This window comes from Gymnoscopelus braueri (assembly GCF_963280865.1).
Source record: "Gymnoscopelus braueri genome assembly, chromosome: 15".
Lineage (NCBI taxonomy): Eukaryota > Metazoa > Chordata > Actinopteri > Myctophiformes > Myctophidae > Gymnoscopelus > Gymnoscopelus braueri.
This window is the reverse complement of record NC_137620.1, coordinates 41,331,909-41,620,266: the sequence shown is the minus strand read 5'-3', so window position 1 is coordinate 41,620,266 and position 288,358 is coordinate 41,331,909. Positions and strand designations below refer to the sequence as shown.

Below are 288,358 nucleotides of genomic sequence, written 5' to 3'. Positions count from 1 at the left end.
ACGGTCCTGCAGGTGATCCTCTCTAGTCTCTGCTGCTTCACGTGGTACTAGCCTAAACCTTGCGTCACCAAGAATTATGTTCGCCCTCCTGGGCGCTGTGGCAGAAACGAAAAGATGACACACGTATTAATACAAGTCAAAATAATATGTCAACACAAGCCATGCACAAAAATAATCAAAATGCAGGAGATAAATCACGCTGGCAAAGAAATAATCAAAATCAAAATAACACATCCAAATAACATAATCACATCAAAAGAAAAAACATGTTTTCTGACATATACTTTATATGGAGCCATCGCAAAAAACTCCCCAGTGGCCTTGGCGGCCATTTTACTTTCCGCCATAACCAAATTATGTATTTTGCATCATATCTCCTAAACCAAACATGATAATACAGAATAGGTGATGTCTACACCTATGTTTTGATGGTTAAGGATTAAAGTGATACCATTTAAAACATAGGTTCTCAAACTGTGGGTTAGGACCCCAAATTGAGTCACGGGAAGGTGGCAGTGGCTACATTAACTGAAAAAGGTTTAAATTAATTAAGTCTGTTTTGTTTTTGAAAAGTATACAATTATTATAATGGTTCTGGCAACAGATATAAGCTATAATCATATGAGATAAAACAACATAAATCAGTATATAAAATAATTTATCAACATCAAAATTACAATGGAATAACACAGAAATTAATACATTGTGATTGTACAATTATCTAGCCAGTCACACAAGCAATGCAACTAGTAAACGGTATTTGAGCAACCGAATTAGCAGACACAACTCAGACCTGTGTCTTTGATGGTTTTATTATACTAACACACAATACAAACACACTCTTTTACACTTTTAGGCCAGTAGTCAAGTAAAGAGTCAGGTTATAAACCTAAATAAGTAAACACAAACAACAACGAAACAACACATTACTGACATGGAATATACACACAAAAGTATAAACCATATCAGAAATATATTTCCGTCGTGTAAACGTGCTCTCAATTCTTACCGTCAGTCTCTCGGAGCTCGCAATGGAAAATGATGAATGCAGCAATAACACCCTGGTAACTAGTAACACTGGTGCATGCGTAGAACACTTCGTCCTGATAGTGAGCATCCACTCCATTTATATCGGTTTGGTCTACCCATGTGGGTGTAACCTTCTGTTGATTAATCATGTGACTGAAATGTGGAAACAGCACTGTTCTAAACAGTAGCCACTGTAGCCCAGCTCCTAATCTGACCTAATCAATCAACATGCTCTCATATGACACTCAGGTAACATGTGTAAAGTCCACTGCTGTGCTGTGGCTTTTAGAATTTGTATATATTTGTACCTTATTATAAATTCAGTTTATAACTCCAAATAAGCAGTATTAACTTTCATATAAGCATACCAACTCCTAGAATAATAACTCGACCTATCACTCCGGTATAAGATCCTAAATAAGCAGGAAATACACACATAATAATCACAATAATAACCGCAAACTTCAGGCGCTGGAAGGCCCTGTATAATTCTACAGTGATCTATAAGTTCATAATGCATCTTGATGTGGCCTGTGCGCTTGCAGATCGGCTGTTTTCACTGCAGTCAATGACAATTTCTTTGACTTTTTGTATACCTGGTGTTTCATCAGGATGGGGGACAATTATTTTAGCACTTAGTGACTGCACCTTTCAACAGAATAGATTAGAACAAGATAAGCATCTATGTAAGCACACAGAACAAGTATTATTTTAACGGGACAATTTGGTAATGAATGTTGAAAACCGGGACATTTAGTGTTTTAGAGATATTTGTCATGGACGAAACACAGCTTAAACCTGGGGCCAGTAAGCAAATTGGTGATGACAATGATGGCTGCCTTGAAACATTAGGGACCAGTTGTGTCATGCATGTTCTGGGCCCTATCTTGCCTTACCCCTTATGCCTAAACGTATTAGCCATATTTTACCATTTTGAAAAACATTTCAAATAGTTCAACTAGCCGATCTACATCTACACATTGTGAGCTTGTAGATCGGCTATTTGAACTACTGGTTGAAAAATGTTTTTCAAAATAATAAAAAATGCAAAAAAAAGTTTAGGGATAAGAGGTAAGGCAGCTGGGCCCAAGATGGGCCCAAGATAGGGCCGATCTGTTCCCTATGTTTCCAAAGTTCTATGTTTCCTAGCTGCTATGCTCAGCTCTATATACAGTAGCACATGAGAAATATGTTACCGAGCTCTCATACATGGGCTATTGTGGTAACTTGTTAAAGGGGTTTTCTCAATGTCTCCAAATTCCACATCAATGGAGAGAAAGATTCTCAGAAATTGTCCTCCATTCATTTTAAAAAGGGGAACCTCTAGACTTCTACTGTACATTACAGTCATTTAGCAGACGCTTTTATCCAAAGCGACTTACAATAAGTGCATTCAACATAGGTAGGAACGAAACTACTAATCACCAGAAGTCTTAACTGCACCTGTACCTTACTAAGCTCCATACAGTACTCACCCCTCACTCACACATCCCTGCTCCTGGGGTACCAATGCACCTCTTATCACACCACACCTCACTCACCTACCCCACCAATCCCCCCCCCCTTGCCTGGCTCTGTCCGGGGTCAGGGCCACCCCTTATGGTATAGCATACCAGATAATATATGTTAGCAAGCACATGTAATTTGAACCAAATTATATCCAAACATAATTTTACATAATATTAACTTCAGAAAATAAGAAAGGATGTTTGTATGTTTGGGAGTGTTCCAGGAACATAGCATGCAGTTGAACACAAGGCCTTTGGAAAAAGAGTACCCAACAACCTTTTTAAAAAGTTAACTTTATGTGTGTTAACAGAATAGAAAGCCGTGGAACATACAGTAGGACTCTGGGAACATAGGAATTTTGTGATTTCCTTTTCTCAACGTCACTGTCTAAGTAAGAGTGGATTATCATTGGTATTGGCTGAGAATGAGGGTGTCTATTCCCAATTCAATGTGCTAGACGCCTGGATTGCGGATATGGAGTGCAACACCTACCTTCATCTCTCAGAACTTAATGCACGTTTTAGTTACCCAAGCCATGCTACTCATACACAGAGGTTCCTTGGGATCGAACCCAGAACCTTGTGGTGCTAATGTGAGTGCTCTACTAACTGAGCTACCTGGACATAAACGACGTCATTGAATTGACCATTACCTATTCACCTGAAGTTTCATACTTTCATGAAAAAGGTAACGATTTTCGGACAAAACCACCGGACTACCTCACAATGTCACTGAATTGACCCTTTACTATTCACCTTAAAGTTTATGATGTTGTACATGATATCATTGTAATCATTGACCATCAAAATATAGGTGTAGACATCACCTATTCTGTATTATCATGTTTGGTTCAGGAGTTATGATACAAAATACATTATTTGGTAATGGTGGAAAGTAAAATGGCCACCATGGCCACCAGGGGGTGTTTTTGCAATGGCTCCATATATGAAAATGTTCAGGGCCCCAAACTGTACAAGTCTACCAAGTTTCACGCTTTTATGAAAAAGTGAACGATTTTCATCTCAATCCACTGGACTAGTTTTCTTTTATGCTTTTAATTTAGTTAGTTGCGCCCTTTTTTTTAAGGATTGTTAGGTAGGCATTTTTATTTTTTTGGTGGCTAGATGCCCATGTGTTCGTGCTTTTAATAAATATAAGTGTTCCTCTCTTAAACTTTGCCTCTGTTTTAGTTTATTTGCCATTTTTACTCCAAAGTTGTCATTAAAACCGTGTGTTGCCTTGATTTTAAAAGTGAGGACCAGACCTCCCAAAAGGTGGCGTAGTCTGTCTTTTAAATGTATTGGTTTTAGTCTCAAAACATATATTTTATTGTTTACATTATAAGTGTACAAAGTAAATGGGGTGTTTTAAACAGTGCCACATTTTTGGCTGTAGTCGGCAAGGACCATGTTCAAGAGAAAAAGGCAAAACTGAAACGGCAGTGTTTTTTAAAAAGAAAAATAATGCCAGATTGCCAGTGTACCAAAGTTTAAAGGACCAGGAGGTGATGTAAGTATTCTGAATCATGGAAGGAGCAAATTAAAGTGTTGCTGGGGTCCCAATAATTAAAAGATGGGGGAAAAAAGTAGCCATTGTGCTGGTGGCGCTAGCAGGTGAGTCAGGTCAATGTTGTTGCTGCTACAGAGCGAGACAAGTTGAACAAAATATTGAAATGCCTATATTCTCTGTATGGGAATAAAACCCTGATCCCAGTGTTATGGTCAGTTTTGCTGCACACAGCAGGTAGGAGAGAGTGTCCCGGTCCCCTCATTTATTTTAAGGCTGACGGAGCTATGCTGTGGGCTGCAGCGACACGATCCAAACACCTCCCCCCTCCGATGCCATTCTGCGAGAGCATCTTCTCCTGGGGCTCAGTGAGGCCCACCTACCCAGGCCCTGAGAGTCTACGCCAGATGACACCCTGACCAGGATTTCACCACAGTGCACACTTCTGCTGGATGCAGAGCATGAAGGTATGAGGTCAACTGAGGTCACCTGTCATGCAGTTTCTCTAAACCATTTCAGGAGGCCGATTGGAAAGCGACTCTGAAAAGGGAAATTATGGAGGATGTCAAAGCGCAGATGCTGCAGGGGCTCATGAAGGACATCAGGCCGCTCCTCCAGCCCGCCTCAACCCATACGCCATCACCACCACAACAGTAGGCCTGACGAGAGCGACGACACACGGCCACCTACAGTATGACCAGTGGTGGAAAGTAACTAAGTACATTTACTTAAGTACTGTACTTAAGTACAATTTTGAGGTATTTGTACTTTACTTGAGTATTTCCAATTTCCAATACTTTTACTTCTACTCCACTACATCTCAGAGGCAAATATTGTACTTTTACTCCACTACAATTATTTGAAAACTTTAGTTACTAGTTACTTTTCAGATATAAACTATGATATAATGAAACATACATTAACCACTTTAGCCCTATTTTATACATAGGCCATTTGAAAATAGCAGATCTACAAGCTCACAACGCGTCGCATTGCGACGCGTTGTGAGCTTGTAGATCGGCTATTTTCAAATATTTAGTACTTTTACTTTTGGTACTTTAAGTACATTTTGATGCCAATACTTTTGTACTTTTACTCAAGTACATTTTTTATTTGGGACTTTTACTTGTAACAGAGTATTTTTATATTGCAGTATTGGTACTTTTACTTAAGTAAAGAATTTTAGTACTTTTTCCACCACTGAGTATGACGATGATTGGGATGAGCAAGGTAGGCCTATCTGTCGCCAGTGCAGACGCTCGGGACACATTGCCAGGTTTTGCTGAGCATCTACAACCAGCCAGCCACCTTTTTACTAGAACTCTCTGGCGCTGAGGTCCGGGGGTTAGGGGTTGATAAAACATCACACTTAAAGGACAACTTTGTTTTTTTACAACCAAGGTTTATGTTTTAGATTGTAATTAAACTAAATAAAAGATGAGTGTTAAAATGTTTACATTTACTGCTTTCTATAGTTTTAGCAATTTTCGCAATCTTTTTTACAGTGGGCGGGGGCATTCTGTCCGGTGGCTAAATGTCTTTTTTTACACAATAACCCGGCGTTTTCTTTATTATTATTTACAGTAGCTCTTCTAGCCCCCAATTACTCACATCTGGCCATCAAAGACCACAGGACCTTTTTTATTGTGTAAAAAAGGCATATTTAGCCACTGGACAGAATGCCCCCGCCCACTGTAAAAAAAGATCGCGAAAATTGCTAAAACTATAGAAAGCAGTAAATGAAAAAAAAAATAACACATCTTTTATTTACTTTAATTACAAGCTAAAATATAAACCTTGGTTGTAAAAAAACAAAGTTGTCCTTTAAGGGCCACTGAGGCATTTATTGGGCAGTGTCCAACTATCAATTTGAATATGGAGGGTGTCAAACTACAAGGTCTAATAGACACAGCCCCCCCCTCCCTCCCCCCCAGGACTGAGTTGGTGGTGTGGTGACGTGCTTGGAGGTGTCCATACGGCGTGGATTACGCAGCCCTGGTTGAAGCCTTGCCAGACAATAAGGATTTCGGACTGGCCCCCTCACTGGTTGTGGTAAGGGGTGGCAGAGTCCCGGTATGAATATGTAACCCCCATCCTTGCACCTTGTTCATAGGTCGCTACCAGAAGTTGGGGAAGCTGTACCATGACGCAGAAGTGTGTGGAGACCGTGATCTCCGTGGTCGTTGGATGATGATGGGACGGTGGAGGTAGCCATGGTCGTTGTGGAGGACATCTGTTGGCCCGCTATCGGAAGCTGAACCCTGTGACTCGCAAGGACGCCTTCCCCCTGCCCCGTTTAGAAGAGAGTAGACCCTCACCAGCCTTACTAAAGCCCAGTGGTTTTCCACCCTAGACCTTCCCAGTGGCTATTGGCATGATATATATATATATATATATATATATATATATATATATATAGTTATAGAAATATTAATAATGATAATATTCCATTCAGGTGAAGTTTTAGATCATTTATTAGGAAGATTTCAGCAGAGCAAACATACACAGATCCGTAGAGCCAGGCCTCCTGGCCTGACCAACCGCCCCTCGGGGCACAAGCCTCTCAAACACCCATCTCACACAGTTCTTATAGTAGACCATTTACCAAAGATGCTATTCTAAATGGTCATATAAGGTACACAAATACAACTAGCAATGACCATGTATAGCATCACAGGACAAATATATGCTGACACAGAATAGCATGGAGGATGCAGATCAGCTGTTAGATTGACAGCTGTAGCTGAGTTAGATTTAGCACATTCATGTGTAGAGTGGTTGACTAAAGACCCCTGCTGTGAGTTTAAACCTCCTTGGTTCAGATACAGTTAGATAGTACATAAATGATAGAAGAACAGGTTGGCATTCTCAAATATCCATCACAATATATATATTATATAGGTATATTCTTTACCTATACTTGACATGTTTGTTTGATTTCAGTTTCTCCTTGCTCCCCCTTTTCTTTTTATCTTCCTGAAAACAATGGGGCTTGCACAAAAAAGTTTCACCCACTTCTGCTTACCAGAAGGCCTCTCTAACCACTTAGAAGATAACAGGGCTTCAAAACATTCCCTATAGTCAAACGTGTTCAAGGCCAGGCTACTTCACTGTCTTAATGAAGTTTACCCAAGTTCACATACATATGTGAATGTATTGCTAGTATTAAATGATTATTGTTGCATTATGCACTAATAGAAATTATACCTCATAAATTACATCACTATTGAGGAATTTAGAAAATGTATGTGTGAGATATACTCAAACCTCGTGTTCACTTATTGGCAGAACACAACCCATAACTGTGTGTGTGTGTGTAACAGTTCTCGGTTCAAGGTCGTTATGTTCATCTAAGGGAGGTTAGCTTAAGACTTATGACCATCTCCTGTCTGGAATGCACTCCCACCAATCTTGGAAAGACGGTCTATCATCGTCTCTAAGAGACGTGAGGAGGAAATTATATGGCTGCTTTTATCTAACATTTATATTTTACCATCACTTAAACTTCTACAAAACATTATGATATTTGACAGTTTGTAAGAGCCTAGATGTCTCCATTAAGCCTAATAGCTATTGTTTTGTAAGAGCCTAGATGTCTCCACTAAGCCTAATAGCTATTGTTTGTTTTGATACAGCCTATCTTGTTATGGTTCAGTTTATCCTTGAAGCAGCAACTATGATCTCTGCCCTGTGCTGTTGGCAGAACTATGCCGTACCACTGACATGAGTGTTCTTCTCCCCATGATATCATGTACATAAAGCATAAATCCCCTAGAATATGTCTCGACTTCTATGTGCCTCATCGATTACTGATTGATCCAGAATTCCACGACAGACGCCTTCAGAAGGCAAATAGGATCTAATGTTGTTTGTAACGGGAATCAGGGACATTGGATCAAAGTCGACGGTAACTTATTTGGGGGTAACATTAGACCAGTCTCTGTCAGGGCCCAGGGGAAGACATGGTGACTAAGGTGATCTCAAAATGTGCACAAACTGTGAAAACAAAGAAGCTTTTGGTATCGGCTTTGATCCAGTGTCACCTCGACTATGCCTGTTCTACTTGGTTCGGTGGTGTATCAGCGAGATTAAAGGGATAGGTTGCAAATTTGTTGAATGCTCCTCCTTGGACACATGTTGTTTAGGGAGGTAGGGATGTTCCCTCTGAAGTACAAGGTGGTTCAACTTAACTCATTTAGTGCCACTGGACGTAAAATACGTCCAATGTAATAAGCCCTGTGCCACAGGACGTCAAATACGTCAAATACGTTTTTTTCTCTTTTTTTTTTGGAAAAAAATGTTCAGAACCCAAGATATGATGATTTGAAAATGTTCTGCTCCATTCACTTCTTGTTTAACTTCTTACTGAAAAAGGCTGTATCTCGGCTCCTAAGCACTTTTTTTTTTACAATGAATTTTGGCTGTGGCACTGAATGTTTTTTTTTTACAATGAATTTTGGCCAGTGGCACTGCTTGGTCATTATACATTTTTAATGGTAATGTCCCTGACTACCTTAGGAGTAATGCTGAGTTGATTGTACAATAGTATGAAACTATAGGGCGAACCAAACGGCATATGAGATACCAAGAGTCAAAGGTTGTGGCAAGTTCTTTTATACACAGGTATTTCTCTTTGGAATGAGCTGCCTGCTTCAATTGTATTTGTTTTTTCTCTTCATAAAGATGGTTCCTTTTTCTTTTTATGTAAAGTGACTTTGAGTACTTAGAAAAACTTTATATAAATCTGTTCATACCCTGATATATGTGTGACCAGAACATGAAGAGGCCTGCATAAAATGTGAATTTCAGAATTAGCCAGTTACTTCTGTTATTCTATTATTCTCTGTCTGGCCTCTTAAGTGTTTTCAGGTATCAGTGTCTATCTATCTTTGTGGTGCAAGGCCTGACCTCATGTCGGAAACTAAAAACCTGCATTTAAGTTGAGCACCTGTGTCTTCCCCCGCCCACCTTGCAGAGCCATAAGAAGCAGCTGCTGATTCAGAGCAGATGACCACCTGTTGTGGCCTAACTTCTACCCATTGTACCGCCCACCCCCCATATCAACGCCACTATACCTACCTCTGAGGTGAAGTCTGTCTGTGACAGCCCATCTGACTTTTGTTTTTTACTTTTTCTTTTTTAATATTAATGTTATATTATCATTCATATCTTAGTGTTTTGCCAATTATTTTGGGGAGCCACTTGCCCCGGCCCACAGGTCGGTGGGTAGGTGGATATCAGTGCCCAGAGCTAGTCTAGAGCCATGGTTCTCAAAGTGGGGTCCGGGGACCCCCAGGGGTCCTTGAGGGAGTTCCAGGTGGTCCCCAGCTAAATGATGGGATAGATAACCAAATTGACCCTTATGGGTATGTAACTCTGACAGTATACAAATGGTTGTACACTCTCAGAGTTAAATTAACAATGATTTTACAATATAAATTGGGGTCCCAGAGATAGAAATGCCATTAAATGGGGGTCCGTGGCCTAATGCATGTCAAACTGGGGGGTCCTTGAAATTAAAATGGTTGAGAATCACTGCTAGAGCCGTAAAAAAATCTTCTCTTATGGGGGTCCCTGGCATATCTTTTCAAATGGGGGTCCGCGGGCTAATAAGTGTCAATTTGGGGGGTCCTTGACATGAAAAAGTTTGAGAACCACTGGTCTAGAGTCCGCCTACCTACCATATCCGGCAACTTTCAGACACCGTTTCCGTATCCGGCTGTCCGCATTATAGACCGGATCTACAAAACTGCTAAAGCGTACGCAGTACACACCAACCAATCATAAGCACCGCCGCCCCTTCGGGCTATGGGACACACCGACACAGTCGTGGAAACCTCGGCAGATGTTCAGTCCTGTCGGTCCTGTCACTGCAGCGACAGGAAACTAAGGCAAGAGAAGAAACGAAACAGCTCAAAACTACGCAGTAACAACAAGGTAGGCTGTGTCATAATTAACAACCATTGCCATTAAAACGAGGACGATTCTACAAGCTATGAATGAAAGGGTTAGGAGCACGTGCCGTGCACAATAATAATAATGCACTTATTGTATTAAGACTTGTTGTTGGCACAGTGATATACATTTAACACAACAGGATTCCACTTACAGACTAATTACTACACACTTAAGTGTGAGTCAAGTGTTACAGTAATGTCTCAGAGTGACTCCAGTATAAGTACCACTACTTTGCATGGGGTGGGGTGGATGCATGGTGTCTTTTCATGGTGGTGTGTGTGTGTGTGTGTGTGTGTGTGTGTGTGTTTGTGTTGGGGGATGGGCCCAAAATCCAGACCCTTCTTATCTTTCTCCTACAAAATTTGGCCAGTGGTGGAAAAGTACTTTTTTTTTAAAGTAAAAGTATCAATACTGCAATGTAGAAAATACTCTGTTACAAGTACAAGTTTGATTGATTTGAGTGATTTTGAGTAAAAGTACAAAAGTTTATTGGCATCAAAATGTGCTTAAAGTACCAAAAGTAGAAAGTACTCATTATGCAGACTGTCCCATTTCACAAGTTCAAAATGTATACAAAATCTTTTGAAAATAGCAGATCTACAAGTTTAAATAGGGCTGAAGTGGTTACTGTATGTTTTGTAATAATAATCAACATCTTCAAAGTAACTAGTAACTAAAGTTTTCAAATAATTGTAGTGGAGTAAAAGTACAATATTTGCCTTTGATATGTAGTGGAGTAGAAGTAAAAGTACTGAATATTGGAAATACTCCAGTAAAGTAAAAAATACCTCAAAATTGTACTTAATTACAGTACTTGAGTAAATGTACTAAGTTACTTTACGCCACTGAATATGACAAGCGTATGACTAGTTGTAGTCTTGTCTAGTCAACTGTGTTATCAATCTTTTTACACTGAGTACCACATCAGAAAACATTTGGCTCTCCAAATACCATCATTATGACTGAAGTTAAAAAACTATACAGTCAGTGGATACTGAGTTCACACAGGACAGTTCACACAGGACAAAGTTGATTCCGAATTATTTACTGTTGACAGTTGTCAGCCAAAGTCACCATGACATGTACATAAGGGTATCACTTTAACAGTTCCACACACCTCTCATACAACGCCCCCCCCCCCCCCCCTGCAAAAGGTAAAAACTAACATAGCCCCCTTCACAGTCATACATGACTCGCCTTGACAGAGTGTGTGGGTCTTTATGAGCTGATCCTCTTCTGTAGTTGAGATTGAAGAACTTTTGGAATTGAAGCACAAGCCTCCTCAAATGAAGACTGATAACGATGATAGTCTTTAATTCCACATTCATCATATCTCACAAATATACCAAGTATTAATACCTATGTTTCTCCAAAATAAAATAGAATAATGACAGAAAGAAAATATGTCTGAAGGGCCTTAAGGTTGCCAAAAGATCCCAAGGACTGACTCCAATATCCTTTCCTTTTGTTCCTGTCAACCTTTTCAGGTTTGCATCGCTATTGGATTGCATCATCCCCCTTCTCCCACCCCGGGGTCTCTTAACAAGTCCAGGTTTCTCTCCTGACTGGCCATGGAGTCGCACGGGAACTACTCTCTGGGCTGGCTGAAAGACATCCCTCTGCCTCACTCCTCTCTGCCGTCCCAATCCCCACAGTCATCTCGAACACCCGGTCATGCTGCTGGCAGTAGTGATGGCAGCAGTAACAATTCCAGTGCCGGTGCACCGGAAGCCACCGAGTCTGCCTTTCAGAGGTTAGGGGATTACTCGGCCCCCGAAAACCCATCTGTGACTGCCAGTCCCACTCCCAACCCCAGCCAAACCCAACAACACACCGCTGAATCTGCCAAAGACATCCTGCGCCAGTTTGGCCTCTCGGACGAGGACTTGGAGCTACTCATGTCCTACCCGGAGGACGCGTTGACGCCTGCCAACATGCCGTCCACCCTGCGAAACATCCGCGCTGCAAAGATGGATAGGATTGCCGCTCTGTCCAGCAGGCTGGACGCGGAGCGCTTACCTCAAACCGAAAGCGTCGCGAGTGAATCAGACCTCTTGACAAGTTCAGATGGAGCGGGGGCGGTCAATAGACACGAGGAAATGGCCTCCTCTGCCTTTCAGCAGCCAAGCAAAGTGATTGAATATGGACATACCAGTAAATACTTTAGCGCCGAGTTTGATGCGACGGTTAGTAGTGGTGCCACTGCAAATATCGGTGGTGTGAGTGGGAGCAGGTTGCCGATGACGGACAGTTTCGCCAGTGGCGCTCAAGGCTGCCAGCCACTGGCAAAAGATGCCGGGTTGACGCAATTCAGCAGCACGGCATCCCCCTGTGTCGGCTCCTTCCAGATAAATTCTGGCACTGGTTCCATCTCGCCCGTGGGATTGATGTTGCCTTCTTCCGCACAGACTCCCAGTGACTCAAATATGCAAACATCGAATTGGGACCAGGTCAACCGATCTGCAATCGCTCAGAATCCAACCTCACTTCTGACGAAAGACATGGATAACAGAATCGGCAAATCGGCGAAACCCATTCCGGTCAGAGAGACCCAACATCCAACATCTCTGGCTCCCGTGACCGCCATGACGACCCAGAATGGCTTTGTGGTCCAAGACACCAGTGAGATGCAGCAGGACCAAGGTGGTGTTCAGGGTCAAGGGTCACATCAGTGTCAAGTGTCAGTGGTCGGACATGAGGCTCAGAAGCAGCAGCAGCAAGCAAAGCCAAGGCCTCCTCCTGGGCCTCATACTTCGGTGGTTCCTCCTCCTGGTCCTCATACGTCAGTGGTTCCTCCTCCTGGGCCTCATATGTCAGTGGTTCCTCCTCCTGGTCCTCATACGTCAGTGGTTCCTCCTTTTGGTCCTCATACATCAGTGGTTCCTCCTCCTGGGCCTCATACATCAGTGGTTCCTCCTCCTGGGCCTCATACATCAGTGGTTCCTCCTCCTGGGCCTCATACGTCAGTGGTTCCTCCTCTTGGTCCTCATACATCAATGGTTCCTCCTCCTGGGCCTTATATGTCAGTGATTCCTCCTCCTGGTCTTCATACGTCTGTGGTTCCTCCTCCTGGTCCTCATTCGTCAGTGGTTCCTCCTGGGCGTTATATGTCAGTGGTTCCTCCTCCTGGTCTTCATACGTCAGTGGTTCCTCCTGGGCGTTATATGTCAGTGGTTCCTCCTCCTGTTCTTCATACGTCAGTGGTTCCTCCTCCTGGTCCTCATCAAGGTTATTAAAGATTTGCATTTGTCATTAGTTTTCATTTTGAGTGAGTTTGCTAGTTTTAGTTTTTTATTAATAGTTTTAGTTTTTTTGTAATATGAATTAGTAGGAGGCAAGAAAAAGAAAGAATGGCAAGAAAATTGGCAAAAATAGCTGATCTAAAAGCTCACAACACACCGCGATGCGACGTGCTTTGACGCGTTGTGAGCTTGTAGATCTGCTATTTTTTCTCTTTGCTTTAGTTCGTTTTTGCTAGTTTCGAAAACACACAATTATATTAGTGTTTCAGTTAGTTATCGTTTTTTGAAAAGCCTTGCTTTTATTTTCATTTCAGTTGACCTTTTTTCCATTCTAGTTTTCGTTATAATAACCCTGGTCTTCATACCTCAGAGGTGCCTCCTCCTGGGTCTGCTGCCATCAGCCCACTGACGTCGATCCAGCACCAGTTACCATCACCGCCCAAGCTGCCATCGCTCGACATGAGGAGAGACTACAGCGGGCTCTCGCCCAAAGTCTTTCCCCACACTTGTTCGATCGATGAAAAAACATGTCGATCAATGAAGGTGAGTTGAAGACCCCATGTCCCGTTAGCGTTCCCTCTGATTTTGTTTTCCAATTATTAACCCATTAAGACCGGGAACGCATCTATGTCATTTTTAGATTTCTTTGGCTATTCAAAAATAGCAGATATACAAGCTCATAGCGCGGCACTGAGTGCCGTGCTACAAGTTTGTAGATCTGCAATTTATTTTAAAAAATCGTGAAAATTTGTGCAAATCTTTGAATATATATATATATTTTTTTAAGCGAACATTTGTAACTCAAATCTTTGCTTCTGGGGGTTCTATAAATGTCTTCTAAATCCTTTTTTTTTTTTAACTTATGTTGCTATAAGTATATCAGTATGGAATATCAGTGGTTCTCAAACTTTTTTCATGTCAAGGACCCCCAAAATTATATGTATTTGTCTGAGTTTTAAGCATATTTTGATTATCGTGATAATATCGTAAATCGCAATTATTTTGGTCACAATAATCGTGACATGAAATTTTCATATCTTCCCATCCCTACTCTATAATCTGCTTATAAAGGTCCATACATACACACCAGGAGTGTTTTATTTTGTGCGATTGATTTGCATTAATTAAGTACATCTACACACACACATTACGAAGCGGAATTTTTTTTTTGGACAGACTTCATACTGGGGGCTGCCCTCCCTCGTGTCCTCGCCTCGGCGATACACGCGGCACGTTTGAGGTCAATCACTCAGACGGTTCTCTAGATACGTGAAGGACAGACACACGCAGATACGCATGCTTGCAGAGATTCCACGCATTCTTCAAGGTCCTTCGTGTATCGGCATAAAAGGGACACAGACAGACAGACAGACATTTGGTGGAAATTCACTTTTACAAAACTGCTATCGACTGACCAGAAATATACTGAGACCCTCAAGTACAAAGAGCAGTTCATTAACGGGAGCAAAAAGCACAAAGGCAGGCAATGGCATGTGTCTTAACAGTACATGATGCAATCACCTTATTGGCTGCTAGAGGCCGTTGCTGAGGAATAGAGGAAGTAACCAATGGTAGGCTCAAGCTGTCAACAATGCCAGGATGCAGCTGTGACAGCTGTTACCCACCATGATTTAAAAGTTGGCAATCTGGGAACCCATCGGCAAAAAAAGGGGGGGGAATAATTTTTTTCCCCGTTTGAATCTGTCTTGAGAGATTAAAAGGTTGTAGGCAGGGGAACCAAAACTTTTCCTACTGATATACAGAACTAACATTCTCAAGGCTAAGTGAAGTGATATTCCTCAGGGTACAGTACAAGATACAAACATAAGGTCAGTAACGCGGCAGAAAGTTCTTATCAGGACAGTTAAAAAATAATAACAACCAATGTTCTACTTTAGGAGGCTCATACAATAGGCTTATATTCATTATGTCGTTATGAATTATTACATAATTACATACAGAACGCGTTACCCTCCCTTATGCCATACCCATTGTACTTAGAGTATCCCTTTTATGCCCATATATGGGAATTTCAGTCAGGTCGGCGGCTCTGGACGACCACTGATCCGACTGACTTCATGCCGGGCATGAAGGTAAAAAAGTTTGAGAACCCATGCTAGTTGGAGCTGCAGTAGACGGTGCACCGGAGAACAGACTGACACCAGACACAAGAGTACAAGTCTCAGTCCATTCTGCTTAATCCATCCCAAGACCGGGAACGCATCTGTGTGTCATTTTTAGATTTCTTTGGCTATTCAAAAATAGCAGATCTACAAGCTCATAGCGCGGCACAGAGTGCACTTACACGCACACACACAGATTTCAGTAATTTATAGAAGGATAGATGATGAGGCTAGATTAAGTTGTTGTATTATAGTACAAGAATACACCCCATGCTGTGATTTGATGAAGAGAAAAGCATAAGTCCCATGCCATCTAAAGAAATACATAAACAAGGAAAGGGAGTAGTAAATGAGACCTCAAACCCCCCTTGCTATGGGAGCCAGGTGGGCAGCACAGAACACAGCTGTCTTATGATAAAACGTATTCTAACAAAACATTACCTCACATATTTAGGAAACCACAGGTCAGTTTACTCTAAGCATTTTCACAACATCATTTTAAAATAGTTTGTCTTTTCCATGTCAGCTGTCGGACACAGAACTGTAGTAGTAGTAGTAGTATAGTGATAATGATTATGGTTACCATGATGACCATGACACCTTTATTTAACTTCTGTGTTTTGACTGCTAGGTGTGGATCTCCCACCTGAAAACCAGCCTTCACATGAACCGCTGCAGCCACCTCCGCAAGATGTCAGTACCTTTTATTTCTTCTGTTTTCATCATTATACTTCACTTCATTTTGTCTTTCAAGTTCATCAATCTCATCTTTCCTGGAGGCATGCATAACTCTTATCAACTCTTCCATAGTTAAAGGGGGTGTAAGTGATATGTTTGTAAAAAAAAATTACAGCTTAATATTACAATATTCAGTGTTCAGGGGTCTCCCTATCTTCCGCTCTTTAGTAAACAGAAAATACATTTTCAGGTCAGGATACCAACAAAGATAGTTTATCAGTTTCAATTTTATATCCTGTGTGAGTTCTCTTCTCTGATTGGATAACATTGAAAATGTATTTATTTATTTTTTACTAATGAGATGTTACTGAAAACAATGATTAGTATGGGAATATAGAGCTATTTTATGGTGAAAAGATAAATGCATAAAAATTATAATAATAATCACTTACACCCCCTTTACGTCATCACAGAGGTCAAAGTTCATCTTAAATGTCATTTTGTTGTGGATTTCATTTGACCTACTGTGTAGCCTAACGTTTCTTAGCTGTGGAGTCATACAGTAGAAATGGACATTAGACTTCATAGCCATGTGATATTGTTATAATACCACACCTATCAACCAATCACATTGTGTGAATAGTCCAATCTGTTTTATATTGACAGATTTGCCATATGAAAAGACAAAGATAGAAGTACGGGTTTGCACTGAGACGTACCTTTTTAGATGTGGAATAGATCAAGTTAATTGTCTGTGATTTCTCCCTAGATTTCCACTTTGGGACGGCAAGTTGACACCTGAGGCCAGGTGAGCTAACTTCTGGTTTTTTTTCTATGTACGTTCAGAGTGCTGAACTTTAGAAATATGGCATCGTTGAAATTAGGTTTGAATATGCAAGCTATAGTGATGTTGTAACTTTGTTACAACCTGGGAATGGGTTTGCTGTGGGTGTTGGTGGGAATGGGTGTTGGTAGAAGACCGGCCACTAGTATGAAAACACGAAAAGAAGAAGTATGAAGATGTAGTACCCGATGGGTATTTCATTAGATTAGAGAACGCATACAATAACTATTAACACATTCCATGCCAGAGTTTAATCTCATAATGTACTCACCAGTGCCAGCGTTTTATTGTTGTTTTTTTGTTTTTTTCATGTCGCCACAGACCTCGCTAAATAAGTTAAAAGTGCGCGTTCATTTGGTTCTAAACACACGGCGGATCCGTGAGAAACGGCCAGCGAAAATAGTTTCCAAATCCGTGCCGCCATCTTGAAGATACAGCCGATCAACCATAAACAGTGATCAGCGAGGAGAAAAACAACAACCGAGAAAATCGAGTTTTAAACAGGATCCCAGACAGGAAGCGGATACGATCGAAAAAAACGGAACCCGAATAATTCTGTTTCCGACCGGAAACCGGAAACGGAAATGGATCAAAAAAATTCGGAAAGTGCACCTGGGGCAAAATCAATGGGAATCGGCGGTTCGCGTAGATCTACGCGACTGGCACGCTGCGGCTTTAAATAGGTTCGCGTAGATCTACGCGATTGGCATTCAATGTGTTAAAACAGGTTAATCTTCCACCGTAGAGTTAGGAAGAGCGGTCCCAGCTTAAATCGTCAAAAAACATCCAGACACTTGATAGGTATTCATATTAAGTTATGTCAAAAGCTTAGCTTATTCTGTGTTACCCCGTGAGGTCAGGCAGCACGTTTTCTCTTCTGTCCATTCCTTCACCAACACCAGAACTCCCTCCCTTTATCCCTCTCTCCATCCAAACCCCTCCCTCCAGAGCTGGACCCTCCCTCCGGCTCGGCACCTCAGCCAAGCGCTCCTCTTCCTCTTCCTCCCAGAGTTCACACTCCGACTCCTCGTCTCGCTCGCCCAGCCCCCACCGGCGCCGCCGTGGCAGCTCCTCCAGGTCGTCGAGGAGAGGTACAACAAGGGAGACGCGAAGGTCTCGATCTCGTTCACGTTCACGTTCCAGATCACGTTCACCGCGCGGCTCCAGACACTCACGAAGGTTAGTGGGATCGAGATTGAGGGTTAGAATGATTAATAGAATCATTATGGTGGCATAGCTTCTACTTCCGCAAATAAAGTCTCACAAAGTCTCTCTCATGAGCAAGTGTTCACAGTCAACCTCCGACACAGTCTCAAGTAGAATATGCTAATTTGTTAGTAAGGGATTTCCTTTATCAGGGGCTTGGTCTCAGTATAGTGAACAATACATTGTTGAATAGCATAATGTTATTTGTTTTTGTTTGACTATTTGCCTCGATTGGAAAGCACTTTGGGTCAACTCCTGTTATTTAACCCATTAAGACCTGGAACTGTGTCATTTTTAGATTTGAGCTGAAAAGCATTATTTTACACTTTTGGCTAATCAAAAATAGCAGATCTACAAGCTCATAGCGCGGCACCGAGTGCCGCACTACGAGCTTGTAGATCTGCTATTTATGAAAAATCGTGAAAATGTGTGCAAATCTTTGAATATATATATTTTTAAAGCGAACATTTTTAACTCAAATCTTTGCTTCTGGGGGGTCCCTGGAACAAGATATTTTGATGGGGGTCCGCGGCCAAATACATATCATTCTGGGGGTCCTGGACATGAAAAATATTGAGCACCACTGATATAGAAACATAGGTTTTTCAGAATACTGTTGGGATTTAGGAGACATGTAGAATCGGCTTCAGGTCTCAATGGGTTAAAAAATTTGTCATATTAACTTTCACTGCCAGAGTATATACATTAATAAACTCACCCACTGCCAGCGATTTTCGTGTTTTAATTTGATCCATAATGATCCATCGATCCACCGTGTGTAGACACAAACAGGATCTGTGGCCGATCCCCAGAGGAAAACATTTTCACCCTTGAGGTAACTCTCCCTGCCGACGGCACCCTGAAAACAGCATCTTTTGTCAAAAATGCACGTCTTTCCCACCTCCCCAGCTGGCCACAGAACATTTATATACATTATGATCGCTTGTAAGACGGTTGGTAAACACAAAGGGGACCACTGTTTGTCGTGCAGAGATACAAAAATCAAACCGGAACTATCGCTTCCTTTGCTACAGCCCATTGAATACACGGTGTCTCGTCGAATCCAGTGCAAAACGTTATTTCCGTATCCGTGCGAGTTACAGTGAAAGTGGTCACTCCGGATCAGAGTCCTGCACGGGTCCAATTTTGAGAACCCGCGCCCGCCCCGCCCGTCAATACTCAGATCCGTAGACCGACCCGTCACCCGTGATTATTTCAAAATACAAACCAGACCCGCCCCGCCCGTCAAATAATCGACCCGTTGTCCGCCCGTTTACCCGTGTAAAATGTAAATCCTATTGAAAAGTGTGTTGAAAAAGATAGCAGCCTTCAACAACAGCGCTACATTCAGAGGTCAGGTTTGTACAGAAATCAAGTGAAGACGGAGGAGCGAGCTTAAGGCACGCGCGCGAACGCGCATCTACGCAGCACACATGTGTCGTTGTTTACGTCATCATATGGTTTTAATTTGAAGGTTTAACAGGATGTTCAATGTGTTTTTGTGAGTTAAGATAACTGACCAGCATGCTCCATGCAGTTGTGCTGTGTTAAGTTCTATGGTTAAGTTACACAAGTGACGTTGTTTGGGCGGAAACAGTGCTCTGACTGCTCTCTGATTTTCACAATAAAATGATACCCGCCCGCGATTAGTTCAGTACCGCCCGTGCCCGTACCCGTGATCTTATCAAAGTAAAACTTTCACCCGTTTCCACCCGTCAAACGCGGGTACCCGTCGGGTATCCGCGGGTACCCGGCCCGTTGCAGGACTCTGCTCCGGATTATAGAGAACAGTGCAATCTTTTTTTCAAAGACAATTAAATAATGAAAACTTGTCCAAACTCGTTCAAAATCGTTGACGGCAGGCTGCACCTTAGCAGAATTCGACGAGTTAACGCGTCCATGGCAGTAAAAGAGTTAATAAAGGTGACTTGACACTCGCCTATCCAAATAAAGCGAATTGTTTTCTATAAGTAATATTAATTCACCATACTCTCATGTAATCCATCACTGTTCAATCCCACCAGGTTCAGATCCAGGACCAGGTCCAGGTCTCGCTCTCCTTGCGACCGAGGTGGCCGTGAGAGGAGGCCGTCTCCTGGGAGGTCCTCTGAGAGGAGGTCCTCTGAGAGGAGGTCCTCTGAGAGGAGGTCGTCTCCAGGGAGGTCCTCTGAGAGGAGGTCCTCTGAGAGGAGGTCCTCTGAGAGGAGGTCCTCTGAGAGGAGGTCGTCTCCAGGGAGGTCCTCTGGAAGCAGACAGAGAGAGACGTTCACAGAGATGCTGGCCAAGAAACTCATGGAGACCAAAAGTAAGAGAGAGACACACATAGACAGATGGATGGATGGATGGATAGACAGAGCAACAGATGGCTGGCAGGGTAGTGGAGTATCAAAGCAGTCTATGTGAACCAGCATCTCCACGCTTTTCCTTAGTTTCACGACAGTCGATATCAAAAAGTTTGCCGTCAAAGATGAGAAAACTTTGACTGTGAACAACCCCAGTGGAGTGGTTGTATTTGGTCTCCTGTGAATAACCCCAGTGGAGTGGTTGTATTTGGTCTCCTGTGAATAACCCCAGCGGAGTGGTTGTATTTGGTCTCCTGTGAATAACCCCAGCGGAGTGGTTGTATTTGGTCTCCTGTGAATAACCCCAGTGGAGTGGTTGTATTTGGTCTCCTGTGAATAACCCCAGTGGAGTGGTTGTATTTGGTCTCCTGTGAATAACCCCAGCGGAGTGGTTGTATTTGGTCTCCTGTGAATAACCCCAGTGGAGTGGTTGTATTTGGTCTCCTGTGAATAACCCCAGTGGAGTGGTTGTATTTGGTCTCCTGTGAATAACCCCAGTGGAGTGGTTGTATTTGGTCTCCTGTGAATAACCCCAGTGGAGTGGTTGTATTTGGTCTCCTGTGAATAACCCCAGTGGAGTGGTTGTATTTGGTCTCCTGTGAATAACCCCAGTGGAGTGGTTGTATTTGGTCTCCTGTGAATAACCCCAGTGGAGTGGTTGTATTTGGTCTCCTGTGAATAACCCCAGTGGAGTGGTTGTATTTGGTCTCCCTGCTCTTCTGTTGAGGCATTTAGATCCTGTGTCTGGGTTGGACACGACCTTTGGACACAATCCTGTCTCTGGTTTGACACGAATGTTGTGAACGTGAAAATGTGATTTCTCCCCCTAGAAAGCAGGCAGGCTCTATTAGCTCGGTGGTAAATTTCAGCACTTGCGCAGGGAGGGACGCGGGTTCAAATCCGGGGTAGAGCAGGAAAGTTGCATGGTGCATCTTTTAAGTGTTTAATAATTAGAATAATAATAATAATGGCTCAGATTTATATAGCGCTTTTCTAAGTACCCAAAGTCGTACCAGCTTTATTAATATATTATAAGCTTATTGCTCTCTGCCCCTTCTTGAACAAAAATGGTCGTGTTGGGTTGATGATGTATGGAGTAGGAAGTTTTCTGTACTACTGTAATACTGTTTGTATTTGTTCAATATAAATAAAGATGAAATCAAATGATGAAAAAACTAAAACAATAAAAAGTGCTAGATAAAAATTTAGAGACAATAATAATACAGGCAACTTTAGTTACTTTGTAGATTTTGATTACAAAACATACGTTAACCACTTCAGCCCTATGTAAACCGTGGCTAATTGAAAACAGCAGATCTACAAGCTCACAACGCGTTGCACGGCGACGCGTTGTTAGCTTGTAGATCTTCTATTTTCAAAAGCCTTTTAAACATTTCAGACGGGACATTCGGCATAACTACTACTTTTACTTTTGGTACTTTTAAGTACATTTTGAAGCCAACACTTTTGTACTTTTACTCAAGTACATTTTTAATTTCGGACTTTTACTTGTAACAGCAATTTGAGCACTTTTTCCACCACTGTTTATTTCTCAAACTGTCTTTTTTTTCCTCTCCTCCTCGCTCTCTCTCACCCACAGGTCTCTCAGACAATCCTGATCTGGATGTGAGTGCCGTGATGGGGGCTCTGCCGGCCCTGCTGGACGGACTCAAAACAAAGCCCCCCGCCTCCACCTCCTCCTCCTCCCGCAAGCGCTCCTCTTCTCCTCCTTCGGAGAGACGGAGTAGAAGGAGGTCGGCGTCCCCTCCGTCCAGACGGCAGAGGAAGGGCTCCTCCCCTTCTCCTCCGTCCAAACAGAGGAGGCGCTCCGTCTCTCCGGCGTCCAGGAGAAGAGGGACCATGTTCTACTCCTCGTTCTCGTCCTACTCCTCCGCGTCCCCTTCTCCCTCTCGCTCGTCCCCGGCTCCCTCTCGCTCGTCCCCGGAAAGGAAGAGGAAGAGGAAATCTACTGCAGTCGCAGCAGGGAAGAGGTAACATCATTACTTTGATGAGTTCCTATCTGGATTTTACTCTCATCATCATAGCACTGAGTCTGCCCTTTATTAAAGGAGAAATCCGGACATTTTAAGTGTTATCTTTGATGTGTAGTTACTCACTCACCGAGTTATGAAGTGGCGTTGAGTTTTTCCAGCGATTCCCCTGTCTGTGAGTCTGGTCGACCCCCACCATTGGCATAGTGGGAGGCGCGTGTCTTAGTGAAAATCGCCTAATTCCACAGCTCCAAACTTCTTTTTTTTCCCACAAATCCTCCTCATGGTGTCTCCTGATACTTTCACATGCACTGTTTATCACTCACGAGCTGGCGTTCATGGTCAGCGACGTGAATGTTTTCCTCTCGTGTGAAATCTCGCGTCTCGCGAGATTTCCCGAGGAGCGCAGTGAGTCGAGGACGGGAAATCTCGCGAGAAAGTATCAGGAGACACCATGAGGAGGATTTGTGAAAAAAAAAAGAAGTTTGGAGCTGTGGAATTAGGCGATTTTCACTAAGACACACGCCTCCCACTATGCCAATGGTGGGGGTCGACCAGACTCACAGACAGGGGGATCGCTGGAAAAACTCAACGCCACTTCATAACTCGGTGAGTGAGTAACTACACATCAAAGATAACACTTAAAATGTCCGGATTTCTCCTTTAACCCATTAAGACCGGGAACGCATCTGTGTTATTTTAGATTTCTTTGGCTATTCAAAAATAGCAGATATACAAGCTCGTAGCGCGGCACCCGCAATATTTTGTTCCAGGGACCCCCAGAAGCAAAGATTTTTTATTTTTTATTTATTTATTTATTTATTTATATATATATATATATATATATATATATATATATATATATATATATATATATATATATGCACACATACACACACACATACATACACACACACACTCGCGCATACATGCATACAATACATATATTTACAAGCTCATAGTGCAGCACTCGGTCCCGCGCTATGAGCTTGTATATCAGCTATTTTTGAATAGCCAAAGAAATCTAAAATGACAGAGATGTGTCCCCGGGTTGAATGGGTTAAGTTTCTAAGTGACCTTTTGTCTTAACACTGATTCACCAAACGTCCATCCAAATGTGGTAACAATATACAAAACAGTCAGTGGTACACAATTTGTTTTCCTATTTTTCTATTCTAAACAGAGAAAAGAAGAAAAAAGAACAAAAACTAAGGTACAAAACCAATCCCTTATACCTCCCTCCTCCCTTTAACCTGGGACTTCACAACTTATCACTTGTAAAGGGTAATTGGAGTAGACATTTATTCCAGGGGTGAAGTGATTGTATTGCTCTAGTTCACACGTTATATGATCTAAAGTGGATCTCTTTGTCAAATAATGCATGCATGCAATGTCATCAGATTAATAATCAGTCACGAAAATAATTGTCAGTTGCAGCATTATTGTCTTTCCTTCGCTCCTTCACAGTAGGCCTCCTCTACAACCCACGCCCACATCTACAGCTGCATCGACAAGCCTGCCTACATCTACAGCTGCATCTACAACCGCATCCACCAGAAAACCTACATCTGCATCTGCATCCACCAGACATCCTACATCTACTTCCACAGCTGCATCCACCAGACAAACTACACCTACATCTTCAGCTAGTGCGTCCAAAGTTTCATCAACCAGACAAACTACGCCTACATCTTCCTCTTCCTCTGCTACATCTAAAGTGTCATCAACCAAACAAACTACACATACATCTAAAGCTAAATCTACAGCTGCATCCACTGGAAAACCCACGCCTACATCTAAAGATGCATCGACCAGACAAACTACACCTACATCTACAACTGCTGCATCCGCCGGAAAACCCACGCCCACGTCTAAAGTTACATCGACCAGACAAACTACGCCGTCGTCTAAAGCCGCGTCGACCAGACCTACTTCTACGGCTCCTTCCACCAGAAAAACGACACCCACGTCTGTAACTGCGTCCACCAGGCCTACGCCGCCTACTTCTACGGTTGCGTCCGCCACCAGACAAACTCCATCTACAACTGCATCGATCAGACTACCCATGCCTACGTCTAAAGTTGCATTGGCCAGTCAGAGCCTGAGGTGTGTTTTTTAAATTCAACCCAACTGTATGTGTTTGAATTGTTCTCTTCAATCCATTAATACCGGGATCGCATCTGTGTCATTTTAAGATTTATTTGGCTATTCAGCTATGAGCTTGTAGATCTGCTATTTTTGATAAATCGTGAAAATCGTGTGCAAATATTTGAATATATATATATATATATATATAATTTTTTTAAAGCGAACATTTGTAACTCAAATCTTTGCTTCTGGGGATTCTACAAATGTTATTATTTTTTTTTAAACGTATGTTGCTATAATCACTGGTTCTCAAACCTTTCCATGTCTAGGACCCCCAAAATTATATACTTTTGGCCACGGATCCCCACTTCAAAATATTTTGTTCCAGGGACCCCCCAGAAGCAAAGATTTGAGTTACAAATGTTCGCTTAAAAAATATATGTATATATTCAAAGATTTTGCACACATTTTCACGATTTTTCAAAAAATAGCCAAATAAATCAAAAAATGACACAGATGCGCTCCCGGTCTTGCGTTCCCAGTTTAATTAGTGTAAGTTGAATGGTTGTAGTGAAAAACAAACTATTTGCATTCAATCTTTGTAAAAATGTGATATCAAGGAACATCTTCCCTAGCCACTCAATCCAAGATAATAAGTATTACTCATCATCTCCACCAGGCCAACGGCCGGGGATGAAGATTATGTTTTTGGCCCCTGTCTGTCTGTCTGTCTGTCCATCTCGCAAACCTCTGGACCTATCAGCATCAAACGTTTGGTGCACGCTGTCAGTTTTTAAACTTGCTGGTCTGTATTATTGTACAGTTGTGATTGGACAGCTGATAAAAAAAACGGTCAACGCCATAAGCGCATTTCTGAAACGCAACCAATTTTAAACTTTTACAAATGCTCAGTTCAGCTAGAAAATGCGCTCTGATCAGCGCCTTATAAAAAGCGACCGCTATGCGGTAGCATTTTGGTCATTTCTCTTTAATGGGCTTTAATGTAAAAAGGCGGAGCCTATTTTCACTCATTTTGGATTAGAGTGTCAGATGGGTGAATACAGTTTAATTGGAGAAGATAATTCATTCTAGAGGTGAAGTGATGTTACAAGTTGTAATTTCCAACTTTAGTGACTTATTTTACATTTACATCAATATATGGTCTAAGAAAAACTTTTATCAGATTAATCAATTATGAAAATAATTTTTGGTTGAAGCCTTAATGGTTAATTTTTCTCTCCTTCACAGCAATCCTCTAATTCCTCCAGCTATAATTGCCAAAGCTCCAGTCCGACCCCCATCTAAGCCCAAGCCCTCTAGCAGTGTTAAACCGTTAAAGGGAGCCAAAACCAAAACGTCTAAGAACTCCGATCCGTCAAAGCCAAAGGCCACCCAAGCTCAAGGAATACAGAAGGCCAAAGAGATATTGGAAACCCCACAACATTCTGCATCGAAAGATGAAGGATCAGAAATCTCTAAACATTCTGCGTTAAAGGACGGTGGTTCCAAAAGTCCAAAAGATTCCGAATTGGAAGATAGAGGTTCTGAATTTCTGAAAGGTGTCCAGTTGAAAGAATCCGTGGCCAAGATGGTGACAACATCAGGAGTCTCTGAAGAAATGGCCGAGTCCGGTGGAACGAGGAGCGAGGCTGCCATGGAAAATACAACTCGGAGGGAGCCGGAAGTCGAGATGCCAAGAGAAAACGTCAATTCTTCAGGAAAAATGGATGAAGCTAGCAAGAAAACACAAGTGAAGGACACCGAACCTGTTCAAAAGGACCATCAGGATTCAAGCATCAGTGAAAAACCTAATGCAATGGGTGTCATTCCTAAAGTGCAGGAGTCCAAACAAAAAGCTGCAGAAATCACACCCCACATTTCAGTGGACAAATCCAGTGACAAATCAAATGATAATCAACTCGAAACCAAATCAAATGATACTCCCAGCAACGCTACACCCTTGGATAAAGATGGCACCGCAGTTCCTCCACCTAATCTCACAGAAACTACACCAACACCTTCGGATAACAAGAGCCCCGACACAACTCTTCCCGGCAATGCTACACCCAAAGATTGTAATGTCACTTCTCCACCCAAGACCACGTCAAGTCCACCCAAATCACTGGATGCCATGTCTAAGCTTCCCAACACCGCCCCTCCACCTAAACCCACTCCCAAGCCTTTGGATCAGAAAGATGCCGGAACCACTCGCACCAAGACCAGGGACACCAGTATTGATACAAACGTACCTATCGACTCTAACGACACCTCTCCACCGAAGACCTCAGAAACTTCCAACAAATCATCGGTTGCCAAGCCTCAGGTCCTCGCTGAGCCCGACTCCAGCAGTCTCAGCGCTGCTGCACTCTCGGTTAAAGATTCAACCACGACCACTGTGCCTAACGGCAAAGGAGACAAGTCGTCGGATACAAAGGGTTCTGAAACCAGTCATACCAAGTTAAGCAGTCTCAGCCGTGTTGCACCCTCGCTTAAAGATTCCACACACTCTGTTCTGTGTTCAGATGCCAAGTCACAGGTTCCCCAAACCACTCCTAAGTCCCGCACAGTCGGCAGTGCTGCACCTTTACCTTTACCGAATTCTACACCCGAGGCCACAGAGACCCCACCCAAGCGCTCGGACGAAAAGAGTCTACAAGTCCCTGGGAACAGTCTGGGGTCTTCTGCCAGAGTCTCTCCTCCGCCTGAGGCGACGCAGCCTGAAGACAGGCTGGGGTTCGAGTCTGCTGAAGTGTTGCAGGTTCCAATGGAGGAGGACACCCCTAAAGATTCAACCACCTCACTGCAAAATGGTATGTTTCTAGGTGTATATGTTAAGCGTGTTGCATTGATACAGGTAAACACAAAATAAGTATAAAAGTATAAAAGCATGATACAAATATTAACCACATGAACACTTGTGTCCCTATTTTGGGCATGTCATAATAATAACCGAACATTTGGTGGAAATAGCAGATCTACAAGCTCTGAGCTTGTAGATAGGCTATTTTCGATTAAGAGATTTGGTGTTGAGGGGGGAAAAGGAGGAGACCAAGTACTATGGGGGACCCCTGTCAACCGAAGTACATTGGTGACTTTAAGTTGTTCAAGGTTCTTCTTTTAGTGGTTAAGTAATAATGTATATACATTTTTTAGATGATACAACTAGTTAAATTATATATATATTTTATTATGTAATTTATAGTCAATTCTCAGAGGCCCTTGTCTTGTCTCTCAAGCCAGACCATCTCCTCCTCAATGTTCGAATGCTCCAAAGACGGTCTGTAATTCAGCCCGGTAAAACTTGAGAAGAGGAAGCTGTCATCTTCCAGAAAGAGTTCAGAAAGAGTTCAGAAAGAGTTGAATCAGCAAATTTGAAATTTCCTTTTGAATTTCCATTTTGCCAAGCAGCAAACTACCTAGGCTTAGACAAAAGAGGTATTTACGTGACTGCACAGGTGAAGCCGAAGTGTGGAAATGACAGGATGTGCTGCCTCATTTAACTAACTCAATTTAGGAGCTTCTGAATTACAGAAAGGTAGGAGGCTGAAGCGTTTGAATATTGTGGGAGCCAAAACATCTGTCTTGAGAGCCTACAGTGCCCCCCTGTGGATGCCTGCCTTATATGATCATTAATATTACATTTTATTTTATTTCATTCAAGGTGCAGTGTCTACAATGAAATGCAAAACTCAATCAGATTCCAACAAGAATCCCTTCGAAGTGGAAGGCAAAGAATGTGCGCACTCTAACGCAGACAAACAGATCGTCACACCAGTACCGGTGGTGACCGGTCTGACCACCGAGATGCGATCAGCACAACGGATGGAGCCTTCTACCTCTGGCGTCCAGACGAGTTGCAGACGACCAGGTGAGGGGCTTGTGTTATTTATGGAAAATCAATCATATTATAAATGTTGCACCTGTGTTTGTGTGTGTTCCTGGTTTTGACTGTGTTTGTGTGTGTGCTGAGAGAGTGTGTGTGTGTATATGAAACGGAATCGGCAAATCTAATGCATAGGAAAACATGTGAACACTCTTCAAAGACATTAACCCATTAAGACCTGAGGCCGATTATTCTACAGATCATCTCTGTCGGGTGGAAAACTCATATGTCCAAAACTGTTACCTTTCAGGATTCAAATTCAAAAATGGCAAAAGTAGCAGATCGACAAGCTCGAAATGCATCACTTCGCGTGGCGTTTCGAGCTTTAGGATCTGCTACCTGTGATGCTTGTCTGTGACGCTGTAGTATGATTGTAGTAGGGTGTTAATTTACGAACACAAAAAAATATATATGGAGATGAAAGGTTTCTGCCCGACAGCAACGAAATGCCCTCTAAATCCAAAGAGTTTTCTGAAAAACCTATGTTGCTATAAATATAGCTGTTACAGTATGATTGGAGAACCAGTACGATTGAAGAAGGCTCGCTCGTTTTTACCACCCACCCAGCAATTCTGTAGAAGCAACACTAGAGGGAGCCACAAGCCAGGCTTGTGCACAAGCATATATTGCCGCGACCACACACACACGTGCGCGCGTGTGTGACCGGCTTCGAGTGCTATCAATGCATTGAATGGGGAAATAGGCGAGTTTATTAGACCTTTCAATGGGCGAAATAGGCTACTACCTACCCGCGATTTATCAGACCATTCATTCAGGAGCTACTGACCTACTTGGAGGCGGAGCAGTCCGCACAACAATATTTACGATTCTGTGCCTATCGGTACATAACTCAAACGGCGCTGAGTAGGCACAGGCGAACGTCACACCGTTCAGGACGGCAACTCGGTCGCCTTAGCTCCCTCTGTGGTCCTTCACGGGGTGACAGTTCGCCTGTGACTGCGCGCCTCCGTCAGGGTCCAAAACCAAAAGCGAAACCTAAACTGAACTATTAAGTCATGTCAGTTGGTAGGTTAGTATGTCTTGATAACACCCAATGAATGGTCTGATAAAACGTGGGTAGGTAAGTAGGTCGCCTATTTCGCCCATTCAAAGGTCTAATAAACTCGCCTATTTCCCCATTCAATGCAGATAGCATTCGAATCAGGTGGACTGTTAAGATACTTTTATTGTGTTCTGCTGGCTTTTGTTTTAGTTTCTCCCTGACACACACACACACACACACACACACACACACACACACACACACACACACACACACACACACACACACACACACACACACACGGAGGAGGAGAAGGAGAAGGAGGAGGAGCTCCTCCTCCTCGCGAGCCTCGCTAATAAACCCTGTCTCGAAAAGCCCCGCATCGCCCCGAAGCCCCGTGCCTAAAAACGAGCGCTCTGTCTTCAATCGTACTGGTTCTCCAAACGTACTGTGACATAGCTAAAATGACACATGCTTTCCCGGTTTTAATGTGTTAAATAAACCAAGGTTTTCTCTCGTAGATGCTGTAACACTGGAGGGTGTGGACAAAAATCTGGTGAGTTTCTGCTGTTTGTTGCTCAAAATAATATTCAAGCATAAATATTCAGGAAGTGACCTACAAAACAAACACGCACACATGTGCGCTCACACACACACACAGATTTTTCTGGTTCTCATTTTGGATGCAATTAAAGCACACTATCTACCTGGCAATAATAATCTCAACTGTTAATATCTGTAACCTTGCTTATGTCAAGTCTGTTGTTTCACTGTTGCTATCTATCACTCATCATACTCACCAGTGGTGTAAAGTAACTAAGTACATGTACTTACAATGTTGAGCTATTTTTACTTTACTTGAGAGTGTCCACTTTTCAGTACTTTTACTTCTACTCCACTACATTTCAGAGGCAAATATTATACTTTTACTCCTCTACAATTATTAGACAACTTTAGCTACTAGTTACTTTGTAGATTTTGATTATTATTACAAAGCATACATTAACCACTTCATCCCTATATACATTTCGGCCATTTGAAAATAACCGATGTACAAGCTCGCAATGTGCTGTGATGCGACACATTGTGAGCTTATAGATCTGCTATTTTCATAAGATTTTTATACATTTGAAAACTTGTGAAATGGGACATTCTGCATAATGAGTACTTTCTACTTTTGTTACTTTAAATAAATTTTGATACCAATACTTTTGTACTTTTACTCAAGTAAATTTAGAATTCCGGACGGAGTATTTCTACGTATTGATATTTTTACTCAAGTAAAAGATATGAGTACTTTTTCCACCACTGCTAGTATTCTATTCTGTTAATATTATACGCGGTTTTGTAAATGAGTCACAGAACAGGTTCATGAGCAGTGCAACTGATTGGTTCAGAAGTGTAACACAGCAGCAGAATAGAAACAGTACAGCAGGCGTAAACATATAAAAAATATTCTTTTGAAAAATAATTTGCTTTTTGAGGTTTGTGTCAGGCTGTTGAGCCTGACACAAGACAGCAGCACATTCCCTTTTATGCCCCACATACAGTATGTAACCATGGCGATTATCCACAACATTGCAGGAAAGTCATGCGATTGACCAAGAGCGCTTGTCGACGGAGGAGACCGACGTCCAGACACGGGAGGTGCAGGCCAGACTTCACACTATGTGCAGTGACGCCCAAGCAGCCCGGGGAAAGGCCCCTCAGAGGACCCTCGCTACCCAGAGCAGGAAGAGGTTCAAGGATGTGAAGCGCATAGGCAAGAGAAAGGTGCCCGTGAACAGGAGACAGGACGGATCGACCAGAGGGGGTCCCACCGCCGTCTCCCAGAATCCCACAGATTCCGAGGACGTCGCAGACCCTGCCCTCCTCCCACCCGAGGCTGTCGAGGGGGTTGGAAGGCGAGAGATCGGATTTCCAGGTAAAGCACCATTGGGATGTATGAATATAAATATGCAGCTGAAGTTAATACATCCTGGGCTTGTTTCATTTATGTCAGGGGTAGGCAACCTTAGGCACGGGTGCCAACACTGGCACAGGGGAGGGTGATCACACTGGCATAAGTGTGAGAGGGACGCTTTTTGGTTTTAAAATAAGATATTAAAAACAATTTAGTCAATTAATTGAAGTCCCCTCACATCTGTATGCAAATTACAATCTGCACATAATTCTACATTCATTCGAACTCTGAACTCTTGACTGGGGAGGGGAGATAGGTGAGTCTACTGATCATTACAATGTCCTGATGTGAAAGAAAATAGTTCAGAAGAAGAAGAAAAAAGTTTGTTATATTTATGGACAATCGATATCTGTTGGAAATATTACATTTTGATATGGTGTCATAATTTAACATAATGTTGATCTAGCACACTGACTATCAAGAAAATAAAAACATGGCACTTCATGTCAAAAAGGTTGCCGACCCCTGATTTACAGGTTACTGTGTGTACTAGCATGAACAACTCCTGTACAGATACATGCTGCCACACAAAAACAAAAAAACAACTAATGTGATTAGTTTCAGCTGTGTTTACTCCTTATTGCTGCGATAGCTCAAAACAAATGAACTTTAAATGTCTTCTTCAATTAAATTCACCAAATTCTCTTTGCACCCGCAGAACAACCTGGGGAGACAGAAGACGACAGCGAACAGGAAGGAGACGACGAGAGACAATCGTGTTCCACCACAGCCACGCCGCCGCGCGGCAGCAGGGGTGCCCGCCGCGTCCGAGCCCGGAGGCGAGGATTCTTCAACGTTCAGCGTGCCCGGTTCGACATGCTGCAGGTGGAACTGGTGGATACCCGGCGGAGCATCGTCAGTCAGCTCCGTCGGATGGAGAGCCGCATGTTTCCTGTGTTGCAGTCCATCGGCCGGAGCTTGGAACGAATGGCGGACGTGATGGAGCACAGCTCAGCCCCAGTTGCTGATATGACGCACAACAGCTCAGCTCCAGTGACTGGTATGATGCACAACAGCTCAGCTCCAGTGACTGATATGACGCACAACAGCTCAGCCCCAGTTGCTGATATGATGCACAACAGCTCAGCTCCAGTGACTGGTATGATGCAGTACCTCTCAGCCCTAGTGACTGGTGTGACGCACAACAGCTCAGCTCCAGTTGCTGATATGATGCACAACAGCTCAGCCCCAGTGACTGGTATGATGCAGCATCTCTCAGCCCCAGTTGCTGATATGCTGCAGCACAGCTCAGCCACAGTGGTTGATATGATGCCCAACAGCTCAGCCCCAGTGGTTGATATGATGCACAACAGCTCAGCCCCAGTGGTTGATATGATGCACAACAGCTCAGCCACAGTGGTTGATATGATGCACAACAGCTCAGCTCCAGTGGTTGATATGATGCCCAACAGCTCAGCCACAGTGGCCGATATGATGGACACTAACTCAGCCCCTGACCCCACCCTTAAGACAACCGAGTCACCCCTCAGGTCTCTCAGGTCGAGGGCTAACCTGACCACATATACAGATACATCCAGCAGTGTGTCGGACACGTCCACGTCCAACAGCTCAGCTCCGGTGGCTGGCGTGATGCAGCAGAAGTCAGCCCCAGTGGCTGATATAAAGGACGAAAACTCCGCTCCAGTGGCTGATATGATGGACCAAAACTCAGCCTCAGGGGCTGATGTAATGGACCGGAACTCAGCCCCTGAACCCACCCTCAAGACAACCGAGTCACCCCTCAGGTCTCTCAGGTCAAGGGCTAACCTGAGCACGACGGATACATCCAGTAGTCCGTCGGACACGTCCACATCCACGTCCACGTCAGACTCGTCTCCAAGGAGCCGCACCACAGGCCTTCATACCCGCGGAGGTCGGAGAGGCAGCCGCAGGCGCCGCTAAATATTATGTTTTTTTGTTTGTTCTATGTTCCATGTTCTAAATTGGCATGTTGCCTAATTTGGTCACCTGCTAGGGTCACCTGCTAGTGAGGTCCACCTGTTCACCTGCTAGTGAGGTCCACCTGTTCACCTGCTAGTGAGGTCCACCTGACCTGTTCACCTGCTAGTGAGGTCCACCTGTTCACCTGCTAGTGAGGTCCAACTGTTCACCTGCTAGTGAGGTCCACCTACTCCTCCCCGTTCAAAACCCCCTGCTGACAGGCGCCGTCCCAGACTGTTGGTTGGACGCTAGGACAAAGATTGCCCGCCGAGCTTCTTTTTGTTTTTTTTGTGGTTAATAAATACGATTTTCATAATGACTTTTGTTTGTTTAAAGAGGAACGTCACCCCAAGTCACAATGCGTTGTAACTTTCAACTTGCATAACGTTCAAGTGCATTTACTGAAGAGCTATCGCATATGAACAATAAGGCCTTTCTGCCGATCTCTCGGCAAGTCAGACATCCGATAGGCGACCAAAGACTTATCATCTGAATATAGGCCTGTGCACTTGCTGAACTTGGCTTATACTCTTGTCCTTCTTTCATTCACGTCGTTCATTGTGTTGTTCAGCTATGCTGTGGGTAGATCTTCCATAAAGGGACATCTCGCTCTAGAGAGTTTACTCCTTCAGCCTGAGACTCTGAGGTTGACTGTGACCTCTCATAAGTGTACTCAAGTGTATTTGAATAAATAACGAGAAACACACTTCTCTTGTTTGTGAGCCTTTATTACAGAAATATAAAATGTGTCACTTCATACCACTACATGGCCAGCAGCATAGCAGTTGTAGTATATTCTTGACTACTCTGTTGGAAAAAACATTTGCATGGAGAGAGGAATTTCCAAGCCAGTTCTTTTTATTTAACATCACAAAAGTCGGAGTCGTCTTGTATTAATTTATATGGTTCTTTTAAGCTGTGGTCAAAAGATCTAATTTAAAAAAGAGCATAATTTAGCATAATTTAGTACAACTGAATCCGTATCTGTGCCCTATTTACATTATTACTAAAGGTGACTAATACATACAGTATAATACAAGGAACATAAATACACAAATACACTCAAATACTAACTCTTAATACATAAAGACCCTGTTAATTCAAGATTTCAGCTGCTGAGACTCCTCCCAGGCAAGTAGTTGGTAAAACCGATATGTGATGCTTTAGTTGGTGGAAACCAACTACTGATGAGTTGTGTTGATGCTTATCTCTCTGGAAGGAGTTTATGTCGCTCGAGGTCGCTGATGTAAGCAGGGAGTTCCGTCGCCTTTATACCGGTGGCTGGCTGCTGTCCTGGTGTCACCAACGTGATGTCAGTTAGTGTCAGTCATATATCCATATTAGTCCATGAGCCAGAGAAGATTTCATTATCGAAAGAGTGGGCAAAACCATACCTATATTAAATTGTTTATAGGGTCAATATAAGTAAATAAATATATAATAACCTTTCCACAGGAGCAGCTTTTTCATATTTATCACATATTTTGTTATTTTCCCCATACTTACATGACAGCATTTTTGTTTGCACCAAAACCACTCCTTGGGCTAAAAACGGCCCAATCTCAATGGGCTTTTTACACAAAAAGTATACCTGGAAAAGGATGGCTATGGCCGTTTTTAGCCCAAGGAGTGGTTTTGGTGCCAAACAAATGCTTGCAATGGATTCAGAATCATAAAAACACCCTAGTTTGACCCCTCACATGCTACTTAAAACAGAATTAAATTTTATTTTAATTTTTTTAATTTCTTTTTTAACCAAGGTTATGGTGGGTTCCCCAACTTTCAGCAGCTGTCAAAAATTCTCCTAGGGAAACTGCATTTCAGTCTTTATGAGATGTGTTACTAGACACCTTTACAAACACATTGGTGAAGATTTGTTTTGGTAAGGAATTTATTCCAAGATTGGAAAATACTAATATCCCCTGACTATAATGATTATGTACAATATTTAGTTTGAGGGCAATATCAACCCAAAAGTATAGTGTTTGATTAATCTCTTGCTAATAACAATAGAGGTCCACTGCTCTTGAAAAGGACTATGACATGAAAAGTATTGGAGCACATCTTATAAATATAATTTATTGGGTAAAATGTGTTTACTATCAGTGTGATTCAGTACATTCCTCTCTTACACGTATCATGAGGCTTGTTCCAGCTCACATTCAAACTGCCAAAAAATACTGTATATTGATGCTGTTATGCAGAAAACCTTTATAGGATTTTGTTCATGAAATAATGCCCTACTTTGTGGTGTGACTGACACGGTTACACTGTTTTATATTTGTTTTTGTAAAACAGCAAAAGAAAAAAAATCACTTAAACATTATTTATTTATTGTTATCAATCATATTGAAGTGATTTCAGGGAGGGACAGAAACTAACTCCAGTCACTTTCAGTTCAGGGGTTCTCATTGTATTGTTGAATCACAATGTTATTGTATGACTTGGTAATCTGGGTTCAGTTACTATAGTGTTGAATGTTTCATATTCAATGTGTTCTGGGCTTTGAAGAGACAATGCTGCACATTTTCAAAAATAGTGGAAATAGCAGATCTACAAGCTCTCTCTCTCTCTCACACACACACACACACACACAGAATTAATCAGATATTGGTCTTGTCCTCTCAGTCCTCAGACTCTTTTAACCCATTGAGACCTGAAGCCGATTCTACATGTCTCCTAAATCCCAACAGTATTCTGAAAAAACAAATGTTTCTATATTAGTGGTGCTCAATCTTTTTCATATCAAGGACCCCCAAAATGGTATGTATTTGGCCGCGGACCCCCATCAAAATATGTTGTTCCAGGGACCCCCAGAAGCAAAGATTTGAGTTAAAAATGTTCGCTTAAAAATATATATATATTCAAAGATTTGCACACATTTTCAGGAATTTTCAAAAATAGCAGATCTACAAGCTCGTAGCGCGGCACTCGGTGCCGCGCTATGAGCTTGTAGATCTGCTATTTTTGAATAGCCTAAAGTGTAAAATAATGCTTTTTAGCTCAAATAAAAAAATGACACAGTTCCAGGTATTAATGGGTTAACATCTATCTTCACATCCTGTATAAAACGTCATCTAAACATGGAGACAACTTTCACAGAGAGACAGAAACATTCTTCAAATCAGACTAAAACACTGTTAGAGGTTGCAGACTGACATTTATTTTGAAAAAAAACCAAGTCAGTGTAAATTAAGTAAAGAATGAAAACATAATGATTACCTTTATATGAATTGAAACAATTTTGTCATTTTGCCAGATAAGTCGTGAGCTTGTAGATATTAAAGAAAGTACAGAAGCTTTCCCCCCCTCTTTTGTTTTTAACATGGCTTCATAAGTGTGTAACTGTTTGAAGGACTCCGAGGTTTCTACTGTATTTACAAAATGGGGTAAAAACATTGTTCATCACATTAAAATGTTTTTATAAGCGATTAACTCTTGACACACAATACCCTATTGACACATTGAGGAGGAAGACATTACAGCAGTGGTTCTCAAACTTAATCGTATTTGAACTGGGGACCAGCCACCCTGACAAGCACTTGGAATTGCAGGAGTTGAGGCATTACATTTAGTTTGACTTCATCAATATTGTGAAAACAGCAGATCTACAAGCTCACAGTGAGCTTGTAGATCGGCTATTTTCACAAATTCTCTCTTTGTCAGGTAATATTTTTCTATAGTATAGTTTGTTAATTACTTTTGACACAGTAATGTCTCATTTTAGAGGTATTCAATAGGTCTTAAAAAGTCCTTAAATTGTCACTTTAGAAATGTACTCTGTATACATTATACATACACTATACATGTATGTACGGTATGTTTGTAGGTTTGTTTACTGTTGAGTGAGAAAACAATGTTGCACATTAAGCAAAATATCATTTGGGGACCTCCTGGGGGTCCCTACCCACAGTTTGAGAACCACTACATTTAGTATAACCAATGTACACAGACTGACAGAGGGCTCTGTAGTAATATCAACAAGATAACAGGGCATACTGTATAATGATTGTCTGCAGCAGGCTTATTAAAGAAATGCAATGAGCGGAACACAATGGATTGATTGATCATGATGGTGTAGTATACTGTACACATCATTCTTACACATGCTTTATCTAGAAGAGAAAATCTATCATCAAATGAAGAAAACTACGTTTTTAACTGAGTATCATCATCAGTATTCTTAACATGTCTACCATGTCTTACACAGCTCTGCTCTATCTCCATTGTTCCCATAAAGCAATATCCCTGGATAGAGAGGTTGTGTGAACGTGGTTTGAACTGTGTGTAGGAGGGTCATTGTGTCAGAAACACTGTAGAAGGACAGAGTACCTGCCTTGTGGTCCAGGTACACCCCCACTCTGGAGGAGAGAGGCCCTGACACGTTAGTGTCAACATTGTTGTGTTTGAACAGGTAGTTTTTATCAGAGCACTGTAAACCCCAGGATTTATCATTGTCTCCAAAGTAGGTTTGTCTGCTGACGTCTTTATAACAGACTGCTATAAAAACCTCTTCACCACTCCACTCTACTTCCCAGTAACAACGTTCAGACAGACCCTCTGTACACATCACCTGACAGATAGTAAATCTCTCTGCATGATCAGGGTAAGGTTGTTGTTGAAATGTTAAAGTCACCTTCCTCTTCTCCTCTGACAGGGAGAGCTTTTTGCTTATTGTGTTCATGTCCAGAGACAGAGGAGAGGAATCTGTGAGAACACACGACAAAAGAAAAATCAAACCTCATGAACCTTATTGTGTTTAGAGTTAGTCTCTCAGATCAAACTCATTAGAGCTTTAAATAACAACATATCAGAATGAAACTTCAACGTTCAGAACCTGCATCAACATGGACTCACATTGTAAAAAGTCCTTTCTGGTCTGAGGCTCCGCTGGATGTAAAACATCAACTGGAGACACAAGAAAACAGTAAAGGTCATCATGACATTGTAAAGGATTTTAATGTCCACACAAAGGGTCAAATCCAATAGACTTTACTGCTGACTTCACGGGCATGTAAAAACATACGACTGACGTAAAAGACAACAACAGACCTGCTTTACGGCAGTGTCGTAACGTAGCTCTCTTAAAGGCACAGTCACATATATAGCATATTATGACAGACATCATACTGAAGAATGGATTAAACTGAAGTTCCAAGGGTTTTGTCAAAAAGTCCAAGCTATTATAGCTTGATAGTAATCATTGCTATTATATAGTGTTTGTTCAGTAACAGCTGTCTCCCCAGCTCTTCAGAAAATACATTTTCAGGTGGGTTACACATTTCATTCAATCAGGAGAGAGAACTCCTCAATATCATTTATTAAGAACGAAAATATAATAAAAATGATAATAAATAATAATAAATATTAAATGGTGCATTTATATACTGTAGCGGGTGACATGAAACACAGGTCACACTAATCTACTGCCCGCCATACTACAGGCTTTAGTAGCCTTCAGACATACTTCCACCTGTACAAACTGTTTCAACACTTAGAAATGTACTGTACAGTATAGGGGCCGGTTAAAACACAATAAAGACATTTAAATCTAACCCTAACCTCTCCTTTGAGAAATATTCTTGCTTAAATTCTTCAATGTTTCTGTCCAATCTGACAGACAGCCAACCTGTGTACCATCAGTCTGCTCCAGTTCAAATATCTCCAGTTGCCTTCTGACTTCATCAATCCATGTTTACTATGATGGCTGGTTAGAAAAACAAGAAACACATTTAAAATCTCACCTCTCTTTGATATCTCTGGCCAAGTTGTCTTCAGGATGTTGTCTAGTTGGTCTCTCAGACCAGACACCACATCAATCACATCTGTGAAGGAATTCACAGGACAGATGACCACACTGGGTGAGACTGGAGATCCACTGGAACTGGAGAGAGACTGGAAACTCTGGAGAGAGACAAGTAAACCAGTATAGACAGGGATGGAAGATCGTTAAACCAAGAGATCAATAAATTGGTACATTGACCACACACACACACACACACACACACGCGCGCACGCACACGCACACGGCCACACGCACACAAATGATATTTAATTTGTCTCTAATTCTCATGCAAATAATTGCGATTAACAATGTGATTGTGTTTTTGGTATTGAATATATCAATAAAAAATATACATTTCCGTTCCAATCTATGAACACAAATTGTACAGGGCAGATATTGAATAATTTTATACTTTCAAAATATTTGACAAAATAGTGGAAATAGACAATCTACAATCTACAAGCTCAGAAGCTGATCTTGTAGATCTGCTATTTTTGGAAAATGCTTACAATTATGACAATTGTGGGAAATAATTGTGATTATCTCAAATAATTGTGATTAGGCAATTATGTAATAATTGTGACAGGCCTAATTCTGACAATATTATTGTGGTCTGTACTCTACAACTACTGTATCTAGCAACTATATTAGTATTAGTAACTACCAGCATTAATAATGTCATGTTATGTAATATACTATGATGTAATAATAATATGACGGAATGAGATGAAATATGAAGCTGATTTCTCCTAAATGAGTCAAAACCAAACAGTAAAATGCCATGTGTGGAACCTGAATGAAAGTGATGATGTCATCAGTGTTGGACAACTCCTCCAGGTCAGCATGTCTCCTCTCCAGCTGCTCCATGTGGTCCTCCAGCTGCCTCAGGAGAGCCTCAGTCTGAGCCACTGCAGTCTGCTGCTGATCTCTGATCAGTTCTTTAAGCTCACTGCGTCTTCTCTCAATGGAGACCATCATCTCACTGAAGATCCTGTCACTGGCCTCCACTGCTGCTTCTGCAGAGCTCTGCTTAACACACACACACGCACGCACACGCACGCACACGCCGAAAGGAAGAAAGAAACTCTTGGTTATAAGTTCTCATGTAAGTGTAGAACTTTGTGGGGAATACATTCAGTCACAACATAAGTATTGTTGGCCATTCCAGAAGTTCCATGATATGATGGATTCTTTACTGTCACTGTTCTTTACTGTCATTCTGGGTACTTTAGTGCAGGGACCCCCAGGGGTCCTTCAGGGGGTTCCAGGGGGTCCCCCCAAAAATATGTTAATATACCATCAACATCTGTTTAACCAACCAAAACAAAAAATAATCTGTTTAACCACTTAAAATAGCCTAAAATTCTACAAGTTCACAACACATGGCGAACTCGTCGTGACGCGTTGTGAGCTTGTAGATCTGCTATTTTCAAGAACATCTTGATAGAATGTGAAAACATTTGAATAACTTTGTAACATTTTAACAACACAAATATGTGGATTGCTGCCACATAAATATTTTCAAATGTGGGTCTGCAGCCAAATACATATTAATTGGGGGTCCTTGACATGAAAAGGCTTGAGAACCACTTCTTTAGTGCTTCTGATGACACAAGGCACTGTCTCATCCATATACAGTAGCATCACAGTAAACACAAGAACAAGAACTATTATCATAATATCAGCTCACGTTCAGGGCCTCCATGACCCGTCTCAGGTCTTTCAGCTCCTTCTTTTTCTCCTGGATCTTCTGCTGGACTTCCTCCTGCATTGTCACCAGCTGTTTCTGCAAGAAACAGGAAGAGACAGTTTGGCTTGTAAACAAAGCACATTTTCAAGTCGGGATACCAATTCTATCCAATCAGGAGAAAGAGAACTCATACAGGATACGAGGTAAAAACAAGTGAGATTTGGATCCACACATCATCTTACATCAACTTTGTAACTTCCTCAAAATACACTTTTGCAGGGGCAAGATGAATGAACTCATTCAATCTGGGATTTTAGCTATAACAATTATTTTTATAACTTGGCTATTAAGAAATAGCAGATCTACAAGCTTGTAGATCTGCTATTTTAGAAAAATGTTTAACATTTGTACAAATCTTTGAATACATTTTTGGAAACAACATTTTAACTCAAATCTTTGCTTCTGGGGGTCCCTGGAACAACATATTTTGATGGGGATCGGCGACCTAAAACAACATTTTGGGGAGTCCTTGACAAGAAAAGGTTTGAGTGCCACTGATATAGCAACGATAGTTTTTCAGATAATTAAGACATTTGTTGAGACATTTGACAGTTACAAATGTTCGCTTTAAGAAATATGTATTCAAAGATTTGCACAAATCTTCACGATTTTTCAAAATGAGCAGATCTACAAGCTCATAGCGCTGCACTCGGTGCCACGCTATGAGCATGTGTATCTGCTATTTTTGAATAGCCAAAGAAATCTAAAATGACACAGATGCATTCCCAGATTTAATGGGTTACCATTATGAAAAGTGATCAATTGCGTCTGTTTTTCATTGGGTCCAAAAGGAGTGTACTTCATCCTTTAATACTTGTTATTGTACAACACCCTGGTTTGCGCTTTTAATGTCTCTGACATGGTTATTTAGTTCTGCTTCTATATTTAAAACATGATCTCTCTTGAATCTCTTGATTTATCTTCAAGTGATCGTGGTCCTACCTGTTTCTCTGCCTTCTCTGCAGCAGCTGACACCGTGTCATGGCCCTTATGTTCATCCATGAGGCACTGATAGCAGATACACTGGCGGTCTGTGCGACAGAACACCTCCATCAGCTTGTCATGACTGGAGCACATCTTCTCCTGCAGTTTGTTGGTGGCTGGGACCAGCTTGTGCTTCTTCAACGCAGGAACATTGTAGTGAGGCTGGAGGTGAGTCTCACAGTAAGAGACCAGACACACCAGACAAGACATGAGAGCTTTGTGAGGTCTGGCTCCGGTGCAGAAATCACAGGCCACGTCTGCTGGACCGGCGTACAGCAGAGCAGCAGAGGCAGAAGGCTGCTGACCTCCTGTACTGCTCAGCTTCATCACACCCTGGAAGTAAAGAGAGGTAACACAAAGAACAACACAACGACTTACTGACATGAGATATTCACACACACAACTATAAAACATATCAGAAATATAAACATTTATCGCTGTGTAAACACGCTCTCAATTCTTACCAGTCCCTCGGCGCTCATAATGGAAAATGACAAACACAGCAATAACACCCTGGTCACAAGTAACACTGATGCATGCAGAACACACTCCTGTTCAGCAAGCATCCACTCTATTTATATGGGTTGGTCTACCCATGTGGGTGAAACCTTCGGATGATTAATCATGTGACTTGTGTATTGTCTTAAATGTGGAAACACAGGCTTTAGCACTATTCTATAACAATGGCCACTGTACCCCAGCTCCTTATCTGACCTAATCAATCAACCCTCTCAACACTCTCATGTGACTCTCATGTGACATGTGCAAAGTCCCCTGATTTCAACACTGTAGGTCAGAGCTGTAGTTTTTAGAATTGTATATATTTGTACTTATTATTATGACTAAATATCCTTCTTAAAATAAGATACAGGGAGGCGCTAGAAGGCCACATGTGCAGGTAATGTCAATACAAACGCCACCGTTACATCATAATAATAGATTATTCTACAGACACGCTGTGAACTTGTAGATCGACTATTTACGACATGCCCAGAAAGGGGACGCTAGGGTTCATGTGGTTAATATAATGTTTCTGAGGGCAAATGTTAGACTTTTCCTTCTCCTTCCTTTTTGTCTTTCTCTTCACTTATAGATTATAAGTGAAGAGAAACTTCACTCAGTTCCCAATTTAGAAAAAATGAAAAAAATAGCAGATCTACAAGCTTATAGCGCGGCACTCGGTGCCGCGCTATGAGCTTGTATGTCTGCTATTTTTGAATAGCCAAAGAAATCTAAAATGACACAGATACTTTCCTGGCTATGGGTTAAATGGCTTTTTAAAAAAGCCATTTAAGCTATAACTAGGCTAAGTTTGAACTTAGTACGAGGTGGTGCAACTGGCCCCTGGAGCATTAAGAGTTTAACACTCAGGATTACAAAGACATGACTGGGCCAATCAGTGACTGCGTTCCATCTGCTCTCCGTAAAACAGTGAAAAGCAGCCCCCTGATTGGCCCGCTCATTTTCTGATTTCTCATACTCTCTGCCTATGGGCCGAAGTCCAGACTGATACCGTGGAGGAACGTGTGAGTGAGGCCACATCATCAGTCTGTCAATGCCAGGCTAGGTGAACCCGATCATAATGATATAATAAAAAAACATCTGGTGGCCAATTCAGTAATGCCTTATTGCTGTTGTGTCATTGCTTGTCATCTGCATTCTCTTTTGTTTTGTCCTCTCACTTCAGGTTCAGCTGGAGTTGAACCTGAAGTGTTCATGGATTTATTCATTTCATTGTGTGTTATTTCAGGAAACAAGATTAAGTACCTACAGATTAAGTGAGAGAAAAGCCAGTCAAATTGAAGGATGATGAATGAATTCCATTCAGTATTGTGACCTCAGTGGACAGGACAGTGGTACAGTCGACTGGACCTTTGGTTTAACAGCTTTAACTGTCAGGGGACACGTGATCTCATGGTCACATATGAACATGTAACCTAGTGTTCAGTACACTTGTCAATGGAAGCAAACTGGATTTTGCTCAAATTCATCTTCTGAGTTGTATTTCATCTCATCAAGTGTAGCCTATAGTTGATACTGTTAATGTAATTGTTGTACTTTGCAAAACATTTTTTTAACAAGCATGATGCGTCTGCCATAATTTTGAAATATGTATTTCCCAGGGAATCCGTTTTTTCTAAATCGCATACATAATGTCACATTCTGAGACATTATGGTTGAATGATGGACAAAATATGTTTTCCCCCAGATTTCTTTGGTTATTTAGGTCTTGACTTCACTGTAAAAAAAACCCATCTATGACATTGTGTGCTATAAAACCTCTCCTACTGTAATTCATAGCTGTGTTATGTACATGGTCCAGATGAAAAAGCTCAGAACACACAAGTTTCAAATTATACACACTTTTAGCATTGGCTGTTGGTTTACATGGAATAGAAAAGCAAATAGGTGTAGAGACAAAATTATAGGCCTATAATCTTGTATTGTAATTAAAATACGCTAGAAGGTAGACTGACAGACAGACAACTTATGATGAAGAAAAGGTCAGCATTAAAAGGGGAAATGGAATATAGTAAATCTCTGTTCAACAACGGAACGGTCAACACCTCATGTTCTTTCACAACAAAGCAACAGACACTATGCAAGCATAGGCTGTATTCTGGAAGGAAAACAAGGAACCATTCATTAAAAACACTCTCAGACCTCTGAATAGGACCTCATAATAATCACTAGCTTTCCCTTTCCAAGCCTCACTGTGTCAATCTTTTCCAGTGAGAATTTAATGTACGTATTTGTTAAACTTGTGGAATTCTAAAAACAAAACAAAAACAAACAATACTGTGAATGCAAAGTTACATTAAATGAGATTCTGTTTCAGGTTATGTTTCACTTTGGACACGAGGGGGCAGCGTTCACCATTCGTTTGCTTATAGCCATGCAGGATTTTGCTGTCAATACAAATGAAACTAATTTTTTCTTGAGCAAATATCAGAGTAAAGGCATAATGATTTTGTACAATATTTAGTTTGAGGACACTATCAACCCAACAGAGTAGTGTTTCATTCATCTCTTGGTTAAGGTCCACTGCTCTTGAAAAGGACTATGACATGAAAAGTACAGCTTAATATATTAATGATTTATTGGATAAACTTAGGCTTGTTCAAGCTCACATTCAAACTATCAGAAATACTGTATTGTCGCTGTTATGCAGAAAACCTTTATCTCCATATTTCAACTTTATATGATTTTTTTCTTAAAATAAATAATACTTTGTGGTGTGACACTGTTGCACAAAAGTAGTGAAAATAACACATTTTGTTAAACATAGCAAAAAATAAATCATATTTTTGTTTAATGGCCAAAATAGGGACAGCAGAACTATTTGGAGCGTACACACATGAGAAGATATAGTCACACAGGACTCCAGCTGATATTAGTATAGTTCTGACTGGAACTACAGTTTACAGGAAACACTGTAGTCCAAGTAGTCTATAGGAGGAACTGGTATTCACCCTGTGATGTCACAGAGTAAACATTCAAAATTCAAAATAAAAACATAGAAGCACTGCCAAATCATCTTTATTTTGTCCTCCACTTCATGAAAACAGGATTTGGGTTTAAAATCAGGGAAGTGGCCTTTTAAGTCTGTCTGTGATTTTCATCAATGTTTAACTGATGAAAAGCATTAAAGAGAGCTTGTGACTAAATAAACTAAACAAAATGAGACAGCAAATGTACTTAGGACTTATATATTCAATATTATTTTTAACCACTTAAAAACCCCAGCATCCGTATTGTGGTCACAGAAAATAGCAGATCGACAAGCTCACAACGCGTCGCAGCTTGATCGGCTATTTTCAGCGAAAGCTTTCCCCAATAACCCAAAACAGAAAAGACACTAGTATTGAGCCCTGAGGGACTCTGGTTACCCATATGGGGTTTAAGTGGTTAATAAACATGATATGTGTCTGCCATAATTTTGAAATATGTATTTCCCAGGGAATCAGCATCTGAAATATAATCATTAGTCTACTGTGCATGCATAAATATGTCGCATTCTGAGATATTATGATTGAATGATGTTTTTAGAAAAACAATATTTTTTTCCCCAGATGTTTTGGTTTTGTAGGTCTTGACTTCACTGGACATAAAAAACAGGGTTTTTTTCTATAGGGGCCAAACTGACTTTGATAAAGTGAGTGAAGGGCCACACATTGGAATCTTTAATTGAAACTTGAAACACATAGTGGTGAATTACAGTATGTTAAAACTGCATGAATTTGATAGACACGATAGACTCATTTATAATAGGGTCAAGTATAATTTTTTTTTTTTTAGCTGTGCTGTCTGTATCACTCACTTTATCAAACATATTCCCTATTTTGCACAGCGTCTTATGGCTTATTTTATTTTTTATTCTGAAAACCATTTTAAAATAGCGAAAATAGCATCACCGCAGATCAGCTACCGTATTTTGTAATGTGCAGTTTTAACACTTTGCTAAATTAACCAATTTAAAGGCCTATAATCTTTCATTGTACAGTCTGTTACCAGTTCAATTATGATTATTTTTGGGGGTCACGGCCTGAACAGGTTGAGAACCACTGAGTTATAGATAAACAACAGCCTATTGACTGACTTAGTGACTATTAATTCTCCACTACATCTCAGAGGCAATTAAGGGGTATTTCAGTGATGGGATGAAGTTTTAAGATAGTCAAAGGGTCAATGACCCCAGTACCTAAGATCCCAATGGAAACAAGACCGCAAGGACTTTTGTGTGTTTGACTGTACTCGTGCTGTTTTTACATTTCTGTCCAATAAAAATTAAAAAAGGGTAAGTACTAAAGTAAAGTAAAACTAACTCCAAATTGTACTTAAGTACAGTACTTGTACATGTACTTAGTTAGTTACACCACTGGTCTATTGTACTATTGAGGAAGTGATGTGAACTTGAACACGTCTTCTATTTTGCTGAAGAAGTTCTAATAAACTGACTGAAGAAAAGAGACAGTTCATTCACCATTGTGCAACGGGAAAATAAGTAATAAATGATACAAAGTCCAGTTGTAATCCAAAGTTAATAAGTCATTAACCCATGATATGTCATGTAAATGATGTCATTCATTATGAATCTATGTGTGGAAGCCTCTGATGGAAAGTAATTACATGTATATAAAACATGTATTGAAGATTACTGGCAACATTGTTTAAGTGTACAATTAGTAAAACATAAAAAGTGGATAAAAGCAAACTCAGCATTATATATTTACACTATGTATAATATTTAATTATTATCATTGTGCAGGGAACAATGTAGCATAGACAAAAGTTTGACTTTTACACACATATTTTTATAAATGATTAAATCGAATAACCGTTGACACACAATACCCTATTGACACATTGAGGAGTAAGACATTACACCAGTGGTTCTCAAACTTTTCAGGCCGCGACCTCCCAGAATAATCATATTTGAACTGGGGACCCCCCAAGATAATATTTGAACTGGGGACCCCCCAAAATAATATTTGAACTGGGGACCCCTGAAAAGAATCATATTTGAACAGAGGACCACCCACCCTGACAAGCACTTGGAATTGCAGGAGTGGAAGCATTACATTTAGTGTAACTCCATTAATATTGTGAAAATAGCAGATCTACAAGCTCACAAAGCCTCGCGTTGCAAGGGGTTGTGAGCATGTAGATATTTGCATGCAGCTATTTTCAAATTTTCTGTCTCTAAGTCAGGTAATATTTGGCCAATGTTTGACCAGTTTTTATAGTATAGTTTGTTGATTACTTTTGACGCAGTAATGCCATGTTTTATTTGATTTTTTAAGAGGTATTCAATAGGTCTTAAAAGTCCTTAAATTGTCACTTTAGAAATGTGCAGATACCCTGTATACACTATACATACTGTATGTTGTTTACTGTTGAGTGAGAAAACAATGTTGCACATTAAGCATATCATCATCATTTGGGGACCCCCTGGGGGTCCAGACCCACAGTTTGAGAACCACTACATTTAGTATAACCAATGTACACAGACTGACAGAGGGCTCTGTAGTAATATCAACAAGATAACAGGGCATACTGTATAATGATTGTCTGCAGCAGGCTTATTAAAGAAATGTAATGAGAGGAACACAATGGATTGATTGATCATGATGGTGTAGTATACTGTACACATCATTCTTACACAAGCTTTATCTAGAAGAGAAAATCTATCATCAAATGAAGAAAACAAAGTTTTTAACTGAGTATCATCATCAGTATTCTTAACATGTCTACCATGTCTTACACAGCTCTGCTGTACCTCCAAAGCTATACCAAAGCCATATCCCTGGATAGAGAGGTTGTGTGAACGTGGTTTGAACTGTGTGTAGGAGGGTCATTGTGTCAGAAACACTGTAGAAGGACAGAGTACCTGCCTTGTGGTCCAGGTACACCCCCACTCTGGAGGAGAAAGGCCCTGACACTTTAGTCTGAACTCTGTTGTGTTTGAACAGGTAGTTTTTACCAGAGCACTGTAAACCCCAGGATTTATCATTGTCTCCAAACCATGTTTGTCTGCTGACGTCTTTATAACAGACTGCTATAAAAACCTCTTTACCACTCCACTCTACTTCCCAGTAACAACGTTCAGACAGACCCTCTGTACACATCACCTGACAGCAGTTAGTAAATCTCTCTGCATGACGAGGGTAAGGTTGTGGTAGTGTATTAGTCACCTTCCTCTTCTCCTCTGACAGGGAGAGACGTGTGTTTATTGTGTTCATGTCCAGAGACAGAGGAGAGGAATCTGTGAGAACACACGACAAAAGAAAAATCAAACCTCATGAACCTTATTGTGTTTAGAGTTAGTCTCTCAGATCAAACTCATTAGAGCTTTAAATAACAACATATCAGAATGAAACTTCAACGTTCAGAACCTGCATCAACATGGACTCACATTGTAAAAAGTCCTTTCTGGTCTGAGGCTCCGCTGGATGTAAAACATCAACTGGAGACACAAGAAAACAGTAAAGGTCATCATGACATTGTAAAGGATTTCTATGTCCACACAAAGGGTCAAATCCAATAGACTTTACTGCTGACTTCAGGCATGTAAAACATACAGCGTGAGCCTACAGGAGGTCACAACATACGACTGACGTAAAAGACAACAGGCCTGCTTTACGGCAGTGTCGTAACGTAGCTCTCTTAAAGGCACAGTCACATATATAGCATATTATGACAGACATCATACTGAAGAATGGATTAAACTGAAGTTCCAAGGGCTTTGTCAAAAATGTCAACCTATTATAGCTTGATAGTAATCATTGCTATTATATAGTGTTTGTTCAGTAACAGCTGTCTCCCCAGCTCTTCAGAAAATACATTTTCAGGTGGGTTTCACATTTCATTCAATCAGGAGAGAGAACTCCTCAAGATCATTTATTAAGAACGAAAATATAATACAAATAATAATAAATAATAATAAATATTAAATGGTGCATTTATATACTGTAGCGGGTGACATGAAACACAGGTCATGAAACACAGGTCACACTAATCTACTGCCCCCCATACTACAGGCTTTAGTAGCCTTCCCAGACATACTTCCACCTGTACAAACTGTTTCAACACTTACAAATGTACTGTACAGTATAGGGGCCGGTTAAAACACAATAAAGACATTTAAATCTAACCCTTCTTCTTTCGTGTACCGTCAGAGGTCGAACTCTGTGTCGTGTAGCCATGCCCGCATCTCTGGTCCAAGGTCGAAGAGGCTGGCTTCCGAGGGTGGTCTATATAAGGGACAGATGGTGATTAAATCTAACCCTAACCTCTCCTTTGAGAAATATTCTTGCTTAAATTCTTCAATGTTTCTGTCCAATCTGACAGACAGCCAACCTGTGTACCATCAGTCTGCTCCAGTTCAAATATCTCCAGTTGCCTTCTGACTTCATCAATCCATGTTTACTATGATGGCTGGTTAGAAAAACAAGAAACACATTTAAATCTCACCTCTCTTTGATATCTCTGGCCAAGTTGTCTTCAGGATGTTGTCTAGTTGGTCTCTCAGACCAGACACCACATCAATCACATCTGTGAAGGACCTCACAGGACAGATGACCACACTGGGTGAGACTGGAGATCCACTGGAACTGGAGAGAGACTGGAAACTCTGGAGAGAGACAAGTAAAGCAGTATAGACAGGGATGGAAGATCATTAAACCAAGAGCTCAATAAATTGGTACATTGACCACACACACACACACACACACACACACACACACACACACACACACACACACACACACACACACACACACACACACACACACACACACACACACACACACACACACACACACACACACACACACACACACACACACACACACACAAATGATGATTTAATTTGTCTCTAATTCTCAATATTTGACAAAATAGTGGAAATAGACAATCTACAAGCTCAGAAGCTGATCTTGTAGATCTGCTATTTTTGGAAAATGTTTACAATTATGACAATTGTGGAAAATAATTGTGATTATCTCAAATAATTGTGATTAGGCAATTATGTAATAATTGTGACAGGCCTAATTCTGACAATATTATTGTGGTCTGTACAACTACTGTATACTAGAACTATATTAGTATTAGTAACTACCAGCATTAATAATGTCATGTTATGTAATATACTATGATGTAATAATAATATGACATGATGGAATGAGATGAAATATGAAGCTGATTTCTCCTAAATGAGTCAAAACCAAACAGTAAAATGCCATGTGTGGAACCTGAATGAAAGTGATGATGTCATCAGTGTTGGACAGCTCCTCCAGGTCAGCATGTCTCCTCTCCAGCTGCTCCATGTGGTCCTCCAGCTGCCTCAGGAGAGCCTCAGTCTGAGCCACTGCAGTCTGCTGCTGATCTCTGATCAGTTCTTTAAGCTCACTGCGTCTTCTCTCAATGGAGACCATCATCTCACTGAAGATCCTGTCACTGGCCTCCACTGCTGCTTCTGCAGAGCTCTGCTTCACACACACACACCGTCACGCACGCACACGCCGAAAGGAAGAAAGAAACTCTTGGTTATAAGTTCTCATGTAAGTGTAGAACTTTGTGGGGAATACATTCAGTCACAACATAAGTATTGTTGGCCATTCCAGAAGTTCCATGATATGATGGATTCTTTACTGTCACTGTTCTTTACTGTCATTCTGGGTACTTTAGTGCAGGGACCCCCAGGGGTCCTTCAGGGGGTTCCAGGGGGTCCCCCCAAAAATATGTTAATATACCATCAACATCTGTTTAACCAACCAAAACAAAAGAAAATCTGTTTAACCACTTAAAATAGCCTAAAATTCTACAAGTTCACAACACATGGCGAACTCGTCGTGACGCGTTGTGAGCTTGTAGATCTGCTATTTTCAAGAACATCTTGATAGAATGTGAAAACATTTGAATAACTTTGTAACATTTTAACAACACAAATCTTATATGTGGGTTGCTGGCACATAAATATTTTCAAATGTGGGTCTGCAGCCAAATACATATTAATTGGGGGTCCTTGACATGAAAAGGCTTGAGAACCACTTCTTTAGTGCTTCTGATGACACAAGGCACTGTCTCATCCATATACAGTAGCATCACAGTAAACACAAGAACAAGAACTATTATCATAACATCAGCTCACGTTCAGGGCCTCCATGACCCGTCTCAGGTCTTTCAGCTCCTTCTTTTTCTCCTGGATCTTCTGCTGGACTTCCTCCTGCATTGTCACCAGCTGTTTCTTTAAGAAACAGGAAGAGACAGTTTGGCTTGTAAACAAAGCACATTTTCAAGTCGGGATACCAATTCTATCCAATCAGGAGAAAGAGAACTCATACAGGATACGAGGTAAAAACAAGTGAGATTTGGATCCACACATCATCTTAAATCAACTTTGTAACTTCCTCAAAATACACTTTTGCAGGGGCAAGATTAATTAACTAATTCAATCTGGGAACGCACGTGTCATTTTAGATATTAGCTATAACAATTATTTTTATAACTTGGCTATTAAAAAATAGCAGATCTACAAGCTTGTAGATCTGCTATTTTAGAAAAATCTTTAACATTTGTACAAATCTTTTTTTTTTTTTGAAACAACATTTCTAACTCAAATCTTTGCTTCTGGGGGTCCCTGGAACAACATATTTTGATGGGGATCGGCGGCCTAAAACAACATTTTGGGGAGTCCTTGACAAGAAAAGGTTTGAGTGCCACTGATATAGCAACGATAGTTTTTCAGATCATTAAGACATTTGTTGAGACATTTGACAGTTACAAATGTTCGATTTAAGAAATATGTATTCAAAGATTTGCACAAATCTTCACGATTTTTCAAAATGAGCAGATCTACAAGCTCATAGCGCTGCACTCGGTGCCACGCTATGAGCATGTGTATCTGCTATTTTTGAATAGCCAAAGAAATCTAAAATGACAGAGATGCATTCCCAGATTGAATGGGTTATATATACCATATGAAAAGTGATCAATCGCGTCTGTTTTTCATTGGGTCCAAAAGGAGTGTACTTCATCCTTTAATACTTGTTATTGTACAACACCCTGGTTTGTGCTTTTAATGTCTCTGACATGGTCATTTAGTTCTGCTTCTATATTTAAAACATGATCTCTCTTATGATTTATCTTCAAGTGATGGTGGTCCTACCTGTTTCTCTGCCTTCTCTGCAGCAGCTGACACCGTGTCATGGCCCTTATGTTCATCCATGGTGCACAGATAGCAGATACACTGGCGGTCTGTGCGACAGAACACCTCCATCAGCTTGTCATGACTGGAGCACATCTTCTCCTGCAGTTTGTTGGTGGCTGGGACCAGCTTGTGCTTCTTCAACACAGGGACATTGTAGTGAGGCTGGAGGTGAGTCTCACAGTAAGAGGCCAGACACGCCAGACAAGACATGAGAGCTTTGCGACGTCTGGCTCCGGTGCAGAAATCACAGGCCACGTCTGCTGGACCGGCGTACAGCAGAGCAGCAGAGACAGAAGACTGCTGACCTCCTGTACTGCTCAGCTTCATCACAAGCTGGAAGTAAAGAGAAGAGGAGGGGAGGTCACTCACTGATGACAAATACAACACAGTCATTGTGAGGTTCATGGTGATAAACACAGTGAGACATTACAGGTATTAGTTCATCTAGTAAGATCATTGTAACATTATCTGAACACTGTGGTTCTGAACTTTGCATTCCATAAAGTTGATTTATTTACAGTATGTTGTAAAAATGTAAGCATTTAGTAGACTCTGTTAGAACTAGAAGATGAATGACATGGCAAGAATAGGGACGCTAGAGTTTAATGATTAACCAGTGACTAACACAGTCAAAGATCAGAGTAAATTACCCTAGTCAACAAAATGACAGCATAAGGTAAGTACTGTAGACTGCAAAGAAACTAAGATAATATAACACCTAGCATCTGTTTCAATGTGCTAATAAACTAAACTAAACTAAACTAAACTAGACTAAAGTGTGACAAGACCAGGAGTCAGATTCGAATTTGGGTCTTTGCGTGGTTTGAGTGGTTCTCAAACCTTTTCATGTCAAGGACCCCCAAATTAATATGTATTTGTCCACGAATCTGAAAATATTTTGTGCCAGGGACCTCCACACAAGATTTATGTTGTTAAAATGTTTAAAAAGATTGCATATCGTGTTGTGATGCATTGTGAGCTTGTAGATCAGCAATGTTCAAATAGCTGATGTATGGGGTTACAGTGGTTAAACAGACTGTGATGCTCTATTAACACATTTTATTGGGGTCCCCAGGTGGAACCCCCTCATGGACCCCTGGGGGTCCCCAAACTCCACTTTGAGAACCACTGGTCTAACATGCTATCTAAATAATATTCTTAGTATTTGTGGACAATATCAACATACATAACATAACATGTAGTAAATAACCAACATATAGTATACCATCTATCACAATAGTCAACAAGGAGTTTTGTGTAGCAGAACATGTAGTTTAATGTGTGGTTGTAACTTGTAAGGTCATCTCACCTCAGCCAGCAAGGTGTTCTTCCTCAGAACAGGTCTGGGACTGAAGCTCTCTCTGCACTGGGGACAGCTGTAGACTCCAGTCTCCTCATACTGGTCCCAGTAACCCTCAATACAGCTTCTACAGTAACTGTGTCCACACTGTAGAGTCACTGGTTCCTTTAGAATGTCCAGACAGACAGAACAACAGCAGTCCTGGTCCTGGTCCAGCTCACATGTCTGTTGCTTCTCCTGCTGTTCTGCCATTTGACTGACAACCAAACTCACACTGAGAGAAAACACACAACACTCTGGTTTACTCTGAAGAGAGACTGAGAGAGAAACACACAACAGCTCTGAGTTTCGTTTCTTCTGAAGAGAGACTGAGAGAGAAAACAACAGCTCTGAGTTTCGTTTCTTCTGAAGAGAAGTGGGAGAGGCAAAGGGAGGGACTTCCTGGATGTTTGCAGGAGGCAGTGGTTTTAAAAAGACAGTGAATGTGTAGCACAAACAGTTTCAGCTTGTGGTTGAACGTTGTACAGCTGGACTCTCACACTACACCATCATTTCCTGTGGAAAAGCCTGGTGGTGGTGACACAAGGTTACAAGATAATCAGGGGTATTTATTTGGGGTAGAGTATGGCAGAAAATGTGTATTTTAGTAAAATATCTCGACTTTCTCACTAGTTCCACACTCTCTCCACTTCCTCCAGACTCCAGTGAACTCATATATTATAGTGAAACACTCTAATATCCTCTAGGATTACAAATAAGTCATGGCAAGACAGGTGAGCTTGATCATAATAAAGGGAAAACCTGAAAATTACACAAGGTTGACATCTGCTGGCCAATTGAGTGATGCCTTATACAGTAGCTGTTGTGTCATTGCTTGACATCTGCATTATAATTTTTTTGTCCCCTCACTTCAGTTGCACCTGAAGTGTTCATGGAATTATTCATTGTGTGTTATTTCAGGAAACAAGATTAAGGTCCTACATATTTTACCAGCAGCATTGTCAAATTGAATGATGAATGAATTCCATTCAGTATTGTGACCTCAGTGGACAGGACAGTGGTACAGTCGACTGGACCTTTGGTTTAACAGCTTTAACTGTCAGGGGACACAAATGCATCTTCTGAGTTGCCTTTCATCCTATCAAGTGTAGCCTATAGTTGATACTTTAGACAGTAAATGTTCTACATTGCACATAGGGGTGGGACGATATATCGATATATCGATATATCGCGATACTTTCTCCCGCGATAAATAATCGATATCCTCCCGAAAAATATCGATATTAAAAAAAAAAAAAAAAATGTTTTTTTTTTTTTTTTTTTTTTTTTTTTTTAGTTTGTGAGACGTTGTTTTTCCTACTCTGTATTTGTGTAATGATGATTTTGAACTGTTTGGTGCTATTTTATGTGTTTATGAATTGAATACAAGGACTATCGTGATATATCGTTGGTGAATTTTCATGCAATATATCGTGATATCGCAATATATCGATATTTTCAGATATCGTGATATATCGTTGGTGAAATTTCATGCAATATATCGTGATATCGCAATATATCGGCATTTTCAGATATCGTGATATATATTGTTATCGTGGGCCTAATATCGTGATACATATCGTATCGTGAGGTACCCATATCGTCCCACCCCTAATTGCACAATAGTTTTTTTAATAGGCATGAGGCATCTGCCATAATTTTTGAAATATGTATATCCCAGGGAATCAGTTTCTGATATATAATCATCATTAGTCTAATTTACATGCATATATGTCACCATATGAGATTGTTTGATTGAACTATTTGGTCTTTGGAAACAACCCCCCCCCCCACTACAGTAATTAATAGCTGTGTTATGTACATGGTCCAGATGAAAAAGCTCAGAACACACAAGTTTCAAATTATACCCACTTTTAGGCACTTGCTGTTGGTTTACATGGAATTGAAAAGCATTTATAGGTATACAGACCAAATTGTAGGCTTATAATAATTCATTGTACAGTCTCTTACCTCCTAGTGTATAATTACAACTGAATAAAAGGTCAGCATTAAAGGAGGAAATGGACTACAGTAACTCTCTGTTCTACAGCAGAACGGTCAACACCCATGTGCTTTGACAGCAAAGCAACAGACAATATGCAAGCATAATGATACTGTATTCTGGAAGGAAAATAAGGAACCATTCATTAAAAACACTCAGACCTCTGAATAAGACCTCATAATAATCACTAGCTTTCCCTTTCCAAGCCTCACTGTGTCAATCTTTTCCAGTGAGAAGTGCATGTATTTGTTAAACTAGTAGAATGCGAAAAATAAATAAATAATAAATAAATACATAAAAATCAAATAAACAATAGTGTGAATGCAAAGTTGCATGGGATTTAAAACGTTAGGGATTAAAAACGCCCCAATCTCAATGGGCTTTTTACACAAAAAATTACCTGGAAAAGGTTGGCTATGGCCGTTTTTAGCCCAAGGAGTGGTTTTGGTGCAAAACAAATGCTTGCAATGGATTCAGAATCATAAAAACACCCTAGTTTGACCCCTCACATGCTACTTAAAACAGATTTTCTTTTTTATGTTTCCCCCGCATAAGGTTATAGTGGGTTCCCCAACTTTCAGCAGCTGTCAAAAATTCCCCTAGGGAAACTGCATTTCAGTCTTTGTGAGATGTGTTACTAGACACTTTTACAAACACATTGGTGAAGACATTTCTTGGTAAGGAATTTATTCCAAGATATTTTTAATATCCCCTGACTATTGCAACAAGCAACTACTTGCAACCATTATCCCCAATGGTAGTTGCAAGGAGTTGCATTGGTGCGGTCTGGCCTTTACACAAGAAAATAAGAGACGAGTTAGGGGTATATAGATGGGGGGGGGGGAAGGTTCTTGTGTTGTTCCAGGGAACAAACATTGAATTAATTGCTGTGTTCTCAGATACTATGTTTTACCAAATCAAAGAATTGCAGTAGTACAGTAGGTCATGAATCATGACAGGGCAATGTGAAAGATATTAACCTTTTGAATTTGAAACATTTCTTTGGCTCATATCAGGAATTACCTTTTGATAGGTGGGTATGTCTCAGGGCCGGACACAGAAATTATTAACTGGGGGGGCATTAATAAATGCTGGGGGGGCGGCTTCCTCGGCGCCGCGCGCAGCGCGGCGCAGAAATTTTTTTTGGGGGGGCCCAAAACCATTTGGGGGGTTTTCGGGGGCCCCAAACGGTTCTGCTTCATTTTTCTGTGTGTGGGTTTTGCGAGCAGTCGGCCCGTCACAGTCCCCCCACCCCCCCGCTTCGGAGAGACACTAAGCGGTGCGTGTTCAGGTGGGTCTAAAATGCTGCCCACGGTGCCCACTTACAGTCTATGGTGCCCACCCAATCAAAATAAATAAATGTTACATAAATATTTTATGATAAAAAAAAAAATTGGCAAAAAAATAAAACAATCTTTTTTTTTTTTTTTTTACCCAAATTTTGATTGGGTGGGCAGGATGCACGTTTGGGTGGGCACTGCCCACCCCTGCCCCCCCCTAGAACCGGCCCTGGTATGTCTCTTTAATTTGTCCCTGTAGCTACAACTAAAGAGGGATCCTTTACAAACACATTGGTGAAGAAATTTCTTGGTAAGGAATTTATTCCAAGATTTTACATTATTCTGATAATATTCCCTGACTACAAGGAGTTGCAAGGAGTTGTATTGGTGTGGACTGGCCTTAACTTATAGCTACTATTTTCAGATTGACATGGAAGCATAAACCATACGCCCAAATGCATACAGTGTATGCTATTCAAAATTAAACACTTTATTTTTTCCAACGCCAATTGTGGCAATTCTTCATTCTTCTTCTTCATTCTTCATAAGTAGAAAACAATATACAAAATAAAGCAGCATTTTGAGATTTACATGGACCGTACAAACACCACTGTTAACTCTTGGTTCAAATGTAAATCTACTAGTGTTTGAGGGGATAATTTGTTAGGTGATGGAGTTTAAAGAAATTAAGACTGGTCTGCAAAAAAAGACCCAGATCAAAACATGCTTTTCAAGTATGGTCCTTGTAGCCCAACACCAGGTGTAGCTCATGTACAAACGTCATAGAACTGCAGTCCATTCCGTTATCACAGGAACTGGTCCTTAGTTCAGCATAAATCATCACTGCTATAAACGGTCACTGTAATGTTCAACGTTCATTAACCATATCAACCCTATCGTCCCTTTCCTGGCCATGTCATAATAGGCACAAATAGACGAACATTTGGCAAAAACAATTGATTAACATTAGGCAAAAAAAATTTGTGTCAAAAATAGGCAAACGTTTGTTGAAAATAGGTGAACATTTGGCAAAAACAGCAGATCTACAAGCTCACAATGCATTGCAAGGTAGCGCTTTGTGGGCTTGTAGATCTGCTATTTTAACTATTGACATACAACTATGTACCGTATAAGGCATTGGTTCTCAAAGTGGGGTCCTTGAGGGAGTTCCAGGGGGCCCCCAGCTAAATGATGGATAGTTAGGAACCAAATGGACTCTTATGGGTCTGTAACTCTGAGAGTGTAGAAATGGAACCAAATGGACCCGATTTGTACACTCTGAGTTGAATTAACATTGATTTTACAATATAAATTGGGGTCCCAGAGATAGAAATGCCATTAAATGGGGGTCTGTACCCTAATGCATGTCAAATTGGGGGTCCTTGACATTAAAATGGCTGAGAATCACTGCTAGAGCCGTAAAACTCTTCTCTTATGGGGGTCCCTGGCATATCTTTTCAAATGGGGGTCCGTGGGCTAATAAGTGTCAATGTGGGGGTCCTTGACATGAAAAAGTTTGAGAACCACTGGTATAAGGTTTAAGTGGTTTAAGACGTGAGAGTAAATATTCAAATGTACATGCTCTGGGCAGCAGAGTTCTATGACTGCCACTGGCCATACTTTTTAGAAAAACTAAATTTGGTACTTTTGTTTCATGGCATTAGAGATGATGTCCGATCTCTACATCACCATTGGCTGAGATTGTGGCAACTTGTGCAATCTCCTCTGGGGTTGTGACAGGCTTGGACAGCTTCTTCAGCAGGTTGATCACAGCATCCACAGCCATCATCATGACGCCATGACGGATCTCCACCAGGATGGCTGTGTCAAAGCCCTCCTTGGCGATGATGGCACGTGCCAGGACCGTGCCATGTCCGTGGCCGTGCCATCACCAACCTCCTCGTTGGTGTTGTTGGCCACGTCCTGCACCAGCTTGGCGCCAATGTTCTTATATCTGCTCTGCTCCATCATCACATAATGTGTGTGGCCAGTGGCCACAGTCACACCATACTTGGGTCACCTATGGGCTACCCCAGCCTTGCTGAGACCCCATGGTGACAGCAACAGCATCGGCAAGCAGATCTTTGTCCTTTTCGTAGGCAAAAGTGTGTTGACAAAAAAATTGCAAACTAAATAAATGACGGCAGCCTTTTCCTTTATGTGTGGGTGTTTGTGTGTAAGTCAATATACAAGTAGTATGTGTGTGGTTGATTTTCTATGTGTGTCTTTATCTTTGTGTGTGTGTGTGTGTGTGTGTGTGTGTGTGTGTGTGTGTGTGTGTGTGTGTGTGTGTGTGTGTGTGTGTGTGTGTGTGTGTGTGTGTGTGTGTGTGTGTGTGTGTGTGTGTGTGTGTGTGTGTGTGTGTGTTTATGACAGTGGTCCTTGGGTACTGTACAGTTGGTAGACCGTCCTGCTCAGAGCTGGCCCGACGTTCCTGAAAAACCAAAACACAAAAGTAACAAGGGTAATGTTGAGGTGTGCAGGGTCAAGCCACATGGCTGCCAAACTTGACAACATCTTACATCATCTACAGTAGGACACTGTTTCCTTACCTGCTTCTCGATTATTTGTTTATAAGTCGGTTATTGGTTCTAACTATCGGTTCCGACATATTTTCGGTTAATTTTCCCAGCCCTACTCTGAGCCTGAAGACCATACATTATGGGCGTGCCAGCTTGTTCACAAAATGCTTCATGGGAATTGTAGGAACGCACAGAAGGACTGTATTGTCAAACAAATAAATTATAATACAATGCAGCACAAAGCATAACAATGGAATTGAATCAAAAATGTATCCTGCAAACCTTTTGAGTTTCCCGTATCGGATAGAAGAGAGGAGTTTCTCTTTCTCTGCTTCACTCCTGCATTGTTCATAGGCTGTGAGAAGACTGGAGAGAGAGAGAGAGAGAGAGAGAGAGAGAGAGAGAGAGAGAGAGAGAGAGAGAGAGAGAGAGAGAGAGAAAGACAGAGAGAGAGAGAGAGAGAGACAGAGAGACAGACAGACAGACAGACAGACAGACAGACAGACAGACAGAGAGAGAAAGAAAAACAGAGAATAAGTGATTACCTGTTCATTACCTCTTTTGTCTCTTTTACATGAGCAATGAATTGTTATATACTGTAGGTCAGGGAAACTGTCATAAATGGGACTTATTTTGTTTTCCAGTAGTCATAGTTCAACTGTGAGCACTCCCCACTGGAATAAGAAATCCATGACAGATTTTCCACACATGTTCATGTGCTCACCCCAGCGACCACAAGACAGTAGAGAAGGGCACGCATTTTAATTACTGTACATAGATGAGATTCAGAGGGTGAAAACACATTTATTTATTGCGTGCATGGAATAGGAAAAACGTCAAAAACAGAGATAGTGAGGCCAAAAGACAGAACAAGGTCCAGTGTGTAGCCCTTTTCATGAGTGGGGCCGGTAATAGATCTGGTGAGATTAAATGACTCAAGGAGATTAAAAAAGTCTTTAACTAGGGGTCGAGATTCACAGCAGACGTGAATATTCATGTCCCCACAAATTATGATGTGATCGTATTTTATCATTATCCCGGATAGAAAGTCTCCAAATTCGTTAATAAAATCCTTGGATTTTGGGGGGCGATAGACCAGGGCAAAGAGCACAGGGGAGGATAGATTTAGCTCAAACAGTTGGAGTTCAAAGCTGGAATAGCCTGTGGCTGGAGTCAATCGACATGATAGGTGGGATTTATAGACTGTAGCTAGACCACCACCTATGCCTAGGGGCTTTAACCCTGTGCCACCCGAACGACCCTATTTATTTATTTATTTGCTAAAACATATTGTATTATATTTTGTTAATTTCCGTGCAGCACATAGAATAATGAGGATTCATGGTGAATCTCTAGATTCAGTACCATATCACATGCGCTGCAGATGTGGCCCTTTGTGTTCCATGCATGATTGCTTGAAAGAAACGATAGCCAGCAGCACTCACGTTCTGTCCATATTAAAGCACCCTGCAAGTTTTTTTTATATGTTTTTTATGTTTGTGCACGCATTCCTTCTATTTGATGCTTGAGAGAAACAAACATGAAAAGAAAGTTTACAATAATGCGCACAGCACTCACACACACCTTGTTCTTGACCGATTCGAGGTTGAACTCGGCAAAGGAGATGAGAGAGGAGGAAGGGTTTTCTCTGGACTCTTCTACCTCACTCCCTCCATCCACCTCCAGCTCTCTGGAACGACAGAACAGGGTCTTGTTCTGGAGGAGAGGAGCAGAGAAGGAGGAGATTAAGAGAGAGGATAAAAAGACAGTTGTTGAATTGTATATTATATTGCATACATACACAAGATGTTATGTATGTATTTAGAGGAGTCAACTTTAACTTTTACGTGTGTGTGTGTGTGTGTGTGTGTGTTGGTGTGTGTGTGTGTGTGTGTGTGTGTGTGTGTGTGTGTGTGTGTGTGTGCACGTGCGCGCACACACATGTGTACTTTACACACATGTGTACTTTACACACACACACACACACACATTGCCCAGGTACTACTGCATAGGTTTTATCCCGTCCATTCATCCTCTCTTCATTCCATTCCTCTCGTACCGTTCTCTCTGTAGTACTTCTGTAGTTTCTCATCCAGTATTTTACAGATCCCGTCCCCAAAGTTCTGGAGGATCTTGGCCTCTCTGGCGTTCTGCAGCGGTAGAGGGTACCGTGTCAAGGAGCCGATTGCCTGGCGAAGAGACACAATTAAACGTCTGTTCATTTCAACGATACCTTAGTTTGCACTGAGCCGTTTGGTACAAGGGCCACAGTGCTTTGTTTACACATTACAGACTGAATTATTCATCCTACTATATAATTGGAGTAACCTCTGTCTGTCTGTCTTGGGTCGACCGGGTATGGGCTAGTTGGAATAATTCTATAAAGGGGGGAAATTAACTCTCGCTTAGATTATGTAAAATAATATTTTTCATATTCTTATTGCACCTCAACGTGGTACCCCAGGCTGAGACAAGACACACAACGTGCCCCTCCCTCCTCCAAAGAAGAGGGAACACTCTACCGCAGGGGTCTTCAACAGGGGGTCCGGGACCCCTAGGGGGTCCTCAGAGTTACTACAGGGGGTCCGCCAAATCTTTGTGTGATACGATTTCTTTTTTTTACCTTAACCACTTGAACGCTAGCATCCTCTTTTGTGAGGAGATCTTTGGCCAAAAATAGCAGATCTACAAGCTCACAACGCAGAGTCGCGCTGCGAGGCGTTGTGAGCTTGTAGATCTGCTATTTTTGGCAAAGAGGCTATAGGTGTAGAGGGAAAAAAGAGCAGACTAAGTAAAAAAAAACTTTAATCTGAAACTTTTATATTTTTATACAATATACAATAAATTTTATACAATATAGAGTAGGGGGTCCCTGCTTCATCTCTCTCAGCTAGGGGGTCCTTGGCCTGAAAACGTTGAAGACCCCTCTACCCACATTTGCCAGCCTGTACTCCGCCGAGACACACCTGGCTCATTAGCATGCCAACACCAACACACTTTTAGCTCGTTGGATATAGCAGTATCTGGCAGTCTAGAACAGTTGTTCTCAACCTGTGGGTCGGGACCCCCCCCCCCCACGTGATGTTTTTGTCATCAGGGTCCCCACTCCCCTGATGACAATGAAGTGACAATTTAAGGACTTTTAAGACCTTTTTATTAATACCTCAAAAAAAGAAAAGAAAAAGAAAGAAAGAAAAGAATATTGACCATTGCTGCATCAAAAGTAATCAACAAACTCAACTCAAATGTCTTTCTCTCTCTCCCTGTTGTGTTTCGTGTCCATTCTCTACTATAAACTAAACTAAAAATATCTTCTTTATTTTTTTTAAATGACCAAGGTTAACCAAAGTGCTACACAGATCAAAACAAGGCAACAGAATAACATGCAAGTAGTAAAATACAAACGAAAAGACAGTGGTGGAAAGTAACTAAGTACATTTACTCAAGTACTGTACTTAAGTACAATTTTGAGGTATTTGTACTTTACTTGAGTATTTCCAATTTCCAATACTTTTACTTCTACTCCACTACATCTCAGAGGCAAATATTGTACTTTTACTCCACTACAATTATTTAAAAACTTTAGTTACTAGTTACTTTTCAGATATAAACTATGATATAATGAAACATACATTAACCACTTTAGCCCTATTTTATACATAGGCCATTTGAAAATAGCAGATCTACAAGCTCACGACGCGTTGTGAGCTTGTAGATCGGCTATTTTCAAATATTTAGTACTTTTACTTTTGGTACTTTAAGTACATTTTGATGCCAATACTTTTGTACTTTTACTCAAGTACATTTTTTATTTGGGACTTTTACTTGTAACAGAGTATTTTTATATTGCAGTATTGGTACTTTTACTTAAGTAAAGAATTTTAGTACTTTTTCCACCACTGCGAAAAGAAGCTAAACGGGTGCCTTGACTTCACCTGACATAACCTCAGACCCCAAGCTGTTCCCTAGCAACGCAACTCCGCTGCCGTCCCTCCAGACTATGGGATGATGACTAGACCGTGCAGGTGGGCGTGGCCCAACGGAACGGAGCCAACGTGCAAAGGAAGCGAGTCGATCTGACGTCTCTGAGCGAAGAATGGAGGTAAAACTGGGATTAAAAACAACATACTGTATGAAACGTCCCACAAATACTATGATAGCATTATTGCTGGCAAATGTGCCTTTGAATAGACAGTTAATGTAACTCTGATTTGTTGATAGATTCATTTTCCGCTTGGTGTGCACTGTGCACTTGATAGCAGCAGATCATAGTCCGTTAAAAATGAATGATAAGATTAGGCAATAATAGGCACAGTATGATCCAAGTTTTTACTCGTGTTCAAAATATTATGCAGATTTTGTTGAGGTGTCCCTCGACGAAATCTGCATATTATTTTGAACAAATAATCAAATAAATAATAATTTCTCAGTTATCATGTATCAGAGTGCAATACACCTTTCCGACCGATAGGGTCGGGTAGTTGAATGCATATGACGAAAATAGGGAGAAAATTGGCCACCGATCGGATTAAAATGATTTTTTATTGAACATTACGGAAGATACGGGTACTTCTGAGGGCCCGTGCATAATTGTAACATCCGTGGCCATGGGGTAAGCACTTTATATTTGAAAGGTGAATGTTTATAGATGTATACGGACCAAAAAGGGAGAAAGTGCAAACACCAGGTTGAAGTTCATCCATGACTGTAATCACTGTATACATGTATTCCACAGCCATATGCCCTCCTGTGTCGGTGACTCATCATTGTAGCGCTGCTGACTGACTGTTATACCTGATAATTAATTGCTGCGACTTGATGTCAGCTATTGTCATCTACTGTCATATCCATTTGAAGGTTCTGGCAGAAAACGTGTGTTTATTTATATCTTCACTTTCCCACGAGTTTCACATGGACCTCAACCACATCATGACATTTCTCCAGTGAGCTGAGCACGTATTACGAGCAGTGGTGTAAAGTAACTAAGTACATTTACTCAAGTACTGTACTTAAGTACAATTTTGAGGTGCTTTCACTTTACTGGAGTATTTCCAATTTGCAGTACTTTTACTCCACTACATCTCAGAGGCAAATATTGTACTTTTACTCCACTACAATTATTTGAAAACGTTAGTTACTAGTTACTTTGCAGATATACATGATTATATTATAAAACATCCATTAACCACTTTAGCCCTATTTTACACCTAAGCTATTTGAAAATAGCCGATCTACAAGCTCACAACGCGTCGCATCGCGACGCGTTGTGAGCTTGTAGATCTGCTATTTTCAAAATTTTAGTACGTTTACTTTTGGTACTTTAAGTACATTTTCATACCAATACTTTTGTACTTTTACACAAGTACATTTTTAATTATGGACTTTTACTTGTAACAGAGTATTTCTACATTGCAGTATTGATGCTTTTACTTAAGTAAAACATTTGAGTACTTTTTCCACCACTGATTACGAGGCACACGACAGGTGTCATTAATTGCCCTGGCGACTCCACACAAACCTCAACGCAACTGCCGCGTTTCCCAAAGAGATTCGTAGAGATGCTGCGTTGAGCATCTGCGCAGGTTCTACGACGGGTCTTACGTGTGTCCACACAATCTGCGCAGTACCATAGCAGCCACGTAGATTTCAGCTCATGCGAAGCCTACGCAGCTTGCGTAAGAGCCTGGGACCCGGTGAAACCTACGCTCTACCCTCATTAGTAGCAGCTGGTTGTGCCCAACGTGCAATCGCTTCCCACGTCCACGGCGTTACGTGTCTGCTAAAACTACATTTGGGAGACAGAATGGCGTATCCTACTCTCCTCCTACTTCTGCGAGAGGCGTAGCCCTGCAGTGCTCTCCTACGAAGCAGTTTGTTACTAGCGCCCTGGGCCGGTAGTAACACCCATCGTAGCGAAATAGATCTATGAAAAGACCGACCGACCGACCGACCACACACACACACACACACACACACACACACACACACACACACACACACACACACACACACACACACACTTAATTTATATATATATATATATATATATGTATATGTATATGTATATGTATATATATATATATATATATATATATATACACACACACACACACACACACACACACACACACACACACACACACACACACACACACACACACACACACACACACACACACACACACACACACACACACACAACGCGGGCAGCTGCGCTGCTTCTAGCCCTGATTCAGAGCGTTAGTGGGTACAGCCACACATGTCCTTAAAGCGTCCGTCAAGTTTCCGTACGGACGCCGGAAGTCCCATCCACTCCCATGTTAAGTTTAAAACCGGAAGTACCGTTCCGTTTTTTATTTAACATGGGAGTGGATGGGACCTCCGGCGTCCGTACGGCAACTTGACGGATGCTTTACGGACATGTGTGGCTGTAGTTCACTAATGCTCTGAACCAGGGCTTCGTCCTCTATATGCATGAACCCGAAGTTTGCAAATTGTACTCTCACGGATGATCCGATCGTCTGATAAAAATATTAAGCATATGCCAAGTTAACTAAAGGTATATAAATGATGCTGAGCTAAACATGTTTACTTAATTTCGAAGTTTTATAGTTAAACGTTATGATGAAAGTCCCCAGTTCCTCTCACAAAGTGACAGCTGTTGCGCTCGCCATGTTTATGAATGGTTAAAACATCTTTTGAAACTAGCAGATCTACAAGCTCACAACACTTCACAAGCTTGTAGATCTGCTATTTTCAAAAGATTTTAATACATATTAATTTTGGGAAATGGGACATTCTGCATTCCTTTTGGTATTTTAAGTATATTTAATTTACTTGCATAATGGGGACACTTTAGTGTTTTATTTACCTTGCAGATGTCAACTCACCACTGTAATTTCATTCATAAATATATTATTCAAAAGTTGTATTTGGAGTGGACTGCTTCAGGACATCTGACAGTTGCCTCTGGTATTTTTATGATCCATTTCACTTTCGCAAAGGGTGTTTAAACTGCAGTGTAGCGTAGGACAGCCCTACGTAGTTTACGTAGGCTTTACGTAGACTTCGTCCAGGAGGTCTTTACGTCTATGCTGTCTCACGAATGTAGTTTTAGCACACACGTAACGAGAACCTACGACGATGGTATCTCCTGAAGCCAGTTTAGCTGGCACGTTGGGCACACACAGCTGCTACTAACGAAGATAGGGCGTGGCGGGGTTGCTACTGCGCAGGTGCGTGGAGGCTCTCACGCAGCTTCTAGGCTACGCAGGAGCTCAAATTCGTTTGGGAAACCTGGCCAAATGGTGTGCCCCAAAAGTGGAGATATTTTTAGTAAACACGTTTTCTGTTGCTGACACCAAGTCGTAGCAAGTAATTATTGGCTGAGTACACACTTTGCAATTAGTCACAGACACAGGAGGGCATCTATGTCTGTGTATATGGAATACAATACATGAAATGTATGTATATAATATCACAGTTCTAGGGCTAAAAACAGCTGCAACCCGGAGCTTATTTTCCATGAATAATTAAAAAAATATATATTCTAACCAACCTGTATGATAGAATAGGCTATGTATTTGACTAGCACATCTGCAGTGATTCATCCAAAAAAATACTTTTTTTGTTTTTGTCGAATTCCTAAGCCAATAATTTGATGACCGGCGATGACCACCGAAGTCTATCCAGTAGGAGACTCAAAGAGTAGGAGAAAAGGAGTACTGAGCAGCCACCCTGTCATTGAATTATTGGCTTAGGAATGCCACAAAAACTAAAAAATCTCCAATAATTCAAGGCTTCATGGCGTGTGTAATTGATAGAAAATAAAAAAAATTTTGGGTGAACTACTCCTTTTGAAGCTCATAAGCATAGTATCTAACTTGGACAAGCAGGGTTCCTCTCTTGAAAGATGGGTAGAAGTTTGGTGTCCCATGCCAGGATTGAACACTGGGTAGGACTTGATGGTTTACAGCTTGTGGCTTAGTTTAACTCTTCTTCTCATATCTCCTCTTCCTCCTCCTCAGCCACAGAAGAAGCTTCTGAACTGTGTGGACAGCTGTGTGGATGAGGCTCTGGATGGCGTGGTGAGGTCCAGTGGAGGGCTGTCCTTGCTGAAGGGACACAGGGTGGTGGTGCGCTCGGACCCGGACGCCCTGAGAGGCAAAGTGGCCCTGCTGTCTGGGGGAGGCTCTGGACATGAGCCAGCACATGCAGGTATACACACTGCACTACACTGCTATTAACCCATTAAGACCTGGAACTGTGTCATTTTTAGATTTGAGCTAAAAAGCATTCTTTTACACTTTGGGCTATTCAAAAATAGCAGATATACAAGCTCATAGCGCGGCACCGAGTGCCGCGCTACGAGCTTGTAGATCTGCTATTTTTGAAAAATCGTGAAAATGTGTGCAAATCTTTGAATATATATTCTTTTAAAGCGAACCGTTTTTAACTAAAATCTTTGCTTCTGGGGGTCCCTGGAAAATATTTTGATGGGGGTCGGCGGCCAAATACATATCATTTTGGGGGTCCTTGACATGAAAAAGATTGAGCACCACTGATATAGAAACATAGGTTTTTCAGAATACTGTTGAGATTTAGGAGACGTGTAGAATCGGCTTCAGGTCTCAATGGGTTAAACGGGTATTATAGGCAATAAGACCGGGAACGCATCTGTGTCATTTTACGATTTCAACCACTTTAATCATTATTTTAATACTTTGGCTATTCAAAAATAGATATACAAGCTCATAGTGTGCAAATCTTTGAATATATATATATATTTTAAAGCAAACATTTGTAACTCACATCTGGACCACTGATATTATAGCAAGATCATTTAAAAAAGGATTTAGAAGACATTTGTAGAATCCCCCAGAAGCAAAGATTTGAGTTAAAATGTTTGCTTAAAAATATATATATATTAAAAAATGTGCACACATTTTCAAGATTTTTCAAAAATAGCGATTATTATATAGTCTAATATAAATATAATAGCTATTTTTGAATAGGCAAAGAAATCTTAAAATTAAACAGATGCGTTCCCGGTCTTAATGGGTTAAACGGGTATTATGTCATTATTATGAAAAACATAACACAGTGCTGTCTCTGACACAGTCAGTGTCTCAAATACATTTTAGCGGAACATTTGAAACTTTAGACCTCGTATGACCTGCCTCACAAGCTTATTAACACATTGAATGGTTCACGAAACCAACAGACAGAGGAACTGGTTATGTTTTTGTTACATAATCTTTTTGTTTTATCCAATTCTACTGTCTGTCTGTCCGTCCGTCTTTATCTATCTATCTATCTATCTATCTATCTATCTATCTATCTATCTATCTATCTATCTATCTATCTATCTATCGATCTATCTATAGGTTATATAGGTAGAGGTATGCTGTCAGCAGCAGTAGCAGGGGGGGTCTTTGCCTCTCCTCCTCCTGCCAGTATCCTAGCTGCTGTACTGTGTCTGCACAATGCAGGTATAGTCGTGTGTGTGTGTGTGTGTGTGTGTGTGTGTGTGTGTGACCTATGTTTGATACTCTGTATGTCCTTGAAATTAAAAAGTTATAGAATCACTGGATTAAATCAACCCTCTTCTCCTAGGCGCCTCGGGGGTCCTTCTCATCGTTAAAAACTACACCGGTGACCGTCTCAACTTTGGATTGGCTGCTGAACAGGCCCGTAACCACGGCGTCTCCGTTGACATGGTGATAGTCGCCGAGGACTGTGCGTTTGACCGTCCCAGCAAGGCAGGGAGGGAGGCGTGGCTTGTGTGGGACCGTGTTCATACACAAGGTAAGCTTTGGTTTACAAGGCAAATAAAGAAAATAAATGTTTTTAAATAAACGTCACTGTATATATTGTTTGTGTGTTAGCTGGCAGGTGCATTGGCAGAGGAAGGCTGTCCATTGGACCAGATTGTCTCCAAGGTGACGGAGGCCTTGAAGGGGATTGGTGAGTCAATGGTTCCTACATCCTGTTATGGTAGATGATGGGATATGGTTTATAAGGTTTTGCGTGTATTTTTGTACATCCAGAAAACATGCATGCATGCATCTATCTAGGCCTGGGCAATATCTAAATGACCTTACGTTGTGCTTAAAGAAATATAACAATATGTTATGTTATCGTAAAAAAACAAAAATGCAGAAAAGACATGTTATCATACCTATTCTGTACGTGGCCACAGCATGGTGCCACTTACATTATAGTAATAACAGTGTGTTTTAATCATCATAAACGTAACATGTTATGTCAGAAATAGAACCAAGCAAGATGAATAATTACTATCTGTCCAAGAAATGACAAATTAAGATGCTTTTGGTGTCTTATATGAAACAGCCATGTCATATTAGAATAAAGTAACAAGGCAAGTTCTTTATCCCTCATATTCTACACTTATTAAACAGGATATTTGTGTGTGTGCGTGCGTGTGTGCTTGCTTGTGTATTTCTCCATCCTCAGGTACTCTGGGAGTGAGTCTGTCTCCCTGCAGTGTCCCTGGATGTCTGCCTTCATTTGACCTTCCACCTGGAGACATGGAACTGGGACTGGGTGAGAGGGAGGAGGGGAGGGGTGGATGGACGGATGCATTCATTTGGATTGATAAGACAGTTAGTGGAAAGGATGAAGACAAGGAAACTTCTTTCCCACAGATTGAAGCAAACATACATGCATGCATAAATGAATGTGTCCCAGCTGTGGAGTCATAAAACAGTGGCTCACCACCAGAGAGAGCCTGCTTCAATTCCCTGCAGCGGTGCCTCTGGTCAGTGTTCATGGGTGGGAAGCCGGTGTGTGATCCTTGTCGCTGTGGGGACCCCTGCTGGTTACATGCAGTACATGTTTAATGTTCTGTCAGTGTGAAAAGGGAAATTTAAAAAGCTTCTCTAGTTTCTTTGGTTAAAATTGACAGCTCTGTTCCCTGCCACTATTCAGGTATCCACGGTGAACCTGGCATCAAGCGATCAAAGGTAGGTTTTCATCCCAAAACTGCCCACTCATAGACTAAAATAGGCACAGCACACATACAAGTATTTTCTCTAGTTTTGTTTAGGTAGTGGAGGCTCCTGAACCGGTGGAATCATACCCATGATGCATTTTGAGAACAGCCTAGTTGAGCCAAAGGTATAAATTGTTTGTGTTAGGCATTACAATGAGTAAAAGTACAATGATTAAGATTAGGTATAAGTTTAGCCAGCGGTTAGCCAATGAGATTGTGTGACCTTAAACTCCAAAATCAGCTTGTAGAAATCGTTACCAGTTCAGGAGCCCCAAGCTTTTTTTTTATTGCGAGCTCATTGCATATTGTCTATTTGTATTATACATTTAATGAAACCCAATGGCTATTCATTTTTGTATATTCTATTCTATTGTCTTTCTCCATTCCACTTCTGTTTCTGTCACTCACTCAGGTGTCATCTGCTGATGAGGTGGTGAAAACCATGCTGGGTCACATGACCAACACTGACAGCCAGTCACATCTGTCACTGAAGTCGGGTATGTATGACACTGCATGTTTGTGTATTCAGTTTATTGGCTTTACTTCAATCCTATATACTTAGTTGAGTTGGAGTTCCCCAGGGGTCTATACTTGGTCTCCTCCTTTCTTCCCTCGACACCAAATGTCTTTGCTGAAAATAGCCGATCTACAAGCTTACAACGAATGTTCGGCAATTTTCACCAAATGGTCCCCTATTATATAACATGCCCAGTATATAATAGGGACGCTAGGGTTCATGTGGTTAATGGAATATGCTGGATTGTCATAATCGATTGTAGTTTATGTGCCTGCTGACACTTTTATGTTCTTTTATTACATTTTCAGTTTTACCTTTATTCTTTTTATGCAATTGTACGTCTCTATTTTATTTGAGGTTTGGAAATTTGTACAATTATCCTGCACCGTGATTGGCCAATCACAATCTATTCAGGACTGTGATTGGCCAGTGTCACATGACACATGTGCATAGCCCTATATAAGAAACCATAACTTAAAAAAAAAACATAAATTTGTAGATAGTTACTTTGTAGATTTTGATTATTATTACAAAGCATACATTAACCACTTCATCCCTATATACATTTCGGTCATTTGAAAATAACCGATGTACAAGCTCGCAATGTGCTGTGATGCGACACATTGTGAGCTTATAGATCTGCTATTTTCATAAGATTTTTATACATTTGAAAACTTGTGAAATGGGACATTCTGCATAATGAGTACTTTCTACTTTTGGTACTTTAAATACATTTTGATACCAATACTTTTGTACTTTTCCTCAAGTAAATTTAGAATTCCGGACAGAGTATTTCTACGTATTGATATTTTTACTCAAGTAAAAGATATGAGTACTTTTTCCACCACTGCTAGTATTCTATTCTGTTAATATTATACGCGGTTTTGTAAATGAGTCACAGAACAGGTTCATGAGCAGTGCAACTGATTGGTTCAGAAGTGTAACACAGCAGCAGAATAGAAACAGTACAGCAGGCGTAAACATATAAAAATATTCTTTTGAAAAATAATTTGCTTTTTGAGGTTTGTGTCAGGCTGTTGAGCCTGACACAAGACGGCAGCACATTCCCTTTTATGCCCCACATACAGTATGTAACCATGGCGATTATCCACAACATTGCAGGAAAGTCATGCGATTGACCAAGAGCGCTTGTCGACGGAGGAGACCGACGTCCAGACACGGGAGGTGCAGGCCAGACTTCACACTATGTGCAGTGACGCCCAAGCAGCCCGGGGAAAGGCCCCTCAGAGGACCCTCGCTACCCAGAGCAGGAAGAGGTTCAAGGATGTGAAGCGCATAGGCAAGAGAAAGGTGCCCGTGAACAGGAGACCGGACGGATCGACCAGAGGGGGTCCCACCGCCGTCTCCCAGAATCCCACAGATTCTGAGGACGTCGCAGAATCTGCCCTCCTCCCACCCGAGGCTGTCGAGGGGGTTGGAAGGCGAGAGATCGGATTTCCAGGTAAAGCACCATTGGCGATATATGAATATAAATATACAGCTGAAGTTAATACATCCTGGGTTTGTTTCATTTATGTCAGGGGTAGGCAACCTTAGGCACGGGTGCCAACACTGGCACAGGGGAGGGTGATCACACTGGCATAAGTGTGAGAGGGACGATTTTTGGTTTAAAATAAGATATATTAAAAACAATTAAGTCAATTCATTGAAGTCCCCTCGCATCTGTATGCAAATTACAACCTGCACATAATTCTACATTCATTCAAACTCTGAACTCTTGACTGGGGAGGGGAGATAGGTGAGTCTACTGATCATTACAATGTCCTGATGTGAAAGAAAACAGTTCAGAAGAAGAAGAAAAAAGGTTGTTATATTTATGGACAATCAAAATCTGTTGGAAATATTACATTTTGATATGGTGTCATAATTTCTCTTGTCACGCTAGCACCCGCAGAACAACCTGGGGAAACAGAAGACGACAGCGAACAGGAAGGAGACGACGAGAGACAATCGTGTTCCACCACAGCCACGCCGCCGCGCGGCAGCAGGGGTGCCCGCCGCGTCCGAGCCCGGAGGCGAGGATTCTTCAACGTTCAGCGTGCCCGGTTCGACATGCTGCAGGTGGAACTGGTGGATACCCGGCGGAGCATCGTCAGTCAGCTCCGTCGGATGGAGAGCCGCATGTTCCCTGTGTTGCAGTCCATCGGCCGGAGCTTGGAACGAATGGCAGACGTGATGGAGCACAGCTCAGCCCCAGTTGCTGATATGACACACAACAGCTCAGCCCCAGTGACTGGTATGATGCAGCATCTCTCAGCCCCAGTTGCTGATATGCTGCAGCACAGCTCAGCCACAGTGGTTGATATGATGCCCAACAGCTCAGCCCCAGTGGTTGATATGATGCCCAACAGCTCAGCCCCAGTGGTTGATATGATGCCCAACAGCTCAGCCCCAGTTGCTGATATGCTGCAGCACAGCTCAGCCACAGTGGTTGATATGATGCACAACAGCTCAGCCCCAGTGGTTGATATGATGCACAACAGCTCAGCCACAGTGGTTGATATGATGGACAACAGCTCAGCTCCAGTGGCCGATATGATGGACACTAACTCAGCCCCTGACCCCACCCTTAAGACAACCGAGTCACCCCTCAGGTCTCTCAGGTCGAGGGCTAACCTGACCACATATACAGATACTTCCAGTAGTGTGTCGGACACGTCCACGTCCAACAGCTCAGCTCCGGTGGCTGACGCGATGCAGCAGAAGTCAGTCCCAGTGGCTGATATAAAGGACGAAAACTCCGCTCCAGTGGCTGATATGATGGACCAAAACTCAGCCTCAGGGCCTGATGTAATGGACCACAACTCGGCTCCAGTGGCTGATGTAATGGACCGGAACTCAGCCCCTGAACCCACCCTCAAGACAACCGAGTCACCCCTCAGGTCTCTCAGGTCAAGGGCTAACCTGAGCACGACGGATACATCCAGTAGTCCGTCGGACACGTCCACATCCACGTCCACGTCAGACTCGTCTCCAAGGAGCCGCACCACAGGCCTTCATACCCGCGGAGGTCGGAGAGGCAGCCGCAGGCGCCGCTAAATATTATGTTGTTTTTTTGTTCTATGTTCCATGTTCTAAATTGGCATGTTGCCTAATTTGGTCACCTGCTAGGGTCACCTGCTAGTGAGGTCCACCTGTTCACCTGCTAGTGAGGTCCACCTGTTCACCTGCTAGTGAGGTCCACCTGACCTGTTCACCTGCTAGTGAGGTCCACCTGACCTGTTCACCTGCTAGTGAGGTTCACCTGCTAGTGAGGTCCACCTGTTCACCTGCTAGTGAGGTCCACCTGTTCACCTGCTAGTGAGGTCCACCTACTCCTCCCCGTTCAAAACCCCCTGCTGACAGGCGCCGTCCCAGACTGTTGGTTGGACGGTAGGACAAAGATTGCCCGCCCAGCTTTTTGTTTTGTTTTTTTGTGGTTAATAAATAAGATTTTCATAATGACTTTTGTTTGTTTAAAGAGGAACGTCACCCCAAGTCACAATGCGTTGTAACTTTCAACTTGCTTAACATTCAAGTGCATTACTGAAGAGCTATCGCATATGAACAATAAGGCCTTTCTGCCGATCTCTCGGCAAGTCAAACATCCGATAGGCGACCAAAGGCTTATCATCTGAATATAGGCCTGTGCACTTGCTGAACTTGGCTTATGCTCTTGTCCTTCTTTCATTCACGTCGTTCATTGTGTTGTTCAGCTATGCTGTGGGTAGATCTTCCATAAAGGGACACCTCGCTCTAAGAGAGTTTACTCCTTCAGCCTGAGACTCTGAGGTTGACTGTGACCTCTCATAAGTGTACTCAAGTGTATTTGAATAAATAACGAGAAACACACTTCTCTTGTTTGTGAGCCTTTTTATTACAGAAATATAAAATGTGTCACTTCATACCACTACATGGCCAGCAGCATAGCAGTTGTAGTATATTCTTGACTACTCTGTTGGAAAAAACATTTGCATGGAGAGAGGAATTTCCAAGCCAGTTCTTTTTATTTCACAATCACAAAAGTCGGAGTCGTCTAATTTAAAAAAGAGCATCATTTAGCATCATTTAGTACAACTGAATCCGTATCTGTGCCCTATTTACATTATTACTAAAGGTGACTAATACATACAGTATAATACAAGGAACATAAATACACAAATACACTCAAATACTAACTCTTAATACATAAAGACCCTGTTAATTCAAGATTTCAGCTGCTGAGACTCTTCCCAGGCAAGTAGTTGGTAAAACCGATATGTAATGCTTTAGTTGGTGGAAACCAACTACTGATGAGTTGTGTTGATGCTTATCTCTCTGGAAGGAGTTTATGTCGCTCGAGGTCGCTGATGTAAGCAGGGAGTTCCGTCGCCTTTATACCGGTGGCTGCTGTCCTGGTGTCACCAACGTGATGTCAGTTAGTGTCAGTCATATTTCCATATTAGTCCATGAGCCAGAGAAGATTTCATTATCGAAAGAGTGGGCAAAACCATACCTATATTAAATTGTTTATAGGGTCAATATAAGTAAATAAATATATAATAACCTTTCCACAGGAGCAGCTTTTTCATATTTATCACATAATTTGTTATTTTCCCCATACTTACATGACAGCATTTTTCTTTGCACCAAAACCACTCCTTGGGCTAAAAACGGCCCAATCTCAATGGGCTTTTTACACAAAAAGTATACCTGGAAAAGGATGGCTATGGCCGTTTTTAGCCCAAGGAGTGGTTTTGGTGCCAAACAAATGCTTGCAATGGATTCAGAATCATAAAAACACCCTAGTTTGACCCCTCACATGCTACTTAAACAGATTTTTTTTTTTTTTAACCAAGGTTATGGTGGGTTCCCCAACTTTCAGCAGCTGTCAAAAATTCTCCTAGGGAAACTGCATTTCAGTCTTTGTGAGATGTGTTACTAGACACCTTTACAAACACATTGGTGAAGATTTTTTTTGGTAAGGAATTTATTCCAAGATTGGAAAATACTAATATCCCCTGACTATAATGATTATGTACAATATTTAGTTTGAGGACAATATCAACCCAAAAGTATAGTGTTTGATTAATCTCTTGCTAATAACAATAGAGGTCCACTGCTCTTGAAAAGGACTATGACATGAAAAGTATTGGAGCACATCTTATAAATATAATTTATTGGGTAAAATGTGTTTACTATCAGTGTGATTCAGTACATTCCTCTCTTACACGTATCATGAGGCTTGTTCCAGCTCACATTCAAACTGCCAAAAAATACTGTATATTGATGCTGTTATGCAGAAAACCTTTATAGGATTTTGTTCATGAAATAATGCCCTACTTTGTGGTGTGACTGACACGGTTACACTGTTATATTTGTTTTTGTAAAACAGCAAAAGAAAATAAATCACTTAAACATTATTTATTTATTGTTATCAATCATATTGAAGTGATTTCAGGGAGGGACAGAAACTAACTCCAGTCACTTTCAGTTCAGGGGTTCTCATTGTATTGTTGAATCACAATGTTATTGTATGACTTGGTAATCTGGGTTCAGTTACTATAGTGTTGAATGTTTCATATTCAATGTGTTCTGGGCTTTGAAGAGACAATGCTGCACATTTTCAAAAATAGTGGAAATAGCAGATCTACAAGCTCTCTCTCACACACACACACACACACAGAATTAATCAGATATTGGTCTTGTCCTCTCAGTCCTCAGACGGTTTTAACATCTATCTTCACATCCTGTATAAAACGTCATCTAAACATGGAGACAACTTTCACAGAGAGACAGAAACATTCTTCAAATCAGACTAAAACACTGTTAGAGGTTGCAGACTGACATTTATTTTGAAAAAAAACCAAGTCAGTGTAAATGAAGTAAAGTTAATGAAAACATAATGATTACCTGATGGTCTCAAACTCCTTTATATGAATTGAAACAATTTTGTCATTTTGCCAGATAAGTCGTGAGCTTGTAGATATTAAAGAAAGTACAGAAGCTTTTCCCCCCCTCTTTTGTTTTTAACATGGCTTCATAAGTGTGTAACTGTTTGAAGGACTCTGAGGTTTCTACTGTATTTACAAAATGGGGTAAAAACATTGTTCATCACATTAAAATGTTTTTATAAGCGATTAACTGTTGACACACAATACCCTATTGACACATTGAGGAGGAAGACATTACAGCAGTGGTTCTCAAACTTTTCAGGCAGAGACTCTCCAAAATAATCATATTTGAACTGGGGACCAGCCACCCTGACAAGCACTTGGAATTGCAGGAGTTGAGGCATTACATTTAGTTTGACTTCATCAATATTGTGAAAACAGCAGATCTACAAGCTCACAGTGAGCTTGTAGATCGGCTATTTTCACAAATTCTCTCTTTGTCAGGTAATATTTGGCCAATTTTTGACAATTTTCTATAGTATAGTTTGTTAATTACTTTTGACACAGTAATGTCTCATTTTAGAGGTATTCAATAGGTCTTAAAAAGTCCTTAAATTGTCACTTTAGAAATGTACTCTGTATACATTATACATACACTATACATGTATGTACGGTATGTTTGTGTTTGTAGGTTTGTTTACTGTTGAGTGAGAAAACAATGTTGCACATTAAGCAAAATATCATTTGGGGACCTCCTGGAGGTCCAGACCCACAGTTTGAGAACCACTACATTTAGTATAACCAATCTACACAGACTGACAGAGGGCTCTGTAGTAATATCAACAAGATAACAGGGCATACTGTATAATGATTGTCTGCAGCAGGCTTATTAAAGAAATGCAATGAGCGGAACACAATGGATTGATTGATCATGATGTTGTAGTATACTGTACACATCATTCTTACACATGCTTTATCTAGAAGAGAAAATCTATCATCAAATGAAGAAAACAAAGTTTTTAACTGAATATCATCATCAGTATTCTTAACATGTCTACCATGTCTTACACAGCTCTGCTGTATCTCCATAGTACCAAGGCCTTATTCCTGGATAGAGAGGTTGTGTGAACGTGGTTTGAACTGTGTGTAGGAGGGTCATTGTGTCAGAAACACTGTAGAAGGACAGAGTACCTGCCTTGTGGTCCAGGTACACCCCCACTCTGGAGGAGAAAGGCCCTGACACTTTAGTGTCAACACTGTTGTGTCTGAACAGGTAGTTTTTACCAGAGCACTGTAAACACCAGGATTTATCATTGTCTACAAAGCAGCTTTGTCTGCTGATGTCTTTATAACAGACTGCTATATCAACCCCTTCACCACTCTCTACTTCCCAGTAACAACGTTCAGACAGACCCTCTGTACACATCACCTGATGACCGTACTTAGTAAATCTCTCTGCATGATGAGGGTAAGGTTGTTGTTGTTGTGTTGCAGTCACCTTCCTCTTCTCCTCTGACAGGGAGAGACGTGTGCTTATTGTGTTCATGTCCAGAGACAGAGGAGAGGAATCTGTGAGAACACACGACAAAAGAAAAATCAAACCTCATGAACCTTATTGTGTTTAGAGTTAGTCTCTCAGATCAAACTCATTAGAGCTTTAAATAACAACATATCAGAATGAAACTTCAACGTTCAGAACCTGCATCAACATGGACTCACATTGTAAAAAGTCCTTTCTGGTCTGAGGCTCCGCTGGATGTAAAACATCAACTGGAGACACAAGAAAACAGTAAAGGTTATCATGACATTGTAAAGGATTTCTATGTCCACACAAAGGGTCAAATCCAACAGACTTTACTGCTGACTTCAGGCATGTAAAACATACAGCGTGAGCCTACGGGAGGTCACAACATACGACTGACGTAAAAGACAACAGGCCTGCTTTACGGCAGTGTCGTAACGTAGCTCTCTTAAAGGCACAGTCACATATATAGCATATTATGACAGACATCAAACTGAAGAATGGATTAAACTGAAGTTCCAAGGGTTTTGTAAAAAAGTTCAAGCTATTATAGCTTGATAGTAATCATTGCTATTATATAGTGTTTGTTCAGTAACAGCTGTCTCCCCAGCTCTTCAGAAAATACATTTTCAGGTGGGTTTCACATTTCATTCAATCAGGAGAGAGAACTCCTCAAGATCATTTATTAAGAACGAAAATATAATAAAAATGATAATAAATAATAATAAATATTAAATGGTGCATTTATATACTGTAGCGGGTGACATGAAACACAGGTCACACTAATCTACTGCCCGCCATACTACAGTCTTTAGTAGCCTTCCCAGACATACTTCCACCTGTACAAACTGTTTCAACACTTAGAAATGTACTGTACAGTATAGGGGCCGGTTAAAACACAATAAAGACATTTAAATCTGACCCTAACCTCTCCTTTGAGAAATATTCTTGCTTAAATTCTTCAATGTTTCTGTCCAATCTGACAGACAGCCAACCTGTGTACCATCAGTCTGCTCCAGTTCAAATATCTCCAGTTGCCTTCTGACTTCATCAATCCATGTTCACTATGATGGCTGGTTAGAAAAACAAGAAACACATTTAAATCTCACCTCTCTTTGATATCTCTGGCCAAGTTGTCTTCAGGATGTTGTCTAGTTGGTCTCTCAGACCAGACACCACATCAATCACATCTGTGAAGGACCTCACAGGACAGATGACCACACTGGGTGAGACTGGAGATCCACTGGAACTGGAGAGAGACTGGAAACTCTGGAGAGAGACAAGTAAACCAGTATAGACAGGGATGGAAAATCATTAAACCAAGAGATCAATAAATTGGTACATTGACCACACACACACACACACACACACACGCGCGCGCGCGCGCGCACGCGCCACACGCACACAAATGATGATTTAATTATCATGCAAATAATTGCGATTAACAATGTGATTGTGTTTTTGGCATTGAATATATCAATAAAAATATACATTTCCGTTCCAATCTATGAACACAAATTGTACAGGGCAGATATTGAATAAATGTATACTTTCAAAATATTTGACAAAATAGTGGAAATAGACAATCTACAATCTACAAGCTCAGAAGCTGAACTTGTAGATCTGCTACTTTTGGGAAATGTTTACAATTATGACAATTGTGGAAAATAATTGTGATTATCTCAAATAATTGTGATTAGGCAATTATGTAATAATTGTGACAGGCCTAATTCTGACAATATTATTGTGGTCTGTACTCTACAACTACTGTATCTAGCAACTATATTAGTATTAGTAACTACCAGCATTAATAATGTCATGTTATGTAATATACTATGATGTCATAATAATATAACATGATGGAATGAGATGAAATATGAAGCTGATTTCTCCTAAATGAGTCAAAACCAAACAGTAAAATGCCATGTGTGGAACCTGAATGAAAGTGATGATGTCATCAGTGTTGGACAGCTCCTCCAGGTCAGCATGTCTCCTCTCCAGCTGCTCCATGTGGTCCTCCAGCTGCCTCAGGAGAGCCTCAGTCTGAGCCACTGCAGTCTGCTGCTGATCTCTGATCAGTTCTTTAAGCTCACTGCGTCTTCTCTCAATGGAGACCATCATCTCACTGAAGATCCTGTCACTGGCCTCCACTGCTGCTTCTGCAGAGCTCTGCTTCACACACACACACACACACACACACACACACACGCACACGCACACGCACACGCACACGCACACGCACACACACACACACACACACACACACACACACACACACACACACACAGACAGAGAGTGTGTTGTTATTTTTTTTTTAAAACAATCCAAAGTTTCTTTTGAAAATAGCAGATCTATAGACAGATCTGCTATTTTCAAATCATCAAAGATCAAACCATCCCAACCACAGACTGTTTGAGATGTCGCCGCATGGAAAACACCTACGCAGTCTCACAAATATTATATGTGGGTTGCTGGCACACAAGTATTTTCAAATGGGGGTCCACAGCCAAATACTTAATTGGGGGTCCTTGACATGAAAAGGTTTGAGAACCACTGCTTTAGTGCTTCTGATGACACAAGGCACTGTCTCATCCATATAGCATCACAGTAAACACAAGAACAAGAACTATTATCATAATATCAGCTCACGTTCAGGGCCTCCATGACCTGTCTCAGGTCTTTCAGCTCCTTCTTTTTCTCCTGGATCTTCTGCTGGACTTCCTCCTGAATTGTCACCAGCTGTTTCTGCAAGAAACAGGAAGAGACAGTTTGGCTTGTAAACAAAGCACATTTTCAAGTCGGGATACCAATTCTATCCAGTGGTGTAAAGTAACTAAGTACATTTACTCAAGTACTGTACTTAAGTACAATTTTGAGATGTTTTTACTTTATTTGAGTATTTCCCAGTTTTCAGTACTTTTACTTCTAATCCACTACATCTCAGAGGCAAATATTGTACTTTTACTCCACTTCAATTATGTGAAAACTTTAGTTACTAGTCACTTTGTAGATTTAAGTAAAACATATGATTACTTTTTCCACCACTGATTCTATCCAATCAGGAGAAAGAGAACTCATATAGGATACAGGGTAAAAACTAGTGAGATTTGAGACAGTTTAGTTTGGATCCAATCATCTTAAATCAACTTTGTAACTTCCTCAAAATACACTGTTGCAGGGGCAAGATTAATGGACATTAAATACCATTCATGAAAAGTTATCAATCGCCTCTGTTTTTCGTCCAAAATGAGTGTACTTCATCCTTTTAATACTTTTTATTACACCCTGATTTGTGCTTTTTATGTCTCTGACATGGTCATTTAGTTCTGCTTCTATCTTGAAAACATGCTCTATCTTATGATTTGTCTTCAAGTGATGGTGGTCCTACCTGTTTCTCTGCCTTCTCTGCATCAGCTGACACCATGTCATGGCCCTTATGTTCATCCAAGAGGCACTGATAGCAGATATACTGCCGGTCTGTGCGACAGAACACCTCCTTCAGCTTGCCATGACTGGAGCACATCTTCTCCTGCAGTTTGTTGGTGGCTGGGACCAGCTTGTGGCTCTTCAACGCAGGAACATTGTAGTGACTCTGGAGGTGATTCTCACAGCAAGATACCAGACACACCAGACAAGACATGAGAGCTTTTTGAGGTCTGGCCCCGGTGCAGAAATCACAGGCCACGTCTGCCGAGCACATCTTCTCCTGCAGTTTGTTGGTGGCTGGGACCAGCTTGTGCCTCTTCAACACAGGAACATTGTAGTGAGGCTGGAGGTGAGTCTCACAGTAGTGACTCTGGAGGTGATTCTCACAGCAAGATACCAGACACACCAGACAAGACATGAGAGCTTTGTGAGGTCTGGCTCCGGTGCAGAAATCACAGGCCACGTCTGCTGGACCGGCGTACAGCAGAGCAGCAGGGGCAGAAGGATGACCTCCTGTACTGCTCAGCTTCATCACACCCTGGAAGTAAAGAGAAGAGTTAACACAAACAACAACACAACGACAAATTACTGACATGAGATATACACACACAACTATAAAACATATCAGAAATATAAACATTTATCGCTGTGTAAACACGCTCTCAATTCTTACCAGTCCCTCGGCGCTCATAATGGAAAATGACAAACACAGCAATAACACCCTGGTCACAAGTAACACTGATGCATGCAGAACACACTCCTGTTCAGCAAGCATCCACTCTATTTATATGGGTTGGTCTACCCATGTGGGTGAAACCTTCGGGTGATTAATCATGTGACTTGTGTATTGTCTTAAATGTGGAAACACAGGCTTTAGCACTATTCTATAACAATGGCCACTGTACCCCAGCTCCTTATCTGACCTAATCAATCAACCCTCTCAACACTCTCATGTGACTCTCATGTGACATGTGCAAAGTCCCCTGATTTCAACACTGTAGGTCAGAGCTGTAGTTTTTAGAATTGTATATATTTGTACTTATTATTATGACTAAATATCCTTCTGAAAATAAGATACAGGAAGGCGCTAGAAGGCCACATGTGCAGGTAATGTCAATACAAACGCCACCGTTACATCATAATAATAGATTATTCTACAGACACGCTGTGAACTTGTAGATCGGCTATTTACGACATGCCCAGAAAGGGGACGCTAGGGTTCATGTGGTTAATATAATGTTTCTGAGGGCAAATGTTAGACTTTTCCTTCTCCTTCCTTTTTGTCTTTCTCTTCACTTATAGATTATAAGTGAAGAGAAACTTCACTCAGTTCCCAATTTAGAAAAAATGAAAAAAATAGCAGATCTACAAGCTTATAGCGCGGCACTCGGTGCCGCGCTATGAGCTTGTATGTCTGCTATTTTTGAATAGCCAAAGAAATCTAAAATGACACAGATACTTTCCTGGCTATGGGTTAAATGGCTTTTTAAAAAAGCCATTTAAGCTATAACTAGGCTAAGTTTGAACTTAGTACGAGGTGGTGCAACTGGCCCCTGGAGCATTAAGAGTTTAACACTCAGGATTACAAAGACATGACTGGGCCAATCAGTGACTGCGTTCCATCTGCTCTCCGTAAAACAGTGAAAAGCAGCCCCCTGATTGGCCCGCTCATTTTCTGATTTCTCATACTCTCTGCCTATGGGCCGAAGTCCAGACTGATACCGTGGAGGAACGTGTGAGTGAGGCCACATCATCAGTCTGTCAATGCCAGGCTAGGTGAACCCGATCATAATGATATAATAAAAAAACATCTGGTGGCCAATTCAGTGATGCCTTATTGCTGTTGTGTCATTGCTTGTCATCTGCATTCTCTTTTGTTTTGTCCTCTCACTTCAGGTTCAGCTGGAGTTGAACCTGAAGTGTTCATGGATTTATTCATTTCATTGTGTGTTATTTCAGGAAACAAGATTAAGTACCTACAGATTAAGTGAGAGAAAAGCCAGTCAAATTGAAGGATGATGAATGAATTCCATTCAGTATTGTGACCTCAGTGGACAGGACAGTGGTACAGTCGACTGGACCTTTGGTTTAACAGCTTTAACTGTCAGGGGACACGTGATCTCATGGTCACATATGAACATGTAACCTAGTGTTCAGTACACTTGTCAATGGAAGCAAACTGGATTTTGCTCAAATTCATCTTCTGAGTTGTATTTCATCTCATCAAGTGTAGCCTATAGTTGATACTGTTAATGTAATTGTTGTACTTTGCAAAACATTTTTTTAACAAGCATGATGCGTCTGCCATAATTTTGAAATATGTATTTCCCAGGGAATCCGTTTTTTCTAAATCGCATACATAATGTCACATTCTGAGACATTATGGTTGAATGATGGACAAAATATGTTTTCCCCCAGATTTCTTTGGTTATTTAGGTCTTGACTTCACTGTAAAAAAAACCCATCTATGACATTGTGTGCTATAAAACCTCTCCTACTGTAATTCATAGCTGTGTTATGTACATGGTCCAGATGAAAAAGCTCAGAACACACAAGTTTCAAATTATACACACTTTTAGCATTGGCTGTTGGTTTACATGGAATAGAAAAGCAAATAGGTGTAGAGACAAAATTATAGGCCTATAATCTTGTATTGTAATTAAAATACGCTAGAAGGTAGACTGACAGACAGACAACTTATGATGAAGAAAAGGTCAGCATTAAAAGGGGAAATGGAATATAGTAAATCTCTGTTCAACAACGGAACGGTCAACACCTCATGTTCTTTCACAACAAAGCAACAGACACTATGCAAGCATAGGCTGTATTCTGGAAGGAAAACAAGGAACCATTCATTAAAAACACTCTCAGACCTCTGAATAGGACCTCATAATAATCACTAGCTTTCCCTTTCCAAGCCTCACTGTGTCAATCTTTTCCAGTGAGAATTTAATGTACGTATTTGTTAAACTTGTGGAATTCTAAAAACAAAACAAAAACAAACAATACTGTGAATGCAAAGTTACATTAAATGAGATTCTGTTTCAGGTTATGTTTCACTTTGGACACGAGGGGGCAGCGTTCACCATTCGTTTGCTTATAGCCATGCAGGATTTTGCTGTCAATACAAATGAAACTAATTTTTTCTTGAGCAAATATCAGAGTAAAGGCATAATGATTTTGTACAATATTTAGTTTGAGGACACTATCAACCCAACAGAGTAGTGTTTCATTCATCTCTTGGTTAAGGTCCACTGCTCTTGAAAAGGACTATGACATGAAAAGTACAGCTTAATATATTAATGATTTATTGGATAAACTTAGGCTTGTTCAAGCTCACATTCAAACTATCAGAAATACTGTATTGTCGCTGTTATGCAGAAAACCTTTATCTCCATATTTCAACTTTATATGATTTTTTTCTTAAAATAAATAATACTTTGTGGTGTGACACTGTTGCACAAAAGTAGTGAAAATAACACATTTTGTTAAACATAGCAAAAAATAAATCATATTTTTGTTTAATGGCCAAAATAGGGACAGCAGAACTATTTGGAGCGTACACACATGAGAAGATATAGTCACACAGGACTCCAGCTGATATTAGTATAGTTCTGACTGGAACTACAGTTTACAGGAAACACTGTAGTCCAAGTAGTCTATAGGAGGAACTGGTATTCACCCTGTGATGTCACAGAGTAAACATTCAAAATTCAAAATAAAAACATAGAAGCACTGCCAAATCATCTTTATTTTGTCCTCCACTTCATGAAAACAGGATTTGGGTTTAAAATCAGGGAAGTGGCCTTTTAAGTCTGTCTGTGATTTTCATCAATGTTTAACTGATGAAAAGCATTAAAGAGAGCTTGTGACTAAATAAACTAAACAAAATGAGACAGCAAATGTACTTAGGACTTATATATTCAATATTATTTTTAACCACTTAAAAACCCCAGCATCCGTATTGTGGTCACAGAAAATAGCAGATCGACAAGCTCACAACGCGTCGCAGCTTGATCGGCTATTTTCAGCGAAAGCTTTCCCCAATAACCCAAAACAGAAAAGACACTAGTATTGAGCCCTGAGGGACTCTGGTTACCCATATGGGGTTTAAGTGGTTAATAAACATGATATGTGTCTGCCATAATTTTGAAATATGTATTTCCCAGGGAATCAGCATCTGAAATATAATCATTAGTCTACTGTGCATGCATAAATATGTCGCATTCTGAGATATTATGATTGAATGATGTTTTTAGAAAAACAATATTTTTTTCCCCAGATGTTTTGGTTTTGTAGGTCTTGACTTCACTGGACATAAAAAACAGGGTTTTTTTCTATAGGGGCCAAACTGACTTTGATAAAGTGAGTGAAGGGCCACACATTGGAATCTTTAATTGAAACTTGAAACACATAGTGGTGAATTACAGTATGTTAAAACTGCATGAATTTGATAGACACGATAGACTCATTTATAATAGGGTCAAGTATAATTTTTTTTTTTTTAGCTGTGCTGTCTGTATCACTCACTTTATCAAACATATTCCCTATTTTGCACAGCGTCTTATGGCTTATTTTATTTTTTATTCTGAAAACCATTTTAAAATAGCGAAAATAGCATCACCGCAGATCAGCTACCGTATTTTGTAATGTGCAGTTTTAACACTTTGCTAAATTAACCAATTTAAAGGCCTATAATCTTTCATTGTACAGTCTGTTACCAGTTCAATTATGATTATTTTTGGGGGTCACGGCCTGAACAGGTTGAGAACCACTGAGTTATAGATAAACAACAGCCTATTGACTGACTTAGTGACTATTAATTCTCCACTACATCTCAGAGGCAATTAAGGGGTATTTCAGTGATGGGATGAAGTTTTAAGATAGTCAAAGGGTCAATGACCCCAGTACCTAAGATCCCAATGGAAACAAGACCGCAAGGACTTTTGTGTGTTTGACTGTACTCGTGCTGTTTTTACATTTCTGTCCAATAAAAATTTAAAAAGGGTAAGTACTAAAGTAAAGTAAAACTAACTCCAAATTGTACTTAAGTACAGTACTTGTACATGTACTTAGTTAGTTACACCACTGGTCTATTGTACTATTGAGGAAGTGATGTGAACTTGAACACGTCTTCTATTTTGCTGAAGAAGTTCTAATAAACTGACTGAAGAAAAGAGACAGTTCATTCACCATTGTGCAACGGGAAAATAAGTAATAAATGATACAAAGTCCAGTTGTAATCCAAAGTTAATAAGTCATTAACCCATGATATGTCATGTAAATGATGTCATTCATTATGAATCTATGTGTGGAAGCCTCTGATGGAAAGTAATTACATGTATATAAAACATGTATTGAAGATTACTGGCAACATTGTTTAAGTGTACAATTAGTAAAACATAAAAAGTGGATAAAAGCAAACTCAGCATTATATATTTACACTATGTATAATATTTAATTATTATCATTGTGCAGGGAACAATGTAGCATAGACAAAAGTTTGACTTTTACACACATATTTTTATAAATGATTAAATCGAATAACCGTTGACACACAATACCCTATTGACACATTGAGGAGTAAGACATTACACCAGTGGTTCTCAAACCTTTCAGGCCGCGACCTCCCAGAATAATCATATTTGAACTGGGGACCCCCCAAGATAATATTTGAACTGGGGACCCCCCAAAATAATATTTGAACTGGGGACCCCTGAAAAGAATCATATTTGAACAGAGGACCACCCACCCTGACAAGCACTTGGAATTGCAGGAGTGGAAGCATTACATTTAGTGTAACTCCATTAATATTGTGAAAATAGCAGATCTACAAGCTCACAAAGCCTCGCGTTGCAAGGGGTTGTGAGCATGTAGATATTTGCATGCAGCTATTTTCAAATTTTCTGTCTCTAAGTCAGGTAATATTTGGCCAATGTTTGACCAGTTTTTATAGTATAGTTTGTTGATTACTTTTGACGCAGTAATGCCATGTTTTATTTGATTTTTTAAGAGGTATTCAATAGGTCTTAAAAGTCCTTAAATTGTCACTTTAGAAATGTGCAGATACCCTGTATACACTATACATACTGTATGTTGTTTACTGTTGAGTGAGAAAACAATGTTGCACATTAAGCATATCATCATCATTTGGGGACCCCCTGGGGGTCCAGACCCACAGTTTGAGAACCACTACATTTAGTATAACCAATGTACACAGACTGACAGAGGGCTCTGTAGTAATATCAACAAGATAACAGGGCATACTGTATAATGATTGTCTGCAGCAGGCTTATTAAAGAAATGCAATGAGCGGAACACAATGGATTGATTGATCATGATGTTGTAGTATACTGTACACATCATTCTTACACATGCTTTATCTAGAAGAGAAAATCTATCATCAAATGAAGAAAACAAAGTTTTTAACTGAGTATCATCATCAGTATTCTTAACATGTCTACCATGTCTTACACAGCTCTGCTGTATCTCCATAGTAACAAGGCCCTATCCCTGGATAGAGAGGTTGTGTGAACGTGGTTTGAACTGTGTGTAGGAGGGTCATTGTGTCAGAAACACTGTAGAAGGACAGAGTACCTGCCTTGTGGTCCAGGTACACCCCCACTCTGGAGGAGAGAGGCCCTGACACTTTAGTGTTAACACTGTTGTGTCTGAACAGGTAGTCTTTACCAGAGCACCATAAACACCAGGATTTATCATTGTCTCCAAAGTAGGTTTGTCTGCTGATGTCTTTATAACAGACTGCTATATAAACCCCTTTACCACTCCACTCTACTTCCCAGTAACAACGTTCAGACAGACCCTCTGTACACATCACCTGAAAGCTAGCAAATCTCTCTGCATGATGAGGGTAAGGTTGTTGTTGTTGTGTAAAAGTCACCTTCCTCTTCTCCTCTGACAGGGAGAGACGTGTGTTTATTGTGTTCATGTCCAGAGACAGAGGAGAGGAATCTGTGAGAACACACGACAAAAGAGAATTCAAACCTCATGAACCTTATTGTGTTTAGAGTTAGTCTCTCAGATCAAACTCATTAGAGCTTTAAATAACAACATATCAGAATGAAACTTCAACGTTCAGAACCTGCATCAACATGGACTCACATTGTAAAAAGTCCTTTCTGGTCTGAGGCTCCGCTGGATGTAAAACATCAACTGGAGACACAAGAAAACAGTAAAGGTCATCATGACATTGTAAAGGATTTCTATGTCCACACAAAGGGTCAAATCCAATAGACTTTACTGCTGACTTCAGGCATGTAAAACATACAGCATGAGCCTACGGGAGGTCACAACATACGACTGACGTAAAAGACAACAGGCCTGCTTTACGGCAGTGTCGTAACGTAGCTCTCTTAAAGGCACAGTCACATATATAGCATATGACAAGACATCATACTGAAGAATGGATTAAACTGAAGTTCCAAGGGTTTTGTCAAAAAGTTTCAAGCTATTATAGCTTGATAGTAATCATTGCTATTATATAGTGTTTGTTCAGTAACAGCTGTCTCCCCAGCTCTTCAGAAAATACATTTTCAGGTGGGTTTCACATTTCATTCAATCAGGAGAGAGCACTCCTCAAGATAATTTATTAAGAACGAAAATATAATAAAAATGATAATAAATAATAATAAATATTATATGGTGCATTTATATACTGTAGCGGGTGACATGAAACACAGGTCACACTAATCTACTGCCCGCCATACTACAGGCTTTAGTAGCCTTCCCAGACATACTTCCACCTGTACAAACTGTTTCAACAATTACAAATGTACTGTACAGTATAGGGGCCGGTTAAAACACAATAAAGACATTTAAATCTAACCCTTCTTCTTCTTTCGTGTAACGTCAGAGGTCCAACTCTGTGTCGTGTAGCCATGCCCGCATCTCTGGTCCAAGGTCGAAGAGGCTGGCTTCCGAGGGTGGTCTATATAAGGGACAGATGGTGATTCAATCTAACCCTAACCTCTCCTTTGAGAAATATTCTTGCTTAAATTCTTCAATGTTTCTGTCCAATCTGACAGACAGCCAACCTGTGTACCATCAGTCTGCTCCAGTTCAAATATCTCCAGTTGCCTTCTGACTTCATCAATCCATGTTTACTATGATGGCTGGTTAGAAAAACAAGAAACACATTTAAATCTCACCTCTCTTTGATATCTCTGGCCAAGTTGTCTTCAGGATGTTGTCTAGTTGGTCTCTCAGACCAGACACCACATCAATCACATCTGTGAAGGACCTCACAGGACAGATGACCACACTGGGTGAGACTGGAGATCCACTGGAACTGGAGAGAGACTGGAAACTCTAGAGAGAGACAAGTAAACCAGTATAGACAGGGATGGAAGATCATAAAACCAAGAGATCAATAAATTGGTACATTGACCACACACACACACACACACACACACACACACACACACACACGGCCACACGCACACAAATGATGATTTAATTTGTCTCTAATTCTCATGCAAATAATTGCGATTAACAATGTGATTGTGTTTTTGGTATTGAATATATAAATAAAAAATATACATTTCCGTTCCAATCTATGAACACAAATTGTACAGGGCAGATATTGAATAATTTTATACTTTCAAAATATTTGACAAAATAGTGGAAATAGACAATCTACAATCTACAAGCTCAGAAGCTGATCTTGTAGATCTGCTATTTTTGGAAAATGTTTACAATTATGACAATTGTGGAAAATAATTGTGATTATCTCAAATAATTGTGATTAGGCAATTATGTAATAATTGTGACAGGCCTAATTCTGACAATATTATTGTGGTCTGTACTCCACAACTACTGTATCTAGCAACTATATTAGTATTAGTAACTACCAGCATTAATAATGTCATGTTATGTAATATACTATGATGTAATAATAATATGACATGATGGAATGAGATGAAAGAGATGAAATATGAAGCTGATTTCTCCTAAATGAGTCAAAATCAAACAGTAAAATGCCATGTGTGGAACCTGAATGAAAGTGATGATGTCATCAGTGTTGGACAGCTCCTCCAGGTCAGCATGTCTCCTCTCCAGCTGCTCCATGTGGTCCTCCAGCTGCCTCAGGAGAGCCTCAGTCTGAGCCACTGCAGTCTGCTGCTGATCTCTGATCAGTTCTTTAAGCTCACTGCGTCTTCTCTCAATGGAGACCATCATCTCACTGAAGATCCTGTCACTGGCCTCCACTGCTGCTTCTGCAGAGCTCTGCTTCACACACACACACACACACACACACACACACACACACACACACACACACACACACACACACACACACACACACACACACACACACGCACACACGCACACGCACAAAGGAAGAAAGAAACTCTTAGTTATAAGTTCTCATGTAAGTGTAGAACTTTGTGGGGAATACATTCAGTCACAACATAAGTATTGTTGGCCATTCCAGAAGTTCCATGATATGATGGATTCTTTACTGTCACTGTTCTTTACTGTCATTCTGGGTACTTTAGTGCAGGGACCCCCAGGGGTCCTTCAGGGGGTTCCAGGGGGTCCCCCCAAAAATCTGTTAATATACCATCAACATCTGTTTAACCAAAAAATCTGTTTAACCACTTAAAATAGCCTAAAATTCTACAAGTTCACAACACACGGCGAACGTTGTGATGCGTTGTGAGCTTGTAGATCTGCTATTTTCAAGAACATCTTGATAGAATGTGAAAACATTTGAATAACTTTGTAACATTTTAACAACACAAATCTTATATGTGGATTGCTGGCACATACATATTTTCAAATGTGGGTCTGCAGCCAAATACATATTAATTGGGGGTCCTTGACATGAAAAGGCTTGAGAACCACTTCTTTAGTGCTTCTGATGACACAAGGCACTGTGTCATCCATATACAGTAGCATCACAGTAAACACAAGAACAAGAACTATTATCATAACATCAGCTCACGTTCAGGGCCTCCATGACCCGTCTCAGGTCTTTCAGCTCCTTCTTTTTCTCCTGGATCTTCTGCTGGACTTCCTCCTGCATTGTCACCAGCTGTTTCTTTAAGAAACAGGAAGAGACAGTTTGGCTTGTAAACAAAGCACATTTTCAAGTCGGGATACCAATTCTATCCAATCAGGAGAAAGAGAACTCATACAGGATACGAGGTAAAAACAAGTGAGATTTGGATCCACACATCATCTTAAATCAACTTGGTAACTTCCTCAAAATACACTTTTGCAGGGAAGATGAATTAACTCATTCAATCTGGGAACGCATCTGTGTCATTTTAGATTTTATCCAAATAGCAGATCTACAAGCTTGTAGATCTGCTATTTTAGAAAAATCTTTAACATTTGTACAAATCTTTGAATACATTTTTGGAAACAACATTTTTAACTCAAATCTTTGCTTCTGGGGGTCCCTGGAACAACATATTTTGATGGGGATCGGCGGCCTAAAACAACATTTTGGGGAGTCCTTGACAAGAAAAGGTTTGAGTGCCACTGATATAGCAACAATAGTTTTTCAGATAATGAAGACATTTGTTGAGACATATGACAGTTACAAATGTTCGCTTTAAGAAATATGTATTAAAAGATTTGCACAAATCTTCACGATTTTTCAAAATGAGCAGATCTACAAGCTCATAGCGCTGCACTCGGTGCCACGCTATGAGCATGTGTATCTGCTATTTTTGAATAGCCAAAGATATCTAAAATGACAGAGAAGCATTCCCAGATTGAATGGGTTACCATATGAAAAGTGATCAATCTCGTCTGTTTTTCATTGGGTCCAAAGGAGTGTACTTCATCCTTTAATACTTGTTATTGTACAACACCCTGGTTTGTGCTTTTAATGTCTCTGACATGGTCATTTAGTTCTGCTTCTTTAAAACATGATCTCTCTTATGATTTGTCTTCAAGTGATGGTGGTCCTACCTGTTTCTCTGCCTTCTCTGCAGCAGCTGACACCGTGTCATGGCCCTTATGTTCATCCATGGTGCACAGATAGCAGATACACTGGCGGTCTGTGCGACAGAACACCTCCATCAGCTTGTCATGACTGGAGCACATCTTCTCCTGCAGTTTGTTGGTGGCTGGGACCAGCTTGTGCTTCTTCAACGCAGGAACATTGTAGTGAGGCTGGAGGTGAGTCTCACAGTAAGAGACCAGACACACCACACAAGACATGAGAGCTTTGTGACGTCTGGCTCCGGTGCAGAAATCACAGGCCACGTCTGCTGGACCGGCGTACAGCAGAGCAGCAGAGACAGAAGACTGCTGACCTCCTGTACTGCTCAGCTTCATCACAACCTGGAAGTAAAGAGAAGAGGAGGGGTGGTCACTCACTGATGACAAATACAACACAGTCATTGTGAGGTTCATGGTGATAAACACAGTGAGACATTACAGGTATTAGTTCATCTAGTAAGATCATTGTAACATTATCTGAACACTGTGGTTCTGAACTTTGCATTCCATAAAGTTGATTTATTTACAGTATGTTGTAAAAATGTAAGCATTTAGTAGAAGCTGTTAGAACTAGAAGATGAATGACATGGCAAGAATAGGGACGCTAGAGTTTAATGATTAACCAGTGACTAATACAGTCAAAGATCAGAGTAAATTACCCTAGTCAACAAAATGACAGCATAAGGTAAGTACTGTAGACTGCAAAGAAACAAAGATAATATCACACCTAGCATCTGTTTCAATGTGCTAATAAACTAAACTAAACTAAACTAAACTAGACTAAAGAGTGACAAGACCAGGAGTCAGATTCGAATTTGGGTCTTTGCGTGGTTTGAGTGGTTCTCAAACCTTCTCATGTCAAGGACCCCCAAATCAATATGTATTTGTCCACGAACCCCCATCTGAAAATATTTTGTGCCAGGGACCCCCACACAAGATTTATGTTGTTAAAATGTTTAAAAAGATTGCATATCGTGTTGTGATGCATTGTGAGCTTGTAGATCAGCAATTTTCAAATAGCTGATGTATAGGGTTACAGTGGTTAAACAGACTGTGATGCTCTATTAACACATTTTATTGGGGTCCCCAGGTGGAACCCCCTCATGGACCCCTGGGGGTCCCCAGACTCCACTTTGAGAACCACTGGTCTAACATGCTATCTAAATAATATTCTTAGTATTTGTGGACAATATCAACATACATAACATAACGTGTAGTAAATAACCAACATATAGTATACCATCTATCACAATAGTCAACAAGGAACATGTAGTTTAATGTGTGGTTGTAACTTGTAAGGTCATCTCACCTCAGCCAGCAAGGTGTTCTTCCTCAGAACAGGTCTGGGACTGAAGCTCTCTCTGCACTGGGGACAGCTGTAGACTCCAGTCTCATCATACTGGTCCCAGTAACCCTCAATACAGCTTCTACAGTAACTGTGTCCACACTGTAGAGTCACTGGTTCCTTTAGAAGGTCCAGACAGACAGAACAACAGCAGAACTGGTCCTGGTCCAGCTCACATGTCTGTTGCTTCTCCTGCTGTTCTGCCATTTGACTGACAACCACGCTCACACTGAGAGAAAACACACAACACTCTGGTTTACTCTGAAGAGAGACTGAGAGAGAAACACACAACAGCTCTGAGTTTCGTTTCTTCTGAAGAGAGACTGAGAGAGAAAACAACAGCTCTGAGTTTCGTTTCTTCTGAAGAGAAGTGGGAGAGGCAAAGGGAGGGACTTCCTGGATGTTTGCAAGAGGCAGTGGTTTTAAAGAGACAGTTTGTGTAGCACAAACAGGTTCAGCTTGTGGTTGAACGTTGTACAGCTGGACTCTCACACTACACCATCATTCCCTGTGGAAAAGCCTGGTGGTGGTGACACAAGGTTACAAGATAATCAGGGGTATTTATTTGGGGTAGAGTATGGCAGAAAATTTGTATTTTAGTAAAATATCTCGACTTTCTCACTAGTTCCACACTCTCTCCACTTCCTCCAGACTCCAGTGAGCTCATATATTATAGTGAAACACTCTAATATCCTCTAGGATTACAAATAAGTCATGGCAAGACAGGAGAGCTTGATCATAATAAAGGGGAAACCTGAAAATTACACAAGGTTGACATCTGGTGGCTAAGTGATGCCTTATACAGTAGCTGTTGTGTCATTGCTTGACATCTGCATTCTATATTTTTTTGTCCCCTCACTTCAGTTGCACCTGAAGTGTTCATGGAATTATTCATTGTGTGTTATTTCAGGAAACAAGATACATATTTCACCAGCTGCATTGTCAAATTGAATGATGAATGAATTCCATTCAGTATTGTGACCTCAGTGGACAGGACAGTGGTACAGTCGACTGGACCTTTGGTTTAACAGCTTTAACTGTCAGGGGACACAAATGCATCTTCTGAGTTGCCTTTCATCCTATCAAGTGTAGCCTATAGTTGATACTTTAGACAGTAAATGTTCTACATTGCACAATAGTTTTTTTAATAGGCATGATGCATCTGCCATCATTTTTGAAATATGTATATCCAGGGAATCAGTTTCTGATATATAATCATTGTCTAATTTACATGCATATGTCACCATATGAGATTGTTTGATTGAACTATTTTGTCTTTGGAAACAACCCCCCCCCCACTACAGTAATTCATAGCTGTGTTATGTACATGGTCCAGATGAAAAAGCTCAGAACACACAAGTTTCAAATTATACCCACTTTTAGGCACTTGCTGTTGGTTTACATGGAATAGAAAAGCATTTATAGGTATACAGACCAAATTGTAGGCTTATAATATTTCATTGTACAGTCTCTTACCTCCTAGTGTATAATTACAACTTAATAAAAGGTCAGCATTCAAGGAGGAAATGGACTACAGTAACTCTCTGTTCTACAGCAGAACGGTCAACACCTCATGTGCTTTGACAGCAAAGCAACAGACAATATGCAAGCATAATGCTACTGTATTCTGGAAGGAAAACAAGGAACCATTCATTAAAAACACTCTCAGACCTCTGAATAAGACCTCATAATAATCACTAGCTTTCCCTTTCCAAGCCTCACTGTGTCAATCTTTTCCAGTGAGAAGTGCATGTATTTGTTAAACTAAAAATTAATAAATACATAAAATAAGATAAAATCAAATAAACAATAGTGTGAATGCAAAGTTGCATGGGATTTAAAACGTTAGGGATTAAAAACGCCCCAATCTCAATGGGCTTTTTACACAAAAAATTACCTGGAAAAGGTTGGCTATGGCCGTTTTTAGCCCAGTGGTTTTGGTGCAAAACAAATGCTTGCAATGGATTCAGAATCATAAAAACACCCTAGTTTGACCCCTCACATGCTACTTAAAACAGAATATTTTTTTAACGTTTTCCACGCATAAGGTTATGGTGGGTTCCCCAACTTTCAGCAGCTGTCAAAAATTCCCCTAGGGAAACTGCATTTCAGTCTTTATGAGATGTGTTACTAGACACTTTTACAAACACATTGGTGAAGACATTTCTTGGTAAGGAATTTATTCCAAGATATTTTTAATATCCCCTGACTATTGCAACAAGCAACTACTTGGGAACCATTATCCCCAATGGCAGTTGCAAGGAGTTGCATTGGTGCGGTCTGGCCTTTACACAAGAAAATAAGAGACGAGTTAGGGGTATATAGATGGGGGGGGGGGAGGTTCTTGTGTTGTTCCAGTGAACAAACATTGAATTAATTGCCGTGTTCTCAGATACTATGTTTTACCAAATCAAAGAATTGCAGTAGTACAGTAGGTCATGAATCATGACAGGGCAATGTGAAAGATATTAACCTTTTGAATTTGAAACATTTCTTTGGCTCATATCAGGAATTACCTTTGGGTATGTCTCTTTAATGTGTCCCTGTAGCTACAACTAAAGAGGGATCCTTTATAAACACATTGGTGAAGAAATTTCTTGGTAAGGAATTTATTCCAAGATTTGACATTATTCTGATAATATTCCCTGACTACAAGGAGTTGCAAGGAGTTGCATTGGTGTGGACTGGCCTTAACTTATAGCTACTATTTTCAGATTGACATGGAAGCATAAACCATACGCCCAAATGCATACAGTGTATGCTATTCAAAATTAAACACTTTATTTTTTCCAACGCCAATTGTGGCAATTCTTCATTCTTCTTCATTCTTCATAAGTAGAAAACAATATACAAAATAAAGCAGCATTTTGAGATTTACATGGACCGTACAAACACCACTGTTAACTCTTGGTGCAAAATGTAAATCTACTAGTGTTTGAGGGGATAATTTGTTAGGTGATGGAGTTTAAAGAAACTAAGACTGGTCTGCAAAAAAAGACCCAGATCAAAACATGCTTTTCAAGTATGGTCCTTGTAGCCCAACACCAGGTGTAGCTCATGTACAAAAAGTCATAGAACTGCAGTCCATTCTGTTATCACAGGAACTGGTCCTTAGTTCAGCATAAATCATCACTGCTATAAACGGAAAATAATGTGTCAAAAATAGGCAAACGTTTGTCGAAAATAGGTGAACATTTGGCAAAAATAGCAAATCTACAAGCTCAAAATGCGGTGCAAGATGATTTGTATTTATATTAGGATAAATTTGCGCGACTGTAAAGACCAAACGGAAGTGGGGAGGAGGCTTCACATCCGCTTTATATTCTGCTCATGATCAGAACTTCCGAGTCCCAGACTGTGTGACCGGAAACATTAGAAAATTGTGGGAGGCAACAGTCTGGCCACGCGAGACTATACAACCATGTACCGTATAAGGCATTGGTTCTCAAAGTGTGGTCCGGGGACCCCCAGGGGTCCTTGAGAGAGTTCCAGGGGGTCCCCAGCTAAATGATGGATAGTTAGGAACCAAATGGACCCTCAGGGTCTGCAACTCTGAGTGTGAACAAATGGAACCTAATGGACCTTAACAGGTCCATTTGGTTCCATTTATACACTCAGAGTTAAATTAACATTGATTTTACAATATAAATTGGGGTCCCAGAGATAGAAATGCCATTAAATGGGGGTCTGTACCCTAATGCATGTCAAATTGGGGGTCCTTGACATTAAAATGGCTGAGAATCACTGCTAGAGCCGTAAAACTCTTCTCTTATGGGGGTCCCTGGCATATCTTTTCAAATGGGGGTCCGTGGGCTAATAAGTGTCAATGTGGGGGTCCTTGACATGAAAAAGTTTGAGAACCACTGGTATAAGGTTTAAGTGGTTTAAGACGTGAGAGTAAATATTCAAATGTACATGCTCTGGGCAGCAGAGTTCTATGACTGCCACTGGCCATACTTTTTAGAAAAACTAAATTTGGTACTTTTGTTTCATGGCATTAGAGATGATGTCCGATCTCTACATCACCATTGGCTGAGACTGTGGCAACTTGTGCAATCTCCTCTGGGGTTGTGACAGGCTTGGACAGCTTCTTCAGCAGGTTGATCACAGCATCCACAGCCATCATCATGACGCCATGACGGATCTCCACCAGGATGGCTGTGTCAAAGCCCTCCTTGGCGATGATGGCACGTGCCAGGGACCGTGCCATGTCCGTGGCCGTGCCATCACCAACCTCCTCGTTGGTGTTGTTGGCCACGTCCTGCACCAGCTTGGCGCCAATGTTCTTATATCTGCTCTGCTCCATCATCACATAATGTGTGTGGCCAGTGGCCACAGTCACACCATACTTGGGTCACCTATGGGCTACCCCAGCCTTGCTGAGACCCCATGGTGACAGCAACAGCATCGGCAAGCAGATCTTTGTCCTTTTCGTAGGCAAAAGTGTGTTGACAAAAAAATTGCAAACTAAATAAATGACGGCAGCCTTTTCCTTTATGTGTGGGTGTTTGTGTGTAAGTCAATATACAAGTAGTATGTGTGTGGTTGATTTTCTATGTGTGTCTTTATCTTTGTGTGTGTGTGTGTGTGTGTGTGTGTGTGTGTGTGTGTGTGTGTGTGTGTGTGTGTGTGTGTGTGTGTGTGTGTGTGTGTGTGTGTGTGTGTGTTTATGACAGTGGTCCTTGGTATACTGTACAGTTGGTAGACCGTCCTGCTCAGAGCTGGCCCGACGTTCCTGAAAAACCAAAACACAAAAGTAACAAGGGTAATGTTGAGGTGTGCAGGGTCAAGCCACATGGCTGCCAAACTTGACAACATCTTACATCATCTACAGTAGGACACTGTTTCCTTACCTGCTTCTCGATTATTCGTTTATAAGTCGGTTATTGGTTCTAACTATCGGTTCCGACATATTTTCGGTTAATCTTCCCAGCCCTACTCTGAGCCTAAAGACCATACATTATGGGCGTGCCAGCTTGTTCACAAAATGCTTCATGGGAATTGTAGGAACGCACAGAAGGACTGTATTGTCAAACAAATAAATATATATATAATACAATGCAGCACAAAGCATAACAATGGAATTGAATCAAAAATTAATCCTGCAAACCTTTTGAGTTTCCCGTATCGGATAGAAGAGAGGAGTTTCTCTTTCTCTGCTTCACTCCTGCATTGTTCATAGGCTGTGAGAAGACTGGAGAGAGAGAGAGAGAGAGAGAGAGAGAGAGAGAGAGAGAGAGAGAGAGAGAGAAAGACAGAGAGAGAGAGACAGAGAGACAGACAGACAGACAGACAGACAGAGAGAGAAAGAAAAACAGAGAATAAGTGATTACCTGTTCATTACCTCTTTTGTCTCTTTTACATGAGCAATGAATTGTTATATACTGTAGGTCAGGGAAACTGTCATAAATGGGACTTCTTTTGTTTTCCAGTAGTCATAGTTCAAATGTGAGCACTCCCCACTGGAATAAGAAATCCATGACAGATTTTCCACACATGTTCATGTGCTCACCCCAGCGACCACAAGACAGTGGAGAAGGGCACGCATTTTAATTACTGTACATAGATGAGATTCAGAGGGTGAAAACACATTTATTTATTGCGTGCAATAGGAAAAACGTCAAAAACAGAGATAGTGAGGCCAAAAGACAGAACAAGGTCCAGTGTGTAGCCCTTTTCATGAGTGGGGCCGGTAATAGATCTGGTGAGATTAAATGACTCGAGGAGATTAAAAAAGTCTTTAACTAGGGGTCGAGATTCACAGCAGACGTGAATATTCATGTCCCCACAAATTATGATGTGATCGTATTTTATCATTATCCCGGATAGAAAGTCTCCAAATTCGTTAATAAAATCCTTGGATTTTGGGGGGCGATAGACCAGGGCAAAGAGCACAGGGGAGGATAGATTTAGCTCAAACAGTTGGAGTTCAAAGCTGGAATAGCCTGTGGCTGGAGTCAATCGACATGATAGGTGGGATTTATAGACTGTAGCTAGACCACCACCTATGCCTAGGGGCTTTAACCCTGTGCCACCCGAACGACCCTATTTATTTATTTATTTGCTAAAACATATTGTATTATATTTTGTTAATTTCCGTGCAGCACATAGAATAATGAGGATTCATGGTGAATCTCTAGATTCAGTACCATATCACATGCGCTGCAGATGTGGCCCTTTGTGTTCCATGCATGATTGCTTGAAAGAAACGATAGCCAGCAGCACTCACGTTCTGTCCATATCAAAGCACCCTGCAAGTTTTTTTTATATGTTTTTTATGTTTGTGCACGCATTCCTTCTATTTGATGCTTGAGAGAAACAAACATGAAAAGAAAGTTTACAATAATGCGCACAGCACACACACACACCTTGTTCTTGACCGATTCGAGGTTGAACTCGGCAAAGGAGATGAGAGAGGAGGAAGGGTTTTCTCTGGACTCTTCTACCTCACTCCCTCCATCCACCTCCAGCTCTCTGGAACGACAGAACAGGGTCTTGTTCTGGAGGAGAGGAGCAGAGAAGGAGGAGATTAAGAGAGAGGATAAAAAGACAGTTGTTGAATTGTATATTATATTGCATACATACACAAGATGTTATGTATGTATTTAGAGGAGTCAACTTTAACTTTTACGTGTGTGTGTGTGTGTGTGTGTGTGTGTTGGTGTGTGTGTGTGTGTGTGTGTGTGTGTGTGTGTGTGTGTGTGTGTGTGTGTGTATGTGTGTGTGTGTGTGTGTGCACGTGCGCGCACACACATGTGTACTTTACACACATGTGTACTTTACACACACACACACACATTGCCCAGGTACTACTGCATAGGTTTTATCCCGTCCATTCATCCTCTCTTCATTCCATTCCTCTCGTACCGTTCTCTCTGTAGTACTTCTGTAGTTTTTCATCCAGTATTTTACAGATTCCGTCCCCAAAGTTCTGGAGGATCTTGGCCTCTCTGGCGTTCTGCAGCGGTAGAGGGTACCGTGTCAAGGAGCCGATGGCCTGGCGAAGAGACACAATTAAACGTCTGTTCATTTCAACGATACCGTAGTTTGCACTGAGCCGTTTGGTACAAGGGCCACAGTGCTTTGTTTACACATTACTGACTGAATTATTCATTGGAATAATTCTATAAAGGGGGGGGGGGGATTAACTCTCGCTTAGATTATGTAAAATAATATTTTTCATATTCTTATTGCACCTCAACGTGGTACCCCAGGCTGAGACAGGACACACAACGTGCGCAGCCCCTCCCTCCTCCAAAGAAGAGGGAACACTCTACCGCAGGGGTCTTCAACAGGGGGTCCGGGACCCCTAGGGGGTCCTCAGAGTTACTACAGGGGGTCCGCCAAATCTTTGTGTGATAGGATTTCTTTTTTTTTACCTTAACCACTTGAACGCTAGCATCCTCTTTTGTGAGGAGATCTTTGGCCAAAAATAGCAGATCTACAAGCTCACAACGCCGAGTCGCGCTGCGAGGCGTTGTGAGCTTGTAGATCTGCTATTTTTGGCAAAGAGGCTATAGGTGTAGAGGGAAAAAAGAGCAGACTAAGTAAAAAAAAACTTTAATCTGAAACACAATTTTATACAATATGGAGTAGGGGGTCCCTGCTTCATCTCTCTCAGCTAGGGGGTACTTGGCCTGAAAACGTTGAAGACCCCTCTACCCACATTTGCCAGCCTGTACTCCGCCGAGACACACCTGGCTCATTAGCATGCCAACACCAACACACTTTTAGCTCGTTGGATATAGCAGTATCTGGCAGTCTAGAACAGTTGTTCTCAACCTATGGGTCGGGACCCCCCACACGTGATTTTTTTTCATCAGGGTCCCCACTCCCCTGATGACAATGAAGTGACAATTTAAGGACTTTTAAGACCTTTTTAATACCTCAAAAAAAAGAAAAGAAAAAGAAAGAAAGAAAAGAATAAGACCATTGCTGCATCAAAAGTAATCAACAAACTCAACTCAAATGTCTTTCTCTCTCTCCCTGTTGTGTTTCCTGTCCATTCTCTACTATAAACTAAACTAAAAAATATCTTCTTTATTTTTTTAAATGACCAAGGTTAACCAAAGTGCTATACAGATCAAAACAAGGCAACAGAATAACATGCAAGTAGTAAAATACAAACGAAAATAAGCTAAATAGGTGCCTTGACTTCACCTGACCTAACCTCAGACCCCAAGCTGTTCCCTAGCAACGCAACTCCGCTGCCGTCCCTCCAGACTATGGGATGATGACTAGACCGTGCAGGTGGGCGTGGCCCAACGGAACGGAGCCAACGTGCAAAGGAAGCGAGTCGATCTGACGTCTCTGAGCGAAGAATGGAGGTAAAACTGGGATTAAAAACAACATATGAAACGTCCCACGGTCCCACAAATACAATGATAGCATTATTGCTGGCAAATGTGCCTTTGAATAGACAGTGAATGTAGCTCTGATTTGTTGATAGATTCATTTTCCGCTTGGTGTGCACTGTGCACTTGATAGCAGCAGATCATAGTCCGTTAAAATGAATGATAAGATTAGGCAATAATAGGCACAGTATGATCCAAGTTTTTACTCATGTTCAAAATACTATGCAGATTTTGTTGAGGTGTCCCTCGACGAAATCTGCATATTATTTTGAACAAATAATCAAATAAATAATAATTTCTCAGTTATAATGTATCAGAGTGCAATACACCTTTCCAACCGATAGGGTCGGGTAGTTGATAGCCCCTACGGAACCTCTCCCTCCGCTAAGTAGCTCCGAGATGCGGTCCCTCTTTAATTCCTGCCGGCTGCGGTTGACATTTTCGCACATTTTCCAGTTTTACATGTTTCTTACCCCTTTCTGCACATCGTATCCAAAAAGCAAAGCAATTGCGCCACTCTCTCAGATGTTTTAAGTTCTAGCGGAACATAACAGCTTCCAACGTGTTGAAGAAAGTATTTAATTTGCCTCGGTTTTCATCCGGTTACATGTTTTTAAGACATTGCGCAAGAGTTGCGCCCGTTGAGATAACATTACTGATGACCCTACTGGTCAAATGTTGAATTGCAACTTCTAATGCAAAATATTATGGAACCGGATGAAAACCGAGGCAAATTAAATACTTTCTTCAACTCGTTGGAAGCTGTTATGTTCCGCTAGAACTTAAAACATCTGAGAGAGTAGCGCAATTGCTTTGCTTTTTGGATACGATGTGCAGAAAGGGGTAAGAAACATGTAAAACTGGAAAATGTGCGAAAATGTCAACCGCAGCCGGCAGGAATTAAAGAGGGACCTCATCTCGGAGCTACTTAGCGGAGGGAGAGGTTCCGTAGGGGCTCGGTAGTTGAATGCATATGACGAAAATAGGGAGAAAATGGCCACCGATCGGATTAAAATGTTTTTTATTGAACATTACGGAAGATACGGGTACTTCTGAGGGCCCGTACATAATTGTAACATCCGTGGCCATGGGTTAAGCACTTTATATTTGAAATGTGAATGTTTATAGATGTACGGACCAAAAAGGGAGAAAGTGCAAACACCAGGTTGAAGTTCATCCATGACTGTAATCACTGTATACATGTATTCCACAGCCATATGCCCTCCTGTGTCGGTGACTCATCATTGTAGCGCTGCTGACTGTTATACCTGATAATTAATTGCTGCGACTTGATGTCAGCTATTGTCATCTACTGTCATATCCATTTGAAGGTTCTGGCAGAAAACGTGTGTTTATTTATATCTTCACTTTCCCACGAGTTTCACATGGACCTCAACCACATCATGACATTTCTCCAGTGAGCTGAGCACGTATTACGAGCAGTGGTGTAAAGTAACTAAGTACATTTACTCAAGTACTGTACTTAAGTACAATTTTGAGGTACTTTCACTTTACTGGAGTATTTCCAATTTGCAGTACTTTTACTTGTACTCCACTACATCTCAGAGGCAAATATTGTACTTTTACTCCACTACAATTATTTGAAAACGTTAGTTACTAGTTACTTTGCAGATATACATGATTATATTATAAAACATCCATTAACCACTTTAGCCCTATTTTACACCTAAGCTATTTGAAAATAGCCGATCTACAAGCTCACAACGCGTCAGCATCGCGACGCGTTGTGAGCTTGTAGATCTGCTATTTTCAAAATTTTAGTACGTTTACTTTTGGTACTTTAAGTACATTTTCATACCAATACTTTTGTACTTTTACACAAGTACATTTTTAATTATGGACTTTTACTTGTAACAGAGTATTTCTACATTGCAGTATTGATGCTTTTACTTAAGTAAAACATTTGAGTACTTTTTCCACCACTGATTACGAGGCACACGACAGGTGTCATTAATTGCCCTGGCGACTCCACACAAACCTCAACGCAACTGTCAATAGTGTGCCCCAAAAGTGGAGATATTTTTAGTAAACACGTTTTCTGTTGCTGACACCAAGTCGTAGCAAGTAATTATTGGCTGAGTACACACTTTGCAATTAGTCACAGACACAGGAGGGCATCTATGTCTGTGTATATGGAATACAATACATGAAATGTATGTATATAATATCACAGTTCTAGGGCTAAAAACAGCTGCAACCCGGAGCTTATTTTCCATGAATAATTAAAACAAAACAAAATTCTAACCAACCTGTATGATAGAATAGGCTATGTATTTGACTAGCACATCTGCACTGATTCATCCAAAAAAATAGTTTTTTTTGTTTTTGTCGAATTCCTAAGCCAATAATTTGATGACCGGCGATGACCACCGAAGTCTATCCAGTAGGAGACTCAAAGAGTAGGAGAAAAAGAGTACTGAGCAGCCACCCTGTCATTGAATTATTGGCTTAGGAATGCCACAAAAACTAAAAGATCTCCAATAATTCAAGGCTTCATGGCGTGTGTAATTGATAGAAAATAATTGTTTTTTTGGGTGAACTACTCCTTGAAGCTCATAAGCATAGTATCTAACTTGGACAAGCAGGGTTCCTCTCTTGAAAGATGGGTCGAAGTTTGGTGTCCCATGCCAGGATTGAACACTGGGTAGGACATGATGGTTTACAGCTTGTGGCTTAGTTTAACTCTTCTTCTCATATCTCCTCCTCTTCCTCCTCCTCAGCCACAGAAGAAGCTTCTGAACTGTGTGGACAGCTGTGTGGATGAGGCTCTGGATGGCGTGGTGAGGTCCAGTGGAGGGCTGTCCTTGCTGAAGGGACACAGGGTGGTGGTGCGCTCGGACCCGGACGCCCTGAGAGGCAAAGTGGCCCTGCTGTCTGGGGGAGGCTCTGGACATGAGCCAGCGCATGCAGGTATACACACTGCACTACACTGCTATTAAACGGGTATTATAGGCATTAACCCTTTAAGACCTGAAGCCGATTCTACATGTCTCCTAAATCCCAACAATTTTCTGAAAAACGTATGTTTCTATATCAGTGGTGCTCAATCTTTTTCATGTCAAGGACCCTCAAAATTATATGTATTTGGCCGCGGACCCCCATCAAAAATATTTTATTCCAGAGACCCCCAGAAGCAAAGATTTGAGTTAAAAATGTTCGCTTTAAAAATATATATATTCAAAGATTTGCACACATTTTCACGATTTTTCAAAAATAGCAGATCTACAAGCTCATAGCGCGGCACCGAGTGCCGCGCTATGAGCTTGTAGATCTGCTATTTTTGAATAGCCCAAAGTGTAAAATAATGCTTTTTAGCTCAAATCTAAAAATGGCACAGTTCCAGGTCTTAATGGGTTAAGACCGGGAACGCATCTGTGTCATTTTACGATTTCAACCACTTTAATCATTATTTTAATACTTTGGCTATTCAAAAATAGCAGATATACAAGCTCATAGTGTGCAAATCTTTGAATATATATATATATTTTTTAAAGCTAACATTTGTAACTCACATCTGGACCACTGATATTATAGCAAGATCATTTAAAAAAGGATTTAGAAGACATTTGTAGAATCCCCCAGAAGCAAAGATTTGAGTTAAAATGTTTGCTTAAAAAATATATATATTCAAAAATGTGCACACATTTCCAAGATTTTTCAAAAATAGCGATTATTATATAGTCTAATATAAATATAATAGCTATTTTTGAATAGGCAAAGAAATCTTAAAATTAAACAGATGCGTTCCCGGTCTTAATGGGTTAAACGGGTATTATGTAATTATTATGAAAAACATAACACAGCGGAACATTTGAAACTTTAGACCTCGTATGACCTGCCTCACGAGCTTATTAACAAATTGAATGGTTCACGAAACCAACAGACAGAGGAACTGGTTATGTTTTTGTTACATAATCTGCTTTTTGTTTTATCCAATTCTACTGTCTGTCTGTCCGTCCGTCTTTATCTATCTATCTATCTATCTATCTATCTATCTATCTATCTATCTATAGGTTATATAGGTAGAGGTATGCTGTCAGCAGCAGTAGCAGGGGGGGTCTTTGCCTCTCCTCCTCCTGCCAGTATCCTAGCTGCTGTACTGTGTCTGCACAATGCAGGTATAGTCGTGTGTGTGTGTGTGTGTGTGTGTGTGTGTGTGTGTGTGACCTATGTTTGATACTCTGTATGTCCTTGAAATTAAAAAGTTAGAGAATCACTGGATTAAATCAACCCTCTTCTCCTAGGCGCCTCGGGGGTCCTTCTCATCGTTAAAAACTACACCGGTGACCGTCTCAACTTTGGATTGGCTGCTGAACAGGCCCGTAACCACGGCGTCTCCGTTGACATGGTGATAGTCGCCGAGGACTGTGCGTTTGACCGTCCCAGCAAGGCAGGGAGGCGTGGCTTGTGTGGGACCGTGTTCGTACACAAGGTAAGCTTTGGTTTACAAGGCAAGGAAAGTAAACTTAAATTACCATTCTTAAGAGTTCCATTAATTACATTTCTGTAGAAATTCAACCTTGAATTTAACAGTTAAAGGGGATTTTAACTGTAAAGCAACATTAAACAAGTTTGAGGCATACAGGAACTTTGCGTGAACATGCAGTTGGAGAGGTGTGTCTAATAAAATGGCCGGTGTGTATCTCGATTATTCCGTTAATCGAAAAAGTAATCGATAGAATAATCGCTAAGAAAATATTCAATAGTTGCAGCCCTATGTCTGTTTGAGGAGCTACAAAACACTGTCCATAATTCACTCTATTGTTTTTAAATAAACGTCATTGTATATATTGTTTGTGTGTTAGCTGGCAGGTGCATTGGCAGAGGAAGGCTGTCCATTGGACCAGATCGTCTCCAAGGTGACGGAGGCCTTGAAGGGGATTGGTGAGTCAGTGGTTCCTACATCCTGTTATGGTAGATGATGGGATATGGTTTATAAGGTTTTGCGTGTATTTTTGTGCATCCATAAAACATGCATGCAGGCATCTATCTAGGCCTGGGCAATATCGAAATGACCTTACGTACAATAGTGCTTAAAGAAATATAACAATATGGTATGTATTTTTTTTTTATCATACCTATTCTATAAGTGGCCACAGCATGGTGCCACTTACACTATAGTAATAACCGTGTGTTTTAATCATCATAAACGTAACATGTTATGTCAGAAATAGAACCAAGCAAGATGAATAATTAGGCCTACTATCTGTCCAAGAAATGACAAATTAAGATGCTTTTGGTGTCTTATATGAAACAGCCATGTCATATTAGAATAGGCAAGTTCTTTATCCCTCATATTCTACACTTATTAAACAGGATATTTGTGTATGTGTGCGTGCGTGCGTGCGTGCGTGCTTGTTTATTTCTCCATCCTCAGGTACTCTGGGAGTGAGTCTGTCTCCCTGCAGTGTTCCTGGATGTCTGCCTTCATTTGACCTTCCACCTGGAGACATGGAACTGGGACTGGGTGAGAGGGAGGAGGGGAGGGGGATGGAGGGAGGGATGATGGATGGATGGAAGGGTGGATGGACGGATCCATTAATTTGGATTGATAAGACAGTTCGTGGAAAGGATGAAGAGAAGGAAACTTCTTTTCCACAGATTGAAGCAAACATACATGCATGCATAAATGAATGTGTCCCGGTTGTGGAGTCATAAAACAGTGGCTCACCACCAGAGAGAGCCTGCTTCAATTCCCTGCAGCGGTGCCTCTGGACGCACAGGTGATTGTTTCACGCAATCAATTCCCAACCTGTTGTTTCGGGGTGCGCTGGTTTCAGCCCACAAGAAGTGAAAAAAGCTTCTCTAGTTTCTTTGGTTAAAATTGACAGCTCTGTTCCCTTCCACTATTCAGGTATCCATGGTGAACCTGGCATCAAGCGATCAAAGGTAGGTTTTCACCCCAAAACTGCCCACTCGTAGACTAAAATAGGCACAGCACATACAAGTATTTTATCTAGTTTTTTTTAGGTAGTGGAATCATACCCATGATGCATTTTGAGAACAGCCAGAGCCAAGCATAGTTGAGCTAAATTCAAGGTATACTTGTTTGTGTTAGGCATTACAATGAGTAAAAGTACAATGATTAAGATTAGGTATACGTTTAAAAATGGCCTGGGATGGCGATTAGCCAGCGGTTAGCCAATGAGATTGTGTGACCTTAAACTCCAAAATCAGCTTGTAGAAATCGTTACCAGTTCAGCCGCCCCAAGCTTTTTTTTATTGCGAGCTCATTGCATATTGTCTATTTGTAATACATTTAATGAAACCCAATGGCTATTCATTTTTGTATATTCTATTCTATTGTCTTTCTCCATTACACTTCTGTTTCTGTCACTCACTCAGGTGTCATCTGCTGATGAGGTGGTGAAAACCATGCTGGGTCACATGACCAACACTGACAGCCAGTCACATCTGTCACTGAAGTCGGGTATGTATGACACTGCATGTTTGTGTATTCAGTTTATTGGCTTTACTTCAATCCTATATACTTAGTTGAGTTGGAGTTCCCCAGGGGTCTATACTTGGTCTCCTCCTTTCTTCCCTCGACACCAAATGTCTTTGCTGAAAATAGCCGATCTACAAGCTTACAACGAATGTTCGGCAATTTTCACCAAATGGTCCCCTATTATATAACATGCCCAGTATATAATTGGGACGCTGGGGTTCATGTGGTTAATGGAATATGCTGGATTGTCATAATCGATTGTAGTTTATGTGCCTGCTGACACTTTTATGTTCTTTTATTACATTTTCAGTTTTACCTTTATTCTTTTTATGCAATTGTACGTCTCTATTTTATTTGAGGTTTGGAAATTTGTACAATTATCCTGCACCGTGATTGGCCAATCACAATCTATTCAGGACTGTGATTGGCCAGTGTCACATGACACATGTGCATAGCCCTATATAAGAAACCATAACTTGAAAAAAAAACATAAATTTGTAGATAGTTACTTTGTAGATTTTGATTATTATTACAAAGCATACATTAACCACTTCATCCCTATATACATTTCGGCAAATTTGAAAATAACCGATGTACAAGCTCGCAATGTGCTGTGATGCGACACATTGTGAGCTTATAGATCTGCTATTTTCATAAGATTTTTATACATTTGAAAACTTGTGAAATGGGACATTCTGCATAATGAGTACTTTCTACTTTTGGTACTTTAAATACATTTTGATACCAATACTTTTGTACTTTTCCTCAAGTAAATTTAGAATTCCGGACAGAGTATTTCTACGTATTGATATTTTTACTCAAGTAAAAGATATGAGTACTTTTTCCACCACTGCTAGTATTCTATTCTGTTAATATTATACGCGGTTTTGTAAATGAGTCACAGAACAGGTTCATGAGCAGTGCAACTGATTGGTTCAGAAGTGTAACACAGCAGCAGAATAGAAACAGTACAGCAGGCGTAAACATATAAAAATATTCTTTTGAAAAATAATTAGCTTTTTGAGGTTTGTGTCAGGCTGTTGAGCCTGACACAAGACGGCAGCACATTCCCTTTTATGCCCCACATACAGTATGTAACCATGGCGATTATCCACAACATTGCAGGAAAGTCATGCGATTGACCAAGAGCGCTTGTCGACGGAGGAGACCGACGTCCAGACACGGGAGGTGCAGGCCAGACTTCACACTATGTGCAGTGACGCCCAAGCAGCCCGGGGAAAGGCCCCTCAGAGGACCCTCGCTACCCAGAGCAGGAAGAGGTTCAAGGATGTGAAGCGCATAGGCAAGAGAAAGGTGCCCGTGAACAGGAGACCGGACGGATCGACCAGAGGGGGTCCCACCGCCGTCTCCCAGAATCCCACAGATTCCGAGGACGTCGCAGACCCTGCCCTCCTCCCACCCGAGGCTGTCGAGGGGGTTGGAAGGCGAGAGATCGGATTTCCAGGTAAAGCACCATTGGGATGTATGAATATAAATATGCAGCTGAAGTTAATACATCCTGGGCTTGTTTCATTTATGTCAGGGGTAGGCAACCTTAGGCACGGGTGCCAACACTGGCACAGGGGAGGGTGATCACACTGGCATAAGTGTGAGAGGGACGATTTTTGGTTTAAAATAAGATATAAAAAACAACTTAGTCAATTAATTGAAGTCCCCTCACATCTGTATGCAAATTACAACCTGCACATAATTCTACATTCATTCAAACTCTGAACTCTTGACTGGGGAGGGGAGATAGGTGAGTCTACTGATCATTACAATGTCCTGATGTGAAAGAAAACAGTTCAGAGGAAGAAGAAAAAAGGTTGTTATATTTATGGACAATCAAAATCTGTTGGAAATATTACATTTTGATATGGTGTCATAATTTAACATAATGTTGAAAATAAAAACATGGCACTTCATGTCAAAAAGGTTGCCGACCCCTGATTTAGTTGTTACTGTGTACTAGCATGAACAACTCCTGTACAGATACATGCCACACAAAAACAAAAAAGCAACTAATGTGATTAGTTTCAGCTGTGTTTACTCCTTATTGCTGCAATAGCTCAAAACAAATTAACTTTAAATGTCTTCTTCAAGGAAATTCACCAAATTCTCTTGTCACACTAGCACCCGCAGAACAACCTGGGGAGACAGAAGACGACAGCGAACAGGAAGGAGACGACGAGAGACAATCGTGTTCCACCACAGCCACGCCGCCGCGCGGCAGCAGGGGTGCCCGCCGCGTCCGAGCCCGGAGGCGAGGATTCTTCAACGTTCAGCGTGCCAGGTTCGACATGCTGCAGATGGAACTGGTGGATACCCGGCGGAGCATCGTCAGTCAGCTCCGTCGGATGGAGAGCCGCATGTTCCCTGTGTTGCAGTCCATCGGCCGGAGCTTGGAACGAATGGCAGACGTGATGGAGCACAGCTCAGCCCCAGTTGCTGATATGATGCACAACAGCTCAGCTCCAGTGACTGGTATGATGCAGCACCTCTCAGCCCTAGTGACTGGTGTGACGCACAACAGCTCAGCCCCAGTGACTGGTATGATGCAGCATCTCTCAGCCCCAGTTGCTGATATGATGCCCAACAGCTCAGCCACAGTGGTTGATATGATGCCCAACAGCTCAGCCACAGTGGTTGATATGATGCCCAACAGCTCAGCCCCAGTGGTTGATATGATGCACAACAGCTCAGCCCCAGTGGTTGATATGATGCACAACAGCTCAGCCCCAGTGGTTGATATGATGCCCAACAGCTCAGCCACAGTGGTTGATATGATGCCCAACAGCTCAGCCACAGTGGTTGATATGATGCCCAACAGCTCAGCCACAGTGGTTGATATGATGCCCAACAGCTCAGCCCCAGTGGTTGATATGATGCCCAACAGCTCAGCCACAGTGGCCGATATGATGGACACTAACTCAGCCCCTGACCCCACCCTTAAGACAACCGAGTCACCCCTCAGGTCTCTCAGGTCGAGGGCTAACCTGACCACATATACAGATACATCCAGCAGTGTGTCGGACACGTCCACGTCCAACAGCTCAGCTCCGGTGGCTGGCGTGATGCAGCAGAAGTCAGCCCCAGTGGCTGATATAAAGGACGAAAACTCCGCTCCAGTAGCTGATATGATGGACCAAAACTCAGCCTCAGGGCCTGATGTAATGGACCACAACTCGGCTCCAGTGGCTGATATAATGGACCGGAACTCAGCCCCTGAACCCACCCTCAAGACAACCGAGTCACCCCTCAGGTCTCTCAGGTCAAGGGCTAACCTGAGCACGACGGATACATCCAGTAGTCCGTCGGACACGTCCACATCCACGTCCGACTCATCTCCAAGGGGCCGCACCACAGGCCTTCATACCCGCGGAGGTCGGAGAGGCAGCCGCAGGCGCCGCTGAAGATCACGTTTTGTTATGTTATTATGTTCTAAATTGGCATGTTGCCTAATTTGGTCACCTGTTCACCTGCTAGTGAGGTCCACCTGTTCACCTGCTAGTGAGGTCCACCTGTTCACCTGCTAGTGAGGTCCACCTGTTCACCTGCTAGTGAGGTCCACCTGTTCACCTGCTAGTGAGGTCCACCTGTTCACCTGCTAGTGAGGTCCACCTACTCCTCCCCGTTCAAAACCCCCTGCTGACAGGCGCCGTCCCAGACTGTTGGTTGGACGTTAGGACAAAGATTGCCCGCCGAGCTTCTTTTAGTTTTTTTGTGGTTAATAAATAAGATTTTCATAATGACTTTTGTTTGTTTAAAGAGGAACGTCACCCCAAGTCACAATGCGTTGTAACTTTCAACTTGCATAACATTCAAGTGCATTTACTGAAGAGCTATCGCATATGAACAGTAAGGCCTTTCTGCCGATCTCTCGGCAAGTCAGACATCCGATAGGCGACCAAAGACTTATCATCTGAATATAGGCCTGTGCACTTGCTGAACTTGGCTTATACTCTTGTCCTTCTTTCATTCACGTCGTTCATTGTGTTGTTCAGCTATGCTGTGGGTAGATCTTCCATAAAGGGACATCTCGCTCTAGAGAGTTTACTCCTTCAGCCTGAGACTGTTGACTGTGACCTCTCATAGGTGTACTCAAGTGTATTTGAATAAATAACGAGAAACACACTTCTCTTGTTTGTGAGCCTTTATTACAGAAATATAAAATGTGTCACTTCATTACCACTACATGGCCAGCAGCATAGCAGTTGTAGTATATTCTTGACTACTCTGTTGGAAAAAACATTTGCATGGAGAGAGGAATTTCCAAGCCAGTTTATAGGGTCAATATAAGTAAATAAATATATAATAACCTTTCCACAGGAGCAGCTTTTTCATATTTATCACATATTTTGTTATTTTCCCCATACTTACATGACAGCATTTTTTTTTGCACCAAAACCACTCCTTGGGCTAAAAACGGCCCAATCTCAATGGGCTTTTTACACAAAAAGTATACCTGGAAAGGGATGGCTATGGCCGTTTTTAGCCCAAGGAGTGGTTTTGGTGCCAAACAAATGCTTGCAATGGATTCAGAATCATAAAAACACCCTAGTTTGACCCCTCACATGCTACTTAAAACAGAATTAAAATTTATTTTTATTTATTTTTTAACCAAGGTTATGGTGGGTTCCCCAACTTTCAGCAGCTGTCAAAAATTCTCCTAGGGAAACTGCATTTCAGTCTTTATGAGATGTGTTACTAGACACCTTTACAAACACATTGGTGAAGATTTTTTTTGTAAGGAATTTATTCCAAGATTGGAAAATACTAATATCCCCTGACTATAATGATTATGTACAATATTTAGTTTGAGGACAATATCAACCCAAAAGTATAGTGTTTGATTAATCTCTTGCTAATAACAATAGAGGTCCACTGCTCTTGAAAAGGACTATGACATGAAAAGTATTGGAGCACATCTTATAAATATAATTTATTGGGTAAAATGTGTTTACTATCAGTGTGATTCAGTACATTCCTCTCTTACACGTATCATGAGGCTTGTTCCAGCTCACATTCAAACTGCCAAAAAATACTGTATATTGATGCTGTTATGCAGAAAACCTTTATAGGATTTTGTTCATGAATGCCCTACTTTGTGGTGTGACTGACACGGTTACACTGTTTTATATTTGTTTTTGTAAAACAGCAAAAGAAAAAAAATCACTTAAACATTATTTATTGTTATCAATCATATTGAAGTGATTTCAGGGAGGGACAGAAACTAACTCCAGTCACAAGAGACAATGCTGCACATTTTCAAAAATAGTGGAAATAGCAGATCTACAAGCTCTCTCACACACACACACACACACACACACAGAATTAATCAGATATTGGTCTTGTCCTCTCAGTCCTCAGACTCTTTTATATCTTCACATCCTGTATAAAACGTCATCTAAACATGGAGACAACTTTCACAGAGAGACAGAAACATTCTTCAAATCAGACTAAAACACTGTTAGAGGTTGCAGACTGACATTTATTTTGAAAAAAAACCAAGTCAGTGTAAATTAAGTAAAGTTAATGAAAACATAATGATTACCTGATGGTCTCAAACTCCTTTATATGAATTGAAACAATTTTGTCATTTTGCCAGATAAGTCGTGAGCTTGTAGATATTAAAGAAAGTACAGAAGCTTTCCCCCCCTCTTTTGTTTTTAACATGGCTTCATAAGTGTGTAACTGTTTGAAGGACTCAGAGGTTTCTACTGTATTTACAAAATGGGGTAAAAACATTGTTCATCACATTAAAATGTTTTTATAAGCGATTAACTGTTGACACACAATACCCTATTGACACATTGAGGAGGAAGACTTTACAGCAGTGGTTCTCAAACTTTTCAGGCAGAGACTCTCCAAAATAATCATATTTGAACTGGGGACCAGCCACCCTGACAAGCACTTGGAATTGCAGGAGTTGAGGCATTACATTTAGTTTGACTTCATCAATATTGTGAAAACAGCAGATCTACAAGCTCACAGTGAGCTTGTAGATCGGCTATTTTCACAAATTCTCTCTGTCAGGTAATATTTGGCCAATTTTTGACCATTTTCTATAGTATAGTTTGTTAATTACTTTTGACAAAGTAATGTCTCATTTTAGAGGTATTCAATAGGTCTTAAAAAGTCCTTAAATTGTCACTTTAGAAATGTACTCGGTATACATTATACATACACTATACATGTATGTACGGTATGTTTGTAGGTTTGTTTACTGTTGAGTGAGAAAACAATGTTGCACATTAAGCAAAATATCATTTGGGGACCTCCTGGGGGTCCCTACCCACAGTTTGAGAACCACTACATTTAGTATAACCAATGTACACAGACTGACAGATAAGAGGGCTCTGTAGTAATATCAACAAGATAACAGGGCATACTGTATAATGATTGTCTGCAGCAGGCTTATTAAAGAAATGCAATGAGCGGAACACAATGGATTGATTGATCATGATGGTGTAGTATACTGTACACATCATTCTTACACATGCTTTATCTAGAAGAGAAAATCTATCATCAAATGAAGAAAACAAAGTTTTCAACTGAGTATCATCATCAGTATTCTTAACATGTCTACCATGTCTTACACAGCTCTGCTGTACCTCCAATGCTATAATAAGGCCCTAACCCTGGATAGAGAGGTTGTGTGAACGTGGTTTGAACTGTGTGTAGGAGGGTCATTGTGTCAGAAACACTGTAGAAGGACAGAGTACCTGCCTTGTGGTCCAGGTACACCCCCACTCTGTAGGAGAAAGGCCCTGACACTTTAGTGTTAACACTGTTGTGTTTGAACCAGTAGTCTTTACCAGAGCACTGTAAACACCAGGATTTAACATTGTCTCCAAAGCGTGTTTGTCTGCTGATGTCTTTATAACAGACTGCTATACGAACCCATACACCACTCCACTCTACTTCCCAGTAACAACGTTCAGACAGACCCTCTGTACACAACACCTGAATGTAATTAGTAAATCTCTCTGCATGATCAGGGTAAGGTTGTTGTTGTTGTGTTCCAGTCACCTTCCTCTTCTCCTCTGACAGGGAGAGACCTGTGTGTATTGTGTTCATGTCCAGAGACAGAGGAGAGGAATCTGTGAGAACACACGACAAAAGAAAAATCAAACCTCATGAACCTTATTGTGTTTAGAGTTAGTCTCTCAGATCAAACTCATTAGAGCTTTAAATAACAACATATCAGAATGAAACTTCAACGTTCAGAACCTGCATCAACATGGACTCACATTGTAAAAAGTCCTTTCTGGTCTGAGGCTCCGCTGGATGTAAAACATCAACTGGAGACACAAGAAAACAGTAAAGGTCATCATGACATTGTAAAGGATTTCTATGTCCACACAAAGGGTCAAATCCAATAGACTTTACTGCTGACTTCGGGCATGTAAAACATACAGCGTGAGCCTACAGGAGGTCACAACATACGACTGACGTAAAAGACAACAGGCCTGCTTTACGGCAGTGTCGTAACGTAGCTCTCTTAAAGGCACAGTCACATATATAGCATATTATGACAGACATCATACTGAAGAATGGATTAAACTGAAGTTCCAAGGGTTTTGTCAAAAAGTCCAAGCTATTATAGCTTGATAGTAATCATTGCTATTATATAGTGTTTGTTCAGTAACAGCTGTCTCCCCAGCTCTTCAGAAAATACATTTTCAGGTGGGTTTCACATTTCATTCAATCAGGAGAGAGAACTCCTCAAGATCATTTATTAAGAACGAAAATATAATACAAATAATAACAAATAATAATAAATATTAAATGGTGCATTTATATACTGTAGCGGGTGACATGAAACACAGGTCACACTAATCTACTGCCCGCCATACTACAGGCTTTAGTAGCCTTCCCAGACATACTTCCACCTGTACGAACTGTTTCAACACTTACAAATGTACTGTACAGTATAGGGGCCGGTTAAAACACAATAAAGACATTTAAATCTAACCCTTCTTCTTTCGTGTAACGTCAGAGGTCCAACTCTGTGTCGTGTAGCCATGCCCGCATCTCTGGTCCAAGGTCGAAGAGGCTGGCTTCCGAGGGTGGTCTATATAAGGGACAGATGGTGATTAAATCTAACCCTAACCTCTCCTTTGAGAAATATTCTTGCTTAAATTCTTCAATGTTTCTGTCCAATCTGACAGACAGCCAACCTGTGTACCATCAGTCTGCTTCAGTTCAAATATCTCCAGTTGTCTTCTGACTTCATCAATCCATGTTTACTATGATGGCTGGTTAGAAAAACAAGAAACACATTTAAATCTCACCTCTCTTTGATATCTCTGGCCAAGTTGTCTTCAGGATGTTGTCTAGTTGGTCTCTCAGACCAGACACCACATCAATCACATCTGTGAAGGACCTCACAGGACAGATGACCACACTGGGTGAGACTGGAGATCCACTGGAACTGGAGAGAGACTGGAAACTCTGGAGAGAGACAAGTAAACCAGTATAGACAGGGATGGAAGATCATTAAACCAAGAGATCAATAAATTGGTACATTGACCACACACACACACACACACACACACACACGCGTGCACGCGCACACGCACACGCACACGGCCACACGCACACAAATGATGATTTAATTTGTCTCTAATTCTCATGCAAATAATTGCGATTAACAATGTGATTGTGTTTTTGGTATTGAATATATAAATAAAAAATATACATTTCCGTTCCAATCTATGAACACAAATTGTACAGGGCAGATATTGAATAATTTTATACTTTCAAAATATTTGACAAAATAGTGGAAATAGACAATCTACAATCTACAAGCTCAGAAGCTGATCTTGTAGATCTGCTATTTTTGGAAAATGTTTACAATTATGACAATTGTGGAAAATAATTGTGATTATCTCAAATAATTGTGATTAGGCAATTATGTAATAATTGTGACAGGCCTAATTCTGACAATATTATTGTGGTCTGTACAACTACTGTATCTAGCAACTATATTAGTATTAGTAACTACCAGCATTAATAATGTCATGTTATGTAATATACTATGATGTAATAATAATATGACATGATGGAATGAGATGAAAGAGATGAAATATGAAGCTGATTTCTCCTAAATGAGTCAAAACCAAACAGTAAAATGCCATGTGTGGAACCTGAATGAAAGTGATGATGTCATCAGTGTTGGACAGCTCCTCCAGGTCAGCATGTCTCCTCTCCAGCTGCTCCATGTGGTCCTCCAGCTGCCTCAGGAGAGCCTCAGTCTGAGCCACTGCAGTCTGCTGCTGATCTCTGATCAGTTCTTTAAGCTCACTGCGTCTTCTCTCAATGGAGACCATCATCTCACTGAAGATCCTGTCACTGGCCTCCACTGCTGCTTCTGCAGAGCTCTGCTTCTCACACACACACACACACACACACACACACACACACACACACACACACACACACACACACACACACACACACACACACACACACACACACACAGTGTTGTTAAAATGTTTCAAAAACAATCTACAATAATGTTGTTTCTTTTTTTTTCTTTTTTTATAGCAGATCTATAGACAGATCTGCTATTTTCAAATCATCAAAGATCAAAACCATCCCAACCACAGACTTTTTGAGATGTTGCCGCATGGAAAACGCCTACGCAGTCTCACAAATATTATATGTGGGTTGCTGGCACACAAGTATTTTCAAATGGGGGTCCACAGCCAAATACATATTAATTGGGGGTCCTTGACATGAAAAGGTTTTAGAACCACTGCTTTAGTGCTTCTGATGACACAAGGCACTGTCTCATCCATATAGCATCACAGTAAACACAAGAACAAGAACTATTATCATAATATCAGCTCACGTCCAGGGCCTCCATGACCTGTCTCAGGTCTTTCAGCTCCTTCTTTTTCTCCTGGATCTTCTGCTGGACTTCCTCCTGAATTGTCACCAGCTGTTTCTGCAAGAAACAGGAAGAGACAGCTTGGATTGTAAACAAAGCACATTTTCAAATCGGGATACCAATTCTATCCAGTGGTGTAAAGTAACTAAGTACATTTACTCAAGTACTGTACTTAAGTACAATTTTGAGATGTTTTTACTTTATTTGAGTATTTCCAGTTTTCAGTACTTTTACTTCTAATCCACTACATCTCAGAGGCAAATATTGTACTTTTACTCCACTACAATTATGTGAAAACTTTAGTTACTAGTCACTTTGTAGATTTACGTAAAACAATTGATTACTTTTTCCACCACTGATTCTATCCAATCAGGAGAAAGAGAACTCATATAGGATACAGGGTAAAAACATTACATTACATTACATTACAGTCATTTAGCAGACGCTTTTATCCAAAGCGACTTACAATAAGTGTATTCAACATAGGTAGGGAACGAAAACTACTAATCACCAGAAGTCTTTAGTGCATTATCTGCAAAAACAAGCAACCAAGAGTATACCTAGCGCTAAGGTAAAAGTGCAATATATCAGCTACCTATTTCCTTAAACAGATGAGACAAAATAGCTAAATCAAATGAGCATGAGCTAAAACAAATAAGTGAATCGACTAAACAAGATCCAATAAACAATCCAATAATCCAATAAACAATACAGCAATAGAAAACAAGCGTTCGTACAACTAGTTAACAACAAGTAGGTCAGGCAGAGAGGAAGGGTAGTAAACTAGTGAGATTTGAAACAGTTTAGTTTGCATCCAATCATCTTAAATCAACTCTGTAACTTCCTCAAAATACACTTTTACAGGGGCAAGATTAATGGACATTAAATACCATTCATGAACAGTTATAAATCGCCTCTGTTTTTCATTGGGTCCAAAATGAGTGTTCTTCATCCTTTAATACTTTTTATTACACCCTGATTTGTGCTTTTTATGTCTCTGACATGGTCATTTATTTCTGCTTCTATCTTGAAAACATGCTCTATCTTATGATTTGTCTTCAAGTGATGGTGGTCCTACCTGTTTCTCTGCCTTCTCTGCATCAGCTGACACCGTGTCATGGCCCTTATGTTCATCCATGAGGCACTGATAGCAGATACACTGGCGGTCTGTGCGACAGAACACCTCCATCAGCTTGTCATGACTGGAGCACATCTTCTCCTGCAGTTTGTTGGTGGCTGGGACCAACTTGTGCTTCTTCAACACAGGAACATTGTAGTGAGGCTGGAGGTGAGTCTCACAGCAAGATACCAGACACACCAGACAAGACATGAGAGCTTTGTGAGGTCTGGCTCCGGTGCAGAAATCACAGGCCACGTCTGCTGGACCTCCTGTACTGCTCAGCTTCATCACACCCTGGAAGTAAAGAGAAAGAGGTAACACAAACAACAACACAACGACAAATTACTGACATGAGATATACACACACAACTATAAAACATATCAGAAATATAAACATTTATCGCTGTGTAAACACGCTCTCAATTCTTACCGTCAGTCCCTCGGCGCTCATAATGGAAAATGACAAACACAGCAATAACACCCTGGTCACAAGTAACACTGATGCATGCAGAACACACTCCTGTTCAGCAAGCATCCACTCTATTTATATGGGTTGGTCTACCCATGTGGGTGAAACCTTCCGTTGAATAATCATGTGACTTGTGTATTGGAAACACAGGCTTTAGCACTATTCTATAACAATGGCCACTGTACCCCAGCTCCTTATCTGACCTAATCAATCAACCCTCTCAACACTCTCAAGTGACTCTCATGTGACATGTGCAAAGTCCCCTGATTTCAACACAGTAGGTCAGAGCTGTAGTTTTTAGAATTGTATATATTTGTACTTATTATTATGACTAAATATCCTTCTGAAAATAAGATAAAGGAAGGTGCTAGAAGGCCACATGTGCAGGTAATGTCAATACAAACGCCACCGTTACATCATAATAATAGATTATTCTACAGACACGCTGTGAACTTGTAGATCGGCTATTTACGACATGCCCAGAAAGGGGACGCTAGGGTTCATGTGGTTAATGTCTCTGAGGGCAAATGTTAGCCTTTTCCTTCTCCTTCCTTTTTGTCTTTCTCTTCACTATGCACGCATGCACGCTCGTGCACACACACACACACACACACACACACACACACACACACACACACACACACACACACACACGCACACACGCACACACACACACACACACACACACACACACACACACACGCACGCACGCACGCCGAACACGCACGCACACTCTCTCTCTCCCCCTCTCCCTCTTTCTCTCTCTTCCTTCATCCTCTCCCTCTCCATAATACGATGGTCTCGGACTCGGACAAGCCCTTCCCGGTGAAAAAGTCCCAGAAGTTGGTGACGGCGGCGGGGGAGGGCGTACTCTCCTCCTCCTCCTGGGGCGTCGCCTGCTTGATCCAGATGCTGTTCTCGTCGGCGGAGCAGCCCCCGCCGCCCACCAGGGAGAAGCTCAGCGTGGAGCCCATGGGGGACCTCCCGTCCTGGGGCTGGCGCTCCGAGTCGGGGGCCTGGAAACTGGAGGAGCTGCCGCTGCTGTCCGAGGGGGGGGGGGGGGGGGGCTGGTTATGGTGGGAGTGGAACTGACGCATGTATGCACACGCACACACAGACACAAACACACTCACACACACACACACACACACACACACACACACACACACACACACACACACACACACACACACACACACACACACACACACACACACACACACACACACACACACAGTCAGTCCTTTCGTGTCAGATTTTAACATCTATCTTCACATCCTGTTTCAAACATCATCTAAACATGGAGACAACGTTTACAGAGACAGAAACAGAAGGATAAACATTCTTCAAAATAAGACTAAAACACTCTGCAATAGAGATTGCAGCCACAGTGCTCACATTTATTTTGAAGAAAAAACGAGTCGGTGTAAATGAAGTAAAGTTAATGAAAAGAATTATGATTCAACTCCCGCCTGGGGGACAAGCAGATCTACAAGCTCACAACGCCTCTCTGAGCTTGTAGATCGACTATTTTCACATTTTCTGTCTCTTTGTCAGGTAATATTTGGCCAATGTTTGACCATTTTATACGGTATAGTTTGTTGATTACTTTTGACGCAGTAATGCTATGTTTTAATTTTCATTTTAGAGGTATTTAAAAGGTCTTTAATGTCCTTAAATTGTCACTTTAAAAATGGACAGATACCCTGTATAAACTATACATACTGTATGTTGGTTTGTTTACTGTTGAGTGAGAAAACAATGTTGCACATTAAGCATAATATCATCATTTGGGGACCTCCTGGGAATCCAGATCCAAAGTTTGAGAACCACTACATTCACTATAACCAATCTACACTGACTGACAGAGGGCTCTGTAGTAATATCAACAAGATAACAGGGCATACTGTATAATGATTGTCTGCAGCAGGCTTATTAAAGAAATGTAATGAGCAGAACACAATGGATTGATTGATCATGATGGTGTAGTATACTGTACACATCATTCTTACACATGCTTTATCTAAAAGGGAAAATCTATTATCTATTATTAATCTAGTATCTATTATTATAATTATGTTGGACATTATCAACATACATAACATAATGTGTAGTAACCAACATATAGTATAACTACCATCTATCAAAATAGTCAACAAGGAGTTTTGTGTATCAGAACATGTAGTTTAATGTGTGGTTGTAACTTGTAAGGTCATCTCACCTCAGCCAGCAAGGTGTTCTTCCTCAGAACAGGTCTGGGACTGAAGCTCTCGCTGCACTTGATTGATTGATTGAATATCTTATTAGGCAACATTTTTTAAAACAGCACAGTTACATTTAAAACACTTTAGCTCGTTCATAAAAGTCCTTTCGGACTTGTTTCCAATGAGGGCCTTGGGAATTCAATTCATAGGCATATATAGTGGCACCACAGTTCAAATATCATTACAAAATAAACAGCAAAAAAAAAAAAAAAAAACACTATGTACAACAAAACAAAAAAAAAAGAGGGGGAAAAAAAACAATATGTACAAGAACAGGGGGGGGGAGGGTCTGCTGTCTAACGGGAAAATGGTACTACCTCCTCCTTTGGCGTCCTGAAAGGTGATTTTTTTAAGGCTCTTTTAAATGAGCCCAGCGAACTGCATTTTTTGAGGGATGGAGTTAGACTATTCCAATCCTGGGTGGCAGTGCTGTAGAAGGAGAATTTGCCCATGTTTGTTTTATGGGTGGGTGGTACCAAATTGTTGTTAACGCTCCCTCTGGTATTGTGACTGTGGGTGTCGCTAACCTTTTGGAGGTATTTACTCAGATATGCGGGAATAGGGGGCATATCGGGCAAATTTGCATTTACAATTTTGAAGGCCAGTCCCATTTTTAGTTGTTTAACCCTGTCTTCCACCCTGAGCCAGCCTAGGCTGGCAAAATGGGTGGGAGAAAGGTGGGTCAAGGGCCCCAATCCGAGGAGTAGCCGAATCAGTTTGTTTTGGGAGGTTTGAAGCTTAGTCTTCAGTGACACTGAGGTAATGGAGTACCAGGAGGTGCAAGCATAGTCACTGGGGACAGCTGTAGACTCCAGTCTCCTCATACTGGTCCCAGTAACCCTCAATACAGCTTCTACAGTGTGTCCACATGGTAGAGTCACTGGTTCCTTTAGAAGGTCCAGACAGACAGAACAACCGCAGAACTGGTCCTTGTCCAGATCACATGTCTGTTGCTGCTGCTGCTGTTGTGCCATTAGCTCCATAAAGAACCTCTCACTCCGCTATACAGCTCCGAGATGAGGTTCTATGTCGTTCTCATCCAGAATCGGGTGAACGTCCGCCAAGGCTCCGCTGTTTACCCTTTTGTATACATCGTATCCCAAAACTAATGGTATATTCCAAACCACACGGATGTTTAAGGTTTGGTTCGGAGCATAATATTTTAGGTCCGGAGCGAAACTACCCGTTTAAATCGCTTATTTAGTCAGCCTGTGGCCATGTTTCCCATTCAACCCGGAAAACCCCCCTACGTCAGCTGCCAGTACTGCTCCCGGTTTGGCTACAATGGGGGTATTTATTTGGGGTAGAGTATGGCAGAAAATGTGTATTTTAGTCAAATATCTCGAGACTTTCTCACTAGATCCATATTCTCTCCAGTGAGTACATATAGTATTATAGTGAAACACTCTAATAAACTCTAGGATTACAAATATGTCATGGCAAGACAGGTGAACTCATAATAAAGGGGAAACATGAAAATGATGTCACGGGTGACATCTGGTGGCCAATTCAGTGATGCCTTATTGCTGCTTTGTCATTGCTTGTCATCAATTTTTTTCAGCTTTTTTTTGTCCCCTTACTTCAGGTTCAGCTGGAGTTGCACCTGAAGTGTTGATGGAATTATTCATTGTGTGCTATTTCAGGAAACAAGATTAAGTTCTTACTGATTAAGTGAGAGAAATGCTAGCAGCATTGTCAAATTGAATGATGAATGAATTCCATTCAGTATTGTGACCTCAGTGGACAGGACAGTGGTACAGTCGACTGGACCTTTGGTTTAACAGCTTTAACTGTCAGGGGACACACATGAACATGTAACCTATAGTTTAGTACACTTGTCATTGGAAGCAAACTGTATTTTGCTCAAATTTGCTTCTGAGTTGCATTTCATCCTATAGTATCAAGTGTAGCCCATAGCATAGTTGATACTGTTAATGTAATTGTTGTACAATATGTTTTTAACAAGCATGATGCGTCTGCCATAATTTTGAAATCATTATTAGTCTAATTCGCATGCATAATGTCACATTCTGAGATATTATGGTTGAATGATGGACAAAATATTTTTTTCCCCCAGATTTCTTTGTTATTTCTTTGTCTTGACTTCACTGTAAAAAAAATGGTGTGCTATAAAACCTCTCCTACAGTAATTCATAGCTGTGTTATGTACAAAGCTCAGAACACACAAGTTTCAAATTATACACACTTTTAGGCATTGGCTGTTGGTTTACATTAACATGGAATAGAAAAGCATATGTGTAGAGACCAAAATATAGGCCTATAATCTTGTATTGTAATTATGGAATATAGTAAATCTCTGTTCAACAACGGAACGGTCAACAACTCATGTTCTTTCACAGCAAAGCAACAGGCACTATGCAAGCAGGCTACTGTATTCTGGAAGGAAAACAAGGAACCATTCATTAAAAACACTCTCAGACCTCTGAATAGGACCTCATAATAATCACTAGCTTTTCCCTTTCCAAGCCTCACTGTGTCAATCTTTTCCAGTGAGAATTTAATGTACGTATTTGTTAAACTTGTGGAATTCTAAAAACAAAACAAAAACAAACAATACTGTGAATGCAAAGTTACATTATAGATTCTGTTTCAGGTTATGTTTCACTTTGGACACAAGGGGCAGCGTTCACCACTCGTTTGCTTATAGTCATGCAGGATTTTGCTGTCAATACAAATGAAACTATTTTTTTCTTGAGCAAATATCAGAGTAAAGGCATAATGATTTTGTACAATATTTAGTTTGAGGACACTATCAACCCAACAGAGTAGTGTTTCATTCATCTCTTGGTTAAGGTCCACTGCTCTTGAAAAGGACTATGACGTGAAAAGTACAGCTTATTAAATTAATGTTTTATTAGATAAGCTTGTTCAAGCTCACATTCAATCTATCACAAATACTGTATTGTAGCTGTTATGCAGAAAACCTTTATCTCCATATCTACACTTTATATGATTTTTTTTCTTAAAATAAATGATGCCTACTTTGTGGTGTGACACTGGTACACAAAGGTAGTGAAAATAACACATTTTGTTAAACATAGCAAAAATGTTTAATGGCCAAAATAGGGACAGCAGAACTATTTGGAGTGTACACACATGAGAAGATATAGTCACACAGGACTCCAGCTGATATTAGTATAGTTCCGACTGGAACTACAGTATACAGGAAACACTGTAGTCCAAGTAGTCTATAGGAGGAACTGAGGTTCACCCTGTGATGTCACAGAGTAATCATTCCTAATTCAAAATAACAAGACCAGGAGACCTGGTTCTGCCAGACCCAGAATGAAGTCCTAGTATGTAACACACCTACCACCACTTTATAACTGAAAAGCATAAATAATTTTATCATTTTTGTGACATAATAATGATGTCATGAATAGTTCGTGACGAAACGGGACGAAAGGGGGACAGACTTTTTTGGCTGGGGCCGGGGGACAAAGTGACCATGCCCATGTATGGAGAAAACAGATACAAAGCCTCATGTAAGCCCGACCCCTTGGGTCTGGCAACAAAAACATAGAAGCACTGCCAAATCATCTTTATTTTGTCCTCGACTTCATGAAAACAGGATTTGGGTTCAAAAGCAGGGAAGTGGCCCTTTAAGTCTGTCTGTGATTTTCATAAATGTTTAACTGATGAAAAGCATTAAAGAGAGCTTGTGACTAAATAAACAAAACAAAATGATACAGCAAATGTACTTAGGACTTCTATATTCAATATTATTTTTAACCACTTAAAAACCCCAGCATCCGTATAGTGGTCACAGAAAATAGCCGATCGACAAGCGCGACGCGTTGTGAGCTTGTCGATCTGCTATTTTCAGCGAAAGCTTTCCCCACAATAACCCAAAACAAAGAAATACACTAGTATTGAGCCCTGAGGGACTCTGGTTACCCTTATGGGGTTTAAGTGGTTAATAAACATGATAAGCATCTGCCATCATTTTGAAATATGTATTTCCCAGGGAATCAGTTTCTGAAATATAATCATTAGTCTACTGTGCATGCATAATATGTCACATTCTGAGATATTATGATTGAATGATGTTTTTAGAAAAACAATCATTTTTCCCCAGATGTTTTGGTTTTGTAGGTCTCGACTTCACTGGACATAAAAAACAGGGGTGCAAAAAAAAATCTATAGGGGCCAAACTGACTTTGATAAAGTGAGTGAAGGGCCACACATTGGATTTTTGAATTGAAACTTGAAACACATAGTGGTGAATTATGTTAAAACTGCATGAATTTGATAGACACGATAGACTCATTTATAATAGGGTCAAGTATTTTTATTTAAAGATATTTTTGGGAACTTTTTCTGCCTTTATTGATAGGATAGTAGGCTGACAGGAAATGGGGAGAGATGGGGGGATGACATACAGCAAAGGTCGTCGGGACCGGGAGTCGAACCCGCCACACGCTGTCAAGCTGGACTACCAGCATATGTGGTATGCGCCTGGACCGCCAGGCCAGCGGACACTCCTATCTCATTATTATAATTTTTTACACCTGTGCTGTCTGTATCACTCACTTTATCAAACATATTCCCTATTTTGCAAGCCGTCTTATGACATATCTTATTTTTTATTTTGAAAACCATTTTAAAATAGCGAAAATAGCTTCACTGCAGATCAGCTACCGTATTTTGTAATGTGCAGTTTTAACGCTTTGCTAAATTAACCGATTTAAAGGCCTATAATCTTTCATTGTACAGTCTGTTACCAGTTCAATTATGTTAATTTTTGGGGGTCACAGCCTGAACAGGTTGAGAACGACTGGGGGGCTATAGATAAACAACTGCCTATTGACTGACTTAGTGACTATTAATTCTCCACTACATCTCAGAGGCAGTTAAGGGGTATTTGAGTGATGGGAAGTAGTTTTAAGATAGTCAAAGGGTCAATGCCCCCAGTACCTAGGACCCCAGTGGAAAGAAGACCGCAAGGACTTTTGTGGTGTTATCCTTCTAGACAAAGTGTTTGACTGTACTCGTGCTGATTTACATTTCTGTCCAATAAAATGTTAAAAAGGGGAAGTACTACAGTAAAGTAAAAATAACTCTGAATTGTACTTAAGTACAGTACTTGAGTAGATGTACTTAGTTACTTTACACCACTGGTCTATTGTACTATTGAGAAAGTTATGTGAACTTGAAAAAATCTTCTATTTTGCTGAAGAAGTTCTAATAAACTGACTGAAGAAAAGAGACAGTTCATTCATCATTGTGCAACGGGAAAATAAGTAATAAATGATACAAAGTCCAGTTGTAATCCAACGTTAATGAGTTATGATGATATGTCATGTCAATGATGTCATTCGTTATGAATCTATGTGTGGAAGCCTCTGATGGAAAGTAATTACATGTATATAGAACATGTATTGAAGATTACTGGCTAAATTGTTTAAGTGTTCAATTAGTAAAAAATAGAAAGTGGATAAAAGCAAACTCAGCATTATATTTACACTATGTATAATATTTAATTATTATCATTGTGCAGGGAACAATGTAGCATAGACACAAGTTTGACTTTTACACACATATTTTTATAAATGATTAAATTGATTAACAGTTGACACACAATACCCTATTGACACATTGAGGAGTAAGACCTTACACCAGTGGTTCTCAAACTGTTCATTTGAACTGGGGACCCCCCAAAATAATATTTGAACTGGGAACCCCCCAAAATAATATTTGAACTGGGGACCCCCCAAACTAATATTTGAACTGGGGACCCCCCAAAATAATATTTGAACTGGGGACCCCCAAAAATAATATTTGAACTGGGGACCCCCCAAACTAATATTTGAACTGGGGACCCCCCAAAATAATATTTGAACTGGGGACCCACCAAAAATCATAATTGAACCCCTGAAAAGCATCATATTTGAACAGAGGACCACCCACCCTGACAAGCACTTGGAATTGCAGGAGTGGAAGCATTACATTTAGTGTAACTCCATTGATATTGTGAAAATAGCAGATCTACAAGCTCACAAAGCCTCGCGTTGCAAGGCGTTGTGAGCTTGTAGATCAGCTATTTTCACTTTTTATGTCTCTAAGTCAGGTAATATTTGGCCAATGTTTCACCAGTTTTTATAGCATAGTTTGTTGATTACTTTTGACGCAGTAATGCCATGTTTTATTTAAATATTTTAGAGGTATTCAATAGGTCTTAAAAGTCCTTAAATTGTCACTTTAGAAATGTGCAGACCCACAGTTTGAGAACCACTACATTTAGTATAACATTACATTACATTACATTACATTACAGTCATTTAGCAGACGCTTTTATCCAAAGCGACTTACAATAAGTTCATTCAACATAGGTAGGGAACCAATCTACACAGACTGACAGAGGGCTCTGTAGTAATATCAACAAGATAACAGGGCATACTGTATAATGATTGTCTGCAGCAGGCTTATTAAAGAAATGCAATGAGCGGAACACAATGGATTGATTGATCATGATGGTGTAGTATACTGTACACATCATTCTTACACAAGCTTTAGTTTTCAACTGAATATCATCATCAGTATTCTTAACATGTCTACCATGTCTTACACAGCTCTGCTGTACCTCCAAATCCCCATGCAACCATTATCCCTGGATAGAGAGGTTGTGTGAACGTGGTTTGAACTGTGTGTAGGAGGGTCATTGTGTCAGAAACACTGTAGAAGGACAGAGTACCTGTCTTGTGGTCCAGGTACACCCCCACTCTGGAGGAGAGAGGCCCTGACACTTTAGTCTCAACACTGTTGTGTATGAACAGGTAGTTTTTATCATAGCACTGTAAACACCAGGATTTATCATTGTATCCAAAGTTTGTTTGTCTGCTGACGTCTTTATAACTGACTGCTATACGAACCCCTTCACCACTCCACTCTACTTCCCAGTAACAACATTCAGACAGACCCTCTGTACACATCACCTGAGGGAGGTACTCAGCAAATCTCTCTGCATGATGAGGGTAAGGTTGTTGTTGATGTGTAAAAGTCACCTTCCTCTTCTCCTCTGACGGGGAGAGATTTGTGTTTATTGTGTTCATGTCCAGAGACAGAGGAGAGGAATCTGTGAGAACACACGACAAAAGAAAAATCAAACCTCATGAACCTTATTGTGTTTAGAGTTAGTCTCTCAGATCAAACTCATTAGAGCTTTAAATAACAACATATCAGAATGAAACTTCAACGTTCAGAACCTGCATCAACATGGACTCACATTGTAAAAAGTCCTTTCTGGTCTGAGGCTCCGCTGGATGTAAAACATCAACTGGAGACACAAGAAAACAGTAAAGGTCATCATGACATTGTAAAGGATTTCTATGTCCACACAAAGGGTCAAATCCAATAGACTTTACTGCTGACTTCAGGCATGTAAAACATACAGCGTGAGCCTACAGGAGGTCACAACATACGACTGACGTAAAAGACAACAACAGACCTGCTTTACGGCAGTGTCGTAACGTAGCTCTCTTAAAGGCACAGTCACATATATAGCATATATGACAGATATCATACTGAAGAATGGATTAAACTGAAGTTCCAAGGGTTTTGTCAAAAAGTTCAAGCTATTATAGCTTGATAGTAATCATTGCTATTATATAGTGTTTGTTCAGTAACAGCTGTCTCCCCAGCTCTTCAGTAAAACAGAAAATACATTTTCGGGTGGGTTACACATTTCATCCAATCAGGAGAGATGACTCCTCAAGATAATTTATTAAGAACAAAAATATAATAATAATGATGATAATAAATGGTAAATGGTGCATTTATATACTGTAGCGGGTGACATGAAACACAGGTCACACTAATTTACTGCCCTCATACTACAGGCTTTAGTAGCCTTCCCAGACATACTTCCACCTGTACAAACTGGAAATGTACTGTACAGTATAGGGTCCGGTTAAAACACAATAAAGACACTTAAATATAACCCTAATCTTTCCTTTGAGGAATAATCTTGCTTAAATTCTTCAATTTTACCGTCCATTCTGACAGACAGCCAACCAGTTCAAATATCTCCAGTTGCCTTCTGACTTCATCAATCCATGTCTACTATGATGGCTGGTTAGAAAAACAAGAAACACATTTAAATCTCACCTCTCTTTGATATCTCTGGCCAAGTTGTCTTAAGGATGTTGTCTAGTTGGTCTCTCAGACCAGACACCACATCAATCACATATGTGAAGGACCTCACAGGACAGATGACCACACTGGGTGAGACTGGAGATCCACTGGAACTGGAGAGAGACTGGAAACTCTGGAGAGAGACAAGTAAACCAGTATAGACAGAGATAGAAGATAAATAGATTAGTACATTGATCACAATTGGTGGAGTTGAGCTGATGTCCTTGTTGTTCAACCAGTTAAAACACGCACGCACGCACGCACGCACGCACGCACGCACGCACGCACGCACGCACGCACGCACGCACGCACGCACGCACGCACGCACACACACACACACACACACACACACACACACACACACACACACACACACACACACACACACACACACACACACACACACACACACACACACACACACACACACACACACACACACACACACACACACACACACACACACACACACACACACACACACACACACACACACACACACACACACACACACACACACACACACACACGCGATGAGTCTTGTGACCTGTGTTTCATGTCACCCAGTCAGTCGAACTGTAAACAAACTATCAGTCAAATTTCTCTTTAATAAATGACGATTTAATTTGTCTCAAATGCTCATACAAATAATTGCGATAAACAAATGTGATTGTTTTGACATTAAACATATCATTACAAATATATTTTTGTTCCAATCTACAAACACAAATTGCACAGGGCAGATATTGAATAATTTTATACTTTCTAAATATTTTACAAGATAGTGGAAATAGCCAATCTACAAGCTCAGAAGCTGATCTTGTAGATCTTCTATTTTTTGGAAAATGTTTACAATTATGACAATTGTGGAAAATAATTGTGATTATCTCAAATAATTGTGATTATCTCAAATAATTGTGATTATCTCAAATAATTGTGATTAGGAGATTATGTAATAATTGTGACAGGCCTAATTCTGACATTGTTATTCTGGCATATTACAAATGTACCCATTTGTAATATACTATGATGTAATGGAATGTAATATAATATGACATGATGGAATGAGATGAAATATGAAGCTGATTTCTCCTAAATGAGTCAAAACCAAACAGTAAAATGCCATGTGTGGAACCTGAATGAAAGTGATGATGTCATCAGTGTTGGACAGCTCCTCCAGGTCAGCATGTCTCCTCTCCAGCTGCTCCATGTGGTCCTCCAGCTGCCTCAGGAGAGCCTCAGTCTGAGCCACTGCAGTCTGCTGCTGATCTCTGATCAGTTCTTTAAGCTCACTGCGTCTTCTCTCAATGGAGACCATCATCTCACTGAAGATCCTGTCACTGGCCTCCACTGCTGCTTCTGCAGAGCTCTGCTTCACACACACACACACACACGGCACTGTCTCATCCATATAGCATCACAGTAAACACAATAACAAGAACACACACACACACACACACACACACACACACACACACACACACACACACACACACACACACACACACACACACACACACACACACACACACACACACACACACACACACATATAGCATCACAGTAAACACAAGAACAAGAACTATTATCATAATATCAGCTCACGTTCAGGGCCTCCATGACCTGTCTCAGGTCTTTCAGCTCCTTCTTTTTCTCCTGGATCTTCTGCTGGACTTCCTCCTGAATTGTCACCAGCTGTTTCTGCAAGACACAGGAAGAGACAGTTTGGCTTGTAAAAAAAGCACATTTTCAAGTCAGGATACCAATTCTATCCAATCAGGAGAGAGAGAACTCATACACGATACAGGGTAAAAACAGGGTAAAAACAAGTGAAATTGGAAACAGTTTAGTATGGATCCACATATCATCTTAAATTAACTTTGTAACTTACAAATACACTTTTGGAAGTGCAAGATTAATGTACATGAAATCATTTTTGAAAAGTTATCAATCGCCTCTGTTTTTCATTGGGTCCAAAAGGAGTGTACTTAATACTTTCCATTGTAAAACACCCTGATTTTAATGTCTCTGACATGGTCATTTAGTTCTGCTTCTATCTTTAAAACATGATCTATCTCATGATTTGTCTTCAAGTGATCGTGGTCCTACCTGTTTCTCGGCCTTCTCTGCAGCAGCTGACACCGTGTCATGGCCCTTATGTTCATCCATGGTGCACAGATAGCAGATACACTGGCGGTCTGTGCGACAGAACACCTCCATCAGCTTGTCATGACTGGAGCACATCTTCTCCTGCAGTTTGTTGGTGGCTGGGATTAGTTTGTGCTTCTTCCAAGTCGGAACATTGTAGTGAGGCTGGAGGTGAGTCTCACAGTAAGAGGCCATACACGCCAGACAAGACATGAGAGCTTTGTGACGTCTGGCTCCGGTGCAGAAATCACAGGCCACGTCTGCTGGACCGGCGTACAGCAGAGCAGCAGAGACAGAAGACTGCTGACCTCCTGTACTGCTCAGCTTCATCACAACCTGGAAGTAAAGAGAAGAGGAGGGGAGGTCACTCACTGATGACAAATACAACACAGTCATTGTGAGGTTCATGGTGATAAACACAGTGAGACATTACAGGTAAGTTCATCTAGTAAGATCATTGTAACATTATCTGAACACTGTGGTTCTGAACTTTGCATTCCATAACGTTGATTGCTTTACAGTATGTTGTAAAACATTTACAATGTCTTGAATGTACGTATTTGTTAAACTTGTGGAATTCTAAAAAACAAAACAAAAACAAACAATGCTGTGAATGCAAAGTTGCATTAAATGAGATCCTGTTTCAGGTTATGTTTCACTTTGGACACAAGGGGGCAGCGTTCACCATTCGTTTGCTTATAGCCATGCAGGATTTTGCTGTCAATACAAATGAAACTATTTTTTTCTTGAGCAAATATCAGAGTAAAGGCATAATGATTTAGTACAATATTTAGTTTGAGGACACTATCAACCCAACAGAGTAGTGTTTCATTAATCTCTTGGTTAAGGTCTATAAAGTATGTGAGAACCAAATAACCAGGCAGTGGTAAGGTAAGTTTGTCTTTGCTGTTCATCTGGAAACGTTACAAGTTGGAGCTCCATTTTACTGCATACAGGCAGCACACTCAAGTGAGACACTCCCCCCAGCCCAGCACTTAAAGGAACAGAGACTACTTACACAAAATGTCCAACAACAATAACTGTGTGTAGTTAATACACAACACCCCTTTACCCCAGTTAGACCCCAATAGACAAATGTAAAAAAAACAAAACAGTAACTGTGATAGTAAATGCACAATACCCCTTTCCCACAGTTAGGTGGGTACAGGTCAGTTCATCATCACTGTGACATTATCTGAACACTGTGGTTCTGAACTTTGCATTCCATAAAGTTGATTGCTTTACAGTATGTTGTAAAACATTTACAATGTCAGCGTTTAGCAGACACTCTTCACCGCCAGAACCCTGTATCTGCTATTATGTTTGCCTACAATGAATGACATGGCAACAATAGAGAAGCTAGAGTTTAATGGTTAACCAGTGACTAACAAAGTCAAAGATCAGAGTAATTACATTAACCCTACTCAACAAAATGGCAGCATAAGGTAAGTAGAATGCAAATAAACGCAAATAAAGATAACAGGTAAACATCAGAACTAGCATCTGTTTAAACCAGTGGTTCTCAAACTTTTTCCATGTCAAGGACCCCCAAATTAATATGTATTTGGCCACGGACCCCCATATGAAAATATTTTGTGCCAGGAACCCCCATACAAGATGTACGTTGTTAAAATGTTTCAAAAAAATATTGCATATCGCATTGTGATTTATTGTGAGCTTGTAGATCTGCAATTTTCAAGTAGCGTTACAGTGGTTACACGAACTGTGATGCTCTTTTAACACATGTTATTGGGGACCCCCTGGAACCCCCTCATGGACCCCTGGGGGTCCCCAGACCCCACTTTGAGAACCACTGGTCTAACATGCAATGTAATATACATTCTTATAGTATTTGTGGACAAACAATATATTAACATACATAACATAACATGTAGTAAGTAACCAACATATAGTATAACTAACATCTATCTATCACAATAGTCAACAAGGAGTTTTGTGTATCAGAACATGTAGTTTAATGTGTGGTTGTAACTTGTAAGGTCATCTCACCTCAGCCAGCAAGGTGTTCTTCCTCAGAACAGGTCTGGGACTGAAGCTCTCTCTGCACTGGGGACAGCTGTAGACTCCAGTCTCCTCATACTGGTCCCAGTAACCCTCAATACAGCTTCTACAGTAACTGTGTCCACACTGTAGAGTCACTGGTTCCTTTAGAAGGTCCAGACAGACAGGACAGCAGAACTGGTCCTGGTCCAGATCACATCCCTGTTGTTGCTGTTGTGCCATTTGACAACCACACTCACACTGAGAGAAAACACACAACACTCTGGTTTACTCTGAAGAGAGACTGAGAGAGAAAACACACAACAGCTCTGGGTTTCGTTTCTTCTGAAGAAAAGTGGGAGAGACAAAGGGAGGGACTTCCTGGATGTTTGCAGGAGGCAGTGGTTTTAAAGAGACAGTGAATGTGTAGCACAAACAGGTTCAGCTTGTGGTTGAACGTTGTACAGCTGGACTCTCACACTACACCATCATTTCCCCTCTGTGTGGAAAAGCCTGGTGGTGGTGACACGAGGTTACAAGATAATCTGGGTTATTTATATGGGGTAAAGTAGGCTATGGCAGAAAATGTGTATTTTTATTTAGTAAAATATCTCGACTTTCTCACTAGTTCCACATTCTCTCCACTTCCTCCATACTCCAGTGAGCTCATATATTATAGTGAAACACTCTAACGGTACGTTTTAACAGCGGGCGACTCTCGGGCGATCACCGGCGACATCGTCCAAAAGATAAAGAAAGTCTATGAGAGCCGGCGACTACTGGCGATAGGGCGATGGGCGATGAAAAGATGGATTTTCTTTATCTTTTGGACGATGTCGCCGGTGATCGCCCGAGAGTCGCCCGCTGTTAAAACGTACTGTAATACTCTCTAGATTACAACTCGATCATACTAAAGGGTAACCCTGAAAATGATACAAGGGTGACATCTGTTGGCCAATTCAGTGATGACTTATTGCTGCTTTGTCATTGCTTGTCATCTACTTTTTTCTTCTTTTTTGTTGTCCCCTCACTTCAGGTTCAGCTGGAGTTGCACCTGAAGTGTTCATGGAATTATTCATTGTGTGTGTTATTTCAGGAAACAAGATTAAGTTCCTACATATTAAGTGAGAGAAAATACCAGTCAAATTGAATGATGAATGAATTCCATTCAGTATTGTGACCTCAGTGGACAGGACAGTGGTACAGTCGACTGGACCTTTGGTTTAACAGCTTTAACTGTCAGGGGACACGTGATCTCATGGACACACATGAACATGTAACCTATAGTTTAGTACACTTGTCATTGGAAGCAAACTGGATTTTGCTCAAATTCATCTTCTGCATTGCATTTCATCCGATGTAATTGTTGTACTTTGTTTGCACAATATTTCTTCAATAAGCATGATGTGTCTGCCATAATTTTGAAATATGTATTTCCCAGGGAATCAGTTTTTGAAATATAATCATTAGTCTAATTCGCATACATAATGTCACATTCTGAGACATTATGGTTGAATGATGGACAAAATGTTTTCCCCCAGATTCTTTGGTTATTTAGGTCTTGACTTCACTGTAAAAAAAAAACCATCCCCATGACATTGTGTGCTATGAAACCTCTCCTAGAGTAATTCATAGCTGTGTTATGTACATGGTCCAGATGAAAAAGCTCAGAACACACAAGTTTCAAATTATACACACTTTTAGGCATTGGCTGTTGGTTTACATGGAATAGAAAAGCATATAGGTGTAGAGACCAAATTATAGGCCTATAATCTTGTATTGTAATTAAAATACACTAGAAGGTAGACTGACAGACAGACAACTTATGATTAAGAAAAGGTCAGCATTAAAAGGGGAAATGGAATATGGTAAATCTCTGTTCAACAATGGAACGGTCAACACCTCATGTTCTTTCACAGCAAAGCAACAGGCACTATGCAAGCATAGGCTACTGTATTCTGGAAGGAAAACAAGGAACCATTCATTAAAAACACTCTCAGACCTCTGAATAGGACCTCATAATAATCACTAGCTTTCCCTTTCCAAGCCTCACTGTGTCAATCTTTTCCAGTGAGAATTGAATGTACGTATTTGTTAAACTTGTGGAATTCTAAAAACAAAACAAAAACAAACAATACTGTGAATGCAAAGTTGCATTAAATGAGATTCTGTTTCAGGTTATGTTTCACTTTGGACACAAGGCGGCAGAGTTCACCATTCGTTTGCTTATAGCCATGCAGGATTTTGCTGTCAATACAAATGAAACTATTTTTTTCTTGAGCAAATATCAGAGTAAAGGCATAATGATTTGTACAATATTTAGTTTGAGGACACTATCAACCCAACAGAGTAGTGTTTCATTCATCTCTTGGTTAAGGTCCACTGCTCTTGAAAAGGACTATGACATGAAAAGTACAGCTTATTATATTAATGTTCTATTGGATAAACTTAGGCTTGTTCAAGCTCACATTCAAACTATCAAAAATACTGTATTGTCGCTGTTATGCAAAAAACCTTTATCTCCATATTTACACTTTATATGATTTTGTTCTTAAAATAATGCCCTACTTTGTGGTGTGACAGTGTTACACAAAAGAAGTGAAAATAACACATTTTGTCAAACATAGCAAAAAATAAATCATATTTTTGTTTAATGGCCAAAATAGGGACAGCAGAACTATTTGGAGCGTACACACATGAGAAGATGTAGTCACACAGGACTCCAGCTGATATTAGTATAGTTCAGTCAGACAACTCTTAGATTGGATTAGAATATATATTTATTAGCAATATATATTTAGCAAGCTTGAGCATGGTATAGAAACAAGAGGAAGCATAGTTTGGCGTCAGGCCTCTGAATCCATTCATTCCATGTAAGGATAACATTTTAATGAATGTTACATGCCAATTAGCATTTACAGGGAATGAATTAAACCCCCAAGGGGATCTAGAAACAGAGCCTACAGGTGGATGCCGGGGAGGCGGGTGGGATGACTTTCATGGGCAGCAGCAGAGGGAGCAAGCAAGGCAGCAGATCCGGCAGGATCTCGGCAGCAGAGCAGCAGCAGCAGCAGCGTCGCACGTCAGAGCAGCAGAAGAGCGCAACCAGACTGAATAGGTAGGCAGAGCATTACTTATAACTCACCGACCAGGAGAAGAGTGCATGTGACTTAGTCACCTGATCGGTTAGCCCAATCCCTTGAGTTGCCTGGCCTGAACTAGCTCCGTAAACTGCGCCTCATTTCCGACTGGAACTACAGTATACAGGAAACACTGTAGTCCAGTCTATAGGAGGAACTGAGGTTCACCCTGTGATGTCACAGAGTAAACATTCCAAATTCAAAATAAAAACATAGAAGCACTGCCAAATCATCTTTATTTTGTCCTCGACTTCATGAAAACAGGATTTGGGTTCAAAAGCAGGGAAGTGGCCCTTTAAGTCTGTCTGTGATTTTCATAAATGTATAACTGATGAAAAGCATTAAAGAGAGCTTGTGACTAAATAAACAAAACAAAATGATACAGCAAATATAATTAGGACTTTTTTTTATTTTTAACCACTTAAAAACCCCAGCATCCGTATAGTGGTCACAGAAAATAGCCGATCGTCAAGCGCGACGCGTTGTGAGCTTGTCGATCTGCTATTTTCAGCGAAAGCTTTCCCCACAATAACCCAAAACAAAAAAATACACTAGTATTGAGCCCTGAGGGACTCTGGTTACCCTTATGGGGTTTAAGTGGTTAATAAACATGATAAGCGTCTGCCATCATTTTGAAATATGTATTTCCCAGGGAATCAGTTTCTGAAATATAATCATTAGTCTACTGTGCATGCATAACATGTCACATTCTGAGATATTATGATTGAATGATGTTTTTAGAAAAACAATCATTTTTCCCCAGATGTTTTGGTTTTGTAGGTCTCGACTTCACTGGACATAAAAAACAGGGGTGCAAAAAAGAATCTATAGGGGCCAAACTGACTTTGATAAAGTGAGTGAAGGGCCACACATTGGATTTTTGAATTGAAACTTGAAACACATAGTGGTGAATTATGTTAAAACTGCATGAATTTGACAGACACGATAGACTAATTTATAATAGGGTCAAGTATTTTTATTTATTTTTTAAAGATATTTTTGGGGTCTTTTTCTGCCTTTATTGATAGGATAGTAGGCTGACAGGAAATGGGGAGAGATGGGGGGATGACATACAGCAAAGGTCGTCGGGACCAGGAGTCGAACCCGCCACACGCTGTCAAGCTGGACTACCAGCATATGTGGTATGCGCCTGGACCGCCAGGCCAGCGAACGCCCCTATCTTTTTTCTTTTTTTTTTTTACAGCTGTGTTGCCTGTATCACTCACTTTGTCAAACATATTCCCTATTTTGCACGACGTCTTATGACTTTCCTTAATTTTTATTTTGAAAACCATTTTAAAATAGCGAAAATAGCTTCACTGCAGATCAGCTACTGTATTTCGTAATGTGCAGTTTTACAGCTTTGCTAAATTAACCAATTTAAAGGCCTATAATCTTTCATTGTACAGTCTGTTACCAGTTCAATTATGATTATTTTTGGGGGTCACAGCCTGAACAGGTTGAGAACCACTGGGTTATAGATAAACAACAGCCTATTGACTGACTTAGTGACTATTAATTCTCCACTACATCTCAGAGGCAATTAAGGGGTATTTGAGTGATGGGATGTAGTTTTAAGATAGTCAAAGGGTCAATGCCCCCAGTACCTAGGACCACAGTGGAAACAAGACCGCAAGGACTTTTGTGGTGTTATCCTTCTAGACAAAGTGTTTGACTGTACTCGTGCTGTTTTTACATTTCTGTCCAATAAAATGTTAAAAAGTGGAAGTACTACAGTAAAGTAAAAATAACTCTGAATTGTACTTAAGTACAGTACTTGAGTAGATGTACTTAGTTACTTTACACCACTGGTCTATTGTACTATTGAGAAAGTTATGTGAACTTGAAAACATCTTCTATTTTGCTGAAGAAGTTCTAAAACTGACTGAAGAAAAGAGACAGTTCATTCATCATTGTGCAACGGGAAAATAAGTAATAAATGATACAAAGTCCAGTTGTAATCCAACGTTAATGAGTTATGATGATATGGCATGTCAATGATGTCATTCATTATGAATCTATGTGTGGAAGCCTCTGATGGAAAGTAATTACATGTATATAGAACACGTATTGAAGATTACTGGCAACATTGTTTAAGTGTTCAAATAGTAAAACATAGAAAGTGGATAAAAGCAAACTCAGCATTATATTTACACTATGTATAATATGTAATTATTATCATTGTGCAGGGAACAATGTAGCATAGACACAAGTTTGACTTTTACACAAATATTTTTATAAATGATTAAATCGAATAACCGTTGACACACAATACCCTATTGACACATTGAGGAGTAAGACCTTACACCAGTGGTTCTCACACTTTTCAAGCCCTGACCTCCCAGAATAATCCTATTTGAACAGGGGACCCCCCAAAATAATATTTGAACTGGGGACCCCTGAAAAGCATCATATTTGAACTGGGGACCACCCACCCTGACAAGCACTTGGAATTGCAGGAGTTGAAGCATTACATTTAGTGTAACTCCATTGATATTGTGAAAATAGCAGATCTACAAGCTCACAAAGCCTCGCGTTGCAAGGCGTTGTGAGCATGTAGATCAGCTATTATCACATTTTCTGTCTCTAAGTCAGGTAATATTTGGCCAATGTTTCACCAGTTTTTATAGTATAGTTTGTTTATTACTTTTGACGCAGTAATGCCATGTTTTATTTAAATATTTTAGAGGTATTCAATAGGTCTTAAAAGTCCTTAAATTGTCACTTTAGAAATGTGCAGACCCACAGTTTGAGAACCACTACATTTAGTATAACATTACATTACATTACAGTCATTTAGCAGACGCTTTTATCCAAAGCGACTTACAATAAGTTCATTCAACATAGGTAGGGAACCAATCTACACAGACTGACAGAGGGCTCTGTAGTAATATCAACAAGATAACAGGGCATACTGTATAATGATTGTCTGCAGCAGGCTTATTAAAGAAATGCAATGAGAGGAACACAATGGATTGATTGATCATGATGGTGTAGTATACTGTACACATCATTCTTACACAAGCTTTAGTTTTCAACTGAATATCATCATCAGTATTCTTAACATGTCTACCATGTCTTACACAGCTCTGCTGTACCTCCTAGTCCTAATCCCCATCCAAACATTATCCCTGGATAGAGAGGTTGTGTGAACGTGGTTTGAACTGTGTGTAGGAGGGTCATTGTGTCAGAAACACTGTAGAAGGACAGAGTACCTGCCTTGTGGTCCAGGTACACCCCCACTCTGGAGGAGAGAGGCCCTGACACTTTAGTGTGAACATTGTTGTGTATGAAACTGTAGTTTTTACCAGAGCACTCTAAACACCAGGATTTATCATTGTTTCCAAACCATGTTTGTCTGCTGATGTCTTTATAACAGACTGCTATACGAACCCCTCCACCACTCCACTCTACTTCCCAGTAACAACGTTCAGACAGACCCTCTGTACACATCACCTGAGGGTAAGTAAATCTCTCTGCATGATCAGGGTAAGGTTGTTGTTGTGTTAAAGTCACCTTCCTCTTCTCCTCTGACAGGGAGAGCCATGTGTTTATTGTGTTCATGTCCAGAGACAGAGGAGAGGAATCTGTGAGAACACACGACAAAAGAAAATTCAAACCTCATTGTGTTTAGAGTTAGTCTCTCAGATCAAACTCATTAGAGCTTTAAATAACAACATATCAGAATGAAACTTCAACGTTCAGAACCTGCATCAACATGGACTCACATTGTAAAAAGTCCTTTCTGGTCTGAGGCTCCGCTGGATGTAAAACATCAACTGGAGACACAAGAAAACAGTAAAGGTCATCATGACATTGTAAAGGATTTCTATGTCCACACAAAGGGTCAAATCCAATAGACTTTACTGCTGACTTCAGGCATGTAAAACATACAGCGTGAGCCTACAGGAGGTCACAACATACGACTGTATGAGACAACAACAGGCCTGCTTTACGGCAGTGTCGTAACGTAGCTCTCTTAAAGGCACAGTCACATATATAGCATATATGACAGACATCTGATTGAAGAATGGATTAAACTGAAGTTCCAAGGGTTTTGTCAAAAAGTTCAAGCTATTATAGCTTGATAGTAATCATTGCTATTATATAGTGTTTGTTCAGTAACAGTCTCCCCAGCTCTTCAGTAAAACAGAAAATACATTTTCGGGTGGGTTACACATTTCATCCAATCAGGAGAGAGAACTCCTCAAGATCATTTATTAACAACGAAAATATAATAATAATGATGATGATGATAATAATAAAAAATGGTAAATGGTGCATTTATATACTGTAGCGGGTGACATGAAACACAGGTCAGACTAATTTACTGCCCCCCATACTACAGGCTTTAGTAGCCTTCCCAGACATACTCCCACCTGTACAAACTGTTTCAACACTTACAAATGTACTGTACAGTATAGGGGCCGGTTAAAACAATAAAGACATTTAAATCTAACCCTAACCTCTCCTTTGAGGAATATTCTTGCTTAAATTCTTCAATGTTTCTGTCCAATCTGACAGACAGCCAACCTGTGTACCATCAGTCTGCTCCAGTTCAAATATCTCCAGTTGCCTTCTGACTTCATCAATCCATGTTTACTATGATGGCTGGTTAGAAAAACAAGAAACACATTTAAATCTCACCTCTCTGTGATATCTCTGGCCAAGTTGTCTTCAGGATGTTGTCTAGTTGGTCTCTCAGACCAGACACCACATCAATCACATCTGTGAAGGACCTCACAGGACAGATGACCACACTGGGTGAGACTGGAGATCCACTGGAACTGGAGAGAGACTGGAAACTCTGGAGAGAGACAAGTAAACCAGTATAGACAGGGATGGAAGAACATTAAACCAAGAGATCAATAAATTGGTTCATTGACCACACACACACACACACACACACACACACACAAACACACCCACACACACACACACACACACACGCGCGCGCACACGAATGATGATTTAATTTGTCTCTAATTCTCATGCAAATAATTGCGATTAACAATGTGATTGTGTTCTTGGCATTGAATATATCAATAAAAATATACATTTCCGTTCCAATCTATGAACGAACACAAATTGTACAGGGCAGATATTGAATAATTTTATACTTTCAAAATATTTGACAAAATAGTGGAAATAGACAATCTACAAGCTCAGAAGCTGATCTTGTAGATCTGCTATTTTTGGAAAATGTTTACAATTATGACAATTGTGGAAAATAATTGTGATTATCTCAAATAATTGTGATTAGGCAATTATGTAATAATTGTGACAGGCCTAATTCTGACAATATTATTATGGTCTGTACAACTACTGTATACTAGAACTATATTAGTATTAGTAACTACCATCATTAATAATGTCATGTTATGTAATATACTATGATGTAATAATAATATGACATGATGGAATGAGATGAAATATGAAGACGATTTCTCCTAAATGAGTCAAAACCAAACAGTAAAATGCCATGTGTGGAACCTGAACGAAAGTGATGATGTCATCAGTGTTGGACAGCTCCTCCAGGTCAGCATTTCTCCTCTCCAGCTGCTCCATGTGGTCCTCCAGCTGCCTCAGGAGAGCCTCAGTCTGAGCCACTGCAGTCTGCTGCTGATCTCTGATCAGTTCTTTAAGCTCACTGCGTCTTCTCTCAATGGAGACCATCATCTCACTGAAGATCCTGTCACTGGCCTCCACTGCTGCTTCTGCAGAGCTCTGCTTCACACACACACACACACACACACACACACACACACACACACACACACACACACACACACACACACACACACACACACACACACACACACACACACACACACACACACACACACACACACACACACACACACACACACACACACACACACACACACACACACACACACACACACACACACACACACACACACACACACGCGCCGAAAGGAAGAAAGAAACTCTTGGTTATAAGTTCTCATGTAAGTGTAGAACTTTGTGGGGAATACATTCAGTCACAACATAAGTATTGTTGGCCATTCCAGAAGTTCCATGATATGATGGATTCTTTACTGTCACTGTTCTTTACTGTCATTCTGGGTACTTTAGTGCAGGGACCCCCAGAGGTCCTTCAGGGGGTTCCAGGGGGTCCCCCCAAAAATATGTTAATATACCATCAACATCTGTTTAACCAACCAAAAAAAAAAAAGAATCTGTTTAATCACTTAAAATAGCCTAAAATTCTACAAGTTCACAACACATGGCGAACTCGTCGTGACGCGTTGTGAGCTTGTAGATCTGCTATTTTCAAGAACATCTTGATAGAATGTGAAAACATTTGAATAACACAAATCTTATATATTAAAATCTTAAATATTTTCAAATGTGGGTCTGCAGCCAAATACATATTAATTGGGGGTCCTTGACACGAAAAGGTGTGAGAACCACTTCTTTAGTGCTTCTGATGACACAAGGCACTGTCTCATCCATATACAGTAGCATCACAGTAAACACAAGAACAAGAACTATTATCATAACATCAGCTCACGTTCAGGGCCTCCATGACCCGTCTCAGGTCTTTCAGCTCCTTCTTTTTCTCCTGGATCTTCTGCTGGACTTCCTCCTGCATTGTCACCAGCTGTTTCTGCAAGAAACAGGAAGAGACAGTTTGGCTTGTAAACAAAGCACATTTTCAAGTCGGGATACCAATTCTATCCAATCAGGAGAAAGAGAACTCATATACGAGGTAAAAACTAGTGAGATTTGGATCCACACATCATCTTAAATCAACTTTGTAACTTCCTCAAAATACACTTTTGCAGGGGCAAGATGAATTAACTCATTCAATCTGGGAACGCATCTGTGTCATTTTAGATTGTAGCTATAACCATTATTTTTTATAACTTGGCTATTAAAAAATAGCAGATCTACAAGCTTGTAGATCTGCTATTTTTTAAAATCTTTAACATTTGTGCAAATCTTTGAATACATTTTTGGAAACAACATTTTTAACTCAAATCTTTGCTTCTGGGGGTCCCTGGAACATATTTTGATGGGGATCGGCGGCCTAAAACAACATTTTGGGGAGTCCTTGACAAGAAAAGGTTTGAGTGCCACTGATATAGCAACGATAGTTTTTCAGGAAATTAAGACATTTGTTGAGACATTTGACAGTTACAAATGTTCGCTTTAAGAGATATGTATTCAAAGATTTGCACAAATCTCGGTGCCACGCTATGAGCATGTGTATCTGCTATTTTTGAATAGACAAAGAAATCTAAAATGACAGAGATGCATTCCCAGAATGAATGGGTTACCATATGAAAAGTGATCAATTGCGTCTGTTTTTCATTGGGTCCAAAAGGAGTGTACTTCATCCTTTAATACTTTTTATTGTACAACACCCTAGTTTGTGCTTTTAATGTCTCTGACATGGTTATTTAGTTCTGCTTCTATCTTTAAAACATGATCTCTCTCATGATTTGTCTTCAAGTGATCGTGGTCATACCTGTTTCTCTGCCTTCTCTGCAGCAGCTGACACCGTGTCATGGCCCTTATGTTCATCCATGAGGCACAGATAGCAGATACACTGGCGGTCTGTGCGACAGAACACCTCCATCAGCTTGTCATGACTGGAGCACATCTTCTCCTGCAGTTTGTTGGTGGCTGGGACCAGCTTGTGCTTCTTCAACACAGGAACATTGTAGTGAGGCTGGAGGTGAGTCTCACAGTAAGAGACCAGACACACCAGACAAGACATGAGAGCTTTGTGACGTCTGGCTCCGGTACAGAAATCACAGGCCACGTCTGCTGGACCGGCGTACAGCAGAGCAGCAGAGACAGAAGACTGCTGACCTCCTGTACTGCTCAGCTTCATCACAACCTGGAAGTAAAGAGAAGAGGAGGGGAGGTCACTCACTGATGACAAATACAACACAGTCATTGTGAGGTTCATGGTGATAAACACAGTGAGACATTACAGGTATTAGTTCATCTAGTAAGATCATTGTAACATTATCTGAACACTGTGGTTCTGAACTTTGCATTCCATAAAGTTGATTGCTTTACAGTATGTTGTAAAAATGTAAGCATTTAGTAGACGCTGTTAGAACTAGAAGATGAATGACATGGCAAGAATACGGACGCTAGAGTTTAATGATTAACCAGTGACTAACCCAGTCAGAGTAAATTACCCTAATCAACAAAATGACACGATAAGGTAAGTACTGTAGACCAGTGGTTCTCAAACTTTTTCATGTCAAGGACCCCCTAACTGACACTTATTAGCCCACAGAGCCCCATTTGAAGAGATATGCCAGGGACCACCCATAAGAGAAGATCTTTACAGCTCTAGCAGTGTTTCTCAACTATTTTAATTTCATGGACCCCCAGTTTGACATGCATTAGACTACGGACCCCCGTTTAATGGCATTTCTATATCTGGGACCCCAATTTATATTGTAAAATCAATGCTAATTTAACTCTTAGTGTAAATGGAACCAAATGGACCCGTTAGGGTTCATTTGGTTCCATTTGTACACTCTCAGAGTTACAGACCCATATAAGGGTTCATTTGGTTCCTATTAACTATCCATCATTTAGCTGGGGACCCCCTGGACCCCACTTTGAGAACCAATGCTGTAGACTGTAAAGAAACTAAGATACCATCAAACCTAGTATCTGTTTAAACCAGTGGTTCTCAAACCTTTTCATGTCAAGGACCCCCAAATTAATATTGTATTTGTCCACGGACCCCCATCTGAAAATAATTAATATCAGGGAGGGATCTCCATACAAGATTTATGTTATTAAAATGTAAAAAAAAAAATACATGCATTATGTGAGCTTGTACATCGGCAATTTTCAAATAGTGGATGTATAGGGTTACAGTGGTTAAACAGACTGTGATGCTCTATTAACACATTTTGTTGGGGACCCCCTGGAACCCCCTTATTGACCCCTGGGGGTCCCTAGACCCCACTTTGAGGACCACTGGTCTAACATGCTATCTAAATAACATTGTTAGTATTATATCATTATCAACATCAACGTACATAACATAATGTGTAGTAAATAAGCAACATATAGTATAACTACCATCTATCACAATAGTCAACAAGGAGTTTGCTGTAGCAGAACATGTAGTTTAATGTGGTTGTAGCTGTAGAATACAACTCTCGTAGACGTATTTATGATTCTGACGTTTTCAATCTATGAGAGTTGTAGGGTTCACCCCCCATGGAAACAGGGACTTTCAGCACTATACCCCGTAGACACTCCAAACATGTACAAATTGAAAATAAAGGTGCTTACCCCCACGCCTCAAATGTTAGCTCTCGCTACGCGGTAGTAGTTTAATGTAATAATCCATATCTTTCAACAAAGAAGTGTTTTAATGCCGTCTGTGGCTGAACGCCATTTCCATTTTCACCCTCGTTTACTTCCCGTTTACATTGAGTGTAATTCCGGGTTTCACCAGATGGGCGCGTCACTACCGCCCATTGGGAACTTCCGACAGAATCGGCCACAGACGGCATTAAAACAATTCTTTATTGAAAGATATAGATTATTACATTAAACTACTACCCCGTAGCGAGAGCTAACATTTTGACCGTGGGGGTAAGCACCTTTATTTTCAATTTGTATATGTTTGGAGTGTCTACGGGGTATAGTGCAGAAAGTCCCTGTGTCCATGGGGGTGAACTCTACAACTCTCGTAGATTGAAAACATCAGAATCATAAATACGTCTACGAGAGTTGTATTCTACAGTTATGTGGTTGTAACGTGTAAGGTCATCTCACCTCAGCCAGCATGTTGTTCTTCCCCAGAACAGGTCTGGGACTGAAGCTCTCTCTGCACTGGGGACAGCTGTAGACTCCAGTCTCCTCATACTGGTCCCAGTAACCCTCAATACAGCTTCTACAGTAACTGTGTCCACACTGTAGAGTCACTGGTTCCTTTAGAAGGTCCAGACAGACAGAACAGCAGAACTGGTCCTGGTCCAGATCACATCCCTGTTGCTTCTCCTGCTGTTGTGCCATTTGACCGACAACCACACTCACACTGAGAGAAAAGACACAACACTTTGGTTTACTCTGAAGAGAGACAGAGAGAGAGTTTCGTTTCTTCTGAAGAAAAGAACAGTGTTCCGTGAGCAACTATAAGACTTCTGGTGGACGATCTCTTCAGAATAAGAGTATCCTCTAGAGCAAAAAGGAGCCATTGAAAAACGGTTAATTTGCACATTAAAACTATAAATTAAGCATTTAAATGACATTTTATGTTTCTATACAACACATATTATGTTTCTGTGTAACAATAAGGGATTTAAAACATTAATAATTTATCTAAATGGATAAATGCTGTTCAAAGGAGTTCATAGCCTATCCACCTGTTTCCGCGGGAATTTACTGGAGCAAAAATCCTGTGTGGGAAATATCCTGCGGGGGGACCGGAAGTAGGAAATAGCGGCTCAGTGTGTTCACATTTGCCAGCAGAACGTAGCTCGTTCGCAGTACAGCTACGTTCTGCTGGCAAATGTAAACACACTGAGCCGCTATTTCCTACTTCCGGTCCCCCCGCAGGATGTTTCCCACACAGGATTTTTACTCCAGTAAATTCCCGCGGAAACAGGTGGATACAAATTGGACACTGGACAGGAGACGGCTCCGCGAGGCAACACTTTGGACATATGCACGCGTTCAGGGAGACCTCCTCTACAACACCACACTGTCCGCTAAACCGGAGAGGTGTAAAATAAAAAGTGGCGGGCCGTCCAGTGAGGTCAGAGGTCAGAAAAGTGCCACTCTCAGACAATAGTGGGCGCTGCACAGGAGACGGCTCCACGAGGCAACACTTTGGACATACGCACGCGTTCAGGGAGACCTCCTCTACAACACCACACTCTCCGCTAAACCGGAGAGGTGTAAAATAAAAAGTGGCGGGCCGTCCAGTGAGGTCAGAGGTCAGAAAAGTGCCAAAAAGTGCCGCTTTCAGACAATAGTGGGCGCTGCACAGGAGACGGCTCCGCGAGGCAACACTTTGAACGTACGCACGCGTTCAGGGAGACCTCCTCTACAACACCACACTCTCCGCTAAGCCAGACGTGTGTAAAATAAAAAGTGGCGGGTACTAAAATGTTTTACTTAAGTAAAAGTATCAATACTGCAATGTAGAAATACTCTGCACAAGTAAAAGTCCTGAATTCTAAATGTAATTGAGTAAAAGTACTGGTATCAAAATGTAATTAAATATACAAATATTTTGCTTGTAGATCGGCTATTTTCAAATGGTCAAAGTTTAAATAGGGCTGAAGTGGTCTTGTATAAATATAAAAATCTTTTGCATGTAGATCGGCTATTTTCAAATTTCCAAAGTTTAAATAGGGCTGAAGTGGTCTTGTAATAATAATCAAAAATATACAAAGTAACAAGTAACTAGTTTTCAAATAATTGTAGTGGAGTAAAAGTATAATATCTGCCTCTGAAATGTAGTGGAGTAGTACTTAGTTACTTTCCACCACTGTATAAATGTATTTTTCAAAATGCATAGTACAGTAATTGATTACATGTACTTAGTTACTTTCCACCACTGTATAAATGTCTTTTTCGAAATGCATTTATGTCTTTCATAAAACATTAAATGCTTACTTTGAAGGCAACCGGAAACCTTATTGTTGCTAGCTCAAAAACCGGATGTCTTATCGTTGCTCCCGGAACGGGGGTGAAGAAAAGTAGGAGAGGCAAAGGGAGGGACTTCCTGCATGTTTGCAGATATGCAAATATGTCATGGCAAGACAGGTGAACTTGATCATAATAAAGGAGAAACCTGAAAATTACACGGGGGGGGCAATTCAATGATGCCTTATTGCTGTTGTGTCATTGCTTGTCATCTGCATTCTTTTGTTGTCCTCTCAGAACCATATAGAGTAAAAAGTAGCTAACTGGAGTTGCACCTGAAGTGTTCATAGAATTATTCATTGTGTTTTATTTCAGGAAACAAGATCAAGTTCCTACAGATTAAGTGAGAGAAATGCCAGGAGCATTGTCAAATTCAACTGTTTTATTTTTCATGTTTTTTTTGTTTTTCTGTCTGTATCTCTCACTTTATCAAACATATTCCCTATTGTGCACGCCACGGCGTCTTATGTAGTATGACTTATGTTATTAGGCATTTTTTATTATATAGTAGCGTCACTGTAGATCAGCTATAGTATTTTGTAACTTGCCGATTTAATACTTTCCTAGGTGTAAAGACCAATTTAAAGGCCCATAATCTTTCATTGTACAGTCTGTTACCTTCTAGTGTATTTTAATTACAACTTCATTAATGACTAAGAAAAGGTCAGCATTAAAAGGGGAAATGGAATATAGTAACTCTCTGTTCTACAACAGAACGGTCAACACCTCTTGTGCTTTGACAGCAAAGCAACTGACAATATGCAAAAATAGGCTACTGTATTCTGGAAGGAAAGCAAGGAACCATTCATTAAAAACACTCAGACCTCTGAATAGGACCTCATAATAATCACTAGCTTTCCCTTTCCAAGCCTCACTGTGTCAATCTTTTCCAGTGAGAATTGAATGTAGTATTTGTTAAACTTGTGGAATTCTAAAAACAAAACAAAAACAAACAATACTGTGAATGCAAAGTTACATTAAATGAGATTCTGTTTCAGGTTATGTTTCACTTTGGACACAAGGGGGCAGCGTTCACCACTCGTTTGCTTATAGCCATGCAGGATTTTGCCGTCAATACAAATTAAACTATTTTTTTCTTGAGCAAATATCAGAGTAAAGGCATAATGTATTGTACAATATTTAGTTTGAGGACACTATCAACCCAACAGAGTAGTGTTTCATTAATCTCTTGGTTAAGGTCCACTGCTCTTGAAAATGACTAGGACATGAAAAGTACAGCTTATTATATTAATGTTTTATTGGATAAACTTAGGCTTGTTCAAGCTCACATTCAAACTATCAAAAATACTGTATTGTCGCTGTTATGCAGAAAACCTTTATATCCATATTTCCACTTTATATGATTTTTTTCTTAAAATAAATAATGCCCTACTTTGTGGTGTGACACTGTTGCACAAAAGTAGTGAAAATAACACATTTTGTTAAACATAGCAACAAATTAATCATATTTTAGTTTAATTACATGGCCAAAATAGGGACAGCAGAACTATTTGTGGATGGGAAAGAGATTAATATTTGAAATTGTCATCCTATGACCTGAAAGAATAATGGACAGAAGTATGTGTTCCTCTGGATTGATTCCCACTGTATATTAATTCATATTTAAACTAGAGCAGCAACTAGCAGCAGCAACTAGCAGCAGCAACTAGCGCACCTCCCTTCCAAAACTCCACTCCTAGCCAGGGCTCCCTCACTAAAGTGAAAACACACACATGCATGTTGACTGTTGTTGGACAAAAACAGGCTAATACAGGAAGTTCATTTGGGTTAATTTGAAAACACATACACACACACACACACACACACACACACACACACACACACACACACACACACACACACACACACACACACACACACACACACACACACACACACACACACACCGTCACGCACACACATGCCGAAAGGAAGAAAGAAACTCTTGGTTATAAGTTCTCATGTAAGTGTAGAACTTTGTGGGGAATACATTCAGTCACAACATAAGTATTGTTGGCCATTCCAGAAGTTCCATGATATGATGTATTCTTTACTGTCACTGTTCTTTACTGTCATTCTGGGTACTTTAGTGCAGGGACCCCCAGGGGTCCTTCAGGGGGTTCCAGGGGGTCCCCCCAAAAATATGTTAATATACCATCAACATCTGTTTAACCAACCAAAACAAAAAAAAATCTGTTTAACCACTTAAAATAGCCTAAAATTCTACAAGTTCACAACACATGGCGAACTCGTCGTGACGCGTTGTGAGCTTGTAGATCTGCTATTTTCAAGAACATCTTGATAGAATGTGAAAACATTTGAATAACTTTGTAACATTTTAACAACACAAATCTTATATGTGGATTGCTGGCACATAAATATTTTCAAATGTGGGTCTGCAGCCAAATACATATTAATTGGGGGTCCTTGACATGAAAAGGCTTGAGAACCACTTCTTTAGTGCTTCTGATGACACAAGGCACTGTCTCTCATCCATATACAGTAGCATCACAGTAAACACACAAACAAGAACTATTATCATAACATCAGCTCACGTTCAGGGCCTCCATGACCTGTCTCAGGTCTTTCAGCTCCTTCTTTTTCTCCTGGATCTTCTGCTGGACTTCCTCCTGACTTGTCACCAGTTTCTGCAAGAAACAGGAAGAGACAGTTTGGCTTGTAAACAAAGCACATTTTCAAGTCGGGATACCAATTCTATCCAATCAGGACAAGTGAGATTTGGATCCACACATCATCTTAAATCAACTTTGTAACTTCCTCAAAATACACTTTTGCAGGGGCAAGATGAATTAACTCATTCAATCTGGGATTTTAGCTATAACAATTATTTTTATAACTTGGCTATTAAGAAATAGCAGATCTACAAGCTTGTAGATCTGCTATTTTAGAAAAATCTTTAACATTTGTACAAATCTTTGAATACATTTTTTGAAACAACATTTTTAACTCAAATCTTTGCTTCTGGGGGTCCCTGGAACAACATATTTTGATGGGGATCGGCGGCCTAAAACAACATTTTGGGGAGTCCTTGACAAGAAAAGGTTTGAGTGCCACTGATATAGCAACGATAGTTTTTCAGATAATTAAGACATTTGTTGAGACATTTGACAGTTACAAATGTTCGCTTTAAGAAATATGTATTCAAAGATTTGCACAAATCTTCACGATTTTTCAAAATGAGCAGATCTACAAGCTCATAGCGCTGCACTCGGTGCCACGCTATGAGCATGTGTATCTGCTATTTTTGAATAGCCAAAGAAATCTAAAATGACAGAGATGCATTCCCAGATTGAATGGGTTATATATACCATATGAAAAGTGATCAATCGCGTCTGTTTTTCATTGGGTCCAAAAGGAGTGTACTTCATCCTTCAATACTTGTTATTGTACAACACCCTGGTTTGTGCTTTTAATGTCTCTGACATGGTCATTTAGTTCTGCTTCTATATTTAAAACATGATCTCTCTTATGATTTATCTTCAAGTGATGGTGGTCCTACCTGTTTCTCTGCCTTCTCTGCAGCAGCTGACACCGTGTCATGGCCCTTATGTTCATCCATGGTGCACAGATAGCAGATACACTGGCGGTCTGTGCGACAGAACACCTCCATCAGCTTGTCATGACTGGAGCACATCTTCTCCTGCAGTTTGTTGGTGGCTGGGACCAGCTTGTGCTTCTTCAACACAGGGACATTGTAGTGAGGCTGGAGGTGAGTCTCACAGTAAGAGGCCAGACACGCCAGACAAGACATGAGAGCTTTGCGACGTCTGGCTCCGGTGCAGAAATCACAGGCCACGTCTGCTGGACCGGCGTACAGCAGAGCAGCAGAGACAGAAGACTGCTGACCTCCTGTACTGCTCAGCTTCATCACAAGCTGGAAGTAAAGAGAAGAGGAGGGGAGGTCACTCACTGATGACAAATACAACACAGTCATTGTGAGGTTCATGGTGATAAACACAGTGAGACATTACAGGTATTAGTTCATCTAGTAAGATCATTGTAACATTATCTGAACACTGTGGTTCTGAACTTTGCATTCCATAAAGTTGATTTATTTACAGTATGTTGTAAAAATGTAAGCATTTAGTAGACTCTGTTAGAACTAGAAGATGAATGACATGGCAAGAATAGGGACGCTAGAGTTTAATGATTAACCAGTGACTAACACAGTCAAAGATCAGAGTAAATTACCCTAGTCAACAAAATGACAGCATAAGGTAAGTACTGTAGACTGCAAAGAAGATAATATAACACCTAGCATCTGTTTCAATGTGCTAATAAACTAAACTAAACTAAACTAAACTAGACTAAAGTGTGACAAGACCAGGAGTCACATTCGAATTTGGGTCTTTGCGTGGTTTGAGTGGTTCTCAAACCTTTTCATGTCAAGGACCCCCAAATTAATATGTATTTGTCCACGAATCTGAAAATATTTTGTGCCAGGGACCTCCACACAAGATTTATGTTGTTAAAATGTTTAAAAAGATTGCATATCGTGTTGTGATGCATTGTGAGCTTGTAGATCAGCAATGTTCAAATAGCTGATGTATAGGGTTACAGTGGTTAAACAGACTGTGATGCTCTATTAACACATTTTATTGGGGTCCCCAGGTGGAACCCCCTCATGGACCCCTGGGGGTCCCCAAACTCCACTTTGAGAACCACTGGTCTAACATGCTATCTAAATAATATTCTTAGTTTTTGTGGACAATATCAACATACATAACATAACGTGTAGTAAATAACCAACATATAGTATACCATCTATCACAATAGTCAACAAGGAGTTTTGTGTAGCAGAACATGTAGTTTAATGTGTGGTTGTAACTTGTAAGGTCATCTCACCTCAGCCAGCAAGGTGTTCTTCCTCAGAACAGGTCTGGGACTGAAGCTCTCTCTGCACTGGGGACAGCTGTAGACTCCAGTCTCCTCATACTGGTCCCAGTAACCCTCAATACAGCTTCTACAGTAACTGTGTCCACACTGTAGAGTCACTGGTTCCTTTAGAATGTCCAGACAGACAGAACAACAGCAGTCCTGGTCCTGGTCCAGCTCACATGTCTGTTGCTTCTCCTGCTGTTCTGCCATTTGACTGACAACCACACTCACACTGAGAGAAAACACACAACACTCTGGTTTACTCTGAAGAGAGACTGAGAGAGAAACACACAACAGCTCTGAGTTTCGTTTCTTCTGAAGAGAGACTGAGAGAGAAAACAACAGCTCTGAGTTTCGTTTCTTCTGAAGAGAAGTGGGAGAGGCAAAGGGAGGGACTTCCTGGATGTTTGCAGGAGGCAGTGGTTTTAAAAAGACAGTGAATGTGTAGCACAAACAGTTTCAGCTTGTGGTTGAACGTTGTACAGCTGGACTCTCACACTACACCATCATTTCCTGTGGAAAAGCCTGGTGGTGGTGACACAAGGTTACAAGATAATCAGGGGTATTTATTTGGGGTAGAGTATGGCAGAAAATGTGTATTTTAGTAAAATATCTCGACTTTCTCACTAGTTCCACACTCTCTCCACTTCCTCCAGACTCCAGTGAACTCATATATTATAGTGAAACACTCTAATATCCTCTAGGATTACAAATAAGTCATGGCAAGACAGGTGAGCTTGATCATAATAAAGGGGAAACCTGAAAATTACACAAGGTTGACATCTGCTGGCCAATTGAGTGATGCCTTATACAGTAGCTGTTGTGTCATTGCTTTACATCTGCATTATAATTTTTTTGTCCCCTCACTTCAGTTGCACCTGAAGTGTTCATGGAATTATTCATTGTGTGTTATTTCAGGAAACAAGATTAAGGTCCTACATATTTTACCAGCAGCATTGTCAAATTGAATGATGAATGAATTCCATTCAGTATTGTGACCTCAGTGGACAGGACAGTGGTACAGTCGACTGGACCTTTGGTTTAACAGCTTTAACTGTCAGGGGACACAAATGCATCTTCTGAGTTGCCTTTCATCCTATCAAGTGTAGCCTATAGTTGATACTTTAGACAGTAAATGTTCTACATTGCACAATAGTTTTTTTAATAGGCATGATGCATCTGCCATAATTTTTGAAATATGTATATCCCAGGGAATCAGTTTCTGATATATAATCATTAGTCTAATTTACATGCATATATGTCACCATATGAGATTGTTTGATTGAACTATTTGGTCTTTGGAAACAACCCCCCCCCCCCACTACAGTAATTCATAGCTGTGTTATGTACATGGTCCAGATGAAAAAGCTCAGAACACACAAGTTTCAAATTATACCCACTTTTAGGCACTTGCTGTTGGTTTACATGGAATTGAAAAGCATTTATAGGTATACAGACCAAATTGTAGGCTTATAATAATTCATTGTACAGTCTCTTACCTCCTAGTGTATAATTACAACAGAATAAAAGGTCAGCATTAAAGGAGGAAATGGACTACAGTAACTCTCTGTTCTACAGCAGAACGGTCAACACCCATGTGCTTTGACAGCAAAGCAACAGACAATATGCAAGCATAATGCTACTGTATTCTGGAAGGAAAACAAGGAACCATTCATTAAAAACACTCAGACCTCTGAATAAGACCTCATAATAATCACTAGCTTTCCCTTTCCAAGCCTCACTGTGTCAATCTTTTCCAGTGAGAAGTGCATGTATTTGTTAAACTAGTAGAATGCGAAAAATAAATAATAAATAAATACATAAAAATCAAATAAACAATAGTGTGAATGCAAAGTTGCATGGGATTTAAAACGTTAGGGATTAAAAACGCCCCAATCTCAATGGGCTTTTTACACAAAAAATTACCTGGAAAAGGTTGGCTATGGCCGTTTTTAGCCCAAGGAGTGGTTTTGGTGCAAAACAAATGCTTGCAATGGATTCAGAATCATAAAAACACCCTAGTTTGACTCCTCACATGCTACTTAAAACAGAATAATTTTTTTATGTTTCCCCTGCATAAGGTTATGGTGGGTTCCCCAACTTTCAGCAGCTGTCAAAAATTCCCCTAGGGAAACTGCATTTCAGTCTTTGTGAGATGTGTTACTAGACACTTTTACAAACACATTGGTGAAGACATTTCTTGGTAAGGAATTTATTCCAAGATATTTTTAATATCCCCTGACTATTGCAAGCAACTACTTGCAACCATTATCCCCAATGGTAGTTGCAAGGAGTTGCATTGGTGCGGTCTGGCCTTTACACAAGAAAATAAGAGACGAGTTAGGGGTATATAGATGGGGGGGGGAAGGTTCTTGTGTTGTTCCAGGGAACAAACATTGAATTAATTGCTGTGTTCTCAGATACTATGTTTTACCAAATCAAAGAATTGCAGTAGTACAGTAGGTCATGAATCATGATAGGGCAATGTGAAAGATATTAACCTTTTGAATTTGAAACATTTCTTTGGCTCATATCAGGAATTACCTTTTGATAGGTGGGTATGTCTCTTTAATTTGTCCCTGTAGCTACAACTAAAGAGGGATCCTTTACAAACACATTGGTGAAGAAATTTCTTGGTAAGGAATTTATTCCAAGATTTGACATTATTCTGATAATATTCCCTGACTACAAGGAGTTGCAAGGAGTTGTATTGGTGTGGACTGGCCTTAACTTATAGCTACTATTTTCAGATTGACATGGAAGCATAAACCATACGCCCAAATGCATACAGTGTATGCTATTCCAAATTAAACACTTTATTTTTTCCAACGCCAATTGTGGCAATTCTTCATTCTTCTTCTTCATTCTTCATAAGTAGAAAACAATATACAAAATAAAGCAGCATTTTGAGATTTACATGGACCGTACAAACGCCACTGTTAACTCTTGGTTCAAATGTAAATCTACTAGTGTTTGAGGGGATAATTTGTTAGGTGATGGAGTTTAAAGAAATTAAGACTGGTCTGCAAAAAAAGACCCAGATCAAAACATGCTTTTCAAGTATGGTCCTTGTAGCCCAACACCAGGTGTAGCTCATGTACAAAACGTCATAGAACTGCAGTCCATTCCGTTATCACAGGAACTGGTCCTTAGTTCAGCATAAATCATCACTGCTATAAACGGTCACTGTAATGTTCAACGTTCATTAACCATATCAACCCTATCGTCCCTTTCCTGGCCATGTCATAATAGGCACAAATAGACGAACATTTGGCAAAAACAATTGATTAACATTAGGCAAAAAAAAATTGTGTCAAAAATAGGCAAACGTTTGTTGAAAATAGGTGAACATTTGGCAAAAACAGCAGATCTACAAGCTCACAATGCATTGCAAGGTAGCGCTTTGTGGGCTTGTAGATCTGCTATTTTAACTATTGACATACAACTATGTACCGTATAAGGCATTGGTTCTCAAAGTGGGGTCCTTGAGGGAGTTCCAGGGGGCCCCCAGCTAAATGATGGATAGTTAGGAACCAAATGGACTCTTATGGTTATGGGTCTGTAACTCTGAGAGTGTAGAAATGGAACCAAATGGACCCGATTTGTACACTCTGAGTTGAATTAACATTGATTTTACAATATAAATTGGGGTCCCAGAGATAGAAATGCCATTAAATGGGGGTCTGTAGCCTAATGCATGTCAAATTGGGGGTCCTTGACATTAAAATGGCTGAGAATCACTGCTAGAGCCGTAAAACTCTTCTCTTATGGGGGTCCCTGGCATATCTTTTCAAATGGGGGTCCGTGGGCTAATAAGTGTCAATGTGGGGGTCCTTGACATGAAAAAGTTTGAGAACCACTGGTATAAGGTTTAAGTGGTTTAAGACTTGAGAGTAAATATTCAAATGTACATGCTCTGGGCAGCAGAGTTCTATGACTGCCACTGGCCATACTTTTTAGAAAAACTAAATTTGGTACTTTTGTTTCATGGCATTAGAGATGATGTCCGATCTCTACATCACCATTGGCTGAGATTGTGGCAACTTGTGCAATCTCCTCTGGGGTTGTGACAGGCTTGGACAGCTTCTTCAGCAGGTTGATCACAGCATCCACAGCCATCATCATGACGCCATGACGGATCTCCACCAGGATGGTGTCAAAGCCCTCCTTGGCGATGATGGCACGTGCCAGGGACCGTGCCATGTCCGTGGCCGTGCCATCACCAGCCTCCTCGTTGGTGTTGTTGGCCACGTCCTGCACCAGCTTGGCGCCAATGTTCTTATATCGCTCCATCATCACATAATGTGTGTGGCCAGTGGCCACAGTCACACCATACTTGGTCACCTATGGGCTACCCCAGCCTTGCTGAGACCCCATGGTGACAGCAACAGCATCGGCAAGCAGATCTTTGTCCTTTTCGTAGGCAAAAGTGTGTTGACAATAAGAAAAAAATGTGCAAACTAAATAAATGACGGCAGCCTTTTCCTTTATGTGTGGGTGTTTGTGTGTAAGTCAATATACAAGTAGTATGTGTGTGGCTGATTTTCTATGTGTGTCTTTATCTTTGTGTGTGTGTGTGTGTGTGTGTGTGTGTGTGTGTGTGTGTGTGTGTGTGTGTGTGTGTGTGTGTGTGTGTGTGTGTGTGTGTGTGTGTGTGTGTGTGTGTGTGTGTGTGTGTTTATGACAGTGGTCCTTGGGTACTGTACAGTTGGTAGACCGTCCTGCTCAGAGCTGGCCCGACGTTCCTGAAAAACCAAAACACAAAAGTAACAAGGGTAATGTTGAGGTGTGCATGGTCAAGCCACATGGCTGCCAAACTTGACAACATCTTACATCATCTACAGTAGGACACTGTTTCCTTACCTGCTTGTTGCTTGTTTCTCTCCCAGAACCTTGCAACTTGGTGTTGCCATGTTGAGAAACAAGCAACTAGCGTTAGCTCGTTCGTCATTAGCGGTAGCCTCTCAGGAACTTTCACTGCATGTTTGACTATCATGAGACTCCACAATGAGTAGTAGTAGAGAAAAAAATAACTTTGCATCGGTTATAATAGACGAATTTCCCTATGACACGCGCTCCCATTATGACAACGGAGGGGGTTGAAAATATGACGACAGGGGAATCTCTGGAAATAAACAAAACCAGGAACAGACAACACTATATTCAAAAATCTAAATCCTACAAAACTCATAAACCGTATAACAAAATCAATATAATAATCAATACATTGCCCAGGTACTACTGCACAAGTTTTATCCCGTCCATTCATCCTCTCTTCATTCCATTCCTCTCGTACCGTTCTCTCTGTAGTACTTCTGTAGTTTCTCATCCAGTATTTTACAGATCCCGTCCCCAAAGTTCTGGAGGATCTTGGCCTCTCTGGCGTTCTGCAGTGGTAGAGGGTACCGTGTCAAGGAGCCGATTGCCTGGAGAAGAGACACAATTAAACGTCTGTTCATTTCAACGATACCGTAGTTTGCACTGAGCCGTTCGGTACAAGGGCCACAGTGCTTTGTTTACACATTACTGACTGAATTATTCATTGGAATAATTCTATAAAGGGGGGAAAATTAACTCTCGCTTAGATTATGTAAAATAATATTTTTCATATTCTTATTGCACCTCAACGTGGTAGCCCAGGCTGAGACAGGACACACAACGTGCGCAGCCCCTCCCTCCTCCAAAGAAGAGGGAACACTCTACCGCAGGGGTCTTCAACAGGGGGTCCGGGACCCCTAGGGGGTCCTCAGAGTTACTACAGGGGGTCCGCCAAATCTTTGTGTGATATGATTTCTTTTTTTTACCTTAACCACTTGAACCCTAGCATCCTCTTTTGTGAGGAGATCTTTGGCCAAAAATAGCAGATCTACAAGCTGTGAGCTTGTAGATCTGCTATTTTTGGCAAAGAGGCTATAGGTGTAGAGGGGAAAAAAAGCAGACTAAGTAAAAAAAAACTTTAATCTGAAACACAATTTTATACAATATAGAGTAGGGGGTCCCTGCTTCATCTCTCTCAGCTAGGGGGTCCTTGGCCTGAAAACGTTGAAGACCCCTCTACCCACATTTGCCAGCCTGTACTCCGCCGAGACACACCTGGCTCATTATCATGCCAACACCAACACACTTTTAGCTCGTTGGATATAGCAGCACCTGGCAGTCTAGAACAGTTGTTCTCAACCTGTGGGTCGGGACCCGCCACGTGATTTTTTGTCATCAGGGTCCCCACTCCCCTGATGACAATGAAGTGACAATTTAAGGACTTTTAAGACCTTTTTAATACCTCAAAAAAAGAAAAGAAAAAGAAAGAAAGAAAAGAATATTGACCATTGCTGCATCAAAAGTAATCAACAAACTCAACTCAAATGTCTTTCTCTCTCTCCCTGTTGTGTTTCGTGTCCATTCTCTACTATAAACTAAACTAAAAATATCTTCTTTATTTTTTTAAATGACCAAGGTTAACCAAAGTGCTATACAGATCAAAACAAGGCAACAGAATAACATGCAAGTAGTAAAATACAAACGAAAAGAAGCTAAACGGGTGCCTTGACTTCACCTGACTAGCCATGGTTCACATGACGCTTGTATACAAGCGTCATGGTGCCGAGTCCCCCTGGTCTAAAGTTGTGTTCGATTTTTTCACATTGCCATCTCTCACATAAACATAAACGTTCAGATTTCAAATATAAAGTGCTTACCACCGAGCCACGGATGTTACAAGGCGATGCGGACCGCGATGAGTACCCGTATCTCCCGTATTGTTCAATAAAAAGCATTTTAATCCCATCGCCGGCCATTTTCTCCAAATTGTCTCCGATACTTTCAACCATGCGACACTAATGGTTGGGAGGTGTATTGCACTCTGATACATTACAAAACAAAAAAAAACAAAAAAAGAAAATGGCCGGCGATGGGATTAAAATGCTTTTTATTGAACAATACGGGAGATACGGGTACTCATCGCGGTCCGCATCGCCTTGTAACATCCGTGGCTCGGTGGTAAGCACTTTATATTTGAAATCTGAACGTTTATGTTTATGTGAGAGATGGCAATGTGAAAAAATCGAACACAACTTTAGACCAGGGGGACTCGGCACCATGACTGTCATGGTATGACAGTCATGTTTCAGAAGGGCTATCACCTGACATAACCTGGGCCCCAAGCTGTTCCCTAGCAACGCAACTCCGCTGCCGTCCCTCCAGACCATGGGATGATGACTAGACTAGTGCAGGTGGGCGTGGCCCAACGGAACGGAGCCAACGTGCAAAGGAAGCGAGTCGATCTGACGTCTCTGAGCGAAGAATGGAGGTAAAACTGGGATTAAAAACAACATATGAAACGTCCCGGTGCCACAAATACAATGATAGCATTATTGCTGGCAAATGTGCCTTTGAATAGACAGTTAATGTAGCTCTGATTTGTTGATAGATTCATTTTCCGCTTGGTGTGCAGCACTGTGCACTTGATAGCAGCAGATCATAGTCCGTTAAAAATGAATGATAAGATTAGGCAATAATAGGCACAGTATGATCCAAGTTTTTACTCGTGTTCAAAATACTATGCAGATTTTGTTGAGGTGTCCCTCGACGAAATCTGCATATTATTTTGAATAAATAATCAAATAAATAATAATTTCTCAGTTATAATGTATCAGAGTGCAATACACCTTTCCGACCGATAGGGTCGGGTAGTTGAATGCATATGACGAAAATAGGGAGAAAATGCAAAATGGCCACCGATCGGATTAAAATGTTTTTTATTGAACATTACGGAAGATACGGGTACTTCTGAGGGCCCGTGCATAATTGTAACATCCGTGGCCATGGGGTAAAGCACTTTATATTTGAAATGTGAATGTTTATAGATGTACGGACCAAAAAGGGAGAAAGTGCAAACACCAGGTTGAAGTTCATCCATGACTGTAATCACTGTATACATGTATTCCACAGCCAGATATGCCCTCCTGTGTCGGTGACTCATCATTGTAGCGCTGCTGACTGTTATACCTGATAATTAATTGCTGCGACTTGATGTCAGCTATTGTCATCTACTGTCATATCCATTTGAAGGTTCTGGCAGAAAACGTGTGTTTATTTATATCTTCACTTTCCCACGAGTTTCACATGGACCTCGTCACCACATCATGACATTTCTCCAGTGAGCTGAGCACGTATTACGAGCAGTGGTGTAAAGTAACTAAGTACATTTACTCAAGTACTGTACTTAAGTACAATTTTGAGGTACTTTCACTTTACTGGAGTATTTCCAATTTGCAGTACTTTTACTTGTACTCCACTACATCTCAGAGGCAAATATTGTACTTTTACTCCACTACAATTATTTGAAAACGTTAGTTACTAGTTACTTTGCAGATATACATGATTATATTATAAAACATCCATTAACCACTTTAGCCCTATTTTACACCTAAGCTATTTGAAAATAGCCGATCTACAAGCTCACAACGCGTCGCATCGCGACGCGTTGTGAGCTTGTAGATCTGCTATTTTCAAAATTTTAGTACGTTTACTTTTGGTACTTTAAGTACATTTTCATACCAATACTTTTGTACTTTTACACAAGTACATTTTTAATTATGGACTTTTACTTGTAACAGAGTATTTCTACATTGCAGTATTGATGCTTTTACTTAAAGTAAAACATTTGAGTACTTTTTCCACCACTGATTACGAGGCACACGACAGGTGTCATTAATTGCCCTGGCGACTCCACACAAACCTCAACGCAACTGTCAGTGTGCCCCAAAAGTGGAGATATTTTTAGTAAACACGTTTTCTGTTGCTGACACCAAGTCGCAGCAAGTAATTATTGGCTGAGTACACACTTTGCAATGAGTCACAGACACAGGAGGGCATCTATGTCTGTGTATATGGAATACAATACAATACATGAAATGTATGTAATATCACAGTTCTAGGGCTAAAAACAGCTGCAACCCGGAGCTTATTTTCCATGAATAATAAAAAAAAAAAAAAATTCTAACCAACCTGTATGATAGAATAGGCTATGTATTTAACTAGCACATCTGCAGTGATTCATCCAAAAAATTACTTTTTTTGTTTTTGTCGAATTCCTAAGCCAATAATTTGATGACCGGCGATGACCACCGAAGTCTATCCAGTAGGAGACTCAAAGAGTAGGAGAAAAAGAGTACTGAGCAGCCACCCTGTCATTGAATTATTGGCTTAGGAATGCCACAAAAACTAAAACATCTCCAATAATTCAAGGCTTCATGGCGTGTGTAATTGATAGAAAATAATATTTTTTTTGGGGTGAACTACTCCTTTTGAAGCTCATAAGCATAGTATCTAACTTGGACAAGCAGGGTTCCTCTCTTGAAAGATGGGTCGAAGTTTGGTGTCCCATGCCAGGATTGAACACTGGGTAGGACATGATGGTTTACAGCTTGTGGCTTAGTTTAAAGAGGTGGTGCCATGTTTTTGCACTTTTTCTGTTTTTCATGTGTCTATGAGGTTGATAGAACTTCATTAAGCCCCCCCGTGGTGTTTTTATGGTGTTTTATGTCTTCTCTGACTATTTGGAGTTTTTTCCTGGAGGCTGAAACCTTGAGGGTCAAATGTGCCAATAGAGAAACAGCGCTTTAGTGACATCACAAAGCCCACACCCTCCCCCTCATTATCATAACACAACAGGTGTGGGCATGAGGAGGAGGAGGGACTAGGACAGGTGGGTGGTGCTAAGGTGGTGGAGGAGGTGCTAAGGTGAGAACCAGGTATACTTAATGCACTGGTGGGTGTGTCTACATAAAAACAACATTTTAACACTTACTGTACACTTTTTTTTTGTTGAAAAAAATCCTTACATAATAATAATACCTTATGATCAGGTTTTAGGGTTGAAAAATATCATGGCACTCCATCTTTAACTCTTCTTCTCATATCTCCTCTTCCTCCTCCTCAGCCACAGAAGAAGCTTCTGAACTGTGTGGACAGCTGTGTGGATGAGGCTCTGGATGGCGTGGTGAGGTCCAGTGGAGGGCTGTCCTTGCTGAAGGGACACAGGGTGGTGGTGCGCTCGGACCTGGACGACGCCCTGAGAGGCAAAGTGGCCCTGCTGTCTGGGGGAGGCTCTGGACATGAGCCAGCACATGCAGGTATACACACTGCACTACACTGCTATTAAACGGGTATTATAGGCATTAAGACGGGAACGCATCTGTGTCATTTTACGATTTCAACCACTTTAATCATTATTTTGATACTTTGGCTATTCAAAAATAGCAGATATACAAGCTCATAGTGTGCAAATCTTTGAATATATATATATATATTTTAAAGCAAACATTTGTAACTCACATCTGGACCACTGATATTATAGCAAGATCATTTAAAAAAAGGATTTAGAAGACATTTGTAGAACCCCCCAGAAGCAAAGATTTGAGTTACAATGTTTGCTTAAAAAATAATATATATATTCAAAAATGTGCACACATTTTCAAGATTTTTCAAAAATAGCGATTATTATATAGTCTAATATAAATATAATAGCTATTTTTGAATAGGCAAAGAAATCTTAAAATTAAACAGATGCGTTCCCGGTCTTAATGGGTTAAACGGGTATTATGTCATTATTATGAAAAACATAACACAGTGCTGTCTCTGACACAGTCAGTGTCTCAAATACATTTTAGCGGAACATTTGAAACTTTAGACCTCGTATGACCTGCCTCACGAGCTTATTAACAAATTGAATGGTTCACGAAACCAACAGACAGAGGAACTGGTTATGTTTTTGTTACATAATCTGCTTTTTGTTTTATCCAATTCTACTGTCTGTCTGTCCGTCCGTCTTTATCTATCTATCTATCTATCTATCTATCTATCCATCCATCTATCTATCTATAGGTTATATAGGTAGAGGTATGCTGTCAGCAGCAGTAGCAGGGGGGGTCTTTGCCTCTCCTCCTCCTGCCAGTATCCTAGCTGCTGTACTGTGTCTGCACAATGCAGGTATAGTCGTGTGTGTGTGTGTGTGTGTGTGTGTGTGTGTGTGAGACCTATGTTTGATACTCTGTATGTCCTTGAAATTAAAAAGTTAGAGAATCACTGGATTAAATCAACCCTCTTCTCCTAGGCGCCTCGGGGGTCCTTCTCATCGTTAAAAACTACACCGGTGACCGTCTCAACTTTGGATTGGCTGCTGAACAGGCCCGTAACCACGGCGTCTCCGTTGACATGGTGATAGTCGCCGAGGACTGTGCGTTTGACCGTCCCAGCAAGGCAGGGAGGCGTGGCTTGTGTGGGACCGTGTTCATACACAAGGTAAGCTTTGGTTTACAAGGCAAATAAAGAAAATAAATGTTTTTAAATAAACGTCACTGTATATATTGTTTGTGTGTTAGCTGGCAGGTGCATTGGCAGAGGAAGGCTGTCCATTGGACCAGATCGTCTCCAAGGTGACGGAGGCCTTGAAGGGGATTGGTGAGTCAGTGGTTCCTACATCCTGTTATGGTAGATGATGGGATATGGTTTATAAGGTTTTGCGTGTATTTTTGTGCATCCATAAAACATGCATGCAGGCATCTATCTAGGCCTGGGCAATATCGAAATGACCTTATATTACGTACAATAGTGCTTAAAGAAATATAACAATATGTATGTTATCGTAAAGAAAAAAAAAAGCAGAAAAGACATGTTATCATACCTATTCTGTAAGTGGCCACAGCATGGTGCCACTTACACTATAGTAATACCCGTGTGTTTTAATCATCATAAACGTAACATGTTATGTCAGAAATAGAACCAAGCCAGATGAATAATTACTATCTGTCCAAGAAATTACAAATTAAGATGCTTTTGGTGTCTTATATGAAACAGCCATGTCATATTAGAATAAAGTAACAAGGCAAGTTCTTTATCCCTCATATTCTACACTTATTAAACAGGATATTTGTGTATGTGTGTGTGTGCGTGCGTGCGTGCGTGCTTGCTTGTTTATTTCTCCATCCTCAGGTACTCTGGGAGTGAGTCTGTCTCCCTGCAGTGTTCCTGGATGTCTGCCTTCATTTGACCTTCCACCTGGAGACATGGAACTGGGACTGGGTGAGAGGGAGGAGGGGAGGGGGATGGAGGGAAGGGTGGATGGACGGATGCATTAATTTGGATTGATAAGACAGTTAGTGGAAAGGATGAAGACAAGGAAACTTCTTTTCCACAGATTGAAGCAAACATACATGCATGCATAAATGAATGTGTCTCGGTTGTGGAGTCATAAAACAGTGGCTCACCACCAGAGAGAGCCTGCTTCAATTCCCTGCAGCGGTGCCTCTGGACGCACAGGTGATTGTTTCACGCAATCAATTCCCAAGCTGTTGTTTCGGGGTGCGCTGGTTTCAGCCCACAAGAAGTGAAAAAAGCTTCTCTAGTTTCTTTGGTTAAAATTGACAGCTCTGTTCCCTTCCACTATTCAGGTATCCACGGTGAACCTGGCATCAAGCGATCAAAGGTAGGTTTTCACCCCAAAACTGCCCACTCATAGACTAAAATAGGCACAGCACATACAAGTATTTTCTCTAGTTTTATTTAGGTAGTGGAATCATACCCATGATGCATTTTGAGAACAGCCAGAGCCAAGCATAGTTGAGCTAAATTCAAGGTATACTTGTTTGTGTTAGGCATTACAATGAGTAAAAGTAAAAATGATTAAGATTAGGTATAAGTTAAAAAATGGCCTGGGATGGCGATTAGCCAGCGGTTAGCCAATGAGATTGTGTGACCTTAAACTCCAAAATCAGCTTGTAGAAATCGTTACCAGTTCAGCCGCCCCAAGCTTTTTTTTATTGCGAGCTCATTGCATATTGTCTATTTGTAATACATTTAATGAAACCCAATGGCTATTCATTTTTGTATATTCTATTCTATTGTCTTTCTCCATTACACTTCTGTTTCTGTCACTCACTCAGGTGTCGTCTGCTGATGAGGTGGTGAAAACCATGCTGGGTCACATGACCAACACTGACAGCCAGTCACATCTGTCACTGAAGTCGGGTATGTATGACACTGCATGTTTGTGTATTCAGTTTATTGGCTTTACTTCAATCCTATATACTTAGTTGAGTTGGAGTTCCCCAGGGGTCTATACTTGGTCTCCTCCTTTCTTCCCTCGACACCAAATGTCTTTGCTGAAAATAGCCGATCTACAAGCTTACAACGAATGTTCGGCAATTTTCACCAAATGGTCCCCTATTATATAACATGCCCAGTATATAATAGGGACGCTAGGGTTCATGTGGTTAATGGAATATGCTGGATTGTCATAATCGATTGTAGTTTATGTGCCTGCTGACACTTTTATGTTCTTTTATTACATTTTCAGTTTTACCTTTATTCTTTTTATGCAATTGTACGTCTCTATTTTATTTGAGGTTTGGAAATTTGTACAATTATCCTGCACCGTGATTGGCCAATCACAATCTATTCAGGACTGTGATTGGCCAGTGTCACATGACACATGTGCATAGCCCTATATAAGAAACCATAACTTGAAAAAAAAACATAAATTTGTAGATAGTTACTTTGTAGATTTTGATTATTATTACAAAGCATACATTAACCACTTCATCCCTATATACATTTCGGTCATTTGAAAATAACCGATGTACAAGCTCGCAATGTGCTGTGATGCGACACATTGTGAGCTTATAGATCTGCTATTTTCATAAGATTTTTATACATTTGAAAACTTGTGAAATGGGACATTCTGCATAATGAGTACTTTCTACTTTTGGTACTTTAAATACATTTTGATACCAATACTTTTGTACTTTTCCTCAAGTAAATTTAGAATTCCGGACAGAGTATTTCTACGTATTGATCAAGTAAAAGATATGAGTACTTTTTCCACCACTGCTAGTATTCTATTCTGTTAATATTATACGCGGTTTTGTAAATGAGTCACAGAACAGGTTCATGAGCAGTGCAACTGATTGGTTCAGAAGTGTAACACAGCAGAAGAATAGAAACAGTACAGCAGGCGTAAACATATAAAAATATTCTTTTGAAAAATAATTTGCTTTTTGAGGTTTGTGTCAGGCTGTTGAGCCTGACACAAGACGGCAGCACATTCCCTTTTATGCCCCACATACAGTATGTAACCATGGCGATTATCCACAACATTGCAGGAAAGTCATGCGATTGACCAAGAGCGCTTGTCGACGGAGGAGACCGACGTCCAGACACGGGAGGTGCAGGCCAGACTTCACACTATGTGCAGTGACGCCCAAGCAGCCCGGGGAAAGGCCCCTCAGAGGACCCTCGCTACCCAGAGCAGGAAGAGGTTCAAGGATGTGAAGCGCATAGGCAAGAGAAAGGTGCCCGTGAACAGGAGACAGGACAGATCAACCAGAGGGGGTCCCACCTCCGTCTCCCAGAATCCCACAGATTCCAAGGACGTCGCAGACCCTGCCCTCCTCCCACCCGAGGCTGTCGAGGGGGTTGGAAGGCGAGAGATCGGATTTCCAGGTAAAGCACCATTGGGATGTATGAATATAAATATGCAGCTGAAGTTAATAAATCCTGGGCTTGTTTCATTTATGTCAGGGGTAGGCAACCTTAGGCACGGGTGCCAACACTGGCACAGGGGAGGGTGATCACACTGGCATAAGTGTGAGAGGGACGATTTTTGGTTTAAAATAAGATATTAAAAACAATTTAGTCAATTCATTGAAGTCCCCTCGCATCTGTATGCAAATTACAACCTGCACATAATTCTACATTCATTCGAACTCTGAACTCTTGACTGGGGAGGGGAGATAGGTGAGTCTACTGATCATTACAATGTCCTGAAAGAAAACAGTTCAGAAGAAGAAGAAAAAAGGTTGTTATATTTATGGACAATCAAAATCTGTTGGAAATATTACATTTTGATATGGTGTCATAATTTAACATAATGTTGAAAATAAAAACATGGCACTTCATGTCAAAAAGGTTGCCGACCCCTGATTTAGGTGTTACTGTTAGAGATGCACCGATACAGGTTTTTTCAATTCCGATCCGATATATCAATTAGAATATTTTTCGATATCCGATATATATGCCGATATCCGAGCAAAACTTTAAATACAAAAAAAATGCATTACCTTTCAATTAAAGACATTTATTACTGAATATTTTAAAGTACAATAACAGTAGAAAAAAAACAAATACACTATGATCTATCACCAAAAGAAAATACCTACAATTAATAAATTAAAACAATGTGCATACTTAGCTGCTTCTTAAAATTGTATTAAACACATATCCGATATCCGATACGTGAAATAAGTCATATCGGTAGCCGATACCGATACGGTATCGGTGCAACTCTAGTTACTGTGTACTAGCATGAACAACTCCTGTACACATACATGCTGCCACACAAAAACAAAAAAACAACTAATGTGATTAGTTTCAGCTGTGTTTACTCCTTATTGCTGCGATAGCTCAAAACAAATGAACTTTAAATGTCTTCTTCAATTAAATTCACCAAATTCTCTTGTCACGCTAGCACCCGCAGAACAACCTGGGGAGACAGAAGACGACAGTGAACAGGAAGGAGACGACGAGAGACAATCGTGTTCCACCACAGCCACGCCGCCGCGCGGCAGCAGGGGTGCCCGCCGCGTCCGAGCCCGGAGGCGAGGATTCTTCAACGTTCAGCGTGCCAGGTTCGACATGCTGCAGGTGGAACTGGTGGATACCCGGCGGAGCATCGTCAGTCAGCTCCGTCGGATGGAGAGCCGCATGTTTCCTGTGTTGCAGTCCATCGGCCGGAGCTTGGAACGAATGGCGGATGTGATGGAGCACAGCTCAGCCCCAGGGGCTGATGTGATGCCCAACAGCTCAGCTCCAGTTGCTGATATGATGCACAACAGCTCAGCCCCAGTGGTTGGTATGATGCAGCACCTCTTAGCCCCAGTTGCTGATATCTTGCACAACAGCTCAGCTCCAGTGGCTGGTATGATGCAGCACCTCTTAGCCCCAGTGGTTGATATGATGCACAACAGCTCAGCCACAGTGGCCGATATGATGCACAACAGCTCAGCCACAGGGGCTACTATGATGCACAACAGCTCAGCCACAGGTGCTGCTGATATGATGCACAACAGCTCAGCTCCAGTGGCCGATATGATGGACACTAACTCAGCCCCTGACCCCACCCTTAAGACAACCGAGTCACCCCTCAGGTCTCTCAGGTCAAGGGCTAACCTGACCACATATACAGATACATCCAGTAGTGTGTCGGACACGTCCACGTCCAACAGCTCAGCTCCGGTGGCTGGCGTGATGCAGCAGAAGTCAGCCCCAGTGGCTGATATAAAGGACGAAAACTCAGCTCCAGTAGCTGATGTGATGGACCAAAACTCAGCCTCAGGGGCTGATGTAATGGACCACAACTCGGCTCCAGTGGCTGATATAATGGACCGGAACTCAGCCCCTGAACCCACCCTCAAGACAACCGAGTCACCCCTCAGGTCTCTCAGGTCAAGGGCTAACCTGAGCACGACGGATACATCCAGTAGTCCGTCGGACACGTCCACATCCACGTCCACGTCCGACTCGTCTCCAAGGAGCCGCACCACAGGCCTTCATACCCGCGGAGGTCGGAGAGGCAGCCGCAGGCGCCGCTGAATATTATGTGTTTTTTTTTGTTCTATGTTCCATGTTCTAAATTGGCATGTTGCCTAATTTGGTCACCTGCTAGGGTCACCTGCTAGTGAGGTCCACCTGTTCACCTGCTAGTGAGGTCCACCTGTTCACCTGCTAGTGAGGTCCACCTGTTCACCTGCTAGTGAGGTCCACCTACTCCTCCCCGTTCAAAACCCCCTGCTGACAGGCGCCGTCCCAGACTGTTGGTTGGACGGTAGGACAAAGATTGCCCGCCGAGCTTCTTTTAGTTTTTTTGTGGTTAATAAATAAGATTTTCATAATGACTTTTGTTTGTTTAAAGAGGAACGTCACCCCAAGTCACAATGCGTTGTAACTTTCAACTTGCATAACATTCAAGTGCATTACTGAAGGGCTATCGCATATGAACAGTAAGGCCTTTCTGCCGATCTCTCGGCAAGTCAAACATCCGACCAAAGACTTATCTGAATATAGGCCTGTACACTTGCTGAACTTGGCTTATACTCTGTCCTCCTTTCATTCACGTCGTTCATTGTGTTGTTCAGCTATGCTGTGGGTAGATCTTCCATAAAGGGACATCTCGCTCTAGAGAGTTTACTCCTTCAGCCTGAGACTCTGAGGTTGACTGTGACCTCTCATAAGTGTACTCAAGTGTATTTGAATAAATAACAAGAAACACACTTGTCTTGTTTGTGAGCCTTTTTATTACAGAAATATAAAATGTGTCACTTCATACCACTACATGGCCAGCAGCATAGCAGTTGTAGTATATTCTTGACTACTCTGTTGGAAAAAACATTTGCATGGAGAGAGGAATGTCCAAGCCAGTTCTTTTTATTTAACATCACAAAAGTCGGAGTCGTCTTGTATTAATTTATATGGTTCTTTTAAGCTGTGGTCAAAAGATCTAATTTCAAAAAGAGCATCATTTAGCATCATTTAGTACAACTGAATCCGTATCTGTGCCCTATTTACATTATTACTAAAGGTGACTAATACATACAGTATAATACAAGGAACATAAATACACAAATACACTCAAATACTAACTCTTAATACATAAAGACCCTGTTAATTCAAGATTTCAGCTGCTGAGACTCCTCCCAGGCAAGTAGTTGGTAAAACCGATATGTAATGCTTTAGTTGGTGGAAACCAACTACTGATGAGTTGTGTTGATGCTTATCTCTCTGGAAGGAGTTTATGTCGCTCGAGGTCGCTGATGTAAGCAGGGAGTTCCGTCGCCTTTATACCGGTGGCTGCTGTCCTGGTGTCACCAACGTGATGTCAGTTAGTGTCAGTCATATATCCATATTAGTCCATGAGCCAGATTATCGAAAGAGTGGGCAAAACCATACCTATATTAAATTGTTTATAGGGTCAATATAAGTAAATAAATATATAATAACCTTTCCACAGGAGCAGCTTTTTCATATTTATCACATATTTTGTTATTTTCCCCATACTTACATGACAGCATTTTTTTTTGCACCAAAACCACTCCTTGGACTAAAAACGGCCCAATCTCAATGGGCTTTTTACACAAAAAGTATACCTGGAAAAGGATGGCTATGGCCGTTTTTAGCCCAAGGAGTGGTTTTGGTGCAAAACAAATGCTTGCAATGGATTCAGAATCATAAAAACACCCTAGTTTGACCCCTCACATGCTACTTAAAACAGAATAAAATGTTTGTTTTCCCCGCATAAGGTTATGGTGGGTTCCCCAACTTTCAGCAGCTGTCAAAAATTCTCCTAGGGAAACTGCATTTCAGTCTTTGTGAGATGTGTTACTAGACACCTTTACAAACACATTGGTGAAGATTTTTTTTGGTAAGGAATTTATTCCAAGATTGGAAAATACTAATATCCCCTGACTATAATGATTATGTACAATATTTAGTTTGAGGACAATATCAACCCAAAAGTATAGTGTTTGATTAATCTCTTGCTAATAACAATAGAGGTCCACTGCTCTTGAAAAGGACTATGACATGAAAAGTATTGGAGCACATCTTATAAATATAATTTATTGGGTAAAATGTGTTTACTATCAGTGTGATTCAGTACATTCCTCTCTTACACGTATCATGAGGCTTGTTCCAGCTCACATTCAAACTGCCAAAAAATACTGTATATTGATGCTGTTATGCAGAAAACCTTTATAGGATTTTGTTCATGAAATAATGCCCTACTTTGTGGTGTGACTGACACGGTTACACTGTTTTATATTTGTTTTTGTAAAACAGCAAAAGAAAAAAAATCACTTAAACATTATTTATTTATTGTTATCAATCATATTGAAGTGATTTCAGGGAGGGACAGAAACTAACTCCAGTCACTTTCAGTTCAGGGGTTCTCATTGTATTGTTGAATCACAATGTTATTGTATGACTTGGTAATCTGGGTTCAGTTACTATAGTGTTGAATGTTTCATATTCAATGTGTTCTGGGCTTTGAAGAGACAATGCTGCACATTTTCAAAAATAGTGGAAATAGCAGATCTACAAGCTCTCACACACACACACACACACACACACACACACACACAGAATTAATCAGATATTGGTCTTGTCCTCTCAGTCCTCAGACGGTTTTAACATCTATCTTCACATCCTGTATAAAACGTCATCTAAACATGGAGACAACTTTCACAGAGAGACAGAAACATTCTTCAAATCAGACTAAAACACTGTTAGAGGTTGCAGACTGACATTTATTTTGAAAAAAAACTAGTCAGTGTAAATTAAGTAAAGTTAATGAAAACATAATGATTACCTGATGGTCTTAAACTCCTTTATATGAATTGAAACAATTTTGTCATTTTGCCAGATAAGTCGTGAGCTTGTAGATATTAAAGAAAGTACAGAAGCTTTCCCCCCCTCTTTTGTTTTTAACATGGCTTCATAAGTGTGTAACTGTTTGAAGGACTGTATTTACAAAATGGGGTAAAAACATTGTTCATCACATTAAAATGTTTTTATAAGCGATTAACTGTTGACACACAATACCCTATTGACACATTGAGGAGGAAGACATTACACCAGTGGTTCTCACACTTTTCAGGGAGAGACTCTCCAAAATAATCATATTTGAACTGGGGACCAGCCACCCTGACAAGCACTTGGAATTGCAGGAGTTGAGGCATTACATTTAGTTTGACTTCATCAATATTGTGAAAACAGCAGCTCTACAAGCTCACAGTGAGCTTGTAGATCGGCTATTTTCACAAATTCTCTCTTTGTCAGGTAATATTTGGCCAATTTTTGACCATTTTCTATAGTATAGTTTGTTAATTACTTTTGACACAGTAATGTCTCATTTTAGAGGTATTCAATAGGTCTTAAAAAGTCCTTAAATTGTCACTTTAGAAATGTACTCGGTATACATTATAGATACACTATACATGTATGTACGGTATGTTTGTGTTTGTAGGTTTGTTTACTGTTGAGTGAGAAAACAATGTTGCACATTAAGCAAAATATCATTTGGGGACCTCCTGGGGGTCCCTACCCACAGTTTGAGAACCACTACATTTAGTATAACCAATCTACACAGACTGACAGAGGGCTCTGTAGTAATATCAACAAGATAACAGGGCATACTGTATAATGATTGTCTGCAGCAGGCTTATTAAAGAAATGCAATGAGAGGAACACAATGGATTGATTGATCATGATGGTGTAGTATACTGTACACATCATTCTTACACATGCTTTATCTAGAAGAGAAAATCTATCATCAAATGAAGAAAACAAAGTTTTTAACTGAGTATCATCATCAGTATTCTTAACATGTCTACCATGTCTTACACAGCTCTGCTGTACCTCCGTTCCAAACCCTTATCCCTGGATAGAGAGGTTGTGTGAACGTGGTTTGAACTGTGTGTAGGAGGGTCATTGTGTCAGAAACACTGTAGAAGGACAGAGTACCTGCCTTGTGGTCCAGGTACACCCCCACTCTGTAGGAGAGAGGCCCTGACACTTTAGTCTGAACAGTGTTGTGTATGAACAGGTAGTTTTTATCAATGCACTCTAAACACCAGGATTTATCATTGTATCCAAAGTAGGTTCGTCTGCTGACGTCTTTATAACAGACTGCTATATAAACCCCTCCACCACTCCACTCTACTTCCCAGTAACAACGTTCAGACAGACCCTCTGTACACATCACCTGACAGGTAGTTAATCTCTCTGCATGATCAGGGTAAGGTTGTTGTTGTCGTGTATAAGTCACCTTCCTCTTCTCCTCTGACAGGGAGAGCAGTGTGTTTATTGTGTTCATGTCCAGAGACAGAGGAGAGGAATCTGTGAGAACACACGACAAAAGAGAATTCAAACCTCATGAACCTTATTGTGTTTAGAGTTAGTCTCTCAGATCAAACTCATTAGAGCTTTAAATAACAACATATCAGAATGAAACTTCAACGTTCAGAACCTGCATCAACATGGACTCACATTGTAAAAAGTCCTTTCTGGTCTGAGGCTCCGCTGGATGTAAAACATCAACTGGAGACACAAGAAAACAGTAAAGGTCATCATGACATTGTAAAGGATTTCTATGTCCACACAAAGGGTCAAATCCAATAGACTTTACTGCTGACTTCAGGCATTTAAAATATACAGCGTGAGCCTACGGGAGGTCACAACATACGACTGACGTAAAAGACAACAGACCTGCTTTACGGCAGTGTCGTAACGTAGCTCTCTTAAAGGCACAGTCACATATATAGCATATTATGACAGACATCATACTGAAGAATGGATTAAACTGAAGTTCCAAGGGCTTTGTCAAAAATGTCAACCTATTATAGCTTGATAGTAATCATTGCTATTATATAGTGTTTGTTCAGTAACAGCTGTCTCCCCAGCTCTTCAGAAAATACATTTTCAGGTGGGTTTCACATTTCATTCAATCAGGAGAGAGAACTCCTCAAGATCATTTATTAAGAACGAAAATATAATACAAATAATAATAAATAATAATAAATATTAAATGGTGCATTTATATACTGTAGCGGGTGACATGAAACACAGGTCATGAAACACAGGTCACACTAATCTACTGCCCCCCATACTACAGGCTTTAGTAGCCTTCCCAGACATACTTCCACCTGTACAAACTGTTTCAACACTTACAAATGTACTGTACAGTATAGGGGCCGGTTAAAACACAATAAAGACATTTAAATCTAACCCTTCTTCTTTCGTGTAACGTCAGAGGTCCAACTCTGTGTCGTGTAGCCATGCCCGCATCTCTGGTCCAAGGTCGAAGAGGCTGGCTTCCGAGGGTGGTCTATATAAGGGACAGATGGTGATTAAATCTAACCCTAACCTCTCCTTTGAGAAATATTCTTGCTTAAATTCTTCAATGTTTCTGTCCAATCTGACAGACAGCCAACCTGTGTACCATCAGTCTGCTCCAGTTCAAATATCTCCAGTTGCCTTCTGACTTCATCAATCCATGTTTACTATGATGGCTGGTTAGAAAAACAAGAAACACATTTAAATCTCACCTCTCTTTGATATCTCTGGCCAAGTTGTCTTCAGGATGTTGTCTAGTTGGTCTCTCAGACCAGACACCACATCAATCACATCTGTGAAGGACCTCACAGGACAGATGACCACACTGGGTGAGACTGGAGATCCACTGGAACTGGAGAGAGACTGGAAACTCTGGAGAGAGACAAGTAAACCAGTATAGACAGGGATGGAAGATCATTAAACCAAGAGCTCAATAAATTGGTACATTGACCACACACACACACACACACACACACACACACACACACACACACACACACACACACACACACACACACACACACACACACACACACACACACACACACACACACACACACACACACACACACACACACACACACACACACACACACACACACACAAATGATGATTTAATTTGTCTCTAATTCTCAATATTTGACAAAATAGTGGAAATAGACAATCTACAAGCTCAGAAGCTGATCTTGTAGATCTGCTATTTTTGGAAAATGTTTACAATTATGACAATTGTGGAAAATAATTGTGATTATCTCAAATAATTGTGATTAGGCAATTATGTAATAATTGTGACAGGCCTAATTCTGACAATATTATTGTGGTCTGTACAACTACTGTATACTAGAACTATATTAGTATTAGTAACTACCAGCATTAATAATGTCATGTTATGTAATATACTATGATGTAATAATAATATGACATGATGGAATGAGATGAAATATGAAGCTGATTTCTCCTAAATGAGTCAAAACCAAACAGTAAAATGCCATGTGTGGAACCTGAATGAAAGTGATGATGTCATCAGTGTTGGACAGCTCCTCCAGGTCAGCATGTCTCCTCTCCAGCTGCTCCATGTGGTCCTCCAGCTGCCTCAGGAGAGCCTCAGTCTGAGCCACTGCAGTCTGCTGCTGATCTCTGATCAGTTCTTTAAGCTCACTGCGTCTTCTCTCAATGGAGACCATCATCTCACTGAAGATCCTGTCACTGGCCTCCACTGCTGCTTCTGCAGAGCTCTGATTAACACACACACACACACACACACACACACACACACACACACACACACACACATACACACGCCGAAAGGAAGAAAGAAACTCTTGGTTATAAGTTCTCATGTAAGTGTAGAACTTTGTGGGGAATACATTCAGTCACAACATAAGTATTGTTGGCCATTCCAGAAGTTCCATGATATGATGGATTCTTTACTGTCACTGTTCTTTACTGTCATTCTGGGTACTTTAGTGCAGGGACCCCCAGGGGTCCTTCAGGGGGTTCCAGGGGGTCCCCCCAAAAATATGTTAATATACCATCACATCTGTTTAACCAATAAAAAAAAAAGAAAAATCTGTTTAACCACTTAAAATAGCCTAAAATTCTACAAGTTCACAACACATGGCGAACTCGTCGTGATGCGTTGTGAGCTTGTAGATCTGCTATTTTCAAGAACATCTTGATAGAATGTGAAAACATTTGAATAACTTTGTAACATTTTAACAACACAAATCTTATATGTGGGTTGCTGGCACATAAATATTTTCAAATGTGGGTCTGCAGCCAAATACATATGAATTGGGGGTCCTTGACATGAAAAGGCTTGAGAACCACTTCTTTAGTGCTTCTGATGACACAAGGCACTGTCTCATCCATATACAGTAGCATCACAGTAAACACAAGAACAAGAACTATTATCATAACATCAGCTCACGTTCAGGGCCTCCATGACCCGTCTCAGGTCTTTCAGCTCCTTCTTTTTCTCCTGGATCTTCTGCTGGACTTCCTCCTGCATTGTCACCAGCTGTTTCTGCAAGAAACAGGAAGAGACAGTTTGGCTTGTAAACAAAGCACATTTTCAAGTCGGGATACCAATTCTATCCAATCAGGAGAAAGAGAACTCATACAGGATACGAGGTAAAAACAAGTGAGAGTGAGGATTTGGATCCACACATCATCTTAAATCAACTTTGTAACTTCCTCAAAATACACTTTTGCAGGGGCAAGATGAATTAACTCATTCAATCTGGGATTTTAGCTATAACAATTATTTTTATAACTTGGCTATTAAGAAATAGCAGATCTACAAGCTTGTAGATCTGCTATTTTAGAAAAATCTTTAACATTTGTACAAATCTTTGAATACATTTTTTGAAACAACATTTTTAACTCAAATCTTTGCTTCTGGGGGTCCCTGGAACAACATTGATGGGGATCGGCGGCCTAAAACAACATTTTGGGGAGTCCTTGACAAGAAAAGGTTTGAATGCCACTGATATAGCAACGATAGTTTTTCAGATAATTAAGACATTTGTTGAGACATTTGACAGTTACAAATGTTCGATTTAAGAAATATGTATTCAAAGATTTGCACAAATCTTCACGATTTTTCAAAATGAGCAGATCTACAAGCTCATAGCGCTGCACTCGGTGCCACGCTATGAGCATGTGTATCTGCTATTTTTGAATAGCCAAAGCAAATCTAAAATGACAGACATGCATTCCCAGATTGAATGGGTTACCATATGAAAAGTGATCAATCACATCTGTTTTTCATTGGGTCCAAAAGGAGTGTACTTCATCCTTTAATACTTGTTATTGTACACCCTGGTTTGTGCTTTTAATGTCTCTGACATGGTTATTTAGTTCTGCTTCTATATTTAAAACATGATCTCTCTTATGATTTATCTTCAAGTGATCGTGGTCCTACCTGTTTCTCTGCCTTCTCTGCAGCAGCTGACACAGTGTCATGGCCCTTATGTTCATCCATGGTGCACAGATAGCAGATACACTGGCGGTCTGTGCGGCAGAACACCTCCATCAGCTTGTCATGACTGGAGCACATCTTCTCCTGCAGTTTGTTGGTGGCTGGGACCAGCTTGTGCTTCTTCAACACAGGAACATTGTAGTGAGGCTGGAGGTGAGTCTCACAGTAAGAGGCCAGGCACACCAGACAAGACATGAGAGCTTTGTGACGTCTGGCTCCGGTGCAGAAATCACAGGCCACGTCTGCTGGACCGGCGTACAGCAGAGCAGCAGAGACAGAAGACTGCTGACCTCCTGTACTGCTCAGCTTCATCACAACCTGGAAGTAAAGAGAAGAGGAGGGGAGGTCACTCACTGATGACAAATACAACACTGTCATTGTGAGGTTCATGGTGATAAACACAGTGAGACATTACAGGTATTAGTTCATCTAGTAAGATCATTGTAACATTATCTGAACACTGTGGTTCTGAACTTTGCATTCCATAAAGTTGATTGCTTTACAGTATGTTGTAAAAATGTAAGCATTTAGTAGACGCTGTTAGAACTAGAAGATGAATGACATGGCAAGAATAGGGACGCTAGAGTTTAATGATTAACCAGTGACTAACACAGTCAAAGATCAGAGTAAATTACCCTAATCAACAAAATGACAGCATAAGGTAAGTACTGTAGACTGTAAAGAAACTAATATAATATCACACCTAGCATCTGTTTCAATGTGCTAATAAACTAAACTAAACTAAACTAAACTAGACTAAAGTGTGACAAGACCAGGAGTCAGATTCGAATTTGGGTCTTTGCGTGGTTTGAGTGGTTCTCAAACCTTTTCATGTCAAGGACCCCCAAATCAATATGTATTTGTCCACGAACCCCCATCTGAAAATATTTTGTGCCAGGGACCCCCACACAAGATTTATGTTGTTAAAATGTTTTAAAAGATTGCATATCGTGTTGTGATGCATTGTGAGCTTGTAGATCAGCAATTTTCAAATAGCTGATGTATAGGGTTACAGTGGTTAAACAGACTGTGATGCTCTATTAACACATTTTATTGGGGTCCCCAGGTGGAACCCCCTCATGGACCCCTGGGGGTCCCCAGACTCCACTTTGAGAACCACTGGTCTAACATGCTATCTAAATAATATTCTTAGTATTTGTGGACAATATCAACATACAAAACATAACGTGTAGTAAATAACCAACATATAGTATACCATCTATCACAATAGTCAACAAGGAGTTTTGTGTAGCAGAACATGTAGTTTAATGTGTGGTTGTAACTTGTAAGGTCATCTCACCTCAGCCAGCAAGGTGTTCTTCCTCAGAACAGGTCTGGGACTGAAGCTCTCTCTGCACTGGGGACAGCTGTAGACTCCAGTCTCCTCATACTGGTCCCAGTAACCCTCAATACAGCTTCTACAGTAACTGTGTCCACACTGTAGACCCACTGGTTCCTTTAGAAGATCCAGACAGACAGGACAGCAGAACTGGTCCTGGTCCAGCTCACATGTCTGTTGCTTCTCCTGCTGTTCTGCCATTTGACTGACAACCACACTCACACTGAGAGAAAACACACAGCACTCTGGTTTACTCTGAAGAGAGACTGAGAGAGAAACACACAACAGCTCTGAGTTTTGTTTCTTCTGAAGAAAAGTGGGAGAGGCAAAGGGAGGGACTTCCTGGATGTTTGCCAGGAGGCAGTGGTTTTAAAAAGACAGTGAATGTGTAGCACAAACAGGTTCAGCTTGTGGTTGAACGTTGTACAGCTGGACTCTCACACTACACCATCATTTCCTGTGGAAAAGCCTGGTGGTGGTGACACAAGGTTACAAGATAATCAGGGGTATTTATTTGGGGTAGAGTATGGCAGAACATGTGTATTTTAGTAAAATATCTCGACTTTCTCACTAGTTCCACACTCTCTCCACTTCCTCCAGACTCCAGTGAGCTCATATATTATAGTGAAACACTCTAATATCCTCTAGGATTACAAATAAGTCATGGCAAGACAGGTGAGCTTGATCATAATAAAGGGGAAACCTGAAAATTACACAAGGTTGACATCTGGTGGCCAATTCAGTGATGCCTTATACAGTAGCTGTTGTGTCATTGCTTGACATCTGCATTATAATTTTTTTGTCCCCTCACTTCAGTTGCACCTGAAGTGTTCATGGAATTATTCATTGTGTGTTATTTCAGGAAACAAGATTAAGTTCCTACATATTTTACCAGCAGCATTGTCAAATTGAATGATGAATGAATTCCATTCAGTATTGTGACCTCAGTGGACAGGACAGTGGTACAGTCGACTGGACCTTTGGTTTAACAGCTTTAACTGTCAGGGGACACAAATGCATCTTCTGAGTTGCCTTTCATCCTATCAAGTGTAGCCTATAGTTGATACTTTAGACAGTAAATGTTCTACATTGCACAATAGTTTTTTTAATAGGCATGATGCATCTGCCATAATTTTTTAAATATATATATACCAGGGAATCAGTTTCTGATATATAATCATTAGTCTAATTTACATGCATATGTCACCATATGAGATTGTTTGATTGAACTATTTTGTCTTTGGAAACAACCCCCCCCCCCCCCCCCCCCCACTACAGTAATTCATAGCTGTGTTATGTACATGGTCCAGATGAAAAAGCTCAGAACACACAAGTTTCAAATTATACCCACTTTTAGGCACTTGCTGTTGGTTTACATGGAATAGAAAAGCATTTATAGGTATTAGTAGAGGACCTGGCTAAGATATGTATGCACTTCATTTAGGAGAGAATATCTCAACTGTTCTTGGCTAAAATGACCCCAGGGAACAACTTAGGAACTTTGACTAATTCTCTATCCGGGACGAAATACCCGAAAATGACCATGCCCTTTTTAAAATGACCATAACCGGTGCACTACTTCCAACATGGCTCTATCTGCTAAACCGTTGGAGCTACAGATTTACTGAGGTGCTCAAAATGTTCAGAATACTTATGTTTAGGGAAACATAGAAAAGTGCAATATTTCTAATTTGAAATGTTATGACAGAACAGCTAAAAAACGGTTTTGTCTATAACTTTTGAACCTGTTTTTTTGACAATTAGAAACATGTTGGAATGCTTATCTTTATGATGGGTGTGGCTGGACCTCTATTTTACATATTTCAAAGAAATATTAGTTTTTAAAATGTGTTTTACTTACCTTAATCTTTGTCATTTTTGGCAAACTTGGTGTCTACTTTATGCTTTTTGAGCATTAGAAACACATTGGAATGCTCATATTTATGATTGAATCCATCTAGATCACTCTGACATAATTATTAAAAAAATGGCCACTATACCAAACATGTTATGTAATCTGGATGTAAGTTTCATCCAGATTGAGTGTATACAGTAGTTGTAGGAATGAGATCAAATTAAGATCAAACTGGAGAAAACAATGTCATTTTATTGAAACAATATAATATGACTATAGAACCCAAAGTATACAGCAACAGCCAGTACACTATGCACATCAATGCTGAGCATGCATTGAACACTATCATAGTCAAAGGTGTATGGAATTTGAACATATTATGTTTAAATTAGAATCAGAAAAGTTAATTGCTAAACAACAAATGGTTGCTAGGAATTTGTCTTGGTGTTACTACAACAACAGAACAGCTCTGCAATAACTGATACATACTGCACCCCACACACACACACACACACACACACACACACACACACACACACACACACACACACACACACACACACACACACACACACACACACACACACACACACACACACACACACACACACACACACACACACACACACACACACACACACACACACTCTCATTCAGCATGTAAAAACTGCTTCAGACCATTCTATTGGATCAGACAACCTCCGTCCAACAAAATATCCCAGATTTCCAGCTGTGCTGGTACTGGGACTCCATTACTAAGACTTGTGAACCTTACTGGATCGTGCAGGTGCCAGTAAGGTTGTTGCTGTTGTAACACCAAGACCATAATGTGATATAAACATATTGTAAACAACTCTATACACCTTTGACTAGTATGATATCATACTAGCCCAGGGGTGAGCAAGATTTATTTCCAGGGGTTTATACTGACTTCGATAAAGTGAGTGAACTGCCACACATTGTACAATTGAATTGAAACGTGAAACACATGGTGCTGAATTATGTTACAACTGCATGAATTTGGTAGACAGTAGCCTACCTTACTACAATAAGGTACTTGTCTTCACAACAATAATGTTCCGTTTTTTTTTTTTACAGCTGTACTGTATCACTCTGGTGTACTCTGGCCTTACAATAAAAAGATAACTTGCATAAAACAATCCACGTCAATGCCGTATCAACTTTTAAATGAGCCTATAAATGTATACAGTATCTTATCTTGTCTGATATGCACCACTCCATAGGTCACTGATCAAACACATTGCATTAGGTTATAAATATGGACTCAAGGTTGACTGTTTCACTGTTACATAAACATAAAACATTTGAGTACATACGGATGGAAGAATACTGATGGATGGGGGGGCATTTTGTTTTTCTTTGAGGACTTGGCGGGCTGGATTAAGATGGTCAGTATATAGTAATACTATATAGTATTACATTTTATGCTGAGCATTGTTGCACTGTACTAGCTGTAGCTGTATATCATTAGGAATGAGTTCTACTCTTAAATCATTCTATTGTTTCAATAACAGTGGCTGTTCTGTCATAAAAGATCAAATTAGAAATGTTACACTTTACTATGTTTCCCTAAACATAAGAATTATGAACATTTTGAGCAACTCAGTAAATCTGCAGCTCCAACGGTTTACCATGTTGGAAATAGTGATCCGGTTATGGTCATTTTAAAAAGGGCGTGGTCATTTTCGGGTATTTCGTCCCGGATAGAGAATTAGTCAAAGTTCCTAAGTTGTTCCCTGGGGTCATATTAGCCAAGAACAGTTGAGATATTCTCTCCTAAATTAAGTGCATACATATCTTAGCCAGGTCCTAGACTATATACAGACCAAATTGTAGGCTTATAATATTTCATTGTACAGTCTCTTACCTCCTAGTGTATAATTACAACTTAATAAAAGGTCAGCATTCAAGGAGGAAATGGACTACAGTAACTCTCTGTTCTACAGCAGAACGGTCAACACCTCATGTGCTTTGACAGCAAAGCAACATACGAAAACAAGGAACCATTCATTAAAAACACTCTCAGACCTCTGAATAAGACCTCATCATAATCACTAGCTTTCCCTTTCCAAGCCTCACTGTGTCAATCTTTTCCAGTGAGAAGTGCATGTATTTGTTAAACTAGTAGAATGCGAAAAATACATAAATAAATACATAAAATAAGATAAAATCAAATAAAAATAGTGTGAATGCAAAGTTGCATAGGATTTAAAACGTTAGGGATTAAAAACGCCCCAATCTCAATGGGCTTTTACACCAAAAAAATCCTGGAAAAGGTTGGCTATGGCCGTTTATTTATTTATTCCAAGATTTGACATTATTCTGATAATATTCCCTGACTACAAGGAGTTGCAAGGAGTTGCATTGGTGTGGACTGGCCTTAACTTATAGCTACTATTTTCAGATTGACATGGAAGCATAAACCATACGCCCAAATGCATACAGTGTATGCTATTCAAAATTAAACACTTTATTTTTTCCAACGCCAATTGTGGCAATTCTTCATTCTTCTTCTTCAGTAGAAAACAATATATAAAATAAAGCAGCATTTTGAGATTTACATGGACCGTATAAACACCACTGTTAACTCTTGGTGCAAATGTAAATCTACTAGTGTTTGAGGGGATAATTTGTTAGGTGATGGAGTTTAAAGAAACTAAGACTGGTCTGCAAAAAAAGACCCAGATCAAAACATGCTTTTCAAGTATGGTCCTTGTAGCCCAAAGCCAGGTGTAGCTCATGTACAAAAGGTCATAGAACTGCAGTCCATTCCGTTATCACAGGAACTGGTCCTTAGTTCAGCATAAATCATCACTGCTATAAACGGTCACTGTAATGTTCAACGTTCATTAACCATATCAACCCTATCGTCCCTTTCCTGGATTAACATTAGGCAAAAAAAAGAATGTGTCAAAAATAGGCGAACGTTTGTCGAAAATAGGTGAACATTTGGCAAAAATAGCAGATCTACAAGCTCACAATGCGGTGCAAGATGATTTGTATTTATATTAGGATACATTTGCGCGACTGTAAAGACCAAACGGAAGTGGGGAGGAGGCTTCACATCCGCTTTATATTCTGCTCATGATCAGAGCTTCCGAGTCCCAGACTGTATGACCGGAAACATTTGAAAATTGTGGGAGGCAACAGTCTGGCCACGAGAGATATACAACCATGTACCGTATAAGGCATTGGTTCTCAAAGTGTGGTCCAGGGACCCCCAGGGGTCCTTGAGGGAGTTCCAGGGGGTCCCAGAGATAGAAATGCCATTACATGGGGGTCTGTAGCCTAATACATGTCAAATTGGGGGTCCTTGACATTAAAATGGCTGAGAATCACTGCTAGAGCTGTAAAACTCTTCTCTTATGGGGGTCCCTGGCATATCTTTTCAAATGGGGGTCCGTGGGCTAATAAGTGTCAATGTGGGGGTCCTTGACATGAAAAAGTTTGAGAACCACTGGTATAAGGTTTAAGTGGTTTAAGACTTGAGAGTAAATATTCAAATGTACATGCTCTGGGCAGCAGAGTTCTATGACTGCCACTGGCCATACTTTTTAGAAAAACTAAATTTGGTACTTTTGTTTCATGGCATTAGAGATGATGTCCGATCTCTACATCACCATTGGCTGAGATTGTGGCAACTTGTGCAATCTCCTCTGGGGTTGTGACAGGCTTGGACAGCTTCTTCAGCAGGTTGATCACAGCATCCACAGCCATCATCATGACGCCATGACGGATCTCCACCAGGATGGCTGTGTCAAAGCCCTCCTTGGCGATGATGGCACGTGCCAGGGACCGTGCCATGTCCGTGGCCGTGCCATCACCAGCCTCCTCGTTGGTGTTGTTGGCCACGTCCTGCACCAGCTTGGCGCCAATGTTCTTATATCTGCTCTGCTCCATCATCACATAATGTGTGTGGCCAGTGGCCACAGTCACACCATACTTGGGTCACCTATGGGCTACCCCAGCCTTGCTGAGACCCCATGGTGACAGCAACAGCATCGGCAAGCAGATCTTTGTCCTTTTCGTAGGCAAAAGTGTGTTGACAATAAGAAAGAAATGTGCAAACTAAATAAATGACGGCAGCCTTTTCCTTTATGTGTGGGTGTTTGTGTGTAAGTCAATATACAAGTAGTATGTGTGTGGTTGATTTTCTATGTGTGTCTTTATCTTTGTGTGTGTGTGTGTGTGTGTGTGTGTGTGTGTGTGTGTGTGTGTGTGTGTGTGTGTGTGTGTGTGTGTGTGTGTGTGTGTGTGTGTGTGTGTGTGTGTGTGTGTTTATGACAGTGGTCCTTGGGTACTGTACAGTTGGTAGACCGTCCTGCTCAGAGTGGCCCGACGTTCCTGAAAAACCAAAACACAAAAGTAACAAGGGTAATGTTGAGGTGTGCATGGTCAAGCCACATGGCTGCCAAACTTGACAACATCTTACATCATCTACAGTAGGACACTGTTTCCTTACCTGCTTGTTGCTTGTTTCTCTCCCAGAACCTTGCAACTTGGTGTTGCCATGTTGAGAAACAAGCAACTAGCGTTAGCTCGTTCGTCATTAGCGGTAGCCTCTCAGGAACTTTCACTGCATGTTTGACTATCATGAGACTCCACAATGAGTAGTAGTAGAGAAAAAAATAACTTTGCATCGGTTATAATAGACGAATTTCCCTATGACACGCGCTCCCATTATGACAACGGAGGGGGTTGAAAATATGACGACAGGGGAATCTCTGGAAATAAACAAAACCAGGAACAGACAACACTATATTCAAAAATCAAAATCCTACAAAACTCATAAACCGTATAACAAAATCAATATAATAATCAATACATTGCCCAGGTACTACTGCACAAGTTTTATCCCGTCCATTCATCCTCTCTTCATTCCATTCCTCTCGTACCGTTCTCTCTGTAGTACTTCTGTAGTTTCTCATCCAGTATTTTACAGATCCCGTCCCCAAAGTTCTGGAGGATCTTGGCCTCTCTGGCGTTCTGCAGTGGTAGAGGGTACCGTGTCAAGGAGCCGATTGCCTGGAGAAGAGACACAATTAAACGTCTGTTCATTTCAACGATACTGTAGTTTGCACTGAGCCGTTTGGTACAAGGGCCACAGTGCTTTGTTTACACATTACAGACTGAATTATTCATTGGAATAATTCTATAAAGGGGGGGGGGGGGAATTAACTCTCGCTTAGATTATGTAAAATAATATTTTTCATATTCTTATTGCACCTCTCAACGTGGTACCCCAGGCTGAGACAGGACACACAACGTGCGCAGCCCCTCCCTCCTCCAAAGAAGAGGGAACACTCTACCGCAGGGGTCTTCAACAGGGGGTCCGGGACCCCTAGGGGGTCCTCAGAGTTACTACAGGGGGTCCGCCAAATATTTGTGTGATATGATTTCTTTTTTTTACCTTAACCACTTGAACGCTAGCATCCTCTTTTGTGAGGAGATCTTTGGCCAAAAATAGCAGATCTACAAGCTCACAACGCCTCGCGCTGCGAGGCGTTGTGAGCTTGTAGATCTGCTATTTTTGGCAAAGAGGCTATAGGTGTAGAGGGAAAAAAAGAGCAGACTAAGTAAAAAAAAACTTTAATTATATAATATAGAGTAGGGGGTCCCTGCTTCATCTCTCTCAGCTAGGGGGTCCTAGGCCTGAAAACGTTGAAGACCACTCTACCCACATTTGCCAGCCTGTACTCCGCCGAGACACACCTGGCTCATTAGCATGCCAACACCAACACACTTTTAGCTCGTTGGATATAGCAGTATCTGGCAGTCTAGAACAGTTGTTCTCAACCTATGGGTCGGGACCCCCCCCCCCCCCACGTGATTTTTTGTCATCAGGGTCCCCACTCCCCTGATGACATTGAAGTGACAATTTAAGGACTTTTAAGACCTTTTTAATACCTCAAAAAAAAGAAAAGAAAAAGAAAGAAAGAAAATAATAAGACCATTGCTGCATCAAAAGTAATCAACAAACTCAACTCAAATGTCTTTCTCTCTCTCCCTGTTGTGTTTCGTGTCCATTCTCTACTATAAACTAAACTAAAAATATCTTCTTTATTTTTTTTAAATGACCAAGGTTAACCAAAGTGCTATACAGATCAAAACAAGGCAACAGAATAACATGCATGTAGTAAAATACAAACGAAAAGACAGTGGTGGAAAGTAACTAAGTACATTTACTTAAGTACTGTACTTAAGTACAATTTTGAGGTATTTGTACTTTACTTGAGTATTTCCAATTTCCAATACTTTTACTTCTACTCCACTACATCTCAGAGGCAAATATTGTACTTTTACTCCACTACAATTATTTGAAAACTTTAGTTACTAGTTACTTTTCAGATATAAACTATGATATAATGAAACATACATTAACCACTTTAGCCCTATTTTATACATAGGCCATTTGAAAATAGCAGATCTACAAGCTCACAACGCGTCGCATTGCGACGCGTTGTGAGCTTGTAGATCGGCTATTTTCAAATATTTAGTACTTTTACTTTTGGTACTTTAAGTACATTTTGATGCCAATACTTTTGTACTTTTACTCAAGTACATTTTTTATTTGGGACTTTTACTTGTAACAGAGTATTTTTATATTGCAGTATTGGTACTTTTACTTAAGTAAAGAATTTTACTTTTTCCACCACTGCGAAAAGAAGCTAAACGGGTGCCTTGACTTCACCTGACATAACCTGGGCCCCCAAGCTGTTCCCTAGCAACGCAACTCCGCTGCCGTCCCTCCAGACCATGGGATGATGACTAGACCGTGCAGGTGGGCGTGGCCCAACGGAACGGAGCCAACGTGCAAAGGAAGCGAGTCGATCTGACGTCTCTGAGCGAAGAATGGAGGTAAAACTGGGATTAAAAACAACATATGAAACGTCCCACGGTCCCACAAATACAATGATAGCATTATTGCTGGCAATTGTGCCTTTGAATAGACAGTTAATGTAGCTCTGATTTGTTGATAGATTCATTTTCCGCTTGGTGTGCACTGTGCACTTGATAGCAGCAGATCATAGTCCGTTAAAAATGAATGATAAGATTAGGCAATAATAGGCACAGTATGATCCAAGTTTTTACTCGTGTTCAAAATACTATGCAGATTTTGTTGAGGTGTCCCTCGACGAAATCTGCATATTATTTTGAACAAATAATCAAATAAATAATAATTTCTCAGTTATAATGTATCGGAGTGCAATACACCTTTCCAACCGATAGGGTCGGGTAGTTGAATGCCTATGACGAAAATAGGGAGAAAATGGCCACCGATCGGATTAAAATGTTTTTTTATTGAACATTACGGAAGATACGGGTACTTCTGAGGGCCCGTGCATAATTGTAACATCCGTGGCCATGGGGTAAGCAAGCACTTTATGTTTGAAATGTGAATGTTTATAGATGTACGGACCAAAAAGGGAGAAAGTGCAAACACCAGGTTGAAGTTCATCCATGACTGTAATCACTGTATACATGTATTCCACAGCCATATGCCCTCCTGTGTCGGTGACTCATCATTGTAGCGCTGCTGACCGTTATACCTGATAATTAATTGCTGCGACTTGAGGTCAGCTATTGTCATCTACTGTCATATCCATTTGAAGGTTCTGGCAGAAAACGTGTGTTTATTTATATCTTCACTTTCCCACGAGTTTCACATGGACCTCACCACATCATGACATTTCTCCAGTGAGCTGAGCACGTATTACGAGCAGTGGTGTAAAGTAACTAAGTACATTTACTCAAGTACTGTACTTAAGTACAATTTTGAGGTACTTTCACTTTACTGGAGTATTTCCAATTTGCAGTACTTTTACTTGTACTCCACTACATCTCAGAGGCAAATATTGTACTTTTACTCCACTACAATTATTTGAAAACGTTAGTTACTAGTTACTTTGCAGATATACATGATTATATTATAAAACATCCATTAACCACTTTAGCCCTATTTTACACCTAAGCTATTTGAAAATAGCCGATCTACAAGCTCACAACGCGTCGCATCGCGACGCGTTGTGAGCTTGTAGATCTGCTATTTTCAAAATTTTAGTACGTTTACTTTTGGTACTTTAAGTACATTTTCATACCAATACTTTTGTACTTTTACACAAGTACATTTTTAATTATGGACTTTTACTTGTAACAGAGTATTTCTACATTGCAGTATTGATGCTTTTACTTAAGTAAAACATTTGAGTACTTTTTCCACCACTGATTACGAGGCACACGACAGGTGTCATTAATTGCCCTGGCGACTCCACACAAACCTCAACGCAACTGTCAATAGTGTGCCCCAAAAGTGGAGATAGTTTTAGTAAACACGTTTTCTGTTGCTGACACCAAGTCGTAGCAAGTAATTATTGGCTGAGTACACACTTTGCAATTAGTCACAGACACAGGAGGGCATCTATGTCTGTGTATATGGAATACAATACATGAAATGTATGTATATAATATCACAGTTCTAGGGCTAAAAACAGCTGCAACCCGGAGCTTATTTTCCATGAATAATTAAAACAAAACAAAATTCTAACCAACCTGTATGATAGAATAGGCTATGTGTTTGACTAGCACATCTGCAGTGATTCATCCAAAAAAAATAGTTTTTTTGTTTTTGTCGAATTCCTAAGCCAATAATTTGATGACCGGCGACGACCACCGAAGTCTATCCAGTAGGAGACTCAAAGAGTAGGAGAAAAAGAGTACTGAGCAGCCACCCTGTCATTGAATTATTGGCTTAGGAATGCCACAAAAACTAAAAAATCTCCAATAATTCAAGGCTTCATGGCGTGTGTAATTGATAGAAAATAATATTTTTTTTCGGTGAACTACTCCTTTTGAAGCTCATAAGCATAGTATCTAACTTGGACAAGCAGGGTTCCTCTCTTGAAAGATGGGTAGAAGTTTGGTGTCCCATGCCAGGATTGAACACTGGGTAGGACTTGATGGTTTACAGCTTGTGGCTTAGTTTAACTCTTCTTCTCATATCTCCTCTTCCTCCTCCTCCTCAGCCACAGAAGAAGCTTCTGAACTGTGTGGACAGCTGTGTGGATGAGGCTCTGGACGGCGTGGTGAGGTCCAGTGGAGGGCTGTCCTTGCTGAAGGGACACAGGGTGGTGGTGCGCTCGGACCCGGACGCCCTGAGAGGCAAAGTGGCCCTGCTGTCTGGGGGAGGCTCTGGACATGAGCCAGCGCATGCAGGTATACACACTGCACTACACTGCTATTAACCCATTAAGACCTGGAACTGTGTCATTTTTAGATTTGAGCTAAAAAGCATTCTTTTACACTTTGGGCTATTCAAAAATAGCAGATATACAAGCTCATAGCGCGGCACCGAGTGCCACGCTACGAGCTTGTAGATCTGCTATTTTTGAAAAATCGTGAAAATGTGTGCAAATCTTTGAATATATATTCTTTTAAAGCGAACCGTTTTTAACTAAAATCTTTGCTTCTGGGGGTCCCTGGAACAAAATATTTTGATGGGGGTCGGCGGCCAAATACATATCATTTTGGGGGTCCTTGACATGAAAAAGATTGAGCACCACTGATATAGAAACATAGGTTTTTCAGAATACTGTTGAGATTTAGGAGACGTGTAGAATCGGCTTCAGGTCTCAATGGGTTAAACGGGTATTATAGGAAATAAGACCGGGAACGCATCTGTGTCATTTTACGATTTCAACCACTTTAATCATTATTTTAATACTTTGGCTATTCAAAAATAGCAGATATACAAGCTCATAGTGTGCAAATCTTTGAATATATATATATATTTTAAAGCAAACATTTGTAACTCACATCTGGACCACTGATATTATAGCAAGATCATTTAAAAAAGGATTTAGAAGACATTTGTAGAACCCCCCAGAAGCAAAGATTTGAGTTACAATGTTTGCTTAAAAAATAATATATATATTCAAAAATGTGCACACATTTTCACGATTTTTCAAAAATAGCGATTATTATATAGTCTAATATAAATATAATAGCTATTTTTGAATAGGCAAAGAAATCTTAAAATTAAACAGATGCGTTCCCGGTCTTAATGGGTTAAACGGGTATTATGTCATTATTATGAAAAACATAACACAGCGGAACATTTGAAACTTTAGACCTCGTATGACCTGCCTCACGAGCTTATTAACAAATTGAATGGTTCACGAAACCAACAGACAGAGGAACTGGTTATGTTTTTGTTACATAATCTGCTTTTTGTTTTATCCAATTCTACTGTCTGTCTGTCCGTCCGTCTTTATCTATCTATCTATCTATCTATCTATCTATCTATCTATCTATCTATCTATAGGTTATATAGGTAGAGGTATGCTGTCAGCAGCAGTAGCAGGGGGGGTCTTTGCCTCTCCTCCTCCTGCCAGTATCCTAGCTGCTGTACTGTGTCTGCACAATGCAGGTATAGTCGTGTGTGTGTGTGTGTGTGTGTGTGTGTGTGTGTGTGTGTGTGTGTGTGTGTGTGTGTGTGTGTGTGTGTGTGTGTGTGTGTGTGTGTGTGTGTGTGTGTGTGTGTGTGTGTGTGTGTGTGTGTGTGTGTGTGTGTGTGTGTGTGTGTGTGACCTATGTTTGATACTCTGTATGTCCTTGAAATTAAAAAGTTATAGAATCACTGGATTAAATCAACCCTCTTCTCCTAGGCGCCTCGGGGGTCCTTCTCATCGTTAAAAACTACACCGGTGACCGTCTCAACTTTGGATTGGCTGCTGAGCAGGCCCGTAACCACGGCGTCTCCGTTGACATGGTGATAGTCGCCGAGGACTGTGCGTTTGACCGTCCCAGCAAGGCAGGGAGGCGTGGCTTGTGTGGGACCGTGTTCATACACAAGGTAAGCTTTGGTTTACAAGGCAAGGAAAGTAAACTTAAATTACCATTCTTAAGAGTTCCATTAATTACATTTCTGTAGAAATTCAACCTTGAATTTAACAGTTAAAGGGGATTTTCACTGTAAAGCAACATTAAACAAGTTTGAGGCATACAGGAACTTTGCGTGAACATGCAGTTGGAGAGGTGTGTCTAATGAAATGGCCGGTGTGTATATATGAAGCGTGCTTCTCGATTATTTCGAAAAAGTAATCGATAGAATAATCGCTAAGAAAATATTCAATAGTTGCAGCCCTATGTCTGTTTGAGGGGCTAAAAAACACTGTCCATAATTCACTATTGTTTTTAAATAAACGTCACTATATATTGTTTGTGTGTTAGCTGGCAGGTGCATTGGCAGAGGAAGGCTGTCCATTGGACCAGATCGTCTCCAAGGTGACAGAGGCCTTGAAGGGGATTGGTGAGTCAATGCAGGTTCCTACATCCTGTTATGGTAGATGATGGGATATGGTTTATAAGGTTTTGCGTGTATTTTTGTGCATCCATAAAACATGCATGCATGCATCTGTCTAGGCCTGGGCAATATCGAAATATTGAAACGTACAATAGTGCTAAAAGAAAAATAACATGCGTGTGTGTATTCTCCATCCTCAGGTACTCTGGGAGTGAGTCTGTCTCCCTGCAGTGCCCCTGGATGTCTGCCTTCATTTGACCTTCCACCTGGAGACATGGAACTGGGACTGGGTGAGAGGGAGGAGGGGAGGGGTGGATGGACGGATGCATTCATTTGGATTGATAAGACAGTTAGTGGAAAGGATGAAGACAAGGAAACTTCTTTCCCTCAGATTGAAGCAAACATACATGCATGCATAAATGAATGTGTCCTGAGCCTGCTTCAATTCCCTGCAGCGGTGCCTCTGGCAATAGGCTCCATAGATATATATAAAGGCTAGATGACTCACCCGCGCTGCTGGCCAATGGAGTACGACGTTGCCACATGGCGGCCATCTTGCGACGGTCATTCATAACATTATGTCTATGGTGCATGTACTTTGAAATAACCATAGCGTGCTCAATTTTCATCCGATTTTCAAACGGTTTGGTGTGTTGTAAACACCAAAGATGTAGTTATGATACTTCATACTTAATTTTATATTAAAAAAACATGATTATAATTATAAGTATGCAGTATCATAACTACATATTTGGTGTTTACAACACACCAAACCAATTGAAAATCGGATGAAAATTGAGCACGCTATGGTTATTTCAAAGTATATGCACCATAGACATAATGTTATGAATGACCGTCCCAAGATGGCCGCGGTTGAGCTATGCTCGCGACGCCCCCTTGAGCCATCTAGCCTTTATATATATCTATGATAGGCTCTATGCACAGCAGCCATTTTGGAGAGAAATTGGGCCTCTTCTTACTTCCTTCACAGGTGTTACCATTATGATACTAATGAAGGCTCTGTTCCATTCTGGTCAAACAGAGTCAGGGTGCTGATATTGTGCATGTTGGCTCACTGGAAACACTCTGCTACACCAGTGGGTCTCAAAGTGTGGTCCAGGGACCCTCATGGTTCCAAATGGTTCCTTAGGGGTGTGTAACTCTGAGAGTGTACAAATGGATTTGGTTCAATTTGTACACTCTCAGAGTTACTTGGGTCCTTGAAATTAAAAGGTTTGAGAACCACTGTGCTACACGAAATGGAACAGAGCCTTCATTAGTATCATTGGTAAAACCTGTGAAGGAAGTAAGGAAGAGGCCCAATTTTGTTCCAATATGCTGCTGTGCATAGAGCCTATTGTCAGTGTTCATGGGTGGGAAGCCGGTGTGTGATCCTTGTCGCTGTGGGGACCCCTGTTGGTTACATGCAGTACATGCGTGTTTTTTTTAATGTTCTGTCAGTGTGAAAAGGGAAATTTAAAAAGCTTCTCTAGTTTCTTTGGTTAAAATTGATAGCTCTGTTCCCTTCCACTATTCAGGTATCCACGGTGAACCTGGCATCAAGCGATCAAAGGTAGGTTTTCACCCCAAAACTGCCCACTCGTAGACTAAAATAGGCACAGCACACATACAAGTATTTTCTCTAGTTTTTTTTAGGTAGTGGAGGCTCCTGAACCGGTGGAATCATACCCATGATGCATTTTGAGAACAGCCAGAGCCAAGCATAGTTGAGCTAAAGGTATAAATTCAAGGCATACTTGTTTGTGTTAGGCATTACAATGAGTAAAAGTACAATGATTAAGATTAGGTATAAGTTTAGCCAGCGGTTAGCCAATGAGATTGTGTGACCTTAAACTCCAAAATCAGCTTGTAGAAATCGTTACCAGTTCAGCCGCCCCAAGCTTTTTTTTATTGCGAGCTCATTGCATATTGTCTATTTGTAATACATTTAATGAAACCCAATGGCTATTCATTTTTGTATATTCTATTCTATTGTCTTTCTCCATTACACTTCTGTTTCTGTCACTCACTCAGGTGTCGTCTGCTGATGAGGTGGTGAAAACCATGCTGGGTCACATGACCAACACTGACAGCCAGTCACATCTGTCACTGAAGTCGGGTATGTATGACACTGCATGTTTGTGTATTCAGTTTATTGGCTTTACTTCAATCCTATATACTTAGTTGAGTTGGAGTTCCCCAGGGGTCTATACTTGGTCTCCTCCTTTCTTCCCTCGACACCAAATGTCTTTGCTGAAAATAGCCGATCTACAAGCTTACAACGAATGTTTGGCAATTTTCACCAAATGGTCCCCTATTATATAACATGCCCAGTATATAATTGGGACGCTGGGGTTCATGTGGTTAATGGAATATGCTGGATTGTCATAATCGATTGTAGTTTATGTGCCTGCTGACACTTTTATGTTCTTTTATTACATTTTCATTTTTACCTTTATTCTTTTTATGCAATTGTACGTCTCTATTTTATTTGAGGTTTGGAAATTTGTACAATTATCCTGCACCGTGATTGGCCAATCACAATCTATTCAGGACTGTGATTGGCCAGTGTCACATGACACATGTGCATAGCCCTATATAAGAAACCATAACTTGAAAAAAAAACATAAATTTGTAGATAGTTACTTTGTAGATTTTGATTATTATTACAAAGCATACATTAACCACTTCATCCCTATATACATTTCGGCCATTTGAAAATAACCGATGTACAAGCTCGCAATGTGCTGTGATGCGACACATTGTGAGCTTATGGATCTGCTATTTTTATAAGATTTTTATACATTTGAAAACTTGTGAAATGGGACATTCTGCATAATGAGTACTTTCTACTTTTGGTACTTTAAATACATTTTGATACCAATACTTTTGTACTTTTCCTCAAGTAAATTTAGAATTCCGGACAGAGTATTTCTACGTATTGATATTTTTACTCAAGTAAAAGATATGAGTACATTTTCCACCACTGCTAGTATTCTATTCTGTTAATATTATACGCGGTTTTGTAAATGAGTCGCAGAACAGGTTCATGAGCAGTGCAACTGATTGGTTCAGAAGTGTAACACAGCAGCAGAATAGAAACAGTACAGCAGGCATAAACATATAAAAATATTCTTTTGGAAAATAATTTGCTTTTTGAGGTTTGTGTCAGGCTGTTGAGCCTGACACAAGACGGCAGCACATTCCCTTTTATGCCCCACATACAGTATGTAACCATGGCGATTATCCACAACATTGCAGGAAAGTCATGCGACCGACGTCCAGACACGGGAGGTGCAGGCCAGACTTCACACTATGTGCAGTGACGCCCAAGCAGCCCGGGGAAAGGCCCCTCAGAGGACCCTCGTTACCCAGAGCAGGAAGAGGTTCAAGGATGTGAAGCGCATAGGCAAGAGAAAGGTGCCCGTGAACAGGAGACCGGACGGATCGACCAGAGGGGGTCCCACCGCCGTCTCCCAGAATCCCACAGATTCTGAGGACGTTGCAGAATCTGCCCTCCTCCCACCCGAGGCTGTCGAGGGGGTTGGAAGGCGAGAGATCGGATTTCCAGGTAAAGCACCATTGGGATGTATGAATATAAATATGCAGCTGAAGTTAATAAATCCTGGGCTTGTTTCATTTATGTCAGGGGTAGGCAACCTTAGGCACGGGTGCCAACACTGGCACAGGGGAGGGTGACCACACTGGCATAAGTGTGAGAGGGACGATTTTTGGTTTAAAATAAGATATTAAAAACAATTTAGTCAATTCATTGAAGTCCCCTCGCATCTGTATGCAAATTACAACCCGCACATAATTCTACATTCATTCGAACTCTGAACTCTTGACTGGGGAGGGGAGATAGGTGAGTCTACTGATCATTACAATGTCCTGATGTGAAAGAAAACAGTTCAGAAGAAGAAGAAAAAAGGTTGTTATATTTATGGACAATCAAAATCTGTTGGAAATATTACATTTTGATATGGTGTCATAATTTAACATAATGTTGAAAATAAAAACATGGCACTTCATGTCAAAAAGGTTGCCGACCCCTGATTTAGTTGTTACTGTGTACTAGCATGAACAACTCCTGTACAGATACATGCCACACAAAAACTAAAAAACAACTAATGTGATTAGTTTCAGCTGTGTTTACTCCTTATTGCTGCGATAGCTCAAAACAAATGAAGTTTAAATGTCTTCTTCAATTAAATTCACCAAATTCTCTTGTCACACTAGCACCCGCAGAACAACCTGGGGAGACAGAAGACGACAGCGAACAGGAAGGAGACGACGAGAGACAATCGTGTTCCACCACAGCCACGCCGCCGCGCGGCAGCAGGGGTGCCCGCCGCGTCCGAGCCCGGAGGCGAGGATTCTTCAACGTTCAGCGTGCCCGGTTCGACATGCTGCAGGTGGAACTGGTGGATACCCGGCGGAGCATCGTCAGTCAGCTCCGTCGGATGGAGAGCCGCATGTTTCCTGTGTTGCAGTCCATCGGCCGGAGCTTGGAACGAATGGCAGATGTGATGGAGCACAGCTCAGCCCCAGGGGCTGATGTGATGCCCAACAGCTCAGCTCCAGTGACTGGTGTGACGCACAGCAGCTCAGCTCCAGTTGCTGATATGATGCACAACAGCTCAGCCCCAGTGGTTGGTATGATGCAGCGCCTCTTAGCCCCAGTTTCTGATATGTTGCACAACAGCTCAGCTCCAGTGGCTGGTATGATGCAGCATCTCTCAGCCCCAGTTGCTGATATGCTGCAGCACAGCTCAGCCACAGTGGTTGATATGATGCACAACAGCTCAGCCACAGTGGTTGATATGACGCACAACAGCTCAGCTCCAGTGGCCGATATGATGGACACTAACTCAGCCCCTGACCCCACCCTTAAGACAACCGAGTCACCCCTCAGGTCTCTCAGGTCAAGGGCTAACCTGACCACATATACAGATACATCCAGTAGTGTGTCGGACACGTCCACGTCCAACAGCTCAGCTCCGGTGGCTGACGTGATGCAGCAGAAGTCAGCCCCAGTGGCTGATATAAAGGACGAAAACTCCGCTCCAGTGGCTGATATGATGGACCAAAACTCAGCCTCAGGGCCTGATGTAATGGACCACAACTCGGCTCCAGTGGCTGATACAATGGACCGGAACTCAGCCCCTGAACCCACCCTCAAGACAACCGAGTCACCCCTCAGGTCTCTCAGGTCAAGGGCTAACCTGAGCACGACGGATACATCCAGTAGTCCGTCGGACACGTCCACATCCACGTCCACGTCAGACTCGTCTCCAAGGAGCCGCACCACAGGCCTTCATACCCGGGGAGGTCGGAGAGGCAGCCGCAGGCGCCGCTAAATATTATGTTTTTTTTTTTTTCTAAATTGGCATGTTGCCTAATTTGGTCACCTGCTAGGGTCACCTGCTAGTGAGGTCCACCTTTTCACCTGCTAGTGAGGTCCACCTGACCTGTTCACCTGCTAGTGAGGTCCACCTGTTCACCTGCTAGTGAGGTCCACCTGTTCACCTGCTAGTGAGGTCCACCTACTCCTCCCCGTTCAAAACCCCCTGCTGACAGGCGCCGTCCCAGACTGTTGGTTGGACGGTAGGACAAAGATTGCCCGCCCAGCTTCTTTTTGTTTTTTTTGTGGTTAATAAATAAGATTTTCATAATGACTTTTGTTTGTTTAAAGAGGAACGTCACCCCAAGTCACAATGCGTTGTAACTTTCAACTTGCATAACGTTCAAGTGCATTTACTGAAGAGCTATCGCATATGAACAATAAGGCCTTTCTGCCGATCTCTCGGCAAGTCAGACATCCGATAGGCGACCAAAGACTTATCATCTGAATATAGGCCTGTGCACTTGCTGAACTTGGCTTATACTCTTGTCCTTCTTTCATTCACGTCGTTCATTGTGTTGTTCAGCTATGCTGTGGGTAGATCTTCCATAAAGGGACATCTCGCTCTAGAGAGTTTACTCCTTCAGCCTGAGACTCTGAGGTTGACTGTGACCTCTCATAAGTGTACTCAAGTGTATTTGAATAAATAACGAGAAACACACTTCTCTTGTTTGTGAGCCTTTATTACAGAAATATAAAATGTGTCACTTCATACCACTACATGGCCAGCAGCATAGCAGTTGTAGTATATTCTTGACTACTCTGTTGGAAAAAACATTTGCATGGAGAGAGGAATTTCCAAGCCAGTTCTTTTTATTTAACATCACAAAAGTCGGAGTCGTCTTGTATTAATTTATATGGTTCTTTTAAGCTGTGGTCAAAAGATCTAATTTAAAAAAGAGCATAATTTAGCATAATTTAGTACAACTGAATCCGTATCTGTGCCCTATTTACATTATTACTAAAGGTGACTAATACATACAGTATAATACAAGGAACATAAATACACAAATACACTCAAATACTAACTCTTAATACATAAAGACCCTGTTAATTCAAGATTTCAGCTGCTGAGACTCCTCCCAGGCAAGTAGTTGGTAAAACCGATATGTGATGCTTTAGTTGGTGGAAACCAACTACTGATGAGTTGTGTTGATGCTTATCTCTCTGGAAGGAGTTTATGTCGCTCGAGGTCGCTGATGTAAGCAGGGAGTTCCGTCGCCTTTATACCGGTGGCTGGCTGCTGTCCTGGTGTCACCAACGTGATGTCAGTTAGTGTCAGTCATATATCCATATTAGTCCATGAGCCAGAGAAGATTTCATTATCGAAAGAGTGGGCAAAACCATACCTATATTAAATTGTTTATAGGGTCAATATAAGTAAATAAATATATAATAACCTTTCCACAGGAGCAGCTTTTTCATATTTATCACATATTTTGTTATTTTCCCCATACTTACATGACAGCATTTTTGTTTGCACCAAAACCACTCCTTGGGCTAAAAACGGCCCAATCTCAATGGGCTTTTTACACAAAAAGTATACCTGGAAAAGGATGGCTATGGCCGTTTTTAGCCCAAGGAGTGGTTTTGGTGCCAAACAAATGCTTGCAATGGATTCAGAATCATAAAAACACCCTAGTTTGACCCCTCACATGCTACTTAAAACAGAATTAAATTTTATTTTAATTTTTTTAATTTCTTTTTTAACCAAGGTTATGGTGGGTTCCCCAACTTTCAGCAGCTGTCAAAAATTCTCCTAGGGAAACTGCATTTCAGTCTTTATGAGATGTGTTACTAGACACCTTTACAAACACATTGGTGAAGATTTGTTTTGGTAAGGAATTTATTCCAAGATTGGAAAATACTAATATCCCCTGACTATAATGATTATGTACAATATTTAGTTTGAGGGCAATATCAACCCAAAAGTATAGTGTTTGATTAATCTCTTGCTAATAACAATAGAGGTCCACTGCTCTTGAAAAGGACTATGACATGAAAAGTATTGGAGCACATCTTATAAATATAATTTATTGGGTAAAATGTGTTTACTATCAGTGTGATTCAGTACATTCCTCTCTTACACGTATCATGAGGCTTGTTCCAGCTCACATTCAAACTGCCAAAAAATACTGTATATTGATGCTGTTATGCAGAAAACCTTTATAGGATTTTGTTCATGAAATAATGCCCTACTTTGTGGTGTGACTGACACGGTTACACTGTTTTATATTTGTTTTTGTAAAACAGCAAAAGAAAAAAAATCACTTAAACATTATTTATTTATTGTTATCAATCATATTGAAGTGATTTCAGGGAGGGACAGAAACTAACTCCAGTCACTTTCAGTTCAGGGGTTCTCATTGTATTGTTGAATCACAATGTTATTGTATGACTTGGTAATCTGGGTTCAGTTACTATAGTGTTGAATGTTTCATATTCAATGTGTTCTGGGCTTTGAAGAGACAATGCTGCACATTTTCAAAAATAGTGGAAATAGCAGATCTACAAGCTCTCTCTCTCTCACACACACACACACACACACACACACACACACACACACACACAGAATTAATCAGATATTGGTCTTGTCCTCTCAGTCCTCAGACTCTTTTAACCCATTGAGACCTGAAGCCGATTCTACATGTCTCCTAAATCCCAACAGTATTCTGAAAAAACAAATGTTTCTATATTAGTGGTGCTCAATCTTTTTCATATCAAGGACCCCCAAAATGGTATGTATTTGGCCGCGGACCCCCATCAAAATATGTTGTTCCAGGGACCCCCAGAAGCAAAGATTTGAGTTAAAAATGTTCGCTTAAAAATATATATATATTCAAAGATTTGCACACATTTTCAGGAATTTTCAAAAATAGCAGATCTACAAGCTCGTAGCGCGGCACTCGGTGCCGCGCTATGAGCTTGTAGATCTGCTATTTTTGAATAGCCTAAAGTGTAAAATAATGCTTTTTAGCTCAAATAAAAAAATGACACAGTTCCAGGTATTAATGGGTTAACATCTATCTTCACATCCTGTATAAAACGTCATCTAAACATGGAGACAACTTTCACAGAGAGACAGAAACATTCTTCAAATCAGACTAAAACACTGTTAGAGGTTGCAGACTGACATTTATTTTGAAAAAAAACCAAGTCAGTGTAAATTAAGTAAAGAATGAAAACATAATGATTACCTTTATATGAATTGAAACAATTTTGTCATTTTGCCAGATAAGTCGTGAGCTTGTAGATATTAAAGAAAGTACAGAAGCTTTCCCCCCCTCTTTTGTTTTTAACATGGCTTCATAAGTGTGTAACTGTTTGAAGGACTCCGAGGTTTCTACTGTATTTACAAAATGGGGTAAAAACATTGTTCATCACATTAAAATGTTTTTATAAGCGATTAACTCTTGACACACAATACCCTATTGACACATTGAGGAGGAAGACATTACAGCAGTGGTTCTCAAACTTAATCGTATTTGAACTGGGGACCAGCCACCCTGACAAGCACTTGGAATTGCAGGAGTTGAGGCATTACATTTAGTTTGACTTCATCAATATTGTGAAAACAGCAGATCTACAAGCTCACAGTGAGCTTGTAGATCGGCTATTTTCACAAATTCTCTCTTTGTCAGGTAATATTTTTCTATAGTATAGTTTGTTAATTACTTTTGACACAGTAATGTCTCATTTTAGAGGTATTCAATAGGTCTTAAAAAGTCCTTAAATTGTCACTTTAGAAATGTACTCTGTATACATTATACATACACTATACATGTATGTACGGTATGTTTGTAGGTTTGTTTACTGTTGAGTGAGAAAACAATGTTGCACATTAAGCAAAATATCATTTGGGGACCTCCTGGGGGTCCCTACCCACAGTTTGAGAACCACTACATTTAGTATAACCAATGTACACAGACTGACAGAGGGCTCTGTAGTAATATCAACAAGATAACAGGGCATACTGTATAATGATTGTCTGCAGCAGGCTTATTAAAGAAATGCAATGAGCGGAACACAATGGATTGATTGATCATGATGGTGTAGTATACTGTACACATCATTCTTACACATGCTTTATCTAGAAGAGAAAATCTATCATCAAATGAAGAAAACTACGTTTTTAACTGAGTATCATCATCAGTATTCTTAACATGTCTACCATGTCTTACACAGCTCTGCTCTATCTCCATTGTTCCCATAAAGCAATATCCCTGGATAGAGAGGTTGTGTGAACGTGGTTTGAACTGTGTGTAGGAGGGTCATTGTGTCAGAAACACTGTAGAAGGACAGAGTACCTGCCTTGTGGTCCAGGTACACCCCCACTCTGGAGGAGAAAGGCCCTGACACGTTAGTGTCAACATTGTTGTGTTTGAACAGGTAGTTTTTATCAGAGCACTGTAAACCCCAGGATTTATCATTGTCTCCAAAGTAGGTTTGTCTGCTGACGTCTTTATAACAGACTGCTATAAAAACCTCTTCACCACTCCACTCTACTTCCCAGTAACAACGTTCAGACAGACCCTCTGTACACATCACCTGACAGATAGTAAATCTCTCTGCATGATCAGGGTAAGGTTGTTGTTGAAATGTTAAAGTCACCTTCCTCTTCTCCTCTGACAGGGAGAGCTTTTTGCTTATTGTGTTCATGTCCAGAGACAGAGGAGAGGAATCTGTGAGAACACACGACAAAAGAAAAATCAAACCTCATGAACCTTATTGTGTTTAGAGTTAGTCTCTCAGATCAAACTCATTAGAGCTTTAAATAACAACATATCAGAATGAAACTTCAACGTTCAGAACCTGCATCAACATGGACTCACATTGTAAAAAGTCCTTTCTGGTCTGAGGCTCCGCTGGATGTAAAACATCAACTGGAGACACAAGAAAACAGTAAAGGTCATCATGACATTGTAAAGGATTTTAATGTCCACACAAAGGGTCAAATCCAATAGACTTTACTGCTGACTTCACGGGCATGTAAAAACATACGACTGACGTAAAAGACAACAACAGACCTGCTTTACGGCAGTGTCGTAACGTAGCTCTCTTAAAGGCACAGTCACATATATAGCATATTATGACAGACATCATACTGAAGAATGGATTAAACTGAAGTTCCAAGGGTTTTGTCAAAAAGTCCAAGCTATTATAGCTTGATAGTAATCATTGCTATTATATAGTGTTTGTTCAGTAACAGCTGTCTCCCCAGCTCTTCAGAAAATACATTTTCAGGTGGGTTACACATTTCATTCAATCAGGAGAGAGAACTCCTCAAGATCATTATTAAGAACGAAAATATAATAAAAATGATAATAAATAATAATAAATATTAAATGGTGCATTTATATACTGTAGCGGGTGACATGAAACACAGGTCACACTAATCTACTGCCCGCCATACTACAGTCTTTAGTAGCCTTCCCAGACATACTTCCACCTGTACAAACTGTTTCAACACTTAGAAATGTACTGTACAGTATAGGGGCCGGTTAAAACACAATAAAGACATTTAAATCTGACCCTAACCTCTCCTTTGAGAAATATTCTTGCTTAAATTCTTCAATGTTTCTGTCCAATCTGACAGACAGCCAACCTGTGTACCATCAGTCTGCTCCAGTTCAAATATCTCCAGTTGCCTTCTGACTTCATCAATCCATGTTTACTATGATGGCTGGTTAGAAAAACAAGAAACACATTTAAATCTCACCTCTCTTTGATATCTCTGGCCAAGTTGTCTTCAGGATGTTGTCTAGTTGGTCTCTCAGACCAGACACCACATCAATCACATCTGTGAAGGACCTCACAGGACAGATGACCACACTGGGTGAGACTGGAGATCCACTGGAACTGGAGAGAGACTGGAAACTCTGGAGAGAGACAAGTAAACCAGTATAGACAGGGATGGAAGATCATTAAACCAAGAGATCAATAAATTGGTACATTGACCACACAAACACACACGCACACACGCACGCGCGCGCGCGCACACACGCACACAAATGATGATTTAATTTGTCTCTAATTCTCATTCAAATAATTGCGATTAACAATGTGATTGTGTTTTTGGTATTGAGCATATCAATAAAAATATACATTTCCGTTCCAATCTATGAACACAAATTGTGGGCAGATATTGAATAATTTTATACTTTCAAAATATTTGACAAAATAGTGGAAATAGACAATCTACAAGCTCAGAAGCTGAACTTGTAGATCTGCTATTTTTGGAAAATGTTTACAATTATGACAATTGTGGAAAATAATTGTGATTATCTCTAATAATTGTGGCAGGCCTAATTCTGACAATATTATTGTGGTCTGTACTCTACAACTACTGTATCTAGCAACTATGTTAGTATTAGTAACTAACTACCAACATTAATAATGTCATGTTATGTAATATCTATGATGTAATAATAATATGACATGATGGAATGAGATGAAAGAGATGAAATATGAAGCTGATTTCTCCTAAATGAGTCAAAACCAAAAATGCCATGTGTGGAACCTGAATGAAAGTGATGATGTCATCAGTGTTGGACAGCTCCTCCAGGTCAGCATGTCTCCTCTCCAGCTGCTCCATGTGGTCCTCCAGCTGCCTCAGGAGAGCCTCAGTCTGAGCCACTGCAGTCTGCTGCTGATCTCTGATCAGTTCTTTAAGCTCACTGCGTCTTTTCTCAATGGAGACCATCATCTCACTGAAGATCCTGTCACTGGCCTCCACTGCTGCTTCTGCAGAGCTCTGCTTCACACACACACACACACACACACACACACACACACACACACACACACACACACACACACACACACACACACACACACACACACACACACACACACACACACACACACACACACACACACACGCCGAAAGGAAGAAAGAAACTCTTGGTTATAAGTTCTCATGTAAGTGTAGAACTTTGTGGGGAATACATTCAGTCACAACATAAGTATTGTTGGCCATTCCAGAAGTTCCATGATATGATGGATTCTTTACTGTCACTGTTCTTTACTGTCATTCTGGGTACTTTAGTGCAGGGACCCCCAGGGGTCCTTCAGGGGGTTCCAGGGGGTCCCCCCAAAAATATGTTAATATACCATCAACATCTGTTTAACCAACCAAAACAAAAAAAAATCTGTTTAACCACTTAAAATAGCCTAAAATTCTACAAGTTCACAACACATGGCGAACTCGTCGTGACGCGTTGTGAGCTTGTAGATCTGCTATTTTCAAGAACATCTTGATAGAATGTGAAAACATTTGAATAACTTTGTAACATTTTAACAACACAAATCTTATATGTGGATTGCTGGCACATAAATATTTTCAAATGTGGGTCTGCAGCCAAATACATATTAATTGGGGGTCCTTGACATGAAAAGGTGTGAGAACCACTTCTTTAGTGCTTCTGATGACACAAGGCACTGTCTCATCCATATACAGTAGCATCACAGTAAACACAAGAACAAGAACTATTATCATAACATCAGCTCACGTTCAGGGCCTCCATGACCCGTCTAAGGTCTTTCAGCTCCTTCTTTTTCTCCTGGATCTTCTGCTGGACTTCCTCCTGCATTGTCACCAGCTGTTTCTGCAAGAAACAGGAAGAGACAGTTTGGCTTGTAAACAAAGCACATTTTCAAGTCGGGCTACCAATTCTATCCAATCAGGAGAAAGAGAACTCATACAGGATACGAGGTCAAAACAAGTGAGATTTGGATCCACACATCATCTTAAATCAACTTTGTAACTTCCTCAAAATACACTTTTGCAGGGGCAAGATGAATTAACTCATTCAATCTGGGAACGCATCTGTGTCATTTTAGATTTTAGCTATAACAATTATTTTTATAACTTGGCTATTAAAAAAAAAGCAGATCTACAAGCTTGTAGATCTGCTATTTTAGAAAAATCTTTAACATTTGTACAAATCTTTGAATACATTTTTGGAAACAACATGTTTAACTCAAATCTTTGCTTCTGGGGGTCCCTGGAACAACATATTTTGATGGGGATCGGCGGCCTAAAACAACATTTTGGGGAGTCCTTGACAAGAAAAGGTTTGAGTGCCACTGATATAGCAACGATAGTTTTTCAGATAATTAAGACATTTGTTGAGACATTTGACAGTTACAAATGTTCGCTTTAAGAAATATGTATTCAAAGATTTGCACAAATCTTCACGATTTTTCAAAATGAGCAGATCTACAAGCTCATAGCGCTGCACTCGGTGCCACGCTATGAGCATGTGTATCTGCTATTTTTGAATAGCCAAAGAAATCTAAAATGACACAGATGCATTCCCAGATTTAATGGGTTACCATTATGAAAAGTGATCAATTGCGTCTGTTTTTCATTGGGTCCAAAAGGAGTGTACTTCATCCTTTAATACTTGTTATTGTACAACACCCTGGTTTGCGCTTTTAATGTCTCTGACATGATCATTTAGTTCTGCTTCTATATTTAAAACATGATCTCTCTTATGATTTATCTTCAAGTGATCGTGGTCCTACCTGTTTCTCTGCCTTCTCTGCAGCAGCTGACACCGTGTCATGGCCCTTATGTTCATCCATGGTGCACAGATAGCAGATACACTGGCGGTCTGTGCGACAGAACACCTCCATCAGCTTGTCATGACTGGAGCACATCTTCTCCTGCAGTTTGTTGGTGGCTGGGACCAGCTTGTGCTTCTTCAACGCAGGAACATTGTAGTGAGGCTGGAGGTGAGTCTCACAGTAAGAGACCAGACACACCAGACAAGACATGAGAGCTTTGTGAGGTCTGGCTCCGGTGCAGAAATCACAGGCCACGTCTGCTGGACCGGCGTACAGCAGAGCAGCAGAGGCAGAAGACTGCTGACCTCCTGTACTGCTCAGCTTCATCACACCCTGGAAGTAAAGAGAGGTAACACAAAGAACAACACAACGACTTACTGACATGAGATATTCACACACACAACTATAAAACATATCAGAAATATAAACATTTATCGCTGTGTAAACACGCTCTAAATTCTTACCGTCAGTCCCTCGGCGCTCATAATGGAAAATGACAAACACAGCAATAACACCCTGGTCACAAGTAACACTGATGCATGCAGAACACACTCCTGTTCAGCAAGCATCCACTCTATTTATATGGGTTGGTCTACCCATGTGGGTGAAACCTTCCGTTGATTAATCATGTGACTTGTGTATTGGAAACACAGGCTTTAGCACTATTCTATAACAATGGCCACTGTACCCCAGCTCCTTATCTGACCTAATCAATCAACCCTCTCAACACTCTCATGTGACTCTCATGTGACATGTGCAAAGTCCCCTGATTTCAACACTCTAGGTCAGAGCTGTAGTTTTTAGAATTGTATATATTTGTACTTATTATTATGACTAAATATCCTTCTGAAAATATGATACAGGAAGGCGCTAGATTCTAGCGCCTTCCTGTATCTTATTTTCAGAAGGATATTTAGTTCTAGCGGCTAGAAGGCCACATGTGCAGGTAATACAAACGCCACCGTTACATCATAATAATAGATTATTCTACAGACACGCTGTGAACTTGTAGATCAGCTTTTTACGACATGCCCCGAAAGGGGACGCTAGGGTTCATGTGGTTAATATAATGTTTCTAAGGGCAAATGTTAGACTTTTCCTTCTCCTTCCTTTTTGTCTTTCTCTTCACTTATAGATTATAAGTGAAGAGAAACTTCACTCAGTTCCCAATTTAATTTCCACAAGTCAACGCACGCACACACGCGCATGCACGCACGTGTGTGCACACACACACACACACACACACACACACACACACACACACAAACACACACACACACACATACATGTGCACACATGTGCACAACCACATACGCACGCACGCACACTCTCTCTCTCCCCCTCTCCCTCTTTCTCTCTCTTCCTTCATCCTCTCCCTCTCCATCATACGATGGTCTCGGACCCGGACAAGCCCTTCCCGGTGAAAAAGTCCCAGAAGTTGGTGATGGCGGCGGAGGAGGGCTTGCTCTCCTCCTTCTCCTGGGGCGCCGCCTGCTTGATCCAGATGCTGTTCTCGGCGGCGGAGCAGCCCCCGCCGCCCACCAGGGAGAAGCTCAGCGTGGAGCCCATGGGGGGCCTCCCGTCCTGGGGCTGGCGCTCCGAGTCGGGGGCCTGGAGCCTGGAGGAGCTGCCGCTGCTGTCCGAGGGGGGGGGGGGGCTGAGGCAAGCTCAGCAGGTTATGGTGGGAGTGGAACTGACGCATGTGATGGATGGACTTGCCCGGTGCCGGCTCTGCAGCGCCACCTGGAGGGCGATGGAGAGACAAATAGTTTTTAATAGTCAAACACACACACACACACACACACACACACACACACACACACACACACACACACACACACACACACACACACACACACACACACACACACACACACACACACACACACACACACACACAGTCAGTCCTTTCATGTCAGATTTTAACATCTATCTTCACATCCTGTATCAAACATCATCTAAACATGGAGACAACGTTTACAGAGACAGAAACAGAAGGATAAACATTCTTCAAAATAAGACTAAAACACTCTGCAATAGAGATTGCAGCCACAGTGCTCACATGTATTTTGAAGAAAACACGAGTCGGTGTAAATGAAGTAAAGTTAATGAAAAGAATATGATTCAACTCCCGCCTGGGGGACAAGCAGATCTACAAGCTCACAACGCCTCTCTGAGCTTGTAGATTGACTATTTTCACATTTTCTGTCTCTTTGTCAGGTAATATTTGGCCAATGTTTGACCATTTTATACGGTATAGTTTGTTGATCACTTTTTACGCAGTAATGCTATGTTTTAATTTTCATTTTAGAGGTATTTAAAAGGTCTTTAAAGTCCTTAAATTGTCACTTTAAAAATGGACAGATACCCTGTATAAACTATACACAAGCTGTTGTGTATGTATTTAGAGAAGTCAACTTTAACTTTTCAAAAGGAATATGTCGCTTACCATACATTAGTAACTATTAATAAAAAATTATGTGTACACGTGAGAGAAATATTCTGTAATGTTACTTACTGTGTGTGTGTGTGCGTGTGTGTGTGTGTGTGTGTGTGTGTGTGTGTGTGTGTGTGTGTGTGTGTGTGTGTGTGTGTGTGTGTGTGTGTGTGTGTGTGTGTGTGTGTGTGTGTGTGTTTTACCTGGTACAGTTTGGTCAGGTATCGGGTCATGACAGTCAAGTAGGCTACAGACTCCCTCACATCCTGAACTCTCTTCACAAAGAAACCGTCCACCACCTAACACACACACACACACACACACACACACGTGTGCGCGCACACACACAAACATGTCCATACAAGCAAACATATCCACACACGCAGAAATACATTCACATGTGTTGTCTTTTCAAGAGACAATTCATTCACAATTCATTTAAACTGAGTGAGTGTGTGTGTGTGTGTGTGTGTGTGTGTGTGTGTGTGTGTGTGTGTGTGTGTGTGTGTGTGTGTGTGTGTGTGTGTGTGTGTGTGTGTGTGTGTGTGTGTGTGTGTGTACCTGTGTGTTGATAATAGCTTGTTGTAAAGTGCTCTCAGGTATACTCAGGTGAGATGCTGCAGCGCCACACTCCTCCACTAGGTAGATGGGTTTATGCAGACCACACCTCTTCAGACGAAACTGATCATTGCGGAGAGAGAGAGAGACAGACAGAGGGACGGAGAGATAGAGACAGAGAGACCGAGAGCGACAGAGAGATAGAGACATGAGAAAGACTGAGAGACTTGCCGTTAATTCACTACAATAATTTGGAGAATAAACAAGCTGAGACAGGTAAAGTAAATTCACACGCACTCTTACACACCTTCTGTTCTCTGAAGCGTCCATCGATGATGCTTCCACACAGGTCATCTATCCTCTTCCTCTCAATGATGTAATCCAGAACCAGCTCTCTGCTAGGAGGAGCACGCAGCTGACCTGTGGACAGCAACACAAGCAAGGCCTCTCATTCATTATTTATTCTACAATTACAACCAATTTATCAAAATATAGATTAAATTATTAAATAATACGCCATCCCAATTGGAGCCACTAGAGGCGAAATGGTAAACAAAAACGGGTGCCGTCTGATCTCGTGAACGCCCAATGTTTTGCTGGTGCTAGATCCCGTGAGAGTGTGTTGCTAGGACAGAGAAAGGTCGATAATAAAGTAGCATTTTGCATGGGCTACCTGGTACAGGTGCGACCCTCTCCCGGGCCACCCACAGGAAGTCTCCGATGTTTAACTTCCTGACGTCGAAGGTTACGCCGTTCCTCTGAAGCTCTTTGACCAACTCCTGTTTCGCTCCTGTTTTGCCACTATACACACACACACACACACACACACACACACACACACACACACACACACACACACACACACACACACACACACACACACACACACACACAGTTAGTGTGAAACAACAAAGGTATTGACCATACATACCCACAGTGATTTTGCTTGTGTCATACTCAACACTGCTGTGACTCTCGTCTACTAACTTTTTTGTTTTTGTCTGTTTTTTTAAAAGACAAGTTTGTGTCAATTACCTGCCTAGATACAGTATTTAACGTGTGTCACAGAAGTGACGACTTAACCGTTAATTAGATCTCAGGATTAACTGATTTATTGGTCCTCGCTGTGAATAGAAAACCAATCTGACACTTTGTTCATTATACTGTAGCAGTCAGTTTGGCTGATGCTAAAATGTGGACATGCTTGAGGGAGATCATCAATATATAACATCGGTTCTAAAATAGACCCTTGAGGATCCCCTGCTGTACATCTAGCAAAGCACCAACTCTTGTACATTGTTTCCTCTTATTATGTAGAATTACATCCAGGTCTATTCAATTTCAATTCAATTCAATTCAATTTGATTAAAGTGTCAAATCACAACAAGTTGTCTCAAGACACTTTACATGTAGAGAAGAGACCCGACAGTCCCACCCCTGAGCAAGCAATTTTGCGACAGTGGCCGCAGGTCTGGGCACACAGATACAGTAAATGTATCAAGTTTTGAATGTAAAATGTTTAAATCTGCCCCCATCCTCGCCTCATTTAAAACCACCCTCAAAACCCACCTCTTCAGACTTGCATTCCCCATCTAATTCAAATCCCCTTTTTTACATTTTAATTTGTACAATTCTTTTTCCTTTTTACCCTTTTAACTAGTTATTTATGTTAATCAAGTTGTTTGTTTTGTTTTGTAAAGCGACATTAAGTATCTAGAAAAGCGCTACATAAATTGCATGTATTATTAATCCTAGTCTCACTTCTCTTACCCAGTTGTTTCGATGAAGTCGACACAGAGGATAATGTCATATCTGCCGGGTAGGAGACATGCTACCTCCGGCCTCCTGGTTGTCGTCTCTGGAGCCTGGGACCTCCCTGGACAGCTCAGCCCAGCCACCTCACTCCTAAGCTGGGTGAAAGCGCCAGGCCTCTCTGTGGGGCTAAACAAGTAATAGTGTGTGATCTACTTAAAGTCGACTCAAGTAGGAAGGACATCTGCAATACTAGAGCCAATCTAATTTTCCTGCTGTTAAAAGGATCCCTGGCTAATGAGCCAAATATGCCTTAATATATTCTAATTGCCCTCTATAATTAAAATAAAAAAACACCTTAACATTTTTTTTTTTTTAATAAATAGTTCATCTTTTACACAAGGGAGACAACGCCCGTCGCAAGTTGATGATGTAATTTGTCCATGTGTGGTCCAGCCCTAAGGAATGTTCTTAGCATCCCTTAATAAAAAACAACTTCTTATTTCCTAATGTAAATATGAGCATCAAAGCAATATTTTTAATTTTAAACTTATTAGCAAATGCATTCCATACATTCCATAGGGCTAGAGCCGCTAGACCACACATGGACAAATGACATCATCAACTTGCGACTGGAGTTGTCCCTATTGAGTGAAAGATGAACTATATCTAAAATAAATAAAGGTGTTTTTAATTTTAGTTATAGAGGGCAATTTTAATGTATTAAGGTATTATTAGCCGGGGATCCTTTTAAAGGGTAAGACCACTTTGGTAGAGGTTTGGGTTGTGTAGTTACCTTGCCATGATGTAACTCCAAAGGTGGACAAGAAATCAAAAATAATTGCCCCATTGATTAGAAATTGATAATTCAAAATATGCTCCTCATTGACTTACATTGTACGGTAAAACAGCTCTCAAAGTCACTCTTTTAGCACATAAATGAACCCAAACATAGCTGATTCAGACAATATAGAACATCACCAAACCCAGTACTGTTTGTTTTTTTAATAAAAATGTCAACTTCCTGTTGATTTTACTATTTGAAGATCTGGATCCGGATCCGCCGATCCAGTCCGGGTTTTCTACTTATTAAAAATGGCAAAATCAACAGGAAGTTGACATTTTCATTAAAAAAAAAACTGTACTGGGTTTGGTGATGTTCTATATTGTCTGAATCAACTTTTTTTGCTTTTGTTTTTGTGCTAAAAGAGTGACTTTGAGAGCAGTTTTACCGTACAATGTAAGTCAATGAGGAGCATATTTTGAATTATCAATTTCTAATCAATGGAGCAATTGTTTTTAATTTCTTGCCCACCTTTGGAGTTACATCATGGCAAGGTAACTACACAACCCAATTTTTTAAAAACACTCACCATAATCTGTCCGCCGTCTCCTCTTCCTCCTCTTCATCTTCAAGTGTTAGGTCTACAACTTTTGCTCCGCCTCCTTCCTCTTCTTCGTCTCCCTGCTCCTCGTCCTCTCCTTCATTCATCATGTCCTCCTTCTCTCCGCCCCTCCCTCTCTCCTGTGCTGCGTTGGTTCCTGGTTCCCCGGCCTCCAGTCGCTCTGCTAAAGCCATGCCCTGCTCTGTGAGAGAATACCTCACAGAGAGAGAGAGAGGGAAAGGGAGAGTATTTATTTTCCCACTTTATTTCATTGATATTTATTCTTTAACCCATTAAGACTGGGAACGCATCCGTGTCATTTTAGATTTCTTTGGCTATTAAAAAATAGCAGATATATAAGCTCATAGCACAGCACCGAGTGCCGCGCAGACAACTCGGCTCTGTGACTACCTCTGATGCACCTCAAAGGAGTGTGTGCACTTCTTGAACGTGTGTGTAGGGGTGTCTGTGTGTGTGTGTGTTTATGTTTTCTCCATACCTTGCAGGATTGTGAGTCTTCAGAACAAGGTTCTTGAGAACCAGGGTGCCGACTGATGACCAGGCTGTGTATTTACTACCTAAATCTGGCTGCAGAGAGAAAGAGACAAAATGAGGCGGGTGTACATTTTTATATTTTACTAGGGAAGTTTATACATGTATGCAAGGTGTGTGTGTGTGTGTGTGTGTGTGTGTGTGTGTGTGTGTGTGTGTGTGTGTGTGTGTGTGTGTGTGTGTGTGTGTGTGTGTGTGTGTGTGTGTGTGTGTGTGTGTGTGTGTAACCCACGCACCACAGTGAATGACTTCTCACAGAGATGCTGGGCCTCTGCTTGAAGTTCCAACTTCAACATATAGCCTTTACTACCTGGGATCTGGAGAGATGAGATTAGATTAGATTAGATTAAATGATACTAAACAGTCAGTCAGACAGGAAAAGTAAACAGTGGGGTTAGACTTTACGTTCAATCCCCCAAATAACTCTGTGTCACATAATGAAAGTTTCCATGTGAAAGACAATCAACTTGCTCACTTATTGCTGAGCTTTGTTCAATGCTGGTACCTTCTTCAGCAGAACAGTTTCTCCTCACCAGTATTACGTTTTGGTATTCTGTAATATCAGTAGAGTTCTATATAATACTATACACCAATAGCCTACCTATATCAATATTTTCACCATACAATAATATAAACAGTGTTTATCCTTCCATTAGTACCAGACAGTTGATGTTAAATTAGCAATTTTTCAATCTATTTGTACATCAGTCTCTACAAGGTATTGTGTCCAAAATTAGAAGAGAAAATGGGAGACAGAATGTGACCTTGCAGTCACAGCCTGGAGCACTGCATTGTTCATCTCTGTGGAAAAGCCCAGGGTTTGATTTGCGGGGGATAGGTTTTATTCAAGTATCTTAAGCAGTTAAGAAAATGTCCACCTCTGATTTATTTACAAATGGATATGTATATATACACATGTAAGCACTGAATGGAGCGAGTAGGAGTGAGAACAGGTGTACCTGGTTGTGTCTGTAGAGGGCGATGAGGACCGCGTAGCCCCCAGACCTCTTCTGGGGAACATACTGTATTCCCTCTTCTTCTTCTTGCTCCCATCACCTCCTTTCTCCTTCCCTCCATTCGATGGGGCATTCTTCTGCAATGATAGACCCGTCACATCATGGAGGAAACGGAATAAAGCTTTCACATGGACAAGGACACATCTTTTTTTCAGCAGCAAACCTAAATGAGTTGTGAGTGTAGAATGCCGCACACAACCTCAAAGTATACTAAGGGTGTAACAGTTAATTGTTTTGTGACAGATGGTGACAAGACACATCAAGCCAGCAGCAGAGATAGTTTACCGTTTCCTTAGCACGTCAACCTGTTATAATTGTAGATATTGTATACTCTTGTATACAAATATTACATAGCTGTACGTACGCTCTCCTTTCCTTTCTCCCATTCGTCACTCTGTTTTGTGAAGAGAATCTATTGGAAGAGTTCATAAGTGACCGACCACACCGTAACACAACATTGATACACACACACACACACACACACACACACACACACACACACACACACACACACACGCACACACTTTACCTTTCTGTTGGGTGCCAGATTGTTGTTATTCTGTCCACCAGGAGGGGGAGCTCCTTTAGGGAGAGAGTGGATTGGAGCGTCTGGACCTACAGCAAAGGAAGAGAGGGGATGCAGCATGATTATCATCTGGATTAGATCAACTCTCACAGCTGTAATCTGTTCTCTTTTACTTTTAGCTTACCTTGCCTCAAATCTGTGCAATGTTAAAGTAAATACTAGTAAATACATAAATAAACAGTCATATCAGAGGCTTAATAGAAAGGTTGTTTTTAGTATTTTACAAATACATTATTAGTGTTAAATCTGTAGCACCAGCATTAGTGTGTAGTGGTAGATCTTTCTAGCACAAACCACTACTACTGTTCATCAAGTACATGCATAAATGTACATATTTATGCTTTACTACTTTACTATGCAGATATGGAAATATTCAAACATCACAATAGTTTTGACCAAATACCTCAATATCGATATTCTGACGATAATATCGTATTGTAAAAATAGCTATAATAGGTGATATACCAATCTGGGAACCCAGATCCAACTGAAAATGAAAAACAGCGACCTCTGCTGTTTGTTCTATGTCTGCAGAATCTGTTCTTGAGAGATTAGTGATATACAAGCTCACGACACATTGTGAGCTTGTAAATCTGCTTTTCTTTTTTTTGTTTTTACAATGAAAATAAATACAGTTTAAAGCTGCACTAAGTAACGTAACTTTCCTCTTCTACCCCGGATTTGAACCCGGTTTCCTGTGCAAGTGCTGATTTTTTTTTTTACCATTGACCTAATAGAGCCTGCCTGCTTGCTCAGGGGATAAATTGAAACTTGACCATCAGGTCACAATTCCTGTCAGATGGATCCTGTGTCTAGGTGAGACGTGACCTTTGACACGATCTAAACGTTTCAATGGAAGAGCAGGGAGACAAAATACAACCACTCCAATTATATAAGTTATTAACATACTCTACCATACAGATTGGACAAAATTACGTTTTATTGATTAAAAAAAGTTACATAGTGCCGCTTTTTAAGTGTAAAACCAGGAACAGACAACACTATATTCAAAAATCAAAATCCTACAAAACTCTATAGTCTCATAAACCGTATAACAAAATCAATACAATAATCAATACATTGCCCAGGTACTACTGCACAGGTTTTATCCCGTCCATTCATCCTCTCTTCATTCCATTCCTCTCGTACCGTTCTCTCTGTAGTACTTCTGTAGTTTCTCATCCAGTATTTTACAGATTCCGTCCCCAAAGTTCTGGAGGATCTTGGCCTCTCTGGCGTTCTGCAGCGGTAGAGGGTACCGTGTCAAGGAGCCGATTGCCTGGCGAAGAGACACAATTAAACGTCTGTTCATTTCAACGATACCTTAGTTTGCACTGAGCCGTTCGGTACAAGGGCCACAGTACACATTACTGACTGAATTATTCATTGGAATAATTCTATAAAGGGGGGGGGGGAATTAACTCTCGCTTAGATTATGTAAAATAATATTTTTCATATTCTTTATTGCACCTCAACGTGGTACCCCAGGCTGAGACAGGACACACAAGTAAGACGCACGAACGCTGGAAGCGAACGCAGCTCGAAAATATTGTGTATTTACGGACTTGTAATCCGTGTTATTTCACTGTAATGGGGAGAGAATAGTGTGTGTGTGTGTGTGTGTGTGTGTGTGTGTGTGTGTGTGTGTGTGGTGTTGCATTTAAATCAGAGCATTGTCTAAATTCCTGCACTCTGGCGCCCTCTACATAGGTAGTGCATGCACACAGACAGACACACAGACAGACAGACAGACAGACAGACAGACCCTCAACCTGAGCAGGGTTACATAGTAAGCTCCACTTGGTCGCCTCCTTCCGCGTTCGCAACAACGTGCGCAGCCCCTCCCTCCTCCAAAGAAGAGGGAACACTCTACCGCAGGGGTCTTCAACAGGGGGTCCGGGACCCCTAGGGGGTCCTCAGAGTTACTACAGGGGGTCCGCCAAATCTTTGTGTGATATGATTTCTTTTTTTTTACCTTAACCACTTGAACGCTAGCATCCTCTTTTGTGAGGAGATCTTTGGCCAAAAATAGCAGATCTACAAGCTCACAACGCCTCGCGCTGCGAGGCGTTGTGAGCTTGTAGATCTGCTATTTTTGGCAAAGAGGCTATAGGTGTAGAGGGAAAAAAGAGCAGACTAAGTAAAAAAAAACTTTAATCTGAAACACAATTTCATACAATATAGAGTAGGGGGTCCCTGCTTCATCTCTCTCAGCTAGGGGGTCCTTGGCCTGAAAACGTTGAAGACCCCTCTACCCACATTTGCCAGCCTGTAGGCTACTCCGCCGAGACACACCTGGCTCATTAGCATGCCAACACCAACACACTTTTAGCTCGTTGGATATAGCAGTATCTGGCAGTCTAGAACAGTTGTTCTCAACCTATGGGTTGGGACCCCCCCCCCCCCCCCCCCCCACGTGATTTTTTGTCATCAGGGTCCCTCCCCACTCCCCTGATGACAATAGACCGCCGAAGTCTGACGTCATTTACACATCCTTTGTTTGTCTACCTGGTTCGCAGTTTTCCACCCCCGTTCTGAATCCCATAGACGTATTTAATATCGCGTCAAATAAGAACTGTGTTCCAAAAATAAACAAATGACCCCGGCGTGTTGACTCTTATGGATATGAAGCATCAACTGACGGTGAGAAAACGCTAATGTTACTTCCGCCGAATTAGTTACATTTTCGCCAGAAACAGACTGTATCAAATATAAGTGACTGACTATCATAAACGATACAGAACCCCCTCCCTGACAATAACGCCGACACGCGGTGTTTATTTTTGGACCACAATTCTTATATGAGACGATTCTAAGATGACCCAATGTTATTCTCCATAGACAAAGTACTTCCGCAAACCTGGGGATGAACGAGTCACGTCAGGACTTCGGTGCTCTATGAAGTGCCAATTTAAGGACTTTTAAGACCTTTTTATTAATACCTCAAAAAAAGAAAAGAAAAAGAAAGAAAGAAAATAATATTGACCATTGCTGCATCAAAAGTAATCAACAAACTCAACTCAAATGTCTTTCTCTCTCTCCCTGTTGTGTTTCGTGTCCATTCTCTACTATAAACTAAACTAAACATATCTTCTTTATTTTTTTAAATGACCAAGGTTAACCAAAGTGCTATACAGATCAAAACAAGGCAACAGAATAACATGCAAGTAGTAAAATACAAACGAAAAGAAGCTAAACCGGGTGCCTTGACTTCACCTGACCTAACCTCGGACCCCAAGCTGTTCCCTAGCAACGCAACTCCGCTGCCGTCCCTCCAGACCATGGGATGATGACTAGACGGAGCAGGTGGGCGTGGCCCAACGGAACGGAGCCAACGTGCAAAGGAAGCGAGTCGATCTGACGTCTCTGAGCGAAGAATGGAGGTAAAACTGGGATTAAAAACAACATATGAAACGTCCCACAAATACAATGATAGCATTATTGCTGGCAAATGTGCCTTTGAATAGACAGTTAATGTAGCTCTGATTTGTTGATAGATTCATTTTCCGCTTGGTGTGTGCACTGTGCACTTGATAGCAGCAGATCATTAGCCTGGGCACCATTCCTTTTCGGGTATATGATCCGGTCGGGAGCTCTACGTCATCCGCGTCATCAGCGACCGGATCGCGACAAACCGGAAAGACGTCTCACCCCAAAATAGGTCCGTCCTATAAAATCCTTGATGCGGCGTAGTTTAGCTTATTTTTTAAATATAAATGTGAGTGTACTTTCCGGAGACTATTTAGCGTCTGAATTATCCGTATTATCCCACGGGGAAATTCTATTCCATTTAAATAGGGATTGGGGAACCAAAACAAAGCGGCACCGCAAAACCGGATCGCGACAATCCGGAAAGAAGATTATTTTTTCTTTTTTCTTTTTCAGTAGGCGTGGCCTAGACCGTATCATATGGGTCTTTAGTTACAGACACCAGGCTTTCCTCCGAGGTGGAAAGACTGGTGATGCGAGGTTAGCAGATCATAGTCCGTTAAAATGAATGATAAGATTAGGCAATAATAGGCACAGTATGATCCAAGTTTTTACTCGTGTTCAAAATACTATGCAGATTTTGTTGAGGTGTCCCTCGACGAAATCTGCATATTATTTTGAACAAATAATCAAATAAATAATAATTTCTCAGTTATAATGTATCAGAGTGCAATACACCTTTCCAACCGATAGGGTCGGGTAGTTGAATGCATATGACGAAAATAGGGAGAAAATTGGCCACCGATCGGATTAAAATGTTTTTTTATTGAACATTACGGAAGATACGGGTACTTCTGAGGGCCCGTGCACAATTGTAACATCCGTGGCCATGGGGTAAGCACTTTATATTTGAAATGTGAATGTTTATAGATGTAACGGACCAAAAAGGGAGAAAGTGCAAACACCAGGTTGAAGTTCATCCATGACTGTAATCACTGTATACATGTATTCCACAGCCATATGCCCTCCTGTGTCGGTGACTCAGTCATCATTGTAGCGCTGCTGACTGTTATACCTGATAATTAATTGCTGCGACTTGATGTCAGCTATTGTCATCTACTGTCATATCCATTTGAAGGTTCTGGCGGAAAACGTGTGTTTATTTATATCTTTATATCACTTTCCCACGAGTTTCACATGGACCTCAACCACATCATGACATTTCTCCAGTGAGCTGAGCACGTATTACGAGCAGTGGTGTAAAGTAACTAAGTACATTTACTCAAGTACTGTACTTAAGTACAATTTTGAGGTACTTTCACTTTACTGGAGTATTTCCAATTTGCAGTACTTTTACTTGTACTCCACTACATCTCAGAGGCAAATATTGTACTTTTACTCCACTACAATTATTTGAAAACGTTAGTTACTAGTTACTTTGCAGATATACATGATTTATATTATAAAACATCCATTAACCACTTTAGCCCTATTTTACACCTAAGCTATTTGAAAAAAGCCGATCTACAAGCTCACAACGCGTCGCATCGCGACGCGTTGTGAGCTTGTAGATCGGCTATTTTCAAAATTTTAGTACGTTTACTTTTGGTACTTTAAGTACATTTTCATACCAATACTTTTGTACTTTTACACAAGTACATTTTTAATTATGGACTTTTACTTGTAACAGAGTATTTCTACATTGCAGTATTGATGCTTTTACTTAAGTAAAACATTTGAGTACTTTTTCCACCACTGATTACAAGGCACACGACAGGTGTCATTAATTGCCCTGGCGACTCCACACAAACCTCAACGCAACTGTCAATAGTGTGCCCCAAAAGTGGAGATATGTTTAGTAAACACGTTTTCTGTTGCTGACACCAAGTCGTAGCAAGTAATCATTGGCTGAGTACACACTTTGCAATTAGTCACAGACACAGGAGGGCATCTATATGTCTGTGTATATGGAATACAATACATGAAATGTATGTATATAATATCAAAGTTCTAGGGCTAAAAACAGCTGCAACCCGGAGCTTATTTTCCATGAATAATTAAAAAAAAAAAAAAATTCTAACCAACCTGTATGATAGAATATAGGCTATGTATTTGACTAGCACATCTGCAGTGATTCATCCAAAAAAATAGTTTTTTAGTTTTTGTCGAATTCCTAAGCCAATAATTTGATGACCGGCGATGACCACCGAAGTCTATCCAGTAGGAGACTCAAAGAGTAGGAGAAAAAGAGTACTGAGCAGCCACCCTGTCATTGAATTATTGGCTTAGGAATGCCACAAAAACTAAAAGATCTCCAATAATTCAAGGCTTCATGGCGTGTGTAATTGATAGAAAATAATTATTTTTTTGGGTGAACTACTCCTTTTGAAGCTCATAAGCATAGTATCTAACTTGGACAAGCAGGGTTCCTCTCTTGAAAGATGGGTCGAAGTTTGGTGTCCCATGCCAGGATTGAACACTGGGTAGGACATGATGGTTTACAGCTTGTGGCTTAGTTTAACTCTTCTTCTCATATGTCCTCTTCCTCCTCCTCCTCAGCCACAGAAGAAGCTTCTGAACTGTGTGGACAGCTGTGTGGATGAGGCTCTGGATGGCGTGGTGAGGTCCAGTGGAGGGCTGTCCTTGCTGAAGGGACACAGGGTGGTGGTGCGCTCGGACCTGGACGCCCTGAGAGGCAAAGTGGCCCTTCTGTCTGGGGGAGGCTCTGGACATGAGCCAGCACATGCAGGTATACACACTGCACTACACACTGCTATTAAACGGGTATTATAGGCATTAAGACCGGGAACGCATCTGTGTCATTTTACGATTTCAACCACTTTAATCATTATTTTAATACTTTGGCTATTCAAAAATAGCAGATATACAAGCTCATAGTGTGCAAATCTTTGAATATATATATATTTTTTAAAGCAAACATTTGTAACTCACATCTGGACCACTGATATTATAGCAAGATCATTTAAAAAAGGATTTAGAAGACATTTGTAGAATCCCCCAGAAGCAAAGATTTGAGTTACAATGTTTGCTTAAAAAATAATATATATATTCAAAAATGTGCACACATTTTCAAGATTTTTCAAAAATAGCGATTATTATATAGTCTAATATAAATATAATAGCTATTTTTGAATAGGCAAAAAAATCTTAAAATTAAACAGATGCGTTCCCGGTCTTAATGGGTTAAACAGGTATTATGTCATTATTATGAAAAATATAACACAGTGCTGTCTCTGACACAGTCAGTGTCTCAAATACATTTTAGCGGAACATTTGAAACTTTAGACCTCGTATGACCTGCCTCGCGAGCTTATTAACACATTGAATGGTTCACGAAACCAACAGACAGAGGAACTGGTTATGTTTTTGTTACATAATCTGCTTTTTGTTTTATCCAATTCTACTGTCTGTCTGTGCGTCCGTCTTTATCTATCTATCTATCTATCTATCTATCTATCTATCTATCTATCTATCTATCTATCTATCTATCTATCTATCTATAGGTTATATAGGTAGAGGTATGCTGTCAGCAGCAGTAGCAGGGGGGGTCTTTGCCTCTCCTCCTCCTGCCAGTATCCTAGCTGCTGTACTGTGTCTGCACAATGCAGGTATAGTCGTGTGTATGTGTGTGTGTGTGTGTGTGTGTGTGTGTGTGTGTGTGTGTGTGTGTGTGACCTATGTTTGATACTCTGTATGTCCTTGAAATTAAAAAGTTATAGAATCACTGGATTAAATCAACCCTCTTCTCCTAGGCGCCTCGGGGGTCCTTCTCATCGTTAAAAACTACACCGGTGACCGTCTCAACTTTGGATTGGCTGCTGAACAGGCCCGTAACCACGGCGTCTCCGTTGACATGGTGATAGTCGCCGAGGACTGTGCGTTTGACCGTCCCAGCAAGGCAGGGAGGCGTGGCTTGTGTGGGACCGTGTTCATACACAAGGTAAGCTTTGGTTTACAAGGCAAGGAAAGTAAACTTAAATTACCATTCTTAAGAGTTCCATTAATTACATTTCTGTAGAAATTCAACCTTGAATTTAACAGTTAAAGGGGATTTTCACTGTAAAGCAACATTACACAAGTTTGAGGCATACAGGAATGTTGCGTGAACATGCAGTTGGAGAGGTGTATCTAATAAAATGGCCGGTGTATATGAAGCGTGCTTCTCGATTATTTCGAAAAACGTAATCGATAGAATAATCGCTAAGAAAATATTCAATAGTTGCAGCCCTATGTCTGTTTGAGGGGCTAAAAAACACTGTCCATAATTCACTATTGTTTTTAAATAAACGTCACTATATATTGTTTGTGTGTTAGCTGGCAGGTGCATTGGCAGAGGAAGGCTGTCCATTGGACCAGATCGTCTCCAAGGTGACGGAGGCCTTGAAGGGGATTGGTGAGTCAATGCAGGTTCCTACATCCTGTTATGGTAGATGATGGGATATGGTTTATAAGGTTTTGCGTGTATTTTTGTGCATCCATAAAACATGCATGCATGCATGCATGCATCTATCTAGGCCTGGGCAATATCGAAATATTGAAACGTACAATAGTGCTAAAAGAAAAATAACATGCGTGTGTGTATTCTCCATCCTCAGGTACTCTGGGAGTGAGTCTGTCTCCCTGCAGTGTCCCTGGATGTCTGCCTTCGTTTGACCTTCCACCTGGAGACATGGAACTGGGACTGGGTGAGAGGGAGGAGGGGATGGGTGGATGGACGGATGCATTCATTTGGATTGATAAGACAGTTAGTGGAAAGGATGAAGACAAGGAAACTTCTTTCCCTCAGATTGAAGCAAACATACATACATGCATAAATGAATGTGTCCCAGCTGTGGAGTCATAAAACAGTGGCTCACCACCAGAGAGAGCCTGCTTCAATTCCCTGCAGCGGTGCCTCTGGCAATAGGCTCTATGCACAGCAGCCACTTTGGAGAGAAATTGGGCCTCTTCTTACTTCCTTCACAGGTGTTACCATTATGATACTAATGAAGGCTCTGTTCCATTCTGGTCAAACAGAGTCAGGGTGCTGATATTGTGCATTTTGGCTCTCTGGAAACACTCTGCTACACCAGTGGGTCTCAAAGTGTGTTCCAGGGACCCTCATGGTTCCTTGGGGGGGTTCCAAATGGTTCCTTAGGGTTGTGTAACTCTGAGAGTGTACAAATGGAACCAAATGGACCCGTAAGGGTCCATTTGGTTCAATTTGTACACTCTCAGAGTTACTTGGGTCCTTGAAATTAAAAGGTTTGAGAACCACTGTGCTACACGAAATGGAACAGAGCCTTCATTAGTATCATTGGTAAAACCTGTGAAGGAAGTAAGGAAGAGGCCCAATTTTGTTCAAATATAGCTGCTGTGCATAGAGCCTATTGTCAGTGTTCATGGGTGGGAAGCCGGTGTGTGATCCTTGTCGCTGTGGGGACCCCTGCTGGTTACATGCAGTACATGCGTTTTTCTTTTAATGTTCTGTCAGTGTGAAAAGGGAAATTTTAAAAGCTTCTCTAGTTTCTTTGGTTAAAATTGACAGCTCTGTTCCCTTCCACTATTCAGGTATCCACGGTGAACCTGGCATCAAGCGATCAAAGGTAGGTTTTCACCCCAAAACTGCCCACTCGTAGACTAAAATAGGCACAGCACACATACAAGTATTTTCTCTAGTTTTTTTTAGGTAGTGGAGGCTCCTGAACCGGTGGAATCATACCCATGATGCATTTTGAGAACAGCCAGAGCCAAGCATAGTTGAGCTAAAGGTATAAATTCAAGGCATACTTGTTTGTGTTAGGCATTACAATGAGTAAAAGTACAATGATTAAGATTAGGTATAAGTTTAGCCAGCGGTTAGCCAATGAGATTGTGTGACCTTAAACTCCAAAATCAGCTTGTAGAAATCGTTACCAGTTCAGCCGCCCCAAGCTTTTTTTTATTGCGAGCTCATTGCATATTGTCTATTTGTAATACATTTAATGAAACCCAATGGCTATTCATTTTTGTATATTCTATTCTATTGTCTTTCTCCATTACACTTCTGTTTCTGTCACTCACTCAGGTGTCGTCTGCTGATGAGGTGGTGAAAACCATGCTGGGTCACATGACCAACACTGACAGCCAGTCACATCTGTCACTGAAGTCGGGTATGTATGACACTGCATGTTTGTGTATTCAGTTTATTGGCTTTACTTCAATCCTATATACTTAGTTGAGTTGGAGTTCCCCAGGGGTCTATACTTGGTCTCCTCCTTTCTTCCCTCGACACCAAATGTCTTTGCTGAAAATAGCCGATCTACAAGCTTACAACGAATGTTCGGCAATTTTCACCAAATGGTCCCCTATTATATAACATGCCCAGTATATAATTGGGACGCTGGGGTTCATGTGGTTAATGGAATATGCTGGATTGTCATAATCGATTGTAGTTTATGTGCCTGCTGACACTTTTATGTTCTTTTATTACATTTTCAGTTTTACCTTTATTCTTTTTATGCAATTGTACGTCTCTATTTTATTTGAGGTTTGGAAATTTGTACAATTATCCTGCACCGTGATTGGCCAATCACAATCTATTCAGGACTGTGATTGGCCAGTGTCACATGACACATGTGCATAGCCCTATATAAGAAACCATAACTTGAAAAAAAAACATAAATTTGTAGATAGTTACTTTGTAGATTTTGATTATTATTACAAAGCATACATTAACCACTTCATCCCTATATACATTTCGGCCATTTGAAAATAACCGATGTACAAGCTCGCAATGTGCTGTGATGCGACACATTGTGAGCTTATAGATCTGCTATTTTCATAAGATTTTTATACATTTGAAAACTTGTGAAATGGGACATTCTGCATAATGAGTACTTTCTACTTTTGGTACTTTAAATACATTTTGATACCAATACTTTTGTACTTTTCCTCAAGTAAATTTAGAATTCCGGACAGAGTATTTCTACGTATTGATATTTTTACTCAAGTAAAAGATATGAGTACTTTTTCCACCACTGCTAGTATTCTATTCTGTTAATATTATACGCGGTTTTGTAAATGAGTCACAGAACAGGTTCATGAGCAGTGCAACTGATTGGTTCAGAAGTGTAACACAGCAGCAGAATAGAAACAGTACAGCAGGCGTAAACATATAAAAATATTCTTTTGAAAAATAATTTGCTTTTTGAGGTTTGTGTCAGGCTGTTGAGCCTGACACAAGACGGCAGCACATTCCCTTTTATACATACAGTATGTAACCATGGCGATTATCCACAACATTGCAGGAAAGTCATGCGATTGACCAAGAGCGCTTGTCGACGGAGGAGACCGACGTCCAGACACGGGAGGTGCAGGCCAGACTTCACACTATGTGCAGTGACGCCCAAGCAGCCCGGGGAAAGGCCCCTCAGAGGACCCTCGCTACCCAGAGCAGGAAGAGGTTCAAGGATGTGAAGCGCATAGGCAAGAGAAAGGTGCCCGTGAACAGGAGACAGGACAGATCAACCAGAGGGGGTCCCACCGCCGTCTCCCAGAATCCCACAGATTCTGAGGACGTTGCAGAATCTGCCCTCCTCCCACCCGAGGCTGTCGAGGGGGTTGGAAGGCGAGAGATCGGATTTCCAGGTAAAGCACCATTGGGATGTATGAATATAAATATGCAGCTGAAGTTAATACATCCTGGGCTTGTTTCATTTATGTCAGGGGTAGGCAACCTTAGGCACGGGTGCCAACACTGGCACAGGGGAGGGTGATCACACTGGCATAAGTGTGAGAGGGACGATTTTTGGTTTAAAATAAGATATTAAAAACAATTTAGTCAATTCATTGAAGTCCCCTCGCATCTGTATGCAAATTACAACCTGCACATAATTCTACATTCATTCAAACTCTGAACTCTTGACTGGGGAGGGGAGATAGGTGAGTCTACTGATCATTACAATGTCCTGATGTGAAAGAAAACTGTTCAGAAGAAGAAGAAAAAAGGTTGTTATATTTATGGACAATCAAAATCTGTTGGAAATATTACATTTTGATATGGTGTCATAATTTAACATAATGTTGAAAATAAAAACATGGCACTTCATGTCAAAAAGGTTGCCGACCCCTGATTTAGGTGTTACTGTGTACTAGCATGAACAACTCCTGTACACATACATGCTGCCACACAAAAACAAAAAAACAACTAATGTGATTAGTTTCAGCTGTGTTTACTCCTTATTGCTGCGATAGCTCAAAACAAATGAACTTTAAATGTCTTCTTCAATTAAATTCACCAAATTCTCTTGTCACACTAGCACCCGCAGAACCACCTGGGGAGACAGAAGACGACAGCGAACAGGAAGGAGACGACGAGAGACAATCGTGTTCCACCACAGCCACGCCGCCGCGCGGCAGCAGGGGTGCCCGTCGCGTCCGAGCCCGGAGGCGAGGATTCTTCAACGTTCAGCGTGCCCGGTTCGACATGCTGCAGGTGGAACTGGTGGATACCCGGCGGAGCATCGTCAGTCAGCTCCGTCGGATGGAGAGCCGCATGTTTCCTGTGTTGCAGTCCATCGGTCGGAGCTTGGAACGAATGGCAGACGTGATGGAGCACAGCTCAGCCCCAGTTGCTGATATGACGCACAACAGCTCAGCCCCAGTGACTGGTATGACGCACAACAGCTCAGCCCCAGTGACTGGTATGATGCACAACAGCTCAGCTCCAGTGACTGATATGATGCAGTACCTCTCAGCCCTAGTGACTGATATGATGCACAACAGCTCAGCTCCAGTTGCTGATATGATGCAGCACCTCTTAGCCCCAGTGACTGATATGATGCACAACAGCTCAGCTCCAGTGGCTGGTATGATGCAGCATCTCTCAGCCCCAGTTGCTGATATGCTGCAGCACAGCTCAGCCACAGTGGTTGATATGATGCCCAACAGCTCAGCCCCAGTGGTTGATATGATGCACAACAGCTCAGCCACAGTGGTTGATATGATGCCCAACAGCTCAGCTCCAGTGGTTGATATGATGGACAACAGCTCAGCTCCAGTGGCCGATATGATGGACACTAACTCAGCCCCTGACCCCACCCTTAAGACAACCGAGTCACCCCTCAGGTCTCTCAGGTCGAGGGCTAACCTGACCACATATACAGATACATCCAGTAGTGTGTCGGACACGTCCGCGTCCAACAGCTCAGCTCCGGTGGCTGGCGTGATGCAGCAGAAGTCAGCCCCAGTGGCTGATATAAAGGACGAAAACTCCGCTCCAGTAGCTGATATGATGGACCAAAACTCAGCCTCAGGGCCTGATGTAATGGACCGGAACTCAGCTCCTGAACCCACCCTCAAGACAACCGAGTCACCCCTCAGGTCTCTCAGGTCAAGGGCTAACCTGACCACGACGGATACATCCAGTAGTCCGTCGGACACGTCCACATCCACATCCACGTCCGACTCATCTCCAAGGGGCCGCACCACAGGCCTTCACACCCGTGGAGGTCGGAGAGGCAGCCGCAGGCGCCGCTGAAGAGTGTTTTTGTTCTATGTTCCATATTCTAAATTGGCATGTTGCCTAATTTGGTCACCTGTTCACCTGCTTGTGAGGTCCACCTGTTCACCTGCTAGTGAGGTCCACCTACTCCTCCCCGTTCAAAACCCCCTGCTATGACAGGCGCCGTCCCAGACTGTTGGTTGGACGGTAGGACAAAGATTGCCCGCCCAGCTTTTTTTGTTTTTTTGTGGTTAATAAATAAGATTTTCATAATGGCTTTTGTTTGTTTAAAGAGGAACATCACCCCAAGTCACAATGTGTTAAGTGCATTACTGAAGAGCTATCACATATGAACAATAAGGCCTTTCTGCCGATCTCTCGGCAAGTCAAACATCCGATAGGCGACCAAAGACTTATCATCTGAATATAGGCCTGTGCACTTGCTGAACTTGGCTTATACTCTTGTCCTTCTTTCATTCACGTCGTTCATTGTGTTGTTCAGCTATGCTGTGGGTAGATCTTCCATAAAGGGACACCTCGCTCTAGAGAGTTTACTCCTTCAGCCTGAGACTCTGAGGTTGACTGTGACCTCTCATAAGTGTACTCAAGTGTATTTGAATAAATAACGAGAAACACACTTCTCTTGTTTGTGAGCCTTTATTACAGAAATATAAAATGTGTCACTTCATTACCACTACATGGCCAGCAGCATAGCAGTTGTAGTATATTCTTGACTACTCTGTTGGAAAAAAACATTTGCATGGAGAGAGGAATGTCCAAGCCAGTTCTTTTTATTTAACATCACAAAAGTCGGAGTCGTCTTGTATTAATTTATATGGTTCTTTTAAGCTGTGGTCAAAAGATCTAATTTCAAAAAGAGCATCATTTAGCATCATATAGTACAACTGAATCCGTATCTGTGCCCTATTTACATTATTACTAAAGGTGACTAATACATACAGTATAATACAAGGAACATAAATACACAAATACACTCAAATACTAACTCTTAATACATAAAGACCCTGTTAATTCAAGATTTCAGCTGCTGAGACTCCTCCCAGGCAAGTAGTTGGTAAAACCGATATGTAATGCTTTAGTTGGTGGAAACCAACTACTGATGAGTTGTGTTGATGCTTATCTCTCTGGAAGGAGTTTATGTCGCTGATGTAAGCAGGGAGTTCCGTCGCCTTTATACCGGTGGCTGCTGTCCTGGTGTCACCAACGTGATGTCAGTTAGTGTCAGTGATGTCAGTTAGTGTCAGTCATATATCCATATTAGTCCATGAGCCAGAGAAGATTTCATTATCGAAAGAGTGGGCAAAACCATACCTATATTAAATTGTTTATAGGGTCAATATAAGTAAATACATATATAATAACCTTTCCACAGGAGCAGCTTTTTCATATTTATCACATATTTTGTTGTTTTCCCCATACTTACATGACAGCATTTTTTTTTGCACCAAAACCACTCCTTGGGCTAAAAACGGCCCAATCTCAATGGGCTTTTTACACAAAAAGTATACCTGGAAAAGGATGGCTATGGCCGTTTTTAGCCCAAGGAGTGGTTTTGGTGCCAAACAAATGCTTGCAATGGATTCAGAATCATAAAAACACCCTAGTTTGACCCCTCACATGCTACTTAAACAGATTTTTTTTTTCTTTTTCTTTTTAACCAAGGTTATGGTGGGTTCCCCAACTTTCAGCAGCTGTCAAAAATTCTCCTAGGGAAACTGCATTTCAGTCTTTGTGAGATGTGTTACTAGACACCTTTACAAACACATTGGTGAAGATTTTTTTTGGTAAGGAATTTATTCCAAGATTGGAAAATACTAATATCCCCTGACTATAATGATTATGTACAATATTTAGTTTGAGGACAATATCAACCCAAAAGTATAGTGTTTGATTAATCTCTTGCTAATAATAGAGGTCCACTGCTCTTGAAAAGGACTATGACATGAAAAGTATTGGAGCACATCTTATAAATATAATTTATTGGGTAAAATGTGTTTACTATCAGTGTGATTCAGTACATTCCTCTCTTACACGTATCATGAGGCTTGTTCCAGCTCACATTCAAACTGCCAAAAAATACTGTATATTGATGCTGTTATGCAGAAAACCTTTATAGGATTTTGTTCATGAATGCCCTACTTTGTGGTGTGGCTGACACGGTTACACCGTTTTATATTTGTTTTTGTAAAACAGCAAAAGAAAAAAAATGACTAAACATTATTTATTTATTGTTATCAATCATATTGAAGTGATTTCAGGGAGGGACAGAAACTAACTCCAGTCACTTTCAGTTCAGGGGTTCTCATTGTATTGTTGAATCACAATGTTATTGTATGACTTGGTAATCTGGGTTCAGTTACTATAGTGTTGAATGTTTCATATTCAAGGTGTTCTGGGCTTTGAAGAGACAATGCTGCACATTTTCAAAAATAGTGGAAATAGCAGATCTACAAGCTCTCTCACACACACACACACACACACACACACACACACACACACACAGAATTAATCAGATATTGGTCTTGTCCTCTCAGTCCTCAGACGGTTTTAACATCTATCTTCACATCCTGTATAAAACGTCATCTAAACATGGAGACAACTTTCACAGAGAGACAGAAACATTCTTCAAATCAGACTAAAACACTGTTAGAGGTTGCAGACTGACATTTATTTTGAAAAAAAAACAAGTCAGTGTAAATGAAGTAAATTTAATGAAAACATAATGATTACCTGATGGTCTCAAACTCCTTTATATGAATTGAAACATAATTTTGTCATTTTGCCAGATAAGTCGTGAGCTTGTAGATATTAAAGAAAGTACAGAAGCTTTTCCCCCCCTCTTTTGTTTTTAACATGGCTTCATAAGTGTGTAACTGTTTGAAGGACTCCGAGGTTTCTACTGTATTTACAAAATGGGGTAAAAACATTGTTCATCACATTAAAAAGTTTTTATAAGCGATTAACTGTTGACACACAATACCCTATTGACACATTGAGGAGGAAGACTTTACAGCAGTGGTTCTCAAACTTTTCAGGCAGAGACTCTCCAAAATAATCGTATTTGAACTGGGGACCAGCCACCCTGACAAGCACTTGGAATTGCAGGAGTTGAGGCATTACATTTAGTTTGACTTCATCAATATTGTGAAAACAGCAGATCTACAAGCTCACAGTGAGCTTGTAGATCGGCTATTTTCACAAATTCTCTCTTTGTCAGGTAATATTTGGCCAATTTTTGACCATTTTCTATAGTATAGTTTGTTAATTACTTTTGACACAGTAATGTCTCATTTTAGAGGTATTCAATAGGTCTTAAAAAGTCCTTAAATTGTCACTTTAGAAATGTACTCTGTATACATTATACATACACTATACATGTATGTACGGTATGTTTGTGTTTGTAGGTTTGTTTACTGTTGAGTGAGAAAACAATGTTGCACATTAAGCAAAATATCATTTGGGGACCTCCTGGGGGTCCCTACCCACAGTTTGAGAACCACTACATTTAGTATAACCAATCTACACAGACTGACAGAGGGCTCTGTAGTAATATCAACAAGATAACCGGGCATACTGTATAATGATTGTCTGCAGCAGGCTTATTAAAGAAATGCAATGAGCGGAACACAATGGATTGGTTGATCATGATGGTGTAGTATACTGTACACATCATTCTTACACAAGCTTTATCTAGAAGAGAAAATCTATCATCAAATGAAGATAACAAAGTTTTTAACTGAGTATCATCATCAGTATTCTTAACATGTCTACCATGTCTTACACAGCTCTGCTGTAGCTCCATAGCACCAAGGCCCTATCCCTGGATAGAGAGGTTGTGTGAACGTGGTTTGAACTGTGTGTAGGAGGGTCATTGTGTCAGAAACACTGTAGAAGGACAGAGTACCTGCCTTGTGGTCCAGGTACACCCCCACTCTGGAGGAGAAAGGCCCTGACACTTTAGTCTGAACACTGTTGTGTCTGAACCAGTAGTCTTTACCATAGTACTGTAAACACCAGGATTTATCATTGTCTCCAAAGAAGGTTTGTCTGCTGACGTCTTTATAACAGACTGCTATACGAACCCCTCCACCACTCCACTCTACTTCCCAGTAACAACGTTCAGACAGACCCTCTGTACACAACACCTGATACTTAGTAAATCTCTCTGCATGATCAGGGTAAGGTTGTTGTTGTTGTGGTGTAAAAGTCACCTTCCTCTTCTCCTCTGACAGGGAGAGCTCTGTGTTTATTGTGTTCATGTCCAGAGACAGAGGAGAGGAATCTGTGAGAACACACGACAAAAGAACATTCAAACCTCATGAACCTTATTGTGTTTAGAGTTAGTCTCTCAGATCAAACTCATTAGAGCTTTAAATAACAACATATCAGAATGAAACTTCAACGTTCAGAACCTGCATCAACATGGACTCACATTGTAAAAAGTCCTTTCTGGTCTGAGGCTCCGCTGGATGTAAAACATCAACTGGAGACACAAGAAAACAGTAAAGGTCATCATGACATTGTAAAGGATTTCTATGTCCACACAAAGGGTCAAATCCAATAGACTTTACTGCTGACTTCAGGCATGTAAAACATACAGCGTGAGCCTACAGGAGGTCACAACATGCGACTGACGTAAAAGACAACAGGCCTGCTTTACGGCAGTGTCGTAACGTAGCTCTCTTAAAGGCACAGTCACATATATAGCATATATGACAGACATGATACTGAAGAATGGATTAAACTGAAGTTCCAAGGGTTTTGTCAAAAAGTTCAAGCTATTATAGCTTGATAGTAATCATTGCTATTATATAGTGTTTGTTCAGTAACAGCTGTCTCCCCAGCTCTTCAGAAAATACATTTTCAGGTGGGTTTCACATTTCTTTCAATCAGGAGAGAGAACTCCTCAAGATCATTTATTAAGAACGAAAATATAATAAAAATGATAATAAATAATAATAAATATTAAATGGTACATTTATATACTGTAGCGGGTGACATGAAACACAGGTCACACTAATCTACTGCCCGCCATACTACAGGCTTTAGTAGCCTTCCCAGACATACTTCCACCTGTACAAACTGTTTCAACACTTAGAAATGTACTGTACAGTATAGGGGCCGGTTAAAACACAATAAAGACATTTAAATCTAACCCTAACCTCTCCTTTGAGAAATATTCTTGCTTAAATTCTTCAATGTTTCTGTCCAATCTGACAGACAGCCAACCTGTGTACCATCAGTCTGCTCCAGTTCAAATATCTCCAGTTGCCTTCTGACTTCATCAATCCATGTTTACTATGATGGCTGGTTAGAAAAACAAGAAACACATTTAAAATCTCACCTCTCTTTGATATCTCTGGCCAAGTTGTCTTCAGGATGTTGTCTAGTTGGTCTCTCAGACCAGACACCACATCAATCACATCTGTGAAGGAATTCACAGGACAGATGACCACACTGGGTGAGACTGGAGATCCACTGGAACTGGAGAGAGACTGGAAACTCTGGAGAGAGACAAGTAAACCAGTATAGACAGGGATGGAAGATCGTTAAACCAAGAGATCAATAAATTGGTACATTGACCACACACACACACACACACACACACGCGCGCACGCACACGCACATGGCCACACGCACACAAATGATATTTAATTTGTCTCTAATTCTCATGCAAATAATTGCGATTAACAATGTGATTGTGTTTTTGGTATTGAATATATCAATAAAAAATATACATTTCCGTTCCAATCTATGAACACAAATTGTACAGGGCAGATATTGAATAATTTTATACTTTCAAAATATTTGACAAAATAGTGGAAATAGACAATCTACAATCTACAAGCTCAGAAGCTGATCTTGTAGATCTGCTATTTTTGGAAAATGCTTACAATTATGACAATTGTGGGAAATAATTGTGATTATCTCAAATAATTGTGATTAGGCAATTATGTAATAATTGTGACAGGCCTAATTCTGACAATATTATTGTGGTCTGTACTCTACAACTACTGTATCTAGCAACTATATTAGTATTAGTAACTACCAGCATTAATAATGTCATGTTATGTAATATACTATGATGTAATAATAATATGACGGAATGAGATGAAATATGAAGCTGATTTCTCCTAAATGAGTCAAAACCAAACAGTAAAATGCCATGTGTGGAACCTGAATGAAAGTGATGATGTCATCAGTGTTGGACAACTCCTCCAGGTCAGCATGTCTCCTCTCCAGCTGCTCCATGTGGTCCTCCAGCTGCCTCAGGAGAGCCTCAGTCTGAGCCACTGCAGTCTGCTGCTGATCTCTGATCAGTTCTTTAAGCTCACTGCGTCTTCTCTCAATGGAGACCATCATCTCACTGAAGATCCTGTCACTGGCCTCCACTGCTGCTTCTGCAGAGCTCTGCTTAACACACACACACACACACACACACACGCACGCACACGCACGCACACGCCGAAAGGAAGAAAGAAACTCTTGGTTATAAGTTCTCATGTAAGTGTAGAACTTTGTGGGGAATACATTCAGTCACAACATAAGTATTGTTGGCCATTCCAGAAGTTCCATGATATGATGGATTCTTTACTGTCACTGTTCTTTACTGTCATTCTGGGTACTTTAGTGCAGGGACCCCCAGGGGTCCTTCAGGGGGTTCCAGGGGGTCCCCCCAAAAATATGTTAATATACCATCAACATCTGTTTAACCAACCAAAACAAAAAAAAATCTGTTTAACCACTTAAAATAGCCTAAAATTCTACAAGTTCACAACACATGGCGAACTCGTCGTGACGCGTTGTGAGCTTGTAGATCTGCTATTTTCAAGAACATCTTGATAGAATGTGAAAACATTTGAATAACTTTGTAACATTTTAACAACACAAATCTTATATGTGGATTGCTGGCACACAAATATTTTCAAATGTGGGTCTGCAGCCAAATACATATTAATTGGGGGTCCTTGACATGAAAAGGCTTGAGAACCACTTCTTTAGTGCTTCTGATGACACAAGGCACTGTCTCATCCATATACAGTAGCATCACAGTAAACACAAGAACAAGAACTATTATCATAACATCAGCTCACGTTCAGGGCCTCCAAGACCTGTCTCAGGTCTTTCAGCTCCTTCTTTTTCTCCTGGATCTTCTGCTGGACTTCCTCCTGCATTGTCACCAGCTGTTTCTTTAAGAAACAGGAAGAGACAGTTTGGCTTGTAAACAAAGCACATTTTCAAGTCGGGATACCAATTCTATCCAATCAGGAGAAAGAGAACTCATACAGGATACGAGGTAAAAACAAGTGAGATTTGGATCCACACATCATCTTAAATCAACTTTGTAACTTCCTCAAAATACACGTTTGCAGAGGCAAGATTAATTAACTCATTCAATCTGGGAACGCATCTGTGTCATTTTAGATATTAGCTATAACAATTATTTTTATAACTTGGCTATTAAAAAATAGCAGATCTACAAGCTTGTAGATCTGCTATTTTAGAAAAATCTTTAACATTTGTACAAATCTTTGAATACATTTTTTGAAACAACATTTCTAACTCAAATCTTTGCTTCTGAGGGTCCCTGGAACAACATATTTTGATGGGGATCGGCTGCCTAAAACAACATTTTGGAGAGTCCTTGACAAGAAAAGGTTTGAGTGCCACTGATATAGCAACGATAGTTTTTCAGATAATTAAGACATTTGTTGAGACATTTGACAGTTACAAATGTTCGATTTAAGAAATATGTATTCAAAGATTTGCACAAATCTTCACGATTTTTCAAAATGAGCAGATCTACAAGCTCATAGCGCTGCACTCGGTGCCACGCTATGAGCATGTGTATCTGCTATTTTTGAATAGCCAAAGCAAATCTAAAATGACAGACATGCATTCCCAGATTGAATGGGTTACCATATGAAAAGTGATCAATCACATCTGTTTTTCATTGGGTCCAAAAGGAGTGTACTTCATCCTTTAATACTTGTTATTGTACACCCTGGTTTGTGCTTTTAATGTCTCTGACATGGTTATTTAGTTCTGCTTCTATATTTAAAACATGATCTCTCTTATGATTTATCTTCAAGTGATCGTGGTCCTACCTGTTTCTCTGCCTTCTCTGCAGCAGCTGACACAGTGTCATGGCCCTTATGTTCATCCATGGTGCACAGATAGCAGATACACTGGCGGTCTGTGCGGCAGAACACCTCCATCAGCTTGTCATGACTGGAGCACATCTTCTCCTGCAGTTTGTTGGTGGCTGGGACCAGCTTGTGCTTCTTCAACACAGGAACATTGTAGTGAGGCTGGAGGTGAGTCTCACAGTAAGAGGCCAGGCACACCAGACAAGACATGAGAGCTTTGTGACGTCTGGCTCCGGTGCAGAAATCACAGGCCACGTCTGCTGGACCGGCGTACAGCAGAGCAGCAGAGACAGAAGACTGCTGACCTCCTGTACTGCTCAGCTTCATCACAACCTGGAAGTAAAGAGAAGAGGAGGGGAGGTCACTCACTGATGACAAATACAACACTGTCATTGTGAGGTTCATGGTGATAAACACAGTGAGACATTACAGGTATTAGTTCATCTAGTAAGATCATTGTAACATTATCTGAACACTGTGGTTCTGAACTTTGCATTCCATAAAGTTGATTGCTTTACAGTATGTTGTAAAAATGTAAGCATTTAGTAGACGCTGTTAGAACTAGAAGATGAATGACATGGCAAGAATAGGGACGCTAGAGTTTAATGATTAACCAGTGACTAACACAGTCAAAGATCAGAGTAAATTACCCTAATCAACAAAATGACAGCATAAGGTAAGTACTGTAGACTGTAAAGAAACTAATATAATATCACACCTAGCATCTGTTTCAATGTGCTAATAAACTAAACTAAACTAAACTAAACTAGACTAAAGTGTGACAAGACCAGGAGTCAGATTCGAATTTGGGTCTTTGCGTGGTTTGAGTGGTTCTCAAACCTTTTCATGTCAAGGACCCCCAAATCAATATGTATTTGTCCACGAACCCCCATCTGAAAATATTTTGTGCCAGGGACCCCCACACAAGATTTATGTTGTTAAAATGTTTTAAAAGATTGCATATCGTGTTGTGATGCATTGTGAGCTTGTAGATCAGCAATTTTCAAATAGCTGATGTATAGGGTTACAGTGGTTAAACAGACTGTGATGCTCTATTAACACATTTTATTGGGGTCCCCAGGTGGAACCCCCTCATGGACCCCTGGGGGTCCCCAGACTCCACTTTGAGAACCACTGGTCTAACATGCTATCTAAATAATATTCTTAGTATTTGTGGACAATATCAACATACATAACATAACGTGTAGTAAATAACCAACATATAGTATACCATCTATCACAATAGTCAACAAGGAGTTTTGTGTAGCAGAACATGTAGTTTAATGTGTGGTTGTAACTTGTAAGGTCATCTCACCTCAGCCAGCAAGGTGTTCTTCCTCAGAACAGGTCTGGGACTGAAGCTCTCTCTGCACTGGGGACAGCTGTAGACTCCAGTCTCCTCATACTGGTCCCAGTAACCCTCAATACAGCTTCTACAGTAACTGTGTCCACACTGTAGACCCACTGGTTCCTTTAGAAGATCCAGACAGACAGGACAGCAGAACTGGTCCTGGTCCAGCTCACATGTCTGTTGCTTCTCCTGCTGTTCTGCCATTTGACTGACAACCACACTCACACTGAGAGAAAACACACAACACTCTGGTTTACTCTGAAGAGAGACTGGGAGAGAAACACACAACAGCTCTGAGTTTTGTTTCTTCTGAAGAAAAGTGGGAGAGGCAAAGGGAGGGACTTCCTGGATGTTTGCAGGAGGCAGTGGTTTTAAAAAGACAGAGTGAATGTGTAGCACAAACAGGTTCAGCTTGTGGTTGAACGTTGTACAGCTGGACTCTCACACTACACCATCATTTCCTGTGGAAAAGCCTGGTGGTGGTGACACAAGGTTACAAGATAATCAGGGGTATTTATTTGGGGTAGAGTATGGCAGAACATGTGTATTTTAGTAAAATATCTCGACTTTCTCACTAGTTCCACACTCTCTCCACTTCCTCCAGACTCCAGTGAGCTCATATATTATAGTGAAACACTCTAATATCCTCTAGGATTACAAATAAGTCATGGCAAGACAGGTGAGCTTGATCATAATAAAGGGGAAACCTGAAAATTACACAAGGTTGACATCTGGTGGCCAATTCAGTGATGCCTTATACAGTAGCTGTTGTGTCATTGCTTGACATCTGCATTATAATTTTTTTGTCCCCTCACTTCAGTTGCACCTGAAGTGTTCATGGAATTATTCATTGTGTGTTATTTCAGGAAACAAGATTAAGTTCCTACATATTTTACCAGCAGCATTGTCAAATTGAATGATGAATGAATTCCATTCAGTATCGTGACCTCAGTGGACAGGACAGTGGTACAGTCGACTGGACCTTTGGTTTAACAGCTTTAACTGTCAGGGGACACAAATGCATCTTCTGAGTTGCCTTTCATCCTATCAAGTGTAGCCTATAGTTGATACTTTAGACAGTAAATGTTCTACATTGCACAATAGTTTTTTTAATAGGCATGATGCATCTGCCATAATTTTTGCAATATATATATACCAGGGAATCAGTTTCTGATATATAATCATTAGTCTAATTTACATGCATATGTCACCATATGAGATTGTTTGATTGAACTATTTTGTCTTTGGAAACAACCCCCCCCCCCCCCCCCCCCCCCCCCCCCCACTACAGTAATTCATAGCTGTGTTATGTACATGGTCCAGATGAAAAAGCTCAGAACACACAAGTTTCAAATTATACCCACTTTTAGGCACTTGCTGTTGGTTTACATGGAATAGAAAAGCATTTATAGGTATTAGTAGAGGACCTGGCTAAGATATGTATGCACTTCATTTAGGAGAGAATATCTCAACTGTTCTTGGCTAAAATGACCCCAGGGAACAACTTAGGAACTTTGACTAATTCTCTATCCGGGACGAAATACCCGAAAATGACCATGCCCTTTTTAAAATGACCATAACCGGTGCACTACTTCCAACATGGCTCTATCTGCTAAACCGTTGGAGCTACAGATTTACTGAGGTGCTCAAAATGTTCAGAATACTTATGTTTAGGGAAACATAGAAAAGTGCAATATTTCTAATTTGAAATGTTATGACAGAACAGCTAAAAAACGGTTTTGTCTATAACTTTTGAACCTGTTTTTTTGACAATTAGAAACATGTTGGAATGCTTATCTTTATGATGGGTGTGGCTGGACCTCTATTTTACATATTTCAAAGAAATATTAGTTTTTAAAATGTGTTTTACTTACCTTAATCTTTGTCATTTTTGGCAAACTTGGTGTCTACTTTATGCTTTTTGAGCATTAGAAACACATTGGAATGCTCATATTTATGATTGAATCCATCTAGATCACTCTGACATAATTATTAAAAAAATGGCCACTATACCAAACATGTTATGTAATCTGGATGTAAGTTTCATCCAGATTGAGTGTATACAGTAGTTGTAGGAATGAGATCAAATTAAGATCAAACTGGAGAAAACAATGTCATTTTATTGAAACAATATAATATGACTATAGAACCCAAAGTATACAGCAACAGCCAGTACACTATGCACATCAATGCTGAGCATGCATTGAACACTATCATAGTCAAAGGTGTATGGAATTTGAACATATTATGTTTAAATTAGAATCAGAAAAGTTAATTGCTAAACAACAAATGGTTGCTAGGAATTTGTCTTGGTGTTACTACAACAACAGAACAGCTCTGCAATAACTGATACATACTGCACCCCACACACACACACACACACACACACACACACACACACACACACACACACACACACACACACACACACACACACACACACACACACACACACACACACACACACACACACACACACACACACACACACACACACACACACACACACTCTCATTCAGCATGTAAAAACTGCTTCAGACCATTCTATTGGATCAGACAACCTCCGTCCAACAAAATATCCCAGATTTCCAGCTGTGCTGGTACTGGGACTCCATTACTAAGACTTGTGAACCTTACTGGATCGTGCAGGTGCCAGTAAGGTTGTTGCTGTTGTAACACCAAGACCATAATGTGATATAAACATATTGTAAACAACTCTATACACCTTTGACTAGTATGATATCATACTAGCCCAGGGGTGAGCAAGATTTATTTCCAGGGGTTTATACTGACTTCGATAAAGTGAGTGAACTGCCACACATTGTACAATTGAATTGAAACGTGAAACACATGGTGCTGAATTATGTTACAACTGCATGAATTTGGTAGACAGTAGCCTACCTTACTACAATAAGGTACTTGTCTTCACAACAATAATGTTCCGTTTTTTTTTTTACAGCTGTACTGTATCACTCTGGTGTACTCTGGCCTTACAATAAAAAGATAACTTGCATAAAACAATCCACGTCAATGCCGTATCAACTTTTAAATGAGCCTATAAATGTATACAGTATCTTATCTTGTCTGATATGCACCACTCCATAGGTCACTGATCAAACACATTGCATTAGGTTATAAATATGGACTCAAGGTTGACTGTTTCACTGTTACATAAACATAAAACATTTGAGTACATACGGATGGAAGAATACTGATGGATGGGGGGGCATTTTGTTTTTCTATGAGGACTTGGCGGGCTGGATTAAGATGGTCAGTATATAGTAATACTATATAGTATTACATTTTATGCTGAGCATTGTTGCACTGTACTAGCTGTAGCTGTATATCATTAGGAATGAGTTCTACTCTTAAATCATTCTATTGTTTCAATAACAGTGGCTGTTCTGTCATAAAAGATCAAATTAGAAATGTTACACTTTACTATGTTTCCCTAAACATAAGAATTATGAACATTTTGAGCAACTCAGTAAATCTGCAGCTCCAACGGTTTACCATGTTGGAAATAGTGATCCGGTTATGGTCATTTTAAAAAGGGCGTGGTCATTTTCGGGTATTTCGTCCCGGATAGAGAATTAGTCAAAGTTCCTAAGTTGTTCCCTGGGGTCATATTAGCCAAGAACAGTTGAGATATTCTCTCCTAAATTAAGTGCATACATATCTTAGCCAGGTCCTAGACTATATACAGACCAAATTGTAGGCTTATAATATTTCATTGTACAGTCTCTTACCTCCTAGTGTATAATTACAACTTAATAAAAGGTCAGCATTCAAGGAGGAAATGGACTACAGTAACTCTCTGTTCTACAGCAGAACGGTCAACACCTCATGTGCTTTGACAGCAAAGCAACATACGAAAACAAGGAACCATTCATTAAAAACACTCTCAGACCTCTGAATAAGACCTCATCATAATCACTAGCTTTCCCTTTCCAAGCCTCACTGTGTCAATCTTTTCCAGTGAGAAGTGCATGTATTTGTTAAACTAGTAGAATGCGAAAAATACATAAATAAATACATAAAATAAGATAAAATCAAATAAAAATAGTGTGAATGCAAAGTTGCATAGGATTTAAAACGTTAGGGATTAAAAACGCCCCAATCTCAATGGGCTTTTACACCAAAAAAATCCTGGAAAAGGTTGGCTATGGCCGTTTATTTATTTATTCCAAGATTTGACATTATTCTGATAATATTCCCTGACTACAAGGAGTTGCAAGGAGTTGCATTGGTGTGGACTGGCCTTAACTTATAGCTACTATTTTCAGATTGACATGGAAGCATAAACCATACGCCCAAATGCATACAGTGTATGCTATTCAAAATTAAACACTTTATTTTTTCCAACGCCAATTGTGGCAATTCTTCATTCTTCTTCTTCAGTAGAAAACAATATATAAAATAAAGCAGCATTTTGAGATTTACATGGACCGTATAAACACCACTGTTAACTCTTGGTGCAAATGTAAATCTACTAGTGTTTGAGGGGATAATTTGTTAGGTGATGGAGTTTAAAGAAACTAAGACTGGTCTGCAAAAAAAGACCCAGATCAAAACATGCTTTTCAAGTATGGTCCTTGTAGCCCAAAGCCAGGTGTAGCTCATGTACAAAAAGTCATAGAACTGCAGTCCATTCCGTTATCACAGGAACTGGTCCTTAGTTCAGCATAAATCATCACTGCTATAAACGGTCACTGTAATGTTCAACGTTCATTAACCATATCAACCCTATCGTCCCTTTCCTGGATTAACATTAGGCAAAAAAAAAAATGTGTCAAAAATAGGCGAACGTTTGTCGAAAATAGGTGAACATTTGGCAAAAATAGCAGATCTACAAGCTCACAATGCGGTGCAAGATGATTTGTATTTATATTAGGATACATTTGCGCGACTGTAAAGACCAAACGGAAGTGGGGAGGAGGCTTCACATCCGCTTTATATTCTGCTCATGATCAGAGCTTCCGAGTCCCAGACTGTATGACCGGAAACATTTGAAAATTGTGGGAGGCAACAGTCTGGCCACGAGAGATATACAACCATGTACCGTATAAGGCATTGTTCTCAAAGTGTGGTCCAGGGACCCCCAGGGGTCCTTGAGGGAGTTCCAGGGGGTCCCAGAGATAGAAATGCCATTACATGGGGGTCTGTAGCCTAATACATGTCAAATTGGGGGTCCTTGACATTAAAATGGCTGAGAATCACTGCTAGAGCTGTAAAACTCTTCTCTTATGGGGGTCCCTGGCATATCTTTTCAAATGGGGGTCCGTGGGCTAATAAGTGTCAATGTGGGGGTCCTTGACATGAAAAAGTTTGAGAACCACTGGTATAAGGTTTAAGTGGTTTAAGACTTGAGAGTAAATATTCAAATGTACATGCTCTGGGCAGCAGAGTTCTATGACTGCCACTGGCCATACTTTTTAGAAAAACTAAATTTGGTACTTTTGTTTCATGGCATTAGAGATGATGTCCGATCTCTACATCACCATTGGCTGAGATTGTGGCAACTTGTGCAATCTCCTCTGGGGTTGTGACAGGCTTGGACAGCTTCTTCAGCAGGTTGATCACAGCATCCACAGCCATCATCATGACGCCATGACGGATCTCCACCAGGATGGCTGTGTCAAAGCCCTCCTTGGCGATGATGGCACGTGCCAGGGACCGTGCCATGTCCGTGGCCGTGCCATCACCAGCCTCCTCGTTGGTGTTGTTGGCCACGTCCTGCACCAGCTTGGCGCCAATGTTCTTATATCTGCTCTGCTCCATCATCACATAATGTGTGTGGCCAGTGGCCACAGTCACACCATACTTGGGTCACCTATGGGCTACCCCAGCCTTGCTGAGACCCCATGGTGACAGCAACAGCATCGGCAAGTAGATCTTTGTCCTTTTTGTAGGCAAAAGTGTGTTGACAATAAGAAAAAAATGTGCAAACTAAATAAATGACGGCATCCTTTTCCTTTATGTGTGGGTGTTTGTGTGTAAGTCAATATACAAGTAGTATGTGTGTGTCTTTATCTTTGTGTGTGTGTGTGTGTGTGTGTGTGTGTGTGTGTGTGTGTGTGTGTGTGTGTGTGTGTGTGTGTGTGTGTGTGTGTGTGTGTGTGTGTGTGTGTGTGTGTGTGTTTATGACAGTGGTCCTTGGGTACTGTACAGTTGGTAGACCGTCCTGCTCAGAGCTGGCCCGACGTTCCTGAAAAACCAAAACACAAAAGTAACAACGTTAATGTTGAGGTGTGCATGGTCAAGCCACATGGCTGCCAAACTTGACAACATCTTACATCATCTACAGTAGGACACTGTTTCCTTACCTGCTTCTCGATTATTCGTTTATAAGTCGGTTATTGGTTCTAACTATCGGTTCCGACATATTTTCGGTTAATCTTCCCAGCCCTACTCTGAGCCTAAAGACCATACATTATGGGCGTGCCAGCTTGTTCACAAAATGCTTCATGGGAATTGTAGGAACGCACAGAAGGACTGTATTGTCAAACAAATACATTATAATACAATGCAGCACAAAGCATAACAATGGAATTGAATCAAAAATTAATCCTGCAAACCTTTTGAGTTTCCCGTATCGGATAGAAGAGGGGAGTTTCTCTTTCTCTGCTTCACTCCTGCATTGTTCATAGGCTGTGAGAAGACTGGGAGAGAGAGAGAGAGAGAGAGAGAGAGAGAGAGAGAGAGAGAGAGAGAGAGAGAGACAGACAGACAGACAGACAGACAGACAGACAGACAGACAGACAGACAGACAGACAGACAGAGAGAAAGAAAAACAGAGAATAAGTGATTACCTGTTCATTACCTCTTTTGTCTCTTTTACATGAGCAATGAATTGTTATATACTGTAGGTCAGGGAAACTGTCATAAATGGGACTTCTTTTGTTTTCCAGTAGTCATAGTTCAACTGTGAGCACTCCCCACTGGAATAAGAAATCCATGACAGATTTTCCACACATGTTCATGTGCTCACCCCAGCGACCACAAGACAGTGGAGAAGGGCACGCATTTTAATTACTGTACATAGATGAGATTCAGAGGGTGAAAACACATTTATTTATTGCGTGCATGGAATAGGAAAAACGTCAAAAACAGAGATAGTGAGGCCAAAAGACAGAACAAGGTCCAGTGTGTAGCCCTTTTCATGAGTGGGGCCGGTAATAGATCTGGTGAGATTAAATGACTCAAGGAGATTAAAAAAGTCTTTAACTAGGGGTCGAGATTCACAGCAGACGTGAATATTCATGTCCCCACAAATTATGATGTGATCGTATTTTATCATTATCCCGGATAGAAAGTCTCCAAATTCGTTAATAAAATCCTTGGATTTTGGGGGGCGATAGACCAGGGCAAAGAGCACAGGGGAGGATAGATTCAGCTCAAACAGTTGGAGTTCAAAGCTGGAATAGCCTGTGGCTGGAGTCAATCGACATGATAGGTGGGATTTATAGACTGTAGCTAGACCACCACCTATGCCTAGGGGCTTTAACCCTGTGCCACCCGAACGACCCTATTTATTTATTTATTTGCTAAAACATATTGTATTATATTTTGTTAATTTCCGTGCAGCACATAGAATAATGAGGATTCATGGTGAATCTCTAGATTCAGTACCATGAATGCGTACACATGTGCGTGCACACACATGTGTACTTTAACATTACTTTCACAAAACACCCTCAAATGAAGCTCAAAAGGACAATGCAAATTGTTCAATGGAAAAGGGTAGACTGAATGGAACAGAGAATAATGGCCAATAATATTATTGGTATAAAAATGTTATTTTAGCCGCATAAGTGTCGGTGTTATGATGAAGCTACTGTACATGGATTATGTTTTGAAAATTCAAATAAAGGTCTGATAGTGAATAAAATACAAACTGCACGGTGTGCATGAATTGATTACAACCTTAAAAACTATAAATAACAGACATTTTGAAACTAATATGTTGCTTGACATACATTTGTAACTACTAATAAAAAGGTACACATGTTACACATGAGAGTAATATTCTGTAATGTTACCTACTCTGTGTGTGTGTGTGTGTGTGTGTGTTTTACCTGGTACAGTTTGGTCAGGTATCGGGTCATGACAGTCAAGTAGGCTACAGACTCCCTCACATCCTGAACTCTCTTCACAAAGAAACCGTCCACCACCTAACACACACACACACACACACACACACACACACACACACACACACACACACACACACACACACACACACACACACACACACACACACACACACACACACACACACACACACACAATGTTGTCTTTTTAAGAGACTGTCTCTTGTGAAGTGCACAATTAATTTAAACTGTGTGTGTGTGTGTGTGTGTGTGTGTGTGTGTGTGTGTGTGTGTGTGTGTGTGTGTGTGTGTGTGTGTGTGTGTGTGTGTACCTGTGTATTGATAATAGCTTGTTGTAAAGTGCTCTCAGGTATACTCAGGTGAGATGCTGCAGCGCCACACTCCTCCACTAGGTAGATGGGTTTATGCAGACCACACCTCTTCAGACGAAACTGATCATCACGGAGAGAGAGACCGAGAGATAGACAGAGATAGACAGAGATAGACAGAGAGATAGACAGAGATAGACAGAGAGATAGAGACATGAGAAAGACAGAGAGACTTTCCGTTAATTCACTACAATCATTGGAGAATAAACAAGCTGAGACAGGTAAAGTACATTCACACGCACACACACACACACACTATAGCAACCTTCTGTTCTCTGAAGCGTCCATCGATGATGCTTCCACACAGGTCATCTATCCTCTTCCTCTCAATGATGTAATCCAGAACCAGCTCTCTGCTGGGAGGAGCACGCAGCTGACCTGTGGACAGCAACACAAGCAAGGCCTCTCATTATTTATTTATTCTACAATTACAACCAATTTATCAAAATATAGATTAAATTATTAAAGATACGCCATCCCAATTGGAGCCACTAGGGGCGAAATGGAACACAAAAACTACAAATGGGCGCCGTCTGATCTCGCGAACATCCGATGTTTACTGGTGCTAGATCCCGCGAGAGTGTGTTGCTGGGACAGAGAAATGTAGATAATAAAGTACATTACAGGTACAGATACAGGAAGTTAGTAAACCGGAGTTGTCATGTCTTTATTTATTTTTTGTCTTGTGTTAAAGCTCCATTCCGTGTGCATGGGCTACCTGGTACAGGTGCGACCCTCTCCCGGGCCACCCACAGGAAGTCTCCCATGTTTAACTTCCTGACGTCGAAGGTCACGCCGTTCCTCTGAAGCTCTTTGACCAACTCCTGCTTTGTGTGCTTGCTGCCACTACACACACACACACACACACACACACACACACACACACACACACACACACACACACACACACACACACACACACACACACACACACACACACACACACACACACACACACACACACACAGTTAGTATGAAACAACAAAGGTGATTTTGCTTAGTGTGTCAATACTCAACACTGCTGTGACTCTTGGCTGATGCTAAAATGTGGACATGCTTGAGAGAGATCATCAATATATAACATCGGTTCTAAAATAGACCCTTGAGGATCCCCTACTGTACATCTAGCAAATCACCAACTCTTGTACATTGTTTCCTCTTATTATGTAGAATTACATCCAGGTCTGGGCACACAAGTTTTGAATGTAAAATGTTTAAATCTGCCCCCATCCTAGCCTCATTTAAAACCACCCTCAAAACTCAGACTTGCATTCCCCACCTAATTCAAATCCCCTTTTTTACATTTTAATTTGTACAATTTTGTTTACTTTTTACCCTTTTAACTAGTCATTTATGTTAATCAAGTTGTTTGTTTTGTTTTGTAAAGCGACATTAAGTATCTAGAAAAGCGCTACATAAATTGCATGTATTATTAATCCTAGTCTCACTTCTCTTACCCAGTTGTTTCTATGAAGTCGACACAGAGGATAATGTCATATCTGCCGGGTAAGAGACATGCTACCTCCGGCCTCCTGGTTGTCGTCTCTGGAGCCTGGGACCTTCCTGGACAGCTCAGCCCAGCCACCTCACTCCTAAGCTGGGTGAAAGCGCCAGGCCTCTCTGTGGGGCTAAACAAGTAATAGTGTGTGATCTACTTAAAGTCGACTCAAGTAGGAAGGACATCTGCAATACTTGAGCCAATCTAATTTTCCTGCTGTTAACTCATTGAGTGCCATTAACGTGTTTCACGTGTTTTTACCGCTATGGCGCAACGTGCCAATGACGTGTTTTTGAAAAAATAGTAAAAAAAAAAACATGTTCAGAACCCAAGATATCATTATCTGAAGATTTGCTGCTCCATCCACTCCTTGTTTAACGTATAACTGAAAAAGGCTGTATCTCGCTTCCTAAGCACTTTTTTTTTACTTTGAAAAAAACTCTGGCACTGGGACAACATAATATAGAAATAATTCTGGCAATTCTGGCACTCAATTGTACTACCTATGAGTATGTAAAAGAACAAAAACGAATAAACAAAACGTAAAGAATTCTGGCACTCAATGAGTTAAAAGGATCCCTGGCTAATGAGCCAAATATGCCTTAATATATTCTAATTGCCCTCTATAATAAAAATTAAAAAACACCTTAAAAATTGTATTTATTTCATAAATAGTTCATCTTTTACACAAGGGGGACAACGGCCGTCCTAAGTTGATGTCATTTAAATGTTACACTTTTTATTAGCAAATGCATTCCATACATTCCATAGGGCTAGAGCCGCTAGACCACACATGGATAAATTACATCATCAACTTGCGACTGGAGTTGTCCCTATTGAGTGAAAGATGAACTATATCTAAAATAAGTGTTTTAAATTTTTAGTTATAGAGGCAATGTTTATGTATTAAGGCATTATTAGCCAGGGATCCTTTTAAATTATTTATTTGTTCACCCTTTTAGAATAGACTTTGTTTTAGGATTACTTCTACACTAAAATGAGTAGAGTCGTTTTTTTTAAACACTCACCATAATCTGTCCGCCGTCTCCTCTTCCTCCTCTTCATCTTCAAGTGTTAGGTCTACAACCTTTGCTCCGCCTCCTTCCTCTTCTTCGTCTCCCTGCTCCTCGTCCTCTCCTTCATTCATCATGTCCTCCTTCTCTCCGCCCCTCCCTCTCTCCTGTGCTGCGTTGGTTCCTGGTTCCCCGGCCTCCAGTCGCTCTGCTAAAGCCATGCCCTGCTCTGTGAGAGAATACCTCAAAGAGAGAGAGAGAGGGAGAGGGAGAGTATTATTTTTCCCACTTTATTTCATTGATATTTATTCTTTAACCCATTAAGACTGGGAACGCATCTGTGTCATTGTAGATTTCTTTGTCTATTAAAAAATAGCAGATATACAAGCACAGAGTGCCGTGCTATGAGCTTGTAGATCTGCTATTTATTTTTAAATCGTGAAAATTTGTGAAAATCTTAGATTTTTTCAAAAACATTTTTAACTCAAATCTTTGCTTCTCGGGGTCCCTGGAACAACATATGTTGAGATGGGGGTCCACGGCCAAATACATATAATTTTGGGGGTCCTTGATATGAAAATCTTATGATTGTTTATTGCGTAGAACTCCATTTATTGGGAGTTCCGGGAAGATGGCGGAGAGAGGAGCAGCTTAGTTTGTTTGCTCTCCAGAGTCGGTTAAAATAGTTCGACAGAAACAGAACCAAAACGGGGAAAGAATGAAAATAAAATGAATAATATATAAAGAAGAAGCCATAGAATCATTTTAAGACCTACAAGAGAGGAATAAAGCATCGGAATCAGCGACGACGACGGAGGGAACCGAAGGGAACGAGGAGCGGAGATAAAAATGGACGGGGGATTCAACGAAACACTGCGTGCGGGACTCGCTGGGATATCGGCAGAATTTAAATCAGAATTTAATTCTTTCAAACAGGAAATACAGCAAGAGCTAGCTTCGTTTAAGGAAGAAATAAAGAAAGACATTAAGGACGAAATTACAAACTTTCGCATGGAGGTAGACCTCCAGGCGCAAAGACAAGACGGAGAAATAGCGACGCTGAAGGCTGATACCAACGAGACCCAAGCACGCATATCAGAGGTAGAAGATTGGAGGATAGGAGCGGACGGGGCCATGATGGTAATGGTGGACCATGTGGAGATCTTACAGGCACAACTACTGGAGCTCGAGACGAGGGCGAGACGAAATAACATCAGGGTTTTCAATCTGAAAGAGGAAATTGAAGGGGAGTCGGTAATGAAGTATATGGAACAATTATTTCAATCCGAACTGGATCTACCCGCAGGAACCCAACTTCAAATACAAAGGGGACATCGAGCCCTCCACCAGAAACCGAATAACCCGTCTGCCCCCCCCAGATCCATTGTGCTGAACTTTCTACAATTTGAGACAAAAGAAATGGTGCTGAGAAAGGCCTGGGAGAAGAAAATACAAGTGGAAGGCAAGCGGCTAGGATTCGATCATGATTACCCTCCCGAAATCGTTCGCATGAGAAAAGATTACCTCCCAGCAAAGAAAATCCTCAAAGAGAGAGGAATCCGTTTCAATTCTCCTTTCACGAAGATGAGGGTCCACTGGCTGGAGGGAGTGAAGACTTACAACAACGCGGAAGAAGTCACACAAGCCATGAGGGAAAGAGGCTTCGTGGAGGAAAGATTGAGCGGGGATCCAGACGTAGAATCGCCGACGGAGGAGCCGACAACGGCAGCGAAGGCGGAGGGTCGAGCGGATCCGACGACGGTACAGACGAAGGGAAGCAAGGGAGCGAGCAGAGGAGCCTCGGAGTGGAAGAGAGTGGAACGGGCGAGAGGAGCAAAGGATCGAGCTTCAGAGAAGTTGAAAAGTTTTAGAAGAAAATAAGGAATTCCTTTTTTGGCTGAAAACAAGAGGTAACATTGAGTTGAAATGACGGTGGGGGGTGGGGTAAAGAAGGGGGAAAATGACGAGCGAAGGTAAAAATAAATAGGGGGAAAGAATGTAGAAAATTGACGTCATATAAATATGTTAGATAGAAACAAACCCACCCGTACAATAGAAATGACTGGTTATTTTTGTGAATACAACTCAATATGGGGTCTTTGTTACAAACTAGGTTTGATGAAAACGAAATGGTTTCTGTTCTGTTTTTGTTTTTGTTTTTTTTTTGGGGCTAATACATACCGACGGAGAGTTTTCTCATTAAGAGGATGTTGGCTAGGCGCTGGGGAAGCCCAAGGGTTGGGTCTAGTACTAGTATGCCTAGGGGGGGGCCCCCGTGTAAGACGGGGCTTACCCCCGCACCCTATTATGAGGGTCTAGGGGTCACGGAGGTTTTACCCCGTGTGTGGAAGTTAATTTATGTGGTTTATGTTTTTTGTTTTAAGTGTATGAAACTGACAACTAGACGTAAACATTACGGGATGAAGGTACAAGTGTTATATGTAACAAGAAGAGAAATGAGGTTTTTTGATGGCTAATGTGGTTGGGATAATGTCACTGAATGTGAATGGTCTTAATTCTCCGATAAAAAGACAAAGAGTGATGACAAAACTGAAAAAAGAAAAAATGCAGGTATATTTCCTACAAGAGACTCATCTAACAAAAACGGAACATGAGAAATTAAAAAGATTTGGCTATAGGAATTCATATTATAGTTCATATAGAAAAGGTCCTAGAAGGGGTGTTATAATTTTGATATCTAATACAATTAATTTTACATTTGAAAAGGAAATTAAGGATAAAGAGGGGAGGTATATTATAGTGAAAGGAAAACTAGATAATGAACCGGTAACCTTGGTAAATATATATGCACCTCCGGAAAGTGATAAGAATTTTTTCAAATCCTTGTTTGATATCATAGCCTTGGAATCAAATGGAATTTTGATCTGTGGAGGAGATACTAATACGGTTTTGTGTGATAAAAAAGATACGTCAAGTTTAAAAAGGGGGAAAACTCAATTAGCTAAATTTGTAAATACATCACTAAAGGAGATGGGACTGATAGATATATGGAGATATCTTCACCCTTTAGCAATTGACTTTACACATTACTCTGCAGCACACAAAGTGCATTCTAGATTAGACCAGTTTTTCATAAACACAGATGAGAGTCATAGAGTTACTGAATGCGAGATTGGAGGGGCGGATGTATCAGACCATAATCCAGTGTCTTTGAAATTGAGATTGAACAACAGGAAACGTCAAACAATCTGGAGACTTAATATGGGAATGTTGAACAATGAGCAACGGAGGGAGAATATCAAAGCTGAGTTAATAAGATATATAGAGGAAAATGATAATGAAGAGGTGGACCCGACAGTAGTCCTAGATGCCATGAAAGCGGTCCTGAGGGGTAAATTGATAGTGGAATCAGTAATAGTTAAAAAGGCTAAGTTAGAAATCTACAGGAAAAACAATGACAAATTGAGGGGGCTAGAACAAGAATATCAGATAACAAAAAAAGAGGCGGTATACAAACTAATACAAGAACTGAAAACAAAAATAAAAGAGACACAACTTGACGAGGTTGAAAAAAATAACAGGTTCCTCAGACAAAACTATTATGAAGCTGGATCAAGGGCCACCAAATTATTGGCAAAGCGAATACGCAAACAACAGGTATTGAGTAACATATGTCAAATTAGAGATCCTCAGACAGAAGAACTGACATGTGTACCGGAACAAATAGAGAGAATATTTAAAAACTATTATGAGGACTTATACTCACAACCCAAGGAAGTAGAGGAGGGAGAAATGAGAGCATATTTGGAACAATTAGATCTGCCTTCAATTGGGAAAATACAAAATGATAAATTAACAGCAAGCATTACAATGGAGGAGGTATTGGAGGCAATCAGCTCATTTAAGAATAACAAATCACCAGGGAGTGACGGTTTCCCTGCAGAATTCTACAAAATGTATAGGGAAGAGCTGGCACCTTTACTATTAGCTTCTTTTAACTGGACATTAAAAAAACACAAAATCCCAACCTCATGGTCAGAGGCAATAATTACAGTTTTACTTAAAGAGGGGAGAGATAAGGTGCAATGTGGCAGCTATAGGCCAATATCCATTTTAAATGTAGATTATAAAATGTATACGAAAATTCTGTCCAAAAGAGTGGCTGATCTCATGACAGACCTGATCGACGAAGATCAGACTGGGTTTATTAGAGGGCGCCAGACCCATGATAGTATTAGAAGAACTATACACATTGTAGATAAGGTACAGAGGACGAATACAAGTGCACTATTAGTAAGTATTGACGCGGACAAGGCCTACGATCGGGTCTCTTGGGAGTTCTTATATGCAGTGCTGACAAGATTTGGATTTAGCAAAGAGGCGGTACATAGTATAAGATCATTATATCAGCAACCCTCAGCGAGAATTAAAATCAATGGAAGTTTGTCCGAAAAATTCTATCTACAGCGCTCAGCACGCCAGGGGTGCTGCCTCTCGCCCGCCTTGTTCGATTTTTTCATAGAACCACTAGCACAGGCGGTGAGACAAAATGTGGGTATTCATGGAGTTGAGGTCCATGGCAGAGAACATCGGATCGGGCTTTTTGCCGATGATATAATAACATTCCTCGGAAGACCCAATGATTCACTCCCTGTGCTAGGCAATATATTAGAAACATTTGGGCACCTATCTGGCTACAAGGTCAACATATCCAAAACACAGATTTTGGCATTGAATTATACCCCAAATGCATACATAAAGGAATCTTTTGACTTCAACTGGAATCAAAAAAGTATTAAATATCTGGGAGTTAACATTACTAAAAGTATGTCCACACTGTATAAGGCCAACTACACCGGAATAGATCAGAAAATCCAAAAAGATATAGAACGATGGACAACATTGCCACTGGACCTTAACTCTAGAATTGAGACAGTGAAAATAAATATACTGGCTAGGTTGTTATACCTGTTCCAGGCTCTGCCAGTAGAGGTCCCCCAAAGCCAATTTACAAAATGGGATAGACTGTTGTCCAGATTTGTATGGGGAGGTAAAAAGCCTAGAGTTAAATTTCTGACTCTCAAACTGCCAAAAGATAGGGGGGGGATGAGTCTCCCCAACTTACAAATGTACTATGAAGCTGCTCAACTGAGGTATGCTGTATGTTGGTGTAACCCTAACTATGAGTCCAAATGGAAAGAAATGGAGAAGGAAGTTGAGAATAAACCAATTCAGAGTTTCTTAGGAGACATTGAATATTTTAAGAAAAAGAAGCATCTCATCGACCCAATTACATTATTTACATTGGAGATTTGGTTTAAAATAGTTAAAAAATACAAACTAAAAGAAGAAATAAAAGTATTAAAATGGATAGCTGCAGATAGTACCTTCAAACCGGCGGAATATGATAAAGGGTTTAAACAGTGGCAGAATAAGGGCATGACAGCATGGTGTACTTTGGTGACAAAGGGGCAGTTGGAGAGCTTTAAGGAACTAAGCGATAAATATGATCTAAATAAACACGAATTCTATAGGTACCTACAACTAAGAGACTATTATACAAAGGAAATTCAGGAAACACCCTCTGGAGAAGTGAATGGTGTGGTCCAAATGATGATAAACGCATACACAGGAAAAGAGGTTCGGGTTATTTCCGGATTATACCGAAAATTTATAAATAGTAAACATACAACTGATTATATAAAAAAAAAATGGGAAACGGAACTTGATATAGAAATTACAGAAAAAGAATGGGTGAATATGTGGATGACACATCAAACCTCCACCAATTCACGGGTCTGGAGGGAGTTCTCCTGGAAAATTTGATCAGGTTCTTTATAACTCCAAAAATGAAGAGTAAACAGTTAAATAAACAAGTTCAATGCTGGAGGGAGTGTGGAGAGGCGAATGTGGATCACTCGCATGTCTTCTGGAAATGTCATAAAATTGAATCTTTTTGGAAAATGATACATAAACAACTACGGAAGATATTGGGATATGAGGTACCTATGGACAGCAAAGTTTTATATTTATGTGACTTAGAATCAGGAAAGGTACGGATGGAGGACAGGTATTTAGTCAGGATTTTATTGGCAGCAGGGAAGAAAAACATCACAAGGAAATGGGGACAGGTGGACATACCCACTCAAAAACATTGGGAAGAGCTTGTGGAGGAAATTTATGTGATGGAAAATATGACACTTCGACTGAGACTCCAGGAAGCACAGATGGAAAAGAAATGGGCAAAATGGATATTCTACAAGAACTCTATCTGAATGAAGTAGCACTGTAACAAAAAGACATATGTATAGTCAGTTGTTGGTTTCGATATGTTTGTCTTTTTAGGTTTAGTTTTTTGTCTTGTTTTTTATGTCGTTTTTTTTTTTGGGGGGGTTTTTTGTTTCATTTCTTTGTGTGTTGTACAATGTATGTTTGTGTGTAAAAAAATTAATAAAAATTTCAAGTGATAAAAAAAAAAGAACTCCATTTATTATTCATTTATTATTATTAATGTCTTTGCTGACAGTGGGTCAGGTTAGTCTCTCGAGCCAGACTGTTGTCTCCCACTATTTCCAAATGCTTCCATCATACAGTCTGTCCTTTGGAATCGCTGAAAACGATCCGGGAGTCATAGCAGTCTCATAAATTTGTCCTAATGTAAATCAAATCAGTAGAAGCATGTACTGTATAGCTTGCTGCTCATCAGAAATGGAAATTCAAAAACTTTCGTGAACGGAAATGACAAACAGATGACAGCTTCCGTTCTCAGCTCTCAGGAGGTGTAGCTCCAGGCTCTATATAGCATTGGGAGATTGTGGAATAGTAGTCTGGCTTTAAGAGACTAGGGTGTCAGGTCAGGTTTTGAAAACAGTAACGTGTTTGTATGATCAGAAATATGCAGACCTTAAGACACAGTACATCTGTCCCGCCCTGCTGGCTGTGCCTTTTACACAAATGTCAACTCGGCTCTGTGACGACCTCTGATTCACCTCAAAGAGGCACGACGTGTGTGAGTGTGTGCACTTCTGAACGTGTGTGTAGGGGTGTCTGTGTGTGTGTGTGTTTGTGTGTGTTTATGTTTTCTCCATACCTTGCAGGATTGTGAGTCTTCAGAACAAGGTTCTTGAGAACCAGGGTGCCGACTGAAGACCAGGCTGTGTATTTACTACCTAAATCTGGCTGCAGAGAGAAAGAGACAAAATGAGGCGGGTATACATTTTTATTTTACTAGGGAGAGAGGGTGTATGTGCAGGTTGCATGTATGCAATATGTGTGTGTGTGTGTGTGTGTGTGTGTGTGTGTGTGTGTGTGTGTGTGTGTGTGTGTGTGTGTGTGTGTGTGTGTGTGTGTGTGTGTGTGTGTGTGTGTGTGTGTGTGTGTGTAACCCACGCACCACAGTGAATGACTTCTCACAGAGATGCTGGGCCTCTGCTTGAAGTTCCAACTTCAACATATAGTCTTTACTACCTGGGATCTGGAGAGGTGAGATGAGATTAGATTAGATTAGATTAAATGATACCAAACAGTCAGTCAGCCAGGAAAAGTAAAACAGTGGGGTTAGACTTTACGTTCAATCCCCCAAATAACTCTGTGTCACATAATGGAAGTTTCCATGTGAAAGACAATCAACTTGCTCACTTATTGATGAGCTTTTAGTCCATGAGCCAGACAAGATTTAATTATCGAAAGAGTGGGCAAAACCATACCTATATTAAATTGTTTATAGGGTCAATATAAGTAAATAAATATATGATAACCTTTCCACAGGAGCAGCTTTTTCATATTTATCACATATTTTGTTATTTTCCCCATACGTACATGACAGGTGGGAAAAAAAAAGGTCAGGTTTTGAAAACAGTAACGTGTTTGTATGATCAGAAATATGCAGACCTTAGGACACAGTACATCTGTTATCATGTATTTATTTACTTATATTGACCCTATAAACAATTTAATATAGGTATGGTTTTGCCCACTCTTTCGATAATCATTGCTCAATTTTGGGGCTCTGGCCAATGGTGGTGCTGGTACCTTTTTCAACAGAACATTTGTCCTCACCAGTATTACGTTTTGGTATTCTGTAATATAAGTTCTATATAATACTATACACCAATAGCCTACCTATATCAATATTTTCACCATACAATAATATTAACGGCATTTATCCATCCATTTGTACCAGACAGCTGAAGTTAAATGAGCTATTTGATATTGTACATCAGTCTCTACAAGGTATTGTGTCCAACATTAGAAGAGAAAATGGGAGAGACAGAATGCGACCTTGCAGTCACAGCCTGGAGCACTGCATTGTTCATCTCTGTGGAAAAGCCCAGGGTTTGATTTGTGGGGGATAGGTTTTATTAATTTATCTTAAGCAATTAATAAAATGTCCACCTCTGACTTATTTACAAATGGATATGTATATATGTATCCACATGTAAGCACTGAATGGAGCGAGTAGGAGTGAGAACAGGTGTACCTGGTTGTGTCTGTAGAGGGCGATGAGGACCGCGTAGCCCCCAGACCTCTTCTGGGGAACATATTCCCTCTTCTTCTTCTTGCTCCCATCACCTCCTTTCTCCTTCCCTCCATTCGATGGGGCATTCTTCTGCAATGATAAGACCCGTCACATCATGGAGGAAACGGAATAAAGCTTTCACATGGACAAGGACAAGGAGTCTTTTTTTCAGCAGCAAACCTAAATGAGTTGTGAGTGTAGAATGCCGCACACTACCTCAAAGTATACTAGGGGTTAGTGATGCGCTGGCCGACCCGTAGACCACAGGTCCCGCGGGTTGAACCGCGGGGCAGGCAGACGGGTTATAGATTCACAATGCAACGACTTGCAACTTGCAACAGAACTATGGTTTGCAACTGGACAGTCTACACCCAGGCACCAAGCTGCGACTGATTGCCGTTTCCAGACTTTCCACAACAGTGATATTGTCACAGTACCTCCGGGAAATGGGATATAAACAGACAGAGCCGTCCCTAAACTGGACAGTGACAGACGGTGACAAGACACATCAAGGCCAGCAGCAGAGATAGTTTACCGTTTCCTTTCCTTAGCACGTCAACCTGTTATAATTGTAGATATTGTATACTCTTGTATTCAAATATTACATATTTTACGTACGCTCTCCTTTCCTTTCTCCCATTCGTCACTCTGTGTTGTGTGAGTGAAGAGAATCTATTGGAAGAGTTCATGTGACCGACCACACCGCAACGCAGAATTGACACACACACACACACACACACACACACACACACACACACACACACACACACACACACACACACACACACACACACACACACACACACACACACACACACACACACACACACACACACACACACACACACACACACACACACCTACCTTACCTTTCTGTTGGGTGCCAGATTGTTGTTATTCTGTCCACCAGGAGGGGGAGCTCCTTTAGGGAGAGAGTGGATTGGAGCGTCTGGACCTACAGCAAAGGAAGAGAGGGGATGCAGCATGATTATCATCTGGATTAGATCAACTCTCACAGCTGTAATCTGTTCTCTTTTACTTTTAGCTTACCTTGCCTCAAATCTGTGCAATGTTAAAGTAAATACTAGTAAATACATAAATAAACAGTCATATCAGAGGCTTAATAGAAAGGTTGTTTTTAGTATTTTACAAATACATTATTAGTGTTAAATCTGTAGCACCAGCATTAGTGTGTAGTGGTAGATCTTTCTAGCACACATCAAACCACTACTACTGTTCATCAAGTACATGCATAAATGTACATATTTATGCTTTACTACTTTACTATGCAGATATGGAAATATTCAAACATCACAATAGTTGTGACCAAATACCTCAATATCGATATTCTGACGATAATATCGTATTGTAAAAATAGCTATAATAGGTGATATACCAATCTGGGAACCCAGATCCAACTGAAAATGAAAAACAGCGACCTCTGCTGTTTGTTCTATGTCTGCAGAATCTGTTCTTGAGAGATTAGTGATATACAAGCTCACGACACATTGTGAGCTTGTAAATCTGCTTTTCTTTTTTTTGTTTTTACAAAGAAAATAAATAAAGTTTAAAGCTGCACTAAGTAACGTAACTTTCCTCTTCTACCCCGGATTTGAACCCGGTTTCCTGTGCAAGTGCTGATTTCTTTTTTATACCATTGACCTAATAGAGCCTGCCTGCTTGCTCAGGGGATAAATTGAAACTTGACCATCAGGTCACAATTCCTGTCAGATGGATCCTGTGTCTAGGTGAGACGTGACCTTTGACACGATCTAAATGTCTCAATGGAAGAGCAGGGAGACAAAATACAACCACCCCAATTATATAAGTTATACTCTACCATACAGATTGGACAAAATTACGTTTTATTGATTAAAAAAAGTTACATAGTGCCGCTTTTTAAGTGTAAAACCAGGAACAGACAACACTAAATCCTACACAACATCTAGTCTCATATACCGTATAACAAAATCAATATAATAATCAATACATTGCCCAGGTACTACTGCACAAGTTTTATCCCGTCCATTCATCCTCTCTTCATTCCATTCCTCTCGTACCGTTCTCTCTGTAGTACTTCTGTAGTTTCTCATCCAGTATTTTACAGATTCCGTCCCCAAAGTTCTGGAGGATCTTGGCCTCTCTGGCGTTCTGCAGCGGTAGAGGGTACCGTGTCAAGGAGCCGATTGCCTGGCGAAGAGACACAATTAAACGTCTGTTCATTTCAACGATACCTTAGTTTGCACTGAGCCGTTCGGTACAAGGGCCACAGTACACATTACTGACTGAATTATTCATTGGAATAATTCTATAAAGGGGGGGGGGGAATTAACTCTCGCTTAGATTATGTAAAATAATATTTTTCATATTCTTTATTGCACCTCAACGTGGTACCCCAGGCTGAGACAGGACACACAAGTAAGACGCACGAACGCTGGAAGCGAACGCAGCTCGAAAATATTGTGTATTTACGGACTTGTAATCCGTGTTATTTCACTGTAATGGGGAGAGAATAGTGTGTGTGTGTGTGTGTGTGTGTGTGTGTGTGTGTGTGTGTGTGGTGTTGCATTTAAATCAGAGCATTGTCTAAATTCCTGCACTCTGGCGCCCTCTACATAGGTAGTGCATGCACACAGACAGACACACAGACAGACAGACAGACAGACAGACAGACCCTCAACCTGAGCAGGGTTACATAGTAAGCTCCACTTGGTCGCCTCCTTCCGCGTTCGCAACAACGTGCGCAGCCCCTCCCTCCTCCAAAGAAGAGGGAACACTCTACCGCAGGGGTCTTCAACAGGGGGTCCGGGACCCCTAGGGGGTCCTCAGAGTTACTACAGGGGGTCCGCCAAATCTTTGTGTGATATGATTTCTTTTTTTTTACCTTAACCACTTGAACGCTAGCATCCTCTTTTGTGAGGAGATCTTTGGCCAAAAATAGCAGATCTACAAGCTCACAACGCCTCGCGCTGCGAGGCGTTGTGAGCTTGTAGATCTGCTATTTTTGGCAAAGAGGCTATAGGTGTAGAGGGAAAAAAGAGCAGACTAAGTAAAAAAAAACTTTAATCTGAAACACAATTTCATACAATATAGAGTAGGGGGTCCCTGCTTCATCTCTCTCAGCTAGGGGGTCCTTGGCCTGAAAACGTTGAAGACCCCTCTACCCACATTTGCCAGCCTGTAGGCTACTCCGCCGAGACACACCTGGCTCATTAGCATGCCAACACCAACACACTTTTAGCTCGTTGGATATAGCAGTATCTGGCAGTCTAGAACAGTTGTTCTCAACCTATGGGTTGGGACCCCCCCCCCCCCCCCCCCCCACGTGATTTTTTGTCATCAGGGTCCCTCCCCACTCCCCTGATGACAATAGACCGCCGAAGTCTGACGTCATTTACACATCCTTTGTTTGTCTACCTGGTTCGCAGTTTTCCACCCCCGTTCTGAATCCCATAGACGTATTTAATATCGCGTCAAATAAGAACTGTGTTCCAAAAATAAACAAATGACCCCGGCGTGTTGACTCTTATGGATATGAAGCATCAACTGACGGTGAGAAAACGCTAATGTTACTTCCGCCGAATTAGTTACATTTTCGCCAGAAACAGACTGTATCAAATATAAGTGACTGACTATCATAAACGATACAGAACCCCCTCCCTGACAATAACGCCGACACGCGGTGTTTATTTTTGGACCACAATTCTTATATGAGACGATTCTAAGATGACCCAATGTTATTCTCCATAGACAAAGTACTTCCGCAAACCTGGGGATGAACGAGTCACGTCAGGACTTCGGTGCTCTATGAAGTGCCAATTTAAGGACTTTTAAGACCTTTTTATTAATACCTCAAAAAAAGAAAAGAAAAAGAAAGAAAGAAAATAATATTGACCATTGCTGCATCAAAAGTAATCAACAAACTCAACTCAAATGTCTTTCTCTCTCTCCCTGTTGTGTTTCGTGTCCATTCTCTACTATAAACTAAACTAAACATATCTTCTTTATTTTTTTAAATGACCAAGGTTAACCAAAGTGCTATACAGATCAAAACAAGGCAACAGAATAACATGCAAGTAGTAAAATACAAACGAAAAGAAGCTAAACCGGGTGCCTTGACTTCACCTGACCTAACCTCGGACCCCAAGCTGTTCCCTAGCAACGCAACTCCGCTGCCGTCCCTCCAGACCATGGGATGATGACTAGACGGAGCAGGTGGGCGTGGCCCAACGGAACGGAGCCAACGTGCAAAGGAAGCGAGTCGATCTGACGTCTCTGAGCGAAGAATGGAGGTAAAACTGGGATTAAAAACAACATATGAAACGTCCCACAAATACAATGATAGCATTATTGCTGGCAAATGTGCCTTTGAATAGACAGTTAATGTAGCTCTGATTTGTTGATAGATTCATTTTCCGCTTGGTGTGTGCACTGTGCACTTGATAGCAGCAGATCATTAGCCTGGGCACCATTCCTTTTCGGGTATATGATCCGGTCGGGAGCTCTACGTCATCCGCGTCATCAGCGACCGGATCGCGACAAACCGGAAAGACGTCTCACCCCAAAATAGGTCCGTCCTATAAAATCCTTGATGCGGCGTAGTTTAGCTTATTTTTTAAATATAAATGTGAGTGTACTTTCCGGAGACTATTTAGCGTCTGAATTATCCGTATTATCCCACGGGGAAATTCTATTCCATTTAAATAGGGATTGGGGAACCAAAACAAAGCGGCACCGCAAAACCGGATCGCGACAATCCGGAAAGAAGATTATTTTTTCTTTTTTCTTTTTCAGTAGGCGTGGCCTAGACCGTATCATATGGGTCTTTAGTTACAGACACCAGGCTTTCCTCCGAGGTGGAAAGACTGGTGATGCGAGGTTAGCAGATCATAGTCCGTTAAAATGAATGATAAGATTAGGCAATAATAGGCACAGTATGATCCAAGTTTTTACTCGTGTTCAAAATACTATGCAGATTTTGTTGAGGTGTCCCTCGACGAAATCTGCATATTATTTTGAACAAATAATCAAATAAATAATAATTTCTCAGTTATAATGTATCAGAGTGCAATACACCTTTCCAACCGATAGGGTCGGGTAGTTGAATGCATATGACGAAAATAGGGAGAAAATTGGCCACCGATCGGATTAAAATGTTTTTTTATTGAACATTACGGAAGATACGGGTACTTCTGAGGGCCCGTGCACAATTGTAACATCCGTGGCCATGGGGTAAGCACTTTATATTTGAAATGTGAATGTTTATAGATGTAACGGACCAAAAAGGGAGAAAGTGCAAACACCAGGTTGAAGTTCATCCATGACTGTAATCACTGTATACATGTATTCCACAGCCATATGCCCTCCTGTGTCGGTGACTCAGTCATCATTGTAGCGCTGCTGACTGTTATACCTGATAATTAATTGCTGCGACTTGATGTCAGCTATTGTCATCTACTGTCATATCCATTTGAAGGTTCTGGCGGAAAACGTGTGTTTATTTATATCTTTATATCACTTTCCCACGAGTTTCACATGGACCTCAACCACATCATGACATTTCTCCAGTGAGCTGAGCACGTATTACGAGCAGTGGTGTAAAGTAACTAAGTACATTTACTCAAGTACTGTACTTAAGTACAATTTTGAGGTACTTTCACTTTACTGGAGTATTTCCAATTTGCAGTACTTTTACTTGTACTCCACTACATCTCAGAGGCAAATATTGTACTTTTACTCCACTACAATTATTTGAAAACGTTAGTTACTAGTTACTTTGCAGATATACATGATTTATATTATAAAACATCCATTAACCACTTTAGCCCTATTTTACACCTAAGCTATTTGAAAAAAGCCGATCTACAAGCTCACAACGCGTCGCATCGCGACGCGTTGTGAGCTTGTAGATCGGCTATTTTCAAAATTTTAGTACGTTTACTTTTGGTACTTTAAGTACATTTTCATACCAATACTTTTGTACTTTTACACAAGTACATTTTTAATTATGGACTTTTACTTGTAACAGAGTATTTCTACATTGCAGTATTGATGCTTTTACTTAAGTAAAACATTTGAGTACTTTTTCCACCACTGATTACAAGGCACACGACAGGTGTCATTAATTGCCCTGGCGACTCCACACAAACCTCAACGCAACTGTCAATAGTGTGCCCCAAAAGTGGAGATATGTTTAGTAAACACGTTTTCTGTTGCTGACACCAAGTCGTAGCAAGTAATCATTGGCTGAGTACACACTTTGCAATTAGTCACAGACACAGGAGGGCATCTATATGTCTGTGTATATGGAATACAATACATGAAATGTATGTATATAATATCAAAGTTCTAGGGCTAAAAACAGCTGCAACCCGGAGCTTATTTTCCATGAATAATTAAAAAAAAAAAAAAATTCTAACCAACCTGTATGATAGAATAGGCTATGTATTTGACTAGCACATCTGCAGTGATTCATCCAAAAAAATAGTTTTTTAGTTTTTGTCGAATTCCTAAGCCAATAATTTGATGACCGGCGATGACCACCGAAGTCTATCCAGTAGGAGACTCAAAGAGTAGGAGAAAAAGAGTACTGAGCAGCCACCCTGTCATTGAATTATTGGCTTAGGAATGCCACAAAAACTAAAAGATCTCCAATAATTCAAGGCTTCATGGCGTGTGTAATTGATAGAAAATAATTATTTTTTTGGGTGAACTACTCCTTTTGAAGCTCATAAGCATAGTATCTAACTTGGACAAGCAGGGTTCCTCTCTTGAAAGATGGGTCGAAGTTTGGTGTCCCATGCCAGGATTGAACACTGGGTAGGACATGATGGTTTACAGCTTGTGGCTTAGTTTAACTCTTCTTCTCATATGTCCTCTTCCTCCTCCTCCTCAGCCACAGAAGAAGCTTCTGAACTGTGTGGACAGCTGTGTGGATGAGGCTCTGGATGGCGTGGTGAGGTCCAGTGGAGGGCTGTCCTTGCTGAAGGGACACAGGGTGGTGGTGCGCTCGGACCTGGACGCCCTGAGAGGCAAAGTGGCCCTTCTGTCTGGGGGAGGCTCTGGACATGAGCCAGCACATGCAGGTATACACACTGCACTACACACTGCTATTAAACGGGTATTATAGGCATTAAGACCGGGAACGCATCTGTGTCATTTTACGATTTCAACCACTTTAATCATTATTTTAATACTTTGGCTATTCAAAAATAGCAGATATACAAGCTCATAGTGTGCAAATCTTTGAATATATATATATTTTTTAAAGCAAACATTTGTAACTCACATCTGGACCACTGATATTATAGCAAGATCATTTAAAAAAGGATTTAGAAGACATTTGTAGAATCCCCCAGAAGCAAAGATTTGAGTTACAATGTTTGCTTAAAAAATAATATATATATTCAAAAATGTGCACACATTTTCAAGATTTTTCAAAAATAGCGATTATTATATAGTCTAATATAAATATAATAGCTATTTTTGAATAGGCAAAAAAATCTTAAAATTAAACAGATGCGTTCCCGGTCTTAATGGGTTAAACAGGTATTATGTCATTATTATGAAAAATATAACACAGTGCTGTCTCTGACACAGTCAGTGTCTCAAATACATTTTAGCGGAACATTTGAAACTTTAGACCTCGTATGACCTGCCTCGCGAGCTTATTAACACATTGAATGGTTCACGAAACCAACAGACAGAGGAACTGGTTATGTTTTTGTTACATAATCTGCTTTTTGTTTTATCCAATTCTACTGTCTGTCTGTGCGTCCGTCTTTATCTATCTATCTATCTATCTATCTATCTATCTATCTATCTATCTATCTATCTATCTATAGGTTATATAGGTAGAGGTATGCTGTCAGCAGCAGTAGCAGGGGGGGTCTTTGCCTCTCCTCCTCCTGCCAGTATCCTAGCTGCTGTACTGTGTCTGCACAATGCAGGTATAGTCGTGTGTATGTGTGTGTGTGTGTGTGTGTGTGTGTGTGTGTGTGTGTGTGTGTGTGACCTATGTTTGATACTCTGTATGTCCTTGAAATTAAAAAGTTATAGAATCACTGGATTAAATCAACCCTCTTCTCCTAGGCGCCTCGGGGGTCCTTCTCATCGTTAAAAACTACACCGGTGACCGTCTCAACTTTGGATTGGCTGCTGAACAGGCCCGTAACCACGGCGTCTCCGTTGACATGGTGATAGTCGCCGAGGACTGTGCGTTTGACCGTCCCAGCAAGGCAGGGAGGCGTGGCTTGTGTGGGACCGTGTTCATACACAAGGTAAGCTTTGGTTTACAAGGCAAGGAAAGTAAACTTAAATTACCATTCTTAAGAGTTCCATTAATTACATTTCTGTAGAAATTCAACCTTGAATTTAACAGTTAAAGGGGATTTTCACTGTAAAGCAACATTACACAAGTTTGAGGCATACAGGAATGTTGCGTGAACATGCAGTTGGAGAGGTGTATCTAATAAAATGGCCGGTGTATATGAAGCGTGCTTCTCGATTATTTCGAAAAACGTAATCGATAGAATAATCGCTAAGAAAATATTCAATAGTTGCAGCCCTATGTCTGTTTGAGGGGCTAAAAAACACTGTCCATAATTCACTATTGTTTTTAAATAAACGTCACTATATATTGTTTGTGTGTTAGCTGGCAGGTGCATTGGCAGAGGAAGGCTGTCCATTGGACCAGATCGTCTCCAAGGTGACGGAGGCCTTGAAGGGGATTGGTGAGTCAATGCAGGTTCCTACATCCTGTTATGGTAGATGATGGGATATGGTTTATAAGGTTTTGCGTGTATTTTTGTGCATCCATAAAACATGCATGCATGCATGCATGCATCTATCTAGGCCTGGGCAATATCGAAATATTGAAACGTACAATAGTGCTAAAAGAAAAATAACATGCGTGTGTGTATTCTCCATCCTCAGGTACTCTGGGAGTGAGTCTGTCTCCCTGCAGTGTCCCTGGATGTCTGCCTTCGTTTGACCTTCCACCTGGAGACATGGAACTGGGACTGGGTGAGAGGGAGGAGGGGAGGGGTGGATGGAAGGGTGGATGGACGGACGGATGCATTCATTTGGATTGATAAGACAGTTAGTGGAAAGGATGAAGACAAGGAAACTTCTTTCCCACAGATTGAAGCAAACATACATACATGCATAAATGAATGTGTCCCAGCTGTGGAGTCATAAAACAGTGGCTCACCACCAGAGAGAGCCTGCTTCAATTTCCTGCAGCGGTGCCTCTGGCAATAGGCTCTATGCACAGCAGCCATTTTGGAGAGAAATTGGGCCTCTTCTTACTTCCTTCACAGGTGTTACCATTATGATACTAATGAAGGCTCTGTTCCATTCTGGTCAAACAGAGTCAGGGTGCTGATATTGTGCATTTTGGCTCACTGGAAACACTCTGCTACACCGGTGGGTCTCAAAGTGTGTTCCAGGGACCCTCATGGTTCCTTGGGGGGGTTCCAAATGGTTCCTTAGGGGTGTGAAACTCTGAGAGTGTACAAATGGAACCAAATGGACCCGTAAGGGTCCATTTGGTTCAATTTGTACACTCTCAGAGTTACTTGGGTCCTTGAAATTAAAAGGTTTGAGAACCACTGTGCTACACGAAATGGAACAGAGCCTTCATTAGTATCATTGGTAAAACCTTTGGAAGGAAGTAAGGAAGAGGCCCAATTTTGTTCAAATATAGCTGCTGTGCATAGAGCCTATTGTCAGTGTTCATGGGTGGGAAGCCGGTGTGTGATCCTTGTCGCTGTGGGGACCCCTGCTGGTTACATGCAGTACATGCGTTTTTTTTTTAAATGTTCTGTCAGTGTGAAAAGGGAAATTTAAAAAGCTTCTCTAGTTTCTTTGGTTAAAATTGACAGCTCTGTTCCCTTCCACTATTCAGGTATCCACGGTGAACCTGGCATCAAACGATCAAAGGTAGGTTTTCACCCCAAAACTGCCCACTCATAGACTAAAATAGGCACAGCACACATACAAGTATTTTCTCTAGTTTTTTTTGCCAGACCCAAGGGGTCGGCTTACATGAGGCTTTGTACCTGTTTCGTCCATACATGGGCATGGTCACTTTGTCCTTAGGCCCCAGCCATAAAAGTCTGTCCCCCTTTCGTCCATACACAGGCATGTTTTGTACCTCTTTTCCCTATACATGGGCAAAAAACAGGTTTTGGTCACTTTGTCCTTAGGCCCCAGCCATAAAAGTCTGTCCCCCTTTCGTCCATACATGGGCATGTTTTGTACCTGTTTTCTCCATACATGGGCAAAAAAATGGTTTTGGTCACTTTGTCCTTAGGCCCCAGCCATAAAAGTCTGTCCCCCTTTCGTCCATACATGGGCATAGACACAGGCTGACACGTCATGTGAAGTCTGGGTCTGGCAGAACCAGGTCTCCTGGTCTTGTTTAGGTAGTGGAGGCTCCTGAACCGGTGGAATCATACCCATGATGCATTTTGAGAACAGCCAGAGCCAAGCATAGTTGAGCTAAAGGTATAAATTCAAGGCATACTTGTTTGTGTTAGGCATTACAGTGAGTAAAAGTACAATGATTAAGATTAGGTATAAGTTTTGCCAGCGGTTAGCCAATGAGATTGTGTGACCTTAAACTCCAAAATCAGCTTGTAGAAATCGTTACCAGTTCAGGAGCCCCAAGCTTTTTTTTATTGCGAGCTCATTGCATATTGTCTATTTGTAATACATTTAATGAAACCCGATGGCTATTCATTTTTGTATATTCTATTCTATTGTCTTTCTCCATTCCACTTCTGTTTCTGTCACTCACTCAGGTGTCCTCTGCTGATGATGTGGTGAAAACCATGCTGGGTCACATGACCAACACTGACAGCCAGTCACATCTGTCGCTGAAGTCGGGTGTGTATGACACTGCATGTTTGTGTATTCAGTTTATTGGCTTTACTTCCTATATACTTAGTTGACCGGAGTTCCCCAGGGGTCTATACTTGGTCTCCTCCTTTCTTCCCTCGACACCAAATGTCTTTGCTGAAAATAGCCGATCTACAAGCTTACAACGAATGTTTCGGCAATTTTCACCAAATGGTCCCCTATAATATAATATGCCCAGTATATAATAGGGACGCTAGGGTTCATGTGGTTAATGGAATATGCTGGATTGTCATAATCGATTGTAGTTTATGTGCCTGCTGACACTTTTATGTTCTTTTATTACATTTTCAGTTTTACCTTTATTCTTTTTATGCAATTGTACGTCTCTATTTTATTTGAGGTTTGGAAATTTGTACAATTATCCTGCACCGTGATTGGCCAATCACAATCTATTCAGGACTGTGATTGGCCAGTGTCACATGACACATGTGCATAGCCCTATATAAGAAACCATAACTTGAAAAAAAAACATAAATTTGTAGATAGTTACTTTGTAGATTTTGATTATTATTACAAAGCATACATTAACCACTTCATCCCTATATACATTTCGGCCATTTGAAAATAACCGATGTACAAGCTCGCAATGTGCTGTGATGCGACACATTGTGAGCTTATAGATCTGCTATTTTCATAAGATTTTTATACATTTGAAAACTTGTGAAATGGGACATTCTGCATAATGAGTACTTTCTACTTTTGGTACTTTAAATACATTTTGATACCAATACTTTTGTACTTTTCCTCAAGTAAATTTTGAATTCCGGACAGAGTATTTCTACGTATTGATATTTTTACTCAAGTAAAAGATATGAGTACTTTTTCCACCACTGCTAGTATTCTATTCTGTTAATATTATACGCGGTTTTGTAAATGAGTCACAGAACAGGTTCATGAGCAGTGCAACTGATTGGTTCAGAAGTGTAACACAGCAGCAGAATAGAAACAGTACAGCAGGCGTAAACATATAAAAAATATTCTTTTGAAAAATAATTTGCTTTTTGAGGTTTGTGTCAGGCTGTTGAGCCTGACACAAGACGGCAGCACATTCCCTTTTATGCCCCACATACAGTATGTAACCATGGCGATTATCCACAACGTTGCAGGAAAGTCATGCGATTGACCAAGAGCGCTTGTCGACGGAGGAGACCGACGTCCAGACACGGGAGGTGCAGGCCAGACTTCACACTGTGTGCAGTGACGCCCAAGCAGCCCGGGGAAAGGCCCCTCAGAGGACCCTCGCTACCCAGTGCAGGAAGAGGTTCAAGGATGTGAAGCGCATAGGCAAGAGAAAGGTGCCCGTGAACAGGAGACCGGACGGATCGACCAGAGGGGGTCCCACCGCCGTCTCCCAGAATCCCACAGATTCTGAGGACGTTGCAGAATCTGCCCTCCTCCCACCCGAGGCTGTCGAGGGGGTTGGAAGGCGAGAGATCGGATTTCCAGGTAAAGCACCATTGGGATGTATGAATATAAATATGCAGCTGAAGTTAATAAATCCTGGGCTTGTTTCATTTATGTCAGGGGTAGGCAACCTTAGGCACGGGTGCCAACACTGGCACAGGGGAGGGTGATCACACTGGCATAAGTGTGAGAGGAACGATTTTTGGTTTAAAATAAGATATTAAAAACAATTTAGTCAATTCATTGAAGTCCCCTCGCATCTGTATGCAAATTACAACCTGCACATAATTCTACATTCATTCAAACTCTGAACTCTTGACTGGGGAGGGGAGATAGGTGAGTCTACTGATCATTACAATGTCCTGATGTGAAAGAAAACAGTTCAGAGGAAGAAGAAAAAAGGTTGTTATATTTATGGACAATCAAAATCTGTTGGAAATATTACATTTTGATATGGTGTCATAATTTAACATAATGTTGAAAATAAAAACATGGCACTTCATGTCAAAAAGGTTGCCGACCCCTGATTTAGGTGTTACTGTGTACTAGCATGAACAACTCCTGTACACATACATGCTGCCACACAAAAACAAAAATACAACTAATGTGATTAGTTTCAGCTGTGTTTACTCCTTATTGCTGCGATAGCTCAAAACAAATGAACTTTAAACGTCTTCTTCAATTAAATTCATCAAATTCTCTTGTCACACTAGCACCCGCAGAACAACCTGGGGAGACAGAAGACGACAGCGAACAGGAAGGCGACGACGAGAGACAATCGTGTTCCACCACAGCCACGCCGCCGCGCGGCAGCAGGGGTGCCCGCCGCGTCCGAGCCCGGAGGCGAGGATTCTTCAACGTTCAGCGTGCCCGGTTCGACATGCTGCAGGTGGAACTGGTGGATACCCGGCGGAGCATCGTCAGTCAGCTCCGTCGGATGGAGAGCCGCATGTTCCCTGTGTTGCAGTCCATCGGCCGGAGCTTGGAACGAATGGCGGACGTGATGGAGCACAGCTCAGCCCCAGTTGCTGATATGACGCACAACAGCTCAGCCCCAGTGACTGGTGTGACGCACAACAGCTCAGCCCCAGTGGTTGGTATGATGCAGCACCTCTTAGCCCCAGTTGCAGATATGTTACACAACAGCTCAGCCACAGTGGTTGATATGATGCACAACAGCTCAGCTCCAGTGGTTGATATGATGCCCAACAGCTCAGCCCCAGTGACTGATATGACGCACAACAGCTCAGCCCCAGTGACTGGTGTGACGCACAACAGCTCAGCCCCAGTGGTTGGTATGATGCAGCACCTCTTAGCCCCAGTTGCAGATATGTTACACAACAGCTCAGCCACAGTGGTTGATATGATGCACAACAGCTCAGCTCCAGTGGTTGATATGATGCCCAACAGCTCAGCCCCAGTGGTTGATATGATGGACAACAGCTCAGCTCCAGTGGTTGATATGATGCCCAACAGCTCAGCTCCAGTGGTTGATATGATGCCCAACAGCTCAGCTCCAGTGGTTGATATGATGCACAACAGCTCAGCTCCAGTGGTTGATATGATGCCCAACAGCTCAGCCCCAGTGGTTGATATGATGGACAACAGCTCAGCTCCAGTGGCCGATATGATGGACACTAACTCAGCCCCTGACCCCACCCTTAAGACAACCGAGTCACCCCTCAGGTCTCTCAGGTCGAGGGCTAACCTGACCACATATACAGATACATCCAGTAGTGTGTCGGACACGTCCACGTCCAACAGCTCAGCTCCGGTGGCTGGTGTGATGCAGCAGAAGTCAGCCCCAGTGGCTGATATAAAGGACGAAAACTCCGCTCCAGTAGCTGATGTGATGGACCAAAACTCAGCCTCAGGGCCTGATGTAATGGACCACAACTCGGCTCCAGTGGCTGATACAATGGACCGGAACTCAGCCCCTGAACCCACCCTCAAGACAACCGAGTCACCCCTCAGGTCTCTCAGGTCAAGGGCTAACCTGAGCACGACGGATACATCCAGTAGTCCGTCGGACACGTCCACATCCACGTCCACGTCAGACTCGTCTCCAAGGAGCCGCACCACAGGCCTTCACACCCGCGGAGGTCGGAGAGGCAGCCGCAGGCGCCGCTGAAGAGTGTTTTTGTTCTATGTTCCATATTCTAAATTGGCATGTTGCCTAATTTGGTCACCTGTTCACCTGCTTGTGAGGTCCACCTGTTCACCTGCTAGTGAGGTCCACCTGTTCACCTGCTAGTGAGGTCCACCTGTTCACCTGCTAGTGAGGTCCACCTACTCCTCCCCGTTCAAAACCCCCTGCTGACAGGCGCCGTCCCAGACTGTTGGTTGGACGGTAGGACAAAGATTGCCCGCCGAGCTTCTTTTTGTTTTTTTTTGTGGTTAATAAATAAGATTTTCATAATGACTTTTGTTTGTTTAAAGAGGAACGTCACCCCAAGTCACAATGCGTTGTAACTTTCAACTTGCATAACATTCAAGTGCATTTACTGAAGAGCTATCGCATATGAACAACAAGGCCTTTCTGCCGATCTCTCGGCAAGTCAAACATCCGACAGGCGACCAAAGACTTATCATCTGAATATAGGCCTGTGCACTTGCTGAACTTGGCTTATACTCTTGTCCTTCTTTCATTCACGTCGTTCATTGTGTTGTTCAGCTATGCTGGTAGATCTTCCATAAAGGGACATCTCGCTCTAGAGAGTTTACTCCTTCAGCCTGAGACTCTGAGGTTGACTGTGACCTCTCATAAGTGTACTCAAGTGTATTTGAATAAATAACGAGAAACACACTTCTCTTGTTTGTGAGCCTTTATTACAGAAATATAAAATGTGTCACTTCATACCACTACATGGCCAGCAGCATAGCAGCTGTAGTATATTCTTGACTACTCTGTTGGAAAAAACATTTGCATGGAGAGAGGAATTTCCAAGCCAGTTCTTTTTATTTAACATCACAAAAGTCGGAGTCGTCTTGTATTAATTTATATGGTTCTTTTAAGCTGTGGTCAAAATATCTAATTTAAAAAAGAGCATAATTTAGTACAACTGAATCTCTATCTGTGCCCTATTTACATTATTACTAAAGGTGACTAATACATACAGTATAATACAAGGAACATAAATACACAAATACACTCAAATACTAACTCTTAATACATAAAGACCCTGTTAATTCAAGATTTCAGCTGCTGAGACTCCTCCCAGGCAAGTAGTTGGTAAAACCGACATGTAATGCTTTAGTTGGTGGAAACCAACTACTGATGAGTTGTGTTGATGCTTATCTCTCTGGAAGGAGTTTATGTCGCTCGAGGTCGCTGATGTAAGCAGGGAGTTCCGTCGCCTTTATACCGGTGGCTGCTGTCCTGGTGTCACCAACAACAGTCAGTTAGTGTCAGTCATATATCCATATTAGTCCATGAGCCAGAGAAGATTTCATTATCGAAAGAGTGGGCAAAACCATACCTATATTAAATTGTTTATAGGGTCAATATAAGTAAATAAATATATAATAACCTTTCCACAGGAGCAGCTTTTTCATATTTATCACATATTTTGTTATTTTCCCCATACTTACATGACAGCATTTTTTTTTGCACCAAAACCACTCCTTGGGCTAAAAACGGCCCAATCTCAATGGGCTTTTTACACAAAAAGTATACCTGGAAAAGGATGGCTATGGCCGTTTTTAGCCCAAGGAGTGGTTTTGGTGCCAAACAAATGCTTGCAATGGATTCAGAATCATAAAAACACCCTAGTTTGACCCCTCACATGCTACTTAAAACAGAATTATTATTTTTTAATTTTTTTAACCAAGGTTATGGTGGGTTCTTACTAGACATCTGTTACTAGACACCTTTACAAACACATTGGTGAAGATTTTTTTTGGTAAGGAATTTATTCCAAGATTGGAAAATACTAATATCCCCTGACTATAATGATTATGTACAATATTTAGTTTGAGGACAATATCAACCCAAAAGTATAGTGTTTGATTAATCTCTTGCTAATAACAATAGAGGTCCACTGCTCTTGAAAAGGACTATGACATGAAAAGTATTGGAGCACATCTTATAAATATAATTTATTGGGTAAAATGTGTTTACTATCAGTGTGATTCAGTACATTCCTCTCTTACACGTATCATGAGGCTTGTTCCAGCTCACATTCAAACTGCCAAAAAATACTGTATATTGATGCTGTTATGCAGAAAACCTTTATAGGATTTTGTTCATGAAATAATGCCCTACTTTGTGGTGTGACTGACACGGTTACACTGTTTTATATTTGTTTTTGTAAAACAGCAAAAGAAAAAAAATCACTTCAACATTATTTATTTATTATGTTATCAATCATATTGAAGTGATTTCAGGGAGGGACAGAAACTAACTCCAGTCACTTTCAGTTCAGGGGTTCTCATTGTATTGTTGAATCACAATGTTATTGTATGACTTGGTAATCTGGGTTCAGTTACTATAGTGTTGAATGTTTCATATTCAATGTGTTTTGGGCTTTGAAGAGACAATGCTGCACATTTTCAAAAATAGTGGAAATAGCAGATCTACAATCTCTCTCTCACACACACACACACACACACAGAATTAATCAGATATTGGTCTTGTACTCTCAGTCCTCAGACTCTTTTAACATCTATCTTCACATCCTGTATAAAACGTCATCTAAACATGGAGACAACTTTCACAGAGAGACAGAAACATTCTTCAAATCAGACTAAAACACTGTTAGAGGTTGAGGACTGATATTTATTTTGAAAAAAAACCAAGTCAGTGTAAATTAAGTAAAGTTAATGAAAACATAATGATTACCTGATGGTCTCAAACTCCTTTATATGAATTGAAACAATTTTGTCATTTTGCCAGTCGTGCGCTTGTAGATATTAAATAAAGTACAGAAGCTTTCCCCCCCTCTTTTGTTTTTAACATGGCTTCATAAGTGTGTAACTGTTTGAAGGACTCCGAGGTTTCTACTGTATTTACAAAATGGGGTAAAAACATTGTTCATCACATTAAAATGTTTTTAAAAGCGATTAACTGTTGACACACAATACCCTATTGACACATTGAGGAGGAAGACATTACACCAGTGGTTCTCACACTTTTCAGGGAGAGACTCTCCAAAATAATCATATTTGAACTGGGGACCAGCCACCCTGACAAGCACTTGGAATTGCAGGAGTTGAGGCATTACATTTAGTTTGACTTCATCAATATTGTGAAAACAGCAGATCTACAAGCTCACAGTGAGCTTGTAGATCGGCTATTTTCACAAATTCTCTCTTTGTCAGGTAATATTTGGCAAATTTTTGACCATTTTCTATAGTATAGTTTGTTAATTACTTTTGACACAGTAATGTCTCATTTTAGAGGTATTCAATAGGTCTTAAAAAGTCCTTAAATTGTCACATTAGAAATGTACTCTGTATACATTATACATACACTATACATGTATGTACGGTATGTTTGTGTTCGTAGGTTTGTTTGAGAAAACAATGTTGCACATTAAGCAAAATATCATTTGGGGACCTCCTGGGGGTCCCTACCCACAGTTTGAGAACCACTACATTTAGTATAATCAATCTACACAGACTGACAGAGGGCTCTGTAGTAATATCAACAAGATAACAGGGCATACTGTATAATGATTGTCTGCAGCAGGCTTATTAAAGAAATGCAATGAGCGGAACACAATGGATTGATTGATCATGATGGTGTAGTATACTGTACACATCATTCTTACACATGCTTTATCTAGAAGAGAAAATCTATCATCAAATGAAGAAAACAAAGTTTTTAACTGAGTATCATCATCAGTATTCTTAACATGTCTACCATGTCTTACACAGCTCTGCTGTATGTCCAATGCCCCAAAGCAATATCCCTGGATAGAGAGGTTGTGTGAACGTGGTTTGAACTGTGTGTAGGAGGGTCATTGTGTCAGAAACACTGTAGAAGGACAGAGTACCTGCCTTGTGGTCCAGGTACACCCCCACTCTGTAGGAGAAAGGCCCTGACACTTTAGTCTCAACACTGTTGTGTCTGAAACTGTAGTTTTTATCATAGCACTCTAAACACCAGGATTTATCATTGTATCCAAAGTAGGTTTGTCTGTTGATGTCTTTATAACAGACTGCTATATCAACCCCTTTACCACTCCACTCTACTTCCCAGTAACAACGTTCAGACAGACCCTCTGTACACAACACCTGACAGCTTCTAGTAAATCTCTCTGCATGATCAGGGTAAGGTTGTTGTTGTCGTGTTAAAGTCATCTTCCTCTTCTCCTCTGACAGGGAGAGCTCTTTGTGTATTGTGTTCATGTCCAGAGACAGAGGAGAGGAATCTGTGAGAACACACAACAAGAGAAAATTTAAACCCATGAACCTTATTGTGTTTAGAGTTAGTCTCTCAGATCAAACTCATTAGAGCTTTAAATAACAACATATCAGAATGAAACTTCAACGTTCAGAACCTGCATCAACATGGACTCACATTGTAAAAAGTCCTTTCTGGTCTGAGGCTCCGCTGGATGTAAAACATCAACTGGAGACACAAGAAAACAGTGAAGGTCATCATGACATTGTAAAGGATTTCTATGTCCACACAAAGGGTCAAATCCAATAGACTTTACTGCTGACTTCAGGCATGTAAAACATACAGCGTGAGCCTACAGGAGGTCACAACATACGACTGACGTAAAAGACAACAGGCCTGCTTTACGGCAGTGTCGTAACGTAGCTCTCTTAAAGGCACAGTCACATATATAGCATATTATGACAGACATCAAACTGAAGAATGGATTAAACTGAAGTTCCAAGGGTTTTGTAAAAAAGTTCAAGCTATTATAGCTTGATAGTAATCATTGCTATTATATAGTGTTTGTTCAGTAACAGCTGTCTCCCCAGCTCTTCAGAAAATACATTTTCAGGTGGGTTTCACATTTCATTCAATCAGGAGAGAGAACTCCTCAAGATCATTTATTAAGAACGAAAATATAATAAAAATGATAATAAATAATAATAAATATTAAATGGTGCATTTATATACTGTAGCGGGTGACATGAAACACAGGTCACACTAATCTACTGCCCGCCATACTACAGTCTTTAGTAGCCTTCCCAGACATACTTCCACCTGTACAAACTGTTTCAACACTTAGAAATGTACTGTACAGTATAGGGGCCGGTTAAAACACAATAAAGACATTTAAATCTGACCCTAACCTCTCCTTTGAGAAATATTCTTGCTTAAATTCTTCAATGTTTCTGTCCAATCTGACAGACAGCCAACCTGTGTACCATCAGTCTGCTCCAGTTCAAATATCTCCAGTTGCCTTCTGACTTCATCAATCCATGTTTACTATGATGGCTGGTTAGAAAAACAAGAAACACATTTAAATCTCACCTCTCTTTGATATCTCTGGCCAAGTTGTCTTCAGGATGTTGTCTAGTTGGTCTCTCAGACCAGACACCACATCAATCACATCTGTGAAGGACCTCACAGGACAGATGACCACACTGGGTGAGACTGGAGATCCACTGGAACTGGAGAGAGACTGGAAACTCTGGAGAGAGACAAGTAAACCAGTATAGACAGGGATGGAAAATCATTAAACCAAGAGATCAATAAATTGGTACATTGACCACACACACACACACACACACACACGCGCGCGCGCGCGCGCACGCGCCACACGCACACAAATGATGATTTAATTATCATGCAAATAATTGCGATTAACAATGTGATTGTGTTTTTGGCATTGAATATATCAATAAAAATATACATTTCCGTTCCAATCTATGAACACAAATTGTACAGGGCAGATATTGAATAAATGTATACTTTCAAAATATTTGACAAAATAGTGGAAATAGACAATCTACAATCTACAAGCTCAGAAGCTGAACTTGTAGATCTGCTACTTTTGGGAAATGTTTACAATTATGACAATTGTGGAAAATAATTGTGATTATCTCAAATAATTGTGATTAGGCAATTATGTAATAATTGTGACAGGCCTAATTCTGACAATATTATTGTGGTCTGTACTCTACAACTACTGTATCTAGCAACTATATTAGTATTAGTAACTACCAGCATTAATAATGTCATGTTATGTAATATACTATGATGTCATAATAATATAACATGATGGAATGAGATGAAATATGAAGCTGATTTCTCCTAAATGAGTCAAAACCAAACAGTAAAATGCCATGTGTGGAACCTGAATGAAAGTGATGATGTCATCAGTGTTGGACAGCTCCTCCAGGTCAGCATGTCTCCTCTCCAGCTGCTCCATGTGGTCCTCCAGCTGCCTCAGGAGAGCCTCAGTCTGAGCCACTGCAGTCTGCTGCTGATCTCTGATCAGTTCTTTAAGCTCACTGCGTCTTCTCTCAATGGAGACCATCATCTCACTGAAGATCCTGTCACTGGCCTCCACTGCTGCTTCTGCAGAGCTCTGCTTCACACACACACACACACACACACACACACACACACGCACACGCACACGCACACGCACACGCACACGCACACGCACACACACACACACACACACACACACACACACACACACACACACACAGACAGAGAGTGTGTTGTTATTTTTTTTTTAAAACAATCCAAAGTTTCTTTTGAAAATAGCAGATCTATAGACAGATCTGCTATTTTCAAATCATCAAAGATCAAACCATCCCAACCACAGACTGTTTGAGATGTCGCCGCATGGAAAACACCTACGCAGTCTCACAAATATTATATGTGGGTTGCTGGCACACAAGTATTTTCAAATGGGGGTCCACAGCCAAATACTTAATTGGGGGTCCTTGACATGAAAAGGTTTGAGAACCACTGCTTTAGTGCTTCTGATGACACAAGGCACTGTCTCATCCATATAGCATCACAGTAAACACAAGAACAAGAACTATTATCATAATATCAGCTCACGTTCAGGGCCTCCATGACCTGTCTCAGGTCTTTCAGCTCCTTCTTTTTCTCCTGGATCTTCTGCTGGACTTCCTCCTGAATTGTCACCAGCTGTTTCTGCAAGAAACAGGAAGAGACAGTTTGGCTTGTAAACAAAGCACATTTTCAAGTCGGGATACCAATTCTATCCAGTGGTGTAAAGTAACTAAGTACATTTACTCAAGTACTGTACTTAAGTACAATTTTGAGATGTTTTTACTTTATTTGAGTATTTCCCAGTTTTCAGTACTTTTACTTCTAATCCACTACATCTCAGAGGCAAATATTGTACTTTTACTCCACTTCAATTATGTGAAAACTTTAGTTACTAGTCACTTTGTAGATTTAAGTAAAACATATGATTACTTTTTCCACCACTGATTCTATCCAATCAGGAGAAAGAGAACTCATATAGGATACAGGGTAAAAACTAGTGAGATTTGAGACAGTTTAGTTTGGATCCAATCATCTTAAATCAACTTTGTAACTTCCTCAAAATACACTGTTGCAGGGGCAAGATTAATGGACATTAAATACCATTCATGAAAAGTTATCAATCGCCTCTGTTTTTCGTCCAAAATGAGTGTACTTCATCCTTTTAATACTTTTTATTACACCCTGATTTGTGCTTTTTATGTCTCTGACATGGTCATTTAGTTCTGCTTCTATCTTGAAAACATGCTCTATCTTATGATTTGTCTTCAAGTGATGGTGGTCCTACCTGTTTCTCTGCCTTCTCTGCATCAGCTGACACCATGTCATGGCCCTTATGTTCATCCAAGAGGCACTGATAGCAGATATACTGCCGGTCTGTGCGACAGAACACCTCCTTCAGCTTGCCATGACTGGAGCACATCTTCTCCTGCAGTTTGTTGGTGGCTGGGACCAGCTTGTGGCTCTTCAACGCAGGAACATTGTAGTGACTCTGGAGGTGATTCTCACAGCAAGATACCAGACACACCAGACAAGACATGAGAGCTTTTTGAGGTCTGGCCCCGGTGCAGAAATCACAGGCCACGTCTGCCGAGCACATCTTCTCCTGCAGTTTGTTGGTGGCTGGGACCAGCTTGTGCCTCTTCAACACAGGAACATTGTAGTGAGGCTGGAGGTGAGTCTCACAGTAGTGACTCTGGAGGTGATTCTCACAGCAAGATACCAGACACACCAGACAAGACATGAGAGCTTTGTGAGGTCTGGCTCCGGTGCAGAAATCACAGGCCACGTCTGCTGGACCGGCGTACAGCAGAGCAGCAGGGGCAGAAGGATGACCTCCTGTACTGCTCAGCTTCATCACACCCTGGAAGTAAAGAGAAGAGTTAACACAAACAACAACACAACGACAAATTACTGACATGAGATATACACACACAACTATAAAACATATCAGAAATATAAACATTTATCGCTGTGTAAACACGCTCTCAATTCTTACCAGTCCCTCGGCGCTCATAATGGAAAATGACAAACACAGCAATAACACCCTGGTCACAAGTAACACTGATGCATGCAGAACACACTCCTGTTCAGCAAGCATCCACTCTATTTATATGGGTTGGTCTACCCATGTGGGTGAAACCTTCGGGTGATTAATCATGTGACTTGTGTATTGTCTTAAATGTGGAAACACAGGCTTTAGCACTATTCTATAACAATGGCCACTGTACCCCAGCTCCTTATCTGACCTAATCAATCAACCCTCTCAACACTCTCATGTGACTCTCATGTGACATGTGCAAAGTCCCCTGATTTCAACACTGTAGGTCAGAGCTGTAGTTTTTAGAATTGTATATATTTGTACTTATTATTATGACTAAATATCCTTCTGAAAATAAGATACAGGAAGGCGCTAGAAGGCCACATGTGCAGGTAATGTCAATACAAACGCCACCGTTACATCATAATAATAGATTATTCTACAGACACGCTGTGAACTTGTAGATCGGCTATTTACGACATGCCCAGAAAGGGGACGCTAGGGTTCATGTGGTTAATATAATGTTTCTGAGGGCAAATGTTAGACTTTTCCTTCTCCTTCCTTTTTGTCTTTCTCTTCACTTATAGATTATAAGTGAAGAGAAACTTCACTCAGTTCCCAATTTAGAAAAAATGAAAAAAATAGCAGATCTACAAGCTTATAGCGCGGCACTCGGTGCCGCGCTATGAGCTTGTATGTCTGCTATTTTTGAATAGCCAAAGAAATCTAAAATGACACAGATACTTTCCTGGCTATGGGTTAAATGGCTTTTTAAAAAAGCCATTTAAGCTATAACTAGGCTAAGTTTGAACTTAGTACGAGGTGGTGCAACTGGCCCCTGGAGCATTAAGAGTTTAACACTCAGGATTACAAAGACATGACTGGGCCAATCAGTGACTGCGTTCCATCTGCTCTCCGTAAAACAGTGAAAAGCAGCCCCCTGATTGGCCCGCTCATTTTCTGATTTCTCATACTCTCTGCCTATGGGCCGAAGTCCAGACTGATACCGTGGAGGAACGTGTGAGTGAGGCCACATCATCAGTCTGTCAATGCCAGGCTAGGTGAACCCGATCATAATGATATAATAAAAAAACATCTGGTGGCCAATTCAGTGATGCCTTATTGCTGTTGTGTCATTGCTTGTCATCTGCATTCTCTTTTGTTTTGTCCTCTCACTTCAGGTTCAGCTGGAGTTGAACCTGAAGTGTTCATGGATTTATTCATTTCATTGTGTGTTATTTCAGGAAACAAGATTAAGTACCTACAGATTAAGTGAGAGAAAAGCCAGTCAAATTGAAGGATGATGAATGAATTCCATTCAGTATTGTGACCTCAGTGGACAGGACAGTGGTACAGTCGACTGGACCTTTGGTTTAACAGCTTTAACTGTCAGGGGACACGTGATCTCATGGTCACATATGAACATGTAACCTAGTGTTCAGTACACTTGTCAATGGAAGCAAACTGGATTTTGCTCAAATTCATCTTCTGAGTTGTATTTCATCTCATCAAGTGTAGCCTATAGTTGATACTGTTAATGTAATTGTTGTACTTTGCAAAACATTTTTTTAACAAGCATGATGCGTCTGCCATAATTTTGAAATATGTATTTCCCAGGGAATCCGTTTTTTCTAAATCGCATACATAATGTCACATTCTGAGACATTATGGTTGAATGATGGACAAAATATGTTTTCCCCCAGATTTCTTTGGTTATTTAGGTCTTGACTTCACTGTAAAAAAAACCCATCTATGACATTGTGTGCTATAAAACCTCTCCTACTGTAATTCATAGCTGTGTTATGTACATGGTCCAGATGAAAAAGCTCAGAACACACAAGTTTCAAATTATACACACTTTTAGCATTGGCTGTTGGTTTACATGGAATAGAAAAGCAAATAGGTGTAGAGACAAAATTATAGGCCTATAATCTTGTATTGTAATTAAAATACGCTAGAAGGTAGACTGACAGACAGACAACTTATGATGAAGAAAAGGTCAGCATTAAAAGGGGAAATGGAATATAGTAAATCTCTGTTCAACAACGGAACGGTCAACACCTCATGTTCTTTCACAACAAAGCAACAGACACTATGCAAGCATAGGCTGTATTCTGGAAGGAAAACAAGGAACCATTCATTAAAAACACTCTCAGACCTCTGAATAGGACCTCATAATAATCACTAGCTTTCCCTTTCCAAGCCTCACTGTGTCAATCTTTTCCAGTGAGAATTTAATGTACGTATTTGTTAAACTTGTGGAATTCTAAAAACAAAACAAAAACAAACAATACTGTGAATGCAAAGTTACATTAAATGAGATTCTGTTTCAGGTTATGTTTCACTTTGGACACGAGGGGGCAGCGTTCACCATTCGTTTGCTTATAGCCATGCAGGATTTTGCTGTCAATACAAATGAAACTAATTTTTTCTTGAGCAAATATCAGAGTAAAGGCATAATGATTTTGTACAATATTTAGTTTGAGGACACTATCAACCCAACAGAGTAGTGTTTCATTCATCTCTTGGTTAAGGTCCACTGCTCTTGAAAAGGACTATGACATGAAAAGTACAGCTTAATATATTAATGATTTATTGGATAAACTTAGGCTTGTTCAAGCTCACATTCAAACTATCAGAAATACTGTATTGTCGCTGTTATGCAGAAAACCTTTATCTCCATATTTCAACTTTATATGATTTTTTTCTTAAAATAAATAATACTTTGTGGTGTGACACTGTTGCACAAAAGTAGTGAAAATAACACATTTTGTTAAACATAGCAAAAAATAAATCATATTTTTGTTTAATGGCCAAAATAGGGACAGCAGAACTATTTGGAGCGTACACACATGAGAAGATATAGTCACACAGGACTCCAGCTGATATTAGTATAGTTCTGACTGGAACTACAGTTTACAGGAAACACTGTAGTCCAAGTAGTCTATAGGAGGAACTGGTATTCACCCTGTGATGTCACAGAGTAAACATTCAAAATTCAAAATAAAAACATAGAAGCACTGCCAAATCATCTTTATTTTGTCCTCCACTTCATGAAAACAGGATTTGGGTTTAAAATCAGGGAAGTGGCCTTTTAAGTCTGTCTGTGATTTTCATCAATGTTTAACTGATGAAAAGCATTAAAGAGAGCTTGTGACTAAATAAACTAAACAAAATGAGACAGCAAATGTACTTAGGACTTATATATTCAATATTATTTTTAACCACTTAAAAACCCCAGCATCCGTATTGTGGTCACAGAAAATAGCAGATCGACAAGCTCACAACGCGTCGCAGCTTGATCGGCTATTTTCAGCGAAAGCTTTCCCCAATAACCCAAAACAGAAAAGACACTAGTATTGAGCCCTGAGGGACTCTGGTTACCCATATGGGGTTTAAGTGGTTAATAAACATGATATGTGTCTGCCATAATTTTGAAATATGTATTTCCCAGGGAATCAGCATCTGAAATATAATCATTAGTCTACTGTGCATGCATAAATATGTCGCATTCTGAGATATTATGATTGAATGATGTTTTTAGAAAAACAATATTTTTTTCCCCAGATGTTTTGGTTTTGTAGGTCTTGACTTCACTGGACATAAAAAACAGGGTTTTTTTCTATAGGGGCCAAACTGACTTTGATAAAGTGAGTGAAGGGCCACACATTGGAATCTTTAATTGAAACTTGAAACACATAGTGGTGAATTACAGTATGTTAAAACTGCATGAATTTGATAGACACGATAGACTCATTTATAATAGGGTCAAGTATAATTTTTTTTTTTTTAGCTGTGCTGTCTGTATCACTCACTTTATCAAACATATTCCCTATTTTGCACAGCGTCTTATGGCTTATTTTATTTTTTATTCTGAAAACCATTTTAAAATAGCGAAAATAGCATCACCGCAGATCAGCTACCGTATTTTGTAATGTGCAGTTTTAACACTTTGCTAAATTAACCAATTTAAAGGCCTATAATCTTTCATTGTACAGTCTGTTACCAGTTCAATTATGATTATTTTTGGGGGTCACGGCCTGAACAGGTTGAGAACCACTGAGTTATAGATAAACAACAGCCTATTGACTGACTTAGTGACTATTAATTCTCCACTACATCTCAGAGGCAATTAAGGGGTATTTCAGTGATGGGATGAAGTTTTAAGATAGTCAAAGGGTCAATGACCCCAGTACCTAAGATCCCAATGGAAACAAGACCGCAAGGACTTTTGTGTGTTTGACTGTACTCGTGCTGTTTTTACATTTCTGTCCAATAAAAATTTAAAAAGGGTAAGTACTAAAGTAAAGTAAAACTAACTCCAAATTGTACTTAAGTACAGTACTTGTACATGTACTTAGTTAGTTACACCACTGGTCTATTGTACTATTGAGGAAGTGATGTGAACTTGAACACGTCTTCTATTTTGCTGAAGAAGTTCTAATAAACTGACTGAAGAAAAGAGACAGTTCATTCACCATTGTGCAACGGGAAAATAAGTAATAAATGATACAAAGTCCAGTTGTAATCCAAAGTTAATAAGTCATTAACCCATGATATGTCATGTAAATGATGTCATTCATTATGAATCTATGTGTGGAAGCCTCTGATGGAAAGTAATTACATGTATATAAAACATGTATTGAAGATTACTGGCAACATTGTTTAAGTGTACAATTAGTAAAACATAAAAAGTGGATAAAAGCAAACTCAGCATTATATATTTACACTATGTATAATATTTAATTATTATCATTGTGCAGGGAACAATGTAGCATAGACAAAAGTTTGACTTTTACACACATATTTTTATAAATGATTAAATCGAATAACCGTTGACACACAATACCCTATTGACACATTGAGGAGTAAGACATTACACCAGTGGTTCTCAAACTTTTCAGGCCGCGACCTCCCAGAATAATCATATTTGAACTGGGGACCCCCCAAGATAATATTTGAACTGGGGACCCCCCAAAATAATATTTGAACTGGGGACCCCTGAAAAGAATCATATTTGAACAGAGGACCACCCACCCTGACAAGCACTTGGAATTGCAGGAGTGGAAGCATTACATTTAGTGTAACTCCATTAATATTGTGAAAATAGCAGATCTACAAGCTCACAAAGCCTCGCGTTGCAAGGGGTTGTGAGCATGTAGATATTTGCATGCAGCTATTTTCAAATTTTCTGTCTCTAAGTCAGGTAATATTTGGCCAATGTTTGACCAGTTTTTATAGTATAGTTTGTTGATTACTTTTGACGCAGTAATGCCATGTTTTATTTGATTTTTTAAGAGGTATTCAATAGGTCTTAAAAGTCCTTAAATTGTCACTTTAGAAATGTGCAGATACCCTGTATACACTATACATACTGTATGTTGTTTACTGTTGAGTGAGAAAACAATGTTGCACATTAAGCATATCATCATCATTTGGGGACCCCCTGGGGGTCCAGACCCACAGTTTGAGAACCACTACATTTAGTATAACCAATGTACACAGAGTGACAGAGGGCTCTGTAGTAATATCAACAAGATAACAGGGCATACTGTATAATGATTGTCTGCAGCAGGCTTATTAAAGAAATGCAATGAGCGGAACACAATGGATTGATTGATCATGATGTTGTAGTATACTGTACACATCATTCTTACACATGCTTTATCTAGAAGAGAAAATCTATCATCAAATGAAGAAAACAAAGTTTTTAACTGAGTATCATCATCAGTATTCTTAACATGTCTACCATGTCTTACACAGCTCTGCTGTATCTCCATAGTAACAAGGCCCTATCCCTGGATAGAGAGGTTGTGTGAACGTGGTTTGAACTGTGTGTAGGAGGGTCATTGTGTCAGAAACACTGTAGAAGGACAGAGTACCTGCCTTGTGGTCCAGGTACACCCCCACTCTGGAGGAGAGAGGCCCTGACACTTTAGTGTTAACACTGTTGTGTCTGAACAGGTAGTCTTTACCAGAGCACCATAAACACCAGGATTTATCATTGTCTCCAAAGTAGGTTTGTCTGCTGATGTCTTTATAACAGACTGCTATATAAACCCCTTTACCACTCCACTCTACTTCCCAGTAACAACGTTCAGACAGACCCTCTGTACACATCACCTGAAAGCTAGCAAATCTCTCTGCATGATGAGGGTAAGGTTGTTGTTGTTGTGTAAAAGTCACCTTCCTCTTCTCCTCTGACAGGGAGAGACGTGTGTTTATTGTGTTCATGTCCAGAGACAGAGGAGAGGAATCTGTGAGAACACACGACAAAAGAGAATTCAAACCTCATGAACCTTATTGTGTTTAGAGTTAGTCTCTCAGATCAAACTCATTAGAGCTTTAAATAACAACATATCAGAATGAAACTTCAACGTTCAGAACCTGCATCAACATGGACTCACATTGTAAAAAGTCCTTTCTGGTCTGAGGCTCCGCTGGATGTAAAACATCAACTGGAGACACAAGAAAACAGTAAAGGTCATCATGACATTGTAAAGGATTTCTATGTCCACACAAAGGGTCAAATCCAATAGACTTTACTGCTGACTTCAGGCATGTAAAACATACAGCATGAGCCTACGGGAGGTCACAACATACGACTGACGTAAAAGACAACAGGCCTGCTTTACGGCAGTGTCGTAACGTAGCTCTCTTAAAGGCACAGTCACATATATAGCATATGACAAGACATCATACTGAAGAATGGATTAAACTGAAGTTCCAAGGGTTTTGTCAAAAAGTTTCAAGCTATTATAGCTTGATAGTAATCATTGCTATTATATAGTGTTTGTTCAGTAACAGCTGTCTCCCCAGCTCTTCAGAAAATACATTTTCAGGTGGGTTTCACATTTCATTCAATCAGGAGAGAGCACTCCTCAAGATAATTTATTAAGAACGAAAATATAATAAAAATGATAATAAATAATAATAAATATTATATGGTGCATTTATATACTGTAGCGGGTGACATGAAACACAGGTCACACTAATCTACTGCCCGC

At 40.7% G+C, this 288,358-nt stretch overlaps 14 protein-coding genes and 1 pseudogene across 17 annotated transcripts; 6 read left to right on the top strand and 9 right to left on the bottom strand.

Annotated features, from left to right (window-relative positions):
- The first annotated feature begins 9,870 nt into the window (after positions 1–9,870).
- On the top strand, positions 9,871–33,340 carry LOC308102063 (uncharacterized protein). 3 transcript variants are annotated; one of them, XM_080451655.1, is made up of 16 exons: positions 9,871–9,981; positions 11,490–13,230; positions 13,615–13,787; positions 15,999–16,060; positions 16,815–16,853; positions 17,838–18,068; positions 20,120–20,242; positions 20,288–20,400; positions 22,038–22,428; positions 23,612–23,641; positions 23,896–24,534; positions 25,765–27,326; positions 28,178–28,384; positions 29,924–29,958; positions 30,987–31,326; positions 32,024–33,340. In XM_080451655.1, the coding sequence occupies exons 2-16, from the start codon at positions 11,574–11,576 to the stop codon at positions 33,265–33,267; spliced, it is 6,846 nt and encodes a 2,281-aa protein (XP_080307781.1). In that variant the 5' UTR covers positions 9,871–9,981; positions 11,490–11,573; the 3' UTR covers positions 33,268–33,340. The 3 variants fall into 3 exon arrangements, with proteins under 3 accessions (XP_080307781.1, XP_080307779.1, XP_080307780.1); XM_080451653.1 differs by having other exon boundaries at positions 20,120–20,400; XM_080451654.1 differs by lacking the exon at positions 23,612–23,641 and having other exon boundaries at positions 20,120–20,400.
- Positions 33,341–47,047: 13,707 nt separating this feature from the next.
- Positions 47,048–58,949, bottom strand: LOC308101579 (E3 ubiquitin/ISG15 ligase TRIM25-like; the record flags this gene model as incomplete). The annotated part of the gene is made up of 7 exons (XM_080451000.1): positions 47,048–48,591; positions 48,742–48,802; positions 49,499–49,579; positions 52,495–52,869; positions 53,846–54,092; positions 54,376–54,403; positions 58,847–58,949. The coding sequence occupies 7 exons, from the start codon at positions 58,947–58,949 to the stop codon at positions 48,077–48,079; spliced, it is 1,410 nt and encodes a 469-aa protein (XP_080307126.1). The 3' UTR covers positions 47,048–48,076.
- A 4,798-nt stretch (positions 58,950–63,747) lies between these two features.
- LOC308101578 (triokinase/FMN cyclase-like) lies at positions 63,748–72,251 on the top strand (the record flags this gene model as incomplete). The annotated part of the gene is made up of 9 exons (XM_080450999.1): positions 63,748–63,781; positions 67,707–67,896; positions 69,066–69,170; positions 69,295–69,486; positions 69,567–69,620; positions 70,156–70,245; positions 70,630–70,664; positions 71,106–71,190; positions 72,244–72,251. Exons 1-9 carry the CDS (start codon positions 63,776–63,778, stop codon positions 72,249–72,251), a joined length of 765 nt encoding a protein of 254 aa, XP_080307125.1. The 5' UTR covers positions 63,748–63,775.
- On the top strand, positions 70,495–74,270 carry LOC308101577 (uncharacterized protein; the record flags this gene model as incomplete). The annotated part of the gene is made up of 4 exons (XM_080450998.1): positions 70,495–70,664; positions 71,106–71,190; positions 72,333–72,672; positions 73,117–74,270. The coding sequence occupies exons 3-4, from the start codon at positions 72,417–72,419 to the stop codon at positions 74,268–74,270; spliced, it is 1,410 nt and encodes a 469-aa protein (XP_080307124.1). The 5' UTR covers positions 70,495–70,664; positions 71,106–71,190; positions 72,333–72,416.
- Positions 74,271–77,926: 3,656 nt separating this feature from the next.
- LOC308101576 (E3 ubiquitin/ISG15 ligase TRIM25-like) lies at positions 77,927–94,560 on the bottom strand (the record flags this gene model as incomplete). The annotated part of the gene is made up of 4 exons (XM_080450997.1): positions 77,927–78,538; positions 88,500–88,953; positions 92,982–93,278; positions 94,324–94,560. 4 exons carry the CDS (start codon positions 94,558–94,560, stop codon positions 78,138–78,140), a joined length of 1,389 nt encoding a protein of 462 aa, XP_080307123.1. The 3' UTR covers positions 77,927–78,137.
- Positions 94,561–98,350: 3,790 nt separating this feature from the next.
- Positions 98,351–219,925, bottom strand: LOC308101575 (crossover junction endonuclease MUS81-like; annotated as a pseudogene). The gene is made up of 15 exons: positions 219,869–219,925; positions 217,792–217,921; positions 216,586–216,671; positions 216,000–216,133; positions 215,277–215,357; positions 214,988–215,076; positions 214,477–214,704; positions 213,122–213,292; positions 212,025–212,152; positions 211,659–211,771; positions 211,355–211,474; positions 210,997–211,092; positions 100,722–100,853; positions 99,050–99,088; positions 98,351–98,650 (listed from the first exon to the last, which is right to left on the bottom strand). The product of its transcript is annotated as a crossover junction endonuclease MUS81-like (transcript).
- On the top strand, positions 102,647–111,461 carry LOC308102074 (triokinase/FMN cyclase-like). Its single transcript, XM_080451667.1, has 10 exons — positions 102,647–102,680; positions 105,449–105,638; positions 106,742–106,846; positions 106,973–107,160; positions 107,534–107,612; positions 108,106–108,195; positions 108,583–108,617; positions 109,074–109,158; positions 110,302–110,641; positions 111,310–111,461. The coding sequence occupies exons 1-9, from the start codon at positions 102,675–102,677 to the stop codon at positions 110,316–110,318; spliced, it is 795 nt and encodes a 264-aa protein (XP_080307793.1). The 5' UTR covers positions 102,647–102,674; the 3' UTR covers positions 110,319–110,641; positions 111,310–111,461.
- On the bottom strand, positions 115,762–148,402 carry LOC308102148 (E3 ubiquitin/ISG15 ligase TRIM25-like; the record flags this gene model as incomplete). Its single annotated transcript, XM_080451750.1, has 5 exons — positions 115,762–116,241; positions 121,458–121,751; positions 133,191–133,499; positions 145,869–146,243; positions 148,163–148,402. The coding sequence occupies 5 exons, from the start codon at positions 148,400–148,402 to the stop codon at positions 115,762–115,764; spliced, it is 1,698 nt and encodes a 565-aa protein (XP_080307876.1).
- LOC308102147 (E3 ubiquitin-protein ligase TRIM47-like) lies at positions 153,528–155,149 on the bottom strand (the record flags this gene model as incomplete). Its single annotated transcript, XM_080451749.1, has 2 exons — positions 153,528–153,935; positions 154,907–155,149. The coding sequence occupies 2 exons, from the start codon at positions 155,147–155,149 to the stop codon at positions 153,528–153,530; spliced, it is 651 nt and encodes a 216-aa protein (XP_080307875.1).
- On the bottom strand, positions 175,377–181,415 carry LOC308102146 (E3 ubiquitin-protein ligase TRIM47-like; the record flags this gene model as incomplete). The annotated part of the gene is made up of 3 exons (XM_080451748.1): positions 181,165–181,415; positions 179,808–180,182; positions 175,377–175,568 (listed from the first exon to the last, which is right to left on the bottom strand). The coding sequence occupies exons 1-3, from the start codon at positions 181,402–181,404 to the stop codon at positions 175,377–175,379; spliced, it is 807 nt and encodes a 268-aa protein (XP_080307874.1). The 5' UTR covers positions 181,405–181,415.
- LOC308102145 (uncharacterized protein) lies at positions 201,010–209,925 on the bottom strand (the record flags this gene model as incomplete). The annotated part of the gene is made up of 4 exons (XM_080451747.1): positions 201,010–201,033; positions 206,306–206,539; positions 207,297–207,392; positions 209,746–209,925. 4 exons carry the CDS (start codon positions 209,923–209,925, stop codon positions 201,010–201,012), a joined length of 534 nt encoding a protein of 177 aa, XP_080307873.1.
- Positions 219,926–219,973: 48 nt separating the features above from the next.
- LOC308102076 (triokinase/FMN cyclase-like) lies at positions 219,974–227,468 on the top strand. Its single transcript, XM_080451670.1, has 9 exons — positions 219,974–220,025; positions 222,631–222,820; positions 223,596–223,700; positions 223,845–224,032; positions 224,407–224,485; positions 224,688–224,777; positions 225,643–225,677; positions 226,139–226,223; positions 227,361–227,468. Exons 1-9 carry the CDS (start codon positions 220,020–220,022, stop codon positions 227,375–227,377), a joined length of 795 nt encoding a protein of 264 aa, XP_080307796.1. The 5' UTR covers positions 219,974–220,019; the 3' UTR covers positions 227,378–227,468.
- A 5,611-nt stretch (positions 227,469–233,079) lies between these two features.
- Positions 233,080–239,292, bottom strand: LOC308101574 (E3 ubiquitin-protein ligase TRIM47-like). The gene is made up of 4 exons (XM_080450996.1): positions 239,042–239,292; positions 237,685–238,059; positions 235,895–235,966; positions 233,080–233,850 (listed from the first exon to the last, which is right to left on the bottom strand). Exons 1-4 carry the CDS (start codon positions 239,279–239,281, stop codon positions 233,344–233,346), a joined length of 1,194 nt encoding a protein of 397 aa, XP_080307122.1. The 5' UTR covers positions 239,282–239,292; the 3' UTR covers positions 233,080–233,343.
- Positions 239,293–245,218: 5,926 nt separating this feature from the next.
- Positions 245,219–262,741, bottom strand: LOC308101573 (crossover junction endonuclease MUS81-like; the record flags this gene model as incomplete). Its single annotated transcript, XM_080450995.1, has 15 exons — positions 245,219–245,285; positions 245,656–245,739; positions 247,057–247,064; positions 247,156–247,251; positions 247,503–247,622; positions 247,825–247,937; positions 248,278–248,405; positions 249,017–249,187; positions 250,086–250,313; positions 257,122–257,210; positions 257,425–257,505; positions 258,511–258,639; positions 259,419–259,504; positions 260,610–260,739; positions 262,685–262,741. The coding sequence occupies 15 exons, from the start codon at positions 262,739–262,741 to the stop codon at positions 245,219–245,221; spliced, it is 1,587 nt and encodes a 528-aa protein (XP_080307121.1).
- Positions 262,742–262,789: 48 nt separating this feature from the next.
- Positions 262,790–273,007, top strand: LOC308101572 (uncharacterized protein; the record flags this gene model as incomplete). The annotated part of the gene is made up of 10 exons (XM_080450994.1): positions 262,790–262,841; positions 265,445–265,634; positions 266,394–266,498; positions 266,641–266,828; positions 267,203–267,281; positions 267,484–267,573; positions 268,457–268,491; positions 269,355–269,453; positions 270,579–270,918; positions 271,590–273,007. Exons 1-10 carry the CDS (start codon positions 262,836–262,838, stop codon positions 273,005–273,007), a joined length of 2,550 nt encoding a protein of 849 aa, XP_080307120.1. The 5' UTR covers positions 262,790–262,835.
- Positions 273,008–288,358: the final 15,351 nt, after the last annotated feature.

Coding starts and splice junctions, on each gene's coding strand:
- LOC308102076 (XM_080451670.1), top strand. Junction 222,821..223,595: donor ACATGAGCCAGCACATGCAG/GTATACACACTG, acceptor ATCTATCTATAG/GTTATATAGGTAGAGGTATG. Junction 224,486..224,687: donor GGAGGCCTTGAAGGGGATTG/GTGAGTCAATGC, acceptor CTCCATCCTCAG/GTACTCTGGGAGTGAGTCTG.
- LOC308101574 (XM_080450996.1), bottom strand. CDS start 239,281: ATGGCAGAACAGCAGGAGAAGCAACAGACATGTGAGCTGGACCAGGAC. Junction 238,060..239,041: donor AGAACACCTTGCTGGCTGAG/GTGAGATGACCT, acceptor CTTTACTTCCAG/GTTGTGATGAAGCTGAGCAG. Junction 235,967..237,684: donor CAGAGAAGGCAGAGAAACAG/GTAGGACCACGA, acceptor GAAGCAGCAGTG/GAGGCCAGTGACAGGATCTT.
- LOC308102063 (XM_080451653.1), top strand. CDS start 11,574: ATGGAGTCGCACGGGAACTACTCTCTGGGCTGGCTGAAAGACATCCCT. Junction 22,429..23,611: donor GCAGTCGCAGCAGGGAAGAG/GTAACATCATTA, acceptor TATTCTAAACAG/AGAAAAGAAGAAAAAAGAAC. Junction 27,327..28,177: donor AACCACCTCACTGCAAAATG/GTATGTTTCTAG, acceptor ATTTCATTCAAG/GTGCAGTGTCTACAATGAAA.
- LOC308102074 (XM_080451667.1), top strand. Junction 107,613..108,105: donor GGAGGCCTTGAAGGGGATTG/GTGAGTCAGTGG, acceptor CTCCATCCTCAG/GTACTCTGGGAGTGAGTCTG. Junction 108,196..108,582: donor AGACATGGAACTGGGACTGG/GTGAGAGGGAGG, acceptor TCCACTATTCAG/GTATCCATGGTGAACCTGGC.